This window comes from Varanus komodoensis, unplaced genomic scaffold (genome assembly GCF_004798865.1).
Source record: "Varanus komodoensis strain SLA01 unplaced genomic scaffold, ASM479886v1 scaffold6_2, whole genome shotgun sequence".
Lineage (NCBI taxonomy): Eukaryota > Metazoa > Chordata > Lepidosauria > Squamata > Varanidae > Varanus > Varanus komodoensis.
In genome coordinates, this window is record NW_025336346.1 from 1926589 (window position 1) to 2214946 (window position 288358).

The 288358-nt window shown below is 44.4% G+C and overlaps 3 protein-coding genes and 1 non-coding gene across 6 annotated transcripts in view; 1 reads left to right on the forward strand and 3 right to left on the reverse strand.

Annotated features, from left to right (window-relative positions):
* Positions 1-11390, forward strand: part of GNAT1 (G protein subunit alpha transducin 1) — a 13179-nt gene extending 1789 nt beyond the window's left edge. The window contains exons 2-8 of the mRNA XM_044451230.1: positions 1200-1242; positions 3143-3284; positions 3871-4028; positions 5406-5534; positions 8369-8498; positions 9457-9610; positions 10954-11390. Coding sequence (XP_044307165.1) covers positions 1200-1242; positions 3143-3284; positions 3871-4028; positions 5406-5534; positions 8369-8498; positions 9457-9610; positions 10954-11144 — 947 coding nt within the window. The 3' untranslated portion in view covers positions 11145-11390. The remainder of the gene's footprint in view (positions 1-1199; positions 1243-3142; positions 3285-3870; positions 4029-5405; positions 5535-8368; positions 8499-9456; positions 9611-10953) is intronic.
* A 3432-nt stretch (positions 11391-14822) lies between these two features.
* On the reverse strand, positions 14823-159619 carry GNAI2 (G protein subunit alpha i2). Its single transcript, XM_044451288.1, has 9 exons — positions 159294-159619; positions 81987-82029; positions 73486-73627; positions 64205-64365; positions 37396-37524; positions 21748-21877; positions 20691-20844; positions 16994-17219; positions 14823-15983 (listed from the first exon to the last, which is right to left on the reverse strand). The coding sequence occupies exons 1-8, from the start codon at positions 159409-159411 to the stop codon at positions 17029-17031; spliced, it is 1068 nt and encodes a 355-aa protein (XP_044307223.1). The 5' UTR covers positions 159412-159619; the 3' UTR covers positions 14823-15983; positions 16994-17028.
* An 18195-nt stretch (positions 159620-177814) lies between these two features.
* Positions 177815-271605, reverse strand: SLC38A3 (solute carrier family 38 member 3). Of its 3 annotated transcripts, XR_006416716.1 has the most exons (18): positions 271511-271605; positions 226945-227166; positions 225409-225493; positions 224300-224415; positions 216453-216526; positions 215680-215772; positions 215406-215487; positions 210421-210503; positions 209524-209582; positions 206758-206925; positions 205963-206042; positions 205323-205423; positions 204626-204750; positions 203414-203558; positions 202415-202518; positions 198589-201658; positions 189037-189042; positions 177815-177826 (listed from the first exon to the last, which is right to left on the reverse strand). XR_006416716.1 is itself a non-coding variant. In XM_044451469.1 (16 exons), the coding sequence occupies exons 2-16, from the start codon at positions 227046-227048 to the stop codon at positions 201554-201556; spliced, it is 1524 nt and encodes a 507-aa protein (XP_044307404.1). In that variant the 5' UTR covers positions 227049-227166; positions 271511-271605; the 3' UTR covers positions 195584-201553. The 3 variants fall into 3 exon arrangements, 2 of the variants coding, with proteins under 2 accessions (XP_044307404.1, XP_044307405.1); XM_044451469.1 differs by lacking the exons at positions 177815-177826; positions 189037-189042 and having other exon boundaries at positions 195584-201658; XM_044451470.1 differs by lacking the exons at positions 177815-177826; positions 189037-189042; positions 224300-224415; positions 271511-271605 and having other exon boundaries at positions 195584-201658; positions 226945-227057.
* LOC123034359 lies at positions 262979-263085 on the reverse strand. Its single transcript, XR_006416736.1, has one exon. It is a non-coding gene; the product is annotated as a U6 spliceosomal RNA (small nuclear RNA).
* Positions 271606-288358: the final 16753 nt, after the last annotated feature.

Below are 288358 nucleotides of genomic sequence, written 5' to 3' on the forward strand. Positions count from 1 at the left end.
AGGCAGAATGATCGAAGCACTGTTGATTGCACAGCTGCACTGGCTGGTTGAATATTTGGCAACACTAGTAAGTTCTCTTTCCAGTTTGAGGTCACCTCCTCTGCTTTACCACTGGATGGGGTACACCACTTTTTAAAATTCTCAGCATGTGTTAGATGCAAAAAACCACAAGCACTCTCAGTGATTTAATATTCTAGAGACACTAAGCTGCAGAGGTTTGTGCTTGGGGTGTGTGTACCCAATGAATACATTCTTAGATTTTGCCAATTATTTTTTCTGATGCTACCATTTTAAAATATATAACTTTCAAGAGAGCTGAGAAGAGCATGTCTTGAAATTCAGCACCTGTCAAACATCTTCTTATCTGAAGGCCAGTTCCAAATACACAGTGCAAAAGTAAAACTGGAATGCTCACCTGCATGCAGCAGAATGAGGGTTTGGACTCTACCACTTCAGACTGCTTGGGGAGGGTATCACTTTAAGATGCTCCCATATGTTAAAAAAATGCCCTACACATGAAAAATGAAAGAAAATTGACATATTATTTTAGTTTACTTTCTGTTTACTGTGCTGGTTGTCTATTTGAGGGAGGGGGGTTGTTTTATGCCAGACAATATTGAAAAGGTGATCTCTCAGTCACAATTTGAAGTAGTGCAATCCACTTTACTATCTTTTTCTGTTACAAATATAAATGGAGGTGAGGCCTTGAGCTAAACTGATAGCTTTAGAAGCAGTACACGGTGATAGGCAAGCTCAGATCATGCCTGGGAAGTATATTTTGCTTCCAAAATTCCATACCAAGGGTGAAGATTTGCAATATTTTGTGTCCAGAGCTGAGGCACTTAAAATTAGTTCTTTAAATTAAATTAGAGCATATCAGGAGTTGCCTATCTAAACCTGGTCTTGGGCCAAGGCTTTCTCCAGGTGAGAACATTTAATGGAACTGACTGGAATTGGAAATGCATGTGTTTAATATGTGTGGAGTAGCACTGAGCAATGGCCCCTTCTTAAGTCCTGTTGGATGAGAAAACCTGAGGACCAAATATATTTATATTGCCTAAGGCTGGATTTTGTGAGGGTGAGTGAGTTTTTATGAATCTCGTCATTGGTTACCTGCTGTGAGTTTTGTACCAGAGATGGAGCTAGTTTCTAGAAGGGACACAGATTAATCCCTTTCCTTTCCTTTCCTATTTCACCAGGAGCTGGAGAATCAGGTAAAAGCACCATTGTCAAGCAAATGAAGTAAGTGTTTGTACACAAATTCTTAGCCTTTCCCTACAGCAATTCTTAAGGTGTGATAGTGAAAATATACCAATAATTATTCCTTAGTAGACCAAGTGCTAATAGAACATACCACATGATATTTTTCTCTAGAAGAGGCTAGTAATTCAGAAATATGGTGGCCCCTCTTCTACTTCACACAAACAGCCCCGTTGTTCTTCTGTTGACCCACATTTTTAGGTTAACTGCCAAGATGCTTTAAGTGTGCAGCTAATATGCAAAGGGTTGGGTCCAGATTTCATCTGTGCTAGCCAGGAGTGAACTTCTCTGATGCCTCCTTGAAGTCACCCTTTCAGCCCATGAAATGCTACGCAGAGTTGGAGAGTTGTTGAACTGGGTGAGCCGTGATGTGAGGGGTGTCTACCTCAATCAACAAGGAGACCTTCAGGGAGCAGAACCCTTTCTCTCCCTGAAGGTGCCTTCCTTTTGAGGAGTGCAGATCCTACTTCCAGCCCAACCCATTTATAAATACAGATATCATACAGCTACATTGGCCAGGAAGGTGATTGCTTCTGGCTGAAAAGTGATGATGCAGTGCTCGTTGAAAATGCTCTCCAGCCAATAGGCCAAAGGGGAGAGAACGATTGGAGGGGATTATTGTTGAACATGCAGGAGAAACTGAAACACTGGCTGGCTTTTCAGGATAGGTGCTTAAGGACAGGCTGGACATGCACATGGTAGGCATGTCATGAGCGGAACTAGCTGGAGCAGGAGGTCAGACTAGATGGGCCTGGAGGCCCCTTCTGACTCGTGCTGTTTCTATGTTTCTTAGATCAGTATTTAACTCCCTAGCACATAATTTCCCTTTGAGGTTGGAAAGGGAGAAAGGAAAGTTAGCTGCTGGCTAGGAATTCATTAGAGACCTCTAGAGGAACTGCATCCTGTGTGGTGTAATGGTTAAGAGCATGGGACTGGGACTCAAATGACCTGGGTTCGAGTCCCCGCTCGGCCATGGAGCCAACTGGGTGACTTTGGGCCAGTCACAGACTCTCAGCCCAGCCTACCTCGCAGGGTTGTTGTTGTGGGGATAAGATGGAGGAAGAGAATGATGTAAGCTGCCTTGAGCCCTTTGTAGGAAAAAGGCAGGATATAAATCCAAATCCATATGCAGACTACCTCTAGCAGTACTTTGAGAGTATCCCCCAAATGTTCACTTCTTTATAGCAGTGGAGTTGCATGGTGCCCTCCTGACTAGGCAGCATTGCTAAACCAGCAAAGGGCAACCTGAGCTGCCTTCCACAGGCTGAATGACATCGGGGAGTGTCTTCCTCTTTGGAGGATCCCAGAGAATATCTCCAAGCACAGATCAGAGATAACAGTGGGGATTCCTCAAGGGAATGAGGCTTGGTGGCTGAGCTTCACCCCATGGAAGAAACCTGGAAGGCTTTGCAGGCTGGATGGGCAAGTCTTGTGGGCTAGTTTAGGCAGGCAGTTGATAGGTTGCCCTCTGTTGCACTAAACCCTTTTATGGTTCTGGAGGATGCTTGTTGTCATAGATGGGACTGGTTGGGAATGCAGTGGAATGAGGTGGAGTGGTGCACGTGCCACTTTCTGTTGGCGTGTGTGCATGGAGCAGGGAGTGAGTCTGAGCAAAGTGCCTTTCACCTTTGTCTACTGTGTAATCGACGGCCAGATTAGGCCTCCCTTGTTCCTCAGACCAGCAAGCCAGCCTGACCCAGAAGTTGTATGACTTCCTTGGCCAGCTTTCCTGTGCAGAGCTCCTTGGCCACATGCCCACCTGACATCCTTCAGAGCACCACTTCAAGACTTCCGTGGATTCAGGTTCTGACAGCATCCAGGAGCAGTCACAGCCCTCCTGAAACTGTTTTGGAGTGATTTTTTTTAACCTTTGTCATCCTAGAATTATCCACCAGGATGGCTACTCCTTGGAGGAGTGCTTGGAATTCACCTCCATTATCTACAGCAACACCTTGCAGTCCATGCTGGCCATTGTGAAGGCCATGGGCACACTCAACATCCAATATGGGGACTCGGCCAGGCATGTGAGTCACTGAGAAATAGACTTTTTCCCAGGTGGGCTGTGTTCTGCCTTCTTCTTCACCTCAAGGTGGTAGCAGCAGTAGTAATAGCAATTCTGTGGTGTTTGAAACCACCTCGTACTCCAAGACGCCACACAATAGTAAGACTCCATACAAGATGCTATGCAGTACAAAAGCATAAAGTGCAGGAAGAATGTGGAATGAAAACAGTAGGCCTCTGCCTGCAGGCTTCCAATCTAAATAAACAGACACATCGGGAAACAGGGAAGGGCTCGTGGACGGCAAGGGAGGCAGAACAGTGCTAAATTAAAATGTTCTGTCCATTGCAAAAGATATCTAAAAATAAATCACCATTTGAATATCTCCAGACAGTACGTTCCAAGTAAAAAAATGAAGAGGTGTGAGACAACTAGTGTAATTGTTCCTGTACATAAAATCTTTCATCTACCAGAGAGGTTCAGAGCTCTAAAGTCAAAGTGTGAGCCAGAGTAGAAGGAGGGCTCCTCCTCATGCAGGAGAGGCAATGCTGTTTAGAGGAGGGTGCTGAGGGGGTCTCATCCCACTGAGCTTCCTCCCATCTCAATTGCAGGATGACGCTCGCAAGCTGCTGCACTTGGCAGACACCATTGAAGAGGGCACCATGCCTAAGGAGATGTCCAGCATCATCTGCCACCTTTGGGAGGACACGGGCATCCAAGCCTGCTTTGAGAGGGCCTCAGAGTATCAGCTAAACGACTCGGCTGGCTAGTAGGGGCTCCTTGCTTGCATCCCCTGAGGCTTGTGTAAGATGGTTCTTATGCGGGAGCAAGGTGACCCCTGACTTAACTGAGGATTTCAGAGGTCTGATGTGCATGGAGGCACACATCTCTTCCCTCTTTCCATAGTTTAAAAGATGTTGCATGTTTGGAAACTGGTAGATGTTTATCCCTACATCTCTGACTTTGGCGAAACTATAGGGCATGCCTCTAGTCCATAAACAAATGCCTGGAGCATGGCCTTGTGCTCAGGCACTGCTTGCTCCCACTGGAACTGCAAGGAGTCTCCTCCTCCTTTCGTAGACCATGCTAAGAAGCAGATGCAGGCAGGCCGATGCAAGAAAGAGGACAGACGGAAATTACAAGCCTTGATCTTTGCAGAGCTGGATGTTTGGGGATTGGACTATGGCATGGGTCCTAAACTGCGACCCATGGGCTGGATCTGGCCTGCCATGCCCATTGATCCATGGTGAGGTGCTGGCTTGCTCTCAGGGAGATCGTTTTGGACTTGCTCGGGGAAAAGAATATCTTTGTGAGCAAGCCAGCACCTTGCCAGGAAATCCTTTTCTCCGAGTGGGGGAGATCATTTTGGACTTGCTCAGAGAAAAGGATCTTCTTGCGAGCAAGTCGGCACCTTGCCAGGACATCCTTTTCTCCGAGCGAGTCCAAAATGATCTCCTTGTGAGCAAGCTGGCCCCGAGGCACTGGCTTGCTTGCAAAGAGATCCTTTTGGACACGTTGAGAGAAAATTATCTCTGCGCATGCATGCCCCTGCCTTTCTCCATGCATGTCCCCCCACAGCCCATGCCCCCCGCCCACACCGCCTTGGTGGCCCATGCCCATTCCTGGCACCTTTCAACTGGCCCCCTATTCAAAAAGTTTGAGGACCCCTGGGATATGGGCAGAGGGATGTTCAGTTTAACTCTCTGGACATCTTTCTAGATTGGTACTTCCAGGTCAGCCCTCCTCCTCCAGATCTTTTAAGAGCACTGCTCTTCTTTCTGATCGAAGGTCTGAAGCTTTTAGAATTGGCACCCCCACCAGCATGCTTTGCCCAGCCCTTTTGGATGTGCGGGGGCTGAATGTAGCATGGATATTTTGCAAGTGAAATGGCACAGTTTGCAGAATGCATTCTTCTCTTGCCCTACCCCACAGTCCCTCCATGCATCATCCAGAGATCCTTCCAGATGTCCAGAGCAGATTTCTAATATGTGATGAGGAGAGGAGGGCAAGAGGAGAGGACACGGAAGGCCCCTTCTTGTGCAGTGGAGGTGTTGGATCCAGCCTGGGAAATGCAGCTTTCTGCTCTGAAAGTCAGGGACTTTGTGCTAGTTCACATGGTGGACTCCATATCTTTCTATGTTCACAGTTACCTGAGTGACTTGCCACGACTGGTAGCCCCTGGATACGTCCCTACAGAGCAAGATGTTCTCCGCTCGAGGGTTAAGACCACTGGCATCATTGAAACTCAGTTTTCCCTTAAGGATCTCAACTTCAGGTATCATTTGAGTGTGGCAGGAGGGCAAAAGGGATGCTAAAGGAGGGCAAACCACACAAGCAATGACAGCTCTTGCACTGGATTAACTGGTTCAGCGTTATGATCAAAAGGCAGGATTTAGGACCCCGAATTTTCAGTTTGAAAAGACCACTGGGCTATATGCAGTAGCAAGGTTACTCGCTTCTGGTTGGAAGTATAATCATGGAAAGACTGAGAGCTTCTGCTATCTCTGCCATATTTTGGTGGGGAGAGCCATGCTTTTGGAAATGCCAGTTACTCCACTGTGTCCTTCCAATTAAAGACATGGGGAGTCCCCTCAGTAATCAACCGTGCTATGAAAGGGGTTGCATTAGGAAAAGAAAATGGCCAAAAGCCATCACCAAAGTACTAACAAATGTATTAGGATACCAGCTTTTGTGGGTCAGCTCCTGCTTGTCCAGCTGCAGCTGACAAAGACTTGCTAAGGTACAAACGATGCAGCACACTCTCCGTGCTTGTCTGCTCAGTCAGAAATAAGGCCTGTCTTCTGAAATGGGTTTTGGTTGCATGCAAGTCCATATAGGGTTGTGGTCCAAGTGTGCAATCCAGTAGCCTCCACCTTAGATGCTTAATTTGGAGGCTGAAGTGCATCTCGTGGCCAGAACAAGGTGGCAGCAGCGAGCTTCACCACCAGCACACCTCACCTGTGCCTTTTTTCTAGGTAGCTGTTTTCAGCCATCTAGAAAAAGCACTGGGGAGTGAGAGGAAAAGAGGCTGGAGCACAGGTAGGAATCGGCATTGGGAGATGGCCCCATCCTCCTCCCTGCTCCCTGGTATGCCCCTCACCCCTTCCCCAAACTGCCTTTGGGGCAGCTGATGCAGTTGGCTTTGAGGGGTGTGTGTGGGGGGGGGGGGGGTTGGCTGGTGGAGCTGCTGCAGCATGGGGGCAGGATCACTCCATTCCTGCCCCTGGATGGATTGTACCCTAAATGCATTGCTTCTGCCAGAAATGATGGCTGCATGTCCACTCTACCCATGGTCTTTCTCTGCAACTACTCGTTCATTTGTAGTATTTGTGGACCACTTCATATAATGTAACTAAGGTTTGCAGAATACTAAAAATTGTAGTTAATATGTATTTAATACGATGTAATGATAAACATTTGGTGCAATGTTAAAACACATTCCCCCATGCCGATGCGGTGCATTGTCATGTCACGACCCAAAGTAAATTGCAGCAGAGCTTATCTTGGGTACTGGGTGCATGGCTGGTCCTGAGAAATCAAAGCAGCAGTGTACAGTAATGCATACGTTTGGAAACATGCATGCACAAATGGTATATTTGGGAACATATGCAAGCACTTTTGTGTGGACTAAAAATAAAAGCCTAATCCAATCTGGAAATGGGAAAGACTGAGCTTAGCAGTAAAAAAAAAGAGAACTGAACAAAATTAAGCTCTACTGATTCTCTGATCCCTGATTATGGCTAACCAGCAGAGCTGTACTTTAACCAATGGGGCTGGTATGGGGCACAAGCCTGCATGGCCAACCCTGGAATTTCATATCTGTGCCTGTCAGAGAACTCAGCCTGTACCCGATGCTTTTGGGGTTTGTTTGATAAATTCAGTTTCTGTTTGTGAGGATTTAGTGCCCCCTAAGGTGGCTCGGTGAAAATGACAAAACTCTGAACCACAAAGGAGGTTTAGTTATTTCTTTTTACCTAAAAGCAAGATTGATTCACTCTGCTTGTTCCCAAACAGTGCCCTTATTAACTATTCCTTTCCTGCTAATACACTTTTCTATGGCTCCATTGGGAATAATTCTATCCCATATACAGGACATCAAGCCAGTGTTCTCCCATAGCAGATCAGTGCAGCATGAGCCACTCTGTTCCTACTCCCTCTTGGTTTTCTACCCACCCCTCCCACACACACATTAGACACACTATATAAAGACTGGGCATGCTAAGTTCTCAGGCCGTTTTCTGGGCCCTTCATCTTTTTGTGTGAGGTGTACTTCTGACATTGAGAAACTCCCAAGCTGGGATGGAAGAGTGAGGTTCTGTATTATGCTAATTTAATTTGTGGGAAAACTCCAGAGAGATGCAGGATCTGGTCAATACCCACTCTCAACTTTGGAATTAAAGCCAGAACTCTCACTATTCCTTCTTCAAATGTGGGGGAAAGCACACCCTATTCATATTGGTGGTACTTTTGACAGAGTAACCAGTGTCTGCCTCTAGGCTTATGTCTCCTGCACTGGAAACTGCTGTTCATGGACACATTTCCATCACACTCGCCCAACCAGTTCATGTGACACAACAGCCTAGCATGATTAACTTACATATGAGGGCTGCCCTATCATCCCAGGAGGCCTGCAGGCTTGCCATGGGTTGCTGAGGCATGTCAATCCCAGCAGCAGGGGTTATGTGAGGGTTATGGGACCCTACAATAAGCCATAGTGGTAAAAGGCTTCAGACCCAGAAGAGCCAGGTTGGTATCCTCGCTCAGCCATGAGGCTTGCTGGCTGATCTTGGGCCAGCCTGCTAAGCTACCTCATGGCACTGTTGTAGGTGGGTCAGGCATGAGGACACTGCTGCAGGCTGGATAAAAACGTATGATTTCCAGGTTGCACCCCTATTATTCACACTGTACATTAAGCAGCACAGCCATAGGCATGTCGCGTACTGGGACTGCTGGAGAGAGAACAAAGCTCATGTGTTCAATTGAGGGACATCAAGGACCATGTCTGGGGTCCTGGGGGGTCACCATGGACCTTCCCCCCAGCTCTGCGATGATGTACTCGGGCTTCACCGAGCAAGGCTGTTCAGGGGGCTTCTCTAAACTTTCTGGCAGGATGTTTGACGTGGGAGGCCAGCGTTCTGAGCGCAAGAAGTGGATCCACTGTTTTGAAGGAGTCACGTGCATCATCTTCATTGCTGCCCTCAGTGCCTACGACATGGTTTTGGTGGAGGACGATGAAGTCGTAAGTGACGCCCTGTTATTGCAAGGCCCGCGAGACCGTGGCTGCCAGGATTTCTACAGGAGTGGTGGGGCCAGTTGGGTGCATGAGCTCATAACATTGCGCTGTGACTGCAGACAGCCTGCTTCAAATCCTGGCTGATCTGTGAAGCTCACTGCGCTAGCCTGACACAGTAATTTTCTGTGCCTACCTTACCTTGAAGAATTGTTGTGAGGATCCAAAAGGGGAGGGGAGAAGCATGAACGCTGGTTACTGGAAGCATAATAATTTGTTAATTAGCTGTAGTCCTAAGACTGGCCTGGCTGAGCTATACGCAGCACTGGCTGTTTTAAGGAATGATTTCACACAAGGTCCTGCTTGTTGCATGGGTGTGCTTCAGCAGACTAAGGTCCTTCTAGTATATTACCATCAGGATGGACAAGAATAATGTAATTTCTGCAATACAAGATGCCTTTCTAGCAACTTAAAGCAAGACTTAAAAGGACAGTCTTGTGTAGGAGTATGTTTTTAGTTCTGTGGGATGAGGTGTTGGTTTCTTGCAAAGGAGGTAGCTGCAGAGAAGTAGCTCACAGCACAATGGGTTTAATGCCCCCGTGGAGGCTGTTCACAATGCACAGCTGCGTTATACCGAAATCTGCTAGAGCAGTAACTGCAGAGTCAACCCATGACGTCAGCACTTAAACAAGAGACTCCTTTCCTAGCAATTTCCCTTTCCTTCTCCAGCAGTGGTGCAATCACCTAGGGAGGACGAGGGTAGCATTACCAGATGCAATATGGAATGTAACTTCAGTCCCTTGTAAGAGTATTACAGAAAAGGTAGAAAAGCAGTGTGTGTGTGTGTGTGTGTGTGTGTGTGTGTGTGTGTGTGTGGCTGGGGGGGGGGATTTTCATGTACCAAGAGGCAGAAGAGCCAAAGTGGCTGAAACTGAAAATGGCCCTTTGGTTTTGTTTCTCCTTCCAGAATCGCATGCATGAGAGCCTGCACCTCTTTAACAGTATCTGCAACCACCGCTACTTTGCCACCACCTCCATTGTTCTCTTCCTGAATAAGAAAGATGTTTTTGAGGAGAAGATCAAGAAGGCCCATCTCAACATCTGCTTTCCGGATTATGATGGTGAGTTCCCAGAGTGGAAGTGCCACATTTGTGTGGATACAGCTACTGCTGTGTGGATGGTCTTGTATTTGTAGTCCTGTAGGCATTGCATGCTCATTGGCAGGAAGAGGGAAGGCAGAGGTCTTGTGTTTTTGGGTCCCCCCCCCCCAGAAAATATGCTTCAGGAAGCATTGAAACAGAGCATCAAAAAGTTGATGCTGGGTTTGAAACAGCCTGGCATCTCATTAAATGGAAATCAAAGAGAAAAATGGAAAGTTGCATTTGTTGAGATGAATCATGAGCAGTGGCTGTATACTCCTTTGTTCCCCCACCCCCAGGAAAGGTGGAAGCACTGGAAGAAGATCAGAGTAAAATCAAGCAGTTGTCTCTCTTCTTTCCTTACGTTTCAAGAGCTCCTGATAAGTTTACTTAGGGGGCCAGATAATACTATGTAGTCAATATGAAAAATGCTGTTGGCGTATTCTCACTGTTGTAACATACCCACACTTGAGGGAATCCATAAATTCAGCCATATGAATAACATGACTATACTCACCTTTATTACTTAGTTGAGCTGGTAAAAAACTACATTTGCCTGGGTAACTCTTGTGGTTTGCGTGTGGGAGGGCAGCTGGAAAGGCAAGGCCTTTGTTCTCTCGGTGGAAGGCCTCTGTGTGTGCTACATTCTGCCACATCAATTACATGGAGGAAAGGTGGACTTTACTATTAGCACTCTTGGTGGACAGGAGCGAGTTACTTTATGTGATCTCTTTTATCACTCTAAGCAAAGAATGTATCTTGCAGTGAGGCAGCAGCACCAGTTTTGTGAAAAACGTTCTTAGAAACATGTTTTGGAAACCAGCACTAGGGGGCCTCGGTGCTCTGTGAAACAGAACAATTTTCTGCCACGTAAACCCAAACTGTTGCTGTTTTTACATTCTTGGCTTGTACACGTGCCTATTCCTTTGCAGTGTTAGTCTTAAGAATGCCGTTTTCCTCCTATTAGGTGGAGGCACTTCAGATGTGGCATGTGTGATGGTATATTCTAGATACACAAAACAATCTCCAGTTATAATTTTTATTTGCAAACCTGTGCGTTTAGTGATTCTGCCTGGTAGAACTTGGTACAATTTATTCAATGGCTGAAGTTTGGGGTCAGGGCAGCTGCCTCCTCATCCCTATTGCTCCAAAGCCCTTCCCACCGCAGCAGGCAAATTTCTCTAGAAACCGCTAGAGCCCTGCCAGCCTGCCACACAAGTGGACAGAGAAAGGCCCTGCTGCAGGAGGTTTCGTGCGGATCTGAGCAGAATCGGGACATCTCACTGGCCCCAAAGTGCTCCAACGTACTGTCCCTATCTATACAGGCCCCAGTACATATGAGGATGCAGGTGCCTATATCAAGTTGCAATTCCTGGAGCTGAATATGAGACGGGATGTGAAGGAAATCTACTCACACATGACCTGTGCCACCGACACACAGAACGTCAAGTTTGTCTTTGATGCTGTCACTGACATCATAATCAAGGAGAACCTGAAAGATTGCGGACTCTTCTGACAGCGGCCGCAGCTCCACACAGGTGCAAGGGGGGAAGAGCGGGAGGAAACCATTCCAGACTTCCAGTCTGTCCCACTCTCCTGCTGTGTGAAGGCCTAGGCATCCTCCTGTATTATTAGTCTGCAAGGAGAGATAAAGCAGCCCTCTGCTCTAGCACAAGGTGAATTTGTGGGGGTGCCATGCCTGTGATAGAGGATATGCTTTGCATGCAGAAAGTCACCTTTCAGTCACGGGTATCTCAGCTGGTGTGGTAGTAGGCCTTGTGAAAGGACACTGGCTACGCTGCCTAGAGCTGATGGAAGTTGCAAGCCAGAACATCCTGAAGGCCACAGGTTGCCCACTCCTGGATTCAATGGACAGAGCTGGCATATTCCATTAATGGTAGAAGCTCACTAGTATCTTCAAGGCTGGCTTCCCTGAGGCATTGGTTCAGCCCTGTACAAAGCAGAATGCTCACAGGAGGTGGAGGCACGAAGGAGGATGAAGGGGAGCTTTCCAGAACAGACCAGTTACTAAGCGGAACTGTGGTCCCTCACTTCGTAACACACTGCCTCTCTCTGCACAGGTATCCCTGCTCCTCCCGATTAAAAACAGCATTGCCTGTTCAGCAGCGTGAAAGGGAAGCAATCCCCTTACTGGAGCCGATGCATTTCATTCTTAGAAATTGGTGCTGCCTAGAGTACTTACCCACCTCTACAGAAAGGAGCTTCTCCTTCCTATGAACCAAGTTCTACCAATCACAAGGGAACAGAACATACATCTCATTGTGGGCATTTTATTTGACCTTTTGCAGCTGGAAGGGTGAGACTAGTCTGAAAAGGCTTCCAAACTGCTTGGAGTTTTCACTGCTACCTATTCCTTTTCACCCAACATTCAGCATGAAAAGCAGATAAGCACTTTGTTTGAATCTATCTATGTCATTGCTGCATCTGTGAGGTGAGGAAGGTGGAAGCTGTTTGTCTTGTACTGAACTTACTTGTAGATTGCTGTCATTTTTACGGCACCCCCTTTTTGTCCTCTTGTCTTGCACAGTACACTTGCAGACTCTCGTTTTCTCCTTGAAGCACACAGAATAGTGGGCACATACTAGGCTATTATAGAAGTTGGACCTAGAGTGCTCTAATTTATCATGTACTCGCTGCAGGATGATGTAGTGCCAGGAGAAGGAAAGATTCTGATATTTATACAATCCAAGTTCTATTTGGAACAGTTCTGCAAAAAGCTTGGACACTGAACTTCTGGTTGAAGACACTAGAAATCCAAAAGCTGCCCATGAGAAAAGATTTGGGTTTGGTTTCTTGCAAAACACAGAACTTTTTCAGCATTTTTTTTCTAGTTTAGTGTTGCCTATTACCTGTGACAGCACCAACACCGTGCATAAGCACACTGATCCCGGCCTGTTACACTGGGGTCACTTTATTGCACCCAGAAGGTGAAATTCACCTTATTTGTATGGTATAAATTCAAAGCCCTTGTTTATTGGCTTGGTTTTAGACTTAAAATTTTGTATCACATGAAGTGAACTGTGAATTAGAATAGACTTCATAGGCCTAACCCTTTTAAGAGTTTGAGACTGCTACCGCCTATTGGTTGTCATGATTTTGGTTCTTTAGGTGGGCTAGAGTACATGGAAGAATTTAAACAGTGCTGTAGCCACCCACCAGGATACTCAGCATCATAAAGCTGTCTTGAAACCCAAAGCCTAGTACCTATGGTTTTAATTTTTCCTGTGCTGTAACCAAGAAACAGTGCCCTAAGGGCAAGGGGTGGGGTTGGTGGACTTCTGGAAGCAGTGGGCTTTACCTTTAGCTCAGCCTACCTAGTCTTGCAATACAGATTACCCAGAACGCAGGACTGAACAATGTATTTCTCACACTCTCTGCTCAATAGTTATATTCTACATTCAGTGACTGTACGTTTACAGGTCAATATATAATGTAACGCTCTCATCATTCCGCAGAATTTGTAGCTAAGCATCTTGACTGAACAATGTGTGCACATTCTCCGTGACGTCTGGTGACTGTTCATATACCATTTTTTCCCTGTACAGTCTGTCTTTAACTGTATTTCTCCCCAAAAGGAACAGCAAGGAGTGGGCTTTATGGCTTGATGTTATCGATGTGAAAGGGACCTCGGGGCACTGCTTGACTGCAGGCTAAACATGAGTCAACAGTGTGACACGGCGGTCAAGATGGCCAACACCACCCTTGGCTGCATAGCCAGAAACGTGGCTTCTAGATTGAGAGAGGTATTAGGGCCGCTCTATATGCAACTGGCGTTCCACATTACAGGAAGGATATAACCAGGTTGGAATCGGTGCAGCACAGGACCACAAGGATGGTGGCCAGACTGCAGGGTAAGCTGTATGAGGCGAGACTGAGGGAGCTGGGTCTTTTCAACCTGGCGGAGGCCCCTGCAGAGGAAGGCAACTTACCTGCCACAGTGCACACTGCCAGAAGCCCCGTCTCAAGTTTAGTCAGGGAGGGTTCTTCTGGATTGTAGAAGTGCATTTTTGCAAGAGCTGTCAGACTGCAAGCGCCGTTATGGCCATGTGCTTCCGGGTTCTTTATGCAGCCTTCCCCACTCTTTTTTCCTCCTAAAACATTTGGAGGGCACTAGGCTGAGGATGGCTGCTCCAAGGAGGTAGATTCCACAGGGGCTCTAGGCTGTGCTAGAGGGCAAGGGTGGGCAACCATCCCTGAAGGCTGCAGGTGGTGTGAGCTGAGGGTTATGCATGCACCCCCCCCCCAAAAAAAACCTTCAAGACCATGGGGCGACAGTGATCACGATGGGGATGGCTGTGAGGAGGGAGGTAGTATAACCTGCCCCCATTAATGAGGATTGCTGGGGGTTGGGGTAAGGAAAGTTTAACCTCCCTCCCTTTTACCAGCAGCCTTGCTCAAAATTAGTCTTTGTCGGGGTTGCTGAGGGAAGAGGAAGGAAGGATTGGTCCACCTGCCTTGCTTGCACCTGATCAGGATTTGCTGTCTCCAGTGACCTGGTCCCTGCCCCATGGCTGACAGAAGACGTCTGTGAAATAAGCCGGGGGCTGCACAGGCTGCACAGAGAGAGATGCAGGTTCCCCTCATGTATTACAGGGTCTCATGCACTCCTGCAGTTACACAGGCTCAAGGAGAACCAAGCAGCTTTCTGGGGACATTCTAATACTGTTGTGCCAACTTTGGACTCTGCTTGAAAACACGAAAAAAACCCCAAACAGTCACATTCTGAACCATGAAGCACTTTAAGGAAGGGCAGCATGGAGAGAAGGCTGGATCTCCAGCCTGTGCAGTGAAGCCCCCACTTTTCAGACGTGCACAGCACCCCAGGACAGCCAGAGCCCTGCCCCAGAGCTAATACAGGGAAACATTAGCCCAGTCTGGGCTGCAGGAGAGGGGCACGGTGCAGATGATCCGTGTCAGAGCCAGCCCACATGCAAGCCTGAGACGGCTTAAGTGCAGGCGATGCCACTCCACTGGCGTGATCCTTGGGGCCGAGTGCCTGGGTGAAACCAGCTCTGCAGCTGTGTTGCGTTGTGTAGCACAACTCTGGACAGCTTTCTGATATTCAAAGCAAGTCTCCGTTGCTGATGTGACAGACCCACACCGCGTCACTGCCGCAGTTGAGGCTGCTGGGGGGGATGACAGTACAAGAGAAACGATGCTGTTCAAAGAGAGCTTTCTTTCTACTTTTTATTATTTCAAACCATGTGAACAATTTGGTAAAACATTTGTGATAAAAGCTAGGCTGCGCCTGACGGTTACTATTGGCCCAGCGCCCATCGACTGCAAGGCAGGCTGGACCGCTTACATACAGCAGTGTTTCCTCAACTGACACTACAGTTAGAGCTAGGAAAATACATTAAAATAGACCTGACATTACAGCAACCTCAGGAGCGCCCCCAGGCCCTGGGGTGTGGCACGAAGGAAAAGAAAGAAGTTGACACTGACATTGCTTAGTCCTTAGTGGAATCTTAGCCCTTAGGAACCTAGTTCTGTGGCCAGGAAGAAACACGTTTTAAACCCATGGGCACTGCCTCCTCATAAAAAGCTTGGCCTGGACCACAGCAGAAAGGGGGGAAGGGCTGGAGATAGGGGGAACTCATTTTATTCTAATCTAAACACAATGCACATTGAAGCAAACTAAAACAGATGTAAACATACAGACACCCTCAAGGCACAAAATTTACTAGAGAAAATACTGGGCAACTCAACCATTGACTACTTGACATTTTAAATAAGGTTTTCTTCAAAAGGTTTCCTTAAAAAAAATAGACCAACTTTGCCTGCACGAATTGGCTTTTAGAGGAATGTTTTTGCTTTCTTGCTGGTCTGTGCAAATTAGAGAAGTAGGAGCCAAGAAGCTCGCCTGTGGCAAGAGCTCCACCTGACTGAAAGGGAAAAGAAATGGATAGTGGATTGCTTTGGCAGAGCCAGAGAGGGTTGCTTGGACCAAACAAAAAGTCTCAAAAACATTAAAAACATGTCCAAAGTTCCCTGACCTGCTATTCTCTGCACTTCAGCTTAACAAAATAATAATAATAATAATGGACATACATGAAAATGTTACAGCTATGGCAGGCCACCAATAATTGGTGCTTCAGTAAGGCTTTGTGGGCACAGAGGGAGGATACAAACAGCCTACATCAGGCACCTGGGAGAGCACGGGGCAGGGGGAGCCGAGGAGCCTGTCCCTTGGACAGGTGGAATTGCCAAAGTCTCATCATTAGGAAAATTAAAAGGAATGAAACAAAAACTTAAGAAGCAGAAGTCATTAAATGGTGCAGTCCTCCCTTCATCAACATCAGCCTCTTCCTCGTATGGAGCAGTTCAAGTAATCCTGCAGTGGGGGGAGAGAGCCAAGAGTGAAAAGTGAATGCTCAAGCTGACCACAGCTACCAAAGGGAACATCAGCCATGTGTGCTAAACGCCACCTGAAGCCTGCCTCTTCCAACCTCAGCACAGCAGGGTGGGCAGCCTGTGGCCTTTCAGGGGTTGCCAGACTGCAGCTCCCACTGTCCCTCGTCTTCGGCAATGCTGCGGGTGCAGTGGATGCTGCAGCTGAACAATGCTGTAATAACCACAAATTGCTCACCCTTGGAACGAAGCTGAATGACACATGCGTGTAAAATACACACCAGCTGCTCCTGTTGGTGGCCATTATGAAGCCAAGCTGCATTCTGTCTGCACCACACACAATTTACTCCCTATACAGTCCTTGAGTGTAATGATATTTATTCAGGTATTCAGAACAATGAGGCTGCCAGAGGCCTGGATCCATCCTTTGGTGCTTCTGCTTCTGAAGACTGATCCCATCTGGCCCACTACCAAATTCTTACAGAGGCTTACAGCTGCCTGGGCAATTTGGTACAAGTAATGGAGAAGGGCCGCAATGGTGCACGGAGGCACCTGGCCGTGGTTGTCTAAGCACCAGCTTCAGCCACCATAATAACTACACCTCAGTGGTAAAACCTGGTTCTGAAACCCAGGGAACGGCTACGTTCTGATGGATCACCTTCCTGGACAGAGAGACATGTTGGTATTTGTCCCTCCAGCTCCACCACCACAAGTTCATGGAACATCAATGGCTCTCCTTTGTTCCCTGCAATGGAAGAACTGTTCTGCTGCCCCTGCGGTCCTCTGTCAGCCCTCCATATCCATCTAAATTCAGCATCTCAGGCAGCTGCTCCCACACCTACTTTTCGTGATGATGGCCCCGGCATGCTCACCTGTGCCCCAGGGAAGAAGCAGACATGCCTGGCTTCTTCCCTGATGAACGGACAAAGGTGGCATTATTATTTTTCACATGAAGCAGCCCAAAGTGCCTGCAGTATCCCAGCAAAGCCTCACCTTCCTGCATTCTTCAGTAGGTGCCACCTGAAGAACTAGAAGAGCCCACAGTCCTTCAGGTTGTTTTTGATGATGACGTCGGTGACGGCATCAAAGACAAACTGCACGTTCTTGGTATCAGTGGCACAGGTGAAGTGAGTGTAGATCTCCTTGGTGTCCTTCCTCTTATTGAGATCCTCAAACTTGCTCTGGATATAGCCAGCAGCTTCATCGTATTTGTTAGCTCCTGAGCCGGGAGGGAAGAAAAAAGAGACAGTGACCAGAAAAGGCTACATCACACCATCACCAAAGGCACAGACTCTGTTCTAGCCCTCAGCGTGCTACTGATGGACTTAGACACCAGGTGCTGATAGGAAGACCTAGAACAATTCCCAGTAGCATTTTACATACGAGCAGCTCTTGGCAGGCAAGTACTACAAAATGGAGTGGGAGACTCTCAACCTGAAATAGCTCTTTTCTTTTCCTCTGCCTGGCGTGTAGCAGACACTGGTATGGCGTACGACGGAGCCTACTCACTGAGTCTGAAGAAAATGCGCAATCTCACAGGCTCCTCCTCACAGAATTCAGAGCAACACATTAGAATATGCAGCAGTTCACGGACCAAGCCTCTGGGCAGGAGAAGGAAGCTAAATGGCTGCTTACAAATCCATCTTGCTTCCCTTCCTGCTACAGAGCTGGAGAATGACCTGCTGTTTTTCTTGTAAATATCTAAGACTCCAACTCAACAACATCAACAAAAGTGAAGTGGGGAGAAAGCACCAGAAGTAGCAAACCCCATTGACGGACATGCTATTCAGAATCCTGGTTCACTTGTGTGTGTCTAGGCCTCCTCTCTTTTCATTCCTCTCCACCAGAACAGTTAAAAATGCCAGTGACGAGCTTCAGTTTGGCTTTGGTATTGTAAAACCTTGTTTGCTGATAATCTAAACACTATTGTTTCCTGGAGGGAAGAAAAAACACTGTGCTAAACACACTTTACAAATCTGTTAGCTGTCATCATTTGCATTTTGCTTGAAGAGAAGCCTCATGTTTGGGGCTCAGCCAATGCTTCTTGCTTTAGACCAAGATATTCCTCTAGATCTATCTTTCCCCCTCTGCTTCAGACAGACACTTTATAGGGTGCAACTCAGTATAGCCACTTGCCCTTTAGGAACATGAGTCTTAATGAGCCTCTGAGGGAGTAAATCTAGAGAAAAGATTGGCATCTTATATTTACACTGTGTTCCTAAAATGCTAAACAAGCTATTTTGGCCCTTCTCCTTTACATATTTTCCCAGTCAGTAAGATGACTGAAACAGGCTTTTATAGCAGATGAAGCATTCATCAGCAAAAGAAAACTCCATACTTCCTGCTATGTATGTAGAACAAGCACAAAAACAAGGTCAATGCTTCTCTTTTCCAAGTCTTAGAATGAAACCTCTGATACCCAGCATTTGCCATGCACAAATTAATTGCAGTCATGCTGATCTGGCTGAATAAAATGCAGATACCAGACTTCCAGTGCCATTGCAAGCATTGAAAGATCATGCCCTTTCTTCTCCACCTTTTTAGAGACCTGGAGCATGTACTGCTACTGAATTGCCACACTTTGAAAGCAAGAAAAATCTTAATCTTACTCAAAAGGGAGTCCTGTGACACAGTAAAATATATATTACCAAAGCTTTCTTTGCCACAATAAAGCTGCTATTGTGTTTATTGAAAGATGAGCACAGCTACCTCAGGCTCACACATGTATCATAAGCAAGATGCATACATGTACACCACTGTGAACAGCAAGAAAGGTGCTCCCAAAGCCACAGCACAGAAAGATTTGCTACCATGCTTGCTCTGCCACCAATAAGCATCACAGCTACTAAGCAGAGTCCCTCATTCCAATGTAACAGTGAGAGTACAATGAGAAATAACATTCCTGATGTGAGTTAGCACCATTAGTGGTATAACGTTAGTGTGAACTGTGTATGCAGCACAGCCACCCTGAGGGATAGAAACATCCTGACAATAGTCAATATTCCCCCCAAGGGATTCATAATGGTAACTGATTGGAGATTCAGTGGGATTGCATGCTCTGGGAAGCAGAATTCCTGTATGTATGGCAGTAGGTGGGCAAGCATGGCCCAGACATCCACTTGTGTTATTAAGCCTGAATGTTACCCTGCGATGAACTCACTCTTCTTCCCTCCATGGTCCTGGACCCTTTATCACATGCACAGGACTGCAGTGACAGACAGACAGGCATTTCTTTCACTTGCGTCACAGAGAAGAGAGTCCCTTCCATTTCACAAACCTCTGTGGAACTGGGAAAAATCCCCACCTCGAAGCCTTTGGTGCTTTTCACATGACTTGAGGCAGAAGCAGAGACAGGTCTCACTTTCGCAGCATGCTGGAAAAAGGGAAGGAACAGGAGGACACCCGCCCCTGCCCTTGCCCCCTGCCACCCAGATCGTTGGGCAAGGCAGAGGAGACTCCCTGGAGTCCTCTGGCAAGTGAGGAAGGCTTGAGGAAAATTACACGTGCAAAGATGCTGCTGGAGTTCTCACGGGCAGCATCGTGGATGCTTGGCGAATGCAAAAGACCCGTCCTGCATTCAAGCAGATGGCACTTTTTTTGCCATGCAGGTTAATAAGTGGTAAAGGGCAGAGTGCTGACCAAGTGGAAAGGTTTCTCTGTATTTCCCACCGGCTTGAACAGTCAACTGTATTAGTAATCTGTGCCTGATGATACTGAGTAGGGAAGGTACTTTCCCAAGTGACGGAGCTTCTTTCTAGCCTGTCTTCCTTGAGCTTTCATCTGTGTTCTTTAAAAATGTCACCATAGCAGGTGCTGTTTAATGTACTTTATGACTTACGTAAACACTTCCTGTTTTTGTTATGTTTTGGTTTGTCTGCAGGGTTTTTCTTCCCTCCTTCCTTCAAGAAACTGTACTCAGATCCCTTTATTTGCCCCCCCCCCGCATTTTGTGGGACTCTGCATGCTCACACATGCATACAATAGAGCAACTGATACAGAAAATTAAAAAAGCAAGGTAGGCATAAGTAAAGGAAAAAGCTCTTAAAAACTGCATCTAATTTTTGGAAACTAGTGCTAATACCACCATTTCATTATGAGTAATCCTTTTAAGACCAGAAGAAAACAACCCATTTACTTCCATAAACAACCCCCTCCTCGTTACATAGGAACAATCACCACAGCAGTGGAGCGATAGCTTGAACTAACGCTTTTCACATGCATTTATGAAATAAGCAAATACTGCCACAGATGGCTGGGACCACATGTGCACAAGATGCCCAATTCCCAGAGTTCCGCTTATTTTTAGGTGGTGAAAGTGTCATTCGAACTATTTAGAATCAGAAAGTTTCAAGCATGCAGCATCATATGCATCTCCTGCAGCCTGCTGAGTCAGAAAACATGTCTGATCCACTTAAGAATCAGTCCAAAATTGTACATCTCTGGTTAAAACTCACCCCACAGCACATTTCTGTAAGTTTAGTCAAAATCCTGTTTTATATCACTGCAGAAGTAAGAATTCAGTATTAAATAATCTAGAAAAATGCAAATGTAAGTCTGGCCTGGGCAGTGTTCCCCACATGTTTTTATGTCAAAACTGAACTATGATCCCAGACTCACTAGTTAGTAAGTGAGCAAGCATGTGTGGAGAGTGTAATTAAGTTTCCCAAATAAAAAAGGGGGGACCACATACCTGTGTACTCTGGGAAGCAGATGGTCAAGGGGCTGTGGATGATCTTCTCCTCAAAGAGATCCTTCTTGTTGAGGAAGAGAATGATGGATGTATCTGTGAACCACTTGTTGTTACAGATGCTATCAAACAGTTTCATGCTTTCGTGCATCCGATTCTGTGAAGGCAACAAATACCCTGAGCCGGGAACTGCATTTGGAAGAATGAGGGACAGTGACAGGGAAGGACAAAGATGCGGCAACCTTAGAGTACAAATGAAGGTTGGAATAAAGGCCTTGCCAACACTGATCCGCAATGTCACCATCAACACTAGCTGAAACTACCTAGGTGAATATGAAGTGTGGTTTCACAAACAAATTTACATATAGCTTACAGTATGAAAAAGAGAAATGAGGGAAGGAATCTGATGGTCCCGAGGTGCTGTTTGAGAGGCCACAGCCTGGGCTTCCCTCTCTCTGAGGCCAGTGACAGCACTCCAGCTTCAGAAGGGGGGTCAAAGAGGCAACCCTCAGTGCTGGTAGGGAGAAATTAAGCCTCTGGGAGCCTGCACTGGCTCTTGCAATGAGGAGCAGGATAAAAGCATTTCAAATAAATAGATGATTAAGCCAGGGGTCCGGCTGGGATGGAATTGGCTTTTTATTTAGGTGAAAGAGAGGCCTGGGTATAGTCATGGGGGCGGGGGTAGATACCAGAAGGAAGTATTGCAGAAAAGGTATTTTTAAAAGGGAGCGCCATCGTGGGCAGTCAGAAGATCACAAAGTGGGAGCAGAATGGATGGCACATCTTTAACAATAGGATGCACCAGGGAAATAGTTCCCATTTGCTAGCATACCCACCTAAAAATCCTTTACTACAGCCAGTTTGTGGAATGAGGACCTGACACTCCAAAAATAAAGAAGTTTACATGACAAAAGACCTCCAGTAAGTACAAAGTTAAAGGCAAAAGTGCAGTTCTGTTTCAATAACCAACAGCAGGGAAACACACAATGGAGTAATTTCTATCCTAAGGAATTGGCACATCACCTTGGAGACTGCACTGAAACCATTATTCTTTGCTTACCATCTCTTCATCTTCAGCCAGAACCAAATCGTATGCACTCAGAGCAACACAGAAGATAATGGCCGTCACTCCTTCAAAGCAATGGATCCATTTCTTCCTCTCAGACCTCTGCCCCCCCACATCAAACATCCTGCAAGCAAAAACCACAAAATTACAGAGGCCAGATGCTGCAGCAGTTATGACACCAGCATTTTTCTGAAAACCCAAGGGAAAGCTGCACTTTACCAACCCTGGAAACAAAGTGTAACTCTGAAGCAAGCACTGAAACTGGATTCCTTACGGATACGATGGAAAACCTGGAGGGTTACGTCTGCAGAACGGCTCAGAGGGGAAGCTACCTTCCATGCTGAGCACTGCACCCCAGACACCTACCAAACGCCTGCTCTGTCCAGTAGCACTGCTGCCTTTGCTTGGCTTGATCCCCTCTGTCACATCTTCGCCTGGACTCTCCCATCAGTGTGAAAAGCCAAGGACAAAATGGGCGCTTAGGACATCTGTTGGCTAGCTAGAAAGCATGTCCTCCTTTTAGTTAGTACTGGGGACAGATGGAATCCATTTCCCAATTGCTTAGTGACCAAATGGGAGTCATGCCAATGGGCTTTTTGTTGATGCTCTCTTCTCCAAGTTAATGAAGCCACTGGTGTTGGCACCACGGCCAGAGGGATGTGCCGGTAGCATCGGAGGAGAGCAGTTGGTGGACTAAAAGGACGAGAATCCACCCGTGACAATAACATTGTGATATCACCAGTAACTGAATCATCTGGTTCAGCCCAGTGGAAACAATTAAGTACCACATCTACCTTGCCGTATGTGTGGGAAGAGCTACTTTTGGGGACAGATGCATGACTACATGGCCAAGCACTGGAGCGGGCTAGCATTTCAAGGTCAGAGCCCAGTTAGGACAATTTAGCAGAAGGTTGTGATGTTCCCAATTCCAAAGAATAACTGAGGCTGTAACCATGTTGAATGGCAACCGCCCATACCGATCTTGCCCTGCTGCCATGTCTGGCAGCTTGCCCATCATGAGCATGTTTGTTTATTATACATAATCACCTAAGCCCAAAGGCCTGGCATCTGAAAGCAACATGGTGGGAAAGCCTTATTCCACAGCAAGCCTATGGAATAAGGCTTTCCACAGTGGGCCTTATTATTGGACATCTGCCATCCCACTAGTGACAATAGGCTATGCAGGGTAACAGGCTACATCTCTGTGTTGGCACTTCTGGCACATACTGGCTCTGGGTTTTTGAGGCCCTTTGGGCTAGACATCCTCAAGGGGCCCCCTCCAAAAATCTACCTTCTCACCACCATGGCTGCCAGCTGGTTGCTCTCAGCCTTGTCTTGTCACTGGAACTTCGTGTTGCTCGGCAGGCAGGGAGCCCCTGAGCAAGCAGGCAGGGGCCTTGCCGCATCACCGCCATTGCCCAGGCCAGGCCAGGCCAGGCGGCCGGTACATCAGCAGGCTGCAAACCGAAGGGGCTACTGTGTGTGGGTCCTAGCTGTAGTCAGCCCCTGGCAGGCACCTGACCATGCCTACCTTTGACACTAGCCTGATTTATACAAGGATGATGGCAAAGAAAGCCATGCTGATAGTGCCCTATAGATATCACTCAGTGAGAAGCCTCCTGCTGTATCACTCCTCTGAGAACTTACCCTGCAATTAAAAGACGCTAATTTGAACATCAATCACTACCTATCATGGAGGAAGAGCACTGCCTGAAACACCCTAGATACAGCTTGTATCTTACAGCCTCAGTTTGTGGATTGGTGGAGATAACAAAGGCCCTCTTGTGCTGGAAGCATAAAGTGGCTCAGAGCAATACAGCTAAGAGATCTTTTCTGCAGATCTTTTAATTAAAAAAAAAAAATAATCTGGCTAACAGTGCTATAAGTCATCTGAAGTCTCATCTTATGGTTAGTGACCATTAAGTTGCCAAATAAGACCCGAGAAAGGCCTTTATTGGTATACAGGATCTGCTTTTAAATATGTGATCTTACAAATAAAAAAGTGAATATGGTCCCGTCTGCATGTCACAGCAGCAAACTGTGGGTTAGTCAATTCACAATTTGCATGAACACATGCTCCATGTGACACACTTCCACTTTCTGTAAATATATTCCTACTGGCCCAATCGGAAGTTGACAGTGTGATATGTGAACCTGGACTGATAGGGATAAGCAACCCAGCAGTTAACCCCAAAACAACCTGGGGGTGATCTACTAAGTTGTTTAATCCCTAAATAATTCAGCACTCTGGGTTTGCGCATTAAGTTCACTTCCTCCAATTCTGGTGATCCTGGGTTCTTTGCAGGCATGGCTTGCACTCAGCATAAATAACCCACAGTTTGCCACCATGACAAGCAAACTAAGTAAATATCTTAAAATTCCAAACCTAAGGCATTGGCTCAGAATTCACATAACTGTAGATAAAACATAGAAACATGTTATCAGAAAGCTGGCTATCATTAATTCTAGGAGAATCCAATCTACAATAGAGCAAACAAGCACAGACAGAAGACCAAAACGATGGCAATTGTGTATGTTTTTAAGATGCAGGGACTTTTAAGCACCCCTGAACAAGCAAGTGTGAAAAAGCTAGCACCACTCACCAGACTGGACCTCATGAAGCCTAGAACATACCATAATAGAATGACGCATTGTTGTGTTTTGTTGTATCATATATTGTGTTTTGTAGTACTATACAGGACAGGTGGGGTATAAGAAAGTATCCATAAGGACCTAAAATGTTGTAAGATGATATATATGGAATATTGTCCTTGATGTCAAAAAATGCCAGCTTAGCTAAGCTTAGAATCCCGCTTTCTAGGTACACAATTCACATCTCTGAAAATCTCATCGTATCTCTTGGCACAAGACTGATACTTACTCAAAAGTTTATAAGTAGAGGGAAATCAACTAACTAATTTGTAAATGTTAAGTAGAAAAGACCTTTTATTGGGACTAGGAAGTCAGAATGGAGAAACGGGGTTGCCAGATATAAGAAGAAACAGCAATGTTTGTATATAGAATGGAAAATCTATAGCTCTCCCAAACCTATCAGCCCCAGCCAGCAATGCCAATGGTCAAGTATGATGGGAGTTGTAGTTTAACAACATCCGAGGAGCCACAGTTTATCCACCCCTAGTTTATACAAAAGGGTGCTGCTAGAGGGTGAATGATTATTTATTTCTGAAAATGGCCCAGCCAAAGTAAGGACTAAAATAAACCATTTAACAGTGTTTCTTATTATTTCTATCCTCCATGACCTGAGGTAGCTAAAAACATAATAAAAACAGAACAATAAAAATATAATACATAAACAGAAAAGGTGATAAAAATCAGGAGCAGAGAATACATAATTGCATTCTATTAATCCTTTAAAAAAACATATAATGGAAAACTTAGAGGGCTATTCTATTTCTATTTATTTTCTATTTATTAAAACATTTTTATGCCGCCCCATTCGCCGAAGCCTCGGGGCGGCTTACAACATATTCAGCAGCCTAGACTTTTGAAAATGAAATAGATAAAACCACCACTGGTGAAAGGTCACCTGAACTCATGTCTAGAACCTGTAATTACTCACACTCTGCCAATATTGAATGCCCGTGCTTAAATCACAGGATCAGGTGCTGCCGCCGAATGCCAGGTTGGCCCTGAGTAAGCCCTTCCTCGTTGCTGATTTGACTGTGGCTGAGGGGCTGACCTGGCATGCATCTCTGAGACCTGGGTGGGTGAGTTGGGAGGGGTCGCTCTCTCCAGCTGTGCCCCCCGGGTACTTGGCACAGCACCAGCATCAACTCAAGGGCTAGGGAGGCGGGTGTCCATGCTCCCGGACCTTACCTCCCTCTCGAGGCTTCCTGTTCACTCGAGTGTGGGTCTTGAAGGCTGGGATGCTGCCCGTGTCTCATCTGCCCCACTGCCCGTCAGATACCCTGCCTGAGCTGATGGAGGTGGTCTTAGACTTAGTGCTCAGGACACCCAGGATGGTGGTTCTGGGGGATCTTGCCTTCCATGCCAAGGCTGCTGTACATGGGGCAGCTCAGGACTTCATGGCTGCCACGAAAATCATGTGACTGGCTCAACATGCTATTGGTCCAACACATGTAGAAGGACACACCCTTGACCCGGTTTTCTTGACTGGGCAGCAGAATAGTGAGCAGGAGTGGGGGGACTGCACTCCCTCTAAAGGCCAAGTAGTTTGGGGGTGCCCCTGGATCCAGAGTTGTCACTTGAGGCACAAGGAGACTTGGGGGCATGGAGCACCTTTTATCAGCTTAAGCTGAAATACCAAATGCAACCCTATTTGGACAGAGAGCACGTGCCTATGGATTACTGCCATGTGTTGTATGCGGACTGCCTTTGAAAACAGTCAGAGAACACGTGACGCCAGTTCTCTTCCAGCTTCTGGTTGAAGTCCAGGCCAAGGTCAAACTGCTAGCAATTCAAAGCCCTAAACTGCTTGAAGCCAGGTCACCCGGGAAAAGCCTTGTCCCATACATGCCCTGAGGTCATCTTTGGGGGTCCCCCTCCAGGAGACCCTTCCAAAAGAGGTGAGGTGGACGGCTACCAAGAGGAGGATCTTTTCAGTAGTAGCACCCCAACTACAGAATGATCTCCCAAAGCGGTGTGCCTGGTGTCTACTTTGTATTCTTTTCAGGTAAAGTACTTTTTATTTTCCCAGCATTTTAACAGTTTAACTTTTAAACTTTATTTTTAATAGTCTGTTTTATCCTATACCCTGGCTGTGCCTCTGTGCTCCTTCAATTGCAATTGCTATTGTGTTTTTGCTGTTTTATGTTATTTGTATGCATGTATTTGTGTGTATTTGTGTGTTTTACTTTTGTTAAACTGCCCAGTGAGCCTCATGTGAGCCTATCGGGTGGTATAAAACGGAAATGAAGGAAGGAAATGGAACTCCATTAGCAGAACTGTGGTTTGCCTGTTAGAACTGCACAAATGCAGTTTTTAGGAAGTACACATGAAATGTTCTCAGGCATTATGCTGATGGAGGAGTGGCACTGAGAAACACTGACCTGCTTGCCCTTGGCAAACTTTCAGCACTGCACCAGCTCAAGGGCTGAAAGCTGGGCAAGTGGGAAGCGGGGGACACAGATTTCGTGGTTTCCATTGTTAAAGCAGGCCATGATTTGCTTTTTGCATCTGTAATTTACACAAACCGTTGCTGGAGTTTGCAAAAATTATGGCTGGAATTACTCAGATTTCCCTGGCCTTTTGTGTTCCTTTTAACTGTGGCCCATCCAGAGTTGTAAGCCATCCAGAGACCCACTGGGTATTGGGCAGGGTATAAATAAATAAATAAATAAATAAATAAATAAATAAAGGGAAGACGGCATGGTGGATGAATTGGCACCAGCACTGGGTGATGGGCAAGAATTTAGGGGGGCAGACCTGGGCCAATCCACCAGACTATGACTCCACAACTGCATTCTTTGCATATCCCTAACTGCATGCAAGATTTACAAATGGTCTGAAGTTCTGAATTTTGTTTGAACAAGTTAATTATCATTTCTCTGCTAAAACATGTCAATGAACTTGTTGACTAAAGAAAAGATTAGAAAACCATCTACCTTTCTTGAAAGGCAGAAATATCCTCATATTTCGGAAAAACGTATTTTTTATAAGCTAGAAAACCTCCCCCTTTGCCTTGTGAGAAGGCAAAACTTAGCAAAGGGGAGCAGAGTTTTTCAGACATGACATTTTAGACATCCATCGAGCCTCTGAACAGCCAGTTCTTGCTGACTTGTTTCTCTATTCCAATCATTCTGTCTTAACTGAACAGTCTTGTGAGGGGAGCATGTTTAATACTCTTTGGGATCACAACGTATCAAGAGTTTGAACACTGCCAGTAACTCAAAAACGAACTCTCATACCTGCTTTCTCTCCCAAGTCCACTTTTCTTGTAATTTTTCAAACATTTCCAGTGCCTCCTCTCATCCTTCCAACAACATGAAGCACCAAACACACTTCATGCAACTTCCCCATAAAACACTTAAAAACATTTAGAAGTAAAGTTTCTGAATTTGAACCAGTCACGTTTCTATATGCCAATATTAAGATATCCAAAATCCTGAGGTCAGTTTTCTGCACTGCTCACCCCCAATCAAAATAAATTGGGAGATTGGCTGTAAGTTTTAAGGCAAATGCTAGCTAAAGACAGAATTCAGCTCAAGAGTTAGGGTTCCACCACCGCGGAATACTATTCTGAAACTGAAGCAACTGTTTATAGTTATCCAGTCCACAGACAGAAAGTAATTTACATTCTTAATATCACACACAGACACAACTCTATGTTCTATTAATGTTACGTAGACTACAAAATGCTCAAGCAAATGGCATGCATGGATTCACCCCCCAACACACACTCACACACACAGAGGAGAGCGCAAAAAATGGCTTGAAACTCAACATTAAGCAAACTAAGATCATGGCATCCGATCCTATCACTTCTTGGCAAATAGATGGGAAGAAATGGAGGTAGTGACAGATTTTATTTTCCTGGGCTCCAAGTTCACTGCAGACGGGGACTGCAGCCAAGAAATTAAAAGACGCTTGCTCCTGGGGAGGAAAGCTATGGCAAATCTAGACATCAACCTGGTGACAAAAGAGCATATGGTTTTCCCAGTTGCAATGTATGGCTGTGAAAGCTGGACCATAAGGAAGGCTGAGTGCCAAAGAATTGAGGCCTTTGAATTGTGGTGCTGGAGGAGACTCCTGCGAGTGTTTTGGACTGCAAGGAGATCAAACCAGTCAGTCCTAGAGGAGATCAACCCTGACTGCTCTTTAGAAGGTTGAAGATACTGAAGATGAAACTCACTTTGGCCACCTAATGAGAAGGAAGGAAGGACTCCCTGGAGAAGAGCCTAATGCTGGGAACAATAGATGGCAAAAGAAGAAGGGGACGGCAGAGGATGAGGTGGCTGGATGGAGTCACTGAAGCAGTTGGTGTGAGCTTGGGTGGACTCCGGGGGATGGTGGAGGACAGGAAGGCCTGGAGGAATGTTGTCCACGGGGTCGCGATGGGTTGGATGCGTTGGACTTCACAACCAGCAACAAATTCTGAACTATTCTTTTATATTTATCATGTAAATTGTTTTATATTTATTTATGCAAACAAATACTTATAGTCAAGATACAGGCCAGCTGTGAGCAAACACTTGTGTGAAAACACCTGGAACGGCTGAGGTTAAAAATAGTTTTGAGCAGCTTCACCCTTAGGCCGTGAAGAAATGCAAGGAAGGTTCTCTGAAAACTTCACGGGTTCATGTTATACTATACAAATCTGCTACATAAGAGCAGGGAAACTGGTTTCAGGATTGGGCTGGATTCAATTTTGGGGACGTCAGTATATCACCATTGGCCAACTTTGTGGATAACACTGAAACATTTCTGCTGGAATTGACCGCAAGACTTTCAAATTTTATGGTGAATGGTCCAGGACATCTTCTGTTCAAGCGAGTTTTTTATTTACTAGATTTATATGCCACTTTTTTCCTTTCAAGGAACTCAAGGTGGCTTACATTTATTTATTTATTTATTTATTTATTTATTTATTTATTTATTTATTTATTTAAAACATGTCCATGCCGCCCCCATTGCAACAAAGCCTCGGGGCAGCTCACAACAAGCCTCGGGGCGGCTTACATCATTCTCCTCCTCTCAATCCTATCCCCACAGCAAGAACCCTGCATGGTAGGTTGCACTGAGTGACTGGTCCAAAGGCACTCGGTGAGCACCATGGCGGAGATGAGAACGCAGATCGCCTGAGTCCCAGTCCTGCACTCTTAACCACTACACCACCCTGGCTCTCTAGTTACTACAACCCTTAAAGGAGTCCCCAAGTAACTAAGTTTGGAAATCCGCAATAAGCTGCCACAGCACCAAAGCACTAGATCTCGGAATAAAGGGCAACACAGGGGTATATTTTTTCCAAAAGTGTGAGTTTTTGTGCAAGATGGAATGTCTTGTTGTACTTATGGGGTGGAGGGGGGCACAGGTTCAACACCCACTCAGCTCTTAAGATCACTAGGTGATCTTGAGCCAGTCAGTCTCTTAGTCTTGCTTATCTCAGAAGGGAAATGTGTGTATGAAAGCACCTTATACACAGTCTGTAGTTCCTTGAAGAAAGGGCAAGATTTTTAAGAAGGCAATAGATGTTCAAATAGCATGCAGGTACAACTAAGTAGAGTCTTTGCACAGAGATTATTTCTCAGTGCTAGAAAACGCATTTGAAGTGGCCCCAAGAGCTGCGGTGGGGCACTGCTGCAGGTGAGCGGCTTTCCTGGCTCCAGCCCTCTCTGTGGGGATTCGGCACCCTGGCCTGCTGCCAGCCTTCTACCCAGGTACACGTGGGCTTCTGAGACAGGCCGCCGGCACAGCGCAGCAGCCAAGCGCTCAGCTGAACAATGAAAGGAGGAGAGTGGGAATTCCATCCCAAGAAGAGTTCAGACCGGAAACTAATGCAGTAAGTAAGCAAGCTACCTTTTCACCCCATAAAAAGTCACCCTATCCACAACCCAAAGGTCCATGGCAAACTGCATGACACTTGAAAATGTGGCAAAGTGACATCTGACCCCTTTACCAGTTTTATTTTGGGGACTGGGAGACTTCAAGATTTCTTTATGTGTGCTAACAACATTCCCCCGCCCCCCCAGGGCAAAAAATAAGGTCTGTATGGTAGGCCAGTATTGTGCTAAGGCGTTTCAAGCAAACCTATTACTGTCTGAAAATTCAAAACAGGTGTTTGGTCTCTGCTGATTCACAAATGGCTGTACCTCATTGGATCGGCAGCCGCTTATGGAACTGATTCCACGGGAAAGCATGATGTTTGAGTCTGTATTAAATCTGAGATGCCCAGTGCCACATGCAAACAACTACCCAATAGGGCAGGCTGGTGATGAGCATGTATGTGGAATGCAGCCCTCCGCTGCAGGCACCGTGTTGTCTTTGCCCACCATCTCCAGAGCCAGCACCTGCCCCTTTAACATGGAACCTCGTGGTCTGCAATCGTATCATCTGAAATGCATGATTACATTTGTAACCAATGAGTTGCAGCTATTTGGAATTGGATATGGGAGGACACAACCACTCTGCCTTCTGCATTCTCTAAACTGTTCTGCCGTGCAACCTGTACCCACACGTGCATGCAGCAAACAAAGTCCTGCAGCAGAGGCAGGGAAAGACAGCACTTGGCTGAGCATCACAACATTCCCTGTGTACACGGAGGCAGGGGACACAGTGCATAGTTAAACAGTGCGCTTTGTCACCAGGAGATGTAATGATGACACCAATGAGGATGGTTAGACAAATTCATGAATGGTGAGATTATCAATGGCTGTGCCGCCTCCAGTATCAGAGGCAGTATGCCTATGTACACCAGCTGCTGGGGAACATGGGCGAGAGGGTGCTTTTGCACTCATGTCCTCCCTGTGGACTTCCCATTTAGACATCTGGTTGGCTACTACGCAAGCAGAATGTGATGGACCCTTGGTCTCAGCCTGCATGTGTGGTGCCCACATGAAAAAGGATCAGACCCTTCCTGTAATCCACCATTATTCCTTATGCACTTAAACTTCAAGAGTTCTGTATTTGAGAGTTATTCTTATTGATGGTGGTGGTGGTGGTGGTGGTGATCTTCCATAAAATCCTATTTCTAGGCTTTTATGGAAGATCTCCCTCAAATTCTCCATGAGTCTTCCACCTAGGGCTTAAGCTAGCACTTTATGTCTCCCTAAATCAGAGCACATGGTTCAGATGAAGAATATAAAAATAAATGGATTTTTCACTGTTTCCGTACGGCTATGGTAACAGGCCAAAGCTGTCAGTTCTTCATAGCAGTTCCATTATGGACAATCTGCACTGGCAGGTTTTCATGCAATCACCCACTAAAGAAGATACGGGATTGTGAAATCCACATAGTATCATGTGATTTATCACTGCACTCCTTTTCTGGGCTTGGTTCTGCTTGAATCTTACTGAAGTGGTAGAAGCTTAAGTGACTTAGTGTGGAGAGAGGGCAATCTTTGAGTTGACAATAGTTCTAACGTAAATTACAACCTGCTAGTGTTAAGTGACTCCTAGTACAATGTCAATGGCATTAGCCAGGGCAATGGGCCTTTTAGGGAAATCAATCATGACCATTGATGCTATTGGTGTTGTGCTAGGGATCGTGTATGATACAACAAGGTAATAAATATTACTTGGATAGTGTCCAGAAGCAACACAATGCTCCACTGTGGGGAACTGGCTCTGTTCAGACATTACACTAGCAGCTTCTCAGTCTGTGGACACATTTGGAATGCTGAGAAAATGAAGGTGCTGTTGGCACTACCACAACAGCAGCCATGGGTGTCAAGACATTGTATATGTACTTTTGAAGATACAAATACAGTGGTGCCTCGGCTCACAAATGCCTTGGTTCATAACCAAATCGGGTCACAAACAAAAATTTCATGAAAATTTTGACTTGGGTCGCGAACTCTGCATTGGGTGGCAACCAAGATCACGGCCATCTCCCCACCCCGAGTGGGGAGATGGCCACAATCGCGTTCGTGCTGGGAAGACATAGAGGAGCTGGCGACAGAAGAACCTGCTGAACTCCAGAGTGAGCAGCAGAAGGCACTTGCTGAGGATTCCACTGAGGAAGAGGAAGACGGGGGGAGGTTAGCAGTGACGTGATACAATCCATTATGAAAAAAATGGAATGAGTGCCAGGATTTCTTTGAGAAGCACCACCCAAAATAACTGTAACGAACAGAGTGTTGAATGTGATGAATGATAACGTGGTCTCTCATTCCAGAGGGTTATGCAGCGCAGGGAAAAACAAGTGATGATAGACAGATTTTTCACCAAAATTGACCCTGCAGCTAAGAGACAAAGAAGAGAGGAAACCCCTGAAAGAGGTCTCCCCAATGTCCTTATGGAGGGGGACTCTCCCTCAAAACAGTAACCTCCTCCCCCCACCTAGGTTAGTGTTCTGCACTGTACTGTATAGTACTTTGTTACTTTGTTGTTCTGTCACTTTGTTTCCAATTTTTCTGATTAAAAAAAATAGTTACAGAACAGATTAACCTTATTTACACTGAATCTTATGGGAAAATTTGACTTGGCTTGCGACCAAAAATTGGCTCACAACCACATTCAGAGGGGCCGGAACAGATTAACCTTATTTACATTGAATCTTATGGGGAAATTTGACTTGGGTCACAACCAATTTGGGTCACAACCAGAGTCGTGGAACGGATTAAGTTTGTGAGCCAAGGTACCACTGTACAGACAGAGATTTCCTGATAAAGTGAAATACTTGCTACAAACCTGGCTTTGGAAGACTATAAGCAGAAGTATAACTCACAGTATGCAGTAGAGAAACCTTCCCAATCCCAACTTCTATGTCTTTGTGACATAGATGTAACTGCAGAACAGGTTTACAGCGCACACATAGGCATAGATCTTCCTTTGTTCCTTTTTGCATTGTCTGTGACCTCCCAAATCAAATCTCCCCATTCTTGGAAAGGTACAGTCACAATTTATTAAAAATATATGAACTCTCACTTTTTAGCAAGTCAATTAACAATTTGAAAAGGAAAGTTCATTTTTCAAGATGGAGGTAAACCTGGAAAATCAGGGAAGAAAATAAGTCACTTTGCTGTACCCTTTACTCTTCTCTTCTAACAACTGAGGGCCAATTTGCTTTAAAGTACTTTCTGTTCCTCTGACTAGCACAGGTAGACATGTATAGAAGCTCTAGGTTTTTGCTTGTTGAACTGCACAGGTGAACATAGATCTCTGTCAGAGGGAAGAATAAGAAAATTCAATCTCTTTACCTCCTCACCAAATAGTCACAAAAGTGATTAGCAGACTTCCAATTGTATTGGAAATCACATAAATTGAATTCACATGCAACTGTGCTAAGGAAATGATCTGGAAGATTTTATTTGGCTTGAAAGGGGGCTATTCCCTGGAGAACAATGACCCAGAAAGAACTGTTACTGCAAGTTTAATATACTCTATGAAGGACCTGTCATCAGAAGGAATACTGTGCTCCAGATATAGCAGTTTGGGTTCTCACAGTATCCCTTGTCACTAGAACATCTACCCATTGTGAAAGGACAAAGAGATGAAAAGGGAGGGCAATATATAGTCTCCAGTTTGCAGTTGGCTTAAGTAAGGGCCTTTGATTCCAAGTAAGAGCAAGCTCCAGTTTTATATCTGAGTTTGATTTTCCCTGCACCTGGGTTGCTGCACGCTCCACTAACCGCACAGGGGTTGCCAAAAAGTAAGCAAAAGATAATTCTGAAATGAATGCAAGTCAGTGTTCCTATATTTTTAGGAGCAAGGCTGTACCTTTTTCAGATCATGAACACCACCCTTTCCCACATTAATAAGGAAGAGAAAATGACATCACTGGGGCAAAATGCAAGGAGCCCAACAATGAAACATAGGAGTTCCCTTAAGCAGATGTATTTCACATTCACGTATTTCATTCTGAACGGCTGCATCCTTAATCATTTTTCTCTATTGCAATGGCAGCTCAAGTTTTAAAACAGTTAAGATGTATCCAGAAACCCCACTGCTCAGCATGCACGAGTGGTACTGCACCAGAGGTTACTCGTGTGAATGCTGCATCAATGGTGTGAAGTGGCGCCGCAGAGCTGGATACCGTGCTTTGTCCCTCTATGAGGCCCTTTGTCTAAATGGCGTGCGCACGACAAGTGGCACCTGAGGAACGAATGGGTTAGTTGTAGCGTGACATTTCACGGTGCCATACCTTGATGGAACTCTTCTTCGTTAGCTGCGCATGAATGTCAGGAAGGGTGGACAAAGGATGCTGCCTGGCAACGCGGCAGGAGGAGTGCCACACCTCGCGTGCACCAGTAATGCCGACGACCACTGAAATGCTGTTATAGCGTTAGCACTGGTGGTGTCATGACACTGATGAGCAGCCATTTCTGCATATTGTGCTCTCCCCTCGGCACAAGGAAATCTTCACTGTGTATAAGAGCATTTCTGTGACTGTGCTAGGAATTATGGTAGTAAGAAAGTACAATACCACTAGACATAAACATCCTTGAAGAAGCTAGCACTGCTGGTAGCCTCACGCGACTCTCATCCACAGCTTGGTAAAAGTGAGCTGCTACAGGGAGCAGAAAGAAAAACCATTCCTCACAACTATCTGAATAATGTATTGGCCACTCTGTGTGCAGTTAAAATCTATCTTTGCTTGTTGTACTGGTGTACTGAGTTTTGCAAGCCCAGAGACATTCTTCACAAACCACAGTGTCAGGATCTTGACTGAGGTATCTTCTGTTGCCAAAATGGCACCCTTCCTTTCAGCTTTATGGAAGAATGCTGTGATTTTGGTTCCTTGCAATCTAATCACTGGAATTCAAAGGCTTTTCATAGTGTTGACTTTCTGCTACCTTCAGAAGTGACAACTGTAGAAGGATTACTCTGCCAAGGTTTCAGTATGGTTCCATTACTGGCTTGCTGCATCATGCCATTTATGCTCTGATAAGAGCAAACCAGCACGCTCTCCTTCTAACTCAACACAGAAGTGTGCAGCATTCTAAAAGACGAAGAAACATAAACCACAACTCTTTACATGCTGGCCATAGAGAAAACCAGGTGCCTCTCAAGGCACCAAATACATTTTTGGGGGTGATTATGGACAAAGTTTTTCCAGCTGTAAATCTGGCTTTATTATAACTTTGGGATGCAAGTCAGCAAATTCCTCCAAGAGAAAGTAGCACTTTTTAGCATGACCACATGTGGGGCATTTTAACTGTTCGATCTTCCCAGTATGAAATAATGAAAATGGTGCAATCTGAGTAACTCTTGCTGCACCAGTGGGCAATGGAAATTGCTGTATTTCAAACTAGCTTATCTGTAGCCTTGCTTGGTCACAGTCCACAGCTAGTAGCTTCTGCATTTTGCTTGCACTTACCACAATGAGCAGACAAGACTGTGTAGCTGGTTATTCAGAGGCTTGCTTCTGCATAACTCCAAACAACCAACACTCTAAATTATAGGGGGGGGGGGGGATCAAAAGATTTACATGGATTTCTGATGCCTATTTGGGTTTTTTTAACAGTGGTAAACCAGTGACAGCCACTCTAATGTGCTACTTGGTTGGCCAAGGTTTTGCTGGCCAAAATTATGAAAAGTCTGTAAAAGAGGAAAAACGGGTAAAAAGACATGGTGGCAAGCGAGAGAGAGTTGCAAGCAGAATGGGGAGGCTGAGCCAATGAGCATCACATTGTGTTGTTTAGCTGTTGCTGAAGTAGCTGTGGCCATGGCTTGCTTGCCACAACCCACACTGGGATTGGCCTTCCAGGCTTAGGCAGAACAACAACCAATTGTGGGTTCAATAGCCCCCAAAACATTCACCCTGCAGGAAGTGGTCTTGGTCTGCACAACATGACAACTTTCTCTACTAGTTACCCACAATCTGTTGCTGTGCATTGTGAACCCCACCATTATGATTAACTGTGTTCCTACAACTAGCAGATGGATCATCCGGATGTTCAGATAAGACAGCAAAAACCTTAAGAGGACAAGCACAGTAAAGTAAGTGTAATGCCAGAGAGAAGCCAGACTCGTGTTGTTTTGCCAATTCTTCTATTGAGTATTCTTCTAGTGTACTGACTTTCCCAGGAGACTGTGCAGCTGTCAATAATATACTTGTTTTGCAGTGGTCAGCACCTGTGACATCACTGTAAAATGTTACACTGTCCCAGGTTGGAATGTCCCATCATTTGGTAATAATGCCCCCCTTGACCTTTGTTTTCCATTCAAAAGTCTATTCCCCTTACCCCAGAACATCTCTGGTTACTTTGCAGAAAACACCATTTCCCAGTTGTGTAGCTAGTTTCTTCTACTGCATGAGGATCACTTTGGTACTTGCAAATTCCTTTCAGCAAGTTGCAGATGATTTATGTCAATAATAAAATTGGGTTGTCCTTATATATTGAAGAAAGCAAAGATTACATCAGTCCACCAGGTGCTAGTGCAAAGGAATGCATTGCACAGGATTTGGAAGGGGGGTGGAAAGAGGCAGAGACTGCTTCCAGCTTTCATTTGCACATCAGCAGGCACTGGAATACTCCCTCTGCCTTCCAAAGGAGACAGGGAGAGTGGTCCACCTGATTGCTAAACCAGCTTTCAAAGGAGAACAATGGAAGTGCTTTTTGCCTCTTTTACTAAAGCCTACATTCATCATGGAACAGCTGAGGTCATCAGAGGGATCCCACTCTATGCCAATCTTCACATAGCTAAAGGCCCAACTGGTAAGAATTCACACTTCTATGCAGTATGACTGGCCCATTCACATCTACATACATCAAAAGGCTAATGTAGTATCAAAGCTGTCATCCTTTTTTGTGCAGATTAAAGAAAGATAAAAGCCTCCCAAGTAGGGTTCCAACATTCTACAGCTGCTGGAACAGCACAGCCTGGCTCTCCCCAGACCTGTGCCCCCCAGGTGCTTCAGGCTCATTATCCTCAACCACTGGCCACGCTGGCTAGGGCTCATGCACAGAGTTACAGCTGAAATCCAACTTTAGCTACCCTGCAATCAAAGTTAGCAATAGCACACTGGAGAAAGTTATCTCTTGCAGCTTATGCACTTACTTGAAATGTAAATCCTTGAAGGTAAAATGAGTCTCTACAATGCCTGTAGTCTTCACTCTGGTCCTCAGCACATCTTGCTGGGTTGGAATGTAATCCACTCTGGCTATCCTCTCCAAATCATTCAGGTAGCTGCCGGGAGAAAAGGGTGAGGGTGGTGCTTAGAACAGGAGCTCAGCATAGGTTACAAAGTGCTTTACAGATGGACCGTAACAAAAGGCAGCAGTACTATTTTCCCCAATCTCTCCTCCTCCAAAATATTTGCCAGGAATTGTTGATGCCACCAAGCCGCATGAACACACATCTGCTGGCCATCCTGGAAATACAGAAACATTTCATGTATAAGCATCTAGATATAAAAGCATGTCTGTGCTCTCTAGCAAGGCAATATAACCTTCTCCAAGTTGGCACCCATCAGTTGTGTTTGATTACAGCTCCCATCATCCCCAGTGAGCAGAGCCATAAGCCATACTATGGAGCGCTAGCCTAATGCATCCTGGGGATACTAGGTTGTAGAGGCTGATCTAAAACAATGTTTCTAAACCAAAGCAGATTTCATAGGAAGGGTGAACATAAAAGAACACAAACACATTTGCATATATTATGAGCAACAAGCCTAAAATGCATAAACTTATAAACATGCATCCAGTTATGTTTTGGGGTTGAATGAGAGCAACAAGAAGATCTAGCTAGTTTAGAAGACAAGTGAAAAGCGATTTCATGAAATGTTATACATGTCAGTTGATGTAGAGCCCAATCCCATTGGTTACCTGAAGGAGCGCTTACATCCATATATGCCCGGCCGCCCCTTGAGATTGGCAGGAGAGGCCCTTCTCCGGGAACCCTCCGTGAAAGAAATTAGGAGGGTGGGTACTCAGAGGAGGGCTTTCTCTGTGGTGGCGCCCAAGTTATGGAATGCGCTCCCCACAGAGGTCCGCCTGGCGCCATCGTTATTTGTTTTTCGGCACCAGGCAAAGACCTTTTAATTTAAGTGGCATTTTAACTGTTAATATTATTGGATTTTATCTGGCCAGGGCAGCTTATTTTATATTGGTATTTTTGTATTTTTAATCTAATGTTTATATATTTTTTAATTTAATATTATAATTATTTTTTTAACTTATTGTTGTAAGCTGCCCCGAGGCTTCAGCGAATGGGACGGCATAAAAATGTTTTAATAAATAATTAATAAAATTAATTAATTAATGTTCACTCAGAAGGAAGCTCCAATGTGTTCAGTAACTGCTTTATGACTTGTTTCACAAATGCAGGATCTACCACTGTCCTCATGTATTTTCCAGCCCTGGACTTTGTCTTTTAAATCCTAAGACAGATTTGGAAAAAGGGACAGTTGCTCAAGCAAAAATCCATCTGCAGGAGTGCTCAGGGTTGCATTACACTAAAAGGAACCCACATCAGGGTGGAAATGCATGCCCTGCTGTTATATTGTACAGCTCTCCAAGAGATGTGTATTGCACAGGACTGTGAGGGGCCAGGCTCTGAACGAATGTGTCACTGAGATCTCCTCTCAGGTCTGTATTCTACTCACTCTTCACCATCATTTTACATTAATTGCGGCTGCATGGTTACATTAATACAACACAGCTTTCAGGAAAGAGGAAAGTATTCATCACTATGGCAACAAACCAGAGAGACTGAACGAACGCATGGAGAAACAATTTATGGCCGCATGCCATTTATAGTCAAAACACCAAAACCCTTCTTCCTGGGAGGAAGAGGGAGGTCTTTGCAAAGAAGGGAGGGGCCGTCACAGGGCTGCTTGAGGCAGAAAACAAAAGGGTAATGCCGATCGACTCTTTCAAACCATAGCACACCCGCACGCCCCACAAGGGTGTGAGAATTGCCCATAAATCCTAGCAGAAGCAGTCACTTGTGGGCACACGGAGAAGCCCTTGGGAGAGGCCCAGGTAGCTAAATGGCCCCTGTGTTAAGGAATCCGCCAGCATTTCCAGGGACAAAGGAAGAGAAGGATCCCCTTCCAGCTGACCTGCACTTTTCCTTGCGAGGCCTATCATGCCACTCTTTCTCCAAGTAAGAGAGCAGTGATGTTGGGAGCTGTGGTCTCAAGAGGCATCGCCTCTGCTTTTGAAGGCAGCACAACCACAGCGGGTGGAATGACATCCATTTCCTTTGCAAATCCCGTATTTACATCCAGATCTTTCCAGCAGAAAAAGCCACAAGTGAAAAGTGCCAGACTGAAGGATTACACAGGCAGCTAACAAAGGCAAGATGATTCAGTGCTGAAAGCATGACAAAGGCTGCCACTGCCTGTGGGGTTGGATGCAGTAATTTCACAGCAGAAGCAGGGAGGCAATAGGCAGGACAATTGAGATTAAGGCACACAAGCTATCAATTAAAGCGGCCATTGCATGCATATAAAAATTCCACACCGCATCACAGCAAATACGTGACTGTGAAGAGAAAAAGAGGAATCAGGAAAGCGAAGAGGAAGGCTACGAGAGTTTCGGAAAGACTGCTGCTGTCAGGTCCTTTCACGGTTCTGCTTCCACAAGCACGCAACTACTCGTAGGTGCCTGGGACAGTACCTCACGGCTGCTGCAGCAGCTACCTGGATGAGCAGCCTCTATGCGCCCTCTCTGGCATCACTCAGTGCTTCTTAGTCTCAAAGTCTTATCCTCTGGAATTACTCTGTTTATGTCAAGGTTGTTCCTGTTTGTTTAGCTGCTTTATTTGTATAGCAACCCCATAAAAGAAGTTCTCTGGGTGGCTTACAAGGCAGATACAAACTTTTAAAAACTAAAGCCGAATAAAATAGAGCCAACCAATCAGCTATTTGCAAAGCCTGGGTGAAAAGCCGGCCTAATGCCAAAAAGGCCAGAAAGGGGGCACCAGAGGCATGCTTTTCTGAGTCATCTGTTGCTTCACCAGGGTGCCAGATCTGATCAGGCCATAATTCATTTGGTGGAGGCCCTCAAACCTTTTGAAGACAGTCAAAAGGTTACATTAAGTGTATAAGGAAGATAGTGGCCTTCCGGGTTAACTAGACCTAAACTGTTTAAGGCTTCAAAGAGTAACATTTAAATTAAGGCCAATAATGGGTGGGGAACCAGTACAGCTCACACAACACAAGTATAATGGAGTCAAAGGATCTAGGGCCATTAATCATCCTGTGGCCCTATTCTGGACCAAATGCAATTTCTGAACAACTCTTAAAGCCAGCACTGCAATGGTATAATTGGAAGGTTGTCAAAGAATGGCTGGGGTGGACGACCAATCCCCTTCCAAGTAAGCTTGCAGTAATTCATTTCAAGCTGATAAAAGGTGCTTCAAGCCTCATATGTCACTTGAACATTCAGTGCAAATGCTGGGATCAAAAGCTTCCTCGCTGTCAGAGCAATACTACAGTGGAACCAGATGCCTAGAGAGGTGGTGGGCTCTCCCACACTAGAGACATTCAAAAAGAAATGTGACAGCCATATGAGTGGGATGGTGTAAACTGGTATCCTGCAACAGCAGAGGGTTGGACTCGATGGCCTTCATGACCCCTTCCAACTCTACTATTCTATGAAAAAGCAACACCAGACTGCACAACTGACGCTTTGATGGAACGCAACACCATCTATAAGAGGCTGGCATGTGTGGATGAACCACCAACCAATAATATGTCTGTCCTGTCTGGATTGAATCTCAGTTTATTCACCCTCATCCAGCCCTGACACTGATTCAGGGAAGGCCACAGCCTCACCTGTGTCTGCTGGAAAACAGAGATAAAGCTGAGTGTCATCCACACACTGGTGACACCTTAAAACAAATCGCTGGATGCTGTCTCCCAGCAATTCCATGTAATGTTAACTGGTTTAGACACACAAGACTTGGTAACCTCAAAGCTCGACTGCTCTGGAATTGATCAGTAACTCTCCAGCACCACATTACAGAAAGAGCCGTCCAACCAGTAAAGAAACTGCTGCCAAATGTTGACCCCATACCTAAACCAGGCAGCCTATTCAGAAGGGCACCGTAGTCGATGGTACTGAAAGCCAATGAGAGGCATTCAACAGGGACACAATCACCATCTTTTTTTTCTTTTTTTTAGCAATAAGTAATCCTACAATGTCCAAAAGAGTTTTCTTCCTCAAATTAGGCCTGAAATCCATTCAAAACTGATCTAGATAATAAATTTACTCTAAATCTGGGTTATCCAATGTGGTACCTATGGACACTTGCATGTCTATAGATGTGTCTTGTCTGGCCTGCCAGGTTCTCTGATCTTCCTCCTCCAACTCCTCCTCCTCAATAAACAGGAAAACCAGTATGTTGCAAAGAGATGTGCTGGTCTCTGGCAAACTGATTAGCCACATCCATCACAGCACCCATTTTGTGAATGGGCAAGCTGCCTGTGGCAGCCATTTTGTGAGAGTGCCTATTCTCAAAGTTCCATACATGCCCACTGACACAAAAAGACTGGAAATCCCTCATCTAAAAGATCAATTTCATGCAGTTCTCCAACCATCAAAATAATAGAAAAGCCAAGGTCATTAAGAAAGGAGCTCAATTTAAAATTCTGTCTTCCACGAAAATGGTTTTATATCAAACAAACATATAAACATGTTTATATCAAACATGCATTATGGATAATAGGAAACACCAACAAAATTCAGGACTACCTCTCTCCCAAAAGTCTAAGGGAGATAATTAGGTATTAGAATTTTTGGAAATGGCATTCTGCAGATCACAGCAGCTAATCATAAGCTGATGGAAAAAGCAACGTCTCTATTGCAAGGGCGTCTGGTTCTGCTAAAGAAGACAGCTTTGGGAAAGGATGATTTGGAATCAAGAGGCAAATTATTTCCCTTCTGATGAGGGAGGCAGGAAGAAAATGAAAAGGAGTTGCAGCACAGAAACAGTGGGCAACAAAAAGTTCACACACACTCTCTCCACCTTGTTCCTGATCCAAATTGCTTCTTCTAAAACTATTAGCCCCAATATCTTTGTTTGCTCTTGAACTAAGGGAGGTCACAGTATAAAAAATGTTTTTAATTAAGAGCAGCTGCATTGTGTTCCATTATCACAAAGCACTGAAGAAAAATGCAATGGGACACTTTATGTAATCAATAAGATTTGTCCTATCCACATGAAATTTAATATGGAAAAGCTCCTTTAAGATGATGAGAGAAATGGGTTGAAAAATGGCTGAGTTACAAATAGGTTAAAAATTTTGGCTGGAGAAGAGATTTGCAGTGCTTGCAACTACTTTTTATGCATGAGTAAATAACATACCTTCAAGTTATTCTCTTGGTATGAGGCTTGAAAAGCCAAGGGAGAGTGTGGGTTTAAGTCATAAGCCAGCAGTATTTGCAGGACTAAAGAAAGTGCTTGCTGCTTAGATGGTCCTAAAGTTAACATCCATACTTTTTGGTGCATGAGTAAATGTATAAGAGGCTAGGATGGTCCCAGAATGTATACAAAAGCTTATTACAGCTGCAATTAATTTGAAATGTTGCATTTTAACTGTCTTCATAACTGCCTTTTGTGGTGCACAAATAGTTCTACCCATCCACATAACAACAATCTTCTTTAATCACAGGCAGCTCAGCACGCTGCAAGGACTCTGGGTGTTTACACTGCTCTGCACCATGCTGTCTACTGGCCCCTCCTGGCAGGACCACTGTTGCTCTCTGCAGCGAGTCTTCTGCATACACAGCAGTGGGTTGACCTTACATTCTTTTCCTGTGACCACCTTCTATTAAGTGTCCATAAACTTTCCTCTCCCAAGACCACTTAAATGCTGTTTCCCCTTCCTGGCATTTTAGCAGTTACGGACTTAACAAAACACTTTATTTTCTTGATCATGGAGGATCAAATCAACTGCACAAGAGATCCTAGAACAATAGAGCCAGAAGGCGCCACTACAGTCACTGGGTCCAACCCCCTGCTGTTGCAAGACACCTATTTACACCATCACACTCAGATGACTTTCTAGTTTCTTTCGGAATGACTCTAGTGTGGGAGAGCTCACAACCTCCCTAGGCAACTGGTTCCACATATTGCTCTGACAGTGAGGAAACAATTCCTGATATCTAGTCTGAATTTGGGTTGCTGCAACTTGAATTGTTTATTCATGTCCTACACTCTGATATCAGTGAGAAGAGATCTTGAGCTTCTTCTTTGTGATAGCCTTTGAGGTACGTATATATGAATATCATGTCCCTGCCCAGTCTTCTCTTCTTAAGGCTGAACATGCTCAATTCTCTCAGTCTCTCCTCACAGGCAGTGTTTCTGGATCATTTTTGTTGCCCTCCTCTGGACCCTTCCTAATTTTTCTGTATCTTTCTTAAATCTTGGTGCCCAGAATTGCACAAGGTATGTGGTCTGACCAGTGAGGGGTATAGGGGAACTACTATTTCTCATGACATGCAAGTTATATTTCTATTAATGCATCCCAAAATAGCATTTGCCCTTTTTGCGGCTGCATCACATTGATTGCCTCATATTTAGCCTTTTGTCCACAATTATTTCAAGGACTTTTTCTTTTTCAGTTCTGCTGAGCCACGTATTCTTGAATTGATGCATTTGGTTTCTTTTTCCAAGGCGGAGGACCTGGCACTTGTCCCTACTGAATCTCATTCTGTTCTGTTCAACCCAGCATTCAAGTTTATCAAGACTGTCCTGGATCTTCATTCTACTTTCTAGGGTGTTTGCTGTTCCACCCAGTTTTATATCATCTGAAAATCTGATTATCTGCCCTTGCACTTCCTCATCTAAATCATTAACAAAAATGTTGAAGAGCACTGGACCCAGGACTGAACCCTGCAACTTTACTAAAGGTTTGGCTGTAGAATCAGACATGCAAATTTTGAAGCCTCTGGAAGAATGGCCTGGTGAAAAATACAGAAAAATAGAAATATGTACAATACTTGTTCCTTATCCAATCTAAACCTATTTTATTGCTTTAGCAACTTAAAATGCACCATGATGTAGATATAAAACTGTACTTTCTGGCATAGTTATGAAATTTACACAGCAACTTACACAATCAGAAGAAAGACGCATTCTGTTTAGTGGACAGTGCCACAGCTTCAATAGTATAAATGCACATGCAGGCACCTTACTTTACTGTCTCCACACTAGACAGCAGTGTGTACTGCATGTAACTATGTAACTATGCAGTAACTATGTTATTTTTATTTTAAAGTTGTTTGGCTAGGGCAACTTATTTTATATGGTTATGTGTACTTTATATTGTTATTTATGTATTTTAATTTATTTATTTGTAAGCCGCCCCGAGGCTCCGGTGAATGGGGCGGCCTAGAAAATTTCTAAATAAATAAATAAATAGACCAAAATTCAGCATAAGAAAGCAAACAACAGTTCACAAGAAAAGGAAGGCCCTGTGTTTTTACTGAGGCATTTACCTTTCTTCATGTTTTTGAGGTATATCTCACCACACCTTAGTTTTGGTCCAAGAATGCTGGTTAAACAAGAGGCTTAGGACTGGCGAGGGCAAAAAAAAAGTTGTAATTTATACTTGCTGCCTTCTAACCTAATTAAATTGCTCAGCGCAACTCTCACTGGCATACTTGGGACCTGCAAATGCTTCTGATTTATTGAAGGCCAGTGTGATGTAATGGGTGAGAGTGCTGGAGCAGGACTCAAGAGATCTCAGGTCAGGATCCAAGATTTCACACATCAATCAGATACACACATATATTTGTCTGTGCAGGTACAGACACGACTGCTGTCATGTTGTAACAGTATGCATTGTTCATGAAGATGGCAGCACCTTGGATTCGTGTTCTGTGTATGTCTACACAATGGATGCACAAGCTTTTAGTGCCAGATGGGAGGCAGGGAACCACAAGCATGGTGCACATGCACAACATACAACTTCCTCCACATGCACAAGCTCAGACACACACAGGTTGTCCTTGACAGTGCCAGCTCTACATAAGGGAAACTGTCCTTACTGCAAACCTCTGGCTACGGTCTCTAGCACTCTGCACTGCATGCTACACTAGCAATAGCTGAAGGACACATGCAGCTGGTAAGAATTTTCATTCTCTAATCCTTACCTTACATAAAAATCTTCATACTGCCCATTTTAAGTAAAAAAAAAAATTCCAAAAGTTTTTTAAAATCTCATATATGTTCTCCGTACCCACATTCCGCCCCCCTCACAATCTTTTTCCTGTTGAAAATGCGCGGAGTCCTGAGGGGAGCCCTCAGAAGAAAACAGGAATCCCTCCACACCCTGTATCACAGCAAGTGGGATTTGGGGGGCGGGGGCACGCTTGCAAGAGGTGCGGGCACATCCAGAAGTATTGTACTGTGTGAGGAAAGAAAGAAAAGCCCTTTCCACCCAGCCCCTCAAGATCTTCCTGTGGATGCAGCAATTGGGCTTGTGGAGTGTGGGGAGCTATCAATAACTTTCCCCTATTCAAATGCTGAATTCTTCGCTTCCACCCGTGGGCAAACATTTCTTCATCATATATGGAGACATCATATATGGAATGCAGCATTTTATTTTATAACCCAGAAGATTAAATTAATTATGTCACTCACTCCAAAAAGTCACAGCTGTCAGGCACAAAGTAGGCTCTTACCTATGATAACTTGTGTCACAGTATATTTGCTTTTAAGAGAGCACCTGGTTCTGTCAGCAATGAGAGCACGGCTGCTTTTTTAATGAACTGCTGGGACTCAATTTAACAGCTGTGTGGCTACACTCAGTGTATTTCCTATTTCACCTTATTCTCCTAAGCTGGCCCAATTCCCACTCATCCTCATTAAGGAAAGATCCAAATGCATCACGCACATGAACTGCTGGAAATTCTTTCAGCACATTCTAAAACAGCCAGAGACAGGGCTCGGTTGTATCAGCTCTTCAGCTACCGCATGCACTCTTGCCCGGTCATGTGTTCTCTCTCCCTCTCAAAACGCAAATTTGGGGCTGCATTCCAATGAGGATTCTCAGCTCGGCTAGCTCAGAAACAATAAAGAAGAGGTGGTAAATAACACTTTGCAATTGGAATAGAGATTAGAAATGCTCCATCATTAATGTGCACGAATTTCCACTTACAGAAGAGTTGAAGGACTGTTTCTACAAAAATGCTACCTTTCAATGCTTTACAAATCATAAACACATATTAAATCAGGCCCCAATTCAGAAAATAGCCTGACTTACCTCGGACCAATTCAGAGCCCACTCAATTCAACTCAGAAACGGAATCTGAATATAAATTTTGATATCCAAAGTTCTGTGCTTCCTATTGGCTACCAGTGGAAATCAACAAATAGCAATAATGTTTTTGCTCTTTGATAGAATTGGATGCAATGTATAGGCAAGTAGCCTCATGCAAGTGGATGGAACTTGGATAGAATACAGAAGGTTTTTGCCAAATGCCTTTAATTACTAGTTTTTTGTAAACAAGTTTTATTTCTTAGGAGAAATGGATGAAATTTGGGAATACCATGCCAGCCAAATAGGTACAGTGGTTTGTCTGGAAAAGTAGCATTTTGATTTTCAGAATTTCAGGATATGCTTAAATCTCAACATTCTTTGTGGGAATTTGTAATGAAAATGACATATAACACAGAACTATCCCTCACCCTAATTAAAAATCCAGCAACTTTCATAAAACTTGGTGCAGCTAGTTTTATGGAAGGGGAGGGTGGCAGAGGAAAATATGTTTCTCCTTCCCTCATTCTGTGGTGTGTTTCCCTTTTCAGCAATTTCTATGAAAATGGGATACATCACAGAGGCATCCCTAGCTAAGAAACCTGAAAAATATCAGAAGTATAGGTGCATAGACTGAATTAGGAAGAAAAAAATAGGTAAGGCATTTTTCTTTGCTGCTCATACTGCACTGAATTCAAAGACAGCACAATAGGTCAGGGGTGGATAATAGAAGTTGAGTACATGGTAGCAGACAGATGTGAACATCCAGCATTTTCCAAGCAAGCTTTCTCTCAGGTCCCCCAGGCTCCACCAACATTATTTGCGTATTCCTGCTGCTGGGAATGAATGAGCAAAGAGCAATGAACACTGAAATGATTGCTGTCTCAAAGCACTGAGACTGAAGGATCCTGGTAAAACCATCCACTGTGATTAACAGTTAGAGCTGTCCATCACAAAACCATGCCCTCTCCATAGTTCTCATATAACCAATGCTTCTTGAAAATGACCAAGAATCAGAGAACTGATTGCCTCATTAATTTTAGTTTTTTCAGTAATCTCAGCTATAGTGCATGAAGTGTCCCTATGCTTGGTAAAATTCAGATCTTTGCAAGAAATGCACTATTTACTTCCCCAGAAAATTTCACAGTAACCAGTAAAGTCTCTGCTTTAAAGCTGAAGCCACACACTTAAAGAAAAAATTACAGACTTCCATTAGTGGACAAGCCCTTTGCTCTTTCTCACTAGCTGTTCCCAATAGATGCAACAACAAATTAGAGCTGAACAAAGCAGGAGCCGGCAACCACTCCAGCAAATTTACATACATTTGCATATTCAGTTTGTCCATGTGTAACATACACTGGAGAACCTCTGGCTGTGTTAGTCTCTTGTCCTCTTCTAGGGGTATTCTGAGTACTCCTTTTTGAATGTTTTCTTGCAATACAGTAATAAACATGGTGCATATGCACACTTTATTAGAGCTGTATTTCCTGTTTCCTTTTCCCCAGTCAGAGGTTCAAGGAAAATGTGCAGACTTCTGACTGGGTTTCTTGAAAATGAATCTATCCACTTTTCTCCTAGGAAGAGGCCCCAGAATTGTTTTAACATTCCTGTTTAACAATATGATGCTATTGTGGGAAATGGAGGACCAGAGAAAATTGAAATGTTGACCCAGGTAATGATACGATGGCACATTAGGAAGCAAAGTTGTTTGCTCCTGTTTTGGGCAAGATAAGCTTCTGGAAAATTTTGAGCAATCACAAGATGCCGCAATGCCCTCCCTACTGCACCCAGCTTAGCAGGCTCTACAAAGGGAACCTAACCATGTATGCCCCACTTCCCCGCGTCCCAACCAGTTTTTGCAGCATCTATTCCAAAGGGGGAAAAGCACAATCACTCAAAAAAAGTTCTCTGCTGTGCGCCAGAGAAAATCTTTCTCAGATACACTCACAAAGAAAGGAAAAGCCAAAGGGCTCCCACACTCCTACATGTCTTAACAAAAATCGACAGAAGATTTGTACACATACACACGGTCAACAGCTTTTGCCTTGAATGTACCTCTGCCATGGTGAATGGGAGGGAAGCTACTGTCATCACTTTACTTGCTGCATTCAAGCAAGTTAGGAAAGTCCTAGGCAATTACTTCTTATTAGTGTGTGAAGTCATTGTCTGAGGCTGTGCCTTCTTCTCTCTTGCACTCGTTCAGCTTGCAGTTGTAGATTTTTGCATTTCAAAAACTCTAACAGTTAATACATCTATAAACAACCACTCCCAAAAGCTCTAGAAGCTGGCTGAGGCAAATGCCAACATACTACAGTGCCTGAGGGTCAAACTACAAGTTTGAATTTGGATGGCTTGAAATAGCAGTTTCTGAACAAAAATTAGAAGGCAGAATTTTTAAGGGAGGAAAGGTTTTTCCCCCTCCAAATTTCCTTCTGCTTTGCTCTTAATACATATTTGACATGAATTTTTAGTTGATTGGATTGATACAAATCAAAGAGCTTTAAACCAACTATTTAAATCATGAATTTAAATCAGCAACTAAAGTTTTGTTTAAAAACACTGGTTTAAATCAAGTTTTTCATTGATAATTCTTCATATATTTACCTCACCAATGAAAATTTGTCTACTAAACAATGTTAATTTACAACAAAACATAATACATTTTGAGTTTAAACCAAACCTAATATTCTTTATCACACTACATAGATTTTTCAGATTCTATATAAATTTTGCAGGCTATTTCTACCTATAGCAAATTGTCTTTAAAGCATTCCCATACAGCAGCTTTTCCAAACTGATGCCTTCCAGAAGTATTGAGCTAAAACTCCTGTTATCCCCAGTCAGTATGGCCATTGGAGGGTACCAGGGTAGGGAAAGCTCCATAGTGTCTTTGTTATGACCAGGAGCCATGAGAGTTTGTGTGATTGGGAATGGAGCAATTTATCTGCTCCTCTTCCTAGTAATGCTCCTTTCTGCTGAAGGGCAGCACAAGGTAATCTTAGCCACTGGGTGCATTTCTTCAGACAGAATGCTACAACAATAGCTAACTCCTTTCATGCCAAGGAGCAAGCCCACTTTCATTGCCAAGCAAGGAAAGGAGTGTTTGACATAACTGTCATTAGCTGTAGTACTTGACTGAGATTCAAAAAGTTAAAACTTTTGATTAAACCCATATCTTCAACAAGTAGTCCTTCAACTAATAAATGCATACAGCATGATGAAATATGTGGAAAAGCTAGGATGTCTCCTTGTTTTAAGAATGATGTATTTTCATGGTCAAAATAGCTACACAGAAACAGAGGGACGCATCCAATGTTGTATACAATGTAGTATATAATGTTGCCTTTGAAAACAGTCTGAACCTTGCAACTTGCCCAAAATCAAGTTGGCTAGGACCGGCATCCTGCTGGCTAGGACCGGCATCCACGAGCATATTATGCCAGTTCCATACAGGCCACATTGGGTGCCAGTTGCTGTCTGGGTCCAATTCAAAGTGCTTACAACACCAAAGAAAGCCCTAAACTGCTTGGGGCCAGGCTATTTAAGGGAATGCCCTTGCCATATATACCAGCGGCCTTCATCCGAAGCTCACTTCACATTCCTCCCTGCAATAAAGTGAAGGGAGACTTTGCAAGGAGAGCTTTCTTAGCTGTAGCTCTCCAACTTTGCAACTTGAACCTGTTGGAGGTCTGGTTGGCACCTGCTCTTTTGGGCTTTGGGCACCAACTAATGTCATATTTGTGCCATAGTTAGGTGAATTCTGGATTTTTAATTGATGGTTAATCTTAATTTATGTGCTGCTGCCAATACATTTAGATGCTAGATTTGATATGATCAAATTTTAATGGCTTTTGTCTTATTTTGGGGTTTTATCTATTTATATATTGTTATTATCTTATTTTGTTTATTCTGGATTTATTCAATTTTATGGTTTATTTATGATTTTGTTGCTATTTGTCCTTTAGTTGTATATTGTCACATTGTCTTTGTATTTTTATGGGTTTTTAATATGATGTAAACCACCTAGAGATCCTATGGCTAGTGAGGTGGCATAAACATTAAATGAATAAATAAAGAGATGTTAAATCTGCTTTCTGTAGACTCACTGAAATGAAACAGACTTAAGTTAGTCATGATAAATACCATTCGCCATGGTTTTATTAAAATACTCTGCTGAGAAACCAACTTAAGTCCATTTCATTGCAATGGGCTTACTCTAAGTAGGACTACTACTGGATGCAACACATGTTAAGATTTCAAAAAGGCACAGGCACTGTAGAGAGTGGTGTGTATTGCTGGGCACCTGCAACGTCATGGACAGTAGTAAACATGGATTCTGACCATCGCACAACCTGCAAGCAACTTTCGTATCTGCAAGGAGTTTCCAAGCAATCAAACAGAGCTATTTGGAAGCTAGGAAACAGATTTTGGAAAGTAAGGCGCACATTCTTTGGGATGTTTTGGATCTGCAGCACGGTAAGTAATGACTGTCTGTTGTTTCTCTGAATAGGCCCCAAGAAGGTACACATAATGCATTGGCTTCGGCTGAACGTGGGAGCTGCATTGCGTGTACTTTCTTGAGCACTGTGTTACTCTGACTTTACCAAGTCAGGAAGCCAAGTAGAAAAAGGATCAACATGTATTGGCATCCTTCCTGGGTTTGCCCACACATTCGGACCGTCTGGTTGACGTGTGCAGAAAGAGCTTTAAAAAGAGCATGGTGCTTAGTTGAAGCTGCCCCAGCCCTTGTATGTCTGCCATCCACTTCCTCCAAATGTACAAAAGGCAGACAAATGAGTTCAGTCAGGATATTAAGAGTGGCAAGAACACACTCACAACCACTGTAAAACTCTCTCAGGAAACTGCTACAATTGCAAAGCTCTGAGGAATGAGCAGATGGTGGCTCAGATAACACAAACTGCAAAATACAGCCTTTTAAACTTGCATGAAAAATTGCATGAAATTCCAATGCATTTATTGCAGACGGGACCAATCCCCCAGGAAGGAAAAGTCACATGCTCCATTTTCTGGAATAGGACAAGCAGCATTAGAATTTTTAAAAAAGAACCAAGTCCTTCGGTCCTACATCCTTGAAAAAGCTCACAGAACTGTACCTGAACAGAATATCCTTAGAAGGGATTTTCCCTGTGTGTGGGGGGGGGGGGGACAACTTGTGATCTGTGAACTGCCCTTTCCATTCACCTTGAATGTAACTATTTTACTGTGCATAGTGCTAGGTAGTAGATGCTACAATCTTCTATTACTATACACAAGTAGATTTGAAATGGATACAACACTCTCCATGGCTTAATTTATTAAAATAAATTTATATATTTATTAAAAATTTATTTTATTTCCAGAGCTTTGCTTTTCTGTACATCACTTGGCTAATTTTCCCCTATTCATTTTGTTTTGTTTTACTTTTTGATTGTGGAGTCCTTTAAAACAAAACATAGTGTCTCTGAAAGCAACATAACTTATATGGTGATACATTTGAGTGTTTAAGCTGTTCCAAACAAAATGAACATTCTAGGAAACCATTATCAGTACTATTTTTCTAGTCTTTAAAAAGCCATCAACAACATGCTAATCATTCTTCAGTTTGAACAGAATCCTATAAACAGCCTACAGTTAAAAAATATATATTCTGATGACATTTTCACTATGGATCTTATTTTTCAACCCATCATAGAATACGTCGGTAAATCTGTTTGAAAGGTTTCCCCAAAGGGAATTACACAAAGCTCTTTCAAATGTCTTGGTGAAAGCAGTTTGCTCAGTTACATATCATCCGTTCCTCCATCTTGGATGAGAGCCTCAATAATGGGATGCAGGAAGGTGGATATGGGCCCAAACATCATGTTTTGTGCACAGAGCTTTTTATATAAATGAACGCATTTTCATTTGACTTCAAAATGTGAGCAAGACAAAAGTGACCCTGGGGAGATACAGCACAGGCACAAGGAGACTTTGAAAACCTACAATTATGTAGGAAGAAGTGAAGAAAATTGGCTTTTAATCAGAAAAGGCCATTTTTCCTTCAATCCTGTGGATGTTTTCACATACATATAAGAAAGGCTAACTTGCAGGGGAAGAAGATAGCATGCTATCCAAGAGTAGCAGAATGCCATAAAAGCCTTGCCTGAATTGTTCCCTCACTGCGAGTCTCTCAGCTACTCAAGAAAGCACTGGCTGGACTGGCTCATGAGTCACGAGGCTTTGTTCCCAGAAGCCATTTAACTACAATCAGGCTGAGCTGAAAAAGTGGCAGGTTGCAGTGCTCTTTCCCTTGGCTGCAAATTCAGACTAGTGTTCAAGATTATGGGGATCACAGCCCCCACCCCTAACTTTGCTACGGTTTTCAGAAACAATACAGGTATGACTTGGCTGAAATAAGAGGGAGGGCAGGTATTGTGCATTTTGTGAAAATCTTCTTTATCTTTCACCCTACAATCTGAACTTTGCATCTAATCTGCTAAGGACGGTTTCAGGATTACTAAGATTTACAATTCCAGGTGCTCATGTACAATTTCTTCCTGTCTAACAAGAAAAGGTTTATAATTCACAGACTATATCACAAAATGTAACCTTTACCTTTGAAGCCTCCACGGTAGCACTTCCCGGACTCCCTGGGAAAGCTATTACATCACCAAGCTACAGTAAACCATGAATGCCAAAGATATTTCTCTTTAGTCAAGGAAGTTAACTTACAGGTTCTGAGCAGCTCTCTTGCAGCAAAGCATCCATGACAGGGCTCAACTAGAAAACTGAAAAAGTGCCTGGACTGGCAGGAGGGGCGGAAACAGAAAGGAAAGAACTCCAGGGAGGCCAAAGAATTACTGGCAGCTGTCTTACCTTCGCCTGGAGGAATGTTGTCCATGGGGTCATGATAGGTCGGAGGCAACTTCCCGACTAACGACTAACAACATCTTTTAACTTCATCCACAAGTCAAGGTATCAACGGATTTCCCAATCACGGGGGGGGGGGGGAGCACTTGAGAACTGCAAAGCACCTGTAAGCTTCTACCAGGAGCAAAAAAGCATATAGCACTGAAGCTGGGTCTGGACTGCATCTCACTGCAATGCCAACCTGAGCTGCAGGCAACCACCTAAACGATGACGTATGTCTTTTAAAAACTGCCATTTAACAGAGGTAATAAAATGAGGTCACTTTTGCTATCTGAATACAAGAAACTAAATCAGGTTAGATTTTTCAAATATGAGAAGTCCCTAAATCAAAGGTTTGGCTGGCATGCACGTCACCAGGGTCCACACAAGGCCTCAAAAGCATCCCCACAAAAGACAGAGTAACTACAGAAGCTGGGCCCATAAACCTTGCATGCCCCCTATCTAAGCATGCCAGCAGAAGTCACACAGAAATTACTATACAGACCTATCTAAGGAAAGGTTAGGGTTGTTTTCTTTTTCTTTGCTCTACTTTATATCATCCCACAGGAAAAGAGTATTTCAGCTTAGCCTCCCACCCTGCCCCATCTGTCCTGTGACAAGCCTAGTTTTACAGGATTTTTCTGAGAAGCCATTAAATAATATATGTAAATCCTTTGAGTACCTGATGCATTTTGTGATGCATCAAGCCAAACAGAGCCCCCCAATCTAGTAGTGTGGGGCTGCCAGAAAGTCAAGTTTTTCTCAGGTTACAGTAATTTAGATCAGTCCCTTCATCTTAGACCGCTTCTTACTAAATGCTATATAGTCAAGTACAGATGGCCCAATAGAAAAACAAAACAAAAAACAAAAGCAGATATCCTCAATCATAAGGGATGAACATAGAGAAACAATGCTCCTTTTAAAATCCAGGTAAGAGCCCAGTTTTCTCCCAGTTGCTGCTTCCCCTGTATTTTAAACAAGGGAGCAGGAAGGATAAAGCACTCATTCATACTTGTATGGACCTTTCACAACTAATACAATACCCTTTGTGTAGTTTCACATCTGTTCCTAAGTAAAAAAAAAAATCTTATAGGAAGCAAGAAAACATTATTAAACTATGTCACTGATCTAAAACAACCTAAATAAATGAGATACGGTTCATGAGTACTAGCTTTTCAAGGTCCAGCATTTCTCTGAATAGAAATGTCTAACATAACACCTGTCTGCCAGAAAATGAAACTGAACAATAGACACACATTTCTTTCTAGCTTCCTAAGTGGTTCCAAGCACCCTTGTGAGAATCATCTGGTCAGAACCTAGAAAGAGATGTGCTTACTCAGATGAACACCCAATCTAGCCAACCTTCAGTTTGCACAGTGGCCAACCAGATGTCTATCAGAAGCTGAAAATGGAACATGGTATCATTACCTAATCCAACAGTAGGCAACTCATCACAAGCTGTAGTGATGGCCACCAATCTGGATGGCTTTAAAGGGGTAGTAGACAAATTCAACAAGGATAAGGCTACTGTTCTTAATGGCTATATGCTATCTCCAGTATGTTTATTTATTTTATTATAAAATTGTATTTCTATGCTGTCCTATAGCTTATAGTGTAAAAGGCAACGTGGCGATATTTACCAGTTATTAGGAACATAAGCAAGGGGCTACTACCCCACAGATGTTCTGTTTGAATATTCTCCACAGGAAGTTGGCTGGACTAGATGGACATTTGGTTTGAACCCAGCCTTATAAGTTGTGTCCCTTCAGATCTTGTAGCCTACAACTCCTACCATCTCTCTCTGCTGGCTAGAGCTGGTACAAGTTGGGCAAAACATCTGGAAGGCCGCAAGTTGCCCACACCTAAGCTAGAGTCAAATACAAAATGATGGACTAGATGGACCAATTAATGAATGTTCTGGTGCCCCTGGTTAACAACAACAGCTGCCCAGTTCAGTAATGCAGAATGAGCCCAGTGCTGATCCCCAGACACCACTAGTCCAGTTCCTTCTTCCTAGTGTTGCTGTCTGTTTATCTAACTACTCTGATCACTGAAGCAGTGAAAGACCAAGCAAAATGTCTTGCATAGGCCTTATGGACAGTAGTATAGATTCTGTCCAGAGGGACAGGACAAGTGAATGGGCAGGTCTGACAGCGAAGATGTCAGCTTCAGGGAGAACAGCCATTTGAAGACATCTTGCCCAAGCTCGTCCCACTTAAAAAACAAATGAACAATCAAACAAAACCCCGGACCTCACACGGATTCTGAGCCTCAGCATCTGCTAAAGCAGCCAAATACATGTTTCTAAGCAGCACTGTGTTAACAAGTCTGTCCTATCTGGCAGGAGCTTTGTGTTCAAAATCCTTCTTCCCTCCTTGAGGGTCTGAGACCACTGGGACAGCCTGTGGCCAAGGTAAGTTCAGCAAGTTCGTTTAGAAGTTGATGCCATGCAACAAAACCTTTATTTCTATTTCAAAATGAATAAACAGCTATGAAATGCTTACCCAAAACTTTTACTAGCAATTTCAAGGGCAGCTTTGCTGTATTTGACTGTCAAGCAGCTAAACACAGAACATGACACATTATTCACAGACAGAACAACAGGAACTGAGGGGGTGGCAACTGCAGGTCTCCTATTAAAAGACCAAGTCTTGGCTCGCACATTCAAATATCTCGGGGAAGCAACTCCAAAGAGGATTTAATGGGGGAAACACACAGAGAGGAAGTATTTATTTTGGTATCTTGGAGAGCTTCACACTTTCCTCTGTGTGTATATGTACGCACAAAGAGGAGAAGAAAAAAAAAAAACCAGAATGGCTTACTCACAAGTGCCACTCTCCTCATAAGCGACAACAAAGAAGTCAGCTAGGGCCTGGCTGGCACAAGATTCCTAGAACTAGTCTCCAGAATTAGAGCTGCCTCCCCCAAGGAAGCCACCCAAGAACTCATTCCAAAACCTAACGGCCAGATGCTGAGCTGAACAGTATGCCAAGGCTGCGATTCAAGAGGTGGGGGTGAGAGTGTGACGCTGTGTAGATCATTTCGGAAGGACAGGTATGCAAGTCCATTTTGCTTTATTTCTGAGTGGTGCCACCCACAGTCTCACACACACTATCAGAGAGCACAGCTTACTTCTTTGGTGTGTCACACATCCTAGGATATTGTTAGATTTTACAAATGGAATACAAACAAGCTTTCTGCATACATGTGACTACAGGAATTGTGAATAGCCACTGTGCCTTAACATGATGTGTGGACCGAATTAGGGTGGGTTGGTGCTGTGGTTAACAAACCACACGCAACCTCTGGGCTATTTTTGGCTCTCCGGAATCCCAGCCCAACACTGCATTGTACCTGTTCCTTCTTTTAGCTCTAGAACACACCGCAGCATGAACAAAGCAATAACCAGAGTGTATAGGCACCCATGCTGCAGTGCAATAATCAAAAACTTTTCAGACTTATTTTAAAGTGAAGTCACTACTTATTACTAAAGGAGAAAAAAACCTGAGGAAATAAGCCACCCAAATCTATTAGCACTGTGCTTTGCAACTAGCCTCACTCTTTTCAGGAAATGTTTTGTTCACCCTGTTCTTTAATTTCCCCATGGATACACACATTCTAAATGGCCCTATGCCATACAAATAACTGCATCAGCAGATTTGGACACTTTAAAAAATATTTCTATACATACAAGAAGGAGTCTGGTCTAGGAGGGTAGTTGAATGAACCACTGGGTAATCTTGTATGAGCCTCTATTTTCACTCTCAGCAACTTTAAAAAGGAACTCTTTTGCCTACTCCATAGCGGGTATTGGAGGAACAAGATGAAAACTTTTAATCAGGTTGCATATTAGATGCAGCAAATAGTGTCAACAGAAATCAGAAATATTATTTCACACCCACTATGTGTGAAGGGTGGTGGTAAATTATTCTTCAATTTGCCAAAACAACCTGACCAGAGTAATTTGAACAAGGCCATCAATCTACCAAATTATCTCCAGGGTCACACAGCAAAATGCAATAACTTACTTTGCATTTTTTTTGTTTAATTTCTATACCACCCAATCGCCAAAGCTCTCTGGGTGGTTCATAAACATATGGATCTTGATACTGCAGTTTATGCAAATTAAAGGTAAACGGTAAAGGTTTCCCCATGACATTAAAGTCCAGTCATGTCTGACTCTAGGGGGTGGTGCTCATCTCCGTTTCCTAGCCGAGGGAGCCAGCGTTTGTCCACAGACAGTCTCCGTGGTCATGTGGCCGGCATGACTAAACACCGAAGTGCACAGAACGCTGTTACCTGCCCACGGAAGTGGTACCTTTTCATCTACTTGCATTTGTATGCTTTTGAGATGCAAGGTTGGCAGGAGCTGGGACGGAGCAACGAGAGCTCACCCTGTTGTGCGATTTCGAACTGTCAACCTTTCAGTCAACCTTTCGATCAACCAGCCCAGCAGTTTAACCCACTGTGCCACTGCATCCCCTTATGCAACTTAGTTTACCTCAAATTATATATTTATATATCCCATCATGCAGCACTCCATTTTTCCCATCGAATGACAGAATGAACAAAATTCACAGTGCTGATCATGAATCCCCAGAAATTGCTACAGTTTGCATATAGGTATTTACAGTTCTGCAAGTTCATACCAATATTACACTTTCTTTGATATACATAAACATTCATACAGATGCTCATAAGTAAACTAATGAAAATTAGGATTCACTCTATAATCATACACATGCCCACTCAAACGTAAATCTCACTGAGCTCAAAGGACTTCATTCCTGGTTAAGTGGGTATATGAGATTATCCGTTAATAGGAATAATCCATAGATTAAACTCCATTTATCTTTATCTGTTTACTTGCATCCATTTGTCTTCTCCCCAGTTTTGCCACCTCTGAAGCCAGAGTTCTGATGTTAGGCAGAGCCACAGTTATTTCTCCAGGACTGTTTATCAGTCCTGGCTCCTTGTTTGACATTTCCTGTTCACGTGCATTCCATGAGCAGTCCAGCTGATTATGGACTCAACTTGGATTCCATGGATACTTCAAGCCCAGGCAGATTTCACATTTTTAGCTTCTCTGATTACCCCAACAGGCGTCCTGTTGCGTTGCCACTGCTCAGGTGGAAGGAAAAAAGAGAAAGATAGTTGCATAACACAATCAAGTGGTTTGCAGGCCAGCTTTTGAAGAGTGCAACATCACAAGAAGACAAGGTGAGCTGTGCTGTATCAGACTGGACCTTATTCAGCATCCTTCCACCGAACAGCCATGGTAAATCTGCAAGCAGAACATGAACACAACAACATCTTCCTACGTGTGTTCCTGAGAAAACTGCCCTGAGAAACACACTGCCTCTGTGAAGTAAAATAGCCACTGATAATGATATCCATAAATGTGTTAAATCCCCTTTTAAGGCCACTCAAGCAAGCAATCATCTTCATTCCTGGTTAAGTGGGTATATGTGTGGAATTTGTGTGGAAGTGAATTCTATAATTTAAGAGGGAATCTTTTACAAGGAAATCCCCTTTCCTTACTTTCCAACTGTCCCATTTCATCAGAAACTGTCATAGTTCTGAGAACAGTCTGCGGGAAAATCCTGCCCTCTAAGCATCCTAATCTTCAGGAAGCAACTATAATAAGCTACTGAGCCAAGTTCAAGCTGGTTACACTGACACAGTAAGCTCTACACAGCTGAGGACCCAAATGGAGTTCCTATTCCCTTATGTGTTTGTCTGGATATTAAAATCAAGTGAACATGTCCTCTTAATGGTCCCACTTTTGCTTCGAGTTTAATACATGGCAACTCAAGAAAGGTGTCCTGATTTTGTAACTTCCTTGCCCCTCATACGGGTAGCATCAAACCGCTGATGCCAGGTAAAGACCTCTTTGTTTCGCTAGACATTTGATACATTTCTCTCTTTTCTTTTCTGCATCATGTAAATTGTTATTTATCTGTTATTGTCTCCCACATCTGATTAGGTGTTTTTGTTCTTGCCAATACTGTGTTATCTGCCTATGTTTACTGTTTGTATCCTGCTTTGGAATTATTTTATAATGAAAAAGAGGGAAGAACTTTCTTAACTAAATATAGTGAGTTCACATGATGGCAACCCATCCAGCAAATAAGCTAAGCTGAGTGGGTTGTTCGTGGAACAGTCCAAGCTGTGCCAAGAGAAGCATCCATAAGCACTTCCCAACTTGAGGGCTCCTGGGTCAGCACATTGTTCCTGAAATGTCTCAGCAGCTGGGTAATGATGCTTCCAGAGCCAATGTCTTTAATTACCCTGCAGAAAGCTGAATTATGGAGTTTCTGGCTATGAGGAAAACGATTGAGGCAAAGAGCTGGTTACTTTCAAACAGGGATCAGACAGCAATATAAAATTACATCAGGGATTATCAGATAATTATGTCAAACTCTGCCTTCCTCTGTTACCATTTTGTAACTACTCTGACTCTATAAGATATGGGGACTGATGGGCCTATATTGCGTTCCACTCTTTCAAATGTGCCTTGGGGTAGAAAGTTAAGAGATCCCCCGATTTATCCCAAACTGTGCAAAAACTCACATGAAAGTTCATGTGTGCTGTACATGTGCACAACTGCACCTGTAGTAGCAATGAGCACTAAGCACAAACAAAAGAAAGATATTTGCCAACCAACTCCAACTTGAGCCAGGCTGTTACAAGCCTGGTGGGGTATGACAGGTGGATATTCTAAAGGATTGCAGAAAGTGGCAGAGATATTCCGCTGAAATGTGGGCCACCCTGACACAAATTTCTTTGCACTGCTATATCTGTACAGAGTTGGGAGTTTTTAAAAAATTCATAAATGATTCTAAAATAGTGCAGCTATAGTCTTAGGAGCCATAAGTCTGAGACTACGCTACAGTGTTTTACATTACAAGGACTATAAAAACAAACAAACAGAACTGCCTTTTAAAAACATAACTGAAGAAAAATACATCACTGAAAGGATAATCTAGGGATGGGTATTAACCCTTCCTTGTTTATCAGGGTAGGAGGGCTGTCATGTCAGGGAAGCAGGGGCTGCTTCCACAAGGGTGGCCTGTTTATCCAGTCAAGCCACTGGTTGCTCAAAGGCACAGCCATGGCATCTAAACTTGAGTGAGCCCGAACAGGCAGTGAGCCACTTGGCAAGAGGAGCCCTTGTTTGCCCTCTGAGGACAACAAGGAATTATCACTGCATTACTCACAAACAGAAGCTGTCCATCTGCATGCTTTGCGGAAAGGAAACCAAATGAACCCAAAGGACCTTGCATGGTGGTTTCCCATGTCTCCCTTCTATCAGCTAAATGAGTGGAAGGTCAAACACTTTTAGACTGAGGAGAAGGCTGTTCTAAAAAGACTGTCAGATAAGAAGATTCTCATGGCACTTGTGAAATGACATTCAGAACACGGTACTCTTTAAAAGGTGATGGACGTCTCTGACTGTTAGCTTGCTGGTCTATTGGCAGCAATAGTCCTGTATTATGATGATGGTCATTTGCTCATAGCTGAACTGAACTATTTAATTTTAGAAGAATATCACAAGGGAATGAGATTGGCAAAAGCTCATCATAATAAGCTGCATGTGCATCTTTTAACATGAGATTTTCTTCTCTTAAAGGCATACATTGTTTTGCCTGGCTCTCTTTGTTCATTTCTATGAGTCCATGTGTATTTCAACATAGTATTTATATTTTCACTGACCACAAAGTGTCATTTGCATACTGAAATTTGATTGACTATTTCACAGAAATGTATGTGGGGTATTCCGAATGAGTAAACAACAAGTATAGAAGCTTGGCCTGTACACCAGTATTTTTGAAACACCAAAATAAAATTAGGTTCCCATTAAGCTAAAATTCCACCTGCTTAATCAGTTTTACCAATGGAACATCTCCCTTCTTTATTAGCTGCAAGCTGAAGCTACAACTCAGAAAAGGAAGTATGCCTAGAAAACTAACACACAGCCTCAACAATCCCATGGAAACTGTGTAGATCAGTTTTGAACAAAGTTTCCCAAGCCTTTCACATGTGAGCAAACCATCCTCTTGCAACTCAGTCAAATTTTCTGTACATCACTTTGGACAGGATGTTTTCTTCATGAGTATGGATATTCAGTACAGATCTACCAAAAAACACAGATAACAAGAGCCACAAAATAATGACTGGATCCACAGCTGCCACCCTGTTTTAAGGGCCATATATTCTGAAGGCATAATGTATGAAATCCTCCTTTTGAATAGCAAGTCAAACAATACACAACAATTATAGAAACAATGCAATTTCATTTTTGCAGTAATGCAAAAAAACCAAAAACTTTGAATTACAGGAGTCTAAGCTTCAGAACTGTCTACAAACCAGCCCTTTATCTGTCTCTGAAATAGCTTCAGTTTTTTATACTTAGATGGCAGACCTATCATCTCCCCAGTGAGAAGCATTTTCACTATGTTTTCCTTTGCTTGCATACACCTTTATGCAGCTAATTAGCCTGCCTGCAAATTCTGAATTCACAACTATTGAATGTTTCCACAGCCTAAAATCAGGTAGATACCCCTCCCCAATCAAAGAGATTCAATCACACTCAGTATATACAGAACTTCATGTTCTTACATTTCTGATCCATCTATGAGAGTACAGCAGCAGTAGGCTGTGAAAGCAAATGGAAAGAAAAACACTCTTTTCCAATTAAAAAACTAAAATTCTGTTCAAAACTTTGTTCTTCACATAGCCCAATTAAACCAGCTACAATTTTCCTATCTGAGTGACTTCCTTAACATCTTAAAAAAAATTAAACCTTATCATACATTTCAAAACAAAACCCAAATGTTTACAACACAGTAGCAGGAACAAGTTGAAGAATTAGCACTGACAGAAAGTAAAAGAAGGGCTATAGGAAAGAATATGGGTAGAGGAGCTATTGCTACAATGGTACATACTGTTTGGGCAGGAAAATCAGGCAAAGCATTCTGATTTTGTTCAGAGTCTTCCACATACATATAAAAATAAACCTACTTTTTGCATGCTGATATGTACAGCAACCTTCCCCAACCCAGAACCTTTCAGATGTTTTAGACTTCAACTCTTCCATTCCTAAGCATCAGCTTTCCTGGCTGGTGCTGATGGGAACAACCCCAGAATACCTGGGGTCTATCAGTATTTGAGATCAGTGCAAGATCTTCCTTCATTTGTGAGCCGCCCCGAAGCTTCGGTGAATGGGGCGGCATAGAAATTTTCTAAATAAATAAATAAAATTATGTTGTTGTTGCTGACAACATTCCTCCACGCATTCCTGTCGGGCCTTCATTATAGGCCCCCAGAAACCACATTTACATTTTTTGTAGTGTGAAGATCACCCAGAGACAAGAATTGTGCACTCAAGTAAGATTTTTATATAGCTCTTCTTGCATCATACAAAGAATAGAGAAGTAGAAAGGAAATTTGTTGACATGGTTTCCTCTTTCCTTAGCCGATTGCATCTTCTTCCAGCAAGTCTGAACCGTTGACAAAAGACCTTACTGAAAAACTTCCATCAAACCCTTACCCTTACAGAAAACAGGACAGGAAACTAAGACAAGTTCTTGATTTCTACATTAGCATTAGCTAAAGAAGAGCCTGCACAAAGTTCATGGAGGAAGGCTGGTTGTTTCTATAAATAACCCTAGGTATCTCACACTGCAGGTGGAAGCACAGGTAGTAGCGGGGGCAAGGAGCACCTTTTGCTACCTTAGGCAGGTATGCCAGCTGCAACCCTATCTACAGAAAGTGGAGCATCCTGAGTCACACATGCTGGCTATGTCCAGACTAGACTACTGCAACATGTTCAGCAGCAGGCTGCCTTGAAAATGACTTGGAAACCTTAACTGGTATGAATGCAGCTTTTTAGACACCTGTTGAGGCATGCAACACCTGCAATGTACCACCTGCACTGCTCACTCATATTTCTCTGAGTAAATTCACAGTGCTGGTTTTGACCTTCAAAGGTCATTAGACTGGGACTGCACCTATATGAACCTGCCCAGCCCTTGGGCACAGTATCCAAGGCACTAGAGACAATCGTATGGGTCTTCAATATTGGATCCTCTTCTGTGGTACTCCCTTCCCAAGGAATGTGCACCTGGCTGCATCACTCATGGCATTTAAACTGGCTTGGAAGACTATCTGTCCTAAAGAAATGTTAAGCTGTTGAGGTGGTTTGTGTTAGTATGATATGGATATTTTTCAGTTTGTAAACTTATTTGATTTTTTATTTTAATGTTATAGTAATGGAGTTCTTAAGTTTAGAATTTAATATAAGCTGCTTTGAGAGGAACATGTCCTAAAAAGCAGACTAGAAAGATGATAGATAAATAAATGCATCCAACAGATCTCATGTTGTTTTGCAGGTCACCACTGAGACTACAATACCAAGTGGCATCTCACACTGCAAAGTGAATGTAGGTTTGAATACAGGTGAGGAAAGGAATTACCTCAGGAGACCTGCAGGGCAGAGATGCCAGGCAAGAATGTTCAGCAGCCTTGCATCTCTCTCCCTCCCCCCGCCGCACACACACACCCTGCACTGTCAAATGGGCTAGGCAATAATGCAAATATACAGAACTGCCATCCTCACATCCCTATGTAAGAATGGTTTCATAGGGCCACGGCATTGTATCACATCAGTTTACCCATGCACAGCAAACTGGCATTACCCAGATGGTATTTAAAGCTCCAAATACGTTAGGCCCCAAATAGAGGCTTCGAAGGAAAGTTACTCACTATGCAGCAGAGTCATTCAGCTGATACTCTCGGGAACGATTAAAACAGGCCTGGACTCCGTTGTCTGCCCACAGCCTCCGGATAACATTGGATAAGTCCTCTGGCATGATTCCCTGCTCCTCTGCAGTGCAAGAGAGTACAAATAACTGGCGGGCATCATCCTGCAGGAAAAGTAATACCCAGAAAGTTAGGTCCTAGAGTCAGTTTTTCCTTTCTGCTCATCCGCGCAGCATCACAGTAAAATCCACATTCAATGCTTTTACTTGTCCCATATCTCCCCAGTGGTTCATCTGGGTGGCGGGATGCCCCAGTTGCAAAGCAGCCACCACCTCTGAATGTGTCAACATCTCTGCCAGAAGTCCATGTTTAAGAACTCTACTGATTTAAACAAATTCATGGACAATGCTTGTATATAGGTGAAGCCAGATTGCAACATTCTAGGGAAAACTAGGAAGAATCTGGAACAGCTAGTAACTTGACAGCCAATGGCAGGATCATTCTGGAACGGCAAAATTTCCTCTATGTTATCTCCTCTTCCTTCTCACAGGCACAAATGAAAAGAACAGCAGGCATCAGAATGAATAGCAATTCGTCAGACAGCTTTAATACACTGGTCAGAAAATGTTGAGAAATTAAGTTAAAGCAGAAATAAAGAGACTGATTAGTGATCAAGAGTCCTTTATACGATAAGGAATCCAGTTCAGGTTTTCATGCAGAGGCATGGAACTGATTCTAAGTGTGGGGAGTGACAACCAAATTAGGAGATCCCACATAACCAGATCTTGCATACAGTGAGTATGCCAGTCAGCAGGGGAATGGCTACTGCAGTAACTTATAAACTGGAATGACTGAAGTGGTGACCACTAAGAAGGTGGTTCTTTTTTTAAATATCTCACATCATGCTTTAATCACAGTGCAGATGGTTACCCGTAGGCTCTGGATGCATGCTGAAAGTACCATTACTACCACCAAACAGAATTTGGCACAAATTAGGTTCTTCTGTCTGATGAAGAGTTCTTAATTGCAACTTGTACATATAGCTATGCTAACAGAAACTGGATTCAATAAAATGTCACCTTTGGGCTGTCCATTTCTAAATTTCAGAAAATGCACATTGGGGGAAATGCACAATAAACCGATCCATTCTCTTTACTATCTCAATTCTTCACTAGCCTGGGACACAGACAATCAAATTCAGGGAACTTACACCAAGATACCAAAGCAGATGCATTTGTTCTTGAAGAAAGTTCTTAAGGTACCCTCTGTCACTTTGCTTCTGTTTGGATATTTATGTATCTGATTAGGGGCATGAGAGCATCAACAGACCAGAAGTATAGCGATGATCTGTGTCTCCTAAGGATCATGCAAATGGTTGCTTTAGAGGTTTTGAACTCAGCTGATGCAGACATACCCCTTACCAGCTAGGAGAATGTGTTTACCAAAGCTTTTGATCACATGTTGGCCATGCATGAAGTTCAAAGCAATCCATTCCAATTAGTTTCTGAGCAGAAGATCAAGCTTATTTCTCTTAAAATCAATTGTTGCCCCTGTATGCAAGTTTCAATCCGCACCAGCTAGATCATTATTGGAATTGCTCTGCCAATACAAGTCCCTACAGCAGGGTGGGAACCTCAGGTCTGGGGTCCTGATACAGCTTTCTGGGCTTCCCAGAAGTCCTGTCCCTTTTCACCTGGCTCCACTTCCTTCCCCCTATTTTACAGTCTCTGGGTTATGTTAGTGCAGCAATATAGTCCTCTTTGGTCTCCAGGCATTTGTGCAGTTTTTTTACCATTCTAAAAGTTTCTCCTAACCCTTAGTTGGGGCTTACTGGCAGTAATCTTCATACCAAAACATGCTGGTATATGGGGTAATTTAGCCCTGCCACTCACCACTGAAATCTCCCTGTCCTCTCCAAGAGCCTCTGTGAAACTGAATCTGGCCTCAGGCAGAAAGAGGTTCCCCACCACTGCCCTTGAGGAGCAAAAATGTTTCTTCTCTATTTTCACTCACTTTCCTCAATGGAAGGTGGATCATCTCAAACACCTTTGGGATGATCTACTGTCAGGAACCATTCTATACCTCTAGCCGTTATACCAAGGACAGCCAACCAGCTAGCTCTCCAGATGCAAGACTACATCTCCCATCAGTCCCAGCTGACACAGGTGACAGTCTGTGAGGATGGGAGTTGAAGTGAGCATCTGGAGGGCCACAGGACATCAACAATTTTTTATGCAACCGTTCAAATTCTGGGCTCATTAAAATATTTGACTCACTTTCCTTCCTTCAGCTCAGTAACCTAATCTGATGTCAGTTCCTCATTCCACTATCATCAAGAGCCCTTCACCAGTGCAGGAAATGTTTTCTCCTCCAACATATCACCCATCTGCCATGTTTGATTTTCTCCACTATCAGACCAACAGAGAACTCCAGCGGTTCATCAGCCAACACCTAGTTGCTACATTCAACCACATGGTTCCAAACAACTTTACTTAATCTTAATGCTAAAAGTTCGGGGGTGGGGGGGGTGTCACAGGGTTTGAGTCTGGTTTCTTTCAACTCAAACTTTAACCAAACTTGCACTTGCATTTTCAAGTCATGTGTACCTCCTATACTTTGTCCCAGATGCATGTCAAAGAAGGAGGGAAAAAAGCATCATGATGCTACTCTGGCAAACTTCCTGCCTAACTTAGAACCCAAATAAACTGAATTCCCACTCACTGGGTTATATCAGATTAGAGTTAAATTACATTACTTAAAAAGGAGATGCCATCTGAAAGAACCACAAACTCATGTAGCTTTGGCCCAAGTATAACAGCGCTGGGACAAAATCTTCCTCAATGAATTACAGGAACAAAACAGTATGCTCCATTTTATGTAAACAGATGCTACATTTGCTTATGGCAAACAGCCAAAAGCAGTTTTGGATGGCATAAATCTGGCTCCTTTTAGCAAGTTTGCAAGAATAAGAGAGAGGTCCCAATCAAATTTGAAAAAGCAAACAAACATTGTGCAATTAAGATGTTTGATTCATTTTCCCCCTTTACATGCAAGTCTCGATCCAAACTGTTCAGGCAACTAATGATGAAGTGCTGTTTTTCACAGGAACAGACTAATGTGATATGCTTCCGGTGGGTGCTGAGTGAGGAACCACTTACTAAATTAAATGAAAAGATGTTTGAACATTTGGGAGAATTAGCAGCTAACATCAAGGTCAGGAAAATGCTGTAATTAGAGTAACTCTGAACCAAAGACTGTGTGTCTTTTGTGTCTTTTGCCTTTAAAAACCCTCAACCTGAAATGCTGCATGCCATTCAGAGCTGAATGAATGCAAGCAGCTTCCTTAAACAAGTTCTATACGCACCAATTCCTACATCCTGGGCTCCCCAAAACTCTGACAACAGAAGTGAAAGAAGTGCTAAAATGTTTATGTGTATGTAACATACTTGAAGTAAATGTATTTAAAGGAACTAGGATGGATAAAACATCTATTACTTTTTAAATTCCAAAACTAAGGCTTTAAATTTAAATCTGATTGATTTGATTTAAACCAATTTTAATCATTTTAAAAATCATTGAATAGCAAAATTCTCTCTAACTTTAACAAGTTACAATTACATGTAAACATGCTAAATCCACACTTACAGTTTCATAATGATGACGTTTACTGTCAACCAAACATTGGCATTAATTTCAGGTTTTTCATTTAATGACAATGGTTTTGTCCAGCCTACCTATTGACTTTTGCTTCTTGAATGATCTGGTCTTTCAGTCTCTGATGGTCTTGTCAAATATGCAAAAGCACAGGTTGGAAAGGATTGCTTCTGTGCTGAGAGGAGGCCCACTGGACTCACAGTCAAAAAGCCCACCATGGCTTATTTATATGTTGAATGTTCAGTGCCTGGCCATGGCTTGTCATATTGTATGAACCCATGTTGTGGGGGTTCTATGAAGGTTAAATAAGCTTTGCATAATCCACAATCTGTTCTAGGATTATACTAGCATTGTTTAACCTTACAAAATCCCTGTTGCCTGTGCAGGCTAGTGATAACTATTCAAATCTCACCCCAGATATACCATCACATGCTACAACCCATCATGGTTTAGATAAGCCACAGTGGACTAATTTAACCATGTGAACCAGTACAATGGAACTTCTTTATGAGGAAAGATGTATTATACTGGAGTGTTAACCTCAAATTTCAAGAGCTTTAGTTTTAAGAAAAATGCTACATGTGAACATGTTAAAAGCAGTGGTTTTCAACCTTTTTACAGTTGGGGACTGGCAAAATAGGAAAATTATTTTGGGGAATGCTGAGGCAGAAATAAAAAGCATTATATACATAATATTGTATTTTGTGTATTAGTTTTTAAATAAAGCATCAAAAATTGAAAATTCTCTAAAATACCAGAAACCAAGCAGTAAAAAAGGTTAATAAAAGAACAAAATACAAAATCAATATAAATGCAATACTATACTTACAGCAAATATGAATTCAAATATAATAGTAACAGCAGAGCAACACAAAATCAAACAAAGTTACTAAAGTCATAATGTTAAATACTGAAATGCAATGAACGCCCCTCAGACCCCCATACACACCAGTACAGACTGGCTGAGAAAACACACTCAGCCCAAGCACTTTTTATTCTCCCAGTATTTTAATTGTTCATTTGTTTTAATCTGTGGTTTTACACCTAATACTGGATGCTGCGCTACTCTTACTTTTATCTTTATTCTATTTTTTTGCTGTTGTTGTTGTGAACTGTTCCGAGATGTTTTGATGGGATGGTATACAAAAGTTCTAACTAACTAACTAACTAACTAACTAACTAACTAACTAACTAACATTGAAATAAAATAAAATAACCCGCCTCAGCATTTCCCTTCCTAGCAGAAAAAGGAAAAGGCACTGTCTTCATGGCCCCGTGCAGAGAGTGGACCAGCATGCCGTGGCCCCCACTGAGCTGTCTCTCCTCTCCCCGACCTCCTCAGCCAAGGAAGACGTGGGGAATCGGCAGCATGAGTGCAGCTAGCCCTGCACAGGTCCTGGTGAGCCAGATGCTGCTGTCGGCCACGCACATGACAGCAGCTCTTCACAGACAGGCAGGAAATGCTGGCTAGCCAGCGATTGAAAACCACTGTGTTAAAGTATTTCCCCTATAGGTATCAAAGAAAGTATAACAAATATAATGAAACAAAGTAACATAAAGCCTGCTTATCAGAATAAAACAACATAAATAAATCACTTATTTAGTTGAAGGTTAACATACCTTAGTTGTAAGATTTGTGTCTTTGTTTGAGAAATATGTGAAAAAGTTTCGATGGAAAATTTGATTTAAATTGGTGATTTAAATCAGCCTTTTTTCTTTCCTGTTTTAAATAGCTGTAATTTCAATCAATCCAACTTGACAGGAGCACAACAAAAAGAGAAGTGTAACCAAAAAGGCAAAATGAGAGAAAAAGATTCTATGGAGAGAACCCTAAGCCATCATGTGTTTGTCCCATGAAAGGATCCTCAAGATCTGCCAAACCTATTTCCCCATGACTGTCCCTGCATGTGAAGCCTGCCTTGTCTCCAAATAATAAACAGGATGAGGCTTTTGGTATTCAGTGACAGAAGTAAAATATCCCCTTAGTTCCCATCTCTCCTTTCTGCCTCCCAAGCATGGAATACAGAAACCTGCCTCGCTAGAGGTTTTCACTAAGCCTCAGTGCTTAATTCCTGATTGGAGGAAAGTTCTCCCCTCATCAGTCAACCCACCCACCCAAACTCCTTAGGATGAACATGGCATGCCATGTATATCATCTCCAACTTTATACTCAGGGAGACCAGTGCACAGTGACCATGAAAGCTTCCCAGTTACACAGCACAGGCTATGCAGAGCTGCTTAGTTTATTATTTTCATCCTGTGCCATGCTTAATTCTCTCTTTGATCCTGCTGAGTCTGTGCTGAATATAATCTTAGTAAAATGAATCCTGGGGCTGGCTGTCTGCCTTGAGGTGCAATCTCCTCTTGGTACTTAAGTTGCTTGATTTTTATACTGTGTACACTTATTTATCCAAGCGAAGGTAAGGGGAAAGCAGGCTGAATTCAGGCATACCTAATAAAATTCAGCTGACAGCCCTTCTCAGGCAGTTCGTGAATATAGCAGTCTGGATATTCAGTCCACAAAGCTAAAGCAAAAAGGTTAAAAGTGTAACTTTAAAAAAAAAATAAGGTGAAGTACATGCAAATTGCCTGCCTCACAAGGCAACTGTATGCAAGACTTTGTGACAGATTGGTTGGCCTGTTTGCACATAACAACAACGCATACATTGCTTACTCCACAACTACTCAGAAGTGTGCAGGACCAAGCAAGCAGAAGCATTGCCTTTGGCCCATTCGCTGTTTTGCATCTGGATTACAAAATCCATCCCTGACTTGTTTGATGAGATGTGCAAACCCAGAATTCTGGGTTGCTGGGGAAGACGCAGCCTCGAATCTTAACCTGTGACTTGATGCTGGATTCAAACTCTGGGTGGTCTTTTCTTCCACAATCAAGAGTTCTGGGTTCACTTGTCACATCAAACAACCCTGTTCAGTGATCCAGATGCAAAGTGGAAAAAATACTGAGGGAGTGTGGGAAGCTGTGCACCCACTCCCATGAGGCTTCAACAATTCATGGGTATAACGATCGATAAACTGCCACTGTGTGTGAACTTGGTGAGTGTTCATACAATCACCCCTTGCAGAGCTCACCCCACACCGATATCTTTTCCCTCCTCATCCCACAGGCCTATAGTGCTCAAATAATCTCTTAAAACTGTATAGTTTTCCAGCAGTGTACTTGGGTAATTGAACAGTCCTCAGTGCTACTGCACAAATCAGGACTTGTCCCAAAGTAGCCTTTTCCTTGAACACGTGGCCTCCATCCACTCTTTCAGGCAGGATTCAGTATTGCCTCAGGTCCCCGCATGTACAGACTGCTTATCATCTCCAGCAATCACACAAACAGGTATCCCACAAAAACACGCAGTTGCATGTACAGCACAGGCTAATCTTCTCAGCCAGACTCCCGTTCTCTTCTGTTTCAGTTAACGTGTGCTGAATCCACCCCCTCGCTCTGCTGGTCCTGACCCCTCTTGGTTGCTTAGGTTACAGGTTGCTTGCAAATGTTATAACCTTCTGAAAACTGCAACATAACGTCATGGGCACACACTCCCCTTTCAGAGGATGTGTCATCACCTCCTTCCTCCATATTGTTTATGGAGAATTTCTTATTCCAAGGATTCTGTGGGGAATTGCTTGGGAGAGCAGCAACAAAATGCAGACAATGAGCAGCTTTCTGCTTACATAGACTGTGATCAATCTAAGCTTTAAGAAGTCAACGAAAAACACCAGGGGCAACTTAACAACAGCACAGCGTTCAGGGTTTGCTTTTATACTTCTGACAAGTGCTTACAATTACTGTTTGCCCAAGCCAAAAACTGTAGTCACTAATCCTGCACATACACACAAACACATATGTGTGTCAGCAGTTTCTGAGGAAAAGGCCAAGTGGGAAGGGAGGGTGCACCATTTGGTGGTGCTGCCTGAAGCCACACTATGTACCTTTCAGAAACAGCCTCAACCCAATCCTTGCCTTCCCACTTAAAGCCTGTTTTATTTTAAAGGAAATTAGCACAGTGGGGAGATCCCCAAAATGCAAAGCATCACTTCAGGCAGCGAGACTCAAATCTTCTCCCAGCTCACCATTCCTAATCCAAGGCAAGGAAGGTCAGAAGGGGCAGAGTGTGCGCGCGCGCACACGGCACCAACTGTGCACATCATCATGCCCAGCAGGGGATGATGGCATATGTGCCATGGCTAGTGCAGTGAGGCTTATTTAAGATACATATACCAAAGGCACCAAATCCCAAATGGCCAGCTTCGATTTCCCACTCCACCTGCATTACAAGCTACCTTTAGCTTTCCATCAAAATGGCAATCCACAGCTGTTTTTAAAACACCCTTTGCTCAGTATGGCTATGCTCATATGACACAGAAACTCTCTCGCCCCTGCCCCCTACACGCAACATCTTGAGCCATTCTGGCCTGACAGGTGAAGCAATCATAACCTTTCCATTATACCTGATATTCTGCAGTTAACTTCTAAGTCACTGCATTATAAGAAATAAGACTACTGTTTCAGTAAAGAGCTTTTCAAAATGTGCTAAGATGTTTCATACATTAGTAGCACTTTCACAAAAGATACAAATTCCATTCAAACCAGCAACCATGTCACTTGGATATCACTGTGTATACACAGAAGCATTGCCAACTAAAGTTCCACATCATCTGCATATATAGCAAAACATGCAGTTTGTGTGTCTCTTCCTATGTGGAAATGCTACTTGGTAGGAATGCTTCCGTGTTTAGAAATGTTGCTATTTTAGGAGCAATTTTTATTACGGCCAAGAAGCACACACAAAAAATCAATTTCTGGTTATACCTGGATTAATTCTGGCATGATGTGATGGATAAAGTGCTGGACTAAGCATCTAGGAGATCCCCATTTCCACTCAGCCATAATACTCATCAGGCATCTTTGCACCAGTCACCCACTCTCGGCCTAACCAGCTCACAGGGCTCTTTAGTGTAGGAGGACTAGCTAAGCTACCCTGGGTTTCTCAAAAGAGGAAAACCAGCAGGATATTATGCAATGTAGTAATAGCAAGCATTAATAAGTTCAGTTTATGGTAAACCCAGCAGTTGGTGAGCCAACCAACTTTAGGCAGTATGCCAGCTATGCTAGTTCCTCAATAGGGATAGCCTGGCCATGGTGATCCACGCACTGGTAGCGTCACAACGGAACTATTGCAATGCTCTATTTGGTGCTGTCTTTATGCCTGTTCCGGAAGTTGTCGTTAGAGCAGAATTTAGTACCTAGGCTGGCCTCTTTCATCTCATACCTGAGCACAAAGCTAATGCCTTATATATATTCTGGCGTGGTGTTAGGATTTTTGTGTCCATGTATTGTGAGTTCCATACCTCACATGAAAAGCCAGAATCTGCAGTGGAAATGGTACAAGCCACTTGCTTTTGCACAACAAGCTTGTTCTGCATAATTCTGCTTCTACTAGGCAAGGGGAGAGGAAAGATGAGGTGCACTCTAAGGACCCCGGGATGTCCATGCTAAAGACAAACACATTCCATCCATTTTAGCACCAGGTAAGCAAAAGCTCAGTATTTCTGACAAGAATGTTGATGGCATGGTGAGGGATCCATCTGGCAAGGAAGGGGTAAGAAAGGAAACTCACCGCTCTGGAAGGGTCTGCAAAGTCAATCTGCAGGTTTCCCATTGCCTTGATGATAGCCATAATGGACTGAATGGTGTTGCTATAAACCACTGCTTTGTACTGTCTGCACTCCTCTTCTGAGTATCCATCCTCATGGATAATCCTGGAAAAGAAGAGGTCAGGGAGGCTTCAGGTCTCAACATGCCAAACATGAAGTCATGAAATGGACTTCCAACTGTCACTGTATCCCTTCACACCACCATCACCACTGCAGGCTTCTCGTATAACATGACAAGCACAGCATGACTCCCCTTCTGCTTTCCCGCATCCGGCACTGCCCAACTTTAAGGACAAAAATATGAGCTACACAGATATCGAGGCCACAGACAAAGAGGAAAGAAAGACCATTCAGCATAGTTTGGGAGTGGGCAATCTGTGCCCTTCCTGTAGTTTGGCCTAGACCTCCCATCAGGCCTCACCACCGGCTAAGTTAGCTAGGGCTGATGGTAGCTATAAGCCAAAACACCCGAAGAGCCTAAAATTGTCTCACCAACCTGTTTTGCTTTGCCTTTATCTCTGAAAGCCTATGCTCTGATGACCACTTTCCTTCATCCTTTTCTTTTGCAATAATAATGCACTGTGATTAGAGTGCATTTTCTGAAATGGCTCACTGTGTGATAGAACCATAGCACAGGATTAATGTGTTTTAAAGCAAGCGGAGAGAGCCCAATTTCTTCACTCTGTACCATTCAAAATGTTGGTGTGCTGCTAGGAGGAGAGCCCATTCTGTGTATCCTCAGCCCTGCCTCTTTTCTTTGTTGCCCATATGACATCCATCATGGGATCTTTTTTCCCTGTTTTCCATGTGACTGAGACTTCCATTCCCCCGCAAACCCCAAATCTTCCTCTCTATTTCCACCTTGTATGTCTTAGCTACCTGGAATACACTGCTTGTTGCCTTACTTGGCATCTCAGAAGCAGATAAATTAACTAGGCTATGGAGGTGTCCATGAGCCTGGCTGATAGCATTGAAGACCAAACACTGCATCACAGTTCTCAAGTTTGATGCAGCACAAGAAACACATGCCTCATGATTTAGAAAATTTGGACCAATTGGAAACAAACTAGAAATGGAATTTAACCCAGAGAAAACAAGTGATTTTCTGGTGAACAGAACAGCTGATGAGGAACAGAAATTCAGTCTATGGGAAATGGACTGCACTCTGGATTTGTAGTCGGGAGGTGGTACTTAATCTAACTTTGAAACTTGAAGCTCAGGTGAATCTAGACACTAAAGCCACTGCTTAACTTAGATGGCATGCCAGCTATGTCAATTCCTAGAGATGCTATTGCTGGTGGCAGTCACCTATGCCTTAGTTACATCCAAACTTGACTATTCCAATATATCCTAAATGGAGCTGCCCCTGTAAAGTATTCGGAAACGTCAAAATGGTACGTAACCAGTGGACTACTGGGATTATTATTCCCTAGTTTCCAAGTTATTTCCAGACACAGAGCAATGGCTGGTTATAACCTAAATTACGTTTAGTTCCAGGATACATAAAGGACCGCTGCTCCCACATGAAAATGACCAACTGTTAATACATTGTGATGAGACTCTCACGTGTCCTAATAGAAATTTCTCTTGCAGGAAGAATCAAAGAGATTTTTCCAGAGATGTTCTGTCTCTTGAAAGGCTCACCTAATGCATTTACAATGGTTTTTCACTTCCATGTGAAAATTTTCCTGTTTTAGACAGGCCTTCGATTAGCACAGATTCCTTCTCATATAATTGCATCCACTTTTGTTTATATTGCCTTATCAATATTATACCTGTTGTTCTGTTCTGTTTTGTTTAAACCCAACCTTATAATTTATTGGCTTTTATTTTGAAATTTGGATCATTACTAGTAATACTTTTGTTTTTTTGTTGCTGTTAGCCTCCTTGAGCATGATTCATTGAAAGACTGGATGATGACATCACCACTGATGCTGATGGTGATATCACCACCTCTCTGCCAGCCAAAACTCAGTTATGGTAACTGTACACGCACAAGCCAGGAACCGAGAACTCACAAAATAGCAGCAGACACAGAGCAAGCCTCTGCCTCCCTGGGCTATTTTCCTAATAGCAGAGACAAAAATCGAATCATGGCCTGCTTTGGCTGTGTTGCTAGTAGGAAGGTTCTGAAAGGCACAGCAGTCGAGAAATAGACCATCTGCTTGTCAATTTAGCCAGAGGCAACAACTCAATAATCCAGTAGCTGAGAAGGAGAAAGTTTCCTGCTGGTCTTGTTTTTCAAGCCTGAACCTACCCAATTAAATGGGGCTTGCTGCAAATCAAACGGTCAGTTCCAGAAAACCGCTGTGAAAGGCATCATATAAATGCTCCAAACCAAACAAGAGCCAATGAAATGGGTTCTCTTACTTTATGTTAAGCATAATTTCTGTATGCTATGCATAACTGTAGAAAACTAACATACTGAGGTTTTTCAACTGCCTTGTTTGAGGACAAAACAGGTCTCCAATAACTCATGACCTATTGCTGGGTTAAAGTAAAGGTAAAGGTAAAGGTTTCCCCTTGACATTAAGTCCAGTCATGCCTGACTCTAGGGGGTGGTGCTCATCTCCATTTCCTAGCCAAGGGAGCCAGCGTTTGTCCGCAGACAGTCTCTGTGGTCGTGTGGCCGGCATGACTAAACACCGAAGTGCACGGAACACTGTTACCTGCCCATCGAAGTGGTACCTTTTTATCTACTTGCATTTGTATGCTTTCGAACTGCAAGGTTGGCAGAAGCTGGGATGGAGCAATGGGAAGTCACCCCGTTGTGCAGTTTCGAACTGGCGACCTTTCGATCAACCAGCCCAGCAGCACAGCAGTTTAAACCACTGTGCCACCTGCAGTCCCATTCTTGGGTTATCTGGGAGTTATTTCCCCCTTCAGTAAGCCATGTCTCCCATGGGTGGGTGATTATGCAAATAGTGCCCAGCAAGTCCCACAGTTTAAACAACCCACCTCAGCTTGCTTAAGCCATGGTGATCACCTTAATCATGTCAGAAATGCTTAAGAGAATGCCTTAAGGAATTCAGGAATACTCAAGAGAGTTCACCCAAAGGGAGAGGTTCTCCCTTGGCTTAATACTCTTATTTCTTATTTTCTGGAGTTGTTCTCACAGGATTTGGATAACATGGTGTACACTGTTTATCTAATTCTTGATGTCCAGGTTTTTAAAAATCAAAACTACAGCAGGGAATTGATTTCTAAGCTCTCCAGGCCAGGTGAACCCTGACTGAAGCTGACTCATGGCTGTCTGTCTAATACTTACCACACTCCACTAATTTTCACTTTTAGTTTCTCAAGAATGTGTTTAAAGTTACAATACCACATATAGATTCTATATGACTTAGGTGGGGACAAGTGCCTTCCAGATACTATCAAATTAGTCTATGGACTGGAGAGTGAAAGAGGTGCAGATTTAGACTTCAAAGCTTCCACTGTCTGATGTGCTAGCAGCCTCTCTGGACTCTCATGCTGAACTATATGAAGACTTTTTTTCTTTTCCTCTCTGCACTATTCAATGCATTTGTGATGTCACCCTTCACTTTTAATTAGAACTCAATGAAACATTAAAAGACAGCCTGTCCCTAAACTGTTCAAAAATTAAAGTTTTCCCTACACTGTTTCCCATACTTTTCAATTATGGCTGTTGATTAGTTGGTGCCACATATCCTAAATTAGGCACAATCTGAATGACAATTGATTTGTAAGGAGCAGCCAGTACAATGTGTTTTCTCACCTCTTGATCTTGTGCAGAAAAAGTAAATGGTCTGAGAAGACAAAAGGCTGGTACACAAAGACTGTGTAAAATTGCCAAATGGATTTCATGCTGCTGCTGAATAATGGTCTTTAAATGAAACCAGTATAATAAGAGCCCTTCTGAATCTTTCCTATTCTATTCAAATCTGAGATGCAGCACACACGAACCCCCTGTGTGGGCCTGCACATGTGAACAGGAGTACTGGAAGCTGGGTGAGGTGCTCAGCCAATACACCCTTTACAAGCAACGAAGAAACATCCTTCCCATTCATCTGGATGGACTCAGGATTACAGGAGCAAGGCATGGCCATCAACTAGGCCAGCAAAACCCCAGCCCCAGCAGCAGTCAGGAAAGAGCAATGAGACAATTGGGACAAGAACAAGTTGCTCTTGCACTGTGGGAAATGCACCGTTCTTCAGACATTGTCAGCCTACGACTCCTGCTGTGGCAAATGAGAGAACAGTGCTGCAGCAAGTCAGTTTGCCACTGAACTTCTGGGCTGGCCAGATAGGATAGCCAATATTCTTTATACTGAATAATTTTCTTTGTTGCCTGCTCAAGGAGGGCAAGCTGGAAGCCTGCAAGGACTTGCATGGGGTGCTTGTGTATGAGATGCTCCCTTCCTTCATGAAGCAGTCAGTGGTGGTGGAGAAGTGCTGTTCACGTGCTCTACTGGTGCCTGGGTACTGTGGGGCAATGGGAAGGAAGGACGGAAGGTAGACAGGCAATTTCAGAGCTAGCTGCACAGCAGGCAGCTCAACCAGCCTCTCAATTGACAGGTACAAGTCAGGCAGAGTTCCCTCCTTTCCCCTTTTGTCTTTGAATACAGGCAGGAAATTGGGCCCTCAGGCTGAGCTTCTTTCACCCCCTTCCTTTTGCCAGTGTCAATACTTTTGCTACTGTATTTTTCGCTCTATAAGACGCACTTTTCCCCCCCTCAAAAGTAAGGGGAAATGTCTGGGCATCTTATAGAGCGAATGTGTGTGTGCCCGACTCCCGGGACACTGCTGGGCCGCCTGCACCACGTGGCACCACCTGGCCGGCACGCGCTCGACACGTGCTGCTCTGCCCCCCTCCTCTGGCGCAGGCGAGAGCTGTGCCGCTCAGGGGGAGAGGTGCAGAGGAGGAGGAGCTGCGGGCTTTAACCCGCCGGCCGCACTGAGAGACTGACTGCTCACCCCCACCGCCCGGGAACTGCTTACCCCCACTGCCTGGGAAGACCTGCCGCCGCCGCGCCCCTTGGACGCCCACCGCCGGCACACTGCTGGCCCCACGTGGCACCACCTGGCCGGCACACACTCGGCGCGCCCTGCTCTGCCCCCTCCTCCTGCGCAGGTGAGAGCTGTTAATCACAGGTCGGTGCGTGTTTTCAAATGGCAACCTGTCTTTTAATGAAGCCCATGGGGAAGCGATGGGGAATGTGCCTGTGGTTATTAAGAAGCTTTCCATGGATCAGTTATCTGTTAGTTGATCAGACACATTTTTTTTAGGATCAGTGGATATTTGAACAGCATTACCTTCGTGTATCAAGTTTATTCTTCAAAGGCTACTTAGTCCGCTGTGTGTTTGATTTACTGTACAATATCTCATTTTTTGTCAGAAGTTTTTTTTCTATTATTTACTAGTAGGGCAGCGTGGACATTACTGGCTTTTTTAGATTTGTTATTGAATTGTCTGCAGCAGCTCTTGTATAACTGGTGTAGATTGTGGATTCCTTCAATAATTCCACTACTGACTAAGAAAGTGATGTCAGTGATTGTGAGCAACAGAGCTTCATAAATTCTGACTCTAGTGATGATGAGTTCTGTGGGTTCAACGAAAACTAGAAGAATACTCGAACTTTAAAGTCTCTCTTTTGTTAATGACAGTGATGATGGTTCTTAATGCCACTGTTGACTGCTGTTCACTTTACAAGGTTGAAATACGGTATTACTGTATTCTGTTATAGTTTATTAAATAGTTTAGTAAACCATTTGATTCAGAGTATTTTTTTTCTTGTTTTCCTCCTCTAAAAACTAGGTGCGTCTTATGGTCAGGTGCATCTTATAGAGCGAAAAATACGGCGTTTCATGCCTGCTCCTGTGGGAAATCTTTGTATGAGCACTGTCTTTAAAAAGAGGATACTGTGTGTATGTGTGTGCACACATGCAAACACACACACACATCCTTAAACAAATAAGCTTTTTTTCCTGCACACACAGGGAACTCCTCAAGTATGGAGAAATCAGTCCTGCTTCACTGCTCACTGGTTGGCATGAGGTGACCCAATTCTGCTGCTAGAGGAAATGACACAATCCAAGTTCAATTTACATTGTAGAAGTAAGGGCTTAGGGCAGCTAGCAACATTCAAACTATAATCCAAATGTAAATAAATATCCAGAAAAAATCCAAAAATTCTACCTAATTGTTTTTTTAAACACCCTGTACTGTAATGACAGGGCTCATCCTGCATCTTCTGCATTTTTAGAAGGAATTTTAGCAAGGCTTTGTCAGGAATGGATGGGAAAAACTGTCCTGGAAGCTATTCCCTCAGCGAGTTTAGAGACAACAGCAACTGTTCTTCTGCCAAGAGAGCTTTCTCAGCTGATTTTTAAGACTGACTCCTGGCTTTCTACTTCTGTCTCCATTTTACTGAAGAATGAAGATCACATTAAGGCAATCAAATGCCTATTGTGCATAAGGATTCACCATCCCTGAGCTGGAATTGCCCTCCTTAGCCTGTCACCAAGTTTTGGTGAACAGTCTTCATTAGGTATTACACTTGAGCCATATCCTTTCCATTCTGTTTTAATGTACTGGAGGGTGCTCTGGGGGACACTCATAGTTTGGGATTTTCTTTTTAAGAACCCAACCCTGATTTGTGCTTCTACACAATTTTGTCCAGAAGTTATTTTGATAACTCCTTGGTCTTCATGATGCTGTCTGTTTAGATATGCTCTCCAACAAACACTATGGCCTGCCAGAAACAGGTATATTTAACCCGAGATCATGCGGCACTGGAACTGCACACAGATGAACTCCACTCAACTACTTACAGTATGTAAGTAGTATGTGACTTAAGGAAGCAGTGGGTTGCACCAGACCTTATTTTGACTTGTCACGACAAAGAGGAGTGAATCCTTATGCAAACCAACAATGCCAATTAATTTCTGCTTATTCAGTTTTTGTGCCATGGTAATGACACCTTGCACTTTCACAGTACTGAGCAACATGTGTACATCAAACAGTAACAATACCAAGTAACCCACTTTAGTTCTACACAAGAAGTGGAAAAGTTGGGGTGGGGGTGAAAGGACCTCTATAATAAATTGTATCTGAAAGATTTCCAGACAAGAATGCCATTGACACCTATATATGTGACAGAATACTTGGGCATATGTGTGTGTATAAAACTTCAGTTGACCATCAGGTAATATCTTGGTGCTTCAAAAGGTAACAGCCTATGACAGAAATATTAGGCAAGTGTAATAGATAGGTTCAAATGACAGGAATATAAGAGATGCCATGCTGGATCAGACCAAAGGTCCATCTAGTCCAGCACTCCATACACACAATGGTAAACGAGTTGCCCACAGGATCCCTCAAGCAGGATGGGCCCAAGCTCCTCAGCAACTGGTGTACACAGGCATGCAGCCTCTGGTAAAGGAGGCAGCACATAGCCAGCGAGGCTAGTAGCCACTCATAGCATCCTCTCTCGTGAATCTGTCCAATAGCTTTCTAAAGCTATCTAGATTGGCATCAGCCCTTCCCACAGCAGTAAATTCTATAGTTTAAATATACACTGTGTGAAGAAGTACTTCCTTTTATTTGTCCTAAACTACCCACCAATCAGATTCATGGGATGATACCAGGTTCGAATGTTATGGGGGAGAGAGATAAATGTCTCCCTCTCTACTTTCTTCACACTATGCATTATTTTAAACACTGCTATCATGTCTCCCCTTATTCGCCTTTTTTTTTAAAGCTGAACAGTTCCAGTTGTTGGAGTCACTCCTCACTGGGGAGTTGCTCCAAGCCCATGACCATTTTTGTTGCTCGTCTCCGTACCTTTTCCAACTCAATAATGTTCATTTTCAGGTAAGTGAACCAGAACTGAACACAATATTCCAAGTGCAATCACACCAATGATTTGTATAAGGGAAGTAAGATTTGGCAGTTCTATTTTCTATTCCATTCCTAATTATGTCTGACATGGAGTTTGCCTTCTTCAGAGCAGCTGAACACTAAGCCAACATTTTCATCAAGCCGTCCACTACTACCTCATGATCCTTTACTTTTCCAGTCATGGCTAGTTCAGATCCTATCAGCATATATTTGGAAGATGGATTTTTTTGCCCCAGCGTAAAGTACTGGAAGGCAGAAGGCAGATTAGGCTCTGAAGGTGGATCAACAACTAATTTGCTTTAGATCAGCAACTGTTTCTTACCCAAAGCTGTTATATAATAATGACAAAAAAGGTTTCTCTCCCCATCTCCTGCCAAATTAAGCTAGTGACATCTCTGAATTGTAACATCTAAGATACAGATTTGTATAGCTCAGTGAATGTCTCAGGAGTTCAATATGTAACTGGCACCATCCTCAGAGTCACTGTTTTGCACTCTGCAGTCAGTAGACTGACAGAAACAAAATAAAACCTGCAAGCCTGAGGACTGGCCAGAAATAAGATAAAGAAGAAAGAATAGTTCAATAAAGAAGAACACTTACTTCATCTGTTTTACAATTGTGCTCTTCCCGGACTCTCCTGCACCTGTAGAAAAGAAAGAAAACTGTAAAATACAGGCTTTAACACCAATTTTCATCCTGTATAATGAGGACATTAACTGAGCAGAGTTACAAAAGGCACAGATGAAATTATGTACTCCCACAATTGCAATAGCAACAATTTTCCACTGTATAGCTACATACTTGTTTTATTCATTAACTATTTTTCTCTACTGCCTTTCTGAAGTCAATTAAGGTAGCTTACAAAGAAAAAAAATCAAAACCTAAATGACATCTTCACATAGCACAGTGTTAAAAATAGCATTAACAATTTAGAAAGTCAACTTAAAAAGTTGTCTTGACCCACTTCCAAAATCTAAAGAGAATTTGTTTCAGAGTTTGACAGCAACACCAAAACAGCCCTTTCCAGGCACTGCAAAGAAGAGAGCTTTCAAAAAGGGCTGCTTATGCTGATCTTAGTAACCAAGCTGGTTCATGTGGAAATAGGTGGCTCCGCAAATAGCCAGGCCCTCATCATTCAGAGCTTTACAAGTTAAAACCATCATATTGAATTAGGTCTGGAAAACAACTGGCAACCAAAGCAGACCTTTCAATATTGGGATGATAGTATCCAAAGCCAAGTGAAGCAGAAGCCCTTGGACTATTTTCAAATGCACAAGGAATCAGGCCTAAGGATGGGACTTGAGGGTTCCTGTGCATACCCCCAAGGCCATGTGCAATACCTGGAGTCCCACTCTCTTAATCCTGATTCCAGCACTATGTCCAAGGTAGGCCTCTTGCAAGATTTCAGTTTCACGGTTTAGGAAAAGAGATCCTCTGTGTGAGGCAACCACCAAAACTACTATGCTTATCTTCCTGGATGCACTGCACAGATGGTAAGCTCTGCAACCATATTTCTGTGATAGAAAATGCCCTACAAGTGACAAACCTGGGAAATCAGGAAAAGCTAGCTGTAATAATGGGAAATCCCTAGTTCCACAGACCTGCTGACTAAAACTAACTTTTTAATCAGTTTTTAATCAGTGTTGCTCAGAATCAACCCAGCCATGGCCAAACCCTGAATAATGACCCACACTGAAGCATCTAAGGCAGATGTGTGACACTGCACATCAAATCTTGTTGTGCAGCCTTCCACTGACCACATATGCACTAAATAAAGAGAGGGTGAAGCCCTGTGAGACACTGACAGAAAGGTCTCTGAAGAGATGATAAACATTTATCATTCTGCCAAGAAAGACTCAAGAGCAGTTTTGCAAATGCCTGCCAGGCCCCATTGCCATGGTAACAATATCTTTTGATCAATGTTGTCAAAAGCTGAAGTTGATCAGGCAGGTGGCCACACAAGCTACACAGAGTTGCCACACCTCTGGTACAGGCAGAAATAACCTTGAGCAATTTGCCTGAACTACCTCAAGCCTCCTACCAAGCGGAGACCTCTGCCATGCTGGGAATGGAGCCCGCACTATGAACTCCTCCATCCCTAAGAAAATAGAAAGGGGCAGCAGCAAAGATGAGCTTTCAGCAGCCTCAGGCAAATTTCATGCCAGCTGGTCTGCAGCCATGTTCCTCAAGGACCAGGAGATACAGTGTACAAGAGAAAGTAAGAGGATGAATTGCAATTCTAGATTAAATATAAGTGGCCAATGAAATGCTGCATAAGAGCTACTTGCCTCTTTCCAGGGGCAAAAAAAAAAAAAAAAAAAAAATAAAATCCAAAGTCATTTAGGAGGTGGGCTACATGGTTTTCCTTTCACCTCTCAGGTCATCAATGAAACAAAAATGACTAACATTTGCATGACAAGTGTAGGAAGAGTAGCTACTGAACATTTTTGTAAGCTAGGAATTTTTAGGGGTTTTTTTGTAGGAAATACAAAAAGTCCCCCCATAATGAATCTATTGCATTTTTCTCTCTGATGATGAAAAAATGCTGTTCAGAGTTTTAAAAGTTTTGTCAATTTCTCCATCTGCTACTAGTTCAAATTCTCTTCTCTGCACAGCCTTTTTAGCAAATATATTTTGTTCAACATCAAAACAGAGTGTGTCTCTGCAGGTTTTGTCCATGAGATGTTGCACTGTGGCATATCCATACATGACAAAAACTTGTTCCCAGGCATTTAGTGGAATATGATGGGTTATGTCTGCTGTTTTAATTAGGTCTGGCTTTTAAGGGAAATGTTTTAGATGTTAAACTATTTTGTATATTGGAATTTTTAGCTGTTTTAAAACTTGCATGTGGGAATTTTATATTGTGTTTTATTGTATTTGTATTTTTATTGTATCTTTTGTATTTGATTAATTGTTGTGAACCAACCAGAGAGCTTTGGCTATTGGGTGGTATAGAAATAAATAAATAAATAAATATTTCCCCTAGAATCTCTACTTTTGCAATGCTGATGTTACTGATAGAGAAAAACCCCCTCAAAATTTAAACTTCGCATGTCTATACAAATCTGTAAAAGCATGTAGCAGCTCTGGGGACTAAGTAAAGATCTAAAAAATAAATCCTTAGCAATTTCATTTCCCAAAAAAGAGAGGGAAAGGTCACAAATCTGCGTGCTGTACAGAAGTTGCATTACTTTTGGCACATGGTTTTTGGCAAGCAATGTTCAAGCTGTTAGTTTTATGATACAGCCTGAGAGTCTCCCCACTCCCAACAAAGAAAGAGCGAAAAAGCCCATGCCCCACGGAAGAGAAGAAAAGAATGAGATCTTAACTTTAGTGCGTCCACAAGGGAACAGAGGTCAGAAGATAAGTCCATTTTTAGAATAAGTTCTCACAACTTTGAAGATATTTTAGGAATTCATGTACACAAAGCACAGATAAGGCATTGAGCTTTGCTCTCCCTAAGGTCAAACAAGAACTCTTCTGAGGCAGTAAAAAGCACAATAATTTGAATGCTGCAGGATAAGCTGCTAGGACTCTTGCATTCTGCTTCTCCACATGATCAGGGCAAAGTTGAGCAAAAACTAAATCCTTTCCACCTTATTTACAATACAGTGCCTTGTGTTTGATTTGCTATCTCCACACCTCAGACAGGTTGTGATTAAAAAGGAGACAAAGCACACAACAGCAGTTACTGTAGTGTGTCATTTATGGCTGATTTCATACATGACACAAAGCATTTTAGAACCTCCACTATACTCATGGTGGAAATACAGTTTTAAATGAGCTTATATCTGCTTTTAAATTGAGACTTACAACTGCATTTCAACCTCTGTGCTTCATCTTCCAGTCTTTGTGTTTGTTATGTGTGAGTGAAGGTTTTAAACTACTTATTTACCAATCAGCCTACCATTTTCCCTTTTGGGCATTGGCCCCCATCACATTTTAGTCTCTTTTCTCCTCCTTGTCACTATAAACTACACTACATTGCCCTTAACCAATTTCTCCTCCATTCCCATGATCATGAGTAATTAATTGCAACAAAGCAATTTCATTGCTACCACCCTCCAGTTTTCAGTGAAATGTTGGGAAATGGCAAAGTGTGTTCTCTCCCTGCTTCAAAACTACTCCTTGCTCTATCCCAGGAAACTGCTGTTGGGTCAAAAAGTGATGATATTGAATGGAAGTAGATGGCTTTGATTAGGTTCCAGAACAATACAGGGCAGGTAATGACACACCCTATCTAAATGCCAGTGAAGTTGTAATTTCTCTAACAGACTGTGCCTTCCTTTGCCTGATAAATGCAAGTCTACTTGACCCATAAGTCAATTTTATGGTTTAATCTACCTAAGAGGCAAACCTCTATGAAGAAATAGGAAGCCTCGCACATTTTCCTTCACAGCAGAAAACATCCCACAGTGTTGGGAAAAGACTCTTTCCTAGATTAATAGAAGGTTGATGCTCAGCAAGTATGGATAGTATGAGAGACTGATTCCTCTGCAGAGGTAGCGGATGCACAGAAAACAGGAAGAATTACATTTTGGTTCAAGTGGAAATCAGATGCACTTTTGGGAGGAAGGCAATGTCTGGATGAAGTACACTTCATCACTGGGAAAAGTCATATAAGGAAGGTTGAATCCATATAATGCACTGGATCTGCAAGCCAGCAGGATGGCAAAGAAGGCTACCTTCCAGGAAAGGAAGCAGAGATCAACAATCACCACTGCTGCAGAGAGCTTTGATGTCTATATATCTGAGGAATGACCAATGAGCTCCACAGTTAGGCAAACCTAACAGAAGCCATAATGTTCTGGAGCCTTTGGAGAAACTGTCACATCAATGGATGTGAAAAACAAAACAAACCAGAAAAACCATCCATTTGCAAGTGAGAAACTCAAATAATAGCCATGAGGGAAGCCCAGAGTGAAGGTCATTTAAAAATCTGGTCAATCAAGGAAAGCAAGATCAACAGAACACATTGAATACCAACTGCAGCAGAAGAAGTGAAAGTTGAGAAAGATTTCCACTTCTGAGCATAAGACAGTCTAGTTGCTGGCTTTCTGACAGCATCAAGAATAGCCTGGAATGCAAGAAATAAGTACAGCTGTGAACAAATCACTGTATTCTCAAAGTTGACTATTTGAGTGTACTAAGCTTAGATGCCAGATCCAGCCTCAGTTCCAAGAGACAAGGCTCGGTCCACTGGGAGCTGCAGATATTTCCATCTGGCTACATCGAGAAGTAAAGCAAATGTCTCAGCCACTAAGCGGCTATGAGGATAATGTCAGTTTATATCTTTGCTAACACTTTTGTGAGCAATGAAAAGATGGAAAGAGGCAGATATATCCACGACCACTTGAGGGGAAAAAGTTTCCTATGAAGCCTAGCCTACCCCCCTGCTGTGCTGCAAAACCTGGCCATACTGCATTCTCCATATTTTCAGACAAATCCACTGACAGGGTACTCTAATGATCAAAGAGGGACTGTTTTACTCTCAGGTATTGTTGCTAATTGTGAGATATTCGATAAAACTGCTCAAGGAATCTGCAAATACACTGTCCATGCTGGAAGTGTGCATTAGCCTTATCCATGATGGAAAGTACCAGCCAAGGACCTAGCTAGCAAGTCCAGTAAGGATCACTGATTTCATTCTTCTTAATATACAGTTTTAGTATTGTCCATGACTACATGAATACACCCCTTCTTGAGTTTGGAACATTTGCAAGGTCTTTTGCACTTCCAGTAGCTCAAGGAAATTCACATGTTGAAAGGCATCCATTCCGAGCCATGAATCCTTTGGGATCAACTCCCCACAGGGGCACCCCATCCACTGAGCAGCACATCAGTGTTGGGAGGAAGGCTACACGAACAGAATCTCTTCTTGAAGACAGGAGATTAAATTACCATTACTGCACTTGGGATGTGCAAGAATGCCTGTTGGGCACTGCCTGTAAGACTGAAGGCATGGAGGAACCGAGATCACACATGGAGTCAAACAAATGCCACACCAGTGGACAGTGGTGGCCAACAAACACACAAATTCTAGTTTAAGAAGATAACACTCACCTGGAGAGAAGTTGATCTCTCTCACTTGCAAACTCTTTCTGAAGTTGTACTTGAACTGGGACAAATCCAACCTTAACATCTACCCAAATATGTTAATATAGCATTGCCATGTTACACTCAGACATGGATCAGGCATACCTTCCTCAAGATCAAGCCCCTGCTCTAGCTGTGTTGGCAATCAGTTGCTGTCCTGATCTGTCCTGAATCTGCTTTCCTTGAGCACAGAGGTAGGTATAGACTATGCGTTTTGCAAACACCTTGGGTGTTCCAGCTAGGCTGAATGGGAGCATGCAAAATAAATATGCATTATATTTGATGATATATAATGCCTTTCTCAATTATTATGTGGAAATAGATCCACACAGAGCCACAGACATAAACCAGTGTAGATTGATTTTGGAATGGTCATTTGGAACTTCCTGGGCATAGGAAAGCAGATGCCGTCTCTGAGGTTTAGGATCTGCTGAGGTCCTCCTTCATTAGTGGCAGGAAGTATCAGGAGCAGGAAAATCCTACAAGTAATACAGACCTCCTTTTGCCAGAAAGGAGTCCACATTCAGCTTTAGCACAGGCTGCAGAGAAAGCTGGTGCTGATGCAGTGCTGTCTGAAGGTGCAGTAACTTCAGAGCTTGAGCCTCCTGGGAGAGATTTTCAGTCACTGACTATGTCACAGACTAACAGGAGTTTGAGGGAGGAAGTCAGTCAGACCCATGGCTAGAGTTCCATGCAGACTCAGAATCCATATGATGCCCAAAGACCATGCAAAACACTCCTGGTTTTGTCTTAGGTAGCATGTACTAGGACAATGGATGGGGTTTCCTCACTAAAAGCCGTATTTTCAGGCACAAGAAACATGGCCATACATTATGCACAGATCATTACAGCTCAGCAGGGGAAGACCACATGCCTCAGATAAGCCACATTATTATCAGAAGAATCTTCTTACAGTGAATCTGATTAACACATTCACTAACAAGTCTGGATCTGCAGGCTGGTGTATGCAAGTGGTACAGCTGTTCTGAAGCTTCACAAGATCTCCCTCAATCCTGGCATCTCACTAAAGGAAATAATCCAGCTGGTCTACTTTTGATTAATTACTTTGAAACATGACGGTGGCATAACTACACAGACAGCCTAGTGACAAACGTCAGCCTTAATGGACACTGAGTAGTTTTTCCACTACTCTATGGTACCCGTTTGATACATGCAGTAAAGCAGAATCCATGAAGATCTATTTTCAAGTGACCCAGAATTCCCCGTTAGCAACAGTATAAATTGTTCAGCTTTCACTATAAACCGCTCTGCTTTGTTGCAAGAGTAATTCACACTGCTTGTTCTCAGTCACTTGCAATTGTCACCCAAACCCCAAACAAATCACAAATCGGATTGTTAAAGACAATTCGTTCCAACACCCACCAGCACATGCAGTGATAAGGGCCAGTGGGCAACTACACTACCCACATTGTTTCCTGGGGGTTAACATTTAGCCGTGAAAATAGGCTTAGAGCAAAAAGCTCAGCACATGAGATCTCAAACTGAACAGAAAGCATTCAGGAAAATTTAACAGCCCCAGAGACACAAGGGAAACTTGGAGCTGTTGGCATTTGATTAACCTTTGCTTCACTGAAATGAAAACAGGGACTGGACAATTACTGCAATAGGAGGAAGTGAATACAGTACACTGAAACTCCTCTTAATCTAATACTCCCCTCCCCCTATATTTTCAAGATTAATGAAATGCAAGTTTGACTGAGCTTTCGGATACATGAACATATACAGGTAATCATGAGATATGCATTTATATATTAGTTAGGGATATCCCGACCTTGGGAAATCCAGTTCATTTGAGCTCTGGTTTCCTGGTAGTTTCCAATCCAAAGACCAGAAACAGCTGATTTGGGGGGAGGGAGGAGTCCATGGACTTCTGTCTCTAAATGTGCCAGTGGTCTGCACATTTTTTACAAAAACTGATAAGGAAATTTGCACAAATCAAAGCTTGCAGAAACAGCATGGCTTATGCAATTTGAGCAAACTAGGAGTCAGAAAATATATAGTTCTAGTGCAATTTACACAAATCATATTAGAACCGCATAGTTTTCCATTTCCAGTTTGCACAAATGATGCAAACAATGTGACCTGCACAAATTTTCTTCATGTTTAAAAAGTATGTAACCTGCAGTCCATCTTAGAGATAGATGTGTGTGAGCTGGCTCAACTCATACAACAACCAGCACAGCACAGCGCCAATGACCCTAGACCCAAGGGGCCAATTCATTAAACTCCACTCAATTATCACCTCCCTACTGAAGTTCTCACACTTCCCTACAATTAACTAACAAGCCACAGTTAACCCATGATTAACTCATAATGTATAGGACTAGATGTTAACCAGGCTAATCACAAGTCTCATGTTCAAACTGGTAGAACCACAGACCACCAGCAAATCATCAATTCATGATTTATTGCTGTTACATGGGAATGGGGCCAGAGTCTCAAGAATCAGTGCTATGCATCACAGAATCATAGAATAGTAGAAAGGGCCAGAAGAGCATCGTGTCCAATCCCCTTCTGTTGCAGGAAACTAAATTACACCATCCCATTCAGATGACTATCCAGACTTTTTTCAATGTTTCCAGCCAGGAAGAACTCACAACTTCCCCAGCTAATAGGTTTCATTGTCATACTGCTCTGGCAGTCAGGAAATTCTTCCTGGTGTTTTAGTCTAAATCTAGTTTCTTTTAACTAAATCCATTATTCTGTGGCCTGCACTCTGGAATGAATGAGAAGCGATCTTGTTCTTCCTCTTTGTAATACCCCCTTGAGGTACTTGTAGAATGCTATTCTATCACCCTTCAGTCTTCTCTTCTTGAGGCTGAACATGCCTACTTCTCTCAATATTTCCTAGCTTAGCTAGTGTGGAAGCAACAGATTCAGAATAAAAATTCCTATTTTTAAAATGTTGGTCATTTACCTGAAGCTGATTCAAGTTTTAAAGCTAATATATAATTCCTGAATTTCTATCTGTGATATAGAGTGGCTATGTTACATTCAGTATGAGTATTAAGCCTATGGCCATAGCCTACAATTTACTCAAAACTGTTAAAGTCCAAATGAGCCATTTGACAGAATCTGTTCCTGGCAGGAAATGGGGGGGGGGGATCTCATCACAGTGTATTTCCTATTAACACTGATCAACACCAAAAGCTTGGTGACTTAGGGCTCTCTTCTAAGGCAGTATTATGAAGTACATGTTAAGAAGCTAATTACTTCCTGGACCACTGTGAGCATTATGAATCTTGTCCTTTGCATTTGAAACACAATTCATTATAATACTAAAGGAATCTAATGGTCCTAGAGCAAAAGCCATGCAATGAAGCCATGCAACCCTTTCATCCATGTGAGGGCTTCTCTAAATTGGGACCAAGATGCTGCTGGTCTTACTTGGGGTGCTTCCAGATAAGGCTTTTGTTCTACCATTGTCCTGCCTCATTCATGAAAATGTTAAAGGGAGCTAGTCAAACAATGCTGTGTCCTACCTGACCCTACCTATGTTTTCCCACCACTTTAGCTATCTTTTTTTCCCTGCAGAAAACGTATTATGGAAGGAAAGACAGAACAGCTTTGCAATGCCTCCTGACAGGTAAGTCTGGGAACCCTCTGTCTGGAAGCTGTGAGAAGCATCTGAGTATGCTGTTCAGAGGTGAGCAGGCTGTGGCAGCAGCCAGCTCTCTAAAAATCTGGAGGAAAAATAATTAAACTTCAGGAGCTTAGGAAATAAGGAGATTAGTTATTCCTCTTCTGAACAGCTATGGCTAATGATAGCTAACTCAATTTTGCCCACATCTGCCCAATGGTACAGGTGACCAGACTGCACAGAAAAGGGAAGACTGCCAAACCTAGGAAACAGATTAATACCAAATGCTGGAAACAAATGCCCTTAACATGCTCTTGCCTTTCACATCAGCTTCTTATTCTTCTACCTATACAGCAAATGGGTACATATCAAAATAATTATACACAGGGGTAAAAAGCAGAGAATTCCAAAAAAAAAAAAAAAAATCTCTGTAGCTGTCTCATTTCTGGCCAGGAGAAAATCACCACGTTCTCAAGCAGGAACATTAAAACAAAGGCATTAAATGTAATAAATGAAGAACTGAATTGTACACTCAGGGAGAACTCACTGCTCTCTTCTCCACATCGCATCTATGGATAGAACTGGTGCCTGTCACAATATGCAGTAATGAAGCAGAGGAGACACTGCAGACACTATCCAGGGGATTGTGTCAACTCTGCAGATCAAGCCAGCTGGCTTGCCAGTGGGACCAGGACTGAGCTACAGCTGCTCTGGTCCTTTCAAGGAGAGCAATTGTCTGACATCACGGTTAGAGACCCCAACAGCAATCCCTCCCTGAAGCCAAGGGTCACCAGATGCTCCCACAGACATCCTGCTGTCAAATTGACTGGTACTGGCAATAGGATACAGAGGTCGGGGGTTGAGGCAAACTAATAATAACTGTAATTTACTTTCCCATACCATTTCCTGGATTTTATTTTTCCTGATATGCCCAGTCAATCTGCATCAGATAATAAAGCACTGTTAATCTACCTGCTAGTATGCAGCATGCATAATTTGGGAAGCATTTTTCATTTGTGCTGCCATTCAGATACAATGGCAGTCAGCAGGTAGGTACTCAATAGCTTCTGCCAGTGTTCTTAAAACCTGTTAGGTCATTTCATGAAGTAAAACCACAAAAGTAAGCCTCGGCACATGGTCAGGTTCTCAGCACCACTGTAGGAGCAACCAGCCATAATTTAATCTTACAAATTCAAAGTTGGACAAACCAAATTGCAAAGTGTTCTCCCATCAGTGTGTAACAAAGTCCAGCCATTTTTGAAAGAGTGGGCTTTTTTCTCCCTGACGATAAATTATCCTTGGGGCCTGTGATCAACAAAGGACACATTTTTCAGTGCAGCAGAACCAAAGCAGACATGTCTGATGTGGTCAGAAATGTTCTAGTTATTCCCCTCAAGCACATCACTCCCTAGCATCAGCCTAACTACAATGCACCTTCTGGGAATTAGCGAGAACAGCTCACTCCATGTTCAAAGGAAAGTGCTCTGCTTTGTCAGGTTTAAGGTTCCGTGTGACTACACACTACATACAACAGGGGTCTTCAAGCTTTTTGGACCTGTGTGCACATTTGGGAATTTGGAAAACCACTGTGGGCACCATCACAAAATGCCCCATCAGTGGGTTGCCACTTTGGTGTTTGCCATGTCTGTGGATCTTCAACTGTGTCTTGTGCAGCAAAAACTTCTTTGTCTATTGGATACTGCAACAACTTTTTAAACAAAAAATTGCCTAATTCAGCTAATTGCTGGTAGTACAATACAGCTAAGACTTCTTTTAAATGAATGCTTTGGCAATATTCAATAGCTGTCTGGGAGGAGGTTATTACACAGATAAATCTTGTACTAGAGCATTATTTATTATTTACACAAGTACATAGTCTTTTAAATTATGTAACTGCTTCATGGAAATTAATGAACAGTCAACATAAATGGATTCTCTGTGCCATTTTGATAGTGAAAAGCCTGATATTGCAACACTGGAAGGATGAATCTCCTAAAATGCAATAGATTGAGGATCTTACAATGCATTCAATATTTGATCAGATGGCATATAGACACCACCACCAAATTGATTCTTACTTTTAATATGTGGTTTACTTTGTTAAACCCTATGTATATTTGCTAGAAAGTTCTATGAATTTCACATGTTCAGATCCATGTGGATATATTAATAACAAGGGAGAAATTACATTGGGGATTCCAGCACCACAATACTCAAATGTGCTAGAAGGCACAGTCAGAAAGATGTACACAACAACTCCTTATTAGAATGAAGTAACTTTAGGGAATGTGTTTCAATTCATATCTGTTGTTGTTTCTTCCATAACAGCCAAAGCTCTCTGGATGAATTATAGCAGTCCATAAATCAAATAAAATGCAATAAAATATAAAATCAGAAATACATTAAAAGTTTAAAACAGCTAAAACCAAACAATAACAAAGAAAGACTTGGTTAAACACCTGGGATGGGCAATCCCCTCAAGGCCCTGGGTGTCCAGATAAGTCTTTAAAAGCCTCGGTATACATGGCCGTCTTAAGCTGGCACTGAAAAGATGACCAATTTGACACCAGTCAGGCTGCAGTGGAGATACTGTTACATGCGATGGGGGCCAGAAACCCAAACTGGTAAAACATGATCTACCATCCATACCTGAAGTACCTTAAAGTAATGAAGGGTCTACTTGGTTTCAAGTTGATAACCTTCCCCTTGTGTGATCCTAAATCACTGTGGGAGATGTGTTCCAACACTTGTGCAGGGTGCCAGATTAGAGAAGGCTGAACTGAACAACTGAATCTGCTCCTTACAATATGTGCTGAAACCATGAAGTACAAGAACAAGGGGCCTGTGGATCAGACTCTGGCTCAGCTAATCCACCATTCTGTTTCCAAATTGGCTGGCCAGAGACCTGTAGGAAGTCCACATACAAGGCTTTAAAATATCAGGTTCCCCTCACTGTTTCTCTCTCAGCAATTGATAGTCTGAGACAGCCTCTGAACCTGGGGTTTCCATTTAAATATCATGGCTAACAACCACTGGCATGAGTTTGTCTACTCCCCTTTAAAAGCAAGTGGCCCCCACCACTATTAGTGAATTATGCAATATATGAAGAATTTTGTCCATCCTATCTCTATTGTCAAAATTATCCAGAGCTCTTTGTATCACAAGAAAGGGAAAAAAAGTATCTAACAATTCTCCACATGCCTTTCAGAATTCCTTCCACTTAGTCCCAACATTTTAGCCCCAACATTCATATGGAAGGTCCTCCACTCTGTCATTCATTTTGGTTGCCCTTAAGTACAACATTCCAAGTCTACAATATATTTTAAGGTGGGACAATCATAATTCTACATATTCCAATTATAGATACACCATCTGTTTGTATAGACTTAATACAGAGATTAGAAATAAAATGGCTAGTATTGTAACTATACTATACTATAAAGTATATTCCAGTCTGTTTTCCAATCTATTTCTTCATCATCCCTATCACAGCACTTGCCTGTACCATAATTCCCCTATGCTGGTTTGATGCTTTGATCTCTTTCCTGTGTAGTTACAGCCAGTTTAGATCACATCTTGTGAAGCTGAGATTCTCATTAAAACAAAAAACAAAAAAAACTAATTCTACGGATCACCATCTATCCACATGCTTTTTAATGCTCCAAAAACACTTCTGGTTGGGTTATAAACAAGATGATAATCAACAACGAAGAACATGAAGACACAGCCAACATAAATGAGCAGGGAATTTGCTATTCATCTCTCCACAGCCAGAGAATGACAGGCACCTGCAGAGCAGAGGTTGCCCACAAGACCAAAGGTTTGTCCAAAGGAGAACATCCCCATAACACAAATCAGCTGAGCACAAGTCAAGGTGACCCACAATCTCTGACTCTTCAGAAGGAAACAGTTTTCCTATCTCCCATCAAATTGTACTATGAGACCTCAGGTAATAGAAATTTCCCATTTTCCAATCTCAAGTATATATTACCTATCAAGCTGGAAAACAACTGGCTATAGGAAGTTGGGACAGCTAACATGGCCTGTTTCACACATAACATTAGCACATGGTTTATTTAAGGCTTCTCTGGCAAATGAACAAACAAGCTGTGGCTTGTTTTCTCAATCCCTAGGTTTTTTGTTTCCTGTTCCTTTCCTGTAACCCAAATTTCTTTGCAGAGTTTAGAGTAACTGTGCTTTTTGACCAGAACTCAAGTACTGGTACCATATGTTAGCATTATGTGTACTGTACATATAATTGGCATTCACTAACATACCTTAAGTTACTTTTATGTTCAATTTTTAGTATACCTTATACTATAAGTTATAAACCCTCACAAAATACATGGCCTAAGAACCATAGACCTACAGGGTGAAACACTTCATACAGATAGGAATTAATATGTAATTTCATTAAATGAGCTTTCTATTCAAAGTTAGCACATGCTTTACAGCCTAAGAGTATGCATGTTAACTCAGAAGACAGCCTGTTGAATGTAACTGTAATTACTCCCAAGAAGGAGCACATCAGATTACAGCCTTAAAAACATAGAAGAGCATAGATCATCTACCTGAAGAGGTCTTTGAGAATACAAACATAAACAAAGGCAACTTGTAGGATTTCACTGGACTGGCTCAGTTATAGCCATCCAGCTTATCTCTCAGTTCCACATCCATTTCCCTTCTCCCTAGGTATCCATTACAGATTTCTCCAGTTGCAAAATAAAATAAAATAAAATAAAATAAAATAAAATAAAGCTGTAAGATGGAGCAACAGCTAGTAAAGGGATTTTTTTTTTTAAAAAAAACTTACAACAAAACCCAAACTGTTAAAAAGGAATGACTTCAAGCTGAGGTCTTGCTCACATCAACAGTTTTGTATTTTAACAGCATAAAAAAGGAACTTCCAATAGCGTTCAAACTGAGGGCAAAGCTGTAGTTCTAGATTCTGAGGTGTCACAGTCTTCCCATGTTTATTGAAAAAGTCTCGTGTGAAAAACTTGCATCTCAGAGAGAAGGATGAGCGTTTTTAAAGATGTCATTCCCCGGATGAAAATGGAAGCCACACCATTGCATTAGAGGACCACATGACCTCAGTAACTGGATGTGTGGCGCATCCCTGGGAATGAAGTAGGAACAAAAGCATGGCAGCCTCTTTCAAGAGAAGTAACATCTTTGCTTCCACATAATTGATTCATGTGCATATGATGTCACCTTTCCATTTTTCAGAAAGGCTCACCAGATTATAAAATGAAATTAAAACAGATATACTGTCCAAAAATAAAAGATCAAAATCAATTTTACTTTATAGAGCACGTATAGGCTGATTTGGAAAGAAAAACAAACACAAACCATTACTGAAGTGTTTGGTTTTCAGCAGCCATGTGATACCATATTCTCCCTACTATTAGGAAGCTTCTTCCTCTTATACTCAGCACAGCTCTGAGCTATGATTTGCAGGTTGCAAGAAATGAAACTGCTCTAACAGGCTGTGAATCACAGAAATCTGGCTAACATTCATATTGGGGTCTGGCATCACACAGACATGTTGTGCTTCTATCCTATTACACAGAATGGATAATGATGCACTAAGGAAAATCCAACGAGTTTGTACCGATACTCAATCTAAAGAGGCTCTCTGGAGGGATGCATACAGACTGAAAAATGCATCCTAAAATGACGGATGTATTGCATACCAAACTATGAGAAAACAAGACATTAACAAAAATGGCTAAGCCTAATAAAAGATTGCATCTGGACTGGGATGAAAAGAATAATTTAATTAGTTATATACCTTGGTGATGTCCCACCATCTCTGCTTTGGGCAAAATACCCAGAACAATAATTAAAAGGCCAGGAGGTCAAGGTTTATAACAGAATCAATTGCTAGCAAGGGAGGAACAGACCTAGCATGACAAGAGAATAACAACTGCTGTTAGCCATCCAGTTAGCACCAATTGTGTCTTAGCTCATCCCTAAGCACCAAAGAAATGTAAAGGAACACAAAGGTCAAGGTAGAATGCAAGCCATCAATTTATCCCTACCTGCTATGGTATGCTCCTTAACTTTTTCTGTAAAATACGTTTAAAAATCAATTTACTCAGAATATATTGTACTAGTCTTATATTGATCCAAGTTTTCTGCTTAAAGGCACTACTTGACCTCAAGGCATTTCAGACATGAAAAAAGTCACATTATTAGGGATGTTTTCTGAGGGTTAAATCTGCTCATATTACAGGAATTCCCCCTCTCCCCCCTCCCCACAGCTTGCTGTGATCCTGAAAATCTACTCTGGAGAATTTCCCAACCTCATTGTGATCACACACAGGGGGGCTGAAGGATGAGGGGAATCTCACGCACGCATGCATACTGAGTTCTGCTGACTCAGTTTGGCCAGCAAAAAGCTCGGACTGTATATCACCCTTAGTTTCAAAGCTAGAGCTGAAACCTAGAGTCTTTTAAACAAATTATGAGCCAAAATGCTCTAGTCCTTTCAGCAGATGAGATGTGGCTCCATGCCTGTTTGTCCTGCAAAGGAAGAGCTTTCCTAAGTACAGATTCAATTACTAGACTGCAGTTGCCTAAACAATATTTCATTTGTTATGTACAAAATTGGCTATATAATTATACCTTGTAATTACCTAGTCAACAGTAAAGCTGCTTCCTAAACAACATACAAATTAAAAACTCTCCTGACATTTGAAGTTTGCCACAGGCAATGATAGAGCTATGGAAAGCTTCTAACTGGAACCCCACTGGGACCGCACAGCATTTATCATCACTAGTGTGTTTTGCTTGTGGGGCTGATACTCTGAACTCCTCAGACTAATTACTGAGTCAGAGCCTACAATCTGACATAATTTGTATGCATAGCCTGCACTGCTTACCTCATGTATGCACATGAGCACTGCTCCACAGGGTCAATGCACTGTGGCGATTATATTCTTATATTCCTTCCTCCCACATCTCATGTTATGTTTCCAAGTATACATTCCTCCATGCTTGATCTCCAGAGTATGACAGCAACTAATACATACAAGTAGTTAAACTCAACATGCCACCCATATTCTTTAAGGAGTTAGTACAAAGAGCACATTTAATCATAATACCTTTCTGAAATTTTGCAGAAATGAATTTGGGAAAATAATTACCCTAAATCATAAGCGAACACATTTTTAGGTGTAATTTTTCCCAATGATGCCTTCAAGAATTAGTAAAGTATAATAATAGGTAGTCTGGGGGTGGAAGGATAGAAGGAAGAGAAGACTATTCACATACTAAGACTTCTCTGCTGTAATTCATGACTAATGTTTAGAAACAAAAGGCAGACACAGGCATTTCGATGTATTAAGTATCAGGATGGGTTTGCAGTTTAGAGATTCTGCTACCAGACTGTGGATCCCTGTACCCAGTTTGATTGGTGGCACTTTTTAGCTTGCTTACTTAAAAAAAGCAAACATTTTTCATGTATGCTGCCCTCTGAAGATGGTATATAGGTGGAAGGTATATACTGTAGAAAGTTTTTATTAAAGGGACAGATGGTGCCAACAGAGTATTCAGGATCTTTCTAGTAAGTAAAGCAGAAATAAACCAGGCCTGTCACAAATGGGTTTTTAATTGAACCCCCAGGGGAAGGCATCAATTCTCATTTAAATAGACCACGTGCTTTCTTTTTTTATCCTGTTTTAAGTAAATAATACACATAATTCTTTAAGTGCACATTATGCCACAGAGCCTGCTGCTCTAATGGTCAAAGACTTCATCTAGAACCCATCAAGGTATATTTTCTTGCCTTACTACATCCCAAGCACTCTGCGAAAGGCGTCACTAAGAACTAGCTCCTGTGAGGTCCTTGTTCTTCACAGTGCTCCAGGAAAACTAGCTCAAAGTACATGATGGCCTTATGCAAGGGAAACTGGAATTCAATTCCAACTGAAACTGGAATTGAACCAAAGGAGCACAGGCATTCTAAATGAGGCCACCATAGCAATTTGCCAAAACCAGGCACAAACCTGGAAAGCCTTTCTTTTATTAGAAGGCACTATTAACAGTCAGCTAGAAATGATAAGTCAGACATATGGGTTACCTATTCATGTCTCTGCCCCATTCACATATTTAGTGAGGTCAGAGGGTCATTATTCTGGAGCCAAAAATTGAATATGTGCATGGCACCTACCCTTTTTTCATTTTTGCTTTAGAGTAAATGCAGGGGGGCAGACTGGGACCCATGCATGGGAGGTAGGAGGGCTTTCATCCATGCTGTGGAATGGTCTCAGTCCAGATGTAAGTGGCAGTGCTGCACTTACTCTAAAATAAAAATAAAAAGAAGTTGCTGCTAGATGTGGATTTAAATAGCTTTGTTAGCCCCTAGGCTGGCTGGGTATTAGCATTAGTCAGCTTAGCAGAAAATGCCTGAAGCATCAGCATACAAAGAGACAAGGCACCTCCCGCACCCTCGCACCTATGTACCTCAAGACCTTTTGGTATTAAGAATAGATACACCCCCACTTCATACATGAACAAGGCAGAAAAATGGAACAAATGCAACTACTTCCACAACATCTTGTCTGTGCTCATTTGGGTTAGGGTAAAATAAAGGGAAACTGCAGCTCTGCTGTAAGCACATAGGCAGCTCATGTTTCTGGGATATGTTTCTTCAACCTGATCTAGAGTGTATCAGTATTGTATGCAATGCACAAGAATTCAGCAGCAAGTCTACTGATGGAATACATGCATACCTTTCAGTATAAGACCAGACTCAGAAACAACGGCATTTTTTCCCTGTTTCAGAAGAGGCTGGATTCCCCCTGCCCACCACTGGCTGGGCCTTGTAACAGTCATAAAGCTGATCCTACCCCAGTTTTCAGAATAGAACTGTCCACAGAGCTCTTAGATAAGTCAAGAATCCTTCTTCCCTCCTCACGTTCTGATGTGTTTTCAAAGTGCCACAAATAATGAAACAAAACTGCAAAGGCACTAAACAAACCTCCAACCAGATAATCATGCCAAGCACTTGGGAGGGTGGAGTGGGATGGGGCAGATTCCTTGTCTCTCCTCTCCCCAAACTGAATCAATTTTTGCTCGGGAGGCAGGTGCACTTTTTTTAATGCTGACATACACTGCTGCATTTTCTTCTTGTGAGCTGCCTTATAGACTGAAGGTGGCGTTAAGAATTAAATAATTAAAATACAATAAAACACATGCCTTGACCCAGGCTGAAAGAAAGGAGGAGCAGATTTTAACCCAAAGCAATTCTTCCAAATCAGTCTGTCTCTGTCTCCCTCTGTCTCTCTCTCACCCCCCCCCCCACACACAGCACACCATACAGTAACACAATAACTTTATGGAGCTTCCAAACAATGGCACTAACTACTGTACAGCCTTATTCTTTTAAAAGGATCTTCATTTATTTCCCTGATTCTAATTTCTTTTTACAATTCAAATATAACGCTCTCTGGGAGCAGGAAGTTTTCAACTTCTTCATGTACCCTTAAGTAATTCTGGTTAAGCTGCATTTGAAACCTTTCCTCATCTTACAAGAGGGCACTGTTTTCTTTTATTCCATAATCCCATTTGTAGAAGAAATCTTCTACAATCACACTATTCTAATACTTGCACTCAAGGCTTTCCCTTGGCACACTGCCAGCCCTGGCAACATGTCCCAAATACCCTATAGCAGTGCCATCTCCTCCTCCCATTCATGCTCCTCCAAGCATGACCCCCCACCAAAAAAAAACCTTCCTCTGTATCTGCTTCTCCCTTGCAAAGTTAACTGATCCTAACCAAAATAGCCAATTATAGTCCAGGCGGCTCTGACAAGAGATACTATTTGTTCCTACAGGAACAGCTTAGCACACCACATGCTTAGCATTAGCAGCCTGCATTTATTAACAGGCCATCGTCACAGCTGAGCTTAACAGCCAACTTTTACTATTTCATTTCCTTTTCACTTCCATCTTATAGCAGCATTCTAAGTTCTCATTAGAGAATACATTTCGTTAGCCATGGAAACAGGAAAGCAATTAAAAATACTGCTACAAATTTCTCATAAATATGCAAACTAAACATGGAGCAGAAATTTAACACGACAACATAAATGCTCATAAAAAATAAACCAATGTCAACACTCATCTCCAGGGCCAAAATTGAGACATGACTGACAGCAGAGTAAAAACTTATGAGGTGTGCATGCAAATACATGCTTCTAACTTTCACTTCTAAGATGAAGTTTACACAGGTTTACACAGTCAACCTGAATACTAGTTGGATTTCTTTTCTGTCTGCATAACAACACTCCAAGTACTTGGTTCAAAGCTTTAGTACTGAACAGCCATGCAAGAAGTCACCATATTTGTGTGTTGGGGGTGGAGGGAGCAGCATACAGGATGAAGAAACAGGCTTCCTAGAATAAAAATGTTCTTCCCCTCCCTGAATTCTGCCATCCATGTAGCACCTTAGAATGCACCACCATATCTGCATATCATACTTCCACATAACGATAAGTCAGGAATCCTACTTCATTAAGCCACTATTTGAACAAACAGCACACTAGCCCATGCAGTACTTTTGCTCCTTTCTGCAGACCAGCAGTTAAATCAGCCTGGCAAAGATAGTCTTGCATTACATCTAAACCAGGAATTCTCTTCTTATGTGCCCAAACATGCAGGAATGTTAGCTTTAAACCAGAGTATGTTTTTAGCTTATGAATCCTGGCTTGTTAGAAACAATAAACCACAGTTCGGATGTCGCATGATGCTATCCCCACAAAGCAGAAACAAATGGTCCACATGCACCAGCATGCAACTCTATCACAGAATTGTTGTGGACCACCCAGAGAGCTTTGGCTATTGGATGGTACAGAAATACAGAGAACAACAACAGTTTATAAAGACAGAAAAATCAGTTTATTGTTGTGGCAGCAGGCTGTTGTTCTTTCATTTGACAGAAAACTTACCAGGACCAGGAAAAAAAAGGAAACCTCTGGGCTGGTACTTGAAAACAACTCTGGGAAAAGATTACACTTTTGGCAGTCCATTGTTCTCATCCTTATAGTCAGGATTGCATTTACAAGGCCTAAACTTTGTTTACAAAGCTGTCATACTATAACACAAACAGGTAAGACTTTTTATTTGCCTTCCATTCCAAGTTTTCCTATGTCATTCATATTTACAATGGAAAGTTACATTGAAAAAAATGTAAGAGAGGTTCCAAAGAAAGAGCTGGTATTCCCTGCAACTTGTTTTGGATCTCTACAAATGGAATTAGAGTAATTCTATTATTCAATTATTAGAATTACTATTAGAGTCATTACAACCTCGCATTTTTCCAGTCAGGATAAACTTTTGCAGTATTCAATGACGGGGGGGCTGGAAGGAGGAGAGCAGCCTACCCCTATTTATTTAGGAAAAAAGAACCTAACTTTTCCTCCTCTACATTTCATGACTTCCATACGTCATCATAAAGGAACACAGAAAACGGATGAATGCCAACACCGTTGCAGGAAACAAGAGCAAAGAAGGCAACAATGAGCTCCAATAGCAATTAGCGAGAAATAAGCACAAAAACAAGGCAGGGAGGGATGGAGAGAAGTTGCACGCACGCCACCTGAGACTCTCTTCCAAAGCTGTAGAATTTGCCTCAACAGGAGCTACTCATCATACCGACTGTGCATGGAACCAGCAGATGCAGATCATGACCAAAAGCCCCGTGGCTCTGCTAAGAAAGCCATTGTCATCTCAGCCATTCAAAGCACAGTGAAGTCTTATTCACATTAGCATTTTCTCCAGCATAACAGGAAGAAAGAGATGAGAGAAGGGAGTGTTATTTCCCTCACCCGTAAGCAGTAAAGACAATAAATGCCATGTCTCACTGCAATCCTGATCCAATTAAAATGAAACACAACCACTAAAATATCCTAATTATCATCTTAACTGTAGTACAAACTTTAATCTGTTTTATTATGCTCATTTACTGTAACGTATGGACTCCCTTAAAAACACAACATTTAACCAGCTCCACACCCATTTATTATACTGGGGCAGAGTGCAGGAACTTACAAAGAGCTACTTTAACTCTCCAAACTGAATTATGAATTTACTATCCTTACAGGTAGTATTTTCTTTTTCCAATGTAGTCTAATCACATCCTCTTGACTTCTGAAAGCTAACAGGGAAGGAACAGCTGTCTGGGCCAAGCAAATAATTAATGCCTCCTGATAGAATGGTCCCATACTGCCTTGAAAAGGTGTTGGTGAGGCCACTCCTAAAAAGCTTCTCTGGCCCTGGATAATCCTAACAACATTAGGTCAGTGGCAAATGTTCCCTTTCTGGGTAAGGTCCCTGAGCAGGTCAACCAACTTCAGGAACTCTCATTGATTATCTGGATCATTTTAGTCAGGGTTCAGGCCAGGCTTTGGCTTGGAAATCGCTGTGGTCATCCTGCACAATTAGTCAGCAGAGTGTGACCCTGTTGATTGTCCTGGATTTCTTAGTGGCTTCCAGTACCATGAGTGCTGAAGTACTGCAGGGGTGACTCTCTGAATTATGAGTGGGGGAGACAGTATTGCAGTGGTTCCCCTCCTACATTGAAGTTTGGCTTCAGAAGATGGTGCTTGGGGAATATTGTTCAACTTCATGGATTCTCCAGCATAGAATCCCTCAGGGGTCTGTTCTGTCTCGCATGTTATTTAACATCACTTCCACTGGCTGTCTGTAAGCTTGTTAGCCCAATTCAAGATGCTGATTTTAAGCTATAAACCCATACAAGGTTTGGAATGAAAATAACTAACAGAATGCCTCTTTCAACGATGAAGTACCTGGACAAGATGCTCTACATCTGGGGTCTTCCTCCAAATGCCACCTCCATTAAAGATTTTTGCAACACTACAATGATTTAAACTACAATGCAATTTCTGCAAGACAGGACAAAAGAGCTACAGAAACACACCCAACATACAGGGAAGCTAATCCACATTCTGCTTACTATGGCATGCTTATCATATTTGACAAGTTTTGGGGTCCCCCACTTACAGCAAATTCAGTATTGGACCAATAAATCAAGCATGGATTTACTCTCTCCTTTAAAAAGGCCATGCATGTTATCGCTTTAAAATTATGGAAAACTATTAAGCATCTAGAAGAACAAATAGGGCAATTTACTATGTATATGTATGTCAAGTAAGTCATGATTGTGGTGTCTATTCACTAATTAGACATAAATGACTGGAGATCCAGCACTGAACCTCATTAGGAATTTCAGCATAAGTTATAGTGGAAATGGCATTGAGAAAGCAGTTAAAGTTACAGCACAATCCTATGCATATTTACTAGGAAGTAAGTCCCATTGAATTCAGCGGAAATTGCTTTCTGAATTGTGTAGATTGTCAAAAGATTTATCCCCTAATTCTGTGGAGAATCTCTGAAATATAAGAGCAATCCTTTCAAATTTAGATTAAGAACGCAGTTCAGACCAAGACACCATACTAGTTTCAGAATTGTTCAGCAGTAGAATTATAGGCACTGCTAGTTACTATAGCAATGCTTCCCTTTCAATATACAGTGGCAGGCACAAATGCATACACATGAAATTCAGTTTTTAATTTTATATTAAAGGTTTTTCTGTTCTACTTTGTGGCACCAAATCTCAAATATTTCCACTACTGTTTGGTACTTGTACCCCAGAAGGAAACTGGAATCAATTCTAATAATGTGACTTTAAAAAAAACTCATTCAAATGAAACTGCAGCCTGCATTTAAGTACATTTCTCTCTCAAACTTATCAGGTGCATAAAACTTGCTGTATACAGTTAGGGAAATAAACATCCAGCTAGGAACTTACAATTTCAAAATCCAGTGCTTGGAGCAAGACAAAATCCAGTGGATTGAACCAGTTCAACTCCCTGGCATTCTGTCTCATCTACCCAATACAGGTACCCATGTTCTCCAACACAAGTCAAGTCAGCATGTGGTCTTCCACTTTTAAAGGAGGCCACAATTTGCTTATTTTTCTAAGGCAGAAAAATCTACGTAAAATACAACTGCAATCTGCATAAAATAAGGCTACAATTTCTTTAAATATGGCCACAATATAAAGTCATATTTTTCCCTGCCTTAAAATATAAAGTGGGGCAAATTATAGCCCCACTTTAAGAGTGGAGGCCACAAACTATCCCTACCCATCCATGCCATTTTCAGCTTTCAAGTTGGCAAGATGTGCCGAAGTCCAAAGAGCATAAGCAGACTGTGTTCTTCAGGGTCATTCATCAGTACATCCTGCTGGGCAATTTGTTTTCAAAACTACTACTTCCATACCGAGCAAACATGCATTATCATCAATACAGAGAGGAAACACGCTTTCCAAACTGTGTTCAATATTACACTTAAATTGGGAGGAGACGAGGGTCTATTAAAGCATTATATGGAAGGTTTAAATGTTATACTGAATCATACCACCAGCCCAGCAAGCCAGTGTGTCAACCATTCCTACTGGCATCTCATTTTCAGGGTCTCAGGCCAAGCTTTCCAAGACGTGTGTTTTGAGATCCTCTTAACTAAGACTGCCAGGGATTGAACTTCATTCCTCCTACAGGCTAAGCACCAACTCTATGGTCCCCCACAAATCCATATAAGCCATCAACTTAGCTGAGCAGGATGGATCTGTTGCCACAAAAAAATCTCTAACACAAGATCATAAGGCCTGCTGTGTATTAATGGAAAAACCAAAGAATTTATTCCTCTATTACTCTCTAAATAAATAGCAGGCTTCCACAAACAGTCTAGCCATGGTGAAAGTCGTGCTACCTTCTGACAAACATATTGAGGCAATCAGCTTTCCTTCCACTTTTGAAGGCAGGATTGAATGAAAGGCTGGGAGAAAGATTTGGGATTATTTAATGCAGTGGCCAAGCAGACCTCTGGTAAATAATGTTTTGGGAACTTTCCCCAACCTGGAGCAATTTTAGACTACAGTTCCTAGCATTCCTGACCACAGGATATGCTGGCTTGACCTGATGGGACCTGAATTCCAAAACAACTGGAGGGCATCATGTTCAAGAATGAAGGAATGAACTTTATGGAATAAGCACAGAACTAAGAATCAGTATCTTCAGGTTTCTATTCCTGACACATTAATCCCTCCAACAAAAGCATACACTTAATTTAATACAATGCAGAAGATTTTTTTTTTTTTTTTGCAAAAGCCATGTCTGCCATTACCTTCCCATTGCTGAAAAGGCAGTAATACATCCAGCGATATAGATTTGAACACCCTTGCCTGTTTTGTTTTACTAGCATAGATCTAAATTCAGGGATAAGAACACTTACAAAGCATGTGTTTAGTTAAAGGTTACAAAATAGAACCTCTTTTCAACATAGCATCTCTCAAGCAGAAGCTAAGGCACATGAAATGAGATTTATTTGGAAGTTTCCAGCCCTGAGATTAAGCAATAACATGTTCTGCCACCAGAGCTTTAATTATAAAAGGAAACAAAATAAAGACACATCAAACTAAAAAGAATGCACAGAATGATAGAGCAGGCACTTTCTAAGAGAAAATTTAGTGAATGCCTATCACAACTAAAACCCTTCCTCTATTCTACATAAATGGGTACAGCCTGCCTACCAGCTCCAGGAGCGCCATACTGTTTAGCCAGATGGATTGAACTATTACCCTTGGGGGCTGCTAACTAAGATTAGACATGTCATCCTAAAACTTTATGATGGTAGTGGTTTCTGGACAGAAGAGACAGCAGGAGCTGTGCCTGGATACAGCTTTGTGAGTGCGACTTAGCCACAAGTGATGAACTATGATCAAGAAGCTGGACATACAATAAGGCTGTGCCCAAACAGATCTGCATAATTTCTGGAGCTTACTCTCAGAAGGAACTGGAAGAAGAGGCAAGCAGTGTTAGAAAAGGACTTGATACATCCTACAGTGTTGTGTTCTGAGGGTTTGCATGCCCCTCCTTGACATCAAGGAAAGCTGCCATGGGGTAAATACAGAACAGGAGACTTTGTGTGGTACAGTCTAGAGGACCAGAATACAAACTCTACCAGATGGCAATCCCTAGTGCTGTGATTGAGGTCAAGCACAGAGCTAGCACCCTGTGTTTAAAAGTGCACTTGTGTCGCTCTAAAATAGATTCCAAATGTCTTAATGGCAGGGCTTCTCCTTTCCATACACAAAGAGAGGGAAGAGATTACAAGGAGGGAAAAAATACACTAAAATTAACCTGTCAAAATACAGGCAGTTGTTTAACTGTGAACATCAGTCAAGGAAAAAAAGTACAATGAAAGCTTAGAGATGCTCAAGCATCAGATTTCAAGCAGTTAAGGTCTAACTAAGCACGGCACTAATCACATTGGTGTCAAGGGGACATTTTTGGGGGGCCACAACAATCAGGGAGGTTTAACTTTCCCTCCCCTACCAACAGCTACAATAAAAATCCCCACATAGCCATGGTTAAGCTTAGCAAAACTGTGCCTAATCCTGACTGCAGCATGGGGCATACATTTGTGCCCGTGTGTGCACTTTGTTATGATCATAGCAGGGGAGGGAAGATCCTCCCTACACAGTGTTGCCTTATACAATGTGCCTGTAATTACAGGGGAAAAGCTGTCAAGATTGCAAGAAGTGCCATTAGTTAGCGCTTACATCTTACAGCACGCACAATCTAAGCCCACTAAAATAATTAGCGGGAGCTATTTTATTCATGGGAGGGTGAAGGGGAAGCCTGGAGGGAGGGGGGAGGCACAAGTGTGACTTCTCACCTGCTCAGTGCCCAGGAGCAGGTGCACAGGTTCCACTCACCAGAGGGTCCCTGATGAAAACTGCTCCTCCACAGCCAATGATCCTCAGCCATAACAGCTAAGAATTACTGATAAAACTAATCACAGGCATCATGTCGGGGGTGGGGGCAGTTCAGAGTGTAGGCCTGTAGGCAAAGGACTGCGGTTTTGAAAATTTCTATTGCATAGCGCCTAGTAGCTGGAGGTATGTTTGTAAATGGGTGTTGCTGCTGCTGCTGCTGAAAGTGTCAAAGCACTTCCAGCAGCATCTTCAGAGCAGACTGTAGGTGAATCTAGGTACAACATTATATGAAATAGATTTATAATTCAATAAGGCTTAAATAAAACCTCTGTTAGAAAAAGTGTTGGAGATCTGCATAACTTAAACAGTGTTTGATTGTTAGCTCACAGCTCTATTGATGCAGAATAAAACTACACATTCATCAGTTTACAAACACAGATGGAATTGTCAGTGTACTACTTGCATCAGTATCATGCTTGTACAAAAAGCCCTCAATTGCTAGAAACATTTCAATTTGCTAGTAACCTCAGATATATAAAATCAAATACACAAGTAATGAAGGAAATGAAGGCAAGTACAGAAAGTAGCACCCAATGAAGCTCTAAAGAGAGTCAACAAAAGTTTGGAGAAAATTGGAAAAAATGCTTAGGCAGAAAAGAATTCCTAGGAATTCTAAGACTTCCTGGTACCAAATGAATTTCTGCATGAGCAAAAGGAGGACTGGTAAGCCAAAATATAACTGGCTTCTGCAACTTTTTTACATTATACTAAGAGTTGTATGCTGACATACAATGCAATAAGAGTTGTATGCTGACAATTCTGAGTGCAGTTATGAATTTGAAAAGGTATGTCTCTATCAAAAGAGTTGCAGACTGGTATTGGTTTAGTTTCAATAACCTGCAACATTCTGCAATATTTTACCTAGTATAATTTATAATTTTAAGAATAAATATCAAGAATCAATCTAGTGCCCTACAGATTTTTTTGGATTGCTCCAGCAGGCCAATGCAGCCAAATGGTATCCTGACAGATTCGTACCTCAGCAGGCAATTCTACAGGAACCCTTGGTAAGCTCTGAAAATCAGAAAGAATCCAGTCAAACCCAGGCTAGAAGCCATTTGAAGACTTGATCCATGGTAAAGGAAATTTCTTTCTACCACCAGTGAACCCACAGAGCTGACCAACACAGCCTTTGCAGTGGCTGAAAGCCTAATATATCCAAGCCCAGGAGAAGGAAACAGAGGCCACTTGGTAGCCTATAGTGACCAATTTGCACAATGCTCTGCAAATAAAACTGCACAGCTCAATTTTCACTGGGATGCCATAACTAATAATCTAGCTGATGTAACTCTGGCCTCTGTTTATCCAACTGTAATAGATATTGACTTACTTGTACAGCCTGAGGAAGTGGACAGCAACCTTGGGCAGGCCAGCTACAAGTGCACTTGAGCTGTGCCCTTATAAAATCAGCCAAGGACAACTGGCCAAGAAGACAATGGTCCTTTTGCAACACAGCATTTCATCAAGTGGAGGTCAGACCTTTGCTTAAGAAGTTGAATAATCTCCAGTGTTCTGTTCTTGGGCATGTACTGGGGAGCATAGCAGCACCCCAGTTCTGAGTATTTTCGGAAGGAATAGCATATAGGTTCACAATCTGGGTTTAGCCTTGGATTCAGCCTTGTACCTGGATGCCCAGTTTGCAGGAGTGGCCAGGAGAGGATTTGCACAGCTAAGATTAGTGAGCCAGCTGCAGCCATTCCTGGGGATATCAGATCCTTCTTTGGTGATGTATGCCTTAGCTACATCGTGCTTGGACTGCTATAATGCCTTCTAAATGGGGCTGCCTTTACAATTTCCATAAAGATGGGAGCTGCATGCTAGTACCAGTGAGAGCCAGTGTGGCGTAGTGGTTAAGAGCACGGGACTGGGACTCAGGCGATCTGGGTTCTAGTCCCCGCTCGGCCATGGAGCCCACTGGGTGACTTTGGGCCAGTCACAGCCTCTCAGCCCAACCTACCTCACAGGGTTGTTGTTGTGGGGATAAGATGGAGGAGGAGAGAAGATGTAAGCTGCCTTGAGCCCTTTGTAGGAAAAAGGCAGGATATAAATCGCAATGTAATACTGGGAAATGGCCTGACAGTCATGGTGGGTCTAAGGATTATGGAGAGCATATGCACTGTACATTCAGCCTGAATGTATATATCAAACTTCAGTTCCAGAATAGCAGTGTGAAGCACAGTTCTCTTTTCCTACTTCCTTTCTAAGGTTAAAAGGCAAAGAAAATGTAAGATGAGGTAACCTGAAAACATTATGCTATAATTAATGAGTTAATCTTTAAATGGCTATACAGCATTCCTCTCTATCACTCTTTTTCTTCTTTGTTTTCTGGTTGTATGTAAGAGATCTAAAATAATGTTTTGACAAGCTGGGGCACTAGCAATTTAACACCTAAGACAAGATTTTGTGGGTTCACCTAAATAGTATCACTCTTTATTCCAAATAATTAGAAAAGATCCAGTATTAAATTTCTATCTCCCATAAGGCAGAGTGGGGTACATCCTACCTTGTAACTTACCCACTGAAGCATGCTTATCCTGACTGACACACAATAGGCACATAACAAGGTAGGACATGCCCCCCATTCTGAATTATGGAAGATAGGAATTTGAGAGTGGAGCTGTTCTAATTACAGACTGTTTGAGATAAAGAACTGGTAATATCTGCAGATGACCCCGGAAACCCTTGTATGAGGCCTTCATTAGGTTTTCTCCAGCACTGATTGTGCCAGTGCAGTTTTATAACACTTCTTGATGGAGTGGGTGTTCCTTCAATAAACCTAAAACGCAACTCCCGTTAGAGGCCACTGCTCTGAGACAAGCCTCAGAAACAGAGTTATTGTTTCTTTTCTTTCATTATCCATTTCAAAAAGGCTTTTGACGCTGAAATGATCCAGCAAAATTGGGATCCTTCACTTAATAGCCCTTCTGCTAGAAATCATTTAATAGTGCATTGCGAATAGGGAGACATTCAAAAAATGAGAAGTGACTGCTTGTTCTTGTTTTTAGCATGACTCCTCTTCCAATGCCATTGAGGAAAGAAAGGAGTAATATGGTCAATAAAGAGCATGCCAGAAAGCTATCCAACCATCACCTTCTGTACTATAGTTTCTGAACACTTTTTCATGGGCAACCACATGGAGAGCATCTCAGGTCTACTTCGTCAATGCCATCCTATCTGCAAGGATCTGCACATTTTCCACTCATGAATTTTTATTCTAAGCAATTCTGAGCATATACATATGACAAGACATGGAACTGACTGGTCACCTAACTATATTGAAGTGAAATTAGTTACATTTTGCTCATCAGTTCCTACACAATGTTTGCACCAGTGAAGGATCAAAGAATTATTTTTAGACTCTGAAGTGAAATGTGAATAATATGGCTAGGTTATGAAAGGGCAATAGTCAGCATTTTACTCCTGAAATATGTCCACAAATTCTACTGCAATGGATGCTATACCACTGTTCTCCTTCAAAACACAAAAACCACAATTAGGAATTTTTGATCTATCCTTTATGTGCTTAGGAAATTAATATGAAATTAGAAAACTAGATGCTGCTCATGGCCAATACTTCCTTATTTTTTACTGTTTTGTGTATGTTCATGATTTGAGACTTAACAGCATGTTCTTGTTCAACCATTCTTATTTAAAAGGCATTCTTATTTAACAACCATTCTTTGTTTCCTTCTCAAATTTTCCTTCATGCTTCTAGCATTTAGAGAAAGTGGGCTTTCACTTAGGATGTATCTAAATTAAAATTCTGAAAGGCATTAAAAGGATTAGCTTCATGTATTAGTCATTCCTCAGTTCACGCACACTGGGAAAATGGAAGCTATCCATAAGATTAGAAGTGACTTCAAATGCCAGTGCACACTTTGGCAAACTGGAACAAGTGGTGATTCTTGAAATATGGTTCCCTATGTGCTTGTTCTATTTTTATAGGCAATAGAAGAAATTCTATATTGCAAAATGTTCAGTTCTTTGAAAAATGGCATTTCTGATTCTTATCCTTTCCTGTAACACAGAGAGGGAAATGTGGTGTGTGTTGTACAGTGTTGCAAATGCAAGCAAAGACGACTTTCAATTTGAGCTGCTATACTGATGGCATGCTGATAAAATGTGGGATTGCAAGCACACTGAAACTGTCTCAGAGTATCTCCACATTGACAAGTCCAGAGCTCTGGAGCTAGTGCAAAGTATTTCCAACCAGAGATCTCCTAGCTCATTTTTTAAATCACAAGCTAAACGATCCAAATGCGCTATTCAGCCTGACAATGCTAAAACAAACAAACAACAACAAAAATGGTTTTGTCACAAATTACTCTGGATCTGCTTAAAAAACTAATTCTGTTTACCAAAAAAAAAATAAAATAAAATAAAAACTTCAAACAGCTGTCCCACTTTTCACAATTTATGCAAACCATACTGCTTTGGGGGAGAATCCTCTATTAATGACTACAACTCTCTTTGTAACTTTGTGTGAAACGTATGTTTGAATTCAGTTGCTATATCTTTACTTCCCACATGTACTTGGGTTTTGACACATTTCCCAATTAGTATATGTTTCAAGCATAGAATAGATGAAGTGCAAAGAGAAGCAGAAGGTCCAGCCAAATAAAGGAGAGGATCTCACTGTAAAGGTGGTCAGCTAGGGGGCCACACATTTGCTTGAGCAAAGGTTACCTGCACTTTTACTTTCCCTTAACAGCTCACCTTTTGAAATCTGTTAAAGGAAAGAAAGATGAAAGGGAATAAGTTGAATTCCAGGAGGAGGACTGCAGGGGAGTATCAGGAGCAGGGACGAGCCATGGTGAGCCCAATTGTTAATTAGGCATACTGTGGGCTGTTCATACCAACTACCAACCCACAATGGTTTATTTACAGAGTAGATTAGTGTCACATGCAAATCCACTCATAGAGTTGGAAGGAAAGCATTTTCTGAGCTCCATATCATGTATTCACTTCCCTCCGCAACATTACAAGTCTTCACATTCGTCCCCATTTGCCTCAGCTATCATGGTTTCCCCACCCACATGTCTCTGCATTCCCATACTTTTCTGTGAAGATCTTTGTGCAGTCACACATACTGATATTGGTTCCGGATTGCGTAAATTTAAAAGTTTTACTGCTTTTGAGTATGGGAGCTGGCATTCATCCCTTTCCCTCAATTGGACAAAATTAATACTATGCACATGCTTTACTCTCAGCACCTTACTTGTATTATGGCTCTTGTTCCAGTTAATTAATATTCCATATGCTCTAATACAACTGTAATACATACAAATACAATTTGGCTGGGGTGGGAGAGGAACAATCCTCCCCCCACAGCAGTAATTTAAGAATTAAACCCTCACTGCATCTTTTCATTTCTAAACTTTCATGGGCTTGTAGCAACAAGGCTTTTAAAAATCACTCAACATTGCCTATATACTAGTGGCAAGTAACAGTAGATATAACTGGGAATGTATTTTGTAGCCAAGCCAAGTCAGGGAAGTCAAGATATAAATAGTGAGCCAAGCACAACTTCAAAGAGTACATATAACATAGCCTGAAGCCATCATGAGCTCTTCCTCAACACTACTCCCTGTAAATGTGCAAAGATGATATTACATAATGCTTCCTTCCTACTGATGAAACAGAGTAACCTCTTGAAGTAATTGGAAAATTCTGTAGATGGATGTTATACTTAAATTCATCAAGTGATCTCGGCAGGGATACAAAGAGGCCTTGAAACACAAGGGAGGGAGACAGTTCAGCCCTTACACAGTGCCTCCTGTTGTATCTGGGGGAAAACTGAAGACAGAGGAGGGGGAAACAACCAATGAGGAAAGAGATCATCTGCCACGCTCATCACGGGTTGTTTGTATAACAACAAACTCACCATGGGTTAGCGTATCATGTGAACAGACCCTTTCTTTCTGTCACCCACTCCAGTGGCTGCAGCAATAAGAGAAGTGTGGGTACCAGTTTAGCTGGCAAGAAGAGAATAAGAAAAAGAGTGAGAGAAGTTGAATCTATCTATTGAAATAGTGCCCAACTGATCAAGCGCACATTTTTGTTTCACAGGTCTTTAACCAGCTTTATCAATTAACCAAACACTACATCCCTAGATGCAGCCCTAGTGCTGATCACCAGTCCATGGGTTCAAAAAGTTGTTTAAACAAAAGAATAAAATTGTGATCTTAATAAGAGTCAGCATTAGCCATGGTTTGCCTTAGCTGTACATCACAAAAAAGTAGTTAGAAATGGAGGTGGGGATCTATGTGTGATCACTTTTCCCAAACTCCCAAGTATAACCTATTATTTCCAACTATGCTAGATTTTCTGAATAAAGTAATGCAAAGCAAAAGACATCCTAACGACGTTAGATCATGCAAAGTTTCCCAAACATCAGAGTGTAGGCCCTTGACACAAGGATGGGGAGGTTGAGTTGAGTGGTACAAATCCCACAGCAGAAGAGAGTCCAGTGGAGCTCACACGTCCTCCCAATAAGGGGGCACTATGGGAAGCCCTGCTGTTGGCTTCCCTGCTGCAATAAATGCTACTGGAGCAACTGGTTTGCTGGGTTTCCCAGAAAGCCTCCTCAGTCCAAACGCTGGGCTCCAAGGAGTCCTTCCTGAGGGCAAGGGAAAGGACCCACTGAAGTAGGGAGAAGAAGTGGAGGAAGGAAGCTGCATCAGGCTTCCAAAAAGGAGGAGGAGGAGTAGTGCGGGGAAGAAAGGGTGGTAGCTACTCTCTGCCAAAATGCCTAAGGCATCAAAGTACCTGGAGAAAGGCCCAACACATAGTCTCAAAGCCACCTCTTTTAAAACAGCTAAGTCAAAATATCCCGGTTGTCACCCCTCCCTAAAGTACTATTAACATAGAAATAGAAAATTATTTAAAAATATGTGGTGTATTCAACACTAGTGACTGGTGCTAAAGAAAACCTGTCTTTTGTAAGGGTATCTATGCCATCTTTTTTTTTTAACCTAACTATATTTTCTTGCCCTTAAGGAGAAATATAAATGTTATGAAATCCCCTTCCATTGGTGCAGTCTATGCCACCGGCAGATGTCTTACAGCTGAGAGATTAGACCTATGTAAGCTGGGTTATATCCAGTTGATCTCTTTTGCAATCAAGCCACAACAGAGAAACCTGAAGAGGTGCAACAAATATGGGAGGACAGATTTCAGGTCAAGGTTTTCTATGAAAACAATCAGATAAAGATCAAAGACAATGCCTGTGGAACTAATTTTTTGCCAGCATCATCAAACAAACCATTCTGGGGCAAAAGGCACAACAAAGTGAAAGTTCAGTGACAGACTTCTCATTATCTGAAGACACTCTGCCACAGAGCCGCATGAATCCATTTTCACATGGCAGCACCGTATTGCACAACACATTTTTACATTCACATATGATTATTTACTTTGGTCTCTAAGTTCTCAAGTGATGACCAAAAGCAGCTTTCATTGATTGTTCTATTTCATGCTGAGTAGCATGTAATTGTTGGTTTTTGATTCTGCTTCTCAATTCACTTCTCAGTCACACAAAAGTAGATGAGTTGAATAGGCTTGTCTGTGTAGTTGAAGGAAAAAGTGTTCTTATGGAGAAAATAAAAAAAAATCAAATTTGGCACTGTATATTAAGGTCAAAACCAACAAGACATAGGGCTTATTCAGTTTTACTGAGACATTCCCCTTCCTCCAAAAATTCCTCAAAAGTGTATGAACTCATTCCACCTGTGTACTTGGTTTCCCACAGTACTTTTCCAATCAGAGACGCTATAACAGAGAATCATAGAATAGTAGAATTTCAGGGAACCAAGAAGGACCTTGGGTCTAACCCATAGCATCTTGAATACCTCCAGTGTGGGAGAGCCCACAACCTGCCTAGGTCATCAGTTCCACTGTTGTATTACTCTAACAGACTGGACGTTTTTTCTGATGTTCAACCAGAATCTGGCTTCCTGCAACTTGAGCCCATTTTGCTATGTCCTACTCTCTGGAATGATCAAGAAGAGGTCCTGCCCCCTTTTGTGTGACAACCTTTTAACAATTTTTAATTGCGAGTTTCTTAGCAAGCCCACCTATTCTGTGCCACCTGCAATTGTGAAAAGTATTCCTTGCACCTCCTTACCCAAATCATTAATAAAAATGTTGAAGCTCACCAGGACAGCTTGTGCTTGCATGCACACACACATGCAGCCATAAAACCCTTGTATTTCATGGTTGTTTTAAGCTCTTCACGCAAAACTGGGATGAAAGCCAAACTGACACCCAAGTCAATGACAAAGTACCCTGTGATAAAATCCAAGTATTGTGTGCAATCCTGCAGTTTCCCTGAGTAACTGTCTTGTGCTTTGTCCTAAATCATGCCATTGTAAAATCTTCAGGGCAGTTACCTCTGGTTGTGAATTTTTATCATTCTGCTAGTGCTCACCAAGGGTGCCACTATAATTAATTGTTACCATTTTAAACAAACTATGCTACTCTGGAGACTAAGACTGGCAGCACTGTACAAAATAAATGTACAGCACAGTTTGAATAAGGAGCTGCTGCTTTAATTTGCCTTTCAAATGGCTTCATTTGCCTAATAATCAAGTTGGCATTAGTTTGATTTGAACAAAATAGACTGCTCCTCACACTGGGACACCTTGTTTATTCCCAAATGTGTGCCCCTTGCTAGATGCAGGATCAGCTGATGCCTGCTATCAGCTCCAGCATCTCCATTCATACAATACCGAAGGTGAATAAACCAGCAGAACAGGCCAGAGAATTCTATGACTGGCAAGAGGAATGTTGAGTTGGGACAGATCCAGCTAGCCTAGCATTCTGTGTCGCCATTAGTGACCCACCCAATGGCCAAAACAGACTCATAAGTAGAGTGTGCCTAGTTTAATATCTCCTTTACTGGACTGTGCTTCTGAACATGGCAATTCTTTTCTTTTCCTCTTTCTAAACAATCATGGTTGAAAGCCACCAGTAGGTCTATTCTCCACAACTTCACAACTCGGATTAATTTGAAAAAGCTGTTTCTGTTAGTAGCCAGCATGGTATCCATGGGTTAATTTTCCATTGGTTCAGTTCAGCCATCATGCCAATCATGAGAGCCAGCAGATTGGTTTGGGGACTCGGGAGAACTGGGTTCTGCTTGGCCATGAAGTTCAACAGGTAACTTTGGGTCAATCACAGACTCTCAGCCCAACCTACTTCACAGGGTTGTTCTTGTGGGGATAAAATGGAACTATGCAAGCAACCCTGGGTTCCTCGAACAAAAGGAAATAAGGCAGATATAAATACAATGTGATCACCATCAGCAGTCATGTTTAAAGAACCTTAACTATGAGATCATAACTTAATAGTGATTTAAAGTAGCTTTGAAAAAATAGCTTTGTGTGATGATTGCATTTACAGGTCAGAAATACGGCTGTTGCTCCATCTACAGAGTGCAATTCTGTATTGAAATACAGCAAATGCTTCCTATGCACCTTGTTTTGAAGAGAAAATATAGCCTTTATTTTTCTTCTGCCAACCTCTACCAAAATTCAGCTAAAATTTGGTGGCATAGCAACAGCTATTTGGGAGCAGCAGAAACGGCAGGGAATGTGTGTTGCCAACTCCTTGTTTAGAACCCTGCTTTGATATGTTCTGAATTGAGCCATTGTATGTTTTGTTGTTCTGAACATACTGCCAGTTAAATTTTATTAAGAAACACTGTTTTATTGTTCAAAAAAACAAAGAGAATTTTTTTCTATTCATGTTCTCCACTCTGTATATTTCTATAAACCTCTATCATGTTGCATCGCCAATACCTATTTGTTCTAAAACATTAAAAACTTGTCCCCCTCTTAGATGCCCACCAATTGTTTATACCTTGCTTTATAAAATGCTCTACTCTCTTGGATATTTTCTGGACCTCCTCCCACTCCTTTCTGAGACAGTGAACCCCATCCTTTATTCAAAATGTGGACATATTACAGGTGCATACAGTAGCACTACAATTATTATCACTTTCCTAATAATTCCTGGGACTGCAGGTGGCGCAGTGGTTTAAATCGCTGTGCTGCTGGGCTGGTTGATCGAAAGGTCGCCGGTTCGAATCTGCACAACAGGGTGAGCTCTCGTTGCTCCGTCCCAGCTCCTGCCAACCTTGCAGTTCGAAAGCATGCAAATGCAAGTAGATAAAAAGGTACCACTTTGGTGGGCAGGTAACAGCGTTCTGTGCACTTCGGTGTTTAGTCATGCCGGCCACATGACCACGGAGACTGTCTGCAGACAAACGCTGGCTCCTTCGGCTAGGAAACAAAGATGAGCACCGCCCCCTAGAGTCAGGCATGACTGGACATAACGTCGAGAGGAAACCTTTACCTTTACCTTAATAATTCCCAATGCTGGACCTGACTTTTGAGAACCACAGCTCACTGAGAATACTTGCTTCATCAACAGTGTCTGACCAGCCAAACTTTATTAAAATCTTCCATTAGAAAAACTCGTTGTCGAAACTGAGCAAATATAAAGGCAACTGTCTACAACAGCCTTTCCTTTATAAGCTGACCTCTAGATGTTTTTGGACTGCAAATCCCATGAGCATCAGTGAGTATGGCAAATGGTTTGCAATTGCAGGAGCTGTAGTCCAAAACTTCTAGAGGATGGCAAGTTAGGGAAGGCAGGAACCCCATAAAGAGAACACTTTCCTTTTCATTAGTGAATAGAACCTACTGCTTTTGACCATGGTTTCCTTATTGATACAGGACTGTACTTTTGTTTCTTAAAATTTTGGAAACCATCCTGAGGAAGGGTGGTAAAATAATCTAAGAATAAGACCATGTAACTCAAACATACACTTGTGCTCCTTAGGAGAGCCAAGGGTAACAGCGTTCTCGACACATCTAGTAAGTGACTATAGGAAGATTCTGGATTACTCAAACAATATAGTTCATTCAGATGATGAATAGGCCTAACTTGTACCAACACTCCTAAGGCTGTATTATCATGATAGCTGCACCATTATACTGTATAACACACAAAATCAGGACTCTACAAACTAGCTTCTATTTTTGTCTACCTTGCTGAACATGAACCAACACTCAGCTGTACAGGGCCAGTTTCCTTATCACCACCATTCTACTGATTATACTTGCTTATCTTTGAAATGAAAACATTCTGTAGAGATAATATTAACAGCAGCAGCACTGTAAGTCATGTGCTTACTTGCTGAATAAATGACACTACCAAAGTTTTCCCTGTAAAAATGGCAATTTCAGTCTATACAGTTGGAAAGTTACCATCACCTATCCTTCCTTGAGCCACTACCGGAAGGCACAAAACCAAACCAAACCCAAACCGAAATTAAAACTACTCAAAGCAGCCTTGTCAAGGTTCTCAAAAACAGACAATATTGCATAGCATAGTAAACACAGACATTCAGCTTAATCTTTTCTGAAGGAAGACATTTTTATACCATCTCCCTCCACTAAAAACTGATGACTCAACTTTGGGCAGAGGAAAGAAGAGGAAATCTGATTTGAAATTTGGGAAGATCGATTGAACTGGTGGGAACCAGAGCAAAGAAAAACGGGCTGTTGCACCCCTTCAGTTGCTACCTACAAGACTGGGGGTATGCTGGAATTTGTTGCCATGAAAAAGGCTAGGCAGGAGCTAAAGGGCACACCATACCCATAGCTAGCCTTGCCAGAATAACTAGACACTTATCCCCACAACCTCTAGGCAGATTTTTGTATTCTACCCTGATAGCTCTCAATCATAGTCCACCAGCCATAGCAGCCCAGCTATTTACCATTAAAGGATCCTGCTGCTTTTGAAATAATGCTCCTTGCAACAACAACAACAACAACCTAAAGGCCACACACTTCATCAATTCAGAAGTTCAGAAAAAAGAGGTTTAACCAAAACAGGCAGGTTCACAAGCATGTTTTTATACTTAAGCTTCAGAAAGAAGCTAGAGCTTTGTAACTAAGGTATAAACAGCACTGGATATAGGAAGGATGTGTGTATCATTGCGGCATGCAAGTACAGGTGATGGTGATGCTGATTATTTCTTTTTAAATCTGGTGATGGATTTGGCACCCTTTCATTCAAATGAAAAAAATAGAAGTGTTTAGCCCTTAAGCCTGAAAAACCTGTGAACAATGACTAGTGAAATCTCAAAGGCTAGTGGAAAGACCAGGATTTCCAGTCATGGCTTCCAAGCTTCCATCAGTTATGACTCCACTCCAAAGCCAGCAAAATCAGGACAAATGAGAAGAGCCATCCTGGATCAGACCAAGGGTCCAGCATTCTGTTCACACTGCAGTCAACCAGCTATCCACAGCATTCATGGACTTCTTCTTGGTTCACCTTATTTTGCAGGACCAGGCTGAGCACAAAAGGAAGTCTGTGGATTCTGGACAGACAGATTCTGAAAGGGTTCATCCTAAACCTACTATGCATAATTCTGCACATCTCTATCATGTCTCCCTTTACTTGCCATTTTACTAAGTGAAGCAACCTCAGCTACTGTAACCTTTCTCCATAGGGTTGCTAGATCATTTTAAGCTGCCGTTGCCTGCACTTTTTCCAACTCTGCAGCTATCCCTTTTTTCAGGTGCACCAACCAGAACTATATGCAGTCTGTGAAGAACAGTTTCACCATAGATCTGTATTCAATAGCATTATATTGGCAGTTTTCCTTTCAATTCCTTTCCTTGTTATGCCTAACCTGGAGTTTGCCCTTTTCACAGCAGTTGTGTAATGGCCCACATTTTCATTGAGCTATTGACCACAACCCCAAAATCCCTTTCTTGGTCAGTCATTGCTAGCTCAGATCCCACCACCTTGTACTTGAAGGTGGGAATTTTTACTAAACAGTGAGCAGCAGAATTCAGGTTCACTTGACATAGAACATGGATGATGTTATTGGGGGGGTGCACACACATGCACATGTGCCCTTTTAGACACATACCATAAATAGTCATTCATATACATTATGCAGTCAGTGAAAAGATATGAAAGGTAAGGGCCAAACAATGTCTCACTACTAAAGGCAGCTTTAGAAGGGATGGGATGCTACACACATAGGTACTTACACAATGGAATAGTTAGTTATCTGCAGTTCTGCCAGGGTTAGAATCTCAACTCAGTCTGCTTGAATTCCACAACAGCACCTTTGACACAGGTTCAGCTATTCTTTGCAAGCATAAGTGTTTAAAATTAATATTTCTTATATCTAGTGGCACATATTCAGCAATGTGCTATGAATGTATATACCTTCAAGATCAAGACAGCACTATTATTAAGAACAGATTCATGTTGCAAATGATTAGTCAATACCACCCTCTCCACAATGGGAAGAGAGTGTTAGTGTTTATTTTGTGATACTGGTAGTGACAAGAGTGAAGTATTACTTTTGGTGCTGCATGGGAATCCCAACAAGTATTATTTATTTTCTAAAGTGTTCCACTTCCATTATACTGGGTCAGTGCTAACATATCCTACCATTTGCTTCAACAGACACACTTGGAACTCAAGGGGTACCACGTGCTTGCATCATTACAGAAGCTAGCATCAGAGCTGAGAGGGGCTGAGGTGGTACCAATGTTTTGACACACCAACTCTTCCTCAGCATTTGCTCCATCTAAGGAAGGAAGCCTCCACAGCCACTCCCATCTTTGTATCTTAATATGTAGAACGAATTTGTTTTAACTCTGAAGGCTGGAGAAGCTCAACATTCCAATGGTATTCAGTCACTCACATCCTAATCAGGCACAATGCTTGGTAGGGGACTCTGGGAAAAGAAAAAATCTGCAAATGGATTACTCTTCAGATTCTATAAGGCATCAACAGACTGGAAAAGAACTAACAGAATACTCCATTGTGTATTGTTAGGTATTGAAACACACAGGATTTCCACTGTCTTTGTTACGCATGGTATATTTTTTTTCTTCTTAGCTATAAAACATCTACGTTAAATCAACCATGAACCCATTTGAAAGGCTATAGAAAAGAGATACATATTTCTGTTGTTGAATTTAGCTTGAGTTGCTTGTGATCTTTGGAGGTCAAATTCTAACATTTCTACTTTCCTCCTAAGCGGCCATCCCTGTAGCCCTGTGCTTCCATATGAATCAACATCAGAACAGCTGAGCCAATGGCATTCAGAGAGGGGGGGATATATTCAGTCTCTTTAATGACAGAGTTTGAAAACACATGTACTTGTGTTACCTACAAGAGAAATACCAATTCACTGAGATGTCAAAACCAATCAAGCTATGGAGTCAAAGAAGGTGGAGCAAACACACATATGAGGGAAATAACAAATAGGAAACTCAAGAAGATGAGGAATTAAGTGCAGATTGTCCAAAGGGTACAAGTTGCCTTAAAAACTTGTTCATAGCTACTAAATAAAAAGTACCCCACAAAGTATAAATATACTATAGGAAATAGAACAGATTATTAACAATGCAACAGGATGCCAAGGGACACAATCAGCACCAATTACTCATTTGCTATCTTTCGTATTTATTGCACTTTGAGAAAACATTTCAAAATGAAAACACAACAAGATTAAAAAAAAGATTCCGTTCTCAACTGCAAAGTATTTATTTCTGTGAAATTTAGTTTTTATTCATTTTTTATCTCACCCTTCCATCAAGAATCTTAGGGCAAAGTACATGGAGTTATCCCATTTTGCCCTCACGGTCAGTCACCCTGCAAGCCAGCTCAAGGATAGAGAGTAAAAACATGGGTGAGCATTAGATGTGAAACCAGCAGCGCTCTATCTGTTCTACCACTTTGATTCCTAGTCAAGGAATGCTAGTACTGTGCAAGTTGTGACCTGTAACCAAAAGACTGACTATTTGGCTAGACTGGGGACAGCTCTTTGAGCAAGACTCCTACAGCTATGCCGACAGCAGCAGAAACATTCATTACATTCAGGAGCCTTGAGGACTGCCGTTCCTCCCCTGGTGACTCCCACTACAAAGGAGACAGCACCAGCTGCTCTTTTACTACACCCTAAGCTTCTGTAAATTGTTTGCTGATTTTATGAGAAAGAAATCATGGAAAAGTGCAGAAAACTGTCAAAATCCCCAGAAAGCAATAAACCGCATCCATTCACTTAATGTAACAATTACCTGGAAACCAGCCATACAGCAAGGAAGGGAGAGCCTTTCCTGATACAGGGAGGCTTAAAATCAAGAAGAAACAAACACTTCCGATTAAAAGCCTTTAAGCAGCTGGAGAGTGAAATTAGATTGGGCTGGATTTTCCTTTTCCTGTTCAGTTTTGCTTTTGTACAGGTGTTTGAGGAGACAAAGGGTTAGAGTTCAGAGGATATGCCTAACACAAACGGAATGAAAATCTTCATATGCCTAAGAGTTAGAATGAACCAATCCAAGGTAATACAAGCATTTTCAAGGTGTTGGTGATGACCTATAAAGCCCTAAACGGCTTGGGTCCTGGTTACCCGAAGGAGCGCTTACATCCATATACGCCCGCCTGCCCCTTGAGATCTGCAGGAGAGGCCCTTCTCCGGAAACCCTCCGTGAAAGAAATTAGGAGGGTAGGTACTCGAAGGAGGGCTTTGTCTGTGGTGGTGCCCAATCTACGGAAAGCGCTCCCCAGAGAGGTCCGCCTGATGCCGTCGTTATTTGCGGCACCAGGCAAAGACCTTTTTATTTAAACGTCATTTTAACTGTTAATATTATTTGCTTATTTTATCTGGCCAGGGCAACTTACTTTATATTGTTAATTTGTTTTATATTTTTAATGTATTATATTTTATGTTGTGAGCCGCCCCGAGGCTTCGGCGAATGGGGCGGCATAGAAATGTTATAAATAAATAAATAAATAAATAAATAAATAAATAAATAAATAAATAAATAAATGATTTTCAAGACCTCTTCATTTTTCTGTGTTTAGGGAACCTTTGTGTTTAGAGCCTCCAACTGCAGAATGAGTTATTCAGAGACCAATTGGTTTATTGTGGCATAGGCCTTTATAGGCATCAGACTTTTTCAGCAGATGCATGGCAGGGAATGAAAAGTGATAGATACACAAAGAGCCCAGGCAGCTTTGACTATTGTGCAGTACAGAAATGAAATGAAGTTAACACTATACGATAATTCTTAAGAAGATTTGATAGCCTAACAGTCAGCTCAAGAGCAGAAGATAGGAAAAACTGTAAATTGGGAAAATATATAAAATGGATACAACAGCGATAATACAACAGTTTTCCAATTCTTCCCTCCCCATGGTAACCACAGTTTTGTTCTGCAAAGAGGAACAAAACCAGCAACATCATTAAACATCAATTAGCATTTGTTTTATGCTATTTTGTTTACAGAGTTTCAACTGGAATTGTTGAGGGTTTCTATGAAAAAGAGCCAAGAGGAGATTCATATCATAAAGGAGCACTCAAAGCAGTAAGCCACGACAGATTTTCCACACTGTATCCAGGTGACCCCAGACTCAACTCCTTGCCTCCTAGAATACCTTTCTTAACCTTTTGACAAGGTCATCTTCCCAAACTTGAAGAGGCAGCTGGAACATTTCATTCCTCAGAGAGCAGGGGTCAGAGAAGGGACTCCGAGTACAGATTTCCAGCTTCAAGGTTGGATGTGGGAATTCAAGTCCACAATAACACTGTCATGAGTTTTAGTGCTATACGTCTGATCCTTTCTTCCAAAAGATACTATGTGCACAATCAATGGTTTTACATCTTCAGGAGCTTATGTATAACCAAATTACCTATATTTTTAAGAAGCAGATGGTTTAATCTAAAGTGCAACACTAATCTTTTAACATTCTGCAAAGAAATTCAATTATTTAATTGCAGTAAAGTTTGGACACTGAGCTGTGCTAATCCTTCATTTTCTGCAATTACAATATCCAATGCAGTATTTAAAGAATATACCAATATACCCATGCTATTTTATGGCAGAAGGCCAAAATCTGGTTGCAGTGGCTCTTTTCCAAAGTCCTATCTGCTTATCTAATTAGTGGTTCAGTCCATCAGTTTTTGAATACCAAAAGAATCAGAACTTGCTAATTTGTGAAGAGATGCTACAAAATATACCACAAACGTTCAGTTGTTGTCATAATTCAATTGCTTTTCCCCACACAACCACTTGTCACTCAGACTATGAATATGCACAACTGACCTTTTTAGGAACTATGTGCCAGTCATGGGCAGGTAGTAGACCTCCAACTGTTTTGGCCTAGAAATCCAATCAGTCTTAGTCAGCCACTGTCAGTGGTACAGGTTCTTGGGAATTGTGGTCTTCCAAATGGTTTGGCCTACAAATTTCCAACCTCTGCTCTAGACCTCCTGTTACATCTTCTTCCCATTTCTATACTACATCATGTTAAACCTCTTAAAATTAGAGAAAATAAGATGAGCAATAAAAGGATACTGCTTTCCATCCTTTGTTCTGTTTAAGGAAAACCTGCCTACTTTGTTGCTTCCATTAATTATTCTTTTATAGACTGTTTGCCTTTCTTCTTCTACATTCCTTCCAAACAAGCCAGGATTTGCAAACCAACTTTAAACTATGGTGCCTTGTAGATTCTGGGCTGTTTGGCAATTAGATTGCAAACTCTCTAATTGACCATAGCCCTTGCTTTGGGCTCAATCAGCAAAAAGCTATGTTTATGAGGATACCGTGTTGCCCTGCTTGCATGGAGGATGGAACAAGGGAAGAGTCTGTGCACACGTGTGTATCACAGCTTGTTGCTGACACAGATAGCTTACCATGACATGCAAATACAGCCAGTACCACTCAAAATGGAGTCACTTATTTTATTGTAAGTGTTGCCTATGCTGCTACAAAAAGTTGATTGTTCTTAATTCCATTACTAAATGTGTTGAGAACACCACCTGGTTCCATTTTATTGAACTGAATGAGTTTCATTTTTTGAAATCTAAGAATGTGGGCAAGGTGCTTGGCCATCTGTGTGCTTAACCCTTGCACATCATAGCTTCTTATATCTAGTGAGGTAGGGAGAGGGTGACCAACTAGGTGCAGGAGGTTGTCAACTCCTCTTTGAGAGAAAGAGTAGCATTGACAGCATTAATGAAGATGGTTCATAGGTTACTCCTGAAAAAGTCAAATATGAACCCATAAGATATTAGGAACTATAGGCCAGTTGCTAACATTTCCCTCTTTGGCAAGATGCTTGTGCACCTCTGTGCTTGTTGCAGGTGATTGCTAGCCAATGCCAGGCACTCCTGAATGAAAATGAATGTTTAGATCCATTTTAATTGCTCTTCAGACCTAGGTTTGGAACAGAAACTATGGAAGGACCTTTGTTTAGAGAGGCACAAAGAGAGTGTGACCCTGATGATTCTCTTGTGGCACTCTGAAGCTCTAGATACAATAAAAATGGTATCCTTCTGTATAGGCTATTTGCACTGGGAGTAAGAAATTACTGCACTTGTGTTTTTGTTCCTACCGAGACAGCTGATTCTAAAAGGTAGTGCCAGGGAATTACTGCTCTGTCCTTTCGCAGTAATTCCATGGGGTGTCATAGGGCTCTACTTCATCCTCTGTGCTGTTCAGCATCTACATGAATCCTCCATTAGAGCTTATCCAGGGATAAGCCCTGTCAACAATATGTTGGTGACACTCAGCTCAATCTCTCTTTTTCATCAAATCCAGGTGAAGCAGTGGGTGTTCTGAATCAATGCCTGCACAAGATAATGGATAGCATGAGAACCAATTATCTGAGACTCAATCTAGCAGTGTGGATGAGCTATTAGTGGGTGGTTTGTCTGCCTTGCTAAGAGATGTTCAACATGCTCTGCAAGGACTTCACTTCCCCCAACAGACCAGGGTCATAGTCTGGGTTGGTGTTGGACCCATCACTGTCACTAAATTACAAATGGAGGTGGTGGTATGGAGCACTTTTATCACCTGCTGCTCATATACCAACTACATCTTTATCTGAATAGAGTTAGGCTAGCCACAGTAATCCATGCTCTGGTAACATCTTGTCTGAATTACTGCAATACATCTTGCCTTTGAAAACAGTCCAGAAACTTCAGCTAGTCCAAAGCAGGGGACCCAGACTGTTAATGGGGACCGTCCATCATTACACTATACTAATGCTTTTCCACAGCACAGGGTGCCATTGCTGGGTCAAATTCAACATGGTGGTATTAGTATTCAAAGCTCTGAATGGCTTGAAGCTTGAAGAATCAGGTTCTCTCTCTCTCTCTCTCTCTCTCTCTCTCTCTCTCTCTCTCTCTCTCTCACACACACACACACACACACACACACACACACACACATCCATCCATCCATCCATCCATCCATCCATCCATCCATCCATCCATCTTCTTGGGAAGTGAATTGAATAGCTACAAAGAAGAGGTCCTTTTCTGCTGTGGCACTCAAGTTGTGTAATGAGCTTCCCTGACAGACTCACCTGGCACCCATAACATTATGATCATTCCAGCAGCAGATAAACACTTCTTTATTTTATCAGGCATTTTATGATTTCAGTTTTAGCTGCTTTGAATCTGTTGTTGCATTTTAAATTTTGCACTGTTGCTAGATTTCACTCTATTTTGTTTAACTATCATTTTGAACACTGCTATTGTTTTTCACTATATTGTATTTTATGGTTTGAATTGTTGTGAACTGCCCAGAGAGCTTCACAGTTACTGGGGCAATAAAGACCAGAAATAAATAAAAAAGAAATTTGCCTTCATAAAAAACTTAAAATTCATTATCTTTGCAGAAGCTTCCTGTTTCTTCAAAAATAGTATTGAGCTGCAATATTCATTTTTGTGAATACTGTTTTTTTTGTTTTTGTTTTTTTTTAGCAACAAGTTCAGCAAAGGCTGCAATCCAGTGTACATGTATTTGGAGCAAGTCCCACTGAAATTTACTTAATTCTGAGTAAATATATGGGAGACCACACTATAAGACTTCCATTTATAGAACACACTACTCTGCAAAAATTACAATTACTGAGCCATACTTGCTGAATCAAGAAGAGTTTGTGATTTTGAATGCAGGGCAGGAGTCTTTAAATTCCTGCACATATTTCTTTTATTTATTGCTTTGAAAATGGTTGAAGATTGTATCTATTAAAGCTTAATAATTGTTAAACATGAAATAAAATTAAAGAGCCCAGGAGAGGTGCGGAGTAGCATTCAGAAATCCATTTTAAAATATCATTATATGCTTTGCATAAATGGGTGCTGTTTTCTAGGTTTATAAGCTTAATTGGGGCTGTGAATTATGAGCAACCAGTTAAAAAAACCGAGTAATTTAAAGACTCAGCAGGACTGCCATTGAAGTAACGACTCCTATTATGCTTATCAGTTCTATCAGTTTGACTACACTGGAAAGTTAGCTCTAGAGATTTCTTTAAAACACTGCACACGTAAGGTGCAGTAATTTGCAATCAGAAATGTTGTACCTGCCATTTTGAAATGACGCAGTACTGTAATTCTGTACACAACATGAAGCCTTTGCTCTGCCTAAGTCCAAAACCAAGACGCATAATCAGTACAAGATAGCAGGAGTGTGAAGATGCTAAAAGAAACAATGCAAGAAGTCTATAAAAGAATAATGGTTAAAAACAGGGAAACAGGCAGAACTGAGGGTGGAAAGCAGTGTCTGCATCTTCTTACTGCTTGTATTACTTTATCTAAATTTTAGGGAAACCCAAAGGAGGAATAAAAGGATACATAGGTACAATAGGACAGAGAGCAGAACTGAGAACATGAACATAACCCTAAACCCAAAATTTAGAGTGAGGGGGCACTTGTGGCCCTCCAGATGTTTTGGCCTTCAAGTCCCATGATCCCTCACCATTGACCAAACCCACTAGGACTGATGGGAGTTGGAAGGCCACAGGGTGCCCCTCCCCAATCTAAAGAAATGGAACACATATTATGCAAGGAAAAGGATGCAAAGAGGCTCTGCTTTGTTTGGTTGTGGTTGTTGTTTTCTAATAAAAAGGAGTGAACAAAATCAGCAGGGGACATAACTAGAAAAAATAAGACCACTAGCCACACATTGAATGAAATGTGCAAAATAATTTAAGGTTAGATACAAGTGCAAAAGATACCAGCAACATTTGGATATTAAAGAAAACAAGTAGGGAGCATACAAGTAACATTGGCTTGGGATTGCTATACTGAACAAATATGAAGTCCACAACAAAAGCTACAGTACGAGTCACTTTTAGAGCCAAGGCTGTATCATTTCAACAGTAAAACAAGTAAGAGAGGAACTTTCCAAGTAGATCAGAAAAGACAGTGGGCTTAATCCAACATTCACTCAAGGCCACTTTCAGTGGCACAACAGCACTTCCTTGTCCTCTCCTCTATACTGCATAAATACCAGATCTGCTCTGGAGGGACTCCCAATCTTCCAAAGCAGGTATGGGCAATGTGGGTTAACTGCAGGATGAAGAAAAATCTTTTCCACTAGCAGATGACCAACCCTGTGGACCAAAGAATGAGACAGAGGACTGAACAAGGCTAGCTGGCTAGAACACATCTTGTAAGGCTACAATATGTTTTAACAGCTTACCAAGCATTGCTCAAAATCTCCATGAGCTCATTGTCCACACTAGAGCGCACTGGAAGCAGGTAACGCCCCTTGCACATCAGACAGCAATGGTAAATTGGGCAACAGGGTTACAGAACAAATTAATAAGCAATAAAGGAAGCAACAGCTGTTAGGTGATGAGGAAAGACTATTTTCTGGACTGCCTTATGGTGCACTCATGTTTTCCCTGGCATGATACCACTTCATAATCAAGGCACAGATGTCAGTGCTTGCATGCAAAGCTGAAAAATACATTTTATTTATCACCAACAAGCACAGGTTATAGTGCGGTTTAGAACTCCATATTGGGTACTGAAGATAGGCAGTTCAAGATATGATCTCCCTGTGTTTGTTTCTGGCATTTCTTCCATTCCTTTATGAGTTGCTAATAGGCTCTTTTAAAAGCACACCCAGATTAATCATTTCTAAAAGTCATCTGTTTCTATTTACTGGGATAAGGAAAAGTAGAGAATTACCAAAAGCACATTTTTAAATTATTTAAGGCTTTGGTTAGCACTTGAAGAATCCATCTTTAGATCTGAATCACCCCAGACTAGACTGGAGTTTAATCTGCTAACAAGCTTTGGCTGTGTATTTATACCAAACCATAAATTATGCTAAACCAGCATACAGGGTATTTACCTAAAACAACTTTTTTCTTCTGTGTAAGATTATAAGTACTAAAATGTCCAATTATGTACCACATTGTCCATTTTGGGAATTTGAGAAGAAAAAAATCCCTGGACATAGCAAGTAATTAGGAAGCAACCAAGAGAATATGCCTGGTTCATGGAACACGGCTTCTTCCTTATTTAAGTCTGAAAAGCCCTTAGGGACAGTTGTGCAATTCCTTAAAAAATAGAGTGGGTTTTGATATATCCTAGACTTCTATGAAATTTTACAGACACAGAGGGCAGCACCTATTTTTATATGACCAATTTTTCTGCTCAATCCTGTAGTGGAATATCAAAGTGATCTAAACAAGAGTACAAACTGAAGTGATCGCGGCATGTTTTAGTTCCTATCTGTTGTACGAGCCAAGGGTTTACTATGACATCACTGATCAACTCTAGGGGAAAAAGGCAAATCACACTGGGAAGAATAAAAATTTGGGAACGTAAATCAGTCAATTAGGAAATCTGTTTTGAGGAGAAGCTTCTCTTATGTCTAGTAGCAGTAACAGTAGCTAGAACATCATCAGGTATATCATTCTATAATTACTGCCTAAATATAGCCAAAGGTGACTAACAGCTACATTATCTATTCTTTACCACTGATCTTCATAGTACATGTTTTATTTGTCTCTAAATTATCCTTGCTTCCTGCTTGCTGAACTGGTGAAACAGCAGGTTACCATAAGTATTATTACCATAAGTATTCGGAATATTTGTGCAATGTTAACCAGCTTCTGAGGCTCCAGGGGGCATGAAAAGGGTTTAAGCTGGAACTGACAAAATGCTAGAAAAACCAGGTGCCATCCTAGCTAGAATCTGTCACCCAAGGTCCCCTGGAGGCATCATCCTCCCTTTGTGTTGTAGGTGAGAACTATCATCCTTCCTTTGTGTTGTAGGGTGAGAACTATTATACCCTTAAGAACACCAGAGACAGTGATGACACCTGGAGTAAATGGCTGGCCCCAAGGTCTGGGAGATGGGCCATCACCCCACCAGTCTGCTGACCTGGAATAGAGCAGGCTTTTGTGCCTCTCTTGGCAGGTTCTGTCTTCTGAGGCATCCTGTGTATTCAGGACTGGTAGAAGGCAGAGCTCCTGTGTGTAGGCTAGGCTAGAAGTAGTCAGTCATTTCTCTGTTCAAATGGGGCAACAAGGCTGCCCAATTCCCCTTTCCTTCTCCCTTTCCCTTTCTCTCCTGTTTTTATCCTTTTAGATTCTGTGTTTTGGTCCCTCCACCCCTTTATCATAACCTTTTAATAAACTGCTTTTGCTCCCCAAGCTTGGGTTTGTTGTGTGCTGAATCCAGTGGCTGATCCAGGTTCTGGCACCAGGGAGATCCTGGGCGGGATTGTGCACAGGTAGCCAGGGGAGTGGGGAATCCCTGAGGGCCTTCCATTACAATTTGTATCCTCATGAGCTTTTGGGAAACAGATCTTTCAACATGCCACTCTTGGATTCCAGTTCGAGAGCGACCCTCCCTTGATAGCATATGGGTGAGGAGGAATTTTAAGCAGAAAAGTATTGATGAGTCTCCAGCTTTCCTTTGCTCAAAATTGTAGCCTTCAGAAGATGCTTTTCTTTTGGGAAAAAGTACAGTTTTTGTCATATAGATCTTCAAACAGCTTTTTACTAAAGGAAAAATGAAGGGTAGAGCTGAAATCCAAAACATCTTAGAGGCACTAGGTTGGTGAAATCTGAAAATAAAGTATTCAGATGCAGCAATTATACTTCAATTACATCAGGCCAGAAAGATAATCTATCACTTCTTGTTGCCCACCACTAAAATCACAATAGAAGCCCAGATTTATGTCAACCCCAAATATGCATTGTAACGCAATTGCATTTATTTGACTACTCGCTTTTTTTAAACAAAGACTCTAAAAATCAAAGCACAAATTGTGATGTGTCTGTAGGAAATGACTGTGTATGAAGTTTTCCGTAAGCAGCCTGCAGAAAAAAACTGCCCTGCACCTAAGGAATATGGTAATCTTCACCTGCAGGTCTGGACTGAAGAAGAAACAACAGGGTTGCTAGAAAAATGCCCACTGGGGTGATTTGCCCAACTCTGGCACTATTAAATTTCCTCTCTCTATCATTAAATCCACATCAGTGGGGGGTTTAAAGTAATGACTTCAAGAGCAGAGCAGGAAATTAAAATAAAACCTTTGGCTATTTGACCACATTCTCTTTCTAGAGCAGCAATAAAAATTCTCTGCAATAGTGCACTATTAGAATTTTCCAAAGAGGGTTTCTTGTTCTCAAACAGTGACCATTTACAAAGTATATTCTTACCACATGACCCTACATACAGAAATGTTTATTATGGTAATATATGTATATGCTGAAACATCATGATTCAGAGATGTACTCAACTTTGCAGAACCTGTGGTTTTGACCTCTGCTAGCCTAAAGCTTTCAGTAATTCAATAACATTCAGACACTAAAGGCAAAAACAGTATCTAGTTATCACACACAAATTACTTTCACATTAGGAGAACAGAGACTATGGTAATCCCTGAAAACTTTGGTAATATTACTACTCTGAAAATTAGCTTCTTTTTTCCTTTTCTTAACTATGTGTTTTTTCACTGCCTTGTAATAAAGGAGAAGATTCCATAGGGATCTTATTTTTTATCCCATTACTGCGTTAGAATTAGGGGTATGAACCATATCAGTAATGGAACCAATATGCCAAAGAATCTCTTAAGGATGATCTCAGCTGTTCTTATTGCTGCTTCTGTGTCTTTCTTGTGCAACACTTACTTTGGTTGACCTAAGAGAACGGAGACATTCAGCTCACATCAGTGCTAAAGATTTCATGGTAAATTCTGATCTAACCTAAGAAATCTTTTCTCCCTCCTTACTGTCCAATGTCAGCATCAGTAAACAGCAATGTTGACATAAAGCAAGAATACACAACATCTAACATGGCTGAACTCTTAATCTGAACTATGAACAATGTAGTCAGGCGCAGCTAACCTCTGTATCTCCAGGAAATCTGTGACTCTTAAGTCCTTAAAAATGTTCTTCATAGATTACACTGTTCATAGAGTGCCACTTTTTCAGGCTGAGCCAGAAGAAACTTTTTTTTCTTTTGGCTCTGAAAGCATTGCACTATTCATGTGAATGGCATATAATTCATCAGGATTTCATAATTAAGCAAGGACAACAGTTAAGTTTGCATGAAGACTGCTAGAAAAGGGGTGGGGGGGAATATGCCAGCACAGCATATTATATTAGGATCTGGTTAATTGTTCCAACACCAACAACTGTAAATTATTCACCTTATTGAATCTGTTGGAAAAAATGGAAAAATAGGAGCATCATTGGCTGCATAACAGTCCGTACTCGTGGCAGTCCCCTCCAGGAAGCCTACGGTGAATCAGCCAACTATCTTTAGAAACCAATTGTATCGTGCGTTACATTTGCCAAGATATTATTCACAGCAAGATGAGGTTATGCTGATGAGGGGAATGTTTAAATGCACAAATTTCCTCCTTAACAGCTTATGCTCCATAGGATGTTATTTGTATACATGACTGAACATCTGTTACTGAGACACAAATGTTCAGTGCAAGACAAGCTATTGTGCAACAGGCAGATAGAGCTAAAGGAAGTTTAAGGCAGACAACGGAGGCCTAACAGAAAACAGAACAGTTGCTCAACTGCCCAGAAGAGAGGAGGCAGAATAGAGCCCACATTTCCTCTTTTTTCCCACAGGAAACCCTGCCCTTTCAGAAATACCCTTTCTTATCACAGCCAGCAAACAACTCTTGCTATACTCTGAGCCTGCACTGGCAGGTAGATGCCCCAGTGCTCTGCAGATATTTTGAATGCAATTTCCCCAATTCCCATTAGTCATACTGGCTGAGGCTGATGGGAGTTAATTGTCCAAAACTTCTGAAAAGTATCAAGGTTGTCTATTCTGGCCTTAGCCTAAGAAAAAACTATACTGACCAAACAAAGTAGACACAAACATGGCTTCCATTTCATGCTAGCATAAAACTGTGTAAAATGAAGACATTTGGGGCTTTTTTAAAATCAAGTTTTTGTGCCTTATTTCTGAATTTGTTCTCATGATGAGTTGCTTATTTATTTCATTTTATACCCGCTCAATAGCCAAGGGATCTCTGGGTGGTTAACAAAAGATACCTTTGCTACCTATACCATATAAAAAGTGGGCAGTGCTCAGTTACACATGTCATTTAGCATGCAACTTTGCTAACCACTGGGAGATCATATATTTGACCCTGCTTCATTTTTACAAACCAATAAGGAAACAAGATTCAGCCACTTCAAATTCTTAATTCCAGGAAAAAACAGACAATAGCAGAACTGTTCCTTATGCTGTGTATTACAAACTGTCACAGTGCCCACTTTTTCTGATCCAGTGAAACAGAATTAATCACAAGAGGATCAGCTGTCTCCATATGACACGTAGAAATAAGCTGCATTTCTTGATACTGACCTCTCATTCCTAGACAGAAAACCTTCCATTGACAGTACAGACAGCTTTACCCCTCATTAAGAGTACCACTGACACTCAATCACTTTCATATAAGGACTTGCATCTTCTATGATTATGTTCCACTGGAGCCCTGCAGGGCCTTTGATTATTATCTAGACTCCACACCCATCTACATGCTCAACAAGATTTAGCATTACACACCCACATCCTGCTCCCCTTATTTATGCCGTTATACTGTTTCAATTGGAGCACACTGCTGGCTTTGCTGCAACTGATTTCTGTACCAAGGAAAGCTGAATTCTACAACTTTCTGTAAGCAGGATTATCAACTTCTTTATTAAGGGTCCAAACAAGTAGAGCATCCCTTTTCTTGTGTCGTCAATGCTTCCTTCCCAGCCAAGTCAAGCTGTGTGTAGGAGGTATTGCATTGCAGTGGTTCTGCTCCTACTTGATTTGCCAATTCCAGAAGGTGATGCTGGGGGATTATTGCTCTGCACCATGACAGGTATGCCATAGGGTACTGCAGGATTTCTTTTTATCCCTGTGCTATTCAATATCTGCAGGAGAAAGCTGGGGGAGGTTACATGGGGGGGGGGCTGAGGTGTCATCAATATGAAGGTGACACTCAGCTCTATCTCTCTTTTTCATCAAACCCAGGTGAGGCAGTGGCCATTCTGAATCAATATCAGGGCATGGGAATGGACTGGATGAAGGCCAATAAACTGAGAGTCAATCCAGACAAGGTGGAGGTACTGTTGGCGGGTGAGTTATCTGTCCAGTTGGGTGATATTCAACCTGGTCTGAATGGGGTTGCACTTTCCCTAAAGGTCGAGGGTTAGGGTCATTTTATTTGGGGTTAATGTTCTATTGTTTATTATATATTTTGTTTCTTTTTATATGTACTTTTTAACTTTGTGGACCACCCAGAGAGCACTTTGGCTACTGAGCAGCATAGAAATTAAATGAATAAGTCAACCTCCCAGTTCAGGGTCAGCACAGCATCCAAATCCATCAAAAGCCAACAGACATCACTGACCGCTTCACCTGCAATACCAGCCACGCATTAAAACAACAGCATCAGAACAATATACTGCAAGGGTTATACTCAAGTGTCACCCCCCTACCCCCCCACCACAAATATTTTTGGATGAATACAAAGCATACTGCCTCTCTGGCACAAACTCATTTGAAAACAGAAAGCCTTGCCTTAACCAGGGCTTCCTGCATTAATGACTTCCTGTACAATCAATCAGCAAACGCCCATGAAACACCGTTTTCAGTAGACTATTCCTCCTTAGGAGGAAAAACAACTTTGTACATGGCATCCTGTATCAGAATATGCCTAACGGCACTGTATACTAATGCTGCATTCTCATCCTTAGACACTGCAGTAGCACTAAGAAGTAGGAAAGCTTTAACTGAAGTAAGTTTTCAAAGGTTTGTTTCCAACCAAACCTAATTTAACCTTGCCCATTTTCTTAAGAGTGAGTAAAGAATGAAATTAACAGACCCATCTTCTACAAACTGACTCAGAGTTTAACAGGGCTTACCCGTAACTCTAGACAGGACAATAGGACAAAATTTTACTGGCCAAGGAGAGCAGAATATCCTAATGATTCCCCTATCCCCAACTACTGGGTAGGAAAAAATGATAGCTGAGTTAATAATTAGCTCAGAAAGCTCTTTATAGATTATTTATAAAGAGTGATACAATTTTAAATGGCACCTCAAGTATATGCTTGCCATCATTTTCAACTATTATTGAAATATTAAATATTAAAACTATTAAGAATAAGGCATTTCCAGCCCCATCTCAAATATTCTTGCAGGGCATTTGTGATGATTTCAGTTAGCACAGATCTTGTGACTGCTGCCAGTCCACAAGCTGTTTCCTGCTGCCTTGCGTCAAGAGCGAGGGCCCAGCTCTCAGCCACAGAGGCCAGGAAACTCCCTTCTCTCTTCCGCCTATAGTCATGGCTGTCTCAGAGCAGCCAGATTTGAGTTTTCCTCTGGGTTAGTTGAAAGGTGTCTAAAACAATGGCATCTCATTCACCATACAAGGTAGGGCCATACCCCAGCTATAATACCCCAGCTAGAATTCACCCCATCCCATCAAAAAGCTAATGCAAATGATACATTGTACAGTACTCCTAAAGAGATGCTGAGGACCAGGAACTATCAACAGGGGAGCAGCTTCACAGGTTATGGAACAACCGCTGAAGCCGAAGTAGAACAACTAATTTCTTAGAGCGTTTCAACCTGGGAGGTGTCATTTAGCTATAATGGTTAAGAACCAGTAACAGGCCTATCCTTCTTTGACACTGTCTAACCTTTTTTAAGCCTGGCAGTCCAGTAGCAGACATTACTGCAGCTTCCATAACTGCATCAAGGGTCTTACCACTTTCATAGCTATACTAGTTAATGTGGGCTTCCCCAACCTGGTGCCTCCAAATATTTTGACTCCAACTCCCAACATATTTGACAATTGGCCATGCAGACTGGAAGTGATGGAAGCCGTAGCCCAACACATATGAAGAGCTGATTTGGAAAAGCTGATTTACAGCTCTCCAGAAGCAAGAGACTGTAATACTCTGAGAGTGACCCCTTATTAATAGTTTGCATAAAGCACACTTCAGTTTGTCTTTTAGCTTTAAGTGTTACAGCTTGTAGAAATGTGTGCTTAACATTACCCACAAAGGAAGTATTAGTTAACCACCTTCTGCAATATGTTAAGAAGTGTCCTTCCTAGCACAGAGTCTAGGTGAACTGACAGCAAATAAAACTATTGTTCACAAAATTAGCACTCATCAAGGATTTCGTAAGAATTGGTTTGGACATGAGAAAAGATTCCACCTCCAAACCAAACAAGTTAGTCTGTATTGTTTTAATGTTATATACAAATGGCTTGATTTCCCAATACAAAAGAGTATTTTCAACACTCCAGAAACCCTAAAAGCCTATTCTCTCGCCCCAAGTTCAGTTGAAAGACTGTTGAGTTTCAAGTAATTTATTCTGTTTCTATTTTAGTGTAGTTCACATTAACTATTCTTTTGACCACTGGCATTATTCACCTGCATGAACAATGACTGGGGCTCCTATGAATTTGAAGTGCCTTGTGGCACCTTCAAGATTTACACATTTAGTGTGGCATAAGCTTTCATAGGGGACTGCAGGTGGCGCAGTGGTTTAAACCACTTTGATGATGGGCTGGTTGATCAAAAGGTCGCCGGTTCGAATCTGCACAACGGGGTGAGCTCCTGTTGCTCTGTCCCAGCTCCTGCCAACATTGCAGTTTGAAAGCATGCAAATGCAAGTAGATAAAAAGGTACCACTCGGTTGTTCCATGCACTTTGGTGTTTAGTCATGCAGACCACACAACCATGGAGACTGTCTGACGACAAACGCTGGCTCCCTCAGCTAGGAAACGGAGATGAGCACCGCCCCCTAGAGTCAGGCATGACTGGACTTTAATGTCAAGGGGAAACCTTTACCTTTACCTTTAAGCTTTCATAAACTTTCTCCAGTTTATCAGATGCATGAAATGTTCATCTTGGCAGACCTGCCACGTCAAAGTGGACTGTAAGTTTGTAGGGTGCTGCAAGACTCTGATATTTATCAAACTAACACAGCTCTCCCTTGGGACCCTTGTATTAGTTCTACAACTACCTCCACATGAAACGGAAAAGGCTGGGTTCCTGGTTCAAACATCTGGTTAATAATACTATCCAGCAAAAAGAAAATTCACTTACTAGTCCCTTCAAAATTACTTCCCTTTTTTGCAAAGACCAACCCCATATGTTTAGTTCAGGCACAACAGAAATACTGAAGTTCTATCAGGATTTCAAACCCAGTACTAAGCAGCAGTTACTGCACAATTTGGAAAATTAACAAAGGAAGCCAGTTGATTAGTATGAGATCAAGGTAAGAAAAAAACAATATACCTCATTTTACACAGCAAGTTCTACAGAACATGACATATAGTTATTCATTTTATACATTTATGTCCTGCCTTCTTTTATGGAATTCAAGGAGGTTCTGAGGCAGCCTCCCATCTAAGCTTAGAACTTCAGCCTTCATTCTGTATGATGTCTTCAGACAAATCTCATGGGACTGTTAAATGTGCTGCTGGAAGGATTTTAAAAATAAAAGTTTTGCAGCAGTGATCAAAATCTTAAATCTCCAAGCTGCAGCACCTGAATTTTATCCTCAGCTTCTTGATGTTATCACTTATTTATTTGTTCATATTTATTTTGTTCATGTTCCTTTGTATTTTTTTTTTCTGTTGAAGACCTGCTTGCCTCACATCCCTGCATTCACTGGTCTTTGTCTATTGACTTTTTATTTTGTCTGCTGCAAGGGAGCTAAGGTGTCTGCATTCGTGGCATTCATGTGTGCACACTAGTACGCAGACATTAAACAATCAACCAATCCAAACTTTTAGCCAGTTTAGCATAGGATTAGGCAGAAAAAGAACTCCAAAGAGGGAGCAATCAATGCTGTTTAATATCTACATAAAATAACTAAGTGGGGTCATCCAGACTATTGACGATACACAGTTCTATTTCTCCTATCAGGTGAGGCTGTGGATGTGCTAAATGGGTGCTTGGCTGGACTGGATAAGAAGAAACTGAAGCTCCATTTAGACAAGACTGAAATGCCATGAATGATGGTTCCTCCAACAGATGGAGGGTGTTCAATCCATTCTAGATGGTGATCCACTCCCCTTGCAGGAGCAGGTTCATAAAATGCTATTCTCCGTGATTCATCTTTGTCACTTGAGGATGAGGTGTCCTCAGTGGCACAGAGGGCCTTCTAACAGCTTTGGCTAGTGGCCAGCTATGCCCCCACTTGGACTGGGAAAACTTGGATTCCATTGTCTATGCTCCAGTAATCTCCAAATTAAATTACAGCAATGCACTCTACTTGTGGCTGTTCTTGGAAACTGTTCAAAGCTGCAGATTGTGAAAAATGCAGCTGTCAGAGTAATAACTGGAACATGAAGGTCCAAACATGTAAGACTGTAGGTCCAAATATGTTAGACTTCATAAAACTGGGAAATTGGAAGCTATCTTAAAAGACATTCCTGGTGATTAATGATGATATCGTAGAAGTCACAAATTGTGCCGGCTTGCAAATGTGGCTATTTATGTTTCATATTTCCTTGGTCTTTCAGGACCAAATCAAAATGAGGAGAATGGTGTGCCTGGAACTAGTAACAATATCCCTCATTGTCCTGGTTCTCTGTAACCTTATAAAGCATTTGAATTTTTCTTTATAACTAGAGGAAGCCCCCTGTGAAATACCCCATGTCAGTGTGGGAGCAGCCCTACTTTTCTGTGCCCTTTCAAGGGGACTTACAGGTCAGCGCATGCCAGATTATACCCTAAAAGCAACAGACTCCATCCGTATCAATATTCTCTCTCAGAATGGTCACAGGCCAGGGACTAAGCTTCAGAATCTTCCTGGCTACTTTCTGTCTGCCTGATAGAAAACCTCAGCTGTGGCTTTGGCTCTGGCTGGATGCATGTGGCCCAGCAAGCTTCTGCTCTACCCCTCCCCTGCACAGCTCCAGCCTGACCCTTGCAACATACCCCAGGACCAAAAGGGCATGCTCCAAACCTTTCCTGAAAACATGCATCCAGTACAGGGTAACTTAGGGTGCCATCCTAGGCACTTTTTTCCTGTGTAAACATGCACAGGACTGCACCCAAACTCTTTCTCCTCTTTAAAAAGCCTTTTCTGATCCACTTTCTATTTCTTGTCTCATCTCCCTTGTTTAATTTCAACCTGAATTCTTACGTAAGTGATTTACTCCCACTTTTTTTTGGAATTCTGTACCACTATTTCTCTTTTTTGATACGGATCTTCCTTCTTCACTTTACTGGAATTTCCTTCAGAAATATGCTGGCAAATAATGCAGGGCCATTCTATCTCTTTTTACATCCTTCTGGAAAGTTCTTCCTGCAAATATTTATTTATAGCATTCACTGTTCTTCCTCTAGGTTTTTTACATCAATATTAAAACCTCTTATGTGTCTGCCTTTGCTTCTCCTTTATGTCTTAATTTTTTACATTCTAAAATGTAATGTATTCACTAGTTTGTGTTTAACATTCTATGTCAGAGCACTTCTTATTTACATATTTCATTTTACGTTATAAATTTTTGAGTAGAAACCTGTTCTTTGCGTGCATGGCTAATATAATTCTAGGCAAGATATAAAGCTACTAAAAGCATTTTTTTCTAATAAAGCATATATGCAGTAAGCAAGACATTGTGTAACTTACCATTATAAAACAAGAACTAGTTCTTCTTCACAAATAATAACAACTTAGCACAATATTGTATCATCAGCCTTCCCCAACCCACAACCCTGCAAATACATTTGACTGCAATTCCCCTATTCCCCACCCAGCATGGCCACATCTGGAAGCTCCAGAGTGCAGAAGGCTGTGATGTGTCCTTTTTAATTTAATGGTCTTATCCTCAAGTAAGACAGTACAGGAGTACAGCCTTAGCTCTTTGTGCATGTTATATTCTCGTACATGCTATTAATCATTACTTTCTGAAATGCAAAAGGAGACCAGTGCAACTCTTCATATAAAATTCAAAACATATGAGCATACGCTAGTTAAGCAGTCTTAGTGTAAAATACTGAGAAAAGTTCCACTGTCAATAACAACCATTAGCACAACAGTTATAGGACAAGAATTCCATGCAGTTATGGGGGCAGGAGTAGGGGCTGCCTACAAGCACCACTCTGCTGCACTCTTCTGACAGGGTCAGAAAAGCAACTAGGCCATGTACCTTATCTAGCTTGGCTTTAGCAGGCAGGCCAACACTCATTTCCAGCCCACAGTCTTCTATTAACATACTTCTCTACATATACTTGCTTGTGGCACAGCAATTACTTCAGCTTGAAGTACCAAAAGCTTCAAAATTCCCCAGTGCCAGCAAGAAGAGGCACACAATGTTGAGAGGATTACGATAATGCATATGGTGTCTGAGAGTTTCCTTCGTGCATTTATTGTATGGCTTCTTTTGCGGGATTGTCTGCGTGAAGTTTTCCAGAGCTTAAGTAAACTTCACTACTCTTCCGTGAAGAAACTGTATATTCCACAATTTTCTATAATCACACACATTCTATAGTTAAATATTTAGAAGTGTGCCAGGAGGTGGGTTCCCCCTTTTCACTTTCAAAACAGCAGGCCATTCTTTGGCAAAAGCTGTTTATTCTCCAGTGTACACCAGATAAGCACAACCAACCAGTCTCTGAGCATTCACAGAGTAGTTTCTTGAACCCAATCTAGCAACCACTTCTGAGAACTCTCCTTTCAGGTAACCCTGTGCTCCATCCCTCTGGGAGGGCTCTTTCGGAGATGGGTAAGGCCTCTTAGTTGTATGCCACCCTTCCAGTTGGCTACCCCTTCTCACCCAATGCTGTGTCATGGGGTCCAGAACTGTACTTGGCCTGTCTGGCTCCTGGAGTCCCTGTCCCACACATCCTCCTGGCAGTTTGCAGATGCTGGCTATTCTCAGAGTCCACCTGAACACCTGGAGAGGGCAACCTTGAGAGAAGCCCTGCTGCCTCTTCCATCTTGATATCTGAAGAGTCTGAATCTCCCTGCCCTTGAAAACTCATGGCAAGAAAGTTGCCTCTTTCACATCCACTAAGTGTTCAAATGGCAGTTTACTAATATTTACAAATTACGCTGGAGTACACTATGCTCAAGCATTGATGGCTCCATACATTTCTTGGAGCAGTCTCACTGTTAAACCAAAATGTACAAATAAATATTTAGAATAGCAAATGTAAAGTGATTGATTTGCCACACTCCTCTACTTGCAAGGCATTATATAGGTAATGGTATGACTTGCAGAGCCAGGATTTAGTCAAGTTATGTTCAGATCTCAGTATTTGCACTTGGGTTACTGATTGCTTCCTCTGGCTCAACACTTTGGACTACCACAGTTGAACCTAGCCTAAGCTATGCTCCTACCCTGTTCAATTCTGCATGAGCGTCTTCCTTTCTAATTTTACAAAGAGCATTAGATTAGGCAGCTAACAGTTTTATTCAGTTCTACCCAGGGCTTTTTTTGTCATAGAACTCACTGGAATGGCGTTCTGGCACTGTTTTTTGACGGATTTTTCCATGTGATTGTGAATCGCCCTGTCGGGCGTAGCAGGTTGGCAACAAAAAGCATTGAAATAGTGCCTGCGGGCAGCGTGTGGGCTGCATGTGTGTCGGTGCTGCTCAGGAGGCGCTGTTCAGCTCGGGACGCTGCTCAGCTTGGGATCGGTCATGTGGTCGTGCGTTCAGTGCTTACTGCCGGTGGCGACCATTATGTTTATGTGTGTGTAGAGTGATTGACCCCAAGAGGTGAGTTCCGGCACCTTTTTTTTTTTAAAGCACTGGTTCTACCCCCCCCCCCCAAAAAAAAAGAGTAGAAAGATTTAACTTCAACCTTTTAAATCTCTGTAACAGCTAAACAGTGCTCCAGCACTGAGTAGGATTTTTTAAGCTGTATTTTAAAATAATATTCAGGGCCTCCTTGGAGATGTGCATTTGAGATGGCTAAAGAGAGATTTGCTACTGTTTGGGACAGGTTTTATCATCTAATAGAAATATAACCATTTAAACAAGCAAGCAAAAAAAAAATCCAATGCTTCCTGAAGCTCCAGTGCTCATAACAGCAGTATGGAGATTCAACATGAGGTATGCTAAGTGAATGAGTGATCCAAACTATAAAAAGAAACTGAACCCCAAAGCTTAAAACCGGGTATTAAAACAAAACAGGTTTAGTGAATACCACTGATCAGGTAATTTAAAATAATAATAATTGTTCAATGGCCTCATAACAGTCCCCATATCAAATAATTAATAAAAGACCAAAATGCAATAGGAGAAATGTTTTCTCATGCTGTGAAATCATTAAGCTTTTTTATGTCTCTTGCCCTTGTGATCCAATTCAGCTCCTGACAAGAGAGTAATAAAGGGCTCGCTGACAACAGGAACCCATTCAGTCGTGCACTGCAAGCTCAGCTCTTATCGCTTTGTTCTACAATGGCAGCTCCATTGCAACTGATGCTGTTGCTTGAAAGGTTTCTGGTATGTTTGCAGCACTCCAAGGTGTCTCCCTTCAAATAAGATATTACTTCCTATCTGGAAGAGAACATGAAATTAATATGGGTGTGCATGTTAATAAGGGTTTCATATAGGTGGTCTTGAGTAGGTATCAAATTCAGATAAAGTGAGGATGACTTCCCTGAAAGCTTGACTCCTTCTCTTAAAACTCCAGGGGAAAATTAATAGTTGCACTGAAATGTGCATTGCAACAAGACAGATGTGCCCTTCCTCTTACCACCTCTGTGAAAGAAGGAAACCATCTTCAGTAACAATTGGTATCCCCACCCTCTTCCAACCTCACCTCTTTCCCTGCACTTTTGCAGCTGGCAATCTTAGCTTACTGCACTGCTATGGTAATGTTTCTGCTGATGCATTAAGCTACTGTACATGGTACTCAGACACTTCAAGCAGTGCTCTCTTGTTTCAGTCTTCCAATGTCTTTGAATGCTGTATATCTTCAAGAGGAAGGGGAAGAGCCACAATTCCATAATAAAGCTTCACCCCTGCAAACAGAAGGCCTTAGTTTCTAATTTAAGATACTGGGAAATAAGACTGGGAAACATTTTGCCTGATTCCCTGGGAAGCCACTACACACCAAGGGATGGCAAGTCAAGTCAAGACCACCACTCAGTATAAAACACCCATTTATCTGACTCTCTGTCCATCACTGCACGCACAAGATTGGTAATGAAAGCTCTCACCTTCCCTTGTATCTTTTTATAATGCAGGAAGCAGGTGGATGCACATTACTAGGGCACAAAATGTACTGAAATCCAAGGATAAGAACCCAGGTCTCAACTCTCAGCCCAATGGACTGGAAGTAGCAACGAGAACAACTGAAAGCAAGGAGCAGTATCTTTTAAAAGATCTGCACCCTCAATACACATCTGCTTGTTTAGATGGAGGAAACAGACCTAGTCCCACCAACCCTGCATGGTTTCTAACACTTCCCCTTTTTGCAACATGTCTGAACAGAAAGTGCAGTTAGTGTTTCTTCTATTTCAAATTAGGGGAGACAGGAGTATGGCTTAGCCAACCTTTGTAACAATCCCACAGCAGGTGCAGCAGCCAAGGCAATGCAAAAATGCTATCTGGACACTCAAATGGAGAGTTACTCCTTCCCCTCTATTCCCATGTTAAAAGCTGCACTGTTCAAAAACTGAATCACTTTATGCATAGGGGAATTCTGACCACCCAACAAAAATGATACCTGAACAATATTATATATAAATGTTGCACCCTTGTAAAAAGAAGCCGACAACCAAAAAGCTAGGCTTTCCCCAAATGAACAACCTTAAAATATGACAGACAGCCAATTATTTGCAAAACAAGCATGTAGAAAAAGCATGTGTTTATACAAAGATTTAGCAGCTTTATACAAACATTTATACAGAGCTGAAGCCAGCCAATAACCCTCCTTCAACATCTGAACACGCCAGCATTCCTGAACATAAAAGTGATCAGAAGGATTCTGAAGTTCTTGTGAAGCAGAAACCTTTGCACTAAGATAGCACTGGCCAGGGCACAAGATCAGAAACAGGGCTCTAAGGCATTCCAAGTAATGGTCAGGGCAGCAGACCAACAGCCAAGGCAGCATGAGGCAGTGAGTTTGCTGAGAGTCATACACAAGCCATTAGCATTAAGGGACTGCTAAATTGCCCTCACAAATGGGCCTACAGCACATCTGGAAGGCACCAGCTCCCATACCCACTGATTCAACAAGCCACAGGGGAAGGTGGCATAATAAACCAAGGCCAGGGAGAAGTCATTAAACCAAGGATTTCAAGGACCGAGTTCAGTGAGAGGGTGTTTCATGTTTTCTAGCTTGCCAAAACAGTGAAATCCAGTAATAAGTGCAGTTATGTATCTTCCTACATATTCCAACTACTAACATAGACTATTTTTTCTGAAATGTGTGCATGAGACTTCTAAAATGCCACACCATTAGCACACCCAACTGAGGACAATACAAAGAAAGACTCTAGCAGAAATCCTTCAGAGAATAAATACTTCTTCAAAGAACATTTCTCTTGAGATTACACTGCCTGAGCAACAGCCAGAAACAGAAAAAATATGTGCATGCCCTATCATAAATTCTAAGTTGCTTTTAAGCAAATAAGAAACTTGGAGTTATCATAAGGGCATATAAATAATTCCATTTCCCTGCTGAAGACAGAAATTGAAAAAGCAAACTGCTTGCATGAAACAATGAAGCCTGCTACGAACAAAACAGGTTGTAGAGAAACGCAGTAAGAATCTGCCTGAGGCAAAAAGGCAGCAAATGCAAGGTACTGTGAATTTTCTCCTTGCCTTGTTTTCAACACTGTATAGGCACCTTTGTAAATAAATATTTGGGGTGGGAGGTACCCCCGCCCCAGGCATTTTGCTTTACTTGCCTGAGATGCTTGAAATCTTCCTCTTTAAGGATTCTCTTAAAGTACTCACAGCCACAACAGTGCTATGTTATAATAGCCCAAGCTCCAATCTCGTAGTTTTCCTAGGTTTTGCCATTTTATATTTTTGTGGTTTTATGGTGTCTCTGTTGTTTGTATGTTTTAATTCCTGCTGTAAGACACCCGAATCTTTTTTAGATGAAGAAAACTCCTCAAACTGGTATCCTCCAGTGTTTTTGAATTCAACTCTCATCAGCCGTAGCTAGCATGGTCAATTGTCAGGAATTCTGAGAATGCTGGTTCAAAACATCTGGAGACATCACTTTGGGGAAGGCTGAAACAGTTTTATTCTATGGACCTTGCCTGTAACACTTACTATTGAACAGGTAGTGCCTGTCCCTCTGCCAAAGGGCAAGACCATTTGCCTCAGGTGAGTGGCAAGCTTCAACAGCAATCTAGGTATCCCTGCCAGCTGGCACTCTACCTGCTGGCATGAGAATCTCAATTTTTCACTCTTTAAACAGGCCATTCTGAGAAATAAGCCCTTACAGAAAGCTGGATGTTATTCTGTTAACTCCAGACACAAAAGAAAGCCTATGTCATTCTATACTCTTACATCACCCAAGCACAAATGCTATAGATAAGGTAACCTGCTTAGTGTATGTTTCCAACAGCTTTATCTGTGGGGGCCAAATGTTGCTTAAAGACTGCCCAGCCCTCAAACAAGACCCTATCAGCCAAGCAGCATTCAGCCATGCAAGAGTTCCTTGAGTTACAATTCTAGTAGACAGTCTACCAGCACGACAGATTATTGACTCTTTTCCCCAGAAGGGGGAGAAGCATCACAATGTCATTCACCACCAAGGGAGAGGTCCCTCCCTGAGATACACACACATTTTGGCTAACCTTAGTTGCCCACATTCTAGGAATCTCTACTGACCCTGTTCCTTTTTCATTATGCACTTATGTACCTTATGCACTGGTGCATACAGAGGAATGGTCCACTAGGTTGGTCTGCCACTTTGCCCTAGGGCTTTGAACACACTCAGAAGCTGCAAGAACATCTTGATGCTTTCAGAGACCCTATGCAATAGATCCCTCTATGTGTGTAAGAGAAATCAAGGTGGAAAGGTTTTTCCTATCTCATACCTAGCATGAGAAAGAAAATCTTAGTTCAGGAGCAGAAGAGGAGGTGAGGGGCTAGCGGTTAGAGATTCCCTCCAAGAATCCAGGGTTAGGTGGAGACCAAAACAATATTTCTGACCACCAGTGGCCAACAGGTAACTTAATTTGTAGATCCTTGTAATTTGGATGGTTTTAATTTAATACTTTGGATAGAAATGGAGGGGTCACTGTTTTGGAGTGATTTTTTTAATACAATGTAGAAAAAGATATTTTGAACTTGAGAAATTGCTGACAACATATTCAAAGTGCAATTATATTTGACAGTTTAATGTCAAAAGCCATTCCTCAGATAAAACTCTCAGCAGTTCCCAGAAGGCAGGGTCAATGCCTCCTCAGAATTCCTGCAAGGCCTCCCAGACACAATTCATGGAAAATCACTGATGGCACTGTTAGTAGAAATTATATTAATTCCTCTCAGATGTGCTTGTATGGCCAAAAACCACAGCAATTGGTACAGACAATTAATACAGGCCTTGTAGGTTGAGCTTTCCAATAATAAATACATACTTACTACTAACAGGAAAGAAACAGCATCAATGGGGGACTCATAATTGCGGAGAATGAGACACTAGCAATGCAACTTGCTTGCCAGGTCATAGCCAGAAGTGGAAATCCTAACCAAATTCTACTCAGTCAATGGGAACCCTCCTTCCAGATTATTAGTCTCATTTATTCAGTCTCAGCTCATTCCAAGAACTCTGAGGGGACAAGATATTCCAAGCAGCGTAAGTCCTGTTCTCACATAATGCCTCTTGACATGAAATATCATTTGCTTTACCAAGAATAGCTCACAGGTTGATAGCACAATGGACTTTCCTTCCTCTTCCACAGTTCCACATCCTTTGCATTATCCAGGTCTATGCTGGAGTGCCCAACTCCTACAATTTAAGCTTCCGAGTACATGACTGGCTTTTCGCACTCACCTGAATCGCACCTCTCACGTTGAATCATACCAATGTCCATCCCCTTCCTTGAATGCAGGTTCTTCTCAAATAAGCTCATACTGCAGTGAGCATGAACTACTGCACTGTGCCTATAAAACATTAAGGCTGGGCCTCCCTTTTGTAAGGAGATCTCAAGGTTTTTGCACTAGTCACAGGGCAGGAAAGACTGTGTATGTTCCCATAACACCAGAGCAAGTGTAGTAAGGCTGGTAGTACCACTCTTGTCTCCTTTGGATCAATAGCACTGTATTAGATACTCCCAAACTGACAGTCATGCCAAATATTTCATGCTGCATGTTTGCTGGAAAGAAGCCCTGCATCTCAAGGGCAAGCTATGAAATGCCTATGCATCAAAGAACTGTGGCTAGCCTCCACAAAGGAGCCTCGCTACTGTAATCACTGCTGTGCCACTGCAAGGAAAAAATCTTAACTGGCAAGCAGGCCAAAACAGCCAAATATGTGAGCAGATAAGAGTGATAACCAACCTGAGCCAATAAATGGCATGTTTATGGGTTCCTTAAAATGTCTGTCAATCACAAAAGTCTCTCATCTGAGGTTAATGGCTATTTACCCCGCAAAAAGTGTACAATAGACAAGTCACACAGCAATCATTCTTAGAAAATTTATACTGACCAACAGTAATGTTAAAAATTGGTTAAGTTTACAATGATCCTATCCAGCTAGAGGTACTATTTTTGTTAAAACCAACTGCTAGGCTTCCACGTTGTCATAAATACAACAATTGCTGCTGTGCTCCAGGAGCCAACATGGCAAGTTATGTGCTCAACGCTTTCGAAATGTTCAGCAGAACAGAGTTCACACAGCAGCCTTTGCTGTTAAGAAGTTGTCAATGGAGCCGGTTCTGAAGGACAGCAGCACTGTATCAACACGCCAGAACTTACCTATGCTGACCCCCATTTGGATCACTCCTAGTCCAGATGGACTCACAGCAACAGTGCTTCAATACTATCAAGCCCTGCCACAGCTACTGTCAGGGGACCACCCCTACGACACACCCACATAAACTAGCAAGAAATTCTTCTTTGAAATGTTTCCTGCTGTATTTCCTGTGTCTGCTCTGGTTGCTAGTTTCACGGCAGCTTCAAACACCTCTGTAAAGATGGATGCAAACTAATTGTTAGCAGAGAAAGCAAGATACTTGTTCCATCACTCTAATTTTTTTACAAGGAAAAACTCTGTGTTTTAAGAAACAAATGTATATTATAAAAGTTCAATAACATTAGTGTTCATTATTTTTCCAAATCCCAAAACATAATGTTGTTGAACTACAATTTTCAAAGAAAGTTTTCATTTTTTACTTGAAACATTGTTACTGCTTTATGGTTAAACCAATATTGAGGTTTTCCTTTGAAGTCATTTTTGATTTGACAAAAGCATCTGGACTGACATTAAAAAAACAGGTCAAATGGTTTGTTGCCTTAAGATGTCCTCATTTACTAGAGCAGGAGTTCAGTTCAGAAGACATTTTGCCAATTTCTATTGAGGAAACAGCCAAGGACAAATTTGACTTTTTCATTCTAAATTTTTCCCCTACCAGAGTACCAGCTCTTTGGTACTCAGTTTGCCAAGTCATAACTGTTTGGCCAACACGGTCAAATTATGTAAATCTTCCTCAAACACTCCAGACAACTTGCATTAACCTTGTATATAGGAATTCCTTGTTTGGAAAAATTAGGCTCACCTCCAACACTAGTTTTGGTACAGACAAGAAAAAGGAAATACATCACACAACTGTATCAACAGCAAGACATCACCTGAAAAACAACTAGTAGGTATCTCCAACTAGAATTGGTTTTAAAGAATTCAAGCAAAAAAAACCCCCACTTCCACTTACAAATACCGGAAATAAATAAAGAGACCTTCAATATGTTTATCCAGTTCCTCTCTTAATCCATATTTAGGTAAGGCTCCAAAACAGAACGAAATGTTACTGAGGCCATAACTTGAATTTTTCCTACAACTGATTACAAAAGGAAAAGAAGGGCTATCTGCAAAAACAGATTAGGTATCTATTTCAGGATTAGTGGAACATCACAACAGCTAATCTGTAGTTCTGCTGAGTGTATTGATTACAAGAGACCAAAAGCTGCAAAACTATCACCCCAAACTAAATTTACCCTTCTTCTAAATTCTAAATACTTTCCTACACAAGAGGAAAACAGAGCCTCAACCAATTTCTTTAGAAAGGAATGGAGGGTAGCCTGAAAAGAGACCAATGAAGAAAATGGTCTATCCCCCTTTTCACATGAAGCAACAACACGAGAAGTATACTCTTCCATTTATTTTAACTGACCAAATTCTTGATATTTGTGTGGTGCCTTGATTAAATCTAAGAAGAAGCAAACTGGAGCTCAAGATAGCAAATGCGTAATGTTTGTGTTCATCTCACACTAGGAAAAAAAATGTAAATGCTTTAAAAAAATAAGTTCTGTAAAAAGAGATGAAAGATGAGCTAGAATGATATACTTACCAAGAAAAACTTCTTTGCTACCTAAGTAAGTTAAATTGTAAATGCTAGAAAAGAGGATTGGTGGGGAGAATCACATAGAAATTACCGGCTTCACAATTTGCAATAGTTTTGACCCAATTTTAGTAACTGTTTCCTTTCTAAGAATGTTTTAAAGTTGGATCAAATTCAAACTACACGTTCAGATCACTAAAACAGAACAGAGTCACAGGGTATTTGCCAGTGGTTACTACACAACTACAAATGCACTAAAATTATAAGACCAGTCTAGAAGAAACCATGGATTCTCTTTCTAAGTGGGTCATTGTCAACAACCCATAGTTAAGCCAAGTGCAGAGTTCATATGTAATGGCAGCCTACAAATCAACAAGCACCCACGATTCAATAACAATTCATTTTTAACCCATAAGTGAATTAGATATGTACATCCTTACAGGCAAGTTGTATAGGTGCTTACTAAAGTTCTATTTCTGTGAAATCTAGTCCTACCTGCACATGCCAGGTAAATAATCTGGGACTTTATATTCAAATAAAAATTCATCATTTATTTTTATGTTTAAGCTTCCCAATAACCAGTGGCAGATCTGCTGCTAAATCACAGCCCTTCCCATAAACCAACCTCCCCAGATGGATGCCCTCTAAATGTGGTGGGATAACAAATCCCAGCATGCCCAGCCAGGCTGGCTGAAAGAAGCTGGGAGTTGCTATTCAACACATTTGCAAGGCAGCAAATGTGTTGGAAAAAGCCACTTTAAAATGTTGGATAGTCTAGACCAGTGTTTTTTAACTGCTGGCCCACGGACCGGCACTGATCTGCTGGAGATTTCCTGCCAGTCCATGGGGAGGGGGGCACATCCCACTCACTGCAGACCGGTGTGGGGGCTTGCTGTTCTCCACCACCTCTTCCTCAGTTGGTATCACAATCACAGGGGGTGCACCAGTGCCACTAGAGGGGCCAAAGAGGAGAGAAACAGCTTTTTGTTTCTGCCTCGGCCACCTCCCACAGTGGTTTTCCTGTTTTTGTCGGTCTCCAGTTGTGGAAAGGTTGAAAACCACTGGTCTAGACAACTGCAGAATTCAGTGAAAATGTAGCCCATGCCAGGCAAGAAGAAAATGAGTGCAGCTGAAGACTGCCTTACTGAAGGAACACTTGAGATCACAAAGGCTCATTTTCAAACATGCTAGCCTCTTTGTTATAGTGGCTAGAGTGTTGGAAAGGGACTCAGAAGACCTGGGTTCCAGTCCTCACTTCCTCATGAAGCTCACTGGATGACTTTGGGCCACTCAATAATTTTCTCTATAACCCAATTCACAAGGGTGTTGTAAAGAAAGAATTGGGAGGAAGTGGATTATAGATGCCTTGCCATCTTGGGCTTCTTGGGGGAAAGACTCATCAATTACCTAAAGCAAATGGTATTTCTTTATACTGTGGAGGCTGGTTCGCCACTGTGTGTACAGAGTTCTGTACCAGGTGGACCTCTGGTCTGATTTAATATGGCTTTTCTTATGTTCTTAGATTTATCTGGAAACTAGTGCAAGAGAATCACTTCTTGTTTTATTAATTCTCTCCTAGGCATCATTAAAGACAGACAAGGAGTCTTAATTTTTGTTAAGACTTAGTACTTGTTAAGACTTCAATCAGTTGATTGAATCTGTGTGACAAAAGAAACTGTAGTTCTTAGGAAAAAGCTTACTTTTAGTTTTAGATAGTGCATCATGTTGCAACAGCCATCATCTTGAAAGAGATATTTCCCTTTTCACTCTCATGTGGGTGGGGGAGTGGGTCTGGAATTCACCATAAGTCTAAAACATTTTCATTAGCATTATGAAGATGAGCCACAGTGAGTCTTAAGCTCACATGCTCTGCCCTCCTGAAGCAAGTAAAAGTTTGGAAAGTTCTACTTTAAATTGAATAATACTCATGTCAATTACTGATCTTTCAAGGATAAAAATCTTTGGTCCTCAGAGGTAAAATGTATCTGAGTACATAAGAAATGGCTAAGCCAATTATTTAAAAAAGCTGCTAATTCACTCCCAAGGCAGTCTAAATTAAAAGAGCTCAGACATAAAAAGCAACACTCCCAAGGGAAAAGCTTCAAGTAAGGAACATTTTGAGACAAAAATAAATGCCAGGCTCTACAGTGAAAAGCATTTAGCAAACTCCTGCAAGAAACACAGCACACAGCATTTAGAAACACTTTTCTGTTCTTACACATATAGAGAAAAATGGACAGTCAGAGGAGGAGGAGTTTCTAACCTGGCCCAGTACACACATACCCATACCCTTGACTGATTTTATTTTTAGCTATATAGGTTATGGGCGCAGTTCTCAACTCACGATTCTGAAGTCAAGGTGACTACTTTGAAATATGTGGTTTGAAGTTGATATCCTTCAACAGTTTCAAATGTCTTGGGGCTATCAAAATAAAGCTAGAAAATTTCACACCCATGAAAACCATTTAGAGAACTCTTTTTTCATAACCCAGACCTTCCACTGTAAAATGATTAATGCTTTCAACATTCCCCTAGAGGAAGGGAGAGGGAAGTTACTTAAATGGGCTACACTCAGCATTTAAGATCCATTATCAGATGCCTTGCTTGTATTAGCTATTCTTATATTCATAAATTTCTGGCATGTTGAATAAAGAACCTGCACTTCATAATCTAACCAGAATTCTGGAAAAGACAAAGGACACAAAGAAGACAAGATTAATTTTCCTAGCTTTATTGCAGATGAGCAGAAACCATCCGGACATAGCTGGTTTAAATCAACAGGCCAGGATCACATGTTGGTTACTTTGCTGCATGGAAGTCCCTCTGTATCTGTTTAAGACAGCAGAAATCTCAACAAAATGAGTGCCTTTTAAAAGGCTGCCGAATATACACAAGGAACAGAAATGGGAGTTTTTGATACATTGAAAGCACCTCTATAAAATATTGTCATTCATCAGCATATAAATATGATTAATAAGTACTAATAAAGGCTATGTGCATGATAAGAAGTCACTAAATCTCACCACCTAGAAAATGTCAAACACTAAACACTTTCTAAAGCAAAAAAGTATTTATGGAAAAAAAAATATTATTGCTGGGCATTGTTTTACTGAGCTACCATGGTTTATGTTCCTTTTATCAGAATAAAATATATAACAGACTCCTAACACTGGAGATATGAGTATTATCATGCTTTATAACATTGCTTTGTAAAATAGAGCAGGACTGCCCTCCATGAGAAATGTCACGTATTTTAGAGTCGTTGGTGTTTGGGCTCACATTTAAAAATGTTAATCACTGATAGACTGGTTCCCCTCCCCTTTTTATACAATCATACAGTGACTGTGCTTTTAAAGTCATTCCAAACAGGAAGTCTATTTAATGGGGATCTTCAACACAGATACCTTCCTTGCTCTTCTGTACTTTCCTTTTAATGTTTAAAACAGTATAATTTTTAACTGAGAAGCTGGCTTGCTATAAAGCCAAGTAGAGCCCTCTGTGAGTGAGTGACTGAGTATGTGCATGCATGTTGGAAGCAAAGATCCCACCTTGACCCCTGCATTTAGATCCCTGGATAAGTTAACTTTTCTTGCCTCCTGCGTGCAAGTGTTTTGTTACCAGAAATTGTTGCAGTTCATTTTATGAATAGGCAAACCAACCCCATGGCAGCTGTTTTGTGAGAACACTCATGGCACTCTTCAATTGCACACAAGCACATTGACTCAAACAGGCTGGGGACTCTCATTTATTACAAACATGACCATAAGAGGTTGTCGTATCAACACTGCCCTTCGATGTGGAGCCTGTTTCCTTAAAAAGGCCCACCAAGCTCAGCCTTTAATGAACATCATGAGGATGCTTAAAGCCTAGCTCTTTAAACAGTTTTGCACCGTGCTGCCAGAATTTTATGTAGCCTTTCAACATTTATTGAACCAATCATTGTGTTTTATGGCATTTACTGATTTAACTGTACAGGCAATCCCTGGGTTATGAACACATTCCATTCCTGAGAAAACGGAAATCCACCTTTAAGTAGAATTGTATGTAAGTCAGATCACATTTGTGGGAGTTAGGGGCACCGGACACTCATGAAAGTGGAAAAACCATGAATATCTCTAGCGCCCCCGGCCCCAAACTCACCAGAGCCTCCTCTTTGCAGCAAGGAGATGCAGGAGAGATTTCCCTCTATGGACATGCAGTACAGGGAGTCATGCTTTGGAGGCCTCCCTCTCTACCCTTTCATTTTCCCTCTCTCTATGATGATGCTCTGGAGGCCTTCCTTCTCTCCCCTTTCATTTCCTCTCTCTCTACAGTAATGACGATTTTCGGCAGTCATTGTTTTAAATTAATAGGCTTCATGGCAGTTTGTTCATAACTCTGGGACTACCTGTATTGTCCTATGCCATGTAAGATGCTTTGAGGGCTTGGCCATAGCTGAGTTATATTTTGTTATAAACCCACTAACAGGACACTGTCCCACTTTAGTGAGATCAGTTTTTTAAAAGACCAACGTAAAACATTTACTTACCATATTTCCTCTGCTGTAACAATTTGAAATTAGCAAGCAGCCCCAGACTTTTTTAAACATTAAGTATGCAATTAGTAGCCTGGCAGCGAGGGATCTTGCCTGACTGAATCACTTACCAGTGTGCTATGTGAAGAAAGAGTCTCCCCGCACCCGCTGCCCCCCCACCGCCACTTCAAGCAATTTCAACAATCCTCCAGTTATGCCTTAGCATAAAACAGGCCATTAATGAATCAGGGTTTTAACACCATTTTACATTTCTAATGAGCAAACGCCCACAAGTTTTTTTTGAAATGCTGTTCAGAGTATTCTTCAAAAATGGTCTTCAATCTAATAGATCATCTTTGGTATTCATAAGTAAGCACCGTCTATCATAAAGCAATGGAAAAATTCTTTTGTTTTCAGTTTAACAAAAGCTCTACATGAAAAAAATCTACCTTCGCTTCCTTGCCAACTATGATATACTTCATATATCTATGTATAGTTCTTTCTGACTTGCAGTGAAAGGAGTCCAATATCACAGCTTATGCAAAAAGACATATACTGAACAGGATACTGAAGGAGAGTAGTGAGCACAACCGAATATGAGTTACCAACAACACAGCAGAAATTGACACTATGGAAATTTAAAGAAATCAGTCACAGTTAGATTAAGACTCAATTCCATCCTTTCTACAGTTAGTATTTACTACACAGCATTTCCAATTCATTGCTTGTATGCTGTGTATGTATATCAGTTTTATCAAGCGAGCACTTCGCATCCCAGGAGTTAAAAGGTATATGGTCACATGCCTGTCATCTAAATGATAAAATGTGGAAATCCAAAGCAAACACAAAATTTTTGAAAAGTACTTTAAATCTTTGTAAGAGAAACTTGCTGCCTTACATGGAACTCACCTAAGACACATGTGCACGACTGATTGATTGACTGATTGAGGGCACAATTCAATGGTCTCCTTACCCCATCTGAGAGACCATAGGATTTTTCCTAGCACAAGCACTGAGGTCCTGTGACTTCATGATCAGACTCTGAAGGCCAAGCCCCACTGAAGGCCAACTGGCAAACCCTTGCAGCTTGTGCAGAAGGAACTACACTGGTTGCCCCCCTCCCCCATCACAACTGGGCCTCAGAAGGCAAAAAAGGGGTTTGCCAGGATTAAGGCAGTAGAGACACTGGGGCTGCAGAGTCACACTGATACTAATCAGCCCTCCAGCCTCCTAACCTCCCATTCACTGAACTCAGTCTAGATGTCCAAATACCTCCTTCCAGAAAAAAGGTAAGGTTTGAAGAATGACCGCAAAAATCACTACCACTGGGCCTCATGTCTTGCAACAGATGCTCATAAGCCTTTTAATTGGGAGGCTTACAAACATCTGCCATGAGGGCAACAGGATTCACCCTCTAAGTGTTTGTTTGTTTGTTTGTTAGTTTGAGCTCTGACCTGCCCCATTATCCTTTCATACACATGTATCCCAGGGCAATTTACAATAAGAAATTACAGTAAAATACAATTACACACTAAGATACTAACATGTAAGTTCTTGTGAGTGTACACGTTATATGCACAAGCTAACAGAGACAGATTTGGTATTCTTGAATCCCCAGAGTGACACAAACTGCTATTTCTTATCTAAAAGGATATTGAAAAATACATAGAATACGAAAAAGTTACATGCTGTTGCTGTCTTCCTTTTAAGGAGAGGAACACATAAAGCTGAATTAAGATTAACACACCACACTTGCCTTCATCTTCATCAAACCCCATCATCTACTCTAGGGATTCTGCCAATCAAAATCAATTGGACTCTTTTGGGATTTTATCCATATTAGCCTTATAATAAATTCTAAACTTGAAACCCATTAAACACTCCTACAATTCAGATCACTACCATAGCAATTCAGAATACGGTTCAGAAGCAATTCTGTTCCTTTATTCATTTACAGTGAAGTAGCTTATATCAGATTAGTAATCATCTCACATGATAAAACTCCTGTTTTGCAGGAAAAAAACAAGCACGGTACATTTTTAAGAGCAGCCATAAACCTAAGGCTAGAACCCTTTAACACACTTACCCACCAGCAAATCACACTGAACTCAGTGAAAATTACTGCTGAGTAGATATGGAAAGGATTGCTCTGCATATCTCTCTTCTTGGAAATAAACACTGATACATTCAACTAAAACACTGAATAGTTATATAAAAGACTCCAAATCTGCTTTCCTGTCTAAAGGCAGGAAACAACTGTGATGCCAAAGATTAATTAGTTGCCTTATGAAGTACTCTGAGGACTGCATGCATAAAGAACATTTCATTCAGGACTAAAACTTCACTGAAAACTATGGACATCACTGAACAAAACAAAACAACCAGACATGCCTTTTAGAATTAGCAAATATCCTGCTTTGGCTGATGCAAACTTTGTCACTGCATTAAGCAAATGGTACAACTGGATCAGTACATGTATGTCAGTTCTACAGGTTTTGGTGAGTCCGTCATGAATCCCACCCTTTCCTTCTTCAACTAAGAGCTGTGCCTCCCACTTCTAAGATACCCTGCTATCACAGCAAAAAAAAGACAATAGGATTGTTTGCCACATGCTAGAATTAGTTCCAACATTCACGTCCCTCATGTTTCCAGGATGACGACTCAACCCTAAATACACCAGTTACCCCTTTCATTAAGTGACAGCTACTTTTATGCATGAAAATAAATCACTCAGAGAGCATCTAACTTCAGATGTTGTGTAACATATGATTTTTTTTTTTGCCACACAATTGGTTCCTTAAAGAATCATGATGCAAGTCCATATATCAACCTTCTGTCTTGGTTTTACTTCTCCTAGCTTGTGCAATGATGACATTCAAAACAAAAAAAAAAGGAAGGGAGGGTAAAAGAGTGAAATTTCATAAAACCAACAGCTTAAGTGCTCAAGCCATACTAACCACGAAAGGGTAATAGTTTAGACACTTATTTAATTCGTGGGGTGCAGAGATGGCCAAAGTGAAAAGTAAATACACCTTTAAAAGTTTTTTGTTAATAAATTGTCATCTCAAGACAAGGGGAGAGAGAAAGGTCCTTTCTACCAGGGCAAGTTCCTAAAAGCTCTCTGCTTATGTATCCCTTCATGACATCACCACTGATAGCAGAAGTCACCATCAACAGTTATCAGAGCTGACTGAGGAAAAAAACCAGGAGGTTTTGGGGAGGAGAAAGAAATACTGGGGGTAGGAGATGCAAATGAATTTCAAGTTGCCGACTCTGGATATCTTCAGAGGGGTCATCCACCGTGAAGAAATAAACTGCTGAGAAGTGCCATGCTAAATTTGAAAAAGGCGTAGGATAAGGGGCGGGGGAGTCTCAGTGGAAACATTTTAGGGTGGCTGCAGAGCACATCAAGGGGCACGGCCTTCCGAGTTCTCTTGTGAGGCAACGCGAAGGAAAGTAGGAAGAGAAAAAGTGTATGTCAAGGAAAGCCACGTTACTGGGCTTATAAAGAGATGAGGTAACTAAGACAGGGCCTAACTGCCCCCCTCGACTTCTGATCCCCGTTTGCCATCGTACGAAGCGACAGGGCTGTATGTCCTCCAGCCTGGGATCAAAGCAGACGGGATCCTCGCCCAAGCGGGGCTGAAAGAGCCGGGAAGGCACAGGGGTGTGGCGACCACATACGAACTCAAGCAAAAATTGGGTGCCTTGGAGATCGGAGTCTTGGGAAGCCCCCGAAGCACAGGCTGAGCGCAGGGGGCACCGCTGAGGGGGCAGGGGCGCGGAAAACGCGGACAGGCAGAGGGAGAAAGTGCGTGCGTGAGCGCGCGCGCTCCCCTCAAGCGGGAGTCCTACGTGCGTTTTCTTGGAAATAAGCCCCGCCGATCTCAGCGAGGCTTACTCCCAAGTAAATACGCGAGGGCCGCGGCAGGGCGCCTGTACGGGGGCGAAGGAGACCTGTCCTCGGGGCGAGGGACGGGGGACCAAGCGGCACAACTCTCACCGAGGAGAAGCAGCTTCACCTCCCGCGCCGCTTTCTCGCCGTCCTCGCGGAGGTTCTTGTCGATCATCTTGGAGCGCTCGGCGGCCGCTTTGTCCTCGGCGCTCACGGTGCAGCCCATGGCGCCGCTGGGCTCGTGCCGGCCGCGGAAGAAGAATCGGAGGGCGAGCGGGCGAGCGGACAGGAGCAGGGCGCGGGCTGCTCGGCGCGGGCGGGGCGGGGTCGCTGCCCCACGCGGGCGGGCGCTTCGGCGGCGAGCAGGGCGGTGCTGCCTTCTCGGTACCCCTCCGGATGCCGGCGCGGCGGAGTCTGAACGGCCGCTGGCTTGGGGTGGCGGGAAGGGCGGGGATCCGGGGGCGGGACCGCTCCTCGCAGCCCCAGCTCGTCTCCACAGCCCAGGAGGAGGAAGAGGACGAGGAAGAAAGGAGGGGAGCTTGGGCGGGCTTGTCGTCACGGAGCGGAGGAAGTAAGGGGCGGCCCCGGGCGCGCAGCAGCCCGGGTTTGGGGGAGGAGTGGAGGAAAGGAGAAAAGTGCGTGTGGCAGTAAGCTTAGACGTGTGTGTGTGTGAGAGAGAGAGAGAGAGGGGAGAGCACGGGAAAGCTGAGCTGGAAGGGCGGGAGGTGAAGAGGATGGTGCTGGTTCGTGGCTTGGAATGGGCAAGGGAAGGCGCGCCGCGGAGGTGGGTGCTTTGTGAGGACGAAGCGACGGAACGCTAACGAGCGGAAGGGACACAAATGGGGTCGGGGCTTGTGCTCTGCAAGGTCTCTTGAGAGGCTGAGTGAGGACTTGCGGGAGATCTTGCGGTTAGGGAGAGTGCGGAGGCATTTGTACAAGTTAGGATTCTGGGCTGCTAGAGAGGCTGCATTTACCACGCGGTCCCCTTGGTAAAACGGTGCGGCGAGGCAGCGAGTACCGCGTGGATGCAACGAAAAATCTTAACACTCGAAGAAATCCCTATCCGGATTAACATACGGGCAACTTAACGTATTGAAGTAGTTATTCTGTGCACTCCTGCCATGAATGTATTAAGGTCTACAAGTTTGCACGCTTTTTCCCAGAATGTTGTCTGGGTGTGCTTGAGGCTCATCATGTGCTGGAGATCCATAGGGTAATAGACAAAGAGGGTATTTCTCCTTATGGGGAAACCACGTAGGCGGCATGTGCGTGATGACTGTGATGCATGTCCTGGCCTTTAATGAGACGCATATGCAAACATATTGCCAGTGCATTGAGCTAGGCTAGATGTTATAATCACCATGGAGATAGGCATCCTCACGGTGAGTTTCCCAGCCCACAGTATTTAGTATAACTTCTCATATCACTTGCAACTATAATGAGTTACTTTGCCTGCAAGCCACATCAGGTGTTCCCTGGGGACTGGAAAGGATCAGGGAGTTCCGTACGTGACTGACTCCATTCTTAGGGTGAGTTGAGTTCTATTTGAAAACATCATGCAGTAGTGGAAATAATTCTTCAAGAGGGTGCCGAACTAAATTGCAAATACAGCATTCTACACCAGTCCTCTGTACTGGACTAGCATGTGATACAACTGTTTTTTAGTTTCTTTTTACTGTGGTGGTAAAAATCCATAAGATAACAAAAATTCATTTCCACATCCCAGCTTCACGTGCACTGCATTAGGTCTGCAAATAGCAATCATACAACAAGCCACTGTTTAGGATACGTTGCAAGAAGACAAAACTAGCATTACCTTTTGAAGGCACCACTAGATAGAAGAAAGCACAGGTACCTCTATCATTACCCTTACCATCCACAACAAGCAGAGTTGGTTACGCATGATCTGTAAAACTGATGGGTTTTTAATATATCATTTATTTTACCCCTCTACTGAAGTACAAGTAGCTGTTGCAGCATAACAAAACAACAAATACAAACGCAGGCAAGAGCACATATATCAAACATGAATGAACTCAAAGCCCACAAGACTTATAACAACACCATTATTATCATAAGGTAATCACACTGAGAGCCAGTGTGGTATAGTGGTTCAGGGTACGGCACTAAGACACAGGAAGTCTGGGTTCTAGTCCCCGCTCAGCCATGGAGCCCACTGGATGACTTTGGGCCAGTCAGAGACTCTCAGCCCAACCTACCTCAGGCTTGTGGGGATAAAACTGAGAGCAGGAGGATTATGTACACTATCTTGAATTCCTTGAAACAAAAAGGTGGGATATAAATGAGGCAAGTGAGATAATGATCCTGTGAGTCCTAGAATCGTTTGAGGGGCCATAGGCTAGTTCAGACTCCCAGCTCCAAAGACGGGAATTACCTCCCTTTCCACCTCTTTCAGCCCCTATGGAAAGAACTGTACTACATGCTCTCAGAGGTTGGCAAAGTGACCTTGGACAGGTAGGTAGGGCAGCCAGGGAGAGAAACCCAGAGCAGGCAGGATATGAAGTATTTTGAAGTCATTCCTTCCCCTTCCAAAATGCCATCACTAGAAAATGACCATCTAAGGAAAATGCAAAGTAGGCAGGCAAAGATTGCATTCCATTCTGCACTGAATGCTTATAAGCCTCTGCATTCAAGTGCTCACAAACATCTCAGGAGATTGGGTCCCCTGTGTAGCCTTTCAAAAGGATAGATGGGACGAAGGAGGGCAATCCATGACATTCCTTCTATGGAATGAGCAGGCCTACTCTGACTGTCACCAACCAGTGGCGCAGTGTAGTAAACTTAAGCCAAGAATTAAGGAAGAACATGCCTGAGCACATCCTTAGGCCAGGAATTTGGCCATTCACACAAAAATCCACTCCCATTTCCCACTCCGCAGCTTTCATTTTCAGCATTCTAATGGAGGAGGGTATCCTAAAGATCTTCCCAGTCTACCTTCTGCACCCTCTTAATGAGATAAAGCAAATCCACATTTCAAGGGGGGGCTCTTGTTAGTCACGCTTTTTCTCAGTCAGCTTTAGTATGTGGAATTTTCATGCAATATACATGCCAGAATCCAAATCCTTTTGGACCATTTCTCCAAAGAATTTCCAGCGTAACCTATCTGAGCTTGGAGATCTTGCAATTCCAGTTGAAATACGTCAGCTCAAGTAAGCTGCTTGAGAGAGAGCCAATGTGACATAGTGGTTAAGAGCACGGGTCTGGAACCATGTCAGGCAGTCTGGGTTCTCATCCCCATGCAGCCAGAGGGCCAACTGGGTGGCTTTGGGCCAGTCACAGACTCTCAGCCCAACCTACCTCACCGGGTTGTTTTTGTGGAGGGATGAGATTGAGAACAGGAAGAAGAGAATGATGTAAACAGCTCTAAGTTCTTTAAAATAGAAAAAGATGAGATTTAACTATAATAAATAAACAAGCCTTTGCTCCTGAGTTGCAAGCTTTTGCTCAAATACCCAGAATTGGGTTCAGCAAAACAGCCAAACTAAAATGAGTGTCTTACAGTGTGAATCAAATCACATCAAGGAAATCATCAAACTCGCTGCAAAGTAACTTTGGAATCCCAATTTGCTTAGCTAAAACCCCAGCGCTCCAGAGGTTTCATCCCAGTCCACTGATGCATGGTTGAAACCTTGTGTTTTGAGCACCAATACTATGCATATTTGGACGGAGCAAAGGCCTACCAATCCCAATGCTCAGCCTTAAACTGATGATATCAATTAAGGCATCAAGCGTGTTCTTTAAGCTAATTTGCCCACCCTTGGGTTCTGTGCATGAAACTCTACAGTTTCAGTTTAGTCTTCAGCCTCATATGTTTAGCATGCTTAAAACTGTCAGTTACCTGCAAGTTAATGAGCTCCCTATTGGAATCTAGACAATAATATTAGCGGCTTTATGCTTGTTGCAAACAAACTAATTCCCAAAGTGACTGCTGTGCACATTTTGAACAAGCCAGCCTCTTCAGAAATAGAATCTTTGTGTGAGTGTATGCATGCATGCATTGCTAGAACCAATGGGCTAAAGCTAGAGATGTAACATTTCTGGAAATTTTGAAGCCATAGGAGAAAAATGGCTTTTCCTCCTCCACTTTTTAGGTCCCCCTCCCCAAGGCGTTCACATCCGTAGCTAGGATGCCCAACTATCAAGTTTAAAAGGTCCTTTATATATATAGATGCCAGATTGTGTGTGGACTTAAACACTTGCCTGGAGAGGATGTGCCTTAACAATGAGTTTCAAGGAAATCTGTCACATTAAATAGAACTAAGCAGCTAATGACCAGTGACTACACAGATGACCAGTGACAGGTTAGCCTCTGAACTATATTGCAGAAGTCACCCTTTCCCTTCTGTACAGTCAGAAGTCTGCATAGTTGAACATGTCTTTCAAATCAGATTGCCTGTTTGTCGTCTTATTTGTTGATTTGATTTTAGTAGCAAGACAAACAGTTTAGTCCTGAGTGCATTCAAGATCTGAAGCCTTCAGTGGAGGAGGAAGCATGATAAAAGTTATCTGGAAGGGGTAACCAGAGGAGGGGGGGGGTGAGACTTTTGAGCAAGCCATATTATGGGGATAACTTATACTGTATAAAAGTATTTATTTTATAGGATTATTATTGAGATTTGACAGACTAATGAAAGAGGATTGTGTGTCATTTCCAAAGCTATACTGTATATCTAAACTCAGCAATGAAAGTGAATAAAATGTTTTGCTTGTATTCCACACCTCTCACATTTTTCTCCACTGTTTCTGCTTAGCGTGTATATGAGGGGTGTGTGGAGAACCTCTGCCCTGCCAGGTACCCCAATCCAACCCACAGAGCCCCTGCTGTAATCTCTGCTCTCAGTGCATATATGATGCCGGATTTCCTGTACAATGAGATCGGAGGAACTGGTGTCTGGAAGGTACTTCTTTTTGGAGATGAGAGATTGTGGCTCTACACTCGGTACTGAAACATTAGTAATCTGTTGAAGGCTCCAATGGGGAAAAGGTAAAAGCACAACCTCTGAGGTGATGGTGGAAAGATAGCCACCAGAGCTTCTTAAACAGCACCTAAATGTTGTGCTAATATTTAATCAACAATGTGTGCACATATACCATTAATATACCATTAATTCCTTTCTCACGTCCAAGTTTGAAACCCACCTGAGAGGCCTTGCTCATAGCCCATGAAGTGAGTGAGATACGAATTATGGTGGGCTGGAAGAAGGCCTTTCCTGCAAATGCCAGAATGATTTCAGGCCTGCTTTTTGTGCTCAGTGTGCCCTACCTGACTAGGTTGTTGTGAATGCTAAGCTTCAAGGAATGGGGAGACCAAATCTATGACAAATATATGTGGGAAGTACTTCTGATTGACATGTGCATATTGACATTTTTAATGGGTTTAATTCAGAAAAGAAAGACCTACATTTTCAACAGATGTTTCACAGGCTCTGAAAGAGTTGTCCTAGGCTGCAAGAATTCCATGATCTGATGCTTATTTTGTTTTATGGTTGCTGTCATTTTATCATGATTGTGTTTTATTGCCTTCTGTTGTTGAGAATTATGTTACTTTGTTGGTTTTATGTTGTAAGCCATTTTGCAGCGAAGAGGATATCTCAGGGAAGAAAAAATAATAATGCAGAATGCCCAAGCTGTAGCAGCCCTTACATTGCACTGGTTAGATCAAGAATGTTACAAGAGTAGGAAAAAACAGTCTGTCTGTCTGTCTGTCTGTCTGTCTACCTACCTACCTACCTACCTACCTACCTACCTATCTATCTAAAGCTTTTATAGACCATCCCATTACTAGCATCTCAGGACAGTTTATAACAAGCACAAATACGTATATCTTAAAATATCCTGTAGGTCTTAAGAAAAAAATCACAATTCTTGGTTCTTACCATCAGCAGCAGCAGCAGCAGCAGCATCTCATAAATAGCTATACTTCTTACCATATTTGAAAAGTATCTCTTAAACATTTTACAGAGTAAATGCATTAATAGATTTGTACAAACACATTTATAGAAACATGAAAACAAGGACTGGTGCTACCAAAGTAAAGGGACTGGGCAGCATAATCATTCACCAAAGGCCTGGGTAAAGAGGTGGATCTTGAGCTGGCGCCTAAAGAATGCCAGAGTTGGCAAGTCCTGAATATCAGAGGGAAAGGGCATTCCAAAATGTGGCTGCCACAATGGAGAAAAAGCCTGCTTCCAAGCTGCCCTAATATGGCAACCTATACTGATCTTAATGTTCTTGCATGATTACACCCGCGAGGACGATTAGCCTGGTCCCAAGCTGTTCAGGGCTTTCTGTGCCCAACAAGATCTTGACCTTGGCCTGGCAGTGCATAGGTAGGGCCCCCTCTCCACATCCTGGTGACCTCATTCTGCAGCCGTTGCAGCATCCAGACCAAGGGCAAAGGCAGCCTGCATGAAGCACCTTGCAGAACTCTGTGTGTCAGGTTACCAGTGCATGGACTACAGCGGCTGGGCTATCCCTATGCAGCAGGCTTGGTGCAAGCTGTCTTGCCACCTGAGACAAAACAGCTTGCTCGGTTGCCATGCAGGTCCCTTCTCTGGCCCTGCCAGTCCCAGCCCTGAGTGCCCATCTTTTCCTTCCGCCTCACACGAGCTCTCCAGGCCGGTGCTGCTGACCCCAGACAGAGAGAGAAGGTTGTAGAGTGGCTGAGATCATGGTGGCTGTGGACTCTTGCAATACCTGGGCCATGTGCTGAAATCCCATGAAAGCCCCACTGCAACTGAGGACCAGTGACTTCTCCAAACATCCCAAGCAGGCCATTTTCTCACTGAGGCAACTGCCACGGAAAGCAGCTGGCAGACTCTCTGGAGCATCCTCTGGGCTAGACGGGGGTGGGAAGGTAGGCCAATTTGCTGCTCTTCCAGCTTCATTGTCTCAGGTGGGCACCTCACCTGGCATCCTGCATGGGCTCCCCTGCCATGCAGGAAATGATGCGGCAGAATTACCAGCCAGGGCTGGTAATAGGCACTGCTTGCCACAGAGATCACATGGGCCTCTAATGACAGTGATGAATCCAAGAGCACCCCCTTGTAACACACACAAAATAAATCGCTCCCCTGGGGAAATTAACTCTTGGAGGAAGGCAAAAGAGAGGAGAGGCATGCAGTAACAAGGGAAGAGAGCTTCTGAGCCCTTTTCACATAGATTTTCAGGGCTGAATCCTGAGAAGGACAAATCAGATTTTGCTTTGCAACAGATCCTTCTTCAATATTCCAGTCTGTGGTGCCACCTAAAATTTATTATTTATTTATTATTACATTTATATCCTGCTTTTTCCTTGTTGCACGGAATCCAAGGTGGCTTACCTAGCTTCATTTTATCCCATGGCTCCTCAAACTACGGCCTGGAGGCCAGATCCAGCCCACCATGCCCATTTGGACCTGCCGCCACCCACCTTGCCCTGTACGCAGGGAGGCAGCGGTTTGTTCGCTCAGAGAAAATGAGCCCCAAGTGAGCAAGCCGCTGCCTCATGCACCCGCCTCACGGTGCATGCCCGCCCGCGCCTCGCCTTGCCTCGCCACACACTTCTCCCCCGCCTCAGTGCGCGCGCCCGCACGCACCGCCCCCGTGCACCGCCGGCGCCACCTTTCCGGCCCGTGCCCAGCACCGGCAGCTTTCAACTGGCCCCCTGGTGGAAAAGTTTGAGGACCCCCTCAACACCCTGTGAGGTAGGCTGGGCTGAGAATCCGTGATGGACCCAAAGCCACCCAGTGAGTTTCATGGCTGAGTGGGGACTAGAACCAGCTCACTCAGGTCTCCAGTGCAGCATCGCACCACACTGACTGTCTCAAAAGCTGTTCAGAAGAATCCACGGCCCACACATGGCATGGGAGGAAGCACAGACAGGTGCAGTGGGATGGGAATGGGCAGAATTCGGGGGGTGGGGTTGCATTACACAAGTGGAGGTGCCTTTCTGCTTGTTCTTGAGACTTTTGAGTTCAGCTCTTAAGTACTTAGTCACCGGGGCTTGTAAATTCAGAAATATGTTACAAGTTTCTATTTCTAGTTTAGAGGCTGTCATGCCTCCATGAAACTTTGAGATCTTTCAGAGTTGTTAGGGTCTTCAAGAATAAACATTTTCCAAGCTATTACACCGAGTACATCTACTTTTTCAGCACATTTGTGCAGGATTGGTTTGAGCAAGAAATGCACAGAGCAATTACTCCATCCAGACCTCAACCCTACCAGTTTTTCTTCCCATAATCCCATAGCGATTGGCCTGGTGAACAGATGAAGAACAAAGAGCAACGCATAATTCCAGAAGAGGAAGTTTTGCATCTCCACTCTCATCCTGTGGTTGATGAAGTACAAAAGTTCCCACTGTGGGAACACAGATAGAGATACTAAAGTTCTGCTTTAAATGTCAAGGACAAGAATGGAAACAGGAACTGTTGGTCACCTGGAATTTTGGAATAAGTGGGCTGTTTTACTTTCTCATCAGCTACAGATGTAGTGGGTGGGAATACCTTGAATGTGTGCCTGAGCACCTAATGGGCTGGATGACATCTGTAAAACCAAAACAAGACAGAAGCATTGACATTTGACAACAGTTACGGGAATCGTGATCTCAGAAAGGCTTACATTCTTTCTGAAAGAGCAGATTGGCAGCTTGGAGTAATCCCGCATCTACTTTTGCTGCCTGATTCCCAGGTAGCTGCTGCAGTCTGAAGAGCCTTTTCCCAGCTCCAGCTGGTCACCTGGCTGCAAGGTTCTCTCTCCATATCAGATCTGGGTTCTGTCATCCATTTACTGGTAACCTGTTTTGGCAAATGCAGTGTGCTTTGCTGTGTGGCTGCCTCTGAAAAAGGCTTGGACCCTGTGTCCAGAGTTCATTTGTTCAGTGTCTGATGTGTGCAAGGCTTAGGGAGCTCCTGACCACACTGTTGCAGAGGCTGCACCTGCCACCGGTGAATTCCCACGCCTCATTCAAAGCATAAGTGCTGCTCGCAGAGGCCGGTGGATGGGGTTGTGCCAGCTGGGCTTTAATGTGATACTTATATGCCTGTTATCGAATTGATTTTTTGTATTGCATAACATTTAAAATAATGTTTAATTATTGTCTGTGTTTGTACATTTGCTATATACATTCTGAATAGAAGAGTGGCTATTAAACACCAGTAATAAATGTAATGCATAAGGCTGAGGCATGGTGCTTCCTGATCATTCTTCTTCCACTCTCACAGGGGATCTAAAGCTTTTCTCGCTCCATGGATGATGGAAGCAGCAGCAAACTCCATTCTGGTAACAGGATCAGGCCTTCTTGTGTGGATGGCAGCAATTAAGACTTCTATTTCCTGACAGGGGAAAGTAGCATGGAAGTTGTTCTGAAGGTTATTTTAGTTTGGATAAAAGTTTACTAGAGATACTACCTTTTTCTGATACGGTTTCTGTTCTGTTAACAACTACTTGACAAGCAGAACTGCAGGAGGCAGAACTTCCAAGGTAGAGAAGGAAATTGTCTTACTTTTTAAAATTGCTGCCTATTACATAGTGTATTAATACACAGCAGCTGTGATTTGACAAAATAAATAAAATCCTGAAGATAGTTGTTGCTAGTAAGGATACTTTGGCTTTGTTCAGGCAACACAAGAGGACGTATTTTTTTTTACTATGTTGTCCAAACCCCATGTTGTCCATGGTGGTCTATCATGTTCTCTAAATCCCATTGTGAAATATCATCATGGTAAGTTTGGTCTTTAGAAACCATGATAAGAAACAATGGTTTGTTCTGTGGGCTTTCTGTACCACCATGCTTCTTGTGTTGTGTGAACTCAGGATCATGGTTTTGAAGATCCTGGTATGCAGTTACCACAGAGTATCCTAGAAAGAGTGGCAAGTATCTTTCCAGCCATCTAGCCTCTATGTGTGGACTAACAAGGAAGTAGCAGGTGAAACAGACGGGAACAATCTTTTGCATCCACTGGGACTTGAACTTCAGAGTTACATCAGTGGAATCAGTGGAACTGTCAAGAGGACAGCCTGGCTCAGGTTTATTGGATTAGTTTCAGTTGGTACAGCTCAAGGATATGGGCAAGGTGCTTGGACAGGCTTGTGCAACCACCTCTGTACTGGATCCTTGCCTCTCCTGGCTTATAAAAGCCAGCAAGTAAGGAATGACCAGCTGTGCCAGGGAGGTCATCAGTGCCTCTTTACAAGAAGGAGTGGTCCCATGCTACCTTAGAGGTGGTGGTGGGACCACTTCTCAAGAAACCTTCCCTTGACTGAGAAAATTTGAACAATTACAACGCCGGTAGTAAATATTCCTTTCCTGGGCAAGGTTCTAGAAAGGGTGATGGCCCATCAACTCTAGGTACTCTTGGATGAAACTGATTCTCTGGATCCATTTCAGCTGGGGTTCAGGCCTGATTTTGGCATGGAAACAGCCTTGGTGGCCTTCTATGATGACCTGTGCCAGGAGTGAGATGGGGAGTGTGACCCTGTTGGTACTGCTGGTGACTTTTGATACCATCCATCATGGTATCCTTCTAGAGCAGCTGGCTGAAATGGGAATGCATTGCAGTGCTTCTACTCTACTTGGAGGTCCATCCCCAGAAGTTGGTGCTGGAGAAATATCGTCAGACACATGGAACCTCCAGCATGGTGTTCCTTCGAGATCTGCTCTGTTCCCCATGCTGTTTAACATCTACACGAAACCACTGCGCGGGGTCATCCAGAGTCTTGGAGTGCAGAGTTTCCTTTTCATTGTCAGCAGGTGGGGCTGTGGATGTGCTAAACCAGTGTTTGACTACGATAATGGACTGGATGTGTCCACTATGAAACTGAAACTCAATCCAGACAAGATTGAAATGCTCGTAGTGGGTCATTCCTCTGACTGGATGGGGTGGGGGGTGTTCAACCTGTTCCAGATGAAGTTGCACTCCCCCTGAAGGAACAGGTTCATAGCTTGGGGGTGTTGCTTGATCCATCTATGTCACTTGAGGCTCAGGTGGTAGCGGTAGCTCAGCGAGCTTTCCACCAACTTCAGCTGGTGACCCAGCTGCACCTCTACCTGGATGGGGGTAGCTTGGCTCCAATAATCTATGCTCTGATAATCTCTAAATTAGATTATTGCAACACACTCTGCATGGGGCTGCCCTTGAAGGCAGTTCAGAAGCTGCGGCTGATGCAGAATTTGGCAGCCAAGGGTCCGAACATACAAGACCAGTTCTGACCTGCCTGCATTGGCTGTCTGCATGCTTCCAGTCCCAATTCATGGTGCTGGCCCTTCATGGCTTGGGATCACAATGCCTGCTAGAGTGCCTCTTCCAGCCCCTATCTACCCAGATGCTGCATTCTGCTTTTGGGGCCTTCCTCCAGATGCCAACCCGCCAAGAGGCCTGGAGGAGGGCCTTTTCGGTGGTGGCCCCCCTTCTTAGAAACAACATCCCTGCTGCCTGCCTGGCACCACATTTGCCGCCTTTGCTAAAGGCCTCCTTCTTTGTGGAGGCCTTTAAAAACCTCCCCGGTCATTCAGATACAATTTGCCAGGTGCCTTTCTTTTTCTTTTGACCAGGGCTTTTTAAACTGTGTTTTTATCAACTTTTAATGTTCTTTTGTTTATTTTAAATTGTGTTTTTTAATTCTTTTATGTTATTTTAAATTAATTTTAAGTCTTAATATTTTATCTATTGTATTTTATTGTTTTTACCTTGTGTTGTATATCACTCAGAGAGCTTCAGCTATGGGTAATATAGAAATGAAATAATAATAATATTTACTATAATATTAGCAACAACAACAATGCACCTTGGGGTTGAACTTCAGCCACAGAATACATGCCAACAAGAAGACCGAGTGGTGAGGCAGAAACAATGATAACATAGAAACCATTTGATTGTCTGTCAGGGAGATCGCAATAAATAGCCATGAACCATGGCTGCCATGCAGGGTGGCTTGCCGTCTCCTGTGAACCTAGCCTTTGTGTCCGCAGCTGAAAACAGCAGCGGCTAGAAACAGAACATGCTATACAGGCACACGCTGTGTTCACGTTTCACATTTTGATTTCTTGTAAGTCCACTCTGCTCTAACCAAGTGTGTCTTTCTGCATACCACGCAGCACTCTATTAGCATACCTCCACTGGTCTTTTCTTCTGCTTGATTTATGAAGGGGGTTAGTGCTTGCATTGCCACTGTTAACACCTGCACAGAGCTGCTTCTAGCCTCAAGTGGGAATATGCAGACTCCGGAGCTCCCGATGCTGATGATGAAGACGACAAAGAAGTAGAGTTTATCCATTGCAGCTGAGGAAAATACCACTGGTTGCCACAAAACTAAACACTGTGCTTCTCAGCCCCATCAGTATTAGAGTGTCCTGCCCAGAATTATCACTGGTTGCTCATCACTGACTCTAAATATTTTGTTAGTGTTTCAAATGGAAGAAAGCAAGGCTATTACCATCATTCTGTATATAACTTTGTAAATAGATGAGGCTGAAGTGAATTGAGTTCATGTCAGTGCTAGGCTGGTTAGTTTGGGTCCCTCAGTCTCAAAGGTGTTCCTCTCCCTTGTGTGGGAGGACAGGGCCGACCTCCCTTTGCTGTCCCTTGTTTATGAGAATTATGGCGACACTGATTATGAAAATCATTTCCAGTGCTTAGGATAGTGCTACAATTACAAATTGCTGTGAAAAGCTTGCATAATTTAATGGAAACTCTTTGAGTTAAACTATTCAGTATCTTTGAATTATATGCTGTGATTCTGCAGGCAAGAGAGTCAAATGGGTTTCTTGTTTTTTTTAAAAACCAGTGGTTCCCTTTAAATGCTAGTTCAGAGTTTCTCCTATGATTTTCTCCTAATTTGTTAAAAGAGCAGCATTTGTTGACTGGCAGGACAGTGTAACACTGTCCTCCATCTGTTAGTCTTTAAGGTCCCAGGACTCTGTTGGTTTTGCTGCAACAAGTTGACATGCCTGCCCTGAGGAAATGATTTCCTCATAGATTCTGCCTAGAGTCCTAGCTCTTTGTGCAATAGCAAGGTTAGCAGTTGGAACGTGTCTCGTTTTAATGAAACCACATGTAATCTTTCATAAAGACATAACTGAAGGGTAGAATATACTCTCTGGCTCATAAATACAGGCTAGGAGGAGCATAATAGATGCTGGTGTGTCCCAGGGTGTGTGTGTGTGTGTGTACTGGCTCCATGAAAATACTTTAATTAGCTTCTGTGTAGCAATCTGATTACCAAGGAAGACTAACATTAAATTCTGATTAATTTTATCAACTTCAGAATGAATCCTCACGTTTTATCTGAATCTGCCCCCACATCCTCCAAATATAGGATCAGAATGGTTATGCGATCTATCTCTGCTTTGTTGGTGGTCACAGTAGCTGTTTCTCTTCCAGTCTCTGGGAAATGTTTGCTTTGGGTCTTGCTGAGGAATATACCAGAAGTGCATATTAATGAACCTGAATGCTTGAATTTGCACTGATGACAATTTGTTCCACCTCTCCACAAACCCAGTCGATTACCGTATTTTTCGCTCTGTAAGACGCACCTGACCATAAGACGCACCTAATTTTTAGAGGAGGAAAACAAGAAAAAAATATTCTGAATCAAATGGGCACATAATCACAGGCACATTCCCCATCACTTCCCCATGGGCTGCACATCTGACAGACTTACTGCACACACATACTCGCTCTATAAGATGCACAGACATTTCCCCTTACTTTTGGGGGGGGGGAGTGCCTCTTACAGAGCAAAAAATAAGGTACATCTTTCGGTGTCACAAATTACCCAAAGTAGTTCCACTACCCCGAATGCAGGAAAACTCTGCTAAGGTGAACCTCAGTGAGAAAAATGGTACATCTCCTTATACAGGGGAAGACTGGAACCAGATGCTCTGCTATTTAGGTGCTCTGAATGAGCAACTTCCAGGACTATGCACTCTCTTTTTGATTTTTCCTCTTTAAACTGGAGTCAGACTGAACAGCCTTGCAAACAGAACTCATCAAAGAGTTCCCTGCAAATTAAGAGGAATGGCCACCCAAAAAGCAAAGAAGAATGTCGCAAACAGTAGATTAGATGTTGCTTAGAATAGTCTAAACTTCTAGAGGATATTGTTTATGCGAAGCAGCCTGTTTGTGGTTCTAGGTATTTTCATTGCATCACCAAACCCCGCCTTCCTGTGGAGTTTGCCTTGGCACTGTTAACTGGACCAGCAGTGCCTGCCAAGTTGCTTTGCATAAAGTCCTGCTGCTAGGAGAAGTCTCCACACTGTTCGGTTAACTTTGCTGCATGGACTCAGGCACAATCAAAAGAGAGAGATACTGAAATGAATTTATGTTTTAGAGTCAAACTAATTATGGCTTTTAAGGTTTGATAGTTGATTTTAACATTTGCAAACAACTTTTTTTTAAATAAAATCAACGTCCTCTGCCATCCCCTTCATCTATGGCTTGGGTCCAGCGTTGTCATTTTGCCAACAGGAGGATTCCTCCCACCTTCAGCCCCCATCTTCCATCCTCCAAGCCTCTTCCAGGGAGATCCCAACCTTCAGAGAAGAGCTGCAGGGTTGAGGGAGAAGACACAAAAGCCCTGTTCCACCCATGCCATAGATCCACACTCTTATCTGTAATGGAAACAAAATGAGGAAGATCCTTCTTCCTGTTTTTTTCTAACCTTTGCATATTTTTCTTCTGTTAACCTCTTATCATATACCAGTCCCTGTCTACACTAGAAATTTCCTGCTGGCAGACATGCAGAAGGTTGATGAACTAAATCAACTATGGGTGGGTTTTTTTTCCCTTTTGGCCACAAAGCATGCTAAAAATTAGTGAGCCCAGTGACTAATTGGTGGGGTGCAGATTCCCTTTATAAAAGCAGCAGCTATCCTGCAGAACATGAAACATCATGGACTTACGAGCTAGTTTCCTCCTGCCTGTGCAGCATCCTTTCTAGGAACTGGTCCATCAAGTGCTTGCTGGAGCACTTTAAAATCTGTGCTGTTTGGACAGAGGCGTGTGCCCTACATAGCTGGCTTTTGGAGCAGAAATATGGGTCTCATCCTTTCTCCACCAGAATGTATTTTAGGGGACAATGCTGGCAACTACAGGGGTTGGTGTGGCCCATCCCAGTTCCATCTCAGATGGGCAAGCCAAAGAGATCAGTTCTGAACATAGATGCAGAAAAAACTCCTTGTATCCTGACAAGGTTGCAAATGAATTCCCCTCTCCCCATATCCAAGCTGTAAGGCAAGGAGGAAGCCAGAATTCAACTCTGTTTACAACAGCTCGATACAGCAGCAGACCTTTGCTGCTGCTACTGCTAAACATTTATGAATCACAAATCCATAGAAAGGAACAGGTTATGAACTGTTGTGTGTTTAGTGTAGAAGCATAGGTCATAAACTGCAATCCAAGCCCTGGTCTTCTTCCGTGTTTGGAACCATTAATAAATCTTTGTAAGACAATGCACAAGGCAAAGGCAATAATCCAAAGCAGAGCTAGGCATGCCGGAGTCTCCTAGCCACTAATCATGTATCAACGCTCTAAAGAGAGAAAAGCAGAAGGAACTTAAGGCAACACAAAAATAGTACAGGTATAATAGCTTGGCTCCAGATCCTTCCTTCTGCCTCTAGGAGGATACCTCTGTTGTGGAACAGAACTTCCGCATCCGCTCCTGCCCCCTGCAGCCCCCACCTCGCCACAAGTCAATAAAACTGGCCTCGACTTGACCCACGCACATATCCTCTGGGAATCCCATTTATCAAGCAGTAGCCTTCTGCTGCTATAGTGAAGGATCTGGATCCAATCTAGTGTCTTTGAGACTGGAGTCTCAACCCTGTAAAAGCAAAGCAAGCAAACAAAAGAGTCTTGTGGCACCTTAAAGACTAAATTATTTATTAGCGCATAAGCTTTTTGTGGACTAGAGTGCACTTCATCAGATTCATGAAGAGTCACCCTTAGTTTCGGCCTGCAAAATACGAATTGAGTGGGAAATAAAATGCAGAAAGTCCAGCCAGTAATGAACAATTATGCTATTAAGAGTGGCGGCTTACAAGGTACTGTTGATGGCAACACTAACATGCCGGCTCCACTGAGCTAATTAATGCATACAGCTGCTTAAACACTCTTTACTCCAGCTTGAGCCACAGGTGATGGGCTCAAACTACTAAGGATTTCTAAGTCCACAGTGCCAGGTGGACCAAGGTGTGAGGTGTCAGAATGCCTTTGCAACTGGTTTGAGCATAGCCATCTTTAGGATGATACGGGGATGTCCTGAGAAGCTGTGACATTCCCACACCGGATTTCTGCACTCCAAAGGCTGGCGTCTCCAACCTTTCTGACCTGTGGACGCCACCACAGTGCTTGCCAAAGGGGTGCCCTTTCACAAAATGGCTCCTCTGGCAGGTACAGCTGAGCACAAACATCCCTTTGGCAGAAAGGCAAAATGGTAAATCTAAAAGGCAGCAGGCCCAAGATCCTGAATGAATGAACAGACAAGTCAGCCGTGTCCGTGAGTGCAGCGGTGCCCACCGTCATCAAGTTGCCTACCCTTGCTTTAGCCATTGTGCACAATGGACACCCGGTACCTGGTGGCATAGCAGATGCTGTACTCTCACCTCTCATCCTGTTCAACTCAGCATCTTTTCCTGAGGCAATAAGACTATATTCAAAGCTAGTGCCCTATTTGGACAAAGGCCGAATAGATTTTGCACCCAGGAGCAAAGAGGTTTTGTTTTTTTAGAGATTTGAAGATACCAATTAAGAGTTAGGATTATGGCTCCATGAAACGTAATTGCAGCAGGGCTTCCTGGAAAGCCTTTTAGTCCACCGTACAAAGTTGAGACCTTCAGTGTTGCCTGTTGACCTTTGGTTAGCAGTACCATCCTAAGCACACTGAGGCAGAAAAAAGGCCTGCAACTTCTAGGATGCCTCAGCAAACCATGCTGGCTGGAGGGCCACACCTGAGAAATCCAGGCTTCGGGTTCCATTCTGCTCCTTGCAAGGGTGCTTAATGCAGTCTTGCATCTCAGCTGCTATTAGTCCAGTGGCAGGGGAGGGTCTGGGAGCTGGTTTGTCCCTAAGGGTTAATTCACTCTGCCTAGAAGATAAGATAACTGACATTTATCAAGAAAGTTCAGATAGCAAACTAAGGAGAAAGAGAAACTGCTGTTTGATTACTATTACTATTTAATAATCAAGGCTATCTCAGAAGATGAGAATATGGAATGTTTAATTTCTCTGTTAAAGGGATGTTTAAATAGCAACACCTCCCATGTCCAAATACCATGGAAAGAATCATATTTAGGAGCAGAAACTTTTCAGTAGGTACCTTCCCATGTTGTGGCAGATTAATTTGACCTCACTGCATCTCTACTTACATAGGCAGACACACACATTTTGTTCCATCATGTTTGTGACAGTGAGGCCTTTGCTAACTGAAACTGACAGCTGAAGTTTGATCTTTTACTGTTTTGATCTTTTTTATTTATTTGAACTACTGATTTTATTTTCCTTGGTATCAGTTATGTTTATGCTGTAAAACGCTTGTGAACAGTTGTTAAAAAGCAGTATACAAATATTGAAAACACATATGCCCCTGTAGTAGGTTCATGGGCATCCTGGCTGAGATGAAACAATGACTTTTTTTCCAAGGTGGGCACTGATCCCTGGATCGGATGGCCTTTTCTTTGTTACAGGAAATGTTCCTGTTTAGAATTTTTAAAGCTCCCTCATTTGCAAATGATTACAGCAAGCAGACTAATCCCCTTATGCAAAATGATGTATTGAGCATCACAGCAGGAAACTTGTCTAAGTGTAACTAGCTTGCAGTCCCTCTCTGCATGTTTGCCTGGGTGGAACTTCCATTGTACTGGGTGGAACTTCTCTCCAAGCCAAGCTCAAAAAAGTTGCATGTTTATCACATTAAAAGAGACTGTTTTCTTACAGGATTGCTGTCTGTGAAGACAGGAACCAACTTTCCATTAAATGCTGCTCCTTTTTCTGTGTCTTTGTTCACTGGAAATCAAATCCAGTTTGTTCTGGATCTGTCAAGGAAATCTAGGAAGTCTGTGATTCTAACTGGAATGTGGAACAACTGATAAAAGTCCTATCTTGCAAAATGATCTCTCCTTGAACAATGAAATGATTTACAGTATGGGTAAATAGCAGAAAGTTTGGGTTATGAAAGGATTGCCTTCTCGCTTTATCTGAAGTTGAGGTTATAACGCCATACTTGGCATGGATATTGTGGACTGGCTTGCTGATATGTCTCGAGCTTATCTATATTTGGATATGTTTTAAATGAGCTATAATTGAGTTCATGTTACATTGTAATGTATAATAATTATGCCTATTGTATTTGTTTTCTGAACCACTTTGCATGCAATGCAGAATGTGGTATATAAGAAAATGTACTATGACTGTGTGTATCTGTATGATATCCTAGGATGATAAATATTTCCATGGAGGGGCCATGGGGCCATGCATGCTGGCCTCTTCCCTTCCACCTCTGGCCTTCAAAATGTTATTCATGGAGGGGATGCAGGACTCCTGGCTGCAGAGGTGCCTACTACGGAGCCCCAGATCTGGTTCCCTGGGAATCCTATTCAGCAAGCAGTGGCCTTCTCTGCAGTCAGGAGTCCTGCATCCTATTCAGGGCTAACATTTTTGAATGCCTGCATACGGCTTGTGTGTAGCATGAAACCTCCCCAAACCATCAGAATGTAATTGTTCATTACCACTGAAGCTTCAAATGGATAGGTTCAGTAATGAAACAAGAAGCAACCAGAGGACTAGATTGGGAGCAAGAAACCTGATGATGTAAGCAAGCCACATTCCCAAACCACAGGGGAAAGCAAAAACAGAACAGAACAAAACACACAACTCCACAGAGGCATGAGTCAGGGGAAAATCCCTCCCATTGCCTAATCCCTCCCATTGAGCGAGGTGTGAGTCACAGTAGACAAATTTCTCAGGCAAATCTTCATTCCATCTGGGCAGAGTAAGGGCTGGCTCACAGTTGTCCTCTCGTCTCCGGCAGGGGGCATCTCAGGTACTTCCACACAGAGCTTGCAGTTTTACCTGGCATACGCTTGGATCATGTTTTGCTTGTTCGTTTTTGTTCCCGAGGTATAGAATTAACTTCGATTAATTTTTGATGAATTATGAGAGTTCAAATGTTCCAAGAGCGCTTTTGGTTAACAGGTAATCTGATCAATGCAATGACAGCACAATCCTGGGCCCCTTTACTCAGAACAGGCCCTCAGTGTTCACTTAAATGTCTTCTCATTGAGCACAATGCAAATATGCACAGGGCTACAGCCCCAACCGCCACAGGCAAGGATCAAAACAAAGCAAAACTAATTTGCGAATCCTGTTTCCCACAAGCAAGCTATTTACCTCATTTACCTATTTAGAATATTCTATTTCCTCCACTTTCCACCTCAAGAGATACTCAGGAGGACTTCCAGCAATTATCGTACAACATTTATGAATGCAATCATCCTATGAGTTCTGGAATTTCTCTCCACATTGCACCAATAGCTTAGTTATATAATCAGTTTGCTAAGCTCTGGCTTGAGCAGATTCTGTCCTTAAAGGCAGCCTAGAAATAATTTTAGATAGATTGGCTTTAAACGTTTAAAGGAACATAATTTTGCTCTGTCAAATTCAGCATGTGGCTTCTCTGATGTTTTAACCAGACTTCTACTGAAAATACAGAGTTGCATTATGTGTTGGAAGCTGCTGCTTGATTTAGCTGGAGACTGCTTTCACTGCTATTCCATGGCCCAGAAAAAAAAATATTGATAGCATTTATACCCTGTGCTTTAACCCAGAGCAGTTTACCAAGATAAAATAACATGACAGCCCTTGCCCTCCTGTGTACAAATTTAAAGACATTACACAGAAGGAACAAGGGAGAGAAAGAAGAAAAAAAGAACACAGTTCCCCTGAACACATCCTGAATGATGCCACTAATGAATTGGATCCAAGACAATTCATCTGGAATCAGCCATTTCGGGTCAATGAAAGTAAGCTTCCAAGCAGGCTTTTCTTTTTAAGAATTACCTTCATGACATGGGAGCAGGTAGCAAACTTTGGGGGGAAATCCTCTCCTCTGGATGATAGGGCAGAGCACTGGGAGGGACCCTCAGCGCAGTTGTGGCACTGACCCTCACTCCCTGGAGGGAACCTGGATCGTTTCCTAGCCTGCCTTGCTGTGACTGCGCTGATCAAGTGTAACTAAATCAGGCTCCTTCTCTTGACAGAACTGGAAGAGACAGGAAGATCCCATCTAGCAAACAATATCAGCAGATGGAATGAGTAACATATTAAAGCAAATATCATAAATCTGAGGCCATAAATCATGCACAGGAGAGCAGGTTCCCACAGAAGAGGACAAATAATCCAGCAACCCCGGACTGCAAAGGACTGAAAATGATGCAGAATGTGAAGTACGTGTCTTTGTCTCTTAAATATGACTCTTTTTTTAAAGTGCCCCCCCCCGTTGGCATGGTTGCCAGCAAGCGTTCATGCTTGGCTAATCGCAGTGAAAACCACGCTGAGGATCGTCAGCCCCCTTCCTGACACAGGGACTCAGCCAGGATATGGGGAGCCCCCTAGAGGTGGACTGTGAGAAACAGGACTGGGACATAGAAAAGTAAGATGTGACCCTTACAGCAGGGATGGGCGCAGTTTGTGTTTTACTACAATCCCAAGATCTACTAGAATCCTAGGAGATCGCAAAACACACTGGCTTGGGATGGAGGGTGGATGGACACTTAGAATTAAGGATTAGGTCGCCTCTGAGCACATGCTCATTCTAAGAAATAGTTTTAAGCACCAGAAGTGAGCTGCTGCTACTGCTAATTACATTTCTATAGCTAAAGCTGTCTGGGCAATTCACAGCATCAAGCTACCCATCCAGATTTCAGCAGTCCCAACTCTGCTTACCTTCCGGGACTAGGCAGGATCAGACACTTCTGGCTATACGGAAGCTGCAGCTCATAGTCCTTTCCCACAAGAACACACTCTGTATTTCCCTCCTCCCAAGCTTCCCTCATTTCTTAAGCCTTTTGGGGCAGGTGAGGAATATAAGAGACAGAGACAGCTATTTATTGTTCCTATTGTTCATTAATAAGGAGTCCAAAATCCTTGCAAATGACCCAGAGCCAAGTCCATTCTGATTCATCCTCTGCTTGTCCTTGTTGTAAAACGCCACTGAAGTCTTACATAAAATACAACTTCTGAAACCTACTAGGCCTTCTGCATTCCACTTCTGAGACCCACAAAGGCCAGCTACATTCCTCCCACATAAAATGTTAGGCCAAGGTAGAGCCCCTGTGTTACACGTAAAAGGTTCCAGGTTTAATCCCTTGCATTTCCAGGTAGGTCTGGGAATGAGTCCAGTCTGGATCCATGGCAGCCACTTCTAGGTGTTGAGAGGATGGGGCTAGAGGCAACCCACAGCTCCGGAGCCACACCTGGCTCTTAAATCCCTCTGCTGTGGCTCCAACGCTCAAAATATGCTTCACAGCCACCATTCTGCGACCCACGCCGGCACAGCACAGCCCCCGATCTGCGACCCGCGCCGGCACAGCACAGCCCCCGATCTGCGACCCGCGCCGGCACAGCACAGCCCCCGATCTGTGACCCGCGCCGGCACAGCACAGCCCCCGATCTGTGACCCACGCCGGCACAGCACAGCCCCCGATCTGCGACCCGCGCCAGCACAACACAGCCCCCGATCTGTGACCCGCGCCGGCACAGCACAGCCCCCGATCTGCGACCCGTGCCGGCACAACACAGCCCCCGATCTGCGACCTGCGCTGGCACAGCACAGCCCCCGATCTGTTTCATAAATGCAACACACTATAGTTTTTTTATACATAGCAAAAAGGTAAAAAATGATATATGCAGTGTTATTTTCATTTTAGAGGATAAAAGAGTTTTGCGGTTCCCGGTGTTTTGTTTTCTGTGGGAAATGGGTCCAAACGCTCTTTGAATGTTAAAAGTTGCCGACCCCTGGGCTAGATGGACCAAGGGCTGGACTCCATGTGAGGCAACAACCTAGATTTCTAAACTGCAAAAGTGGAGGAAGAACCTAACAATCCCAAAGCAATTGCACTAAAACCCACAGGTGCAACAAAATGCTGCGCTGTAGAATGCTTGCTTCTGTTTGCATTTGCAGCCATCCAGTTCCCGGTCCCTCCCTCCCAGTTCCCCTTTCCCCACAGCAGTCAATGAGCATTCCACCCCCATGGAACAAATTCAGTGGATATTGGCTTGTTTCGCCTCTCCACTTCCATTCTGGAATGTTTAAAAATGGTCATAAAGACTTGTGTCCAATCCCAGCTATATTAAAATATAGGATTTCTCCATTAACTGTTACAGGCAACTACCACTTCTGTCCTAAAGAATATTCATGTGAACTAGGAAATGTTCTATACAGACAATGAGGTGCTTTTGCCTGTATCTTTTCTGTCTCTTGGCTGTCCCCCCATCCAGCATCTTTCTCCAGCCACTCCACTCCACTCCACTCACTCTCCTACGCATTCTAATTCCCTCCACTAGACGTGAGCATAACCATCACCTCCAAGCAGGAGTTGAACTCTGATTGATTACCGCAGATTCCAGGACCCTGGACCACTGACATTTCATGGTAGGCCTGCTCTCCCAGCCGAGAAAGCTGCTGCTCTCCTTTCTGCAGCCTTGGCTGGCCATGTGTTCCGATCTCTGTCCTAATAATAAAACCCATGATGAAAATAGCGATGACATCTGCATTGAGGTTGAAACCAGACAGCCAGAGTTCATTTATTGGTATGACCAAGCAGGACAGAAGCAATGGTAGCCCTGTAAGTATAAGTAACCTGGTTATAGCAATGTGGGGGTTGGGAACAGGTTGATTCTGGACCAACTGCACTAGCAGAAGTGGAATTTTCCTGCTCCTCCTTCTCCCTGGCCATGTTACACAGGAAGTCAGGGGGCCCTGCTGTATGGGGAAAGTAGTGTTGTATTAGGGTAAGGGGATCCTCAAAAATCAAGTGGAAGGACCTTCCATAAGTGCAGCCTTGTTATCTACAAATATATTTGCTGATCTGCTACAAAAGACTAAAACGGCTGATTATATTGAATGCACTGGCTCTCGTGCCGCTCAGGTGCTGCTATTCAGTTCTGTTTATCATCCATGGGTCCCTTTGTTGTCAAGTGTCAGAGGTTTGGTAAATACTGACCTTTATTACCAATTCTTGAGAGGGTAAGAGCCCCGGATGGAAATGTCAGAAACATGTCAGTAAGAAGGAAAATGTAATCCAAATTACGATGTAAAATTAAGAAGTCCTGAAAACTTGGAACTCTTCCTGCTAGCTGTGGAAATTTGAGGCATTAACATCACTGAGTCAACTCGGACCTGGAATACAAGCAAGTTCTACTGGAGGGCTATTTTCTTATGAAATAAGGTGTTCCGCTTGATGTAAGTAGCAGATGTTGCATGTAATGCTGTACAGCATGGTTTTGACTATTTCTCACCATAGCCATACCTGCAGGACAGATTTCCAAAGAAACTTTGGTCATGACTCTATTGAGGACAGAAAGAACTTCAGTCTTTCCTTCCTATTGGGGTCTTTAGGAGACAGACAGACAGACACACACAAACCACTGCTTAAAGTGGCCACTGGATGTCCCCTGTGGGAACTGAATGCTGTACTGGAAACTTCCCCACCATCTTGCTGTTCAGATGTTTTGGACTGCCATGAGTCCTAGTGTTTCCTTTTCTCAGTGTTTTCTATAGCCAAGCTTTCTGGGTGGCTTACAGCAGTTCATAGCAACAATACTATAAAATACAGTCTTATCAAAAATATAAACATGTTGAAACCAAAAATTAAAAACAGCTGAAAGCATACAGTGATAGTGAGTGATCCCCTCAAGTCCTTGAATATCCAGTGATATCTTTAAAAGTCTCAGCATAAAGCGCCATCTTAAGCTGGTGCCAGGTGGGCCTCAGTGTGGGCAGATTGTTCAAGAGATGGGGGCCGCCTCATGCTGGAGAATCCATGGGGTTGAACAGTGTTCCCCCATGCACCACCTTCTGGACCCACCATCAAAGCAGGGGTCGAACCACTGCAAAACAGACTGCCCCCATCCCCAACTCTGAAATTCACCCCAAAGGATGCTCTAGTAGATGCTGAGAGAGCCAGGAATATTAACAGGATCACATTCCCCTTGTCTCTGTCCCAGTACAGGTCATACTGGGTGACCAAGACCATTTCCATGCCTAAACCCTGTAAAATGAATCAGGGTAATCAGTCTCATCCAAGAGTGTCTTGGATTGGATGGCAACCACCCACTCAAGAACCTTGTGCTGGAAAGGAACATTTGCTGCCAGCCCAAAGTTAGTAGCCCTTCTGGGTCAAGGAAGCAGCCTCACCATTGCCTCTTTCAGGCGGCGTGGAATCTCTCCCTCTTGCAAGGAGGCATTAATCTCCTCCCTGGCCAGCCAGTAGTTTCTTCCTTACTGGCTATTTATTTATTTATATTTCGATTTATATCCTGCCTTTTTCCTACAAAGGGCTCAAGGCAGCTTACATCATTCTCCTCCTCCAACTTATCCCCACAACAACAACCCTGTGAGGTAGGTTGGGCTGAGAGTCTGCAACTGGCCCAAAGGCACCCAGCTGGCTCCATGGCCGAGCGGGGGCTCGAACCCAGATCGCCTGAGTCCCAGTCCCATGCTCTTCACCACTGCACCACACTGGCTCTCTATAAACTAGGAGAGGCAAGGATCCAGTACACAGGCCATTGCATGATCCTGTCCATGCACCTGGTCAACGTCCTCAAGGTGTGCCAGCATGCTCAGGAGCCATCATTCACCCAGCGAGTCATCTTGTGTTCCACAGCTCCACCAGGGCTTCGACAGGAAGCCATCCAGATCCATTAGGGCCACACGTGGGCCATGTAATGAATAGGCCCCATACCCTTGGAAGGGGGCAAGCTGCCATCAGTCTGGATCTCAGCAGGCAGTGATCTGACCCTGACAAAGTCTCCACACACAGAGCTCCAACTTCACAGCTGACCAAAAAACCACACCTAGAGTGTGCCTTGTTGCAAGTGTTGAGCCAATGACATGGTGGGGCAGTCCCACGGTTGTCATGGAGGCCATGAAATGCTGAGCAGCCCCAGACAAGCCCTCATTATAGAGGTTGGAATCCCCCAGAATCAACAGCCTGGAGAACCCCAACACCGAGTTGCGATAATCCTCCTCAGGACTCAGCCCTCTTCTGTTCAGGGAACTTTTTCTTGTGCTTGGACCTCACTTAGGAAGTTAGCCAAGCTGAGGGAAGTCTGCAACATTCACAGAGCCCTGGCTGTGCAACTGGCCACCTTTTCTGCTACACATGCAACACAAAGTACACAAAGGGCGCAAGCCATGTGCCCAGCAGAGGGATGCCGCTTGCACAGAGTTTGTACGGGCTGCTTCCTGGCAGGCACCTATAGGAACACCTGGCATGCTCACCAGGAAGTCAGATTCAGCCATGAAAAAGCAGGCCAGAGCCTCGGGAGATGAGCCCAAGGAATCTGATGGATTCCTACCCCCAAAACAGACTCCTTTCACGCCTCTACCTGAACATCACACCTGAGCCTAATGATTTGGAGGGTGGGCGCTACACCAGCAGGATCCCCAGCCTGCTCTGCTGGCCCAGCACAAGGTGCAAAGGCTCCAGCCTGGCTGTGAAAGGGGCAGGGGGGCTGGAGAGAGGACTGCATTCTTGCAGACCACAGCAATCCTCCCTCCTTGACTCTCAGGTCTACCCTAATGCTGCACCTAACACTCTGGTGGGGATGACTGCATGAAACTAGCTTCTCCCTGTTCACCCACCCAAGTCCTGGCTATACATTCAAGACTGGCTGCCTCATCCACTATTAAATACTTAAATATTAATAGTGGATGAGGGAAATTGTATTCTGCACTGATCTGGCATGAAACGCAGCATTCAGCCAGTTGTTCAAGCAGGAAGCAGTCCATTTCCCCAACACCCCCCCCCCCAAAGTCTCACCAATCTCAGGGGTGAGGAGAGTCCAGGCCAGGATCCGGGCTATGCTCATGTGAGCTCATGGAAGTTGTAGTCATAAACATCCCGAAGGCACCGTGTTGGGAGAGTGCTGTTGCACTTAGACCTGCCTTTCAATTAATTGAACTCTTGTAATATTCACATGATCATAGCAGACTGTATTTCCAAGTGAATGTGGATTGAATTCACACATAACAGCACATAAAATCATAATATAAGTGCTTTACATTTAATGAATGAGAACACGTTGCGAACGGACAAAGGACATTGTTCATGGTGAATATTGTAGAAAGTTCAGTTTTGTTCTGTATAAACAGAAAGAAAGTTTATAGAAAGTTTATCATTTATAATTGCAAAGGGTTCTCACCTCTCTCTCTTTCTGGAACTGGCTGCTTTCCATTTTGAAAAGCCTGTCTCGGGGCCCACCTTCCCACAAACTGAGGGCCATCCCCTCCTCAGGCTTCTGCCCCTGCCCCATAGCCCACAGCATGAAACACAGGCTGAGTGAAAACCCTCCTGGAGCAGCTGCTGCTCCACCCTGAGGAGAGCACAGGCTGGCGGGCGGCCCCAGGCGCCCCTGCTAGGACAACTCCTGCCACCAGAGGGCGCTGGACGCGGCTCCCTGGAGCGTCGCCCACCCGAGGCCTTGCTCGGAAGTCCCCTTGCGGAGAGGCATGGAGGGGAGGGCGGATGGCTCCAGCCCGCAGGGGAAGGCAGCAGCTGGGGCTCCTCCTGCTCTGGGCAGCTACCACGCTCCCCGAGCCATGCTCTTCCTTGCCCCACTGCATGGCAGTGGCAGCTCGCACAGCCCTGGGTGGCAGCAGCTCTCATTCCTCTTAGCTCCCTCCCTGGGTGTTGCAGCAGCAACTCACAAGCCGCTATAGATGAAGGGGCAACGGGGGTCTTGTGCCAGAGCTGTGCAAAAACAGGCACCTTCTAATTCTCGAGAAGCAGGGTGGCCATGTGTCCTTCCTTCTTACAAAAGAAGGGTTGCCAGGGGGCTATCCTCTCTTCTGAAGGCATCTTCTGTCTGAAGGGCTGTCCAGTCCAACCCTCTTTCAGCGATAATGAACCATCAGGAGGACATGCTGAGCTTTACAGCTGTCTGTCCACAGTTAGAAGCATGGGCAAGTAGGCTGAACAAAGCCTATGAGCCACCTGGCCGCACTGTCTTCCGCTCTAGGGATATTGCTATTTAAATTATAACTATTACAAATAGAATTAAATAGAATTATAAATTCTAAATCTGCTTCTGTGCATGCAAATAAACTTGTGCAAATTTTAATGAAATTGTGCATGTCCTTAGTGAATTTCAATGAAGTTCGGTGTCCTCTTTTGCCTTCTGTTTTGATCATACCTTTCATATTTTTGACAATTCATACATGGCCACCCTCTTTGAAAAAAAGTGTTCTTCATGCATGAGAAGCGTGTTTTCATGTGTCTGACTTGATTTGCACAAGTCGCCCGACTGTGCAAAAAGGTGAGTCAGGGGACGGTGTTGTTCTGTTGATGCTGAGAAATTGCACAGCCTTCCCCGGCACATTTGGTGAGCTCCTGGCACACAATTCGACCATCACATGGAGGGAGCCAGCACGGACAGCCCATGAACGCCACTTGGCATCCACGGGTCTTCCAGACACCTGCTGCTCATGCCGGCTAATGAGCGACTCTGTCGGCTGGTTCAGAACCCAGAGCGATGGATGTGGGGGAAGCAGGGCGGGTGGGTTCAAGCCAGACGTCCATTCCCTGCAAAGGACCTCAGATGGATGCCTTCACTGCTGGCTGGCACCCGTTTATGGACTGCGTTCTCCCTCACCAGCAGCCCTCCGCTGCACAAGGCCGGCGGACAGGACAGCGTGCTGTGTGCGACCAGCGAGCCGTTCGCACAGTGGAGCAAGTGACCTACATTCTTTCACAAGCCATATTGTCCTTTTCAGAAGAGGCACACAGTGAAAAGCAGTGTCTGCTATCTCAGGCCCCAACCGGCTTTCATTAGTTAGATGTCCCCCTCTGGCTATGAACAATAATGCTGTATTTATAATTGCAGTCTCTCCCTCCAGTCCTGCAGGCTTGCCTCTTTCCTGGCATTCCTTCCACATCTTTAAATACTGGTGCAGAAAACAGTATTCAGGCGGCAAAGCTTTTCCCATGCCTGCTTCTCTGCGCTGGGAAAAGCTTCCCCTGCTGAATTTCTTCCTGCTCTGCATCCTGTCCAGAAAAAGGTTGGCAGACCCCTTGAGCAGCACACAAATGCCCACATACTAATTAGCCGTGTTTGCAGCTCTAATTTGTGCTCACAGGCAGTCCTTCCTCACTGCCATAGCTCATGGTGGGTTGTTAAGGATGCAAAAGGACCTCTTTTGACACATCTCCCAGCCCCAGGAATGTAATGAGGGCTAAAGGCTGCAGCTGGTGCTGGCCTGAGGCAAAGGCCAAGACGTAACCTGTTCTTGCAGCCCTGTCCTCTGATCCCATATATAGAAGCTGGCCAGACAGACAGTTCCACCCTGGAGAGGGGGCCATGTCTTCCAGAGCTGGCTTCTGCTAGGCTGGCCCCCTGAAACACACGGCTCCATCCTCCAGCTCTGGGCTCTTACCTCACCCTGCTCATGGTAGGGCCTGCCCTGGCAGCAGCGAATCAGGATGATGGCATGGCTGCAGTACACAGTGAGGGGACGGGGAAATCTATTGGATACAGGGAAGGAACGAAAACTAAACTCAGCCCAGAGGAGGGGATGCCTAACCATGGAGTCAGCTGGTTTTGCAGCAGTGGCTTAAAGGAGGCCTCGTTCCTGGTGGCCCAGATGCTCACAGCTGCCACTGTCTATAGACGGAGTGAACTGGATGCCTCAGGAAGCAGCACTTGATCTCTCTCTTTCCACAGGCATCACACAACCTATTCAGGACCCAGCTTGTCTCCTTGTGTAAACTCAGGTGTCATGGTTTCCTGGAGGGTTGTATCTCCTCCAACAAATCAAACCACCTGGGTTCAGACAACATGGCAAACTATGGCGGTCTTCCCCAGTCTGCGAGCAGTTGCATATTCAAGATGGCCGCTAAGGGCCTCCATGAGGCACCAAGGCAAGAAGAAGCCATTCTGGCCTGTGGAGTGTTCATGCAAACCAGGCCACTGGGACAGACTGTTGGTCCATCCAGCTCGTTATTACTGGCAGTGGCTTTCCAGGGTTTCATAAACTGAGGATTTGCTCTTTTTCAAGGTGACAAGAATCCTTCCTAGCCCTACCTGGAGGTGCCAGGGCCTGACCCTGAGACATTTGTGCTCAGCTGCTCAGCTGAGGCCTCTCCCCAGCACTTGGCAGGAACCATCTGGAGACAAGTCCAGCCTCGCCAAGGGTAAAGTAACCTGTTCTGGGAGACACCAGGGGTAGAGGGAAATTGAAGAAGCCTTTTGGTTTCTGAGCAGCCCAGGAAGACTTTCTAAGGCCCTTAGAAGGTGGGGGAATATGCACTCCGCTTTGGGCAGCAACATGTTTTGGGCTGTCACTGGTTTACCACTGTCATGTCTGCTCTGACCTTGGGACTTGATCCTCATGGCATGGACTGCACTGGAGGACATACCTGGTTGGCCGGCTTTGAGCCCCGGCAGGCTGGTTGCGTCCCCAAGCATCATTCCTGTAACTGGAGCCCTCCACACAGCCGGGGACTGAGAAATCCCTCGCCAGAGCTCCCAGCCCAGCCCCCAGGTAGCCCAGTCTCCCAGGTAAGCACAGGGACCACCTGAATTCACATGTACCCATCAGCACTCCTGGTGGGAATTTTGAACCAACGGCTATCGGTCACCTCTATCTGGTCAGCAAAGGTATAAAAGGGGACTCTGCCAAAGCAGAACATTTCCTCGCATGTAGAAACTAAACTGTCAGGGAGTAGGTTGGGCTAGAACCCTTCTCCTCGGCATGCTAGTTATTCACACAAAGAGCACATTTTGTCGGGAGGAGAGAGGAGCGCAGTCCAAAAGTGCCTGATCCAGACAAATGTTTTAGCAGCACACTGAGAAGTTGGCCTTAGAGGCTGGTCTGTTTATTGAAGCAGGAGAGCCCTAAATTGGAGGAAGGAAGCACTTGCTTATGAGCGGTGCTTGTGCTACGATTATCTCGCCTTTCTGGTGCCACAGGACTCCAAATGTCCCTGCAGGTCTGAATCATTTCTTTCCAGCAGCAATGGAAATATCGCGGGTGTGGCATGCCAGGGAGCACACAGGCTGCTGCCAGGGAGGGAGGCATCATTTCGCAAAATTAAAGCAAGCACGGGGGGAGCAGACTCCCCCTCAGCACAAGAGCAAAGCAGCAAACCTGGAAGCAAAACCATGTCCCCTTTTCCCATAAAATTCGTGCATCTCTCCCTCCCTTTCCTTCCCCTATAGAAAGCCTTTCCCCTCTTTCTGGCATTGAGTTAGACTGCACTAGGATAATGGACAGAGAATGAGTGCAGTTTTACATTCCTACTTGAGACGGGGGTGCCCTTGGCGCAGCGTTACCAGAGGTTGACACAAAGAAGACTCGTGGCGTTCAGTCAGGGGGGCTGGTGACTTGAATGGATTCAATTATGGCAGGGCTTTGAACGAGTCTGTTCGGGTGAATTAATGCTTTCTGATGGTGGGGGCGGGGTGGTTAGATTCTCTTCCCACTGTGGGCTCCCATCTTATCACAAATTCTGTACAGCGGAACTGCTCTGGGTGCAAGCTGTGCACTCAGCGGCTGGAGTGATCTGCATCAGGCTCAAATGAGTTCCGAATTCCGTGGATCCGGCCCATGGATTGCACAGCAGCCTGGCTTTTCCCCAAGTGCACCGATTCTGCAGATTTGCAGACCTTTTCCTTTCTTTCATGGGAGGTAGAGGAGATTCCGCAAATTCTCATCTGCACCAATTTGCACTTGCAATGATGCACTTTAACTCTAATGTGCATTTTTTCTGGTGGAACAAAATTCTTGCACATTCCTAAAAAAAAAACCCGCAGTCCAACCACGAGCAGATGCTGGAATGAAAGATGCCTGCCAATCCCCACAGACAGGGCGGGCTTAGCAAAATCTGTATCCGCACCCTGCACATGCATGAAGGGCACACATGGCGTGGGGGCAGGGATTCCTTTTATCGAACATATGCAAGCAACATGTAGGAAAGGAGGCTGCTCCTGCTCACTGGACTTTTGAAAGCAAAAACAAGGAATCTAAATATCCCCATGCCAAACTGAGTGATTGAAGGGTCTGGAGCAAAAAGAGAGAGAGAGAGAGAAGTCCTACAATGGAGCAGATTAACCCTCCTCACTCAATAAATGAGAACTATTAAGAATATAGTTGTTTGGGGCAGAACAGGAAAGGAGGCAGCAATGAGGAGAGGAAAGAGAGAGTTGCGATAACAGCAAAAGTAGAAAGGGAGAAAAGGAAAGAAAAGCAACGAAGGATGGAATGGATGTAGCAAAGGAAGGGCTGGAAGAAGGGGGAGGTTAAGAGAAAGAGCCCATTTTCTCCCTCTTGGAGCCTTCCAGGTTAGCAGTTGCTTGCTCCCCCAGCTCTCTATATTCCCCGAGCAGCTGCTGCTTCTGCCGGCAGCTCGGTGGTTCTACTTCCGCTAGAGAGTAGGGTCAGCCCAGGCCAGCTCCGAGAGGATGTGCTGTTCCTCGGGAAGATACAAGGGGCTCTCTGTGACTGCAGACCTGAACAGGCTTTTGCAGAGAGAGAAAGCCTTTCTTAATAACGAGATAAATAAGTGCCATTTTTGCTGTGGAGCTGAAGATCTTTTATCCCATAAAAAAGCGAGGAATAAGTAATGTCAGTGAAGGGGTTGATTGGTGCCATTAATGAACCACTTATACTGAGTCACACTTCCGAATAGATAGGTGGCGAGCCAGGTGTTCGCCAGTGGTGCCTTCCTTTCCCTCCTCCACAGTATCGGCTAGTCAGCGTCTTCTCCTCTTAATGATGACAACTGCCTAGCCCAGCTGGAGCAGAACCATGTGCACGGTGGAGAGGCATCATCTCTGCCTGCTGGTCATTAAATGCAGCCAGGCTGGTTATGCCATGGAGAAGAATGCGGAGGCTCAGCTCCAGGTGCTTTTGAGTGAAAGCAAATACCTGGGCCAGGGCTGGGCAGATCTCCAGGTGGCGTCAATGTGCGGTTGGTAGCCACTTCTATTTCTTTTTGGCACCTCGTTCAGACAAAGCTGTGGAGATGCTTCACCACTGTCTGGGCTTGGTCCAGATGAAATCCTCTAAATGAGCTGAACCTTGACAAGACAGAGGCACTGTGGGTGGAAGTTCTGGGTCCAGGAACTTGGTGTATTAGTTGTTTTGGATAGGCTTGTATTCCCCCTGAAGGAGCAGGTGTGCAGCTTGATCTGAGCCCCAAGTAGCCTCAGTGGTCCAGAGTATTGTTTTACTAGCTTCAGTTGGGGTTAGACAACATGCAATTCACTCAAGGGTTGAACTGCCAGATGTTGAAATGTGGGTATCATGTCATCTGAACCCAGGTGCACTGACAAGCCATGATGAACAACTCACAATCCAAAGCACAGCAACAAACCAAGGATTTTCTTCCAGGGCAGTTTGTGGTAAAGAAGCCATGGCTTGTTAGCCCAGCTGGGTTCAAACAACATAACCCGGTTCATCACCAACCCACTGTTCCGCAACAACTCTCACTCAGCTCATTCACAACTCTCGAGTGTGGGTTGTTGTGCTAATCTGAATGCAGCCCATACGGGCCCCTGGATGGTCTTGCCTGCCAGAGTGTCCCTTCTCTGTTCATTTCACTTTGTGCATCACTTGCTGTTGGTTCTTCAACAGCTGCTGGGTTTGGGCAACTAAGTCAAGCATTTGGGTGCGAATGGGGCGTTGCTGCCACCTGCAGGCCAGTTTCAAGCACTGTGTCCAGGACCAGATTTTCAGGGGTGGGGGGAGAGCTTCTGAGCTTGCCAACCCATCTGAAAAGCTGCTCTGAAGAGTGAAAGTTGCTCGCTGCCCAGATCTTTTCAAAAATAGTCTTTGCTTTGACACCTCCAGTGGAACTGAGCTACGTTGAAAAAGCATAGTCTGGACTGCTCTCTTGGAAATCCAGCCTTCGCAGTGTGTGTTTCCACGCCCAGGAGGAGCCTCTGCAAGAAGCCTAGAGAAATTAGATGTTCATCCCTGTGCTGATGCCCCCTGTGATTGAGGGCATTGACTCCGATGTGCCATCTCCCATGACATGGCTTTGGGGCAGAATAACAGGACAGCTGTTGGAGCTGCCTGCCGGTCCCATCGTCTAATGGATTCTTTGTCATCCACCACACCAGCCGTTGCTGCACGGGACCAGAAAGACTACAAGCCCAGTGTGCAAAAGCGTCCTCCAGATGACAGGTGGAACAGAGATGGAGGCAAAGAAGACCCCCGCAAAGAAGTGGGCCAGGTGGAAGGAAAAAGGGACAGTAGTTGGAGAATGGGTAGAAAAAGCAAAGCGGTGGCAAGGCACAGCTGGGAACCTTCACTGCTGATCCAGCTCCGGTCATGACAGTGTCACCAGGAGGGTTGCCCAGACTCACTGGTGTGAAAAAGCATCTCCAGCCATTTCGGGGTAGGTCCAGATAAGCATCATCCTGGACGTCTGCATTCAGACAGGTTGGGCATGCACAGTCTTGCTTGCACACAAGGATCTCACTGGCAGGAGTGGGGAGAGGGTGCACCTAGCCAGGGACAGGGCCTGCATCTCAGGCACTGGGCACACATTAGCTATACCGAGCCATATAGGTGCTAATGGGGATCTAGCTGCACAGTTATATCAGCATGGGATATCCCCGCTTTGACAGATCAGGTGCCCAACTGGGCTTTGATTCAGTCATCAGGGGCCACAGCTTTGGGAAAAGCCAAGCAATGCATGTTGGAGAAATCTACAATTCTAGTGAGTTCACATTTCTGGGCATCATGCTTGCAGATGTCACATTGGGCCAGAGTTTTCCAACTTGTGGGCTATGTTGGCCTTGCTTTACTTTTAAAAAGGAATTGGTACAAATTTGCACCTGTCAGAATGTGCCTTTGTGCAAGCGGGAAGCATTTCTTGGTGTCCCTAACCCCCCCCCCCCCGCGATTCCATCAACTAGCAGATGAGAGAACTAAGGTTGCCTGAAACACAGAAAGGTTAAAACTCATTTTTAAACAGGTTTTAAAATTATCCATGCAACTAGGCCAAGTCCATGAGAATGTCCCAGGCTCAGACACTGGCATGTCCAGGTAGGGCAAGTAAAGCTTCCTGCCCAGAACCCAGGTGAGTCACCTCCAATCAGTGTCTCTGAATCTGAATCTGAGCTGCATGGACCAAGGGCCTGGCTTTGTATAAGGCAACTTCCTATATTCCTAGGATCCTATCATTTCCTTGCCTTTAACTGTATATATTTATTTTCTGGTGGCTTATTTATAGCAAGTTAAATAATCTCTTAGGTCATTTAGGGAAAAAAGGATCTTGTAAGGGTCTTTTCATTTTAATGTAGTCCCTGTATAGCACCTTGGTCATGAAGGACATCATGCATAATCAGTCTAATTACACAAAGAAATAAAGGGGGGTCTGACTGGACAGAAATAAGCAAACATAAGAGGCTGCAGAAGAGGCAAAAGTGAAAGGTACTATGAAAACATTTCTTAATGCCAAAATAATATCAAGTCTGCTTTTGGCAAATATAGCTGAAGAGAGCATTTACGTGTGATGGTGAGGTTTACGCTTTGTGCTTTGAAAGTTCCCTTTGTGCACATGCAGATTGTAGATTCATCCTGTCCTCATCAAGTCACATAAATGGGAAAAAGCAGGATGGGGCCGGTAACAACGTAGGTGTTTGTTGCTTTCCGTTGACTGACCCATCTGTTTAGCTCAGGGGCTGGGATCCAGATGTTATTGGACTACACCCTTCAGCATACCAGACTAGTGACCATGCTGCCTAGACCTGTTGGAGTTTAACATCTACAAAGCCACAGAACTCCCCTTCCTGTTTGCCCTCAGGAGTGGGCAAAAAGTAGAGCTGCAGATGTTTAGGGCTCCATTCCCAGCGTTCCTGATCACTGGCAATGCTGGTGGGACGTCTGGGAACTGAAATGCAAAACATCTGGAGACCTGCCTTCTGCCTACCCTGGATTAGCTGGTATTCTGATAAATCGTGTCCTCTTTCCTTCATCTGACAGAGCCAGTTCCATTGTACGAGGTGCTTCACACCTAGGGAAAAAACACTTTCCAATTGTGAGCACGGAGGGGCACAAAACCTGTCATTAGAACAAAACTTGAATTCTGCTTTCAGGAGCCAGTCATTTTTAGCTTGATGTTCCATGTTATAGAGCAGGGGTAGGAATACAACTCCCATCATCCCTCACCACCGCCTGTACAGGCGGATGGGAATGGTAGGTCAACATCCGAAGGGCCACACAGTCTATTCAGCTGTTACGCAGTGAACCTGTGCCTTCATTTGTTTGCATCCCTGGCCTCCATGTGAATGTGCATCGCTTGCAGAAGGCAACAACAGCAACAGCTGAGCACAGGCAGCAGCTGCAGTCTCTCCTCAAGGCTACTTGCTAAGTCTCCCACGATGTGTAGTACTTGTTCGTATTTTAGGTCTGGAAATCCAGTTCTTTGGATTCCTTCTAGTTTAATGCAAACTTGAGGTGGATTATCAGGATATGAAGCACGCTTTCTCTGACTGAGAAAGATAGAAAAGCCTTTGACAGATGGCATCTTGCAGAAACCCACCTCCTTCCAGCCATGATTGCTGCTGCTGCGACATGCTGCCATCTCCAACTTATGGTGACCCTACGCATGAAAGCCTCCAAAACATCATGTCCTTCACAGCCCTGCTCAGCACTCATAAAACCAAGGCTATGGCTTCCTGGGGCATCAGGCCATCTCATAGCTGGCCCTCCTTTTCTGCTTCTGCCTTCTGCTTTCCCTGCCATTGTTGCCTTCTCACCATCTGCCTGAAGTACGACGGATTCGGCTTCATTTTCAGGGAAAGTTCTGGTTTGATTTGATCTAGGACTGTATGAATGCTACCAGTCCTTATAATAAAGTGAAAATGTGAGCAAATCATTGGGTGAGCCCCTTTGCGGTGATATCCAACTATTATATCAAGAAGATCTGGCAATGAGACTTTGGTTGCTGCCCTCAGGATGAATACTGAGAAACAAGTCTCACTGAGAGCCACCATGGCACTTACTCCAGGGAGAAGAGGACACACGCTTTGCTTAAGGTTTCAGCAGGAGAGGCATCTGTTTCTGGTTCTGGAGGTTCCCACTGTCATTTCTGCAGTTGCCCCGTCTCCATGTGGTTAGCCAATTTTGGATTTTCCATCAGTCATCAGACACACACATAGAAGCGTGGTATAGACTAAGGTTTCACATTTTCTTTATTGTTATATTAAAAAGATTTATTTCCAAATATAGATCTAATTTCAGTATATAATTTAAATCTGACACCTAGTACATATTACAGAAAGGAAACTCCTCGCACCACACCCTCCGTCTCTTCATGGGACTGACTTGGGACACTTTGACAGAAAGGCCAGGCACCTGGAGAGGGCAGGATCGTTCTCCGTGCCCCTCTTCATCCCCTGAGAGAGGCAGAAGGGTCCCAAATGAAGCGGGTGGGAGAGGAAACCCAAATGAACTACAATTTCCTTCTTCTCCAGAATGAAAGAGATTCCTATGATATCCATCCGGGCTGAGTTTCCTTGCAAAGGTTTCTATCAGACACAGAGGAGACACGGACAACTGGCCTATGCTGAGCGAGGCAGCAGAGCCAGCCTGTTCTTTGGAAACAGGAAGGACAGACCTTTGCCACCTGGCCAGAAGTTCCTTGGAACTGCCTTTGGAAAAGGAGAAGGAGGGGATTGTTCAAAGGATCTTAGCCAGTCCGGAAATCCTGCCCATTTGCTGTCCATCTTTCACCATACCCCTTTCTAACTGATTTGCTGTATTGCTATTGCATCTTTCAGTAGAGCCAAGCACCACTGGGATCTGGTTGCAAGCAAGCGCCTGGGCGTTCTCTGGCCCCCAGCATAGGTTACAGAAAATAAATAAATATTACAATATATAAAAGACTGTTAGCGTCGCCTAACATTGAGACTGAACCACAAGTGCTCAAGTAATGGTCAAGTGACAACAAGGGCCCCAAAGGTAACGTTGTAGTTGGCACCCACCATCCTGCAGGAAAGGTCTCCTGTTGTGGAAAAGAGCTGCTGTGAAATCTTCCCTTCTCTTCCCCTTGCTGGATCATGATCAGCGCACAGACCTGTTGCGCTGTGTGCCCCTGACCCTCTGCACCTGCCTGCCCCCAACTTCTTCAGCTCCAAGCAGACTTAAGGGTCTGGAGACTTTGGGATCTAGAGGCTGTACGTGTCCACTATGGCTGCTAAGAGCAGGGGTGACAACTCACAGCCCAGAGTGACATTTCTGTGCCAGCGTATTCCCAGCTAGGTGCTGCCTTCACTAGGCGAAAGACACTCCAGGGGTTATGGTCATCATGGCCTGTGGGCCCAGGAAGCGGGCTGGGCTGGGCTGGGCTGCGCTGCCTCTGTGAGTGCTGGATGGGAATTACGCCCATGCAGTGTTGATGAAGCTGCATGGGATTCCAGCTGGCCTCCAAGGGGCGAGGGCTACTGAATCATTCCCAGCACCCGAAGCCAAACATCATCTACCAATGCAGTCTCCCCTCTTCGTTTCTCTTCCAGCTAGCCAACAGGCTGTAGAAATAGCCAACAGTACCCTGAATTTCACAGCTGGTAGTTTTGTTTAGCTCAGCTGGGTTTTCAGGTATCCAGTCTCTCTTCACCGAAAACACAAAATATATACACTATACAGAGTTACTGAGCGCAAAAACAAATACATTAAAAAGATCTACTCTTATATACAGTATTTATAAAAAGCAAATTGACCAGCCACCACCCCAGTACAAAAATAAGAAAATACATCTCTTATTTATGTCCATTATAGTTATTAAATCCGAGAAAGAATTACTTATGGACTTAAAAATGATTTTTGAAACCACAGTGCTGTAAAAAATATCCTGCTTGGTTTGTTTCCAAGCCCCCACCCCAGCTTTGAAATTCATAAGGTGCATTTTATAGGTGAATTAAATTCTTTATGGCTTTTGGCAAGCTGGGCCATAATAGCAGATATAATAGGAAAAATGGCAAGAAATCGCTTGACTGCAGTTTGACCTAGACTAGCTCAGGACCCCACATGTACATAGGAAATATTTTTTTCACTCCTGTCCTTCAAGATAGCTTTTAAAATCCAATTACTTTTAAATCCAAGTCCCATTCATTTTAAGATTTACTTCAAGAGTACTAATTTAGAAGCAGAAGCTTTGTCAGTCTGCTTTTTGTCTTGCATGGTTCCAAAGCAGAAAGTAATGCAGGACATTTTCCATACTTTATTAAAAGGAAACAATCCCAAGCAAAGGACATTGCATTCAATGGGATTTGAGGATAAGGCACAATTGCTGCTCAAGCCTTTAATGGATATTGGGCCAGGATTCCAGAGAGTGTAAGTGTGCCAAATTCTTATTTCCTTAGCAGCATTGGTCAGCCTATGCTTCTAATATGTTTCTCTGCCACCTGATTTCTGCATAATAATGCAGAAATATTGCATACTTGATGCAATAGGAGCAAACCAAAACAGAGGGAAGCTGCAGCAGCCTTTTAAGGTGCAAATTACTGGAAGCAGCAAGGCCCACAAGCTACAGCAGGGGGCAGTGTCGCTTCACCTACCAAGCAGTGCAATCTGTGGCGCTCCATAAATGTGGACAAAAACTACATTTTGGCGCAACTGTGACAAACTCTCCCAGACCTGAAGTCCAGCTCCAAACGCAGCAGGAGCGTCTATGCACAAGGTCTATGTACTGTTCTGAATCTAGACTTTTGCTGTGCATGGCAAATGAGAGATCTGGCGGCTCTTTCATTTGCGGCCAGAAACTTATGTGGAGTTCTGCTGCACATGGGTACTACTCCCATGAGAAGTGGAGCTGCAAGAGGGGGATCCCAGTGTCTTTCCTCTCAAGCAACACTGGTGACTGAAGTTCTTACTCCCAGGAAATATAGCTGGTTCCCCATATCAGTTCATCTGAAGATTCTGCTCCTTGTTGGACTGCTTAAGCAGAACCAACTAGCAGGCTACCTCCAGCAGTAGCTTTTAATACCTCTATAAGACCTATATAGCCTTAGTCACAGGAAATGACTGAGTCTGCACTTAATGTGATAGCAGGTGCAACCTGAAAATGTACTCCATCTGCCAGATTTCTTGCTCTAGTATGGATCAAACAATTTTGCTGGTACACACCAAGCTGTGGCATACTATAATTTGGCTCTTAATCAGAATGACCTACAGCTGCAACCAACTCCGGCCCCAAATTACAAAGGAATTCTGAAAGTTCCCAGTGATCCTCCAAGCTACTGTCAGCAGCCAGCCGGCAACCACAGATGATCAAATCCTCCTTGAATGTGGGAGCTTTCCATTAAAGGCGGCAGAGATGTCCACTGGTCCTTCTACACCAGAGGTGAGGCAAGGGCTGCCAACTTTCCAACCTGACACTCAGGCTTTAACAGGAGCTTGATGGAGCACCAAGAGAGGTGGCTCTTTCATCTCTATACTTGGAAAGCTTTAACGATCATTCCTACACGCTGAGCTGCTATTACGGGCACAGCTGCAGAGGCAGATAGAAAAACGGCCAGGCCTGGGTGAGACGCTGGCCTAGAAGCACTAATTGCCTAGACTCAGAACGATATAGAACCACCAGCAACACAGCAGTCCTTTCCTCCTTAGCAGCAATGCACCCATTTCTAGTCCAAGAGACCTGCGAGTCGTTACTCCCAACTTGACCCTTCCTCACAACTGAGCTCCAAAAGAGTCAGGGTTAATAGGGTGGCCACTCCCGTTGTGCTTGGTATTACCGCAGTGTGTGCAGCAGAAAAGGTACAACTATGACTACATGGGCCTTCAAATTGTCCTGCCTCATCCATGGAATGTCACGATGATGCCGCCTTCCATTCCTTACCCCCTGTGCTCTCTTCCACCCTTTTTCTTACCAGGGACAAGCAGTTCAGAGCGAGAACAGATGAAATAACCACACAGAGCCTTTTAAGGCGTAACAAGTGGTAAAAAAGGCATCTCCTGGAAACCCTGGAGGACAGTCAGCCAGAACACGGCTAGATTAATATTGGTCTGCCCTGGTAAAAGGCCGTTTCCTGTGTCACTAATATTCATTTGGAAATTGTTTGCGTCCTTGTTTTCCCCTCCTCGTGTGCCTAGGTCTTCTGCTGCTTTTTCTCTGTGGTCACAATGGCTACTTTTATACCGTTCCTTCGCCCAAGCCTGCAAAGACTGGGCTGACCACCAGAGGATGAGGTGTGAAAGGTTTCAGAGCCCCGAAAGAGATGCAGTATGCGATGGCCATCTCTGGCTTAAGGAAGAAGCCATGGAAGAATTTTTCCCTAGTTTTTCTTTCTTTAAATGACATTATCAGAGAGTAAAGAAGGGATGATCAATTCATTCTTCCCAATCTGCTACAATCAAGGCCAGGCTGCTAGGTCAGGGGTACACTGAAGCTGAGCTGCTCCTATACAAATTATGCTAAGGAGAAGCCAGGAATCAATGGGAGCAAAGGTCCTTGCCAAATCTGGGAAGACAGCTATACAAATACAGTTCCACTGGAATCTCACCCCAGCTACAAATTGGACGAAAAGCAACATCAGCATGTGCAAAGTCAATGAATGTGCACTCTTGCTCTATACATTACTGAACTTAGCAGCAGTCAAGTGCTAGTGATGGGCTGGGCTGGTGGACTGGCTTGGTGACAGGGCTGCAGTTCCCAGTGGGCGGATACAGCAACCACTAGCGGGAGGGAGGGAGGGAGTCCACCATGATGCAATATGGGGAGGGAGGAAATGGTCTTGAGAATGGAGACCTTTTACACAGTATCAGGTGACAAACAATTACAGGACACAGGAGGAACCGTGACCCGAGCTTCCTAAATACCTGATCATTCCTTGCCATTTCCCTGTAGAACAAGGAGACAGGTGGAGGGATTTGATGCACTAACCACGGGGCTGCCTACCCGCCTCAGCTCCAGGTTCACTCTGTTTGGAAGAGAAACAGTTGTGCTCCCCACAGCAAGCCTGCAACCTAAAGGCCCACACCGTGTTCACCTTCTCCGCTTCACTTCGCCAAGTGAATCTCTCCCATGCACAAGGGATCCCTGGAAGCCAGCCGGGGCCAGGTGCCTGCCAAGGGCCCCTGTCTTAGCAGCCCATACTTGTTCACCTCCCTCCAACTCTGGCCCGGAAAATGGCGGCCGTGGAGAGCAGGAAGCAGAGCAAGTGACGCTGCTGCTGACTCACTGGCCGTCTGCACATCAAGCGAGCAAGTGGTACCAATGAGGAAGAGAGGAGGAAGCACAGCATTGGCTGGCAACCGTGGAGATGAGGAGGCAGATTCACAGAAAGAGGGGCCCCCTGAGGGGTCTTGCCCAGGGCTACGGCTGGCTGAACCTGCAGGCCATCCCAACTGGCTGTGCCAAAGGGCCGACACCCCCAAATCATCTCCCACCACCGCCTGCCATCCCACTGGAGGGCCTGGGGCTCCCAAGAGAGATGGGAGCCAGCAGGGTCCAGGTGGCTGCCGCACTGAGCATCACCTCATCTCTGGCAGGGAGAGGAAAGCTGTAGGGAGGCAGCAGGGCTGAGGAGAGAAAGCCATGTGGCTGGGGCAGGCAGCACAGCCATTAAGAAGTCTGAAACCAAATCACATTCTTTGTCTGACACCAGTGTTCCTGTCCCAAACCACCCACATCCCATTTGTACAGAATGCTTCTTCAGGAGGGCCTGCCCCATGTCTCCCAGTCAGTGGGGTACCAGGCCTCCCAGGCCAGAGCCCCCCACGCCAAGCTCTTCGGCCACGGTCCTCCCGTCCCCACCCCAGATTTCCTTTGGCTCCTCCCACTGGCTTTCCAGTCCTCTCAGCATGGGCCAGCCATACTGGACACCTTTGGCTGGACACAAACAGCATGGCAACCCCCACCCCCCTTTCCCCATCTCGTATGTCCATTCGGCACCACCGGACAGCCCCGTTCCAGACCAGGAGATAAAATCAAAGGCTCAGAGGGGGAGGGACTAGTTTCTGCTCTGGTCAGCAGCGTCCTCTGGCTCCGTGGTGGGTGTGAGGACTGAGTAACGGAACGGAGCCCTCTGGCTCAGGATGGAGCCAGGGACTATTATGGTACAGTCCTAGCAGAGGTAGGGGGGCAGGAAATGTATCAAAGCCAGCTTAGTCTCCCAAGGTGTTCACAAGGCGCCAGGCCTTGCCTAGTGGCCACCTCCGCTCTTCCCACCACCTGTCGCCCAGTCGATGATGATGAAGCTGAGGCTCATGATCATGAAGAGCACCCCAAGGCACGCAAAGAGGGCTGCCTGCAGAGAGAAGAGGGAGGAGGGGAAGAGGGTGTCAGTCAGCCACAGGGCGGGAGTGCCAGTGCTGGCGAGCGCGTTTGTCTGCGTTCTGCACTCAACTGTTCCCGGAGCAATGGCGGCCAACGAGCTCTCCCTGGGCCTCTTCATTTTAACTGGCCCCTGGCAAGCCTAGTGGCTGGAGCAACAAAAACCTTTGTAGGCATTTCCTTCTCAAGCAAAAGCTGTGTGAGAAAAGCTTCAGTGATACAAATAGGCACCAGGCCTGGAGGACAGCTGAAGCTGCCTGGCAGCTCGAATCCTGTCCTCCAGCCTTCTCTAGAAGGCCATGCTCCTTTCTCCACAACCACCCACTGCTGAGTTCTTTCTTCTCATGTTCTAAAGGCTGAGAGGCCTCTCCCAAGGCCGTAACCAACACAGTGGGCCCTGCAGATTTGGAAGGAGGCCTCTCCACAATTTAGAGCAAATAAGCCCCGCCTCGTTCATCACTCTGATAGCCACTATGATCGTAAGAACCTTGTTCCCTGAAACCACAACTCTGGCTCTCCCCTCAGAACACTTAGCCACATCCAGTGGGCACCCATCAGTACAGGTCATAACCGAGGAGCTACCCCCAGCAGTCCTGCGAGAGGGCCCACAGCCTGCAGCCAGAGGGCCTTTCTCCGGTCAGCACTGCGAGGAAAGCAGCTGATGTAGATGCAGGGCGGGACTGACAGCGGGCTCTCTGCAGCAGCTGAAGCAGTATTTTAAAATACGCACCAGGATCTTGGGAGGGGACTTTGTGGGCTCCTTGTCCTTGGGTATGATACGGATGTAGAATATTGCTGGGAAGATGAATATCAGGCAGGGGGCAGAAGTGGCACCTGGGAGAGACAAAGCGAGCAGGCCTTAGGAGGCTGAAAGGAGCTCAGGAAAGGAAGCACCCCCACCCAGCCCCCCGCCGGCCTCCCTCCCTTGCTTTTCCTGGGAAAGCAGAATAGCCATGCTGGCGGGTCCCTGGCCTTGCCCCAGACCCCTGGCAGAGGCCAGACAAGCTATTGATTTCGCACACAAACACACCCACCCGGAGCGGTGCTTGCATTTAAAATCGGACGGGAAATACACAGCAGTTGGGTGTCTGAGAGCCACACAGGAAGCCCTTTGAAGCTGCAAGCAAACAACGGGGTTGACAAGGGTGGCCTTGATCTTTGTGGAAAGGGGCCTTCCAGCGAGTCCCACCCACAGTCTTAAAAGAGGGGAAAGAAATGATTGCCCCCATGGCAGTGTCTATGGCCTTCACCTCTTGAATTTCACCACTAACTTTTAAAAATAAATACTATCCAAGCACAAGAAAGGAAGAGTGGAAACTGGTCTGTTCAGGATATAGGCAGATAGGGCATACCCCCTCCAAGACCAGGCGAAAACAGATCTCTAGATTTCCTGGGACTTGTCAAAAGAACTTGCCATGATTAGGAATGCTGGAAACTGAAGTCCAAAGCATCTGGAGATCTGCTTTCTGCCCGCCACTATCCAATGATTTTGTTTGGAGATTCCAACACTGCATCACTGTGCCTCAGGAATGCCAGACTGAGCCAAAGCAAACTGCTATTTAAAAAGACTATGTCTGTACATGAAATCTAGGGAATTCCATGACTTTTCCGAAAACAGCTGGGTCAGTGGACAGGGAAGCGACAGGTAAAGTAGCCTGTGGAAGTGGACAAGCAAAGGGTGCCAAGCACGGAGATAAACAGGGAGGAAGTTCCTGAATTCAAGCCTCACCGATCAGGCCGAAGATGCCCAGGATGGACGGGGCAAAAATGACAAGCAAGTTGATGGATGTCAGCAGCACAATGGCGATGATAATGTGCCGGATCCAGCTGAATTCCTTGTCTGGAAAGAGCATCTGCTGAATCGCACGCCGCACCTGGCAGGCAGAAGGAGGTGCTGTTAGAGACCCCTCTTCAGAAACAGTTCCGTTACAACCACACATGGTTTCGCCTATCTTGACACCCGCACCCCGTCCTGAATGTGTCTACTGGGACAGCCATAGTCTTCTGGCCTAGTGCTTTATGTATTTATTTGTTTTATTTCTATCCTGCCTAACAGCTGAAGCTCTCTGGGTGGTGTACAAGAAGTCACCAAATATGAACCATAACACAATAAAAACATGGAAACATATGGAGACATAAAGTGTTTCCAATATACCACACTGAAAAACCATCAGGTGGCTAAAACAATTTTAATACAAAGCTACACCTGTTATATACCACTCAATACCCAGGAGAAGTTGCAGTGGTTCTGGACTCCAGTGCTCATTTCTGAACTGCTCTCTGGTGGGCTCCATCTGTACCTTCAGTCCATGTCCCAGTGAGCTCCCTACATCCCAACCAGCTACAGGCAAACAACCTAAGTCCTTCATTTGAAGAGAAATCCAGAGGGGTGTTTTATCCCAAGGTTGTGGCTACTGCTAGGAACTTGAGCTCCTACACAGAACCCATCGTCTTAACTCAACCAGGCAGACCTTGTGCAGCTCAGTTTAGTCTGAGACACACGGACTCTGCTTCAGGCAAATGGCTAAACATGCCAGATAGTGCCCAAGTCCTCTAAATCCTGAGCAGAAAGTGGGACACAGGGATAATGTTTGACCTCCCAGCTCTGCCACAGCGGTCACGAAATGTGACGGGTGCAATCCTGGGCACTTTAGGCAGGAAAAATGCCCTGCAACTTCTAGCTGTGAGCTGCAGGACTTTTTAATGTCTGAACATGCATAAGATACACCCCAGTGCTTCCTCTCTCTCCGCTGTCTTTGTCTGCTCTCAGTTAACTGTACCTCTCTCCTGCCCATGTTAAGCAGCTACACAAATTGGTAACCAGAGGCATACAGACTGAACTGCATTGGCATCCATCCTCTGACTCAGTCACTGATCTGGGGGACATCATGTAGGAAGATCTCCGCCATCCCCTTCACTAATCCCTGCGAAAGGGACGTACCGGGAAGAGCACAATGGGCACGGTCAGTGTCACGGCAGTCAGCACGGCCACGCGCACACACAGGATCAGCACGTCGAACGAGCTCACTCTGCTGTAGGTGTGCAGCAGCTCAGACTCCACCTGGCCTGCAATGGACAGCCAAGAATGCCCCGGCATTACTGATTGGGCCCTCCACTTGGCGGGGCACTTGCTTATGCCCCAGAACTGCTCTTTAGAAAGGAGAGAGGTGTAAGCCCCCATTTCTGCACCAAACTGTGAATACAGCACTAAGCACATGAGCAGGACAGCGAATCCCATGGATCAGGGAAGCAGTGCTTTCCAAGGAAGCGTGCATGGGATCGCACCACACAACATCACAAGAACAAGATGAAATGGGGAATGGGGATGTTACCGCAACTCTGTGTTTGCTGTCCAAGAATTCAAAGGACGTACTGTGAAGGTCTCTAGTCAAATACACAGGACGGGGCCACCCAGAGGCTAAATGGGCATGCAAAGGTGAGCATGGGAAAGGCTTCATAAAATGTGGAAGGGGCCCTGGCACTTGCCATTCTGAGCTGACAAATGATTTGGGTGCCAGAACAACATGTAGCTCCATATGATGAAATGTTAGGCTCTAAAGTTATGGACACAGTCTCTGCAAAGTCACCCACATCCACCCAGTGCTCGCCTTTCCCTAGGTACAGTGGAAGGGACTTACCATAGAAAGTGAGGTAGCCAAACAGGGCAGCCAGGAAGTACATCACGTACATGACTGTGATGGAGATGTTGGCGATACACTGCATCTTCTTCTTGGTTGGGCTAAAAGACATCCAGAAACACCGCGCTGAAGAGAAGAGCTCCTAACTGTTTAGGGCACAAGTCCTTGCTTGCTGAAATCCAACAATTTCTCTTTAACGACACAGGTACACAAAATGCACCAGGATCTGAAAGTGTCTCAGTTCATGCAGCAAAACCAAATTACACAAGGGTGCAGCAGATCTGATGATATGCATGTCATCTGTCTCAAGTTGCCTGGTGCAGCCGTTGGCAGGTATCAGGTATTCCTTAAGCCTTGGGAATCTGTGTGCAAGCAACTCAAAGAAATGGGGTCTCACAAAGGATGCATTTACCCCTTTACTAAACAGAACCAACCATTCAGGCCACTTGGTGGCCTTTTTAGGGGCTTGGAGTTCCATGTTTGGCCTACGGTACAGAGGCAAACTATTAAGGTTTCCTGAAGTGTGACGTATGTGTTTGCCTTAAAACCGGAGGCTGTAACATCTCGGCTCCACCAGTTCCCTGCTTCTCCCTCTCCACTTCAGTATTGCAATGGATCAATGCCATGATCAAATACTTACTTTTTCAGTTCAGTGTAAATAGGCAGGACCTCAGGGTGACACACAAAGGCAAATGCCATGATGGGGATGGTATAGGCTGTCTGCAAGGGAGAGAGAGAGGTGGGGTGAGGGGACTATTGGGCAACTTCCTATCCTCTGGATCAATACCTTTGTAGCCCTTCAAATAGTTACAGTAAACGCTGGGTTGGAGAAATTCAAGAAAACAAGGAATTTACTAATAAATATTTGTAGCCGCCATACCTGGAAGGGGTGGGGACAAGTATCATTGACAAAGAGGGTTCCCTGGATCAGGTAGGGTTTGGAGACCCTTTCCCACCTGCCTCATCAGGTAGTGACGGTGGCCAACCCAAACCCCAAGATCTTCTCAAACATCTCTTGTTCTCTTGACACTGCACCGCCACCTTGGTGCACGTTGCTCCTTATTCTTCAATGTGCTGCCCTGTCTTGGTCTGCCAGGCTGCCTGCCTGCCTGCCTCTCTGTCCTTCAAATTCTCCCTTAACACCAGCTTTTTCAGCCTTCCTTGAACGATCATCTCTGCACCTCAACAGCGCTGCAAGCAATTCATTCTTGTGCCACTGCTACCACTCTCCTCCACTTCCATGACCATGTCATGTCTACAGATTATACAGTGCCTGACCCTGATGTTAGCTCTATAACCACAGAACTATTTAACTCTCAATGAAGGGTCAGCGGTAATTTTGGTTCAAATACATAAAATTAGCAGAGTTAGATACGCAAGTGGAATGTGGAATATTGATTATTCCTGCTGACTGGAGTAGATCCATTCCTCTGACCTGAGAGTTGAGAGTGAGCAAGCTTGGAGTGCAGACATCTTCCTCAGTTGCCTGGACGATGGTGTGGTCACTCTGATAGCTGCTCGTGCTGACTACTGTGAAATTCTGGTTGCTCGTGGTGTTCACGTCAACGAGCGGACAGGGAATCTGGAACTTTTTGTAAATGACCTGATGTGGGAGCAAGAAACCATCAGTACAATTCTCTAGCCAGTTCTGACCAAATGCCTGGTTACTGCCAAAACATCAACACCAACATCTTCACTTGGCTATTTTTTGTATAGCCGAGTCACATTTCTATTTAAATTGGCCTCAACATGACACAATAATTGAACTATGTATATGTTCTTGATGGAAAGAATGGCTAACCTTTAAAATGACCCTTGGGGGAAAGCCCACATGAGCTGGAGAGCATCCAGTTCAAGAAGCATCAACCCCAGGTGATCAGGGTGCAAATTACTCCCATCCTCCAAAAGGAGATGGAACCAAACCAGGAAGGAAATATAGAGTGGCGCAGAGCTTGGCAGGCAGTCAAAGAGGCCAAAGCGCTCAATGGAAAAATGCACAGGCCAGAGATATTTGGAGAGGTTCATTGTGAGCATTACACTGACATTCATGCAAATGGTGGAAGTGCAGATGGTCTCTGTGGCAGACAAGTTGCTGGACTAGAGAGGTCTTTTGCCTGATCCAACTGGGCTCTGCTTCTGGATTTAAGTCCGAAAGCATTCCATAATGTATTTAAGCATTCCATGACATTCCTTGAGAATTCTGAGAACAATTCCTTCAACTGGAGCACAAACACTCCACACCTCTGTTGTGATTGAAACCACCGGGCAATGTCTTTGAACATCTTAGCTGACAAGTAATTAACTATCTCATAGCTAGTCTGTGTTCCTGGCTTATGATTTCCATGCCCATCTCATGATTTCAAAGGCTGGACTCAGCACCCAATAGTATAAGTGATCTCAAGAGCCAGTGAGTTCAAGAGCCTCAAGTGAGGAAATGGAATTGTGATGCGCAAGAGGCCATTATACAAAAAGCCAATTTAAATCAACAGCCTAATCCAGTGAGCTGCACCTCCAGCAAGTACATTAGTGCTAAGTCACCACATATATTTATTTGATAATTCAATATGACAAAGAATTAATTGATTATAATTAAATAAATGCAAAGCAGCACACCAGCCTCCTCAAAACTCAATAACAGTTCAATTTACCCTCAGAACAGTTCACATCAAAGCAATTCAAACTACTGAATCAAGCCCACAAAGTAAAACCAAGACCTGGGTAAAAGAATTCTTGCCTAACGTTTGGCTGCAGCCCTTTCTGACGTGGAGCGCACCTGGCACAGCCGGGGGGGCTTGCCCAGGAATAATCACGCTGTGGCTGGATTCAGCAAGGCACCAATGCTACACTTTATTTAGAGGCCAGGAAAAGCCAGCTTTTTCTGCTAGATTCCCTTAGGGCATCCTTCTCCAACTGAATGCCCTCCAGAAGGGTTGGACTACAAATCCAATTATCCCAGCCACACTAGCTGGGGAAGATGGGAGTTTCTTGTGACAGCATGACTGATTTTCATACAGAACCTCTCCTGGCTAGGAGGTTCACCGCAGCTCCAAAAAGTTAAAAAAGGAACAGGCGTGCATACATAGCAGGTACCACCTGGGCCTGCACCCGGCTTGCAGTGAATGTGGCGTGCTTTGGGGGGAGTGTTTGCACTGCAGGCCTGGCGACATCCTCTTGAGGTCCCAGTCGGTGCTGGCAGCCTTCTCCCATCGCTGCACACCCTGCTGGCATGAGGCTCCTTTGCCCAGAAATAGATCAGCATTGCTGACAAGGGAGCGAGAATGCAGTGACGTGTCTCTCCCTGGCTGCTGCTAAAATGGCTGGGGGCAACTGGCTGGTTAGTCACACACTGACAGCCCAGCAGACCTCGCCAAACCCCAGCCGCCCGCCTGCAGCAGCGGCAGACAGAAAATGCCGCTCCCTGGCCAAGCGGCAAGGGCAAGCACAGCCCTGAAGCCATGTTTGAAGACCAGCTTCTGGGGCTGGCTGTACCTGGTCTGGTGAAAGCGACATTCCAGCAAGGAAAGGCACATGTGGAATCTACAGCTGATGGTACTGGGTTTCTTTTCTAAAGTGGGTGACTGGGTGGTCCGAGGTCATATTTCCAGCTCCCACAGCCCTTCCTTGGGTCTATGGCATGGCAGCAGTAGCCAAAAGAAAAAAAGGTCTTTGAAAAGCCATATTTAGCTAGAAAACAGTAAGTAGAGGATGGGAGGGAGATGTGAAGAGGACACATCTCGGGGGTGGCTCACAACCAACTAATGCCCCTAGTAGGGGCAGATGTTTTGAAGGTAGAGCAGGGCTGAGAAATCAGGTGTGCTGCCTTGGACTCATTGCAGGAAGGGCAGAATAGAAATGCAATTGTCTAATAACTAAGCCTTCGATCTTATGCTCACTTACATGGGTGCAAGGCCCATTCTACTGAATGGATCTTTCCCTGGGCAGAGATGCGGAGGCTGTGCTGTGATAAATAACCAAAGGAGCATTCACAGGCATGTTTACACAGAAATGCTGGGAGTGGCTGCCCATTTTTTCTGCCTACATATGCACAGGATGGCACCCTAAGGCTGCCATCTATGGCTGCTTACCAGGGAAGAAGCCCAATTAAAATGAACGTGTTGTCCATGTGGTAGCGACGCAAGGCAGTGCCCTTGAATAAAGAAGTGGCACTTTTTAAAGTGTTGCTGGCCCTGCAAGAACTCACCGATATGAGGAAGAAGACCATGCAGCTGAGGGAAAACCCACTGGCGTAGCCAAGGTAGCCTGGAAAGAGAGAAAACAGGAGGTTGCGGGCTGGTTGAAATCTTCCTGGAAAGCGTGGGGCGCTCTGATCGTGATCACAGTTCAGTGACAGAGTCCCAGGTTGTTGGTTCAGCCATGAAGTAAAGGCGGATTTCTAGGTTCATGAATCAGCACAACCCTCTCCCTCTCCCTGCTTCTTTCTCTTTGGCCCATATTGCCTATACTAGCTTTATTCAACCTGCTGTTCTTAGGCCACATCACGCACCAGCCTCAGCCAGCATGACCCGTGGGAAAGGTGCTGGCTGCTGTTGTGAAGAGAGCACCAGGAGCAGTCTGCTTTTGGAAGGTTCTTGAGATACTTTGCTCTGAATATGGTGGGGCACATCTGCCCTTGGGAAGCCCCTTTGCAAGCCCAGTGATGGTTCGCCAGTCCCAGGCAGAGGTTCGTCCTGGCCCCTGCTGGCCCTGCCCTGGCCGCTGCTGGCCCTGGCCTCCACTGGCCCTGCCCTGGCCCCCGCTGGCCCTGGCCCCCGCTGGCCCTCAGGCACAATGGGCTGGGAGGGGGAGACCTGGGTGCCTACAGAGCTGTGTGTGCTCTTGCCTGCTTTTTGGAAATGGCAGGCAGCACCCCTGCTTCCCTCCCTCTCTGTCTCTCTCACACACATACAGGGCAGCATGGGAGCCGCCGCAAGGGAAGCGGATGCCATCGCCATGGGGATGGGCTGGTTGCGGTCATCGCCCCTGCAGTTGGTGCCCTCTTGCAGCACACGCCCCCTGGAGCACCTTCCCTTACCTCCCCAGGCAAGACAGAGGCTGCAGAGCATGCCTGTCACCCCGGCCCCTGCACAGGGCGACTTACCAAGCTGCTTCATGAGGGCCAGCGGGAGGATGATGCACACAGAGACCATGATGACCAGGTAGTTGCCATTCGCGTACCAGTACCTGAAATGACACAGGCCAGGTGATCGCCTCTCGCCTCTCCCCCTCGGAGGAGGTGCTCCTAGAGCTGAGCTTGGCTTGGACCTTTATTGCAGCTGACAGCAAAGCCAGGAAGAAGGCACCATGCGCATTTGAAAGTGGGTGTCATTTCTCAGCTTTACAATGTGACAACTGGTGAGAACATTTCCCTTCCAAAGTTCCCCTGAGCACTAGCGGAGGAGGGGTGGATGCATCTTGACCACCGTTAGAACTAGAGAGCCCAGGTGCATCCATGTGACAATGTGACAGCACCATCTCGCTGACGTTGGGTTTCTGCAAAGCACTACGTGGGCTGGGCAGATGGAAGTCAACATGTCCTGCTCTCTGGATGCAGCCTTCCTCACGGACATCTCCCATCCTGCTGGATTGTTCCATTTCCCCCAGGAAAGGCAGGGCTCTACAGCTGTTGGCCCTGTCAGGACTTATAACCCCAGATTAAAGCAAGGCAAGATAGCTTTGCTTTGGACTCCTAAGGCAAACTGGCTGGAGAGCTCTGATCTCTCTCCCCCTCTCCTCCCTCCTCCACTTCTCAGTAGACATTCCCTTTGCGATTTCAATACCTTGGACCTTTTTCTGGAGCCTGAAGCCAAGGAAGGGGAGAAGGCTTTAAGCAAGGAATCTGAAATCTGTCCTGACGCATGTAGAGCCTCCAAATGAAATAAGGTTTTCAACGTAGGCGCACAATCTATATATAAACATGTTTAATTTGCATGCTTCACACATCAAATTTTGGAAGCCAATTTTGTCCTGGCTTTTGCTGGGTGAAGACTGGAGCACTCACAAAGGTACAAGGAGTGCTTTTTAAAGGAAAAAGAGAGAGACACACAGAAGGGGTTATGAGGGCAACTGATCATTGCCTTGTTAGGTATGGTGAGCCTCAAAACTCAGGGTCCCAAGGGAACAATACCAAGTCTCCTGTTTCCTGCACTGGTTCGGTTAGCCAGCCAGAGGGCAGAACTGCAGCCTCTTCAGCCCTGTGGAGCACTATGAAGAACAAGGTCCTCCCCAGGAGGAAAAGCAGGGTCTCTCACGAGGCCTCTCCTACCTGGGTATCTGATTTACAGGCTGCTCCAGCTGGGTTTCTGAAACTTCTTATGCAAACCTGAAAGCCCTGTTGGACCCATGATCAGTTGCCTACCTTCCTCACCTGCCGGGCTCACTCTGAATCCTCAACTTTGCTGTCTTACTCTGAAATCACTAACCTGGTTTAGCCCTTTGACCTGCCTTTCAGATTTAACCTTTGGCTGCTGTGTTCTCCAGTTACATACTGGTACTTCTCCAGAGCTGGCACATCTTAGCCTTTCAAGTTACAGTGATCCAACTCTGGTCATATCCCCTAACTGTCAGATCCCTTCTGTCTAGTCCTTCTCCATGTTAGCACTCCATGTTTTCTGCTCTGCGGCCAAGAAGGCTGGCCATGTACGGTTTTCTTAAATGAGCTTCTCTGAGGATAGTTCAGAGCACCAGCAGAGTCAGACCAAAGGCCTATCCTGGGCAGCATTCTGCTCACACAGGGAGAGCTCCATGTAGCACAGGAGAGCGCTGGCATTCTCACTTGCCTTCCCCAACAAGTGAGAGACTTGTGGGCTCTGGTCCTAAAGAGGCACATAGCCACTGTGACTAGCAGCTTCTTTAGGATCAGCGAATGTAGCCTTATAGATGTTGGACAAACTTTGCATTCTGGAGTCCCTGCCCATGTAGATTCCCCAAAGGAATTCAGATCCATGGGCTCAGCTATTACTGGCTATCCCTTCCTAGCCTGAAGCTACCATAACTGTGGCTGGATTGAGCTTAAAACCTCCCTAAAAGTAGGGAGAAGTAGGGGAAGGGAAGGGTTTGTGCTGGTGGCTCAGCATTTGCCACATCTCAGGTGGGCATAAAGGACACCTGGGAGTAATGCATTCCCTGAGAGTTGATTGCAACCCAGCCCCTCCAAGGAGGCAGGCTGCCAGGCCACCATCTAGCTGGGCCAGTTTAGGGCATGAACCCCACAACAAAGCCAATGTCAGCCTCTATGTCAAGTGCTGCAGGGTGGCCAGGGTGCTGCCGAAGCCCCAGCCTGGCGGCCAGGAGGCACACGGCTCAGGATGCGACATCCAGAGCAGGGGCTGAGGAGGAAGTGATGTGTCATGCAAGGACTGGAAGTTCACTCTGGTTTAATCCTGCACGGAGGGTTTATTCAGCCGTGGCGTCAATCAAAAATAGTAGTGGCTTAATGCTGTGAAATCCCTGTGACAGGCGGCCCAGCAGGAGGCAAATCCCTGTGCTGCAGGAGGGAGGAGTGCCCGAGAGCCGAGCCACAAGCAGGAGGAGGGGCTGAGGAGGAAGGCATTAAATAAAGGAGAGGGAAGATGGATGCTGGAGAGGCAGGGTGCCCTGGTGCCCTGGTAAGGTGTAGATCAGTAAAGCCACCTCAGCCAGGGCTCTGGGCCAGGAGGAAAAGGACAGGAAATCTGTGATGTCCATCGGGCAGTGCAGGAGTCCATCCGTCCGTCTTCCTAATGCCTGTTCGCTCTGCAGGGATGTCCTAACCAGCATGGGGCAGCCGGGCTGGGCCTGCCAGGCCCACATCCCCCCTTGCGCTGTGGCCACTTGCAACCAACTCCCACGCACGGGGCAATTCCGCGAGCACCCCCCGGCCGGGACTCGCCCTGCTGCGGGGAGCCAGCGAGCAGGCCTGGAGGCGAGGTGCTGTTGCCGCTCTCAGCCTGGCCACGCCACTGCCCCCTTGCCTTCCGAAGAGGCGCCCCCGTGGCCCCGGCTGAACTCGAGGATCTTCTGCCCTGACACCCCCAGGCGCACTGGACTGACCGTCTGTCCTCTCTGAGCCTTGCCAGAGTGGCTGGAAACACAAAGCCGAGATCGGCAGGGCAGCCTCTGGTGCTGCTCCCAGAAGGGCGCCCCGGCCGAAACTGGGGGCAGCGGGAGGGCAGCTGTGCCCCCTTGCTTCCGTGAGCGGGTGCCTGTGGCAGTCCTCGCATTCCTGCCAGGCTTTGCACCAGCTCCAACCCCTCCCCCTGCTGCTGCTCACCAAAGCCAGCCATGCTCCAGTTGGCCCCAGCTGTCTTGCGGCTCTAGCCCTGCCAGATGCTCAGGCCACCTTGCTGAGGCCACGGCCACAGATATTCCTCAGTAATGCCCACTGACTGGCCCCATTCCCGGCAGCCTTTGTGCAACCACTACCTGGCTCCACATACAATCTCACAGATGCACTCTCTGCTGCGACGCGACAGGAATGCCTGATCCTGGTTGCGGGACTGGATATCCTGGTTGCGGGACTGGATGTCCGGGCACTGCGCCTTTCCCGCATGCCGAAGCGTTCAACAGCTCCCTCTGAGCCTCGGAAGGCACCTTGCACTGACCCAGGCGCTGGTCCAGCCTGTCCAGCATGGTCTACTTCAGGGCCCCCCAACACAGCACCAAGGGGCACAGTGGCACCCACAGGCACTTCCAGTGGCACCCAGGAAGCGGCCCCCCAGTGTGCTGCTGTTGGCACTCACTGTTTACTTTATTTCCATTTTTAAAATATTTGTACTTGGATTTGCATGGAATGCATACTACTTTCTAGCAACTATATATAGAAGGGTTTCCAAAAAAGCTCAGCAAACTCTAAATAAGTATCCATTTGAAGTTGGCATCCCTATGCCATGTGTATGTATATTGAAAGCGTAAAGTAAGGTTCTTAATCAGAGGGAATAAGCACTATCCTACTAACTTATATCTGCCATTTAGCTGTCCAAAGGGTGCAGAGAATCTATCTCCCCTTCTACCTGTTAATTTCCGTGAAGGTGCTAAATAATTTTCAAGAGTATGTACATCAGTGAATATTAAAGACTGTTCTAATACAAGATTTATCCATGTAATATCCTCCTCCTCCCATCCTCCTACTGGACATGGCCAAACTTAGGATTGCAAGAAGTATCCACTACACTGAACCACCAGTAATTAGCTAAATTAGTCCCTTATTAGAGAGACATCGCTGCGTCCAACTGTCCTGAAACAAAATTAGCCAGATACAGTCTAAGATCCAAAGATGTGATAGGCAGACCCCAAAGTGGTGATCTCCTGATTCGGTGTTTTGTGGCAGTGCGCACAGCAGTGTCTCAAACTCCCAGGAGTGTCCGCGGGCCCCCAGATCTGCACTGCCTGGCAGTGGCTCTCCAGGGTTTCAGGCAGAGCTTTTCCAGCTCTTCCTGGGGATGCTGTGGCTTGAACTTGGGCCCTTCTGCATGCAAAGTCGGTGTCTACCACTAAGCCTCCATTCCTCTCCAGGCTGCAGGTTTAAAGCACCTGCCCCAGAAAATAAGTACACACTGGCATGCATGTGATGATACAAACGCATGTTTTCGGTGGCAGGTGTGACAAGGGCATAAGCGCTGGAGAACCAGATTTGGACACGGGGTTTCTTGCCATGGAATACAAGTGTTTGTTGCCACATGACGAGTGAGTTGTGAGCTCTCAAGCCCACAAAAATGCAGGAGCAGATGCAGAGCCATTGGGGCTCGCTCAAGACAAAAGCAAAGAAACGAGGGGAAGCTGAATCGTGCTGCTTTTCCCACATGTTCAGCACTCGCTCCAATACATGTGGCATCTGTCCTGCTCCTCCCTGAGGGTATTTTGTGCTGCAAGTGAGGAAGAAGCACAGTGCCAACACAGAGGATGGAACAGGGATATCCAACACTTCGGTGGTTGCGCCCGACTCCCACAACCTGGGATGCATCTTGTTGCAGAGATGCTGAGCACCGTTGCACTGCGTGGACACCAGGCCCTCCGCTGAGTGTAGCAGTGTGAGACTCTGTCCCGGGGGGCCGGAAGGGTCAAGGAAGCAGGAGCCGTGAGGGGAGGAGCCGACCGCAGGACACTTACGTTGACTTCTCTTCCAGGTTGAGGAAGGTCTGGAGGACCAGAGGCACTTCGGACTTCACAATGTACAGGTAGCTTGACATGGCTGAGGGTGGGAGAGAGAAATTACCGGGATGTCAAGTCCCCTTCAGGCCCAAGTGGGGAAAGAGGCTGGGAAGCAGTGCCCTGGCCTGCTGCATTCCTCCCTGTGCCGTGTGTTCCGACCCAGGGAGGCCAGGAAATGAAGTGGGTGCAGAGAGGATCTCAGCAGCTGGGCCACTTCCCATTTCCTCCTTACCTCCAATATTCTGCAGTGTTATAGCAATGGCAGCTGCCAGTTTCCCTGGAGTTCCAAAGGCCCTGTAGCCCAGCTGTTCATAGGCTCGGATTCCTACAAAGAGGGGTGGGGGGGGGGGGAGAGAGGGAGAGGAAATGACTCATATCCATATGTAACATGCAGCCCTTGGAAAAAGGGAGATGTCAGACAACACAGAAGGAATCACACTGATTACTAAGGGGTGGTTTTAAAAAGTCAAGCACTCACACAGTTAATTAACTCCCAGCAACCATATACTAAGATTAGCTCTAAGATTTCTCCTATGCAATCAGCAGAACATTCCCATGGCTAAGTCATGCAGTGAGAACATTCTGCACCACAATGTCAGTTTTTTCCTATTATAGTACCAGGGTATGTCTAGCCCTGTGGGCCAGTTCTACGTAGCATTTTACCTCTCAAGGTCTCTGGTCACCTGGTGTCCTCTAGAGTTCTATAAATCAATTCCTAACCCCATCACTGAACTTATTTTATTCATTATATTTATATTCCACCTTTTCCCTTTCAAGGGACTCAAGACAGCTTACACAATCCTCCTCTTCCTCTCATTCTTACCTTCACAGCAACAACCCTGTGATGAGGTAGGTTGGGCTGAGAGTTTGTGATGGGTCCAAAGTCACCCACTCGGCTCCATGGATCCTTGGATTCCCATTCCTGCACTTTCAAACACTACACCGCACTGGCTTTCAACTTAAGCCCATGCTGGTGTGGCTTCCTGGCAGGTTTGCAGTACTTACCAACAATTCCTGAGGACTTGAGCAGCAAGTGGATGGAGTAGCTGGACAAGAGAGCTACAGCAGTCAAGAGGAACCTAGAACAAAGAAAAAAGGGGGAAGTTGTAACCCAAATGGCATGACCAGTGGAATTGTCAGTTTGCAAGGTATGCAGCCCCTCTGGAGAGCAAACCTTGGATCTGTCTTTTATTAGAGCATGCCAGACAGTGCCAGAAGTATTGCATTTAATCTTCTGTGGGTTTTCTTTGGGATCGGCTGACACATATCCCAATGCATTGTCTGCCTTCCCTAGAAGTCTTCCCTGATTCTGTTCGCAAGAGTGGGAGCAAGGCCCTCTTTTTCAGGCCATCCCTGTACTGATACTTGTTTTGGAAAGGCTAGATATGTGCAGGAGAAGAGTGCCCATCCTCCAGGGAATAAATCTGTCATGCAATGTTTGTAACCAAAAAAAGGATTAATACTGTCATGATAGCACCTCTTATTAATCCCATCATATGTAGTATTCTGTGAATATGTTTGACACTTGTGGAAACCAGACTCCAAACAGCAGCCAGAGGTGAAATGCTGCTTTCCACAACCTAGTGCCCTCTAGATGTGTTAAGACTGCAACTCCCATCATTCCAGCCAGCATGGCCAGATCAAGAATGCTAGGAATTGTAGTGCAGCACATCTGGGGAGCACCAGTCTGAACAAATTTGCTGTAATGAATGCTGGCAGCCTTTCCAAACAAATGTTTGGAATGCTTTTCCTACAAATGTGTTGGACTATGACTCCCATCAATGGCTGTGCTCACTGGGCTACGGTCCAAGGTTTATATGACCAAGATGAAAAGGTTAATCCAGAGAAAAAACTGCATTTTTCCCAGCCATCAATTATTCCCCTTTCCAGTGCCTAGAAAATGGTATATTTCCACACCGTCACACAAGAAATGACAATCAAATGTGCACTTATTGCCCAAAAGGAGCACGTGTTGCAGCTTTGCCACCCAGATGCATTATTTCCTCTCAGTTCCCCCCGCAAAGGAAGCTCGCAGTTTGAGATGAAGGCAGAGCCCTACGACAGCAGTACACCTGAAGATGTCTTGAAGACTTACACAGCAGGATAAGGCCCTTGGCCGTCGTCAGCTACTCTGAGACCATTCTGCTATGAAGCAACTAATTGGCAAAAGGTGAACAATTCTATCCAGAGCATTGGGAAGGAAGCTGCAGCAGTGCGGAGCAAGGGCTGCATTTGCAAGTACACCCGGAAGGAGAGGTGACTCCATCGGAGGAGGTGGCAGCAGACTGCTGCTCAGGGTGGGGGCATTCCAGTATCTCGCCCCCATGCCCAGCCGAGCTAGCAGTGCTCCGCCAGAATTGCTCCCCATCCTTCTGCACTGGGCACTGGTGCTTGAGATTTCATTGGAGTCTTGGCCTAAGAGGTTGCAGGATTTAGCACCACAACAGATAAACTGTGTTCTAGATTCACAAGGGGTGCCACCAGAGGTTGTCTAGAACCCCCCAAATCCGTGACCACTGACCATGGTGACTGGCCCTCATGGGAGCTGCAGTCAAGCCATTTGGAAGATGTTAACCCCGGTCCACATGCCACTAATAACAAAGGGGAAACAGGGCAGCGTCCCCCACAACAGCTGTTCCACGTTGCACTTCGAACATGCCATGAAATCACGCAATTCCTCTGACTGAAATGTCCAACAACCACCAAAACAGGCAGTGCTTCACAATATTCAGCTTTGTTGCTGCTTAGTCAGCTGTTCTGTTAGTAATCGGTTATCCTGTTTCACGGATTCACACACCTGTATATTTAATCTCATTACTGGGAAAGAGCAAAGAGAAATATTGTCTGCAGAGGCTGACAGAAAGCAAAAGATGTCATTCATGTCTGAACATATCACTGAAGGTTTGGTGCGTCTGCCAAAACTCCCAGCTTAGCTTCCAAGCAACTGCAAAGAAAGGAAAGGGGAAGGGAGCATTGCCACTACAGCTGCTCTGGACCAGCCTTCCCCAACCTGGGGGCCTTCAGAGGCATTTGGACTGCAACTCCCAGAACTCCCACCAAGCAGGGCCACTGACTTGGAATTCTGGATGTTGTGGTCCAAACAAGGTTGGGAAAGGCTGCTCTAGACCTTTCGCTGTTCATTAACTTTAGGCAGCATTTGGGACAGTGAACACTTCCACTGACAATTAATGTTCAAGGCTGCAATCCTACTCTAGAGCCTCCTTCTTGGAAGCCCCTTCCTTGGACCAGTTGCCTAAGCATGGATTGAGAGGCCTCCATCGACTGCCTGCCTGTCCCTCTTTAAGTAAGGATGTATAAGAGTTTCATTCCTGTTTGCAAATCATGCAAACATGCCCCGTTCACAACCGTGAGCATGAATGCAAGTAGGAGCACAATTCTTGTGAAATATTCACAATTTCCCAAATGTTTCTTTGCCTCCAAAAGTGCACACTTGTGCAAATCCCCACCCCCAAATTCACACTGTAGCCTGCAGGGGGAAATGTGCATTTTTCATTAGGAAAAATGACACATTTCTTTAGCTTGCACAAAACCCCTACACTTGTGTTCAGGAACAAAAGCTTCAGGGAAGAATTCAGGGCACCTTAACCAGCTCGACTGTTACAAGCTTGCCCATTTCTGATCGTATGTGCAGAGTTGCCGGACCAGTGCCTGGCTGTCAGCGCCTGCCCCTTCCAGGTCTCCAAGTCCACAATCTGAATCACAGCTATGTTGAAGAGCTCCTTGTTTATTTTTGCTGCCTGTGTTTTTTTCCTGCTCTCTGTATCTATTTTCAGCATGGTTTTAGTCTACTTTTACACACATTTCCTCTTAACCAGGAGACCCAGGAAATCTCTGCAAACAATATTATGCACGTGCATCATGTATCTGAGCCACAAACACCACCGCTGAGCCAGAATCGCATGCAGCTGCCAGCCCTTCTCACAGGAACATCCTGATATGCTGTTGTACTACAGCTCTCATCATCCCCAAGCAATACAGCTAGGGGCAGGGATTATGGGAGCTGAAGTCCAACCATACCTGGGATCCCAAGGCTGGGAACCACTCCGCTGCAGTCCTAAACGGCTCCACGGACGTGGCAGAGACTAGCCTCCCGATCACTGTTGTGCCACACTGGTGTGGCAGAGCCAGGGCCTGGAGGGCGCAGCACTGGCACCTTTTGCTGGCAGCATCTGCACCCCCAATTTGACTGCCCTGTTCTCTCTAAGCTTAGCCCTGTTTTCACAGTAGCTGAGGGGGTGGGGGAGTGTTATTACTTTCCTTATGACTTTCCGTTATTGTCAATTGCTGGGAGAATGAGCAATGTAATGCTCACTGTTGCAATGCAAACTGTCATGGGAGTGAACAATTAAGACCTATTAGCTTTACAAAAGATCTGCTGCTAATGAAGCCAGAACTGGTTTGTTGATTGGGATCCGTACAGGTGCCCAAATATTTGGGCTTTCCTGGGGACCTGGCTCTGGGGACTGTTCTGGGGAATGACAGCTCTTCAGCATTCGCCTCGATACACTGGGCCATAATCAGCAGTCCCTTCTGTGAGGAGGAGGGAAGAAAGCTCCCCTTTCTGGACCCTCATTTGCCCCGAAGACCAGCCCAGAAACAGTGCCATGTTCGTGTTCGTAGAATGAGACGTGCCGTGCCCTGGCTAAGGAAACTGGCTTTGACAGGCCAAGGATGCCTCACCACTGTCCTTGACTGAACTTGGCCTACGTCGTCAAGCAACAAAGCTGACACTCTCCACAGGGTAACTGAGCACTGAATTGCTCCCCAGGCTTTGGAAGGACTGCGCAAGAACAAGCTTTGCCCTAACAACCAGACAGTTCTCACAGAATGACAGCTCTGTGTCTTAGTCCCAGGCAGCTTCTGCAGCACTGGAATGATTCCTTCCACAAAGGAACATCATTTCCTGACAACAACACCCCCCCACATGAAAAATAAAATGCCACCAGGGTTAAGCACTATTCCGTGTTAGCCTGGTAAACATCTACATTAGGCAAGGACATGGTGAAGCGCAGAAGAATGAAAACCGGACAGTCACAGACATGCACAAAGCAGCCCTGAATCCAGTGCCCTGATATCAAATTCAGCAGTAGGCACTGGATCCCACGAATGCCAGGATCTCAACGCAGCATTGGCAATTACGAAGTCCATCAGAAAAATGAAGAGCTTGTGAAGGCAGCATCGGCAGAGGCACATAGGCAGCTGCTTTCTTCTGAGCAAGGCCCTTGGTCCATCTAGGCCAGTACTGAGGCACTAACTGGCAGCTGTGGGCTCTCCAGGACTCTCATTCCAGCCCCACTGGGACAGAGCAGGTGTTGAGCTCAGGGCCTTGCAGATCAGGTGCTCTAATGTCAAGCTAGGAACCTCACTGATGCTCTGAGCCTTTGCCTTGCTTTGCTTTATAGCTATGAAATCACAACCAGCTCTTGAATCACAACCAGTTCCATACTCTGAGGAGAACTTCTGAGGGGGCCCGGCTTCAGAGGTGAGGCAGGAGGTTACAAGAGAAAGGACATCTTCATGTTGTTAGGGAACAGTCATGAGCATGTTTATACAAAAACAAAAAAGGTCCTACAACTCCAAGTATTCCCTAGCCAGCATGGGGATTATATGATTTTTAAAAATTTTGTCTAGCCATGCATAGAATCCTAAAATCAGCATGACCGGAAGAAGATGGAGTTTTCCTCTGCTGTTCTGACACAAAAGAAACATACTTGCTTAGGAGTAAACACCATTTTGTGGTAGAAAAGGATATTTTCAACACCATTGAGCTGCTGCATTGAGAGACTGTGTCATGCAGTGGCCAGAGCAGAGGACTGGGGACCTGGGAGGTCCGTCTTCTAGTCCCCACATGACCAGAAAGCTCGCTGCGTGATTTTGGGTCAGTTGTGGACTCTCGGCCTAATCTACTTCACATGGTTATTGTTGTGAAGAGAAAATGGAAGGAAGGAGGACCATGTAGAACAGCCTTGCTTGCGTTCTTTAGTAGAAAAAGTGGGGTAAAAAAGCAATTGCAAATAAGAAACACACTGGACACAACCACTACTGTGCGTTGCTTTCTGCGAATGTGAACCACTTCTGCCCCTATGACACCGGGGCTCGCTAGTGCAATGGTTGTCCAGGGAAACCTGTCCTGCCAAGCATAACTACTGGTGTCGTGCTAGAGATTGGCTCTCCATTTGTCTTTGAGAAATGGGCATGAAAAAGGCAGCAAAACCACAGCACCCCCCACTTGTCTCTCCCCACAGAGCAGTGATTGTGGCTGAATGGGATGAGGCTTCTATGGGGGAGCGGAGGCCAGAGGAGGCGTGGCGAGAGTGATGGGGAACTGCGGTGTCCCCACCTTTGGAGGCACTGGTTGCCGGCCTCTGGTGGTGCAGGCAGCAGCCATGCCGGGACAATCACACACTCCCTGCATGGGGGGCGCTCTTTCCTTGGATTCTCCTCAGACTTTGTGTATAAGCCACTGATGCTACCTGTCCCAACACAAGCCTAGCGAGTGCCATTCTTGGTGTTTTGTGGCTGATCTCTTTTGGCTCCCAATGGCCAAGGGCAGCTCTTCTCTGCTTCTCCTTATCCAGATCGCTTGAGGCTTACAAAGCAACGGAACAGCCTTTCTCCACCCAGCCCCTGCTGGAGGCCCTCCCTCGGCCTGCTGCCGTGTTTGCATAGCTGTGAGTGCAGATCCTATCCAGAAAGAGGGAGGGAAAGGGGAAATCGATAACAAATGAGGGGAAAGTCAACACCTGCTGACAGCTGTGGTGCTCTTAAGCGCTGCCAAATAGCAGAATGAATGGTGTGCACGGACCTCGCCAGAGGCCAGGAGTCGGCCCTGCCCTCTGTCTCATTTACTCTGCTGGCCTCAGACAGCGGCACAGACGTCAAGCAGAGCGTCAGAGGAAAGCACTCAGCGAGGCCACGTCATCACGTGCCACTTGCTGCATGGAGAGGGGCTTTCCCTCCCTCCAAGGACACTGCCAGGAAGCAGGGGTGGTGCATGCGGGGGGGGGGGGGCACCATGGCAAGGACCCTCTGAAAGAAGCACCGTTCTTTCTCTGTTGCATTCGGATGGACCCAGGAGTACTGCCTCGCATAAGGCAGCTTTCTCTTGCATCAACCTCACACTGTCACTCAGGAGGTGGGAGTCCCATGATCCCGGCCCACCACCCCTCTCTGGAGTCTTTCAGCTTGCCAGTGTTCCCTCCTCCAGGCCCTGCCTGGGTTCCCTCTGTCAAAGGGACACATTATGCACCATTGCCCAGGCCCAGGCCCTCCTGGCTTCAGCCTGGAGAAGGAAGAAAAGAAGGGGCCTGGGAACCATTGCAGCAGCCCACGGCAGGAAGCCTGCCTGCCTCAGCACTATCACCTCCGTCCCCAAACCATCAATGGACTATAGTCCTGCTCGCCTCTCCGCAGGTGACCCCAACCTGCCCCAGCCCACCTGCTGCTGCCCACATGGTGAGAGCCTAACAAACTCCAATTGTGCACACAGCTTAGTTGTCTTCGGGCTCAGGAGCTGGCCTCGCGGTGACCTTAGCTTGGTAGGCAAGCAAGAACATTGGAGTAGGAGCACTGGACACCAATACAGGCAAAACCTTTCTTTAATACAGAAGGACAGTTTAAGGGACACTCATTCTTTTATGCAGGCTGCAAGAAGCAAGGATATATGCTTTCTGTATATGTCAGTCTTGACCATGGAGCAGCCATCCAGCATAATGCTAGGCCTACTGGAGTAAAAGGCTAAGCAGGCAAACTGATGTAACGATTGCTTTGGAATGCCGACAGACAAGGTCTGAAGGGATGCCATCTAGTCCCCAGCTTGGATCAATACTACATGTCACATTTATTTAGTCATTGTTAAGGCTTCTATCCTATCTTTCTGCACAAGTCCTCCAGAGGGAATGTTTTGTCCAATTTGAGCTTGGATTGCCCTGTCATGAAATCATGGGACTGATTCAAATGCAGCAATTCCAGGCTGATACCATGTGATTTCACAACCCCCAAACAAGCCATGTGCCCCCCTTTGCCCTTCTTATATATTTGACTTTGGCATTAAGACTGCAGTGCAGTCCTACTCACAGTTCCTGTTCTAGCCAAGGCTGGTTTCATATGCTTGCTAGTAAGCAGAGAAGTCTAACTTTCTACTTAGGCTCTAACAAGAAATTGTGCTTTACACAAATCACCACAATCTTCATGCTGACATCAAAAAAAGCCACCATTTTAGTATTGATGCGAAGCAAGTGAGAGGAGAAACCTGCATGCAGAAACCTGTCTTGTTCTCGGACTAAGAACCCAGCATTTATGGGCCTGAGTTCATTGTGTCTGAAAAGGGGTTATTAAGCTACACCTGAAGCTTGGCTTTTGTGGCCTTTTCCCATAAAAATAAGAAAAAACGGAAGATTATAGTTCTTCTTTTGAGTAGCAATCCGCTTGGAAGCCAATTTGCATGTGAGATGGGGCATCATTTGTTCACTGATGGGAAATTGAGGGTGAAGTAAGTGATCATAGTGCCAACTATGTTGGCCAGATCTAGCATCTTCATGTGCAGACAGCCTTTAAAAAGTTCTAACAAAAGTAGAAAAGGAAAGGATGGAAAATGGTCAGGATCAAAGGGATGATTGGTGGAATGGTTGCCCCAAAGAGCTCTTTATGACACTGACGGGGCGTTACAGCAGCTACATTAATACCTGTGTCATGAAGCAGTAGGTTGAGTTCAAAATAATCTGGAAATGGAGCATTTAGAGCAGAACAAAGGGCACTGAACACACTATTCATATTTCAAGGAACTTGTTTAGAGATTTCCGTAGCTCTCCTGATGCAGGCACGGCACTTACAGAAAGAGGAGGATGCCGGTGTTGGCCATAGCATATGCCAGGCCCAGGATCCCGCTGCCCATGATAGCATTGCTGAGATTGAAAACAGACATCCCAAAAGAGGTCTTTCCTTCAAACTGCAAGGGAAGTAAGAGAGGAGTGAGTCTAGGACTCCAGCAAGAGGCTCCCTTGCCAGATCACCCCATTCGCCGCCCGACAGCCTGCAGAAGAAGCAGCAAGGGCTGCTACTGCTCTCCTGTGCCTGAGCCGCCCCTCACCTTCCCCTGCCCACATGATCCTTACCAGGAGGGCTACTGTGGGGAACTCCCATGAATGGCAGAATCTCCTTTGCAGTGAAGCCCAAATGTGCTTCCTGGGCCACGGTTCGCTGCCTGTTTCTCCAGAGGCCGATCTGAACAGAGCCCAACCCACTTCCGCCCCCTGGGGGCCCGCAAGCAAGCCCTGCCATGTTAGAGTTGCCCCAGCTGCAGCCACCCCTCCCCCCGGTTCTCTCCCCCTCAGCCCTTGTGTGCAAGACAAACCGATCAAATAGTCCCTGACCAAAGCTGGGTTTGGCTCCAAGGGTGGGGAGTCATTTTTGGCCTAAAGGCCAAATCCCATTTGAGAGAAGTTCTCAGGGGGCTGAAGCCAAAGCCAGAAGGGCTGGGAGGGGGATACCAAAAACACCTGCATCTTTCCATTTAAAGCTCCCAGTGCCTTAGGAGAGGCATTTCAGTGACTTAGAATGGGAAGTAAATGGTCAATAATTGGGGGAAAGGGGGTGGAGCCAGGGAAAACGGGCATGAGTATTTGGGGAACTCTGCAGGGCCAAAGTGGGACCCCACAAGGGTCAGGTTCCCCATTCCTGTCTCAGAAGCTCTCTGTTCCCAGACTCGTAGATCACATACTAAGGGCGGATGACTGAAATGGATTTGAATGGCTATTGTCCAGCCCATTTGCAGAATATATGCTGGCCTTGCACCCCCACCCCGCTTTGACATCCCCCAACTAAAGCAATCAAGAGGGGTCTTGATTGCTTCAGTTGCACAGGCATTGCACAGGCATTTGCACAGGCATTTCTGAACCAATATCCACGCTGCAGCTAACTGCCCAGATCCAAGCAAACTTACATCTGTAAAATTTGTCTGCTTCTTTTCGACGCCATGTGGAAGGAACTCCTCCCTCTCAGGCAGATTTGTCTGGTTCTCTTCAAATCTGGAACAGGACAATAAGAATGGACAAGCTCCATTACCCTAAGCAGCCTTCTCCTGGAAAGTTCCTTATTGATAGATTTGGTTCATAGGGCGGCTATTGGGAATGAATGGCTGTGTAGTTCTGTGTAATTGTCTCTATTGTACTTGCTGTTAAACTATGGAGTTCGCTACCGAATTCCACTGATGGCCACTGATGTAGCTGTCTTTAAAAGGGGACTGGAGAAATTCACAGAGGAGAAGGCTATGCATGGCTGCTAGTGTTGATGGCTATAGGGTCTTTCCAGTGTCTGAGGCAGGTTGCCCGTGTATACCGGTTGCTGCAGCACAAGGGTGGGAGGGTGCCAAGGCACTCATGTCCTGCTAGTGGGTTTCCCATGGACGGCTGGTTGGCCACTGTTTGAACAGAATGCTGGCCAGGTGGACTCTCGGTCTTGTCCAACAATGGCTCTTCCTCTGCTCTTGTGATGGCTACTTGTCCAGCCAAACTGGGAGACAGTGGCATCTCCATTATCCAAGGGTCTTTCCACACAGTCAGCCAAAGCATGGCCACAATTGCCTCTAGCTTTTGTTGTATACACTCACAACATGGTGAGGGTGTCTCTTCTAGATGGTGAAAGCTACCTCAAACGCAGCAGGAAAATGTATATCGCGGAGCTGTTTTTCTTAAAACAAACAAAGCCTGCCTGCATTGGGACTGCCATGCTACACTTGCACAGCACAATACTTATAAAAATAATACCTATGGTCATGAAAAGATGCATCAAATGGTGCAGGTATGCAGGTAGGGCATTGCAGGTCCCCCACTGTTGGTCCGCTCCTCAGACAGCAGCAACGAGCGTACCATCTTGGGGAAGAATCACAATCACACAAGCACAGTGTGATGCAAGTGTCAGGTTAATGTGCTATCGCAATACCTGAAGCTGCCTTGCAGTTTCATATCTGGCTGCCACACTGAAGGTTGCATACAACAAATAAGAAGCAGGCAAGCACTTATGAATGCATGTGAAGTCTCAAGGCCTCCAGCTTGTGCAAAGGCATTGCCTGCTCTCTGCTCAATATGCTCTTAGTTACATTCAGTTTCTTTGGAATCTGAATTACTCTGATGCTTTGGGTGCCCAAAAGCCACTGGTTACTGAATGAGGGCTGGGCTCATGGTTGGGAGTAAACAGGTGGCGTCCTGTGCATTTTGAGAGAATTCACATTTCTAGGAAAAGGAAGGGGACCTCCAGTCAGGACTCAGTAGCATCTGCATCGCTGGAATACGAGCAGAGAAACCAGCACAGGAAAATAACAGTGTGGCTGGGAATGAGGGGCATCGTACAAGCGTGTGTGGACTAGGGTGTAAATATTCTCTATTCTCCTGAAAAGGAACAGGATTTTACAATGGAGTACACAGAAGCAAACTGGCTCTTCTTCAGGCAGCTCAGGATCTTCCCATCGCTAACAACTCACCTGTCATTTCCTATGGAGGGGACCGATGAGGCAACTACCGCGTGTTTTCCATTCGGCACCAGCTCTACCATTTCCGTCTGGATGGGAATCTCCGTGGAGTTCATCTTTGCCCTCTAAAGTGAGTCCTTTCCCTTCTTCTCTGACACGTTAGCTTTCAGGCAAGCAGCAAGCCACAGTGTGGAGATGGAATTTGCAGAATCTGGTCTCCTAGCAGTGGTGTATCTGCAAAGAAACACCAGTCTATCAGACAATTGTCCTGATCAAACAATTACATCAAAGGCTTAGTACAGAGAAGCCGTGGAAGAAACAGACATCAGTATATATATTCCAGTATAGAAGGTATGTGTACAAAAGTCATTCATCACAGGCAAAATAGAATTTACTGGAATTACTTTATATTGTCAGTATCTAAAAATTAGTCCCTATGCAAATATTATGTAGCAGTCTAGTTGAGCTCACACACATCCTGTGGGGAACAGTGAGCAAATGCTCCTCCTTCATTGGTGCCTGGAAAGGCACCACTTCTGATGCTGGTTTGTGAGAAGCAGAGGGTGAGGAGCTGGAAAACATGAGTTGCCATCCCCTCTGAACCACGCGGGATCTTTCTTTACACTTCACGGGTCACTTTGCAAAAGGGCACAATGCTGAAGCCTAGACTGGCAAATCCCCCACTTTGCCACCTGTGGATACATCTCAGGTGAGATCCTCATGCAACTTCCCTTGCACAGATGCATCAACCAGTTTAGATACATGAAGAAATTTCAGCCTTAAGAAAGGCTAATCACAAACACAAAACCATGCATTTCAACTTTGCACCTATAGGAAGCACAGCCCAGTTTCAAGCCCCAGCATGTGGAGGCCAAAAAGCCCAATCAGGCTAAGCCCAGCCACCCACAAAGCTGCTCTCATGATTTCCCACTGCAACAAGAGCCACACTGTAGCCTGACGCAGCAAGAGCACTCTGTCCCTCCCCTGGCAGACTGCTGGGCAAGGAGAGGAAAAGAGGAAGGGGCGACCCACCAACTTTAGACCCATCTACTGCCATCCTGTGGTGCCTGACAAGGTGCCCAGAATGGAATGCAGCTCTTGACAGAAAAAAGGTCACCTGCCCATGCTGTAGACTGAACTTTGTTTCCTGCTTCATTCCCAGCTCTTGATCCTATGAGCTCCCCATTTCTTCTCCAACTGCACTTCTTACCTGAACCTGGCCACTGCCTGTCTACTGAATTACAGCTGTGCAAGCCCCTCCACCCGCTGTCTCCACATCTGGTGAACTAAATGCAGTGCCTAGCAAAGCTCTCCAGATTGCAGCAATAATGCGTCCAGGCTTAGAGGCAGAAAAGTTACTTGGATCAGCCCCCTTGGTCTTTAGTTGGTCAAGTGAGCGGTGCACCTGGACCTTACCTGGAAGTCATGCCCTCGAATCTAAGCCCCTCACCCCACTGATGTGCAGATCCTGCCATTAATCGGGGGCTAAGAAGAAACACATACCTATACCTGCTGTGTTCTCTTTTCCACCCTCTGCCAAGCCTAGCACCTTGCAACTGCTCACTGGCAGCTGGCACTCACTTGACTCCTACTTATTTCCCGCCTTTCCTACAGCATTCCCAGCTCTTCTTCATTTTTTAACCCCCACCCCCACTGCTGCCAAACAATTCCAATATATATTGCCAAACTTCTATCAGCTTTTGCTTTTTGTTTTCTGAAAACTAAGGTAAGGAAATGTGCTAAGAGAAGGTAGGCTTATACCGACCTCTTTTCCAAAAGGCTGAAAGTAGCACATACCTTTCTCGCCTGCCCTTGTACCTTCATGGTTGCAGCTACACTGCTGAGGGAAGTCTGGCTGAGAGATGGCCCTAGGTCACCAAGTGAAGTTCATGGCTTAGTAGGTTCTTGAACCAGGTCTTCTTCCTACTCTTAGTCTAACACCATAATCACTCACTATATCTAGGCAACATCTGTAGTCAGAATTATGTTAACAAAACTTTTTGCTGGCAGAACCAGAGTCCTTTGTTGCAGAATCTGGCAGCTTAGAGTACAGAAAGCAAGGACTCAGCTTTGGAAACTGGAAACGCCTCAGGAGATACAGTAAACTGCCCTCCACACAAAACGACGCAAATTCTTCCCCTCTCGCCTGTGTTTCTTTAAGAGTAGCAGTACCAGTAAAAGGCAGAAAGGAAACGTGAATGGGTAAGGTGATACTGGACCGCCTACTGCCAGCCAAAGGAAGTGCAAGCTTCAGTTTTCTTTTTCAGTGGAAGAGAAAGCAAATAAATAAATAACTGTGAGCATATTTGTTATTCAACACTGCCAGTTACTCTCTTCAGATGGCCTAATTGCAGCCCCCTTTTAACATATCAAAAAGATGCTAACAAGAGTTGAAGCAGCAAAATACTAGCCCAACTGTTTTCAAGCAGCCAAGTTCATTATTTGGCCCATTGTGATGACAAACTTTAGTTCCCAGGCACATCCTTTTCTAGGGTGTAAAACCAGCTGATAAGAGGAAAGAGCAAGTTGAAAAAGTAAGTGGGAACAAACAAGGACAGGAAAACATTAGCTATGGCATACTAGAACAAAATACACGAACAGCATAAAAGAAATGCCTGCAAAATGTTTAGGGCTCGAACCTATACACACTTACTTACCCTGAAGTGCAATACACTGAACTCAATGGAACTTCTCAGCAGGCATGTAAAGGATTGTACTGCAAAGCTACCTTCATCACTGAGAGATCAGCTCTGTAAAATTATCTCCTTGCTCGCTCCATTAAGTTAGCCAATCTTGACTGCAGTCATGGCCTTCTAAAATATGCATTCACCCTAATACTTTAAAGGAAACCAAATAATTCTTGCATTTCATTTAAGACAGACAAATCTTAGCCTCCTCTGAACAGAAAGCTGAGTTGAGATAAGCCCTTTTTACATTGCTAGCGGGCTTTCATTCTTCCCAGAAACCTGTCACTACTTGCTGAAGGGCACCCACTTTTCTGCCCCTGGCTCCCTAAGACAGCAGCACTGCCACAGTGGAGAAGCCTTTCCAGATACGTGCACATGCCCCTCCACCACCAGGGTGCCAAGGGGTTTGCTGCTAAAACCTAACTCTGCAGGGTTGCAAACCCAGCAGATTCCACTTGATACCATCATCATGGAACAAGAAGTCCCATGGTCCCCGTTCTTTTCCCAGTTATACCAAACTTCCTAAAAGAGCCTCCTCCAAGTATAAGCCTCAGGTGCTTGGTATACCTTTGATAAGTCTGACTTAGGGCCTAAAGCAGGAGTCCTCAAACTTTTTTACCAGGCGGCCAGTTGAAAGCTGCTGGTGCTGGGTGCGGGCCAGAAAGGGGGTGCCTTCAGTGTGCGCAGGTTGGCGCAGGGGCAGGGGCAGGGTGTGCGACAAGGCGAGGTGAGGCAAGGTGGAGAGGGGAGGCAAGGCGCAGGCGGGCACACGCCGCAAGGTGGGCACACGAGGCAGCGGCTTGCTCACTTGGAAATCGTTTTCTCTGAGCAAGCAAACCGTGCGTGGGGCGAGGTGGGCGGCAGCAGGTCCAAATGGGCATGGCGGGCCGGATAAATGGGCATGGCAGGCCGGATTCAGCCCCCGGGCCGTAGTTTGAGGACCCATGGCCTAAAGCAGAGGAAATCCAGACTGGATCCATGGGTTGGGAGCACTTGGCATTGTCATCAGGGCCTACAAATAGCGCTATCAACTGTTCTGAGCATGCAATTGCACACAGCTTTTGCATTGGGCTGCCATACACCATGGCACACCAGATACAGGCCGTGAGGCTGGGAGCATTCTGCATCCCATGGGGATTTAGTGCAAAACTTCATCCCATTCTCTTGCAGTCTGTGTCTAAGCTTGGCTCTGTGCTTGGCTGTATTTGCACCCTTGTGCTTGAAGCTAAAGGAAGTGATAGGTGAGCAGAAGCCAGCAAGGGCAAAGAAAAAAGGCAGCCCAGCCATATGAAGACCCTGTTAACTAAAGTCAAGTGGGTTTAATATAATGCGGAAGAGCACACAGTGCTGTCAGCAGGATGTGAAAAACAAAGGGACCATGATGAGGAAGGGAGTCCTGTCCTGAAAGGCAAGAAAAGTGCTGGACACACAGTGGGAATCTGCTTCTTTGTAAGCAGATCCAGTACTCATATTTAGGATTGCCAATGTCAGCCCTGGGAGATTCATGTGTCTTTAAATGAAATGTTCAGCAAATGTGGTTCCTCCCAACATGACCACAGAAGACACTCCGGTTTCTTTTGGGCCAGAATATTCTTTAGAATAAGCTCTTGAAAATTTTGTGAGATGCACAAAATTCTAGAGCTGGGAGAGATCTAGAAAGGTAACAGAGTTGAAAAAGCCTTCTATTACCAACACAACAATCATCAAAGCTTAATAGTGTCTCTAAAGAAAAGCCTGAAGGAATTATATAGTCTCTCCTTTAAAACCTCCAAGGCAAGTAACAGATGTCATCCAGCAGCTGTAGGGCAAATGTACTTTTGATACCAGATGCAAAATATTGGGAACTAACAGTTAGGGAACTATATCCCCTCCCCCCATGGAACAGCTACCTTCTCGAAGGATATCTGTGCAGCATCCCACAGCAAATGAGCACCCATCACCAACACCTCACTGGACTAACAACAGGCCATTTGGAAAGATCCCAGGACTGTAAGGTGGTTCTTTGGTTCACGCAGCAATTGGATTTACCAGGTCAGGGAGACAAAGGCAGTTTGGCGAGGGAATGAGTGGGAAAAGAATGCATCTCCTTGGGCAACTGGTGCCGTACTTCCCCAGCTCTCCTTGGGCAACCGGTGCCACATTTTCAGGAGAACAAAAGTTCAGCCCACCTGGGGCTGGCAGCAAGCAGCATTGGTGTCAATCAGTGCAACAACACACAGAGGTTTGTGGGGAGCCAGAGGGGCTGGAAGCAAGTCCCTGGCAAAGGAAGCCTGAAAGCCTGAGAGCCAGACAACGTGTTGGCAGGCAGCACAAAGTGCCTTCTGTTTGGGCTCATGGCCCTTCCCTGCTGATAGCTAGGAAGTGGCTCCCAAAGACAGAGCATCTTTATAGGCAGGTCATGCCTAGAGTAATGAGGGCCGTTCCCCCATCCTCCCTTGATCACCACCTCCCTCCAGCTTCCTTTCCTCTGCCGCCCAGGGCTCCACAGAGCTTGCGGTGCCCCCTCTTTTTTTTTGGAAGAACGTTTCTGTTGGTAACGGCACAAGGGCCAGCGCATGTAGCAGAATGAAGTGAGAGCCTTGGACTGAGTTCCAGCTACAGGCTCCATCTCTAGGGGTGGGTTGCTTGTTCCCATTGCGTCCCTGTGAAATGACAGAGAGAATTCCCAGGCACGCTCTCAGCACCAGGCATAACGTGTAGCAAGATCAGCAAGAACAAGGAAACTCAGTGACCCTGGAACACTTCACCCTTGCAAGATAGCTTGAGTATGAGGCTCATAGGCTTCCCCATTCAGCTGCAGGAAAAATCCGGTTGCTGATGATGGACAACTGCCTGCTTCTCCATAGCCATTCATGAATGCGATACCATCTAATCCCTGCAGCCAGTCTTGTTAACTTCTATGCAGTTCTGGGTACTTCATTTCATAGAAATGAATGACAGCCAGTGTGGTGTTGATAGACAGAAAGCTGCAATTGCATGTAATGTGTGAATGTAATGTTCTTAGTACGACATCAACTGTCCATCAGTGTGGTGGAGAGTTGGACTGGGATTGGGAGAACCAAAGACAAATGCTATTTTAGGGTGCATTAATATAAGTATCACTTCCAAATCATGTGAAGTATTAGTTCCTCTTTACTCAGCCCTGGTTAGGCCTCACCTGGAGTGCTGGGTCCAGTTCTGGGCACCACAGTTTAAGAAAGATGCAGACAAGCTGGAAAGGGATCAGAGGAGAGTGATAAGGATGAACCATGGACTGGAAACAAAGCCCTATGATGAGAGATTGAAAGGACTGGGCGTGTTTAGCCCTGATAAGGTAAGAGTGAGAGAAGATACCCTAGCACTCTACAAGTACCTGAAAGGCTGTCATAAAGAGGAAGGCCAGGATCTCTTCTCAATCATCCCAGAGTGCAGGACATGGAATAAGGGGCTTAAGTGACAGGAAGCCAGATTCTGGCTAGACATCAGGAAAAAAATTGTCTGATCATCAGAGTGGTATGAGAAAGAAACCAATGTCCTAGGGAGGTGTGGGCATTGACGTTACAACTAGGCAGCAATCTGAGTGAGATGATTTGATTGGGAGCCCTGCACTGAGCAGGAGGATGGACCTGATGGCCTTCTGGCCCTTCTAACTCTACTGTTCAATGCTTCTATGAAAATGGCACATCAATTTTTAAATGAAATTATTTTTTTCATTTAAAAATTCAGACAATTTAAATGAAAAAAATTAAAAGCAGCTTAAAAACATACAATTAAGAACAAATCCATAAATGCAAAACACCTTCAAGCCTGTGGATATCAAAATATAAAAGGCTCAGCATAGAGGGCCATCTTAAGTTGGTGCCAAAATATTACAAGGTTGGCACCAGGCAGGCCTCAGTGGGACAGTCGTCCCACAGATGTAAGTTAGAAACACAGCAAGTCAGAAGGGGTCTCCCGGGCCATCTAGTCTGACCTCCGGCTCCAGCCAGCTCTGCTCATGACATGCCCGCCAGATCTGTTCTGCAGTTCTTCCATATCTGCTGGAAAGCCCCCCAGAGCTGCCTGGATCCATTAGTCGCCATGGGCAAACCATCTTGACAGCTCCTCCTTGTGGAGGGGAAAAGTCGCTGTCAGTGTAAAGTACAGCTGGAGGTGATCTGACCAGAACAGAGGGAGCAAATCACCTTCGTCCACACTCAAAGAGCCATCATTGTGTCTAGTGTGCTTCCTGCTACACGTGTCCAGACTTTGCCCAGCAATGAAATGCTGGGACAGTCTCTTGGGTGTCATGGAGGCCAAGAAATCCTGAGCTGCCCCAGCCCGGGGACCCTCACATCACCCCTCTGTCAGCGCAGACAGGAAGACTGATGGCTTGGAGGGTGGGTGCTTCACCCGCAGAATCCCCAACCTGCCCTGCTGGTCCCGCACTAGGAGCAAGCCCTCCAGCCTGGCAATCAAAGGGGCAGGAGGGCTGGAGAGAGAGACTGCATTCTCAGACCATGGCGACCCTCCATCCGGCCTTCAAGTCTACCCTGACGATGGATCACTGGGAGAGATCAGCCCCATTCCAGACTGGCTGCCTCATCCACTTCATCCACTATTAAATGGTGGATGAGGGCGGTCCTATTCTGCCCTGATCTGGCATGAAAAGGTCGGCACTGATCTGGCCTCCAGAGGCCTGAGGGCAGGCCCACAGGGCAACCACCAAAGCCGTGGTGGTGAGGAGGACCAGAACAAGTGACCTCTCTGGGACGTGTTCCCCTTACCTGGCCAGTCCTCCTCCCAGCGCCATATGACTCTACTCATCACTAACTGACTGGGTCCCTTTTGGCCTCCCCACTTGGCCCCGCAGCCTCCCTCCCAGGGACAGAGCTAGGCACGTACTGCTATGTGCACACCTGGCAGGGGAGCATGTGAGGAGAAGAGAAGAAGGCACCCTGGTCCTTGTGGCATCCCGAGGGGAATCCAGGTTGTACTGAAGCACTCAGCCAGAGGCCGGCAAAAATTTCTGGAAAGAAGCGGGGCAGCTTTCATTTCTGCCAAGAGCTCCATTTTCATTTTCTGTGCTTTCATGCCCCAGATGAAGAAATTGCTCTTGAACATCAGCAAAATATATTTCAGGATATCTGGAGTTCTTACGGTGCAATCTGTGGCATGTTCAGACAGAAAGATGTCCTACCACTCCAGTTATGAGCCAGTCAACCTCGCCTTTTTTTTCTAAAGAGGAGCAAAAAGCAAAACGCAGCACTATATGGCAATAGAGTGGAGTGTAATGCTGCACTGAACCAGTTCCCTCTGGCCCCAAGAGGGTATGTTGCAGAAGGATGTTTTGAAAAATGCGCCTACATTCCCCACGCCATTGGGGAATTCCTCTTTCTTTCTACAGCCCTAAGAAAAAAGCTCCCTCACCTGCCAAGAAGGCACTGGGGCATATTCCTGCAGGCCACCGTTGTGTTTCTCTCTCAGACAAATACGCAGCCATTTCCCTGTGAGCACATCAAGAAAAGCACTGCTTCATGTCCCAGCCTATTCCTCCTGGCCAAGTAGTGCTTAAAGTGGCCCTGGATTCATTCAAGGATCTGCACTTGCCAGTAAGTTTGCACATGTGCAAAACTCTTAATAAGCAACCCTTTACAGAAAAATACGCTCATTCTTTTCGACCTAGAAATGCAGCTGAAAGCACTTCTGTGAAATCCCTACAACTTCATGCTTAATCCCGCTTTAGTGACTTGCTAGGGGCTATGAATGACTATCCTGTGACTTCTACGCTCTGCTCAGCAAGTCATCTGAGTCATCTTATTTTTTTATAGTATTAGGCATACATCATATAATGTTATAATTCTAGGTTCTGAGCTGCTGGCTCTCTGCCATGTGATTTTTCACTCTCTTACGTCATCAGCCACTTCCTCTTCAAGAGTGAAGGTGCCTAGCCAAAGCGCTGGTCGGCTTACATCAGGCCTAGAATCTGCATGGCAAGGAACATGCGCCTTCTCTTTCTCCCCTCTCTCTCACACACAGCTTTAGTGCGACACGTAATAATTTTAGGGAGAGTCAGGAATTCTCAGCATCTCTCACCTTGGTCTCCCTTAAGCAGAGACAAATAGTCCATCACAATTCACTGACAGCATAAGGCTGGAAGTTAATCCATGCCAGTCCATGGAAGTTGTACCCACACCTTCCCCTTAAAGTTCTGGAAGTCAGATAAACAGAGGGATGCAATGATCAGAGAGTTTTGCACAATCCCTTTGCAGCTTTCAACTCTTTAATGGTGGGGTTAAGGCTGATGCTTTCAAGTTTTTGAGGCCATTAATGTTTAAGGAGAAGGTAGGTTCAGACCATGAAATTCATGAAATCTGTATGCCGAAGCTCATGGCATGAAGTCAGACTGCAGAACTGAGAAATGTGGGGAATGTTAGGCCCATTAAATAAAATAAGGCTTCCAGCCCTCATGCTTGCAAGAAAAGCATGAATATCCATGTGCTACACTTGCTGACTGTGCAGTCACAAAAACGAACATCCTGGTTTCCCACAGTATTAAATCTTATCTCACTACCTCTTTAAATCCTTCATTCTACAAAAAGCAATTACTGCAATATACTTTATGAAAGTTAAGAATACCTGCCCAACTTATTCTGAAGAAAGAATTGAATTTACAATCTTTTTTAATGCAGCCAAACATTGTCAACTATATTTTTGTTACACCCAGTATGGGAATAAGCCCTCCAGTTCTTTCACTTTGGACTTGCAATAAACATCGGAACTCCTGGTGATAGGAGAAGGAGAGCACTAACAGTTTTATGACCATGTCAGGGTAGGGCATGGTCTGAAAGCAAAGGACATGGTATCCATCCTAAGGCTGAGCAAGCCTGCACCTGGTCAGTGCCTGAGCCAGAGGCCACCTGGTCATCAGGACTCCCATGGAACAAAGGCGTGTGACACATGGAATAGAATAAGGGAAATTAGGAAAGAAGAGCTTTGCATTTCACTCTCCCTATTCTTGATGCCACAAGTAAAATGGCACTAGAAAAGAGGCTTTTAAGCAAGTTTTCAGACGACCAGCACCCCCCCACCGCCAAGAGCTGGATGTACTAAAGGAGTGTATCCTTGGTATTTTGGCCTACAACCCCAGGACTCCCAAGTTGCTCATGAGGGTCGAAGACCAAAACAGTTGGAAGGCAACAAACTGGGGAAAGGCAGCGCTAAAGTAACCTAAACAACAGGCTTTTGAACCCAAGTTCAAACCTCAGTCAATACCATAATTGCTTTCTCAAGGGTGGTCTCATGTGGAGATTGAAAACACTCAATAGGATTTAGGCAGATTACACAAGAACTCTCTGCTGTAATCCAAGGCTCTACTGTACTTTAAATCAAAATTATTTGATCTCCGAAACCATGTACTGCAAAAGAAGAAGACAACAACAATGAAGGAGGAAGAGGAGAAGACATTGCACATTCAAGAAACTCAGAATGGCATTTTGTGACCTCACTGCTAATTAAAAATTGTACTGATGTCTTTTCCAAAGTCCCACCTTTCAAGTCATCTTGCTCAGAAAAATACAAGCTTTCGTTCGACTATCAGCTTCCCTGCAGTGATCCTGACCTTTATGGGATATCCAGCACAGCCTGGAAAAGATTCCAGTGAAGGTCTTTGGCAGCTCTCCCCTGCCTCTGCAGATGCATTGGACAAAGACGTGAGAGCTGCAGGTCAACACGTCTGGAGAGCTCCAAGTCGGAAAAGGCTGCTCCAAGGTTGGAAGGGAAAGTTTAAAAGAACCCCCCTTTCTGATTTCTAGAATCTGCTTCCTGCATTCTGAAAGAAATGGCAGAAGTGGGTGGCACTAAGTGGCAATGCCTGGGCCAAATGAAAAGGATGGCTTATCTGGGCTCTTAGTTGCTGGCCGCAAGCATCCTGACTTCCCCTAGGCTAGGTTTTGTCCACCCTTCAGATTTATTTGTTTATTTATTTATTTAAAACATTTTTATGCCGCCCCCATCGCAACGAAGCCTCGGGGCGGCTCACAACAGAAACAAAATACATAAATACATAAATAATAACAATATAACAATAAAAAATATTTAAAAAACCCCGGTGCATCTTGGCTAAAAATTTTAAATCCTATAAATACAAATCATTTAACAATTAAAATAAGTTTTAAATAGAAAGGTCTTAGCCTGGCGCCGAAAAACGAATAATGACGGCGCCAGGAGGACCTCTCTGGGGAGCGCATTCCATAGACGGCCACAACTTTCAAGTTGGCCCTGTGTTTGATTCATCCAGGTTGCAACACTCATAACTACTAAAGTATAAGGAAGCTGTGTATTTATCTGAAAACGGGTCTTCTGTCGTAACGGTAGTCTTAACTGAATTGAAAAAAACTGCTTTGCTCTGTGTGAGATTACATGTCATACCTAGTAGAATGGGCAAAGTTTGCTACCTGCCCATCTCAAAATATTATTTGTCTCACACATGTTCTTTCTTATATATAAAATGAATATTTCAGTCCCTCAAATGCGCCTACCAAACACTGCAAAAACAACTCAATTGCATTCACACCAATACCCAAGGTTTTCCATTGAGTTACCTCAAAAGGTAATTCCACAGATAGTCGAGCCCATAAACCTCAAGCACACTTCTTCCTTCTTTGCTTTTTCAGTAATTACTGAATTGTTCACAAATGTGGGAGGCAGGGAATGACAACAAAAGGTAGACAGAGTTGATCTTCGTGGAATTTTAATGTCAGAAACAAGTTATTATGATTTACTAATCCTCATTATATTGAATTCTTACAAGATCAAAGGATTTTTCTTGGAAAGATGGTAACTTCTAATTTTAAAACAGCAAGTGACAACCAGTCCACCACCCAGGCTGATGTAAGAATCTCTGATTTGCTTTGCTGCTAGGAAATTGCATGCAGTTTCCATTCTTTTATGTACTAATCTCTGCTGCCCCTTCTTACAAAATAAGCTTTTCTATCACCACTTTCTTGAACAATAAACTTAACCTATCATACTTCGTTTCTATGAATTAGCAAGACTGAAGATACAGGTGCAAGTCAGGTATGCATGTAATCCTACAATGATGTGACAGGTTAGATGCATGTTAGAAAGACCTCAAACTGGCAGGCACCTGAGGAATATGGCAGAAAGCTCATCCATAGGATTGATCCGAAACATCTGGAGCTATGATGAAGCTCCCTTGCACATTGCAAATGCAGGAAAGGCAGGACTTCACACGCTTGTTTTGGGGTTTGGCTCTTCTTAAGGGTGGGGTGGGGACTTGGAGAGAACTCCTCCCAAATATATCTGCAATTCGTCTTCTGAGACTTTGGACACAGAGTTTGTTTCTTATCTTCTGTCACCTCAGCAGCCAGATTATAATGGCAGGTGCATTGTGAGATTCTCCTCCCACACAACTGAGAACTGACTACATGATAAGCTAACAGTGCCACGAGGTCTCAACTGTCTGGTAAGCAAGCCACATAAGAATGACACAGGAAGCCCACTGGACCTCAGTGCCCTGAGTCGATCCAATGGTGCCACTCCACCAGCAGAAGGGATCCCACTGACACAAGGGATTTCTCTTCCTTCCTGCAACCCCCAAGCACCTCCCCCATCTGTTCAGGAGAACGAAGCCCTCTTGTTTGAGCCTTTTCTAAAGAGTGGGCTTCTGTTCACATGATGCTGAATACAAGCCACAGACAGGAAATGTCACATATCATTTGAAGTGAAGAAGATGCTGCACCCAAGGGGACGTCTCTTTCCTTGTTCTCTGGCTTGGATGTCTTACTGTCCTAGGATGTACTAACATTTCTTTCCATTATGTAGCCCAGAAGATATCAGGCACTTGAGAAAAGCTACTCTGGCATAGCAAGTGTCACTGAGAAAGCCTGATTTCTATTGCTCCTTAGTTAATGCGGCACATCAGAACAGGGCTCTGCCTCCATCCTGACCGTGAAATCCACAGGGAGAGCGGGCCCCTGCTGACTGTGGGCAGCGTCTGGCAGGAACAGCATGTTGTTCCTTGGCTGGCATCCTTCCCAGAATGCAATTCAGCTGGGCACCTGATTGGCAATATTAATGCGGAAATGAGGTGGACGCACAAGATGCTAATGATTTTTAAACACTTATTTGAAAACTATTTTAATGAGGTGTCAGCAGGAAGCAGAGAGTGTTAAATAAAACCAGTACCATTGGAAGCGGACCTTCCCTAAACCTGTTTGTTCTGCTTAGAGATAAGGTCTTGCAGAACAGCAAATAAAGGTAGCCTTGTGTGCCAAGGGGCAGGTGTCTGTCTGCAAGTGTCCTCGTGGCACGATCTGAAAGCCTGCATGGTGCAGAAGCATGGAAACGTACTGTTCGTTTCTGTGAGAGGCTTCCACTGTATGCTCATTATGCTGTACAGGTCTGTACTTTGGAGTCTATATCCATGCTTGTAAAAGGAGATGTGTGCCAGGATGTGGAGGAAGAGAATGTGTTTTATTCCTGGGTGTACATCAGTAATAATGCGCATGGTGTGTACACACTGGCCTGAATCCCTCAAATATGTTGGAGGAATGGCTGTGTGTGCCACCCTCTCTTTCCGCTGTGACGTTCCGTCTGCGCGTCCACAAAGCGTGGCGTTGTGGCATGGGCCAGTTGGTGGAACGTAACCTGTACTCTAAGTGGGGTCAGGTGAGTGTCGAAGGACAGTGGGTGGGAGCGGCTGTGCAGGTCAGAAATATCAGATGGGTTACAGAGCAGTTCTGCTAAATGAACCTGGAGCCTGGCGTCAAGGTGCCAAGGAGGGCTGCGAGGAATTGCAGCTGGCTACTCATCTCTCCCTGCAAGGTGTGGCTCAGACACCACTGTCACTCCGGCACTGTCCCCACAAGAGACGCGCACACAAGCCTTGCTGCCCTGTTCTGTTCCACAGCTGCATCGCTCTTCTCCTCCACTCCTCCTCCCAAATTCCCATGCTTTTGGACTGTAGCCCGTTGGGTCAGCCTTTGCTAAGCAGGGACCTTCCATAGGGGCTGGACTACAGGCCCCATCAACAAGGCGATTTTAACACGCCAGTCTAGACCTCAGCAAATAAAGTCTCTCTGCTTAGCCACACCGCCTCTCCCCACAAGGCATGTTCACACATTCAGCAGGCCCAGCTTGCAGTTTCTTGCAGTCTGACCAATTTTAGTCTTCCCAACTGCGCCTCTATAATCAATGAACCAGTTCTGAATTTGTGCCCATGAAAATGATTGGGCAGAGGATTCAGGACTTATATGATTGGGCAGAGGCCCTGGCTTCTTCTTCCTTCTCTTTCCTCCTCCTATATTCTTTATTTACTTATTTTATACTGTTAATTTTAATTTTATATTATTGTATCTCGGTGTATTTTTTGTATTTTTGTATTTATTGGTAATTTATTATGTTCTATTGTATTTCAATGTATCTTATTGTGTTGTAAGCCGCCCCGAGGCTTCGGCAAGGGGCGGCATAGAAATGTTACAACAACAACAACAACAACAACAACAATGTATATGATTAAGGAACATATGCTGCAAACTGTTCATCTTTCCCACGCGAGGGGCCAGTTTTCCTGTGTCCAACCCAGAACTGGCTTGGCAATCCTAGCTCAGAAGGCCAAAGAAGCGAATCGTTCTTCTGAAGGCAGTCTCCCTGTCCATGATGGTGCTGCAGGCACACTGAATTGCACTGTTTGCATGCACAGCATCCCATTGTCCTCTGGGGACTGCAGGTTGGTTTCCCTCCCCGCACCATGCCATGTTTCTGGAAGTCCCCTGGGAAGTCCCCTCTAACACACCTGGGTACATGACAGCATGGGAGGTAACAGCCACAGGAAAAGTCTTTAGGAACCAGTCCAAGGGTTGACATGTTTTGGTGAAGATTTCACCAATCAGGAGACTGTGTGGTCAGGTGGTCACGTAGCTGGCAGTAATCAATGAGACACTCGCCCAGAGAAAGGGTCTCAGCAACTCTGGGTGGCCAGGAGCACGTTTGCCCAGCTGAAGCCAGAATACCAACTGCTCAAGTCCCTGTGATATGTAACTGATCTGCCACAGTCGCACGTGCCTTAGTTACGGACTATTGTAACAGGCTCTCCAGGGAGGCCACCTTTGAAAACTATCCAGAAGCTTCGGCTGGTCCAGAACGCTGGAGCCAGACTGCTCACAGGGGCCAGTTATGGGAAGCAAGCAACACTTTGGTTGCAGCAGCTTCACTGGCTACTCTTTTGTTACCGAGCAGAGTTCAAAGCACTGGTTATGACCTATCAGGCGCCAGACAGGCTGAGACCAGGCTGCCTGAAGGGCTGCTTTCTCCAACGCAAGCCCCACCTGGTCCTTACGCTCTCCTGGAGGGACCCCTTCTTTTCAGGCCATCACCATTCAAGGCGTGTTTGGTGGCAGCGTGAGACAGGATCGTTTCAGCAACTGCTCCCAGACTGCAGAAATCCTCCCTAAGTCCATTCATAAGTATTTTTGTGGGCACGTTTTTTTTTTTTTTTAGTTGCGTGCTGTTTTTATGCTGTAAGTCTTGTATTTTATTGTATTTTAACATGTTGATTGTTTCAATCTATTTTAAATTGCTTTGTAAGCCTCCTTGAGAGCCAAGTTTTAGTAGAAAGGTGGGATATAAATAAAATCAATAAATACATGTTTCATATTAAAGTACAACTGTTCATGCACTTAGCAGAGCAGATGGGTCTGAGCACCTGGGTCAGTAAACACCGGCCACACACGCCCAGATTCTTGTTCAATGTTCAAAACTGAGGAACAGCTCTGTGGTTTAGCAGTCAATTCGTAATAATACAGAGTATGGATTACTCTGAGCTGGACTAGTGCGCACATACCAGTCAGATAATTAATAATTAGGAGGCCATTAAACATTCCCAGTAGAACTGAAGATGCACAAATCAAACGACATGATTGATATTATTAAGAGTCCTGAAAAGGAGCTTCAAGTCCCACAGGTTGGGCCAAACTAGACATGACAGGCAGCCACGCTTGCTATTCACATGTCTGCTCCCTTCCTGAAATGGGCTGGGGCCTAGTTCTTCCCCTCAAGAAGTGCACATGGGCTTTGGGAGGCCTTTGTATGCATGTGCTCCATCACTGCGACACTCTTCTCCCCAGCCCAGTTCAGCCCTGATAGAGGGCAGGCTTGAAGCGACTGAGCGAGGGAAACAAGCCGAGGAAAGGCTCACTTCTCCTGCTCCACACATGCCTTTTGGTTGTAGAAAGCTGCCCTTGCTACACTGCTTCAAACCCTGCTTTGTAAGCACATGGCCAGAAAGATGATGGATCAACAACCCTAACTGCCTTGTCACATGCAGTTGGGCCCATGGCATGCCACAGGGGGCACTCAAGAATGGGCTTCAGACACAGCCTGACTGAATTGCTAAGGGAGTTGTCCACCCTGGCAGCACAGGGTGTTCCTGGGGAGATTCTGGCCTCCATCATGCTCTCAGGGCCCTGTGCCACTGACACGGGCTTGGGTAAGCATGACCCCTCCTTGCCCCTTAATCAACAAGGCCAAGCCAGTTGTGACTGTTTGCTTAGGGGAGGTGAGGCCAAAGAGCAGGAGGTTGGCATATGCTCTTGCACAGGCCACTCAGTTGTCTCCCTCACTTTTAAAAGGGCCGGGGAGTCTCATCAACCTGTGTGCCCATCAGCTGGCATGGTCACAGCCTCTGCAGAGAAACTGCTCTCTCCCTGCCCTGATGCCAGAGATGCCAAATTTTAGCCATGCATTTTGTATGTGAAAAGGCTGAACTCCAATAGATCCCTGGGAAGAAAACCACACAAGATGCCTTTTCTTTATTACAATTTTAATTAAATAATCATCAAAGAAATTAATATAGAGACTGGAAGCCTCCAATAACCAGCCCTGAAGATTGCCCTATGAAGGATAAATCCCTTTATCTGAGGTACTGACTGGTGTGAAATGATCATACCCATAACTGTGCATTACCTCTTCACACAGGAACGGCCATGCAAGCCAACCAGATGGCACAAACACCTTTTCACAGATTAATCTATCTTTCCAGGAGATGTTCTTTAATTACTTTTGATTAAATTTTAGAAGTAAGCTTCCAAGACAAAATATTTTGTCAGGAAAAAGACCCTGTTGCGAGCACAACTCTTCTGTTAAAGGCCCAAGAGACAAGAACAGACAGATGCTCAGCATCTCTCCAGACCATAGGAGGCAACAGTGGACACACCCGCTGGTCATTTCAGTACAGAAGTGCTGGGTTTCACTACTCCCTTCCTCTGCCTCCACACGGAAGGCCCCTATTATCACCATTATCCCTATTGGGAAATGGAGGAACTGAATCAGTCGGATTATGGGATAGGCCCTACGCCATACATAGCACTGGAGCCACAAATAGAACCCAGGCATCCTGACTGCCTCCCACCCCCGCTGAGCTGTGGAGCACACAGTTTGTTGTGGTGTGTAGCGAGGAGATAATCCTCCAGAAGCCCGCTGCTTAAACTCTTATTAACCCAGGCACTCGGGTCCCTTGCTGCTTGTTCCCACTGCACTACTATCACCAGAGGTCCCTGATTTTCAAGGGTCATTTGTTATTGCCATTCCTTATCCTTTTCCTTTTCCCCAAAGCCACAAAATAGAGCCTAGCACCACCATTCTTGGAGGGCATTGATTCTGGGCTGGTAAAGGCCTTCATTCCTCTCCCCTTTCCCTTGCCTTGTCCTTTCCCATGAGATCTGAGCAAATGCTAATAGCCACAGAAATCTGACTTCCCGAATTAGCTATGCTGCCTGTTACCAATCACTTAAATCCCACAGGATTTTAACTGTAACTGAGCTGAATGAAGTCCTCTCTTCATTCTCTTGGGCACAGTGCAGACCGGATCTGTCTGCCCATGTCTGTGCCTGAGCCTGGAACTATTTCAGTCCTACCTGAAGCAGAGGATTCCAGACAGTGATGGTTTCATCAGGCAGCAACAGCCCCGACCAAGAAATCCTGCAAAGTGCTATGGGGCAGAGTAGGCAGAATGATGGGGAAACATTAGCATCTGTGGCAGGGTGGTTCAGAATAAGGGCCAGCATCTCTGCAAAACTGGATGCATGTGGCAGCCTGAAGACAGCTCAGGGCATTCCCAATGCCACCTGAATCCTTTCAAGATCCTTGGGTTTATCTTTTAAAAAACAAGCGTGCATCCATTTTTCTCAGCATCATCCTGAGACTGTTAAATTTTCAAGTGCTATCAAGATGTGTACTACTATAGCCTTAAAAACAGCAGTGATTGCAAAGTGACAAGAACACAAAGCTCTTCACTTCTGTTGAGGGTGGGACGAGGGGAGTAGTGTCCATTTATAATTTTTCCAGGATAAACAGCAGGTAAGCCCTGAAATCAAGTATCAAAGGAGAAAGAGTTGTGTAACTGCATGTATCTCTATGTTTGTGTCTGTATTTGTCTGTTTCTTTAAAACATGGACAAGAATAATGAATACAGGCACTGCATTTCAAATTTTGCAGTGCTTGCTTAAAGCTAAGATGGAAATTCGCCATTGCATTTCAGATATTTTTGGTCATACTATCGATCAGAGCAATAATACTTACTATAAAAATTCAAGGAGTATAAAATACAATGATTCTTGTGGAGCATACAGTGAGATCAGACTAGACCCTGTCATTGAGAATATCTGAGGCATAATCTTGGTTTCAGACTTGAAAGGGGAGCCACCATTCTGTCACTTGTCTGGGTCTGCTAGGTTTCAACCTGAACATAAGAACATAAGAAAAGCCATGCTGGGTCAGACCAAAAGTCCATCTAGACCAGCACTCTGGTCATGCGGTGACAAGTCAGCTGCCCCAGGATCCTTCAAGCAGGGTGGTACAAGACTTCCGTCTTCCCAAGTTCCTCAGCAACTGGTATGCAAGTGCATACATCCTCCAAAAATGGAGGTAGTGCATAGCCAAGAAGGCGAATAGCCATTAATAACTTTCTCCTCCATGAATTTGTCCAGTTCCCATTTAACACCATCCAAAATGGTGGCCATGGCTACTTGCTGGGGCAGTGAATTCCACAGTTTGACTATCTATCTCTCAGCTTCATGGGATGACCCTGGTTTCTAGCATCATAGGCAAAGAGGGAAATGTCACCTTCTCAATATTCTGCTGTGGAAAACCTGGAGATCATGAGAGTTTCTTCTAAAGCTGTTTAACCCTGAAAGAGGCTGTCTTTGCTACTTCACCAGTCTCTTCTCCTCCTCACTTCTCAGTCCCACTTCTCTTCAGCCTTCACTGGGCCAGAATGAAGAGCTCTGCTTACTACAGCAGCAACACAGCAACAGTCCAGATGGGTCTTGATACACAGAACATGGTAAAACAGCTACTGGGCTGGACTCTGGTGGTCTTCAGGATGGGAGTTTAATGTCTGAGGGTCTTCTATAGTTTTGTCTTGAGATTTATGGTAGCTTTACCAGTTTTATGTATGTCATTAGCCACTTTGGGGGTCTTTGATTGAGGGACACATTTATTATTTATTTTTAAGTTAAAAAGCAAGTGAGGGAGCTCCATTAAAAAAAACCCAAACAGTTCCTTGCATGCAGAAAGCACACGCATCAGAGAGAAAGCTAGGCTCTAGCCCTACTCCCTCCACAGGTTCATATTCTCCTCTCTTCTATAGTTGATTAAACATTTTTGGAGAGTGTGCAGTCATGAGGATCCACTGCATGTAATCTTTGGCTTGTATACACTGTTAGTTCTACATACAGTAGAACTGAAATGAATAGGACTAAGATTTGAGCTAGGCTAACACTGCAGACAAGCTTTTCATTGTGCAGTCCAGGAATAGTTTTACTATATGCCTGCCCACCCCACTTTGGCGTAAAGTGTCAGTAATCCTTACAAATCTTCCAAAGAAATACAAGTTGAAAGGCAGGCCTCCCAGGCAATATAAATCTAATGTAGGAAATGCACAGTTATGAATATAGTCCATAGCTGCTACTTTTATGTCATCGGCAGGAGCACCACTCTGTGCTCCTCATTCTGCTAAGGAATAATCCCCCTTTTGTCAATGGTGTATAGCTAAAAAGATTCAATTCCATGTGGCTGTTTGTTCCCTCTCTACAGCACTGAACACACATCCCTCCACTGGTTTTACACACAAACACACCTGTGCTCTCCTCCCCCTTGCAACAGATGTGCAGTCCAAGAACAGAGGTGAACAGCTACCTCAACTGCACGTGGGGTGGGTCACACTAGTATTTATGGCACTCATTCAGAGCTCACCTGAAAGCGTAATCAGTTCATCTTACACCACAAAGGAAACCGGAGCAGATAACACTTCAGACTGTCTGGATATGGCTTTAAATCTTTAAAACTGCACTTAAGGAGTTTCTGTAGCTCAGTCTAGGCATAAAAATAGAAGAGGTGAGCTCCAGCAAGTCCAGGATCAGAAGTTACAGGTGGAGCTGTAACTTAAGAAGTCAGACACAGGGCTCTGAACGCTGGATATTTATCTCAAAACCCCAATGTACTAATCCCTTGGGGGCCCACCCGTTCTTCTCTCCAAGTGGGTGCTTTTCTGGGAAGGAGTGAAGATAGCCCCATGTGGGTCTGAGCACAGAAGTCTGACTGGGAGGAAAATCCATCATATGGGAAGCAGAAGTTTAACATACTGTTTTATATAATATATTGTCATAGAACATTGTTTTTGCTCCTTGTAATCCCATCGTCATCAAAATTTACATGCCACGTTGAATGGTAAAAAGCAGTCTCAAAGCAACGTATGCACACACTTACAGAAAGCACACGTGTCAGCATTTCAGGACCTTTTTTCTGGAAAACGTAGAACAGCTTCCTATGGGTTCTGCTGTGCGCATTTCATTCCCAGGTACAACAAGGAAGCAGCAGGCAGAGAAGGGCAAAACTGTAAACAAATAAATGCTTTGACCTGCTCATTGGAAATGCACCATCTGATGCTTGACCAGTGTTTCCAGAACTGATACCCTCTAGATGAGGTGGACCAGTTTCCTGCAGCCCCCACACAGCATTGCTGGGAGTTGTAACCCGACACATTTGGAAGGCACCATATCTACCATGCTTCTAGGCATCATCCGAAATTAAGCTGCTTTAAGGAATCTTCAAGGCTCCTTATATTTTATCGGTTTCCTTAAAGACCCTGAATCAGTCACACAATTGAGCAAAAAATTGCCTGGTTGATACGATAAATCTGGAAATAACCCATGAACACTGTGGAAGCTGTCAGGAAACAACTCTACCAAGCCTTGCACACTGAAGTGTTTTCTCTTGATTCTCAATGTTCTGCTTGAAGAACCACACAAGGGAAGGTTTAGGCAATGGTGTTTTGATTCATCCAGATCAAGGCCGGGCAATGTGGTACGCCCAGGCACCAGTGTGACCTGGCTGGGCATCTTTCCTGGCACTTGCTTAAGCACCCTCCTACTTTTGTCTTTGTTGTCATCTTATTCGATAATAGAATTTCTTACCGGCAACTGGAATTGCCTCATTGCAAAGTGAGGGCAGGAGAGCTTGTCAAATGCACCTCCAGTCCCAAAAGGACTGCCTACCCCCATTTAGAAGCTTGGACACCTGGACAAATGATGCCAGGTTGCAGCCCACAATTTTCTATAGCTTAATTCCTGATGGAACATGGGGCTACCTAAGCAAGACTGCCTACAGTTTAACATGAAAACTGAACTCATCTTTTAATTTATTGTAATGCTGTTAAGGAAAAAGAATGGGGGCAAAACATACAATTATTTTTCATCCAGTCTCCATCCTGTAAATGCTAGCCTTCCTCTTAATCAAGTGGATGCTGCAACACCATTGCTCTCCTTTTATCATGGTCGTGGGAGCAAAAACCATGCGGAGACCATTCCACGTCGGAACATGGCACATTAGCCCATTTCTGGTGATGGCTTGTTCAACAGACACTGCTATTGCAAGGGTTTCATTCATCCCCCAGATGACAAGCAGTATAGAAAACTCTGACCTCCTACATAAGTTGGGCCAGTTTCTTCTTGCATATGTCACAAACAATTTTTTTTAAGATGTAGAACTAAAAATGGGGGAAAGTCTGGCAAAGATCTGAAATGAGAAGTCTTATTAAAATCCTGGGAATTTGTGGCTGAGCAGATCTAAGGAGGCCAGTGCTGAAGGATTCCCGCTACACTTCAAAGAATTATTTGGTCCGTGATCAAGAAGTGTTACAGCATCTCACTCCCTCTCTGCTTCTCTCGCACACAAAAATTAATAGGCATTCAGAATCTTTGCTTCAAGGCAGCCCTTTATGCACAAACAGCTGCAGAACTTCTGAGGACTTCTGAAGATCCACACCCGAGTACCTAAATTTAGTAGTCATTGAAGAACCTGGCCAACACATGTAAAACTCTCATTAGTGTCACGGTCTTTATCTCTGACCTTCATCCAGATGACAAATATCAACAGATCTACACAGTCAGTGCAAATCTCTGCTGTGCTCCTTATCCATCTGTAAACCATAACCAACAATCAGACCAACCCTCCCTACAATTAGCATGGAGAGGGGTTATTTAGATCACTCATTTGCTCTAAAATGCCAGCTGCTGCGCTCCAAGTGGAGTTGGTGCCATATTCTCTGATACAGAGTCACCACTCCATACAAAAGCGTAAGCGACCTCGTATTGCTGTTATTTAGGGGAAATAGTAGCATGTTGGGATGCTGACACCCATCTGTCACTGTGAAAACTTGGTCTGTGGAATTGCTAATCTAGATATGCGATTCAGTCTTCCCATCTAGAAAAAGACACCTCTTGGTGCAGAGAAATGTTAGCAAAATCTATGTGGTACTGTTCTTGAAGTGATGAATTGAAGCCTTGCCACAAACAGCACCTCTGTTGGGGGTGGGGGGGGGGGGAGATGAAGAAAGAAAATGCATAAAAGAGACCAACATGGGCAACTGCCAGGATGCATCTGTGGGTTGGAGGAAGACTAATGATTTGATGGTGAAGCCCAGTAAGGCAGAGACCCTGTGGGATGGCAGTTCCTAGGTCAACGAACTATTTGCCTGTTCTGGGTGTGACTGAACTCTCTCTGAAGAAGCCAGGGGTAGTCTGGGGATGATGCTCCATCCACCTTTGTCACTGGAGGCTCAGACCACTTTGGTGGCCTGGAGTGCCCACTACCAGCTTCAGGTGGTACTCCAATAAACCCATTTCTGGACAGGGTTAATCTAGCCACAGCGATCTCTGTATTGTTAACCCTATGATTAAAATACTGTAATGTGTTCTGTGCCTTGGTCCAGAAACTGCTGCTTATGCGGAATGAGCTGGGACATCCTTGCCCACATAAGACCTATGTTAAAAGAACTGCACTGGCTCCCTATCAGCTATGGAGCCCTGCTCAAGGGTACATTATAGTCACACAAAGCCCAGAACGACTGGGAACCTGGACACCAAGCAGACCACCTCCCCCTATTATGCACCCATCTGTATTCAGATCATTGGCAGAGGCCTTGCTTGTCATTCTAATATTACTGGAATCTTGCCTTGACCGCAGGCCTGCTTGGTGGTGGTGCCAATCCTGAACCCTTGCGCAGTTCAGGAGGCAGAACGTGTGGCATTGTTCAGACACCTTCTGAAAATGCGTCTCTTCAACACTTGGCACTTGCTTAACGCATCTCTGCCCTGTAATTCAGTTAGCATGCTGTTCCATTTTATTGATCCTGTACTTCTCTATAGTTTTACTATTATTATTGTAACTGCATTGTTTTTAAAACTTAATCTTAAATCTGATTTTAATATTATATGGAAACCTCACAAGACTCTACCTTAACATTTAGAAGTACAGATGATTAATCAATCAGAGAAGATGAGAAAGTAGATGGGAGAGCATCTGGAACTGGCTGGGGAGGAAAGAGAGATTCTCCCCAGGGCCAGCCAATTTAGTAGACTGGTGGCAGTGGGAGGACTTAAACACTGCAATTCCCCAGACAAAATCTTGACTGCATCTTCTGTGCTGCATTGCGCATGGGCATCTGCACTGCATTTAAACACCGAATGGCACGTTTTACTAGACAAACCTCGGTATTTTGCAAACTGCTGTGCTAAACCAATTCTGTGTCAGGCTAATGCTACCTAAATGTTCCCCAGTGTTGGGCTTTCTCTGTGTGGGTTGCTTATCCTGCAAGAAGGCCCCTTTTCTGCCTACAGTAACATAGCAGCTGCTGAGTTCTTAAGTTTGATGACACAAGGTAAGGGTCAGTATAATTGCCTTGCAAAAGGAAATCAGCAAAATCCAAAGGGGATTTACTTCATGAGCTGATGAATAATAATGTTTCCTGCTGGCCTCATCTGCCCCTTCTCCCAGTGCTAGCTGGGATTAAGGCATGGATGGTATGACAAGTAGGGCTGTGATGGATTTTGGGGTAAACAAGTTTGGTGGAGACAGGAGGCATTCGGGGAACTGTTCATCAGACAATCGCTTACTTTATCTGTCTGTCACTGCTCCCCGAGCTTACCTTTGTTACACTGATTTATTGTTGTTCACAGCTGCAATCACCTTGTCAAGTGCTATTTTTGTTCATGTTCAAATAGAAATGGTTCTTGTTTTAAGAACAATAACCATAGAGCAAGGGTGTTGCCCTTTCTCTGAATTCGCTCCCCTCGCTCTCAGTGCATTGTATAGCCAAAGCTGACTGGATATGTGACATCTCTGTCCCTAGACAGAACAAGACCTATTTGAAAACGAGACAGAACTAAACCTGACCTGGTGGCTGTAACTGATCAGGTCTGAGAAGACATTACTGCTGAAAAACTGTGTCACTGCCAAGAACCAGGGAGAAGAACATGCCTTTGTGGCCATACTCTGATTGTGCGAACAGTGTTTTCAGCTGCCCCTTTCAAAAAAGCCACACAATCCACTGAGAAGTTATGTTGCACAAGTTCCACTGAACTGAAATGAATGAAACGGGAACAAGCAATGGGGATTTGCACAAAGACAATATCCCAATGGATTATCTCTGTAGTATACACTCACACATACTGTACATGGACATATATCAACCAGATTTTTTTCTTTTTTAAATAGAAAAATGCTTACAAAGAAAAGGAAAAGGAAGGAGTACACAAGCAAAACAATCCAAAGAGAGAGAGAAGGTATCTCTTCGACCCTGGTAAATACCCATTAAGGGCTTCTATGACACATGTAAGGGTAATTCAGGAAGCTGGAAGAATTTGCTTCAGGCAACAAAGCCAGGCTATCAACATCCAATTCTCATTCCAACAGATCCAGTCACAGGAAAGGGTCCCAGACAGAAGCCTTATGGCACAGCCTCCGTTGCTCTCCAGAGGCCTGGCAAAGATATGGGAACTCAAAACCCAGGTCTTGCCCTTTAGCCACGCAAAAGCAAAAAAAAAAACCTCTTCCTTACTGCCTCCTCCTGCCCAGGATTTTCTGCCTGCTGGAACGAGGCTTGCACAAAGAGAGAGCAAACAAACCAACCAACCATCTTCAGCAGTTCTGCTTAAGTATGATAAAGAAAGCATGTTGCACTTTCATGTTGGGTACTATTACCCATGATAATCCAGCTTTAGCAGCATGTACTGTCTGCGTGCTGACAGCCAGGTATGCCGGCAGCCTTCCACGGGGTACAGAGAGCAGAGGCGGTGACTCATCCCTTGCCCTCCCGGCATCAGCTGGGGTGGGACTCATGAGCTTAGCGTGGTGCTCCAGCTGAACAAATGCAAGTAGGAGCTGACAGAAGGGAGAGCCCACCCTGCCATCATCCAGCAGGAGCATTAAGCAAGAGCCTATCGGCCTTCACCCGCCACCATCAGGGTGTCGTGTTTTTGCTCTGTTTCTTTCTCTGCTGGGTGTTGCCTTCTAACCAGTTGTCAAGGCTGCCCACTTTGGGACAGAAAAGAAGCAGAGAAACCCATTCACCATCGCCTTAACGGAGTGAAGACTGGCTCCAGGTCCCCATAGCGACATCCTCAGTCTTTGGGGCAGAGGAAAGACACCTCTTTTATCCTGCTTCAGCTTTGGGGAAGTCTGCAGGGCCACTTTCCAGTGGCAGGTAGAGCCAAATGCCCACACACCGAGATATTTGTCTTAAACCTCTTACCACCAGGAACCAGGCCTTAGGAGGTTCCACCTTTTAGAAAGGGTGTGTGTGTGTGTGTGTGTGGAGGGGGAGAATAAAAGCTAGAAAACCACCAAAAAGTCATGGAAAGCAGGCAAAGCCAGCGGAAGGGCTATCCAGCGAACCTCACAGGACTGGACTTGACCCACAGGTTGAGGTACCCTATTCCTACTTTGGGAAATGATCGTCCCCTGCTTGGTAGGTCCTTCCTCTCTCTCTTCTATGCCAGTCTAGAGGGAAAGGAAGATCCCACCAGCACAAGAGAAAGCTACCTTCCTTCCCCCCAAATAATTCCCTGTATTTGCTTTTCCAAGAGACTGCTGGACTGTTAAAGCCTCTGCTGCTGTATTTAACAATTCGCTTGTTAGAGAATTAAGTGCGCCTGGATTGGCCTGATGGTGAATGACAGACAGGCATCTCTTCCGAACAAACAGTATTCTGAACATAAGCTGGACAACCAGAGAGGGAGGCTCAGTAATGGATCAGAGGCTTAGAAGAGCCTGAGGGAAGAAGTAGCGCAGTTTATGTACAGACTGATTAGAGTTCACCCAGCGGAGAAAGCAGGGGATTGGTGGCAGATTGGCAAATGATGCACAGGGCAGTATGGGGGCCATGGGGAGCTAATGAGGGAGGTCTAGGGAGGTGAAAATGGGACACAGCAGCATCAGGGAGGTGGCATAATGGTTCAAAAGGCATCAGGGGACCTAGTGGGAACAAGAATATCACAGAGCACAAAGACATTTTGGAAATGGGAAAGGATTCTTTACACACCTCCATGGAGCCCTGTTAAACAGACTATCTCATAGGCATAGGCATAGAACGTGCCCAGTGACAGCATGGCTTCTAACTGGCATCCCATGTTTGAGATCAACCCAGCCTACCACAGAGCTAAGCCACTGGAATTTCCACAGGCTCCAAAACACAATTCTTTCCTGTGGGGGCAACCTTAATGTAAAATGAGAGAGAAGACAGCTCGAGTTTCCATTTAGCCTACCTCAGCAGCTCAACTCCTGGCAGAATGCCTCTCCTAGCATAAACCCAGTACTGCAGTCACCCTCTAAGGGCTTCTCCCAGGTGCTTCTTCTGAGGGTGGCTTGGAAGGCGGCAACAGAACATGGTGACTTCTTGGTATTGGCCTCCCAACTGTGGAACGGACTCCCCTGTAAAACCTGCCTAATATGACAACTCTGTTACATTGTTAGCTCCAGGTTAAGACCATCCTTTACTTCCAGGCACCTGGAAGCACATGATATGATTTTAATCAGGTCATGGAATATTGTTTGGATATGTGTTACTGTGTCTGCTGACTATATGATTACAGTTCATTTTTAAATCTTAAGCACCCTATTGTATTTTTAAGGTTGTTAATCTTTGTAAACCAAAGAGAGCTTTGGCTATTGGGTGCTACAGAAATGTAATAAATTAATAAAATGAGGAAAAATGAAAAGGAACTCAACAGCATGTGAGAAGAAAGGGTATCCGTGACTTCGGAACAAGAGGCTGGCTTGCTTGCATGCTCCTCTCCTCTCATCTGGAGTATTTAAGTCTGGCCAGTGTCAAAGCCAGGATTCCATATCATGAGTCGCCTTCTAGCTAGTGCAAGAGATGGAGCTGAAACCAAACGAAGTGTAAGGCAAACGGGAGGGGCATCGCTGGCCATTGAACTGGTGAAGTCTTGCAGTCCTTACTGCCGACGTGCACTGGCACAAACACAGTTTGCACTGATGAGTTGCTACAGGTCGCCCTTAGAGGGAGCTGCGCACCTTCATCACAGTCACTCCAAGCCAGAAGAAGGCAACTTCTGGCCATCCAGGCGTTCGGACTTACAATTCCCATCTGCACCAGGCAGCACAGCCAGCACTGAGGAGCTGTAGTCAAAACAACTGCAGAACCATAAGTCTCCCACCCCTGCTTCGGATGGTCAGGCAATAAAAAGCAACACACCTCACAGCACAACTTGCAAAGGCTGGGCTCATCCACTGCTCGGTCGTGACCCGTCACATGCTTTCTGGCTGTGATGGTGGAAAGGTTCTTGCTTGAGGAGGAGCTGCTCAGAAAAGGGACACAGAAAATGGATCAAGAGCCTGCAGTTGTGCCGTTTTGCTGAAACACACAAGTGGGGACTTAGCCAGCCCCTGGATGGGGGCATCCATGCAAGGAATAAGACATAATATACCAAATATATTTCTTTATCAGTGTCTGTGTGAGGTCAGGATGGTCATAAAACTAATATATTGTTTAATATATTGCTGCTGGGTGCAGTTTATTCTCCAGACAGCACAGAACTTTGTAATCTACCAAGAAAATTTCCTTCAGTCACTGCACAGCTGCTAGCATTCCACAGGTAAAGCCGTTCCCATCACTTTCTTTCCCCGCCGAAGCAAGCAGCAGCTGCTGAACATCTGCCTGGCTGCTGCAGGCACCCTGCCAGAAAAGGGGTGTTTTCTCTGCCTATCAACAGGGTTGCCAGCTTGTTGCAACCTGAGACCTCATCAATGTGCAGCTTTAATTTCCTGACTGTGGCTGCAGCGGTGATGGCGGCAGCAAAGGCAGGGGCTGCTTTTCCCACCTGTTTCTTCCCCAGCTGTGCCAGCTGCCACCCTCTTGCAGGATGCTCAGGACTGGGGAGGAACAATGAGAAAAAGTCACCCCTTTGCAGGCACCAGGAAATGCAGGCCAAGGCCTGGCAAATCTGCCTATGCACAGTAAGGATTTTTGTGGTTCTCTCATGTTGACCTGCTAACAGCCTGCACAACTGTAGCTCAGGCACAGCCAGGGACATATTTTAACCCATTAATTACATTTGCAGTAATTGCTGGAATAACAGATATCAGGGGTTGAATTCAGATTCAGTCACTATTGCTTATATACCCACCAAAAGGAAGGGATAGCCATGGTTAAGTTAAGCACCGTTTCTTTGAGTGGACCTGCTCTACATACGCCTAACTTGGCATCCAACCCTCCATATTTAGACACACTGTACATTTGGAATGATGTTCACTGAAAACAGTGTCCCTTGTACTTGCTTACACAGCATCCGCACGCCATAAATACACACACACAATCCTGAGAGGGAAATCAGGCTGAGAAGCAGCAGCTGGTCAAAACTGTAATCATTACACATCGTTGCAGTTTAATGTATCATTTCATTATTTTAATCCATTTCAATAGCCTAAGCCACCTTGAGTGACATTTTTGGTAGGAAAGCAGGGAAGAGATCAAAGAAATAAATAATTGATCTGGTAAACTGAAACGACGCAGTCCCAGTCTGCAACTCAAACCGCTGCAGTACACTTTTATGACTGTGATACGTTTATGTTGATGTTTCAAATAATTAAGTGTAGAAGGGAATACTTGTGATGCTCCACTCAGAGTCTGGATACTCAGGAGAGGCACTTCTACATTTTAGATTGGGGAAAACGCACACAAAAGCCGGAACATCATCAAAGGAACGGCACTTGAGGGAGAAAGTGGGAACTATTCATTACATGGGGAAGGGGCATGGCCAGACTGGGACCCCAGGTGGGCCACATTTGGCCCCCAGCCCTGAGGGTCAGCACTCTTGTGCAAAAGATGCAGAAACAACACACCTCTAAATGCTATTTTCTGGAAAGCAACAGCAGGGAAGGGGATACTGCTTTCATGGCCTGTTTACGGACTTCCAGGAAACATCCTGTTAGCCACTGCGGGAGACAGGAAGCTGGGCCAGATGGAGCCTTGGCCTTTTTCATCAGGCATCCTCTGACATTCTTCAATACATGTTGCTATATATCAGGAGCAGTCCAAGAGGTATGGAGCTGGGACTTGATTGCCCTGCCCTTGACTGCCTTGCCCCTTCCCGGTACTATTCAAAGCTGAACAAAATATGCAGAATAGGCCAATACTGTACAGCTATCTCTGTAACTGCATCTATATAGATGCAAAATAAGACAGCATAAAATGCAGACTCTAAGCAAGCTGCTGAATTTGGTTTTATTTGTTTTAGTGCATTATGCAGTGTGAGGTGGAGGCCAATGTTCTTCCATTTTTCAGATGAGGAGCTGAAGCCAAGGGATAGATTTCCTAGGAAGCCTCCCATGGAGTCCATGGCTGGCCTGGGATTTAAACCCAGCATAGTGTTCAGGGCACTGCATTGATTCTTTGCCCAGTACCCCGTCTGTGTACAAACTGTTTCAGCAACAAGTTTTGCTAGGAGGAAATGCAATGTTTTTCTTGTGTCAGCCCCAACTCCAGGTATCTGGCTCCACAATAGAAAACAATGGGGAGCTATTTAAATAATCAGCCCTAGAAACCTCATTCTCTCTCTGAAGGGTCATGTTTACTCTGATACTTCAATGGAATTTGGATTCCATTAGAAAATATAACTAGGAGAGCACAAATGTTCCATCTGGAGGAAGAGAAGAAGATAATGGGCTTTCACCCTCTTCTCCTCCTTTGCAGGAAGTGAAATTCGCTTAAGGATATGAGCAAAATCAGTTCGCACATGGATTGCCAGCATTTTTAACCTCCCCACCACCTGGAATGGCACTGGCTTCCCTTTAAGTTTTGATATAGAAACTTAGTTTAATGTCTTTTTTCCCCTGCTACTCTTTGGGTACTTCCAGGAAGACAATTCCTAGCATTATTCGTTCTCCCTCACTTAAAAAAATGCAAGGAGCAGAAGGAAAACGCAGGAGGGTTACACAAGGGAAGATGAAAATGGCTAACTCTGCTTCAGGATCCTACATTGAGGCAGGGTGATTGCACAATTAAAACCTCACCTGGAAGCATCCTGCCCATCTCTAGCATAGGGGTGAGCAAAAATAGCCTGCTATTTGAGGCTACCTATTTGTGTTCCATTTCTTTTTCTAACCCCTCCGTGTGTGCCATCATCTTCCTCCAGCCTCCCACATGCCTGCAGTTCTGTGGCTCCAGGACACATGTATAAATTTCTTTGCCGCCAGCAGCCCCTTAACCTTGCAGCCAGGCCTGGGCACAGTGTCTCAACACTACGTGAGAAGAATATTTTGCCTGCTTCCCATGGAGTGTGTGCCATGTGGCTGGCTTCCTGGAGTTGTCCAGTCACACCCCCTGTGGCCACAGCACCTGCAGTCACAGTATCCGGTTGCCCTTCCTCTGTGCTCTCCGATTGCTGCACCCTGTAATAAACCGATCACCGTCAACAGTCTTGTGATCCAATCATGGGCAGTGAAGTACATGAAAGGGCAGGATGCATGAAGATTTCTCACTGACCCGTGTTTAGGGAATGAGGTTTTTGTTGTAAGGAAAGAAGGTGACCTACAAATAGCAAATCCTCCAAAGCATCCAATGCGTCCATCCACGCGGCTCTCATGCCTGCACATCCAATGCATCCTGGCCTCCTCTCACTTCCCTTGAAAGCTCTAGGTGCTCATCTCTTCATGCTACTCAAGCAGATCCCTGTTTGCACAGCACCGACTACTAGGAGGATGTCCTCCCAGATGTGCACAGGATCACTGCAGCCTCCCACTCCCAATATTTAGGTTGCTCTCAGGGCTTTGCTCCATGTGGGCTTTTGCTTATGAAAGCATGTCAGGCAGACACTTGGCACCAAGGCAGGGGGAAGGCGCCAGCGAACCTCTAAAAGCTGTTGGGACTGCGACCTCCATCAGCACCGAAGCAAGGGCTAAATCTCATGCTTATGCACAGAAGGTTTGGGTCTCTGACATGTAAAATACATGCCCATAAGGCCACTTTAACATGGCAATATTTTCCATGCAAACACACATCTTCATGAACTGTGAAATGAGAAGGAAGCTTTGACACAAGGTCTCTGCTCAAGCCTCATATGCACTACTGGAGGTAAAAGACAAGCACATGGAAATGGGGGAGAGGTGCGTTTAGCCTTCCCACACCTGCAATCCTAAACATTCTCTATTTGGTCTCAAGGAGAAGAGCAGGGTTTTCTTCTGAGTGGTTAGGATGGAAGTCTGTCTAGGAATGTCTTCTCCTTAATCCCAAGCATGTGACAGCTGGTTGTGTTTACTCAGTGATTGTTTGTGGGAACTCTGTACATGCTCCTGAACACTCGCTTTATGCTCTGTAACTGTCTTACAGAACTGGGACTGGAAAGGGGAGAGTCGCAATTGTCTGTAAGACAGAGAACAGAACAGAGAGAGCAAAAGAATGATTGCCAGCCCCAAAAATGTCAAGCTCAGAATCGATGTCTTAGTGGCTCGCTGAAAGCTGGCATCAAATAAATTATGATTGGTATAAAAGTCATTTTGATGTGCCTATCACTGGACCATCTTTCAGGAAACTCAAACTGGGGGGGGACAGGGAGTGGCATTATCAACCTGGGAACCATGACGGGCTGAGTGAGCAACCTGCCTGAACATCGTCAGCCGAAAGGGAAACAGGGCTTATGTTCTGAAACCGAGTGCAGTGATAGGCCTTCTCCCATCTTTCTGGCTTGCCAAGCTCTCCTGGCTTGCTAAGATCTCCCCAACATGACTGAAATGCCATGTGCCTGTGTGCAGGGGTCATTGCTTCTAGCCTCCTTGTCGAGCATAACTAAGAGCAAGAGGCGCCTCGAGGTAGAAAAAAGCAGAGAAATGAAGGATCTTGGCATGTTCCCAAAGACTCTCAGTAGAAATGAGGTGGGAGTTGAGGACAAGAGATTGTTGAATGCGCCTGCCCTCAAATAAGGAAATTATTACGAGAATGTTTTCCTTCTTCCTTGATTTATTCAGTGGTCCTATATGCAAACTTGTGGTCATCCACTGATCTCAAAGCAGAGGTCACTTGGGCGGCTATGGCGCTAATGATGAGTCTCAGTGTGGCGCCATTGGGAGGCATGAAAGAAGAAAGCATGCATCTCTTCAGATCCCTGCTCTAGGGAAAAAAGGAAGTATTTTGGGCAAAAGGAAGCAAAAAAGCCCCAGGAAAAAAGCAGCTTGAAGAGGGCAAGGCCAGACAAAAGAGTAGGAGAGGACGGGAGCCTGTGAGTGCTTAACACTTTCTCCACCTGTCACTTGTCTACTCCCAGACTGTCTACCAAACTTCTTTACCGACACACATAATGAATTCCAAGCGAGTTTTCGGAGAAGCAAACATATATTTGGGCACCTGTTGGGGACTTGAGGCAAGGGAAAACAGTCTGAGAAAATGATTTGGAGCAGAAAAACGGAGGCAGGCTAAGGAGACACATGCACACCCACATGAAGCCCCTTTCTCTGTTCCAAATCCATTTCCCTCCAGGAAAAAACAGCCATTGGGCTTTTGTATTCAATCCGTAGTTAGGCTGTGAATTGCAGGCATGTATTTCAGTGGAGCACTGGAAAGCTCCTATATCCCACCAAAGAAGAAAACTTGGCACAAATATTGCAGAGCAATTACTGTTCCTAGTGCCAGGCACATTGGAAAAGGCATCAATGCTCTCCTAGTTTAGATCTGGTATCGACAGTTTTTCCTTCCATACAAACAGGGGCTTGATCTGAATTGGGTTTGCAGCAAATGGCAAATGATGAAAGCTCCCTTCCTTCCCACAACAGGGTCCTGATCCAGTTTGGCCCTGATCCTGTTCAGCCCTGCCCTCCCCCAGCTAAATGTTGTAACGTCTAAGTTGAGTCTCACTCTTATGCATTCCAGTCCATGGGCCTAAATGCCAGTGGCCACCAAGAATGTGCCCAGAGCCATCTTAACTCCTAAGGTGTTTTTGATGTAAAGCTTCATCATGAAAGCCGACTCCACTTATGGCACCATAACAATGTGGATTGTGGGCGAGAAAGGGTGATTCTCAAGGCCATATGTAGGATCCATATGTGCGACCAGATCACCGCTGGATCTCCTCCAGCTTCTTAATCTGGATTTCCAAAAGTTTGCTTTAAAATAGATGCTCACTGCCTCAGTGGAAGAAGAATTTAAGGAGCCACCAGATACTTGGTGGTGAGAACTACCCATCAAAGACACGGTGCCGTTCTCCCATCTTCATCCTTAAATTATATACATATTTTTGATAGAAAGGAAGAAGGCAGAAGCAGTGTTTTCTTAAAGTACAGATGATTGAACTGCCGCTAAGAAAGCACGAAACAGCCTGAAAACACATCCTCATACAGTAAATAAAATTGTTTACCTTTATGCACTATTTTTAAAAAGAAAATATTGATGGTGAATGGGACTGGGGAATAATTTACGGTCTTCAAACCATATGGAAATGATGAGTTCCATAGCACTGGAAATGGGTGAGACATTCACTGGTTCACATTTCAGAGTTAAATAACCAAAGCCACACTTCCCAAGCACAAAAGGAATAATTAGCAATCAAAATCCATACACTTCTGGTGTAGTACTGCAATTGTTCCCTGTGTGCAACAGAAGGTACAGGGTGTATACTTTTGAAATAATGCACATAAAACAATTTATTCAGTGGAAACACTGCTTAGAAATGCATGCATTTTAGAAAATATATCCATTCAAAAATACAAAACACGTCTATTTAAAAATATAAATGAAAATTATATACACATCCCCTTCATGGATCACTGCCTTGTCATGGCGAAGGGCCTTGTGTAGCTCAAGGAAGCTATGAGCTATGCTGTGCAGGGGCACCCAAGACGGACAGGTCATAGCAGAGAGCTCTGACAGAAGGTAATCCACTGGAGAAGGAAATGGCAACCCACTCCAGTATCCTTGCCATGAAAACCCCATGGAGAACTATAGCTCAGCGTAATGCATAATCATGACAGAATGCACTTAGCATCAGAAAACTGGGAACCTGAATGAAATCATTCTTGAGAGACTTGCTCATTCTTATTCTTGCATCCTTCCTTTTCCTGCCAGCTACCTCCACGTGTCACTCCTCTGATTTCTAGACTTAATTAAAAGAAGCCCTTAGATTTATTCTAAAGACTTATAGCCCAAAATGTTACTGTGGACCATTCAAATTCTCAGTATTTGGCTGACAGGGAAGACAAAGATACCTTTCGAACTGGCAATTAGATCTTGGCCTGCCCCGCTGAGTCCCAGCCCCATAGCTGGGTTTGTCTGCTGCTAATGACTCGGTGCTGTTGCATGCCTTCCACAGAGAAAAGCCAAGTCAGCTGAAGGGCCTGCATTCTGCTCAGGACCGTTGCCCCAGTTCTTTCTCCCACTTATGGGAGCCAAGATGGCCATTCTGTCTGGAAGCATGAACTCAGCTCTCATGTCCCAAGCTGCCCTTTGGAAGGAAGCATAAGCCACCTACTAAGCATGGCTTCCAGAAATCAAGAGGAAAAGCACAATCCGATTACAGGGTCTTCAGAAAGGATGAAGAAGCCAGGCATCCAGGCGCCAGATTTCTTCTCTGTTAGCCAAAGCAGAACTGCTGTGCAAACAAACCCTAAAACAAGCTAGTGCAGAGGATGCCGCTTTGGTCACTAGCAGAATTTCCTCTCTGCGTGGAATGTCCTGGTGCTCAAAGGGAAGTGCAAGAGGGAGAGCAACAGATCGCCACCACATGCCAAGGACATGACACAGTGAGGTTTACTTAGAGTTGCTTCCAGAACAGCATCTTCCAGGGCTACCAGAACACTGTCCTGGGACGTTTTGTAAAGGATGGAGTATAAATATTGTTAATAAATAAATAAATAAATACTGTTTTCCAACCTAAGTTACACATGGAAATGCACTTCATTCCCCGCTTTTGATGCAGGATGGTTCGGGTTTTGTGTACACAGCTACATGAGTGGGCTTAACCATGTGGGCAGGGAAGGGACAAACCACCTGTTTTTAAATCAACCACTGCATTGTGCATTGTGTTTTTAATTGCAGCACTACAGCACGATTGCTTCAATAATGCTGAAAAGTGGAAGAATTAAAAACAAGAGGACAAATGAACACAGTGGCCCAGTATCAACAGTTGTTATCTGGATTTAATTATCAGAAGATCCTTAACTATAGTTTCCCATTTTGTCTGAACAGAGAAACTGTGGTTACCAGCTTAAGACCAAAGGGTTGTTCACACGTTGTTGAGCACCAGTGGATGTACTGCAGGCAGCATATTCACTTCTTCAGCGTGACCCATGACTAGCTTTCTTGTAGGCTGTACAACGTGCCATGCAAGCCCAGACTGCTGGGTTACGCAGGGCTACACAACAAGCCATGGCTTAACCACTGGGTTGTTTAGCTCCTAAAGAATCCAGGGGTCTGCATTTGTGTGCCATGCTGTACGGCCGACAAGGTGTCAACCATGGATTGTGCTGGAAAAGAGGAAGGCATGTGGCACACAGTGTACTTGCTCATCCCACCCAGAGATGATAGCCCATCATTTTAAAAAGAAAATACGGAATGCTTCACAAATTTGTCTGCCACCTTTGAGCAGGGCCCATGCTAATCTTCTCTGTACCAATCCAATTTTAGTGTATGTGCTGCTGAAGTGAGCACACCCATCAATTTTTAAACCAATAGTTTGTCATTTTATGTGAGAGAGGATGAAGCCAGGTATTAAAACATGGTTTGAAGCTGGTTTAATATTCTAAACAAGCCAGGATATCAAATTAAGTGCAAACCATGGCTTAATATTCTGGCTTGTTTGGAAGAAATGGGAAAGTAGGATTAAGTGAAGGTTTGATTGTTGCATGGAGCAAAGGGATATGTGCTCAGGCGAAAGACTCATGTGTAGCTCAGCTTATTAAGCCAATTCTAAAGTCATTTCTGGTTTCTGCCTCCTTGTTACGCTGTAGCTTGGTGCAGCAGTGTGCCAAACCAACAGGATCTAAGGGTGCAGCTAAGCATGTTCTGTCCATCCCTGTGTCTGCCATCTTCCCTCCCAGTTGTGGGCGTTTTGGACTGTGCCTACTTCTTTGAAAAGCAGCTTTTCCTGTGTGTGTGCTTCCCAATGTCAATGGGGACAACTCAGTGGAGAAGAGCTTTTTTTAAAAAAGCTGATGCCCTAAAAAGAAAACATAGTATTAACGTTATACTTTCAGGCATTCTGATAACCCAAAGGATCTTTTTCTTAACATGTTAAGAATTATTGTTCCCTCTGAAGATGTGCTTTTGATTGGAGGGCCTGCTGAGTTCTGACAGGGAAACTGAGGTGAAAGATATGGAGGTGACAAGAAACAAATATCCGGGTAAAAATTAACGGGGAGCAGCAGGGAGCGTGTGCACATACAGCCCTCCATTTCTGCACAATGCTCAGAGTATGCATCGTTTCACTGTCCTGCCAGGCATAACACAGCTTTAAAAACAATGCCCCGAGAAAACAAACCAACCCTGAGAGGTAAGAGCTTTACTTATTATGCATCCGCCAAAGAAAATAGTCCAAATTGGAAATGGTTTGTTTGCTCCACAGCTCATGTGCTTCCAGCTGCAGTATTTCCGACGCTGCTGGCAATGAGATTTGGCTCTTCTGCCATGCAATTCAGCCCCCAACCCGAGGGACTTGCATGCCTGCCTAGTCTACACTCCCTCCACACAAGACCTGCTGTTCAAGATGTTGCTACACTGTGTTGCAGGCACACTGTACTGACTGAGACTCAAGCACAGGAACAAAAGTGTTCCATGAGTCGATGTAATGGGGAGCTGGGAGGCAATTCCAAGTGGCACTTTGAGTGCAAAACAAACTCCTGACAGGCTGCAAAGGCTCTCCAGGGACCTGCATCTCAAGAAGGAAAGGGAAGTTCTTTCAAAGGCTGAGATGGGCCTCAGGGTAAAGCAGAGGTGGCCTGATTGTGGACTGGTCTACCCCTCTTCCTGCCCAGAAGCACAGGTGTCTACTGCAACTTTTGACCTGGATGTCAAGAAGGGCAGAGAAGCAGAAAGGGACGGTGGAAGTGCCCATTTACATCATCCCAGGGAGACACCTGAACCCACAGGTCTTGTTTCCCATTGTCTTACTTCTTATGGCACGTGGTTCCAATCTGCCGCCCTCATAAAAAACTTGTTCCCTCATGCAGACACCAATACAAAGGTGATGTGAACATGCTCTAATTGCTCTCTGGGTGGGATCATTGGCCCCTCAACAGAGTTCGAATCTTTCCTGTTGCAGAATCCTCGAACTCAGATTCCTCCATGGTTGGCAGTAGATACAGGTGAGGAGAGGAGGAGGAAGAAAACAAAGATGAAGAACATTCATTGACATAATTAATGTACTGCCCCAAGATGCAGTGACGGCGACTTGTTTGGATAGGATTGGGCCAATACTTGTGGCTGTAGGTATTAATAGCTTCTTTCTGTGCATTAAGGGCCTCTGACAAGGAAGGCACGGTGGGGTCTTCCCAGAAAGGTACTTGCACAAATATGTACGAGCGTGAACAAATCATGGCTGAGTTAACACAGTGTTCAGGCCATTGCCACATGCTGATTCACTCCTCCCCTGCCTGAGGCACGCAGGCTTGAGGGGTGGCTGCAGAATTGCCAGAAATACTCAGGAGTGACTCTTGGTGCCCCCACATTGTCTCTTCTTTGGACAGCTGTTCTCGTGCTTTCTACTTTGATTACTTTAGGCTGGCATTAGTTTTAGCATAGCAGCACCAGAATGGGAGGTTCCTATTGTGAGCGCAGAATGGGAACCTGCCCTAAGGGTAATGCAGGGTAGCAGGTACCGAGAAGTCTTAGAAAGACACAAATGGGGATCCTGCATTACTTTGGCTGCCCCAAAGGGGAAATTCAATGCAATTACTTCCCAGTAATACTTTATACATCTAAAGCCCTTGGCTTCACCTGATCTGTGTGGTTAGAACTGCAGGGATAAAAGGACCTTTTCACAAACTAGTTCAGGCATGCTGCAGCTCAAAGGTTCCCAAACATTTTGCACCCATTGACAACTTTGGGGATTTAGGAAACTGCTGCGGGCAACACTACGGAATGCCTAAGCCGTAGATCACTATTTTTGACATTCACCTGTCCCATGAATGGCTCTCAGGAAGTGTCTTATTCAGCAAAAATTGTTTTGTGTCTAGTGGATACCACAACATGCCTTTAAGAAGGGATTGTCTAATTCATCTAATTGCTAGCAGCGTGATGCAGCTAATGCTTCTTTTGAAAGTATTGTTTTGTGATGTTAATTCTTTCTGGGAAAAGGTTACCACACAGATAATTTGGGACGAAGCGAATCCACAGATAAATATTCACTGATGTACATGCTCTTTTAAAATTATTTACCAGATCCATGGAAATTAATAGATGGAAGGGGAAATTTATTTTCTGTGTCCTTAGGACAACTAAAATACGGATTTTATGACAATGGAAGGATAAACACCCACCTCTTATAATGCAATAGGCTGAAGACCTCACAACACTTTTGGTATATGAACAAGCAGCTTACAGACACCAACTTCAAAAGGATACATATTTGAACATTTGGCCTGCTTTTGTTGAAGCCAATGTATAATTGCTAGACAGTTCTATGCATTTCATGCAACTCCACTAAAATATAAGAGGAAAGCAGAACAAATGTTTTAAAAGTATCTTTTTAGATGTTCAGCTTCCCAGAGGCAGCATGTTGGGTCACAGGTGCCACTGGAAATGCCCGCAGGTGACACCTTGGGCCCCCTTGCTGCAGCTGTGATTTTACAAAGAAGCATTGCAAGCCTCTCATTTTTATTGTTACACTTACAACATGCAACATATGTTATATTTAAAACCAAATTATTGCAAGCCACATTTGAGCCTTAGTACAAGTTCTCTTTTTAAATTACAAGTTCCCACCTATATATGCCTTGCTCCTACCCTGTCACACTTTCCTTTTAAATGAAGCAAGACCCCTGAGTGTGCATGCGCTCCAGCACAGGAGGAGGAAGGCATCCCCCAAAGGGTGTGTGGCTCCCTGAGACATATTTGCCACCGGAGGGAAGAGGGGATGCCCTTGCTGGTGCTCGCCACTACAAGAGCAGCTACGGAGATCCCTACAAGTGCAGCAATTCTTAGACCCCGAGGATGGACAGAGGAGGGACCACCGTTTTCCAGCTGTGCTGTCATAGCCCCCTCTCTGCTGTCTTGCTGACTGGCAAAGACTGTTTTCCTGGGCTGGGTGCTGTTTTTGCTCTCTTGTTGCTTGTTTTTAATTTTATTTTAATGGGTTTATATTATTATTTTCATCATAGTTTATTCCTGTCCGTAAGTGGTCTTTAATGCTCCTTTTCATGGCAGAAAGGTGGGTAGAAATCCACCACAGCCATGCATAACCTTGAGGGAGGGCCTCTGGGCTGTGCACATCCAACAAATGTCCATTTATTGTGCCAGAAATGAACAGCACAGGAAGCCCTTGTGTCCAAGAGTTCCGTTTGGCTTCTCGTGACCGGGGAAATGCATCACTTCAAGCAGCAAGGATGCCTACGTCTTTGCCCTGCCTGTACCATTGCCCAGCTTGTGCCTGTCACTCCATCCCACAGTACCTGCCAGTGAAACGGGAATGTAGAACAAAGCCTGCAGGGATGGCATGCGAGTGAATGAATGACTGAATTAGCGCAGGGCTCTTGGAGCTGATCAGATGACGAGAGCCACAGAAAGAGCCCTTCGAAATTACTAATAAGGCTCCTATCCTCCCACACGAACCTTTGATTGTTCCCAACAGTGAACAACTGTGTCCTTGTTTGGGTGCACAGCAAATTAACATCCCAGCATCACACACACGTTGGCAAGACAAGGAGCACCTTGGCCCACGGGCGAGAACCAGCACAGAGCTTCCTATGAGCAGCAGTGCTCAGACCCTCAGCTCGAGGTATGGGAAATCTCTGGGAGAACTGGTGCTTTCTTGGGATAAAGTGGTTGCTTCCTGAGATGCTTTGAAAAAGGTTGCAAAGTGGGCTTTCTAGCTCAGACAAAGTGCAGTGCTGTGGATGGAGGTAGGAACAGCTAGAGAGCGTGGCAACACTGGCTTTGATCAGACTCCTGTGGCTTCAACAGCTGAATGAAAGAAATGCAACAGTCATTAGGCCTCCTTCTCTCCACTTCTCTGTGTACTAATGAATCTCTGCCTATTAGTCTTCTGCCAAAGGAACAGGGATCCTGCCAGAAAAAAGGTGGCAATACTATTTACCTCCTAGTCTGGGAACCAAGATTAAGCTTGATATTATTGATGGGTTCTGTTTCTTTATACCCAAAGTTTCAGGATCACATCTCTGCCTTCCCTCAGAATGCATAAGACTTCTCTTCTCCTTTTCTGCTTGTTCTCTATCTTGTGCTCACCAGAACCATCCACTCAGGCCTATGGAGATGTACAAGCACCCCTTCCACCTAAAGAACGCTATCCTGAATTTGTTCCATAAAGTGGGTGCACTTCTTGTTTGCTAGGACTCTTCAGCTGCTCCAGTATCAGCACTGGGGGGGCGGGATCCACAAGGAGCTTCCAAGCCCCTTCCTGCCCCAAGCCTCTAAAATTCACAAATGCATCAAGCACACAACACACGCATCTATAGCATTAGGAACCTATAGCATGGGTCTGGAGCAGCTCACAGGTGTGTTTTGAATCAGACCTTCAGATAACTATTTTAACTTTATACTCAAATCACCTCCACTTCTCTGCCAGAGCTGCACTGAAACATGCTCACAGGGAATAACATCTCTGATTTTATAAGTCTAAATTTCTAGACCTTGAGAATCCAGAAGAAAAAGTGCTGATTTCAGCTGCGTGCTTGGTTTTCGGAGGCAAAACGCTTGCACGTGTGACTTTATAAGCACTCCTCTGCCCTCCCCTGACCATACAGAGTAGCTGATTAAATCCACAGGTCTAGGTACACTTTAATTTGAGGCATCTGGATGAAGAAATGAGTCCCCAGCATGCAATGTGCTTCCTGGAAATGCGCATCTATACGTCCTCTCCTCTGGCCTTACCACAGCTAGAAGCTCTACTCAGCCTGCTCTCCAGAATGACTCTCTTTTGCCACTGCCACCGCTTTCAAGGGACAGAGAGCAGGACAAAGCACCCACAGCCACAGGAACAGCCATAGTCCCCCAGTCCACTGGTGAGACTGGGCTTCTAATGACAAGGCGCGAATCCTAAGACTTCCCTTGGCCGATAACAACAAAAAGGGCTCTCTTGCATCGCAACAAAAAGCCCAATGGGGCTGTAAAATGCCAAACTAGCCTAGATCTCTGAGGCTCTAGCTCAAGTCTATACCAGAAGGTCCTGATACTTGATCTAGGCTGCAACAGTTTCCAGAGCTAGGAAACATATGTCACTCCCTTGCCCAATTAAAAATTAAAGCTGGAAAAAGTGGAGGGGTTTTTATGCATACAGCACAGCAAATAAATAAACAGTAGACAAGCCCTTATCCTCCAGTCACTCAGCAGACAGCACTTTCCCTGGTTTTGCCATAAGCAGTGCATTATGTTCAGCTATGGATAAAGTTGGCTTAGTAAAAGGATCAGTGTGCCGTGCTGCGTTTAGGACAATTAATGCAGATTTACAGACCTTGGGAGAGCTTTATGAAAAGGAAATGTATCTATCATATGCCTTCCTTCTGCAAGCTTGTTGGAATGCAGTGTTACCCACCACCACAAATAAAATAAATGCAACATGTACCAGTGCATTTCAAGAATTCAGCACATTTATCTCAAGCTTTCCTTTTAACAACCCTGTAAGATAGGGCCATATCAATACTTTCAGAATATAGATGAGTGGGGCAGGAGGCTGAGGATGAGAGAACTATGGCTCTTCTAAGGCTACCTAGTGAGCAGGACCACTTAGACTGGAACCAGGAGTTGCCCCTGCACAACCTTTCCCCCATTGTACCAGAGCTATGATGGCAAAAAATGGGGATGGAAGGAACCTCTGAAGGTCACTTAATCCATTTGGGCATAAAGTAAAATGGCCTATGCCCATAGTAACAGCTATAGTCTCACAGACCGCAAAAAATCAACGAAAACTCAAATTGTCCTGACTAACATTTACCTTCCAGTTAAAGGAATTTTGTACCCAGCTGTAAGTAAATCTTTTCTATTTCCAGGCTGCCCCCTTTTCATTTTTGTCCCACTCCAATTACTTAATCTATATTTTCCTTTCTGGGCTTCAGGATATACATTATTTTTCTTTGATTCACAATAAAAGCTGGATGTTACATACAGAGTTGGGGTAGAACTGCATATAGATTCTACTAGTGCTTGAATTGAGGAGGAAAGATAGGGGACTCTTTAGTAAATATACATGCCTAACTCTTTCCAATTTTAGCGAAATTATGCCCCCCTTTTAGCCACAAAGATAAAGGCCCCCTGTAATTTGAGCAATGAAAAACACTTCCCCCTGAACAAAGCCTTCACAGTACTTTCACTGAAACCCAAAACAGACATTACTCTAAATGTGTCTCTAGCAGCTGAGTCTTTTTACTTTTACTTTAGAGCAGGCCCTGAGGGCCCAATCCAGATTTTAAAAGCACTTCTAAACCCCATGCTCAGAGCTTAATCTGAATTGGGACTCCCCCCACCACTTTAAAGAGTAAATCTTTTGAAAATGCAACTTTTAGAAATATGTTTAAAGAAAGGTCTGCTCTGGCCCTGAAAGCCACCATAAGGAGAAACTCAGCTGAAAGCATCCTCACCCGCACATCTGCCCATTTTGCTCCCTGTGTCCAAAGGAGAAGCTTAAGCAACATAAATTTAAAAAGCATCTGGAGCCAGGAAGAAAAGCTTCTAATGGGGAACTTTTAAGGAATGCCCTTCTCCTTGCCAGCACAACTGAAGATGACGCGTGGAGGACGAGTGTACGAGTGTGTAATTACAGACCGTTGCACACTGAAGTGAAGGCAGGCTGATGCGCCACCTGTGCATGATGGGTGTTACAGACAGATGTGATCATGAAAGCATGATCTGCCCTATGGCCAGAAACGGTGTTGGTGCAGCATTACCCGAAGACATACTTGCCTGTCCCTCCCTGCTCAAATCCAAAAAGTGCACTTTTCTACCTGAGAACAAAGCACTGGGGAATTTGCCAATCTTGGATTCTTTCCATTCTCGCAGGTGTTCAAATCTCAGGGTCGGAGATTAAACAGACCCATTCTTTCCACCTTCCTTTTCTACCTTTCTGAGGGGCCAAACGCAGAGCTGCTGCATGGTACCTACCACAGACTAGTCTAATTAGGACTATATCATTGCTAGTATTAACTCTGGAAACTGCCAAAATGAGGCTTAGAATTACAACCTTTGTTTTTTCTCTTATTCTTATTATCCCAGATCTGCTATTCTGGCACCAAGTAGGAGCTAAAGCAGACTTGTCCAAGAGGGAGCCTTTGGGATGCGCTGGCCGGCCACCCGTCACCTGAGAGCTGGCTGTCATTTGGCACATCCGGGGAGCACCAGGTGGCTGGAGGCTGAGCTAGAGGAGCATTTAAGTTTTAGAAAAGAAAGTGAGAAAGCGCGAGATAAAATTAACTAGCACGGCACGCGGGAGCAGGAGTAGCAGGTCCCCGGCTAAGCCCAGCCTGAGCCCACCGGGGACATCTGCCACATCCGCCCCCCACAGATTAGCTCCCCATTGCCCTGAGGCGCCGGGAGTGCGCAGCCGACACGCCGCTCTGTTATAGCGCTAAACTCCTGCGCGTACGTCAAAGCCGCGGTAAACTCAGCCCACGCAGGTATTAGCCGCAGCAGCAAAACAAAGCGAGGATGGACGGATGGACGGGCGATTAACGCTCTCCGGCAAGGGTCCGGCAGGAGGGAGTGCGCAAAGCAGCCGCGAGTGAAGTTGAAGCGCGCGTCTGTTCCGAGCATTTTGCATTTTGCCAAGCGAGTCTACCCCCCGCCCGCCCCGCACTCGCGCGCGCTGAATAGCGGCATTGTAAATAGCCATCCGAAGGCGAAGCGAGCCGCGGCTGGATGCGTCCCGCCGTCCCTCCCGAGGCGCACACGCGACGGTGCCCGGGGTGCCTACCGCGCCCGGTGGCCTCGCACCTCTCTGCCGCGCCGGCGAAAACTTGTCGGTCTCTCGGCAGTCCCGCGGCGCCCTCCTCGCAGGCTCCCTCCGTCCCTGCCGCTCTCGGTTAAGCCAATAATCCCCAATGGAGGGGAAGATTAATGCCAGCCCGGTCCGCCCCCACGGCCGCCTCCAATCTCCGCGGCGGCTGCAGAAGCGTCACGCGCCCCCCGCCCCGTCGCCGGGACGGGGCGCGATGCGGGCGGGCGGGCGCCGGAGCCGGAGCCCGGACTCGATGCGGGGGGAGCCGGGCGCGGGGGGAGCCGGGCACACGCGCGCCGGCCCGGCTGGTCGCAGGGAGGCGGCCGCGCGGTCTCGCCGTGGCCTCCCGCGTGCGGCGCCGCTGGAGCTTCAAGGCAAGGCGCCCGGGCCCGCCGAGCGCGGGGCCGTGGCCGAAAGGCCTGCCCCATGGCGCCCGTCTTTGCCATGGGAACGACTTGCCGGGGAGTTTGTGGCCGTGAAGTCCATAAAGAATATCGCGGCACCTCGAAGATGGACGCGTTCTATCTGGTATAATACATGCGCTTGATTTGATGTGTCACAAGCCTCTTAGGGCGCAATCACAAGTGAGAAATGCTGAGACAGAAAAAATTCGGAGCATGAAGGGGAGCACCCCTCTTTTTTCGTCAGTTATAACTTTTACCATTCATTGCAGTTTGCAAAGTCTCAACCCAGAATGGGACAAACTGCTGTTTGGAAGAGCCCTCGAGGTATGTGATGCTATTAGAGGTTTTTGGAACAGGCACCGATGATAGCCCACATATTGATCCTTTCCTTTGCGGTCCTCCTTAATGGTGAGGATCCATTCAGGTATTTCTTTTCTGGAATGTAGTAAGTAAGCAAGACTGCAGACCCCCAGTCTCATTCCTTAGAAATCAAAGCAAACTACAAGAAAAGAAGCAGCAAAGAAGGGAGACTGAGGATCTCCTTTCAAAACTATTATTTCCAATTGTCGGAGGCAACAGACGAGTGCCAAGTCTGCCACTCCGACCCTGAGGCCTCTCCCAGTGGCAGGTTACGCTCCCTCAGTCTGCCATTTGCCCCATCAGTGTGTTTAACACCATTTATTTAATTACCTTATTTAACATACTTTTAGGCCACCTTTTAAAGTATAGCCATTTTTCCAAAGTGGCATGAGGGATATACCGTATTTTTCACTCTATAAGACGCATCTGACCATAAGACGCACCTAGTTTTTAGAGGAGGAAAACAAGAAAAAAAATATTCTGAATCAAATGATTTACTAAACTATTTAATAAACTATAACAGAATACAGTAATACCGTATTTCAACCTCGTAAAGTGAACAGCAGTCAACAGTGGCATTAAGAACCATCATCACTATCATTAATGAAAGACTTTAAAGTTTGAGTACTCTTCTAGTTTTTGTTGAACCCACAGAACTCATCATCACTAGAGTCAGAATTTATGAAGCTCTGTTGCTCACAATCACTGACATCACTTTCTTAGTCAGTAGTGGAATTATTGAAGGAATCCACAGTATACACCAGTTATACAAGAGCTGCTGCAGACAATTCAATAAATCGAAAAAAGCCAGTAATGTCCATGCTGCCATACTAGTAAATAATAGAAAAAAACTTCTGACAAAAAAATGACATATTGTACGGTAAATCAAACACACAGCAGACTAAGTAGCCTTTGAAGAATAAACTTCATACACGAAGGTAATGCTGTTCAAATATCCACTGATCCTAAAAAAAAATGTGTCTGATCAACTAACACATAACTGATCCATGGAAAGCTTCTTAATAACCACAGGCACATTCCCCATCACTTCCCCATGGGCTTCATTAAAAGACGGGTTGCCATTTGAAAACACACACCGACCTGTGATTAACAGCTCTCACCTGCATCAAGGAGGGGGGTGGAGCAGGGTGCACCGAGCACGTGCTGGCCAGGTGGTGCCACGTGGGGCCAGCAGCGTGCCGGAGGTGGTCTTCCGGGCGGCGTGGCGGCAGGTCTTTCCAGGTCGTGGGGGTGAGCAGTTCGTTGGTGCGGCCGGCGGGTTAAAGCCCGCAGCTCCTCCTCCTCCTCACCTCTCCCCCTGAGCAGCATAGCTCTCACCTGTGCCAGAGGAGGGGGGCAGAGCAGCGTGCACCGAGCGTGTGCCGGCCAGGTGGTGCCACGTGGTGCAGGCGGGCCGGCAGTGTCCCGGGTGTCGGGCACACACACATTCGCTCTATAAGATGCCCAGATATTTCCCCTTTTGAGGGGGGGGAAGTGTGTCTTATAGAGCGAAAAATACAGTAATAACATATTAAACATTGGGATGAACATAACCAAGCAATAGAACAAACAAATACAAAGTCATCAAGTTTTCACTGTTATTCCTATGACCTGTTCCTTCTCGGGAATCCATTCCTTGATTGTTTTGATAGCCCTTTGTGTTCCAATTGCAGTTTTACTGTGGAAAAATGTCATTAATGTGTGGGTTTTACTTCTGAGTCAATTCCTTGAGGCTTTTGGAATAAACTGTCCTCAGTGAGGATCTTGAAGTGGCTTGCTAGTTCCTGGTTCCTCATAATCATGAAAGTTAGAAACAGTTCAGTGAGTATATATAATAAGGAACTAACTAATATGTCTCTGTAGCACCTGAATTACAAATAAATTAGGCCAACCCTACGTCACCAGGAGATTGCCCACCTTGAGTTCTACAGTCATTCCCTCCAATCAAAACTTGGTTTTACATGACATTAAGGAACTGGGGGTAAGAATCCCAAGCTAAGCTTTGAGCAGTTATAAATCTTGTACTCATAGCTCCAAGACAGGTTTTTCTAGGAGGCACCCTTGCACCCATCCCAGTGCCTAATTTGAGCATAAGACTCTGGAGCACATTGCCACCATGTCAAACAAATGTATAAATGAAAAAGGAGCTGCAGGTATGCAAGGCATAATATGTATTGGACTACCGCAAACCTTGCACCATCACCTCTGGAGGAGCATCCCCTATGGAACACTAGCAGTGTGTCCAATCCAATGCTCTTTTTGGGATGCAAGACACAGTCAAGTGCGGTGCACCCTGCCATGAAAAATCATACACCCAGAACTTGAGAACTGACTCTCAAAACCATTCCTCCACCCAATTCTTCTGTTTTTGTAAAAATAAAAGAAGCAAGTCCTGATATATTGCATGTAAAATCTTTTTTTGCTCTAATTCTCCCACAATTAAGTATGAATACAACCTTCATAAATTAATTTCGGACATTTCTCCAGTGGTCTCCTTTCTGAAACACAGTTCTGAACTGATGTGATACAATTGTTTGTCTAGGTCTCTGACGAATATATTCTTGCAGCAGTTAATATACTATTAACCATAATATCTAACACAGTTACTAAATATCACAATAATATTGCATCAAACTTTTATAAAATTAATGGAACCCAATCCATGTCATAAGTATTTGTTTGATTCTTCCCATCTCTCTGAGGAATTGGCTTCTCTTCCAAACCAAAAGAGCTTTCATCAATGTACTTCTGTGGAGAGTTTTCTAACGTCTCTAGCGCTCACAATCGTGTAAGACATGTAGTGCTGAAATCATACCAAGAGTTTCAGTCGGTTCTCTGCTTTCACATTCCACAATGACACAAATGCATGAAAAGATTCAGCTCTGCCAAACCATCATCCTGTTTACAAAACCAGGAGTTTGCTTTATCATAACTGCAGCATAAATTCAAGTTAATGTAAACAAATCTCTCATCTGAGCTCACTTCCTTGAGAATGCTGACATATTGTATTACTGGAAGCACACCCTCCCTTCCATGTTGTTTTCTACATTGCCAAGTCCTGGCTTGGCCCAACACTTGTCATCCTTACAGTGGCACATGGACACCAGGGAAGGTGAGGAAGCAGTGCAAGGTTCTGAAAGGGCGGTTCAGAAAAGAGTTAGTTTAACCTATAGAAACAGGAACCGTGCATGAACTTTATTGCATCATTCTGTGCCTAGAACTGATGAAGCCTGATCCTATAGGCTTAATCCAAACCACACATTGGGACCATCACAGTCACTTGTCAAATTGCAGAGCCTTGTTTACAAGGATTCCTTCATTCATAAGCCATCCTCATTCCTCCCGTGGTTGCATCCTTGGTAGCTGGCTGAGCCCGCAATGGCCTTCTCCAGGCCAGGCGGATGTTCCGCATCCGCCTCCGAGTCTGAGGGGAGCATGGCGGCCATCTCCCACAAGGTCCAGGATCCTGCTCAGCCTGAGCATGCCATTCAGACTGGAGGAGTTCAGGTTGCCTTCCATGAGAGGCTATGTCAGCACTCCTCACCGTGTCTTGCACCCAAATGAAGCACTGGGCTAGAAGCAATGCCACAGCGGATATGCTCCTGGAGCTGCCAGTGTATAATGCAGCATAATTCCAAATCTACTGCTATGATGCAGCCCCAATTCCATGTTTTTCCTAGCAGTTACTGGCATGGCAGTGCCCTGTTGGACCATGTCTAATGCTCAAAGCATTGACCAGGCATGATGCTGTGGCATCTCATAAATGCCATTTCTCTGTAGGTGGGGTAAGCATTGTTTTGGGAAAATGGTGAGGAGGTTCTTAGGGTTCAACAGGCATTGTGGTAAAATTTTCCAGATTCTAAAAGGCATTCTAGCTTCTTGAAGTCACGCCAACACTTTATGGTCTTTAACTTGTTAGGAAGAGCACCAGAGGCGTTTGCCTCAAAGCCACTTTCCCCAGTCACTCTGTGATAAGGACTGTCTTTGCTGTGAAAAATGGGTGGGGAGCCTGTGTGCATTCTGACAAACTGCAACTGTGGGAGAAGGCAGCTTTGTAAAATCCATGGCAAGTGGTGTTGTCTTTCCTTGAAAGAAATTGACATGCTGTTTCCCCAGGCTACTCTGGAAACCCGTGATGAGGGAACCTGCACAACCACAGTGATGGTGGGCGTTCGTTTTCTGTCACTTGTTTATCCTCTGCCTCCATATTTCACCACTGTGTTGAGCAAACTGTTATAATAATGGCCACAGGTTGTTCTGTTTCTTCCAAAGTATATTTGAATCTAAAGTGGGGTGCCTTGGCTGAACTAAGCCATTAGGATTAAAAAGGGGGTGGGGGGATTTGGGAGGCCCCAAGCGTATCCTGTGGAGCCCTCTTCCACTTCCTTGTTCTTTTAAATGCATCTTGGCCCCAATTGGCATGGGGGCAGCACACGTGCTTGACAATATTGCATGTCAGAATGAGGTACTGGGCCAAACATGGCCACTCTCCTGCAGGTGCATGATGGGGAATATCTCCACAGTTGCTTATATTGCCATCCAGAATCCCCGTGCACTAAAGAGTGTTGCACAAAGGCATTTGTGATTAGAGATCTTTGTGGAACTCAGTGAGAACTGTCCCTCAGCCAAGGAGAAATATGATATCTGAGGGCTGTCCAAAGCTCATGTTGGAGTGCAGTGGCATATAAACTTAGGTTCTTTATTAAGTCTGCTGTGGCATTGTGTTTCAAATTTGAAGAGGAACTACTGAGAACTACGAGAGATCATTTTAGACACTGCTCTCTAAAGAGAGAAGACCCCTGTGGATGGTATTACGTATGACCTCACTTAGGGTGTCTAGACAGAGAAAAGTCCTACCATGCTCTTGCTGCTGCAGGGGAGGGGGTGTTCTCTATGCACCCACACTCTAAGTTGGGGGTCAGGAACCACTTTTACCCCAAGGACAGTCTCAAGAATCACATTTCAGTGGTGGGTGAGTCCTGGGGCAAAGGAGGTGGCCCAAAATATATCCTTCCCCCTGAATCTTACTGCCAGTAACTAAGCTCTTGGGAGAGGAGGTTCGAATGAGCTTTAGAATGAGGGAAAAACTGCACAAAAGCTGGGAAACCACTAAATGATTAGTGGTTGGGGAAAGGAGGCTGGAGCCAGGAAAAGGGGGCCAAAGTACAACCATAGGAGGGCTGGGTTTGGATCCCAGGCCAGAGGCTCCATAGCCTCACTTTCTTCAAGATGGGATGAGAGCCAGGCATGCGACTGCGCTGGAGGAGTCTTTTGCTGAGGGGGGCCCTGGACCTCTACCCCGCCTGGTGTGATAACACCACTGGATGTTTTGGGATATGTCTGGTCTTCTATAATACAATCTGATAAATTAACACCAGCCCTGAGCCTTCCTAATCCACTTGTGCCCAAGGGAAGAGGTTATTTCATCAGGAGGGGCCTCTGGAAGCAAGAGCAGAAACTCATTTTGTCCGGAGGTCCAAGACTTCTTCTGTCAGTGCTTAAGTACAGCAGGGATGTAGCTTAGTGGCAGTGCACCAATAAGGGTTTAAACACGGCAGAAGCTGGTCTGAAGAGGCACCACCTGGGCCTGAAGAAACAGGCTAGGTTGGAAGTGTTTCCTGGAAGCTCCACTCTCACCCACTTGACATGTTCTTGTGAACCAATCTTCTACACCGTGTCACTGACAAATGCAAAGGATCAATACTTAACTGTAGGAGGTGGCCAATGGGAAATTGAAGCACTGGAAATAAAAGAAATGATTTAGCTGCAAGCAATGGATGAGGTGAAAAGACAAGGCTAACCAAGGTTCCAGGTTGCAGCTCAGGGCAGCTGCAGAGAAGCGGGCCAGAAACTGCTTCGAACCAGACAAAAGTTTTCCATCGAAACAACCAACAAATGCCTGCCAGCAGATCACTTGTAGACAGATCAATACAGGGAAAATCACAGCATTTCTAAATGCAAAGATAAGGGGCAATATTATCATATAATACCCAAATAAGGCCCAGATGGAGCAGTATAGCTATGGAATGGTCTCCCAAGGGAGATTCACTTGGCTCCATCTCTATTCACTTTTCAGAAGGCTGGGAAAAAGTAACCTTTAGGGAGCTTTCTAACCAGAAATTCCATTGGTTTGTATTTTTTAGCATGGTTAGTTTAGTATAGAAATTTCATAAGGGTACCCCACCTCCCGCTCAATTTTTTGTTAGTCATTTGGAGCATTTTGAATTAGAAAATGTAAAACAGATAGAAATGGCAATGAGAGCCAATAGTGGTTGGCCACTTTTCATGCACTGCCTGTTTCTCACTGAAGCCAATTTACTAGACAAGCATAAGCCTGAGTTAAGATCCCTTTTATTTGCTTAACCCAGCGGTTGTGGCAAGGTGGAAAAACATGAATCAATGGAAACACAAGGCAAGAAAGAAAACCAAACAGGAAGTGCAAGACTGCAATCATCATAAAAGATGTAAAACCTCAGTGTTTACAGTCAATCTTATAGGCATCATAAAAAAATGTGAATTTTGCTGCCACCAAGCAAAAGCTAGCAACATTCTGTGTTATCTCCTTACTACTGTTGGCAAATACTGTAACAAACTGGACCAATGAGTTCAATCATCCAAAACCACAGTAAGTTCAGACCTTTCTCAATATTTTACTCCTAATGGCTTGCTCACCAGTGTCTTTTAGCTTAGTGAAACTGATTGGAATTGGAAATCGTAACAGGTGGGAAAGGCCGAGAGGAACCCAGAAAGCGAAATTTTGGACCAGATACTTGATGGTGGCCATTTGGGCAGAGTGGGAGAGGAACAATTATTTTGTCTCTCCCTTGGGTTCCAAATTCTGATTCACACCCCCTTCCTTGTTGGGATAGCATACTTGTCTAGAGGGCAAAAGCAGAATCTCAAGGGTTTTAGGATGTGTAGGTTAGGACCACTGCTTTCTTGGCTCCCACCTCCACGCTGGCCTCCCTTTTTAGATTTTTTATACAGTTGACTTATTCAAATATTGCTGAACCAGAGCAAACTTGAGAAAAGCAATATTTTTTTCAAGAGCAGTAATAATAGCAAAGTTGCTTGTAACAGTATGCAATTTAACATCATTCTTTATAGAAAGTGTAAAACATTAACCAGTTATCTAAAAAGTTAAATAATAACAAACATACTCCTAGTTAAACTATATTCCATTAGAAATTTTGAAAAATCCAGAAAAAGGAAAAAATAAATCTAGTAACCATTGCATTTAGAACATAAAAAACCACACAACATTTTTGGAAGCAAGTTTTATTATAAAATTGTTATGTCACTGTCTTTTTGCTTTTGTTCTCATATGTGCTTATTTAGCCATAGGAACACATTTCCACAATTTATCCATCAATTCTTTCATTGTGGATATGACTAATGATCTCAACTTTGGGTCATATACAATTCGCACTTCTTCAGACACTTCAGAATTGGCCTTTATCTGTCAGTGATCTGTGAATGGTTTCCATCTATAGTAATTATAATAATAATACTCCTAAAACTACAGTGCTTAAGGTCAAAACATTAGTTAAATCATGTTGGTCAAATTGTACTTTACTATTAAATTAAAAATATTATTGAAAAGAGCTTTTATAAAGTGGCTGCCACTAAAATGTAATTTCAGCCTCTGACATCTCAACATGGATACCCCTCTAAAAAGGGGGGGGCAGTATAGTAAGGATCTAATTCCATCCATCAGGGCCTACGTTTATCATGACACCTTACCAAGTCCATTCATCTGTCAGCACCACATTTAGATGGTAGCTCTCCAGCAGTTCAAGCCAGACATCCATGTACACCAGGATCCATCTTTCTTGGGAGTGCATCAGGCAAGAACAGAAACATGCAAGAGGCTGAGCCCTGCTGGATCAGATCAAACCTCTATCTAGTCCACTCTCTTGGCATCTGAAGCTGCAATACTTTGCACACTGACCTGTCCCATTGACCATAATGGGACTTAGTTCTGAGTAAACACGGATTGCATTGCGGCACAACTCTATTTCCACTAGTCTGTTTACATGACTGAGCAGGCATTCCTGAATTCAACAGGCCTGCTCCCCAATATGTGTGTTCAGGACTGGGTCCCAACCGGGGCCCTAGGATGCGCTCAGTCACTCGTGAAACAGCATAAAGGCGCAGCATAGCACTGCATCCTAGGATTTGATTTAGTACCTGGGGTAGTGGGGTGGAGGGAGCCGGCAGGGTGTGAAAAAGCCCAACAAGCATGGCTCCATCCACATTCCACATGTTAACTGCATCTAAAAATCCTGAAAAGCATGATCAGTCCCCAGATGGAGGAGTAAAAATTGATGCCAAATGAACACGAGTGGTTGAAAACCACTAATGATCTGCAGCGTAGCCAAAACAACATGAGGTACATTCCTGACATCTTGAGGAACAGTTACTGGCGCGATCAAATGTAATGACTGTGACAGTTTACAAGCTTACCAAGACAGTGTCTTTGGCCTTCCTGTCTTATTTTCGAAAGAAAAGAAAATTAAAGCTTGATTTTATTTAGCTCAGCATGCAGCCAAACTGTGTTGCAGATTACTGCTATGCAGTTGAACATGATGAAATTATAAGCAACAGTGGTTTTCTATTACAGAAATCTCTTACACTGAGCTACCACTTCCACCAATACAAATACAGATGTTTATATTGTACACAAGATTTTATGGGGTAAGTCCAGTTTCTCAAATCCCCTTAATTAAAAAATTGTTGTTGCACAATTCAAGGTCCAAGGGTGACCCTGAAATTCAGAGGTAATAAATAACGTATTTCCAACGATCCGTGGTGAGTTATCAAAATATGTTAAGCGATTGCGAAGCAATGTGATGAATAAAGCATGTTGCTTGCATGTCACATGATGCTTCTTTGCATTTAGTACAAAAAAGTAAATTGGTTCTTGTTTGGAAGATTTTGCAGGTGTACCATATTATGCTCAAATAATATAAAACTAAGTTCTAGTCAAATGTTCATGACATTTGAGATCTGGCACAGGCCTATTTTTATATGGTGAATTTGTTTTAATGAATAGGCACTGCTAACTTTGGAAAAATACAGTTTCTTGTTAAACTGGTTGCTTTTGATTTAAATCAGAGGTGAGAAACCTGTGGTCCTCCAAATGCTGTTGGACTTCAATTTCCATCAGCCCCAGCAAGAATAGCCAATGGTCAGGAATGAGGATCTGGAAGGGCTACAATTTTCCCACCCCTAGCCTAACTGGTTGCCACTTTTTTGGTACTACAATTCCCACGGCCCTCCAGGTTCTGCATTAGTAGCTCTCACTTCCAAAAAGATGTACTGCAAGCATGTGCTATGTTTTAAGGTGTGCAAAGGTCTGCTCTGGCGACTACTCATGTGATACCCTAAAGTGATTATGATAACCATGATTTATTTTACAACTAAACAGTAAAACAGAAGGAAGAAATGATGCAATACAGCAACAATAAAAATAGTTCAAAATCCAGATAGGGCTAAGAAAGTATCCATTTATTGCTTTTCCTAATTCCTGCATTTGTGAACAAAAGCCATTAAAGTGGTAGAAGATTAGCTTCCTTCAGGAGTGAATCCCATGGCCAGGCACAGCCATGGCAAAGTTGGTGGGCAGGCTCATGCGGCAGAGGGAAGTCATTCCAGTATCCTGACCTCCATCAAAAAGGAACCTCAGGTTACTGGAACATTTCCAGTAAAGTTGCATGGGACAAAAGCATGGGATAGGAAAAAGATAGAGCACGGTCAAGTAATATGATGATGTCTTTATGCCAAACCTGGATCACAAAGGCCAATTTTAATCTGTCACAAGCAAACATTTTAAGAGAGGGCTGGAAAATGCTCCCAGTTTTCACAAGTGGCTTTAAAAAGAGGTGATCAGTGCAGCCCTACTAATGGAGTGTCTCCTTGAGTTCTTCTGCAAGAAGAATGGAGTTCCCATGACTCCAACATGGCCAACCAATTCGTATGTTCTGCCTACTCCACCCCCAGCCTTGGGCCAAGAGGACAATGCCTAGTTCAAGCCTTCCATACAGTAGCAATTCCTGAGCTTAGAGAAAATATGCCTCAAGAGCTGTACAATAGAAATGACACGGTCAGCAAATTTAGTAAAAAGGGTTTGTTTGTTTGTTTGTTTGTTTGTTTATTTATTTATTTGATTTCTATGCTGCCCTGCTAGCCATTGACTGTCTGGATGGCTTACGTCATATTAAAATCATAGACCAAATAAACAGTACAAATCACAGCATGACAGTACACAATTACAAAGGAGAGACAACACTAAAATCATAAATAAGCAATCAGAGTTCAATAAAACCAAATAAACGAAATAAAAATAATAAAATGTATATACAAAACCCCCAGAAATAAGACAAAAACCATTAAAATATAGTTATATCAAAATCTAGCATTTAAAACATTGTCGGCAGGACATAACAACATGAAAAATTTAAATTAAACATCAAGAAAAATCAAGAATTTGCCTAATTAAAATAACTGCGGAACAAGTTATGTCTTCAGTTAGCACCTGAAGGCCAAAAGAGTAGGTGACAACCAGACCTTTAATGGAACCAAGTTCCAAAGTTGGGGTGCTATACAGGAGAAAGCTTCTCCTCCTTGCAACCTCCCCTCATTTTGTTGCAGGGAGGAACATGGGTGAGGCCACTGGATGAAGACTGCCGTGACCAGGCTGGTATATTTGGAGAAGTATATCCATGTTTTGACAGAGGCAATGGCATTTTACAAAGATCCGTGTGGATGTTAATGAGGTAGTCGTTTCTGTGGCATGAAGCCTGTATGCGACAGTACATGAGAATATAAAAGTCATGACAGATCAGGCCAATCTGATGTTGTTCCTCAGCAACTGGTGCTTAGATGCAAGCTGCCCTGGATCCTGGATCTCACCAGCCATGGTGAAATTGGTAGCCATTGGTAGCCTGAATGTAGCTAATCCTTTTTAAAGCTGGAGGTTGCCCAGTCCAACCGTCCTTCAGGGGAAGATCTCCAATGCAACTGCAGTCTCTCTGATACATGGCCAGCCAGATTCTGCTTAAAACCTCTGGGGTCCTGTTTTTTGTTTTGTTTTGCTTTGCGTCTGCATCTGCGTGTATGTAGACAGGATAAGAAAATGCTTTGCAACATGTAATACTATAGTTTACCTCTGCATTTGGTTCACTTAATACAAGATGTGCAACAAAGTCCTTCCTGTATATGTGGAAGCCAGATCCACTGCAATCAATGAGCCTTGTTCCAAATAAACGTCTTCTGGATCAAAGTGCCTTTTGCCAATCCTCAGAGCAACACATCCTTCTGGACTCAAAGAGGGCTGGCAAGAATCTGCTTCTTCCTGAAGCAATCCTTTTATCAAATCAAACCGACTGCAGACCCACAACCAGCACCTCCTAATACAACACGGACTCAAGATGTTAAATATTCAGTAAGTTGCAGTCACAAGATCTACTTTTGTGCTCTTCTGCCCTGTGCTAGCACTGTCTCATATTACCCCTGCTCTTGTTTTGCATTTCTTTCCCAAAAGAGACATGCGCCAACTGTTCATTCCTAATAATGGCATAATGCGATAGCAACTCAAGTGGCACTAACTATTCAGTACACCGAAAGATCTGGCTTGACCAAGACTTCTGCGGTTCAAGGTAGGTTGCAAAGTTAACAGCTGAGTCACAAGCCTTGCTTGTGATCCACAGTGCAATAGTTTTAAGTAAACTAAAGGCACCAGAGTGGAATTAACCATTTTGAGACTACAGCCATGCACAGATGGAGTCCTATTATAAATAGCATGGTGTGATTTAAGATACCTGACAGGGAGTGAGGTGGGATTTTACTCATTATAGTGGATTCTGTAGACAGCAGAATTTCGACACACAGAAGTGTTCACCTAATCTTTAGGTGAAATCAAGATGCTCCTTTTGAAGCATGACAAAGCAAGGACATTTCATATAAATAGTATGAAACATGGCAACATAACCGTCAGTGGAAGTACGTAGGCTTTGCTACACATGGCTGAACTTGAGAGAACTTCTGCATAATAAATAGGCAATACTTATGTCATCAATCCTCTGGCTAAGCAAGCTGAGCTATCCAGGCCTCAGACCCAGCACAGGGTGACTTTCACACGCGAGCAGGTAAGCTAACCAGCATTAAGCATGATGCCTCACTCAAGCTTTCCCATGTATTTTATACCCAGGTATGCAAGGGGCTGAATTACAAAGTATGTTAAATGTGGTCATGAAAAACTATAAATAGGTGCTTCGAAGTAGATGTGACCACACATCTCAGGTTCCCGCCACCCCACTGCCTTTCACTATAAGGACTAGAAAGCTCCCATGGTGAAAGGGGGTTAATCCTGTCCTTCCACACCACATTCCTGATTAAAATCCCACACTCCAGATCACAGGCTGGTTGGCACAGGAAGGAAGCCATCATAGATGAACAGAAATCTGGTGGTTCTGGTTCGATCGACCAGTTCCCAGCTGTTAGTATTTGGCTTTTTTTTTTTGGTCTGTCTGTAAAAACATAGGTTCCTTTCTACTGATAAGCAACACAGTGCTCCAGGTTCTTAAATGGTATCTCAGGATCCTAAAGGGATGTTTCACAAGAAACATGCTATATTTAGAGATGTGTAAAGATATTCTTTGGGAACTATTCACATGATAGCATGCAGTGATGTACAATGGTGATTATGATGACTATGATTTATTTAATATATATCCTTCTTTCTTGCAAGCTCAATGCAGTTTGTAAATAAGTCAAATATGTAAGCAAACAGAGGTGCAATCCCATGAATATTTAGCTAGAAATATTTAGAAGTCCTAAATATACATTAAAAATTGCACCCTAAAAATATAAAGAACACAGTAAGTTAGCACTCCAAACAGTAGGCTCCTTTCCACTAATAACCCCTGCAAGAAGTGGATGAACTGGGCTTTTTAGAACATCCTTATCGCTTCCATTTGGCCACACTCAGCAAGAACAGCTGCATGGCCACTGTGGGCACATTTGCTTTGCGCCAATGCACAAGAGCGAGGCCATTCCACTGCCTCACAGCCCCACATCCATATTCTCTCTGAATCCAAAACTGCCCCACTTCCGCTGCCCCTTGCAGTTCGCTGGGGCACCATCTCATAGTGCTTTCTCCTGCAGTGACTGCCTCTGTTTGCTGGTGGAAGCTTCCTCCTGTGCAGGCAGAAGAGTGACCTTGGGGAAATTCCTCCCAAGTGAATGGGAAGTGGGCAGCGCAAGGTACATCAGTAGCAGCTGAAGACCCCACTCTGAAGTGAACGAGCTTGCTTGCTTGATCCTGCTTCTGTCTGTCTGTCTGTCTTTCAATAGTTATATACCTCCCTGAAAGCAGGTTTTTGGAGCAAGAATAAAAGCAAATCAAAATAGCATATAGTCAAGCTGGTCAACAGTTAACAATTTAAAATCACATAAAAGCAGCTAGGAATATCTCCTTGTCAGGCAGGCAGAACAAAGCAAGGGGGCTGCGAGGTGGCAGTTCTTCTAACAGCTACTGTTGGTCGTAACTGCCATGGAAGGAAATTTGCCCCTTTGTTACAAGGCTCTGGGAAAGGGTAAAACTGGCAGAAGAGCCCCACTGAGCTGGAGCACAGATCCCTCTAGCCCAGCATCCTGCTTCCAGCAGCATTCACCCATTTCACCCTGGAAGACACACAAGCCTAGCATAATGGTACAGCCCTCTACTGTCGCTCATTGAGCCATTGCGCCAAATTAGCAAGTGGCAGTCTTTGGATGTGTCTAATCCCCCAACCCCACTTTAAAGCTAAATAAACCAATGGCTAGCCACTTTCCTTTTATATCACATGTAATTTTATAAACTACATGTATACTCATAAACTACATAAATTTTATAAACTACATGTATACTCATAAACTACATGTATAATCATAGTGGCTGATTGAACCCCTTGAACACGTTGGTTGTTTCTTTTCTGCATCTTCCCCACTTTTACATTACCCCATTTGAGTTGATGGCTCAATTGTGGTATCTATCACAGCCAAAAAGTTTACTCCATGGACTGCAAATTCATATTTCCAAGCATATATGTGAAGTATGTGTGTGCATCTTATATTTTGCATTGCCTTCCATATTGGAGCTCATATGCTGTCCATTTTGGCAAGACCCCCCTTGGAGCTAGCTTTTCACACTCTTTCACCATCATCAGTTGTGTGGTGTCCCTTGTGGCTTGGCCAACTCATTGCTCATCTGTAAGCAAAGCAACACATCCCTTCTGAAGCATGACAAAGCAGGGGCATTGCACAGAAACAGTATAAACCATGGCAGCATAACCACCGACTGCAGATCATTTATGAGTAAGTTCAATAGCTCTGGCCAAAATACAGAGTCTTGGAGGACCCCACTACTTACTTTTCTTCAGTGCAAGCATAGTTCATTTATTCCTACCTATTACTTCCAAAAATTTAATTGTCTGAAAGAGGAGCCATCATTTTAGCTTAATGACTGATGGGCTTACTCAGGAGCCTTCGGGTGAGCGAGTTTGCCTAAAGCGTTGAGTGTCCAGGGATGTATATGACCCCTGTCTGCATGTTTGTTGAGACTCTCAAAGAATGATAAAGGTGGCTGAGGCATGTCCTGCCAAATAACAGTGCAGTGCACTATGTTGCTTCAGTTTCTAGGAACTGCAGCAAAATATGTCCCCGCTGCCTCATCCATTCGGAATGGCAACTGTTTGTGCATGACCAGGTAGTCTTCTTGCCAAGCTACTTGCCAAGCTAAACCCTGTACTTCAGGTCTTTACCTCGGGCAAGCAACTGCCCTTGCTGCAGTGCAAAAGCATCCTTTCTGCCTTGCACATGATTGTCCGTGCTTACCGCCTTTGATCCACACATCTTGGAGCGTTAGAATAGCCAACGCTCCATTACTTTGGTTTGTGGTGTAAGACAGGAGGGCTGCTCACAAGAGGCCTCTCCAGGTGTACCACCAATGTGGGGAGGAGGAAGGGCGACAGTGCATGCTAGCCCCACTGCTGCTGCCCAAGAACCACCAGTCCCCACCCACAATGTTGATGAGGCAGTGAGCCGAATGCCGGCTTGCAAAGATACAGCTGCAGGCAGGCAGAACCCTTGCGCTGCAGGGAGCCCCTATGGTAAATTGGCACAGAGAGGCTTTGATTGTGCAGCTTTGGACCCCCTTGCGGGGGCTCCATGCAAAAGATGCGCATGTGTGATAAGGCCAAGAGTGTAGTCCTACTGCCCCTTCGAAACACTTACTGGCAAACAGAGGTGAATCATCTTACACTCCATCTACTGATCATATTTTTAATATATTTGTTCACAGGATTCTCTATTCCCATCATAGCCTCTCTTGGCAGAGCGGACAAGACAGGCATAGGGAGTGACAGCAGCTGTGAGAGATGAGACATGGGTACAGGGAGCTCTACTGGATCACAGAACTATAATGTTGGAGAATTTGCCACCCATCTGGCCCAAAGAAAGCTGTGGGCCAATTTAGTCCATCAGGTTGCCTGAGGGACCAAAGCCAAGGGGCCTCCCTAAGCTCCTCCCTCTCAGGTCAAGCTGAGAGAAGAATTCTATTATCTCCAATCAGGAGTAGCATCAAGGCTGGGCATCACAGGCATCAAACAGGGTCCACACCCTAGCAAGGTCCCATTGACAGCAACACCAAGATGTTCTTTTCCTCCATACCACTGCAAACAGTTTGTTCATCTGCCTCTTGTTCAGGCCCTGACAGCAGTCATGGTGAGAAGAAGAACCAAGAGTTGTCACAGCCTCCTTGCTCACTGGTGCCCCACCCGTGAGCCAGGAGGCAGAGGTGTGAGCAAGAGAAAGAAGGGGAGCAAGAGCAGCTAGTGAGCAAGCAGGCAGCCTCACAACAGGAGGTAGTCCACTGAGGGTGCCTTGTCTAAGGGCCCTCAAAAAACAACTGTCCAGTTCACACAATCAAATCAAATCCATGGGTTGTTTAAGCCACAGTGAGTGCTGGTATGTGCAGGCCAGCATTTCCATATACAACCTCTAACAAAGTCTGTTGAAT

Coding starts and splice junctions, on each gene's coding strand:
- GNAI2 (XM_044451288.1), bottom strand. CDS start 159,411: ATGGGCTGCACCGTGAGCGCCGAGGACAAAGCGGCCGCCGAGCGCTCC. Junction 73,628..81,986: donor ACAATTGTAAAACAGATGAA/GTAAGTGTTCTT, acceptor CTTCTTTTCCAG/GATTATCCATGAGGATGGAT. Junction 21,878..37,395: donor TTCAAGGATTTACATTTCAA/GTAAGTGCATAA, acceptor TTTTGCTTGCAG/GATGTTTGATGTGGGGGGGC.
- SLC38A3 (XM_044451469.1), bottom strand. CDS start 227,048: ATGAACTCCACGGAGATTCCCATCCAGACGGAAATGGTAGAGCTGGTG. Junction 204,751..205,322: donor TGGCTACCTCACTTTCTATG/GTAAGTCCCTTC, acceptor TGTCCATTGCAG/GCCAGGTGGAGTCTGAGCTG. Junction 203,559..204,625: donor TGCCCATTGTGCTCTTCCCG/GTACGTCCCTTT, acceptor TCTGCCTGCCAG/GTGCGGCGTGCGATTCAGCA.